We start from the raw sequence: 288,358 nt of genomic DNA on the forward strand, positions 1-288,358 counted from the left end.
TGGGGATTAGTTGATGCTAAATCCATGGAGCATGTATATTACAGGGACACAAAAGGACCAGAGGCAATACATGAACAAGACTATGAATTTATATATTGAGGCCAATGGGAACTTTGGGAGGATTTTGCTGCCACTATTAGGTATATGCTAAATATTAAATTTGAAAAAAATTAAAACAACCAGAGAGAGTAGAATAATGACCTAAAAACTGACCATAGGAGACCACTAACTTTAAACTGGGGGTACAAACACAAAATCACCCCAGGAGTCACCAAGTTGTCAAGTAATAAAGAACAAGAAATAGAAAGTAGGCCATCTTCTCCCTTGGATTATTTGGCAGATTTGATATGAGTTATTTAGGATTGCCTTATCCTGAGACCAAAAGTCTAATCTTTGTTCTTATTTTCCTTACATCTGTATGGTGCTATTACATGTTCAAAAAAATGGCCTTTGCCATCGATATTAAGCCAGAAATGCATGGACTGAACTGTCTAAACATGAGGGGCAAAGAAATGTCCTACATAATAAAGAATGTTTTGTAAATCTCAATGCAATGAGATTATACAAATATTATGGCTTCTCAAGTGAAACATTAATCACACCACTCCTTTACTCAAAAGCAAAATCAAACTCTTTTGCTTGATATTCAAGGTGATACAAAAATCATTCTACTTTTTCTAGTCTGTCCTTCATTTGCCTCACTATAAAACCCTATTTTTCTAGCTAAAGAGGACTATTTACTATACTCCAAACTTTCTTATTATGGGACTATTACTTAAGCTTTCCTTGATTTGGAATGTCCCTTACCACTATCTCCAGAAATTAAAAAAAAAAATCTATCAAGGCTCAAATCAACTTATCCCCTTCATGAAGACTTCCCTCAAGTGATCTCTTCCTCAAAGGAATCTCTCCTGCTTCTGAGCTTATCCCTCTTTGTTAGCACCTTTCTAAGGGACTTTCCTTCTGTGAATGTCTTCACTTAATCCATAAGGAGAAGAAGACATAAATCCCTGCACAGTGGCTATTTCATTAGTACACTCTCCTCCACAATTATGGGAACTGTTTTTATTTTATCTCCCTCAATAAGCTAGAAGCAGCTAAGGGGAACAGTGAATAAACATGGGGCCTGGTCAAGAACACTCAATTTTCCTGAATTCAAATCTGATCCCAAGACACTTACTAGCTCTATGACCTCAGGCAAGTCACTACACACTATTTGCCTCAGTTAACTCATCTGTAAAATAAGCTGAGGAATAAAATGGCAAAGCACTCCAGTATCTTTGTCAAGAAAACCCCAAATGAGATCGAGTAGAGATAGACTATACTGAAACAACTGAACAACAAATTCTCCACAAAGCTGATAATAGAAGAAGCCATGAAGGATTGTTCTGAAAACTTTTAACATCTATAGGGGATATGAAGAAAGATTTTGAAGATAAATGAATCAAGCAAAGGATAATGATACTTTCGGCTTCCTTCTCGATTCCTCACTTTAAATCATTATTGAAAAGTATTCCTATTATCTTAAAGGATCCAAGCTGTTATTTTTACTCAGTATGGCTTCTGTCACACTAATATTTAATGATATTAAAGATTCATCATTCATTTTTCAGACACCTTAGTTTGACTTCAAATTTTGGATTGTAAAAAGCCTAAAATACACACCAAGTTTTACATTGTAAATATTTGTCTTTCCTTGTATTATACTATGCAAAATTTCCAATATATATGAAAATGCATAAAATACATATTTAGTTTTAATAAATTAACAAATAAATTAAGTTAAAAGGGAAAAGAGAAGGAAAAGAATCCTTTTGAAAAATAAGCTCCAAGCAGGATGGAATGATGCCTATGTGATTCAATTCACTTTAGTATTTTAACAGATAAAGATAATGTTCACTACGCAATTATTTTAGAAAATTCACTGTATTATCAGCTTCGGAATTTCTAAAGTCCTCACTCATCAGCTTTCCAAAGTGTGCTGCTTTTGGAAGCAAAAGAATATCTGGGCAATACTGCCATCTACTGACAAGTATTTAAGAGACACTCATGAAGGCAGAAGGGGATCCACTAGGACAGGACAATCATGAAAAATCAGGACTTTGCCCTGCTTTTCCCAAGAGGAGATATGGAAGGATTTTTCAATATTTATAATAACAGTTTTTAGTAGCATCAAAGTATAATAACCTCGACCAGAGAAGAAAAGGCATATATAATAAAAACCAGAAACCTTTCTAGCTTTTTAAAACCCAGCTTTTCTTTCAACTTCTAACAATCCCCTTTAGAGTTACTCTGCATGACTCTCAACCCCAATACATTTGGTTTCTCTTTTGTGTTCTATTATAAAAGACAAACAAACAAGCCATTCAACTCATGGCTAAAAGTCAAACAAAAAAGATAATAAGGAACTATGGAGGAAGTGGATGTAGATAATGTAGCATTATTTTAACAGTGGAAATTTCTATTGTCAAAGTTTATACCAAAAGACGTGAAATGTGTCCTGAAAGCAGGTTGTTGCCAAGTTGTCTTTTTGGAAAACACTTACGAGAAAGATAAAGTTTTTATTTTTGTTCTTTTGGAAAGAAGCAAACTTTTGCCCAGATAAAAGGGAATGAATATCATCCTGAAGTTCCTACTGGAGGTTTCAAAGTTGTGGACTGAATTTCAAAATCTAGTCAGAACCTGGCGGCCTGGGGATAATAATGATGGCAAGAGAGCTGACAAGAATGGCAGGAAAATTCTACTCCTCCAATTGATTTTATTCAATATACATGTATGCTTCCTTTCTTGACAAAGTTCAGACATCTGGTTCTTTATTAAAATATTCCCTGTGAACTTTGCTTGTTTCCTCATGTTCTATTGTTTTCATGATAATGCTGCTGATGATGGAAGAATGATAAAGCATTACTCGCTGTCCAGTTCATTAATATAGGTTGTGAAAACAGAATCTCCATTGAAATCTTTTAAAGGAATTAAGTCAACAAGCAGGAAAAACAAGAAAGAAAACAATTTTATGTCTCCCACATGTCTTTCCACTTGGAAAGTTACATAATTGCCAATGAAGAGTGGAAGCCATTTGGAACTAAAAATCAATCAATCAATCAACTAATGTAGTCTTTTCTGTTGAACATGACTCATGCATTCATAAAATTAGAAGTAATGATTCAAGAGAGAAGATAGATTAAGAAAAATGCATTTAATTATAAAAAGATCTTGTTTAAATAATAAAAAAAAAGAGAAATGGCACGAAATCACCACAGTTATTTAAGCGATCACATCCACAGGAAGCTTTTGTTATTATATGCTGAAAATTCACAACTCTCCTTATTAACGACACTTTCCTCTTAATTAACATGACATCAAGGGTTCCTGATAAAAACTATAATTTTTTCTAAGTCCTACCAAAAAGTGTCATAAGCACAGTTTGTTGAGTTATTCATTTACATTGCCTTTTATTTACTACACTCAAAACTCATAAAATATTTAACATTTTTCTTCCATTTGATCCTTTCTTATTTACAGTACAGACTCAAGATCTCTTGTCACAATATGGTTTGTGCAATAAAACTCCTGTGAATAGTATTTTCTACTACATATAATAAATTTATTCTGATTATTTTAAAATAAGGCCACAAGCAACCTGCCCACATGCACTGAGTCCTACCAACTAGAATTATACTAACCAGCAGACTTTTATGACTATGCAGTCCCTCTCTGTAAAGAATGCATTCTACACCCATTAATGCATTACATGACCTCGCATACATTTCTAATTCTGCTATGACAATGCAGGGTACCAGCTACCATTTTTCCAATTCCATTTAGAAAACTATAGAGCATGCTAAGTAGTTTGGCTTTCACTCGCTTCTTATCCGTAATCTCATTCCCCTACGTGGATATATTTTATTTATTCTCAAACATCAGTTTTTGACGGTTCGGTGATAATTGGCAGTTTTCGACAGTCCTATTTTCTTGACAGTGGATACAGTTCTGTGCACGTGTCAGAAATATGTAAAAAAAATTCGGAATCCCCTCATGTGATATGGCAGGAGTAGCAAATAATTGTTAAAACAATGCCTCACTAAGGTGACTATTAGCATTCTGACATTCCAAGATGTGCTACTGAAGCCAGCTGGCTCAGAGAGTTGTACTATCTTAACACCTGGAATGTATTAGCATCAGAAAAAAAGAAGAAAACCCCATTCTTTAACGATGTAATCCTCATTCATGAGTTGAAAAATATGTACACAGAGTATATATGATTAGAAAAGGATGTGTGAATTCATATACATACATTTCCTCTAGAATATTAAATCCAGTCACCTCCACTAACTAGCACATGTTAACACAGAGTACATAACACAGGCTATAAACCAATTAATTTTCTCTGGATCTCACTCAAGGGGCTTTTGTTTCCTAATAATAATAAAATCCATTATTCTGGCAGGAGCACAAATCATACTGAAAATAAGGAAAATATTCTTAAGGCTGTGCCAACCGGGAACACTGTCAAGGGAGATTTATTTTTTATAAGGCTTCAAAGTGTCACTCGTTAATAGTAAGGCATATTGGAATAACAAATGAGTCCCACTATTTCTTTCATTTTCTTCAGTCCAACAAGTGTCATTGAATCAGTCCACATAATTGTCTTCACTTTATAAGTCTTCTACAAAGGCTTGGACTTTATAACCCATTCAGCATTTGGGTTGAGTTGATATAAGTCCTTCATGTAGGTATCATCCTCAAGGCAGCGTTCGCCTATGAAAGACACATAGATTACCAACTCACAGTGGTGGTGTCCTGTGGTCAAAGTAATTTTTAAACATAGGATCACTGCTCTAGAACTAGAAAGTACCCCAGAGGCCATCTAATCCAACCCCCCACCACTCTGTTAAACCATTGTTTTTTGTCTTAGTAACAAAAAGGCAGAAGGGCAAGGGCTAGGCAAATATGTTTAAGTGACTTGCCCAGGGTCACACAGATAAGAAATGTCTGAGGTCAGATTTCAACCCAGATCCTCCTGATTCTGGACCTGGTGCTCTACCATTGTGCCCCTAATTCCTTCATGGGGGTGGAAATGGAGATGCCAAAGATTATTAGTAGGACAGTATTGCAGGATTATTAATTAACATAAAACATTAAAAATCCATAGATAACAAATGGAGTTTAAAATTTTTAATTTCAAAAGATTCTTTCAAAATTCAGCCATCTTTATGAAATAAGTCAATGATTCCTAAAACATCTTTGCTCCAATGATACTTTCTTCTTTTAATCCCCCTTTCAAAGACAAAATCATGGTACTCTCACTCTCCTTTCTTCTGACAGCCATCAGAAGTTTCTTTTCCACAGACCATAACATATATCATTCTTAACTCCCAAGAGTAAGAATAAAAACTTTAACTTTATAGTTATAGATCTGAAGGATAATTTTTAAAAATATATACTCATATACAGATACACAGACTACACATATACACATATCTCTCTCTCACATACACACACATATATATATGAAAATGTTTTAACTGTTAATTTCAAATGTTTTATAATTTTAAGAATTAGAAACTGCTCCATTTATAGGCAATATTCTTCCTTTTCTTTACATCATATAAATAAGCTCATCCTTCATTTTGAATAGATTAATAAAATCATTGATTTTTATAGTTGAAAGAGAAATTATGGATCATCTATGTTCAATGCTCTGCTTTTACAAGCAGGTAAACTAAGGCCAAGCCAGAGAAGTCAAATGGCTTTCCCCTGATGAAACAGCTAGTTAGAAGCAGATATGAAACTTGACCTCTTGTCTCCTGATTCCTCATCCAAAAGTCTGATAGTTATTTCAAAATCATTGCTTTAAAATTAAAATTCTGTTCTTTAATTTAATTTTCAGCCATTTCCCCTAATCATTTTCAAATTCTTAATAAGAATTAAACTTTTATTTTTAAAGGCTAAAAAAGTAAGCCCTTTTCTTATACTGAAATTTTTGAGAAGTCAATGAATCATTAAAAAAGATTAAAATAATCCATTTATCTTTTTTCCATTTTCCACAAGGACTGTCATAAGTTCCCAATGTATATAGAATATTTAGTAAACTGTAACAAAAACTAGAGTCAAAAGCATTTCTGGTTTCTTTCTTTAAAAAGAAAACAATAACATCAAAAATGCTTTGTTGGCACTACCAGTCTCATTCCTACAGGTAGGCTGTCATTCAAGTGTGAAGGAAGCAAGGTTTGGAAAATTCGCATCACTAGAGAGTATGGGAGTTTTTCCTACTACAGTGAATTTTCCTGAATTTGAAGTTAAATACAGGAGGAGAATTTATGCAGAGGTAGTTCAAACAGAATCTGAAGACAAAGGTTTGATCATTAAGGATTCTTTTTTAAAAAGTTATGAGTAAGTAGATTATAGACAAAACAATAATAGTCGACTATAACATTATTTTATATTCTTGACCCATTTCTTCCAGAGACAATAATAATAAACATTTTAAATGTTAGCTCATATAGGGAAGGTAGAAAAACCTGTTCTTACCAATATTTCCTCCTATTTCATATAAAAAAATTTCCCCTTTCTTGAGTGTCTGGACAACTCCACTGTTGGAGAGAAAACAAACTGATTAGTCACACTATCAAACAGCTTGCAATCATATCCTTTTAATGTGCTAAGGGGATTCTAGGCTGTATGGGAAATTCACAACTTAGACACACTGTAATTATCTACACATTTCTATTCTTCCCATCTGCTAAATGTGCAGAATCAGTAATAAGATGTCACCTGTAAATTAATATTAACTCAGCCACTCATGCATATCAAAGCAAAATAATAAATCACTAGGTAAAGACATAAAAATTAAAATAAAATACTCCACACATAAATTACCAATACAGTTATTAATTTAAAAATTCATAGTTTCTGGTACTGAATTATCTAAAGACATAAGATTTCAAAGAAAATAACACACTAATCACCGATAATGTACGGTATATAGGCACCAAATAGACACCTGAATAGCTGTTAAAAACAAATATCTTTCCTGCATTTTTCACATTTCTTTAACTCATTCAATAAATATTTACCAAGCATAGCAATCTAGTAGTATCCTAAGAGAAAAAGCAAGATATAAGACCTAATCTTTACTCAAAGGAACTTAAAATTCAATTGGAGTAGACATACATTCATTATAAATACACATTCAATCTAAAGAATGTATTACAAAGAGCCAGTTATATTTATGGAACCAAGATTTCCAGGAAGTGATTTAATTTAAAGGGTTCCTTTTCCCTGGGATATTTTGGTTCCATTTGGTTCACTAAAGCAATAATAAAAAGAAATGGAAAGCAGTATGGTAACATAGAAAGTTACTAGTTTTACAGTTAGAAGACCCAAGTTTAAATCCCACGTGGGGGACTTAAATTTAAACTTAAACTGGTCAAGTCATCTATCATACTTATACCTTGGAATCTAGTCAATCAAAGAAAGACCAAATTTGAGCCTGTCTTCAACATTCTAATGTGGGAGACAGCATGTAATTATGTACATGAAACATACATTGATGGATGGTCTCAGAAGGATAAAGAGAAGGTAATCTCAGAAGGGAAGGCACCAGGAATATGTGGTGGGCTGTGGGCTGTGGACTAGGAGAGGGTAAGGAAGATCCTTCTTGCACAAGAGGGAAACTGAGATGAGTTCTGAAAGGAGCAAGGGAAGTGAAGAGACCAAAGTAAGAAGGGAACATTCCAATGGTGGGAAATAGTCAGCAAAGTAATGAAGTCAAGGGATGGAGGGTCAAATATTTGAGGAAGAGAAAGTAAAACCAATGATCAAAAGGCAGAATGAGTAGAGGGAAGTAATTTATAAGCATGCAGGATAAAGGACGCATGATGGAAAAGGCCCTTCATTGCCAAAGAAGGAACTGATGGAGTCTGAATGCAAATTGAAGCAAATCATTCTTCACATTATTTCCTACATGAATTTTTCTCTAGTGGTAAATAATATATCTTCTTTCATAACATGATGAATATGGAAATTTGCATTGTATAATGACATATGTAAAACCTATATAATATTTTCTGACTTAAGGAAGGAGAGGAGTGGGAGCAAGGAAGAAAACGTGTTCGAAAATGATTATTAAAAGTTAGAAAATGATTGTTAAAAATTAAATTGCTATGTAAAAAAAAATACAAGATAAGTAGAAAACAGTAAGGCTATGCAATGGAATGCCAAACAGAGGAGCTGATGTTGGATCTTAGAGGTAACATTTAGGGAGATTTGCTTGGAGTTAAGTTTCTTAGGGAAATCACTTCAGCAATTTCTTCTTCCATAAAATGAGAGAGTTGGAGTAGATGGCCTCCAAGGGCCCTTCTAACTCTCAATCTATGATTGTACGATCCTCTATTAGCACAATGCACTATAAGTACTCTGCTTTTCCAGTAAGTATTTGCTTTTGAAGTATTAAATGCCTGGGATGGGATTAAGATGTAGAGGTCACCCAGAATACTTGATTCAGTGAGTTAATACCTGGTTATAGTATCCCTTTCTATATTATATTTACCTCAAAGGGGCCCTGGCTCTGTTATTTAATAATTACATGACTACAGGACCAGTCATTTAACCCCTCCAAGCTGGTTTGTCTTTCCTCATGTAGAAAATAGGGGATAATAATATGCTTATTACCCATCTCATTTCTGCCTTTTGAAGTTCTTTATTTCCTTAAATGAATCAACAAACTTATTAAGTGCCTACTATGTGTTAGGCATTGTACTAAGCACCATGAATACAAAAAGAGGCAAAAGATAGTTTCTAACCTCATAATCTAATGAGGGAGACATCATGAAAATAAATATATACAAAGTAAATTATGTATAAGATAAATAGGATAAAATTAACAGAGGGAAGGCACTACAACTAAGAAGATGAGCATAGAAGATAAGCACAAGCCCCCTTTCTTCTCTGAAGCCTTCCTGAATCTGTCCCCTGTTAGCTAACTCCCATTCCCTCTTTCAGGAATTTATAATCTAATCTAATCTAATCTAATCTACAGACACCATGTACCCATGAAACAACCTGGGAGTCACTTGCACAATCACATATAAAGTGTGACTTTAAATTGGAGAGATTATTTTCACAGGAAAGTCAGTCTCATTAATACAGTGAAAAATAATAAAGTACAAAGTAAATGTGGCAATACAAAAGTATGTAAGGCAGGGGGGGGGAAGGAATGATTAGACTAGGATTGCCCCCAATAGCCATTTTCAGTGGGAGGAATAACAGAAATAATAGTTCTTGACATTACATAACATTTTAAGAGTTTACAGAGCCCTTTGTGTGCATGAGCTCGTCCGATATTTTGAAGTTTTGTAGGGTTTTGGCCATCACTTTCAGTTCCAAAAGACTCAAGCCCACCCTTCCCTCCTCCTCATGTAATCTTCCTAACTCTGAGAAATAGGGTAGCATCCATATTATCCCTCTTTTACAGAAGAAGGAATTGAGGCTTAAGGAGTTTTAAGTGATTTGTACAAGGTCAGAAAATATTGTGGTAAACTGTAGACCCTGGACTAGTGCTTCAGGTCATCCCATTTTAAACTCCCTGTTCTCTCAGGTAATAACATGTATGGAGAGAGTAGAAAAGGACATGATCCACTAGAAGAGAGAAATTAGTTTAAAAGGGATAAAATGAGAGTAAAAATGAGAGATGGCTGGGCCAAGCCTTTGGAAGCATCCTGAACTCCAACAGACTTTTATTGCCCAGAACAAGGCCTACAGAGTATTTCCCAGGCCTCTCTTCAGCACATCGGCCCCATTTTGACCATTATACCCACTTCCTTCCCACCTTGAGAACCTTGGAATCGCCCTGGGATCTGAAAGGTCTGAGCTTTTACTTTACTTTGCCTGAACTCTGGCCTCCTCACCACCTCACCATGTTATAGGCTGTTCCCTCCTTTCAGCTTTTTGTCAAGTGCTTCTTCAGAAGTAGCTAGGAGGCTCAGTGGATAGAGAGCAGGTTCTACAGACAGAAGGTCCTAGGTTCTGTAAACCTTAAAATTTCTTAGACTTATGAATGTTGGAAATTTCCCCATTGGGAAATCTCATACTGGAAAAAATTTCCTACTGATAGTCTATTGGAATGTGAAACCCCTTGGCATGGGAGGATCCTTCTCCTCCCTACCTAAGACTACTTTAGGACAGAAACCTTTTGCTAAACAATGGAAAGGGCTTTGACCTATGCTTAAGCATAGAACAGGAAGTTCTTTGAGTCATGATTGATTTTAGAATTGATACAATAGAGATACTTGGAATGACAGAACCAGGTCTTGAAACTACAATCTCCACCCTACTCAGAGTAAAAGGATTTAGGAAGGGCTGCAGCAAAGATCAAGATTTAATTATTTGAGAATATGACCTTCAACAGACATGTGCAAAGAGGCAGACCTCTGGGCGGTCCTGGGTTAAGCTAGAGCCACCATTGGCACAGGGAAGACATGGACAGTGATTGGTAGATGTGAGAACTGAGGGGAGGGAACTTAGATGGTTTCCTTAAAGATAGCGGGGTCTGAGGACTGGGGGAGTTCGAGAGGTTTTGCTCTGAGAGGTTGTGCTCTGAGAAGTTTTGCTCTGAAGGAGTCTGAGAGGAGAGAGGTCCTGGAGGGAGAGCTCCTGGAGAGGTCTGAGAGGAGGGCTTGCTCTGAAGGAGGCTGGAGGTGGAGGCCCCTGAGACTGTTTCTCCATTTTGGTCACGTGAGTGATAGGGACTGATCTCTTTTCTTTGCCTCGGCTATCTAAGGGCTTGGGCCTTTTGGCCCAGCCTAAACAGAGGGGGTATTTAAGCCCTATTCCCTTCTCTCCCTTCTCTCTCTCTCTCTCTCTCTCTCTCTCTCTCTCTCTCTCTCTCTCTCTCTCTCTCTCTCTCTCTCTCTCTCTCTCTCTCTCTCTCTGTCTCTCTCTCTCTCATACCTTTCTTCCTCCTGTTTGTAATTAAAAACTCCATAAAAGGTTGACTGCTGACTTGAGTTTTCATTTAGGAATTACATAGCTGAATTCCTTGGTGACCTTAAATTAATATATATATATATATATATATCAGTCTTTTAAAGTGATTTCCTTGTCCCTTCGTGGTCGCCACAATGTGACAAGGAAATCACTTTAAAAGACTGACAGTTCAAATCTGACCATGGGATTTCCTAGCTGTGTGAGTCTGGAAAGTCAGTTAACCCTATTTGCTTATCCCTTGCCCTTTTGTCTTAGAGTTGTTACAAGGACTAAAAGTAAGAGTTTTCAAAAGTAATTAATTAATTTATACACACACACACACACACACACACACACACACACACACATCTTATTGGGTCCTGACAAATCCTTGGTACATAGAGGCTACTTTTTTCTCCATTTTACAGTTAAGAAAACTATAGCAGACAGACGTTCTATGACTTGCCCAGGGTCACACAGCTAGCTGATAGTGTCTGTGGCTGGATTTGAGCTCATGTCTCTCTGACTCCAGGTCCAGCATTCTCTCTACTGTTCCACTTACTTAGGTTCACCAATGAACCTAAATGAGCCCAGCAGTAAAAGATCCTGGACACCAGACTGAAAAATTTAAACAAAATATAGCAGGCAAGAAGATCTTACCCTAGCTCAGATTCACTGAGTTCATACCATATTGGAAAAAACCATTGTCTGGAAACAAAAAAAAAACAATTTGAATCCTAGCTCTGACACTGGCCCTGTCTAAGCCCAAGGTTCTTCATCTAAAAATGGGAATAAAAAGATTTGTACTAACAATATTGGGAGACAGTGAGGTGGAACAGAGGAACACTAGGATTGGAGTCAGTGAGACCTGAGTTCAAATGTGACCTCAGACACATAATAGCTGTGTAACCCTGGGTAAGTCACTTTACTCTGCCTCTGTTTCCTCATCTGTAAAATGAGTTAAGAGAAGGAAATAGTAAGCCACTCCAGTATCTATGCAAAAAAAAAAAAGGATTCACAAAAGAGACAGGTATGAGTAAAAAACAGCAACCACAATAGCTTTTCTGTAGCTCCACACCCTTTAGGTGACTCAGAGGATAGAGCCTGGAGTCAGGAAGACCTAAGTTCTAATCCTGCATCAGCTATTTCCTAGTTATGTGACCTTGGACAAGTCTCTTAAGCTCTGATTGCCTGACAAAAGGATCCACTGGACAGGGAAATGGCAAACCACTGCAGTATCTTTTCCAAGAAAACCCAATGGATAGGTGGGGCCCATGTAGTCATAGAGTCCAATATGACTGATTAACCACCTATTTCATAGAGTTGTAAGGAAATCCTTTTCTAAACTTTTAAGTAAGAAATCATTATTTAACTAATATTTTTTTATTTAAATAAGCATCTTTGATTGATGACAATGAAAAAAAGGTATTTTGAAACATACATTGACTAACAAAGGCAGCCAAGAAGTAAAAGGTTAAAAACTAATATACTTTCGGGAACCTGCAAAATCAAAATTTCTCTACTGCTAGAAAGCAGAACAGGTTCAAGAAAATATGTGGAGAAAGAGTTTAATGAAGTGCCCAAAGGGACAGAGCAACAAACCCTTCATTATTGTTTTAAGGGAAGGTGCATGTTCAGAATTAGGGCACGGTTTACAGACCATTAGGATTTAATTTTCTACAGCCATGTGTTTGCACTGACTGTTCACCATGCCTAGAATGCATTAGCTCCTCGCCTCCACCTTTTACAATCCCTCATTTCCTTCAAGACCTGACTCAAGCACTTTCTTCATGAAACCTCTCCTGAGCCTTCCAGTTCATAGCATCTTCTCTCCCCAAATCACTTAGCACTAAATTGTATATAAATTCTTCATAGATATATTTATAAAAATATCTCCACTTTGAAGACACATTTTGCTTTTTTCTTTATATTCTCCAAAGCCTAATAAACAGCAAGAGTTTAATAAATGCTTAATGCTTGATATGTCTCATGGATGGGTAATCGAGGATGACTAGTGTCTTTGGTGGAGAGCTTGTTGAGCCCATTTCAGAGCTGCTCATCCACCGTTGGTGTTCACTTGGCTCTCAAGTCTCCCTGGTAGCTCCAAGAAGCTTTAGTATGAGCAGCAGCCATAACCTAGTAAAATCATTTTAGAAGATGGGCTAAACCAGGTTGAGAGTAACTGATGAGCCACAAATTCATTGGAGAGTTGGGGGAGGGGGTGTCTACCCCAAGCATGCAAAGAGTTTCTCTGGCAAAATGCACAGATGAGAACAATTTGTTCCAATGGCCGTGAAGGCAGCTGAAAATAGATGCTATGGAATACTTATAGCCTAGTCAGACATCAAAGACACCAAGGTCATCCACTGCATCCTGAATTATCATCGGTCATCCTTACTTTTATCTTGCCACTGGGCTTTAATGACTCTGGAAGAGAAAGTAAGGCTGATAACTTTGTGCAACTCTGCCTCACTTAAATCCAGTTCACACACAAGTCAAGAAATGACCCTGTGATATCACTGGTCCTTTCAGAAAATGAAGGACAAACAACAATAGCTTGATACAGAAACTGCTCACTAATATTCTTCTAGTATCTCATCTTAAAATAGGAAGTGACTATGTGTCACTTTAAAAATATACAAAGAGGCAAATTCTGCCATGTCCTATGATGCTGAATATTCAGAGAATAAATGCAGTAACAGACTGTAAATCTCCCATCCAAGGTCCAGACAAGCTAAGTTCCAAAAGGGCTGTGATGGGGCAAGGACCCAACTACATCTGAAGACAATCTCCTAAGGTAGAAAGGACTGAAATATTACTCTCCTTAGTGGTAATTTCCTAACAGAGCCAGCAAAATAGTAATAACTAATGTTTATACAGTGTTTTAAATATTTTATCAAACTACTGTAGTAGTAGTAGTAATAATAATAGACAGCAACATATATACATATATGTGTGTGTATGTATATATATATATATATATATATATATATATATATAGAGAGAGAGAGAGAGAGAGAGAGAGAGAGAGTCCTCTAAGGTTTGCAAAATGCTTTACATGTAGTATCATATTAATGTTTTATCTACTTCTAAATTAGTAATAGTAACAATAAAAATAAGAGACTATACAGTATAGCACTATACAGTTTGCAAAATGCTTTATATATTGTATCATATTCATAGTTTATCAACTTGTTCTGAATTAGTGGTAGAAACAATGATGAAAATAATAATAGACAGCATTTATATAGCACTTTAAGGTATGCAAAATTCCATACCTACATAAGCATTAATAGCTTATCACTTTGTCCTGAATTAGTAGTAGTTTTAATTTTTAAAAATTGCATTTATATGCCACTTTAAGGTTTTTGAAATGTTTTACATATAGTATGACCATAATATTTATCAGCTTAGTCTGAAGTAGTAATGCAAGTAATAATAATAATAGACGGTATTTACATAGCACTTTGAAGTTTGTAAAGAGCTTTGCAATATTAACTCATTTTATCCTCACAGCAACACTGGAAAGTAGGTACTATTATTAAGCCTATTACATATGAGGAAACTGAGGCAAACAGTGGTGAGGTGACTTGCTCAGAATCACAAAGCTAGTAAGTATCTTCCTGACTCCACATACAGTAATCTCTCCATAACACCAACAAAATGAATGCTCTACTCCTAGGCCAGGCTATCCAGTAGCTATGAAGAAACTTTTAAGCATCTACTTGAAGGGGGTCTGAGTTAAAAAACAAATGATATCAAATTCAAATTTAAACTCAGTCCAATCAGGCACTCTATTCAACTCAACAGACAATAAGTCAAGGCCAACAAGAACTTTTTTCTTAAATCCTTAGAATCAACACTGCATTGGTTCCAAGGCAGGTTCCAAAGCTTATACTGGAAAAGCGATAAAGGTTAGGCAATGAGGATTATGTGACTTGCCCAGGGTCCCACAGCTAGGAAGTATCTGAGGACATATTTGAACCCAGGACCTCTTGTCTCTAAGTCTGGTACTCAATCCACTGAGCCACCCAGCTGCCCCTGCCAACAAGAACTTATTAAGCACTTCTGTTGTGCCAGATACAGAAAAGTGCTAAAAGACAAAGAGAGGCCAAAATAAACTACATAAACTACAAGCAACTACATTCAAACAAGCTATATACAGGGTATAAACTGAAGGCCATCTTTGACTGCAGGCAGAAGTGGGGTTGGGAGTTTGGGAGGTGAGGGAAGCACAAAGAAAAAGCCTCCTACAGAGTTGGAGTTGATCTGGATCTTGAAGGAAGCCAGGAAGCAGAGGTGAAGAAGGAGCCTCTCTTGGCCAAATATTCCTTTCTGTTCCCCAAACAAAGTAGTTTAAAGCTCCTCCCTTCACCCCACCTTCTGTGGCTTCCAGCCCATTCTGAAAGAGGAAGCCTAGAAATCCAGAAACACTACAGAATAATTAAAATCGACACGGGCCCGTACCTTTCTTGGCTGAGAAACCTGGCGAGAACATCACTGGCTTTCAGTTCTTCAGTGAGCTGTATTGCCATGGAAACTTTCGAAAGATGGGGCGCTTGTACTCGAATCACTCCCTGAGGAACATCAGCCTGCAAAGCAATCATGACATTGGAACAAAGCAGGGAGCAGCTGGAACGTGGAACTTTGTACAATGCATTATATGGTAAGTGTGCTTAACTACTGCACATTTTACTACTCCACTACATAAAAACCTTAACTACTGTATAATGTAATTTAGCAAATTACATCAGAACCTCAAATATCCTTTTAATGGCGATAGGGGAACTTTATAATACGCATACAGTAATGCTTAATTATTTTTAAAGATGTAAAGAATGACAGCAATAACCATTACTGCCATATTAAGTGCTGATTTCTGAGTACTATCTGCTAGTGCATCCTTCTCCTGGCAATTTATGAAATTGATTCAAAAAGAAGTTTCTGGATTGTGAGGGCTGTATTTTTTAATGTTGCTCAACCTAAAATTTCCCCAACTCCTAGAGCATCTAATCTTTGCACTTGAAATTGCATCTGAAAAATGAAACACATCCCCCTTGTTCAGCTACAATGTTGTCTCCATTCTCAGTTAATTGGGTTACCCTTCACATCACATACAAGGAATGCCTAGAATGAAACACTGTTACCGCCTTCCTGATAAATATGCAGGCTATTTTATTTATACATAGAAACATCAGGAGCTGAAACAAGACACAAAAATATATTTTGAGATATCTGAAAATATGGGACATAATCCTTTTTTAAGGAAATTTCTGAAATAAGAACAAGAATGTATACTGGAAAAGCTTCAAAGACACCAGGCCCATTCAGGAAAGGCCAAAAACCCATCTGTATTAGTGCCTGACCAGTTAGTCAATTCAATTAACCATCATTTATTAAGTTCTTACTGTGTCAAGAGAGTGGCATAGATCTTTAAAGCTTTTGCCCAAGGAGCACAAGTTCTGGTAAATCTTAACAAGCTAGACCAAAAGGTACTGAGAAAAGTACCTGACAAAGGATTCTACTGGGTGTCCCAAAACTCTGGGTGTAGTTTTAAGCAGCAAAATGATATTAAACAATTTTAAGCTTAAAACTGCAGCAAGACTTTTGGGGACACCCAGTAATACCTTATCACTTGAAGAACAAGGAGTAAATTCACAGAAGTCCATTATCAGAAGACCAGCCTCTTAGTTAAGATTTTTTTTTCTTTTTAGTGTGTGGAGGGGATAATGGCAATTCATGAAGACTATCTCCTAACGTATGGTGAGAACATGTTCTTCATTGGTGAAGGCAACACTAATGCTTAATGAAAAATTAAAAGTCTGTTCTGTAAATGATGGGCAGGTAGTATTCATTGAGGGAAGAGAAGGTTGTTATTAACTTAATTTTATATAATTTTCAATTGTACGAAAAAGGCAACTGTAAATACATTTTGACAGGTGTTACCACCACTAAACAAACATAGAGGGGGAAGTATCATTTTTTTAAACTAATTTAATCAATAAGAGAGGTCTTGATGATACAAGGCACTTCTATCAAAGCAGGTAAGCACAATAAAGTCCTGCTCTAAGTATTTTTATGTTTGACTTCTCCTACATTGTGGTCTGCTTTTAGCATATTGGAGCCTAAAAGAAACAGATTTAAGACCTGAGCAAATCATTTCACCTCTTAGTTCCCCAAGACAATTCTTTCTTACAAAAACATAGTATTAAGAACTTTTGATTCTTTACCACAAAAATATTACAACATTTTTATAATATGTAAAGAACAAGTGAGAAAAAAGTGATGTCTATAAATTGGGAAATGGCTGTACAAACTAGTCTATACATATAGTGCATATTATTTCTCTATCAAATCTTCCATATATTAGGAATTCAGAGAAAACTGAGACTTAAACAACTTGATATAGAATGAGATGACAGAAGCAGAAAAATAACTGACACAATGGTGACAATAATGCAAAGGAAATTGATGCTAAAAGACTTTAAAACTTTGATTAATACAGCAACCAATCATAACTTCAAAAGACCAATGATGTTGTATTTTTGCCTTTAAACGGGAAGGTAGATTAGAAATACTAAATAAACATACATTTTCAGAAATGGCTAATGTGTTGATTTGTTTTTCTTGACAATTGTATTTTTTAAGGATGTAATCTGGGACAAGAAGAAGGAAATCAGTGGGAAGTGGCATACATGTGATAAAAAGACTATCCCTAAAACATTTAAAATAAAAAATAGTTGTTAAAGCAAAGGAATAAATCTACCACTGTTATTTTTAAATGTTAACTGTAAAAAAAATAGATTTTGATTTATAGCAGGTTTTTTGTGGTAATTTTAAAAATTGGAAACTGAAGGGATCTCATCAATTGAAGAATGGCTGAATAAATTGTGGTTTATGATTGTGATAGAATACTATTGTGTTATTAAAAAAATTAGTGGGATGGATTCAGAAAAACCTGGGAAGAATTAGATGGATCAATGCAAAATGAAGTGAGCAGAAATAGGAGAACATTGTATACAATAACAGCAATATTGCATGATATCAAATATGAAAAACTTACTCTAATTAATAAAATTCTCTAAGACAATTCTAAAGTACTCATGATAAAACCACCTACCACCAGAGAGAACTGATGAACTCTGAGTGACCATTGAAGTATATTTTTTTCACTTTATATTTACTGGGTTTTTGCCCCTCCAACATAGCTAATAGGAGAATATGTTTTGCATGACTTCATATGTAGAATGAGTAATGTACTTCTTGCTTTCTCAAAGGGTAGAAAAAGATTTTAGGGAGGGAGAGAATTTGAAAATAAAAATTTTAAAAATTTAAAAATGGGGAACATTTCAATAGAAAAGACATTTGATTTTGAAGTTCAGAAAAATGATATTTAAATTAAACTTTAGAAAAATGGAGTAACAAGAAATTTAGGAGAATTTTAGATTGCAAAAATCTTCAAAAAGTTTCTAACTGGGATTATACATTATACAAGTATTTGGACTTGCATTTAGTGTTTATGTGTGTGTGCTTGTTCACACACATGTGCATGCATGTGAAATGTGTGTATAAAACACTGTAAGCTTTAATTCCAGAAATACAGCAATTTTATTAGAACCTAAAGGTCTCTTCAAATATGGCCAAGTGAAAATTTTTTATTGCTGATCATGATAGCCAGGCACTATATGCCTAGTTTTGTTTTGGTTTTTTTTTTGGCGGTAGAGGTAACCTATTTTAAGTGTAGGGATGAGTGTAGGGAACAAATTATCACAATCAGAAATTAAGCTACCTGAAAACAGGAGTCCCTTCTCATATTACTATTATTGCCTATAATAGTGTTGGTGGCTTGGTAAAGGCATTTGAGGATGGCCCAGTCTTATTCTTTTTTTTTAAACCCTTACTTTCCACCTTGGAATCAATACTAGGCGATGGGGGTCAAGTGACTTGCCAAGGGTCACTAAGCCAGGAAGCATCTGAGGGCAGATTAGAACCTAGGACCTCCTGTCTCTGGGTCTGGGCTCTCAATCCACTGAGCAACCCAGCTGCCCCCCAGTCTTACTATTCTTAAATAAAAAAAGAATATTCTTATTATGAGCACATTTTCAATTTCTTGTAATATATTGGTGTGAGATGTTGCTCTACATTAGATTTCTGCCAAACTGCTTTCCCATTTTCCCAGCAATTTTTATCAGAGTGGGTACTTCAACAAGTAATCTACATTCGCAGGTTTATTAAACTCTGAGCTATATGAATTCAATTGATACTTGCCTTTTGAGGAGGTTCCACTGATCTATTTTCTATTTTTAGTAACAAATAGCTTTAATGATTACTGATTTCTGCATAATCTGAGTATGAAAATACTATCTTCCTTTCATTCCTACTTTATCTTGATATTTCCCTTTAAGTTCTAGAGCTTTTGTTCCTCCAAATTAATTTTACTATTTTACATTGCTCTATAAAGTATCCCCTTGGTAGTTTGACTGATATAGCATTGAATATTAAATGTCACACCATAAAAAATATTAGGGAAAAAAAGCATATTGGATATCGTTTATAGCTCTGGCTAGGGGAAGAATTAAAAGTTAAAGAGGAAACAAGGGAAATAATGAAAAAAAAAGGTAAAATGAAATTTAAAAGGTTCTGTACAAATAAATTCAATGCAAGTAAAATTTTTAAAGAAGTGGCTAATTGGAGAACTTTGGTAAGTATCTTTGGTAAGAATGTCATATCCAAAATCTATATAACAGGAATGTCTAAGACAAAAGCCATTTTCCAATGAAGAAGTGGTAAAAGGATATGAATCTCCAAAGAAGAATACAAACTGTTAAAAATGTACAAAAGGTCAATCCCAGGCACCATTAATAAAAGAATACAAATCAAAACAATTCTGAAATTTTATACCATACCCCAAAAAATGTGGGAAAAAAATTAGATTTCTACTTTTCTACTAAAAATCTGGATAATGGGCAAATGAAGACTAATATCTGTGAAAACCTAGTTAATTTCTAATAGAAGTTTCAAGATAAAACAGGGACAAAAGAAATAATATTATATGAAAATAATACATGCTTATGCTAGTTTTTCCAAGTAGTAAAGGGTCTTTCATTGTTCACAATGATAGTATTAATTGTGGAGACCTATCTCAATCCAGCCTAATACAAGCTGTCCAAAAATAAGTTTATATAGTTTAAAATGCACTGAGACTTTTGGGACACAGTATATTTCCATTATTGCTGCCTCCCTCCTCTTTCTTCCCTTCATTATGCCAGCCAAACTGAGGTTATCTGTTGAGATGGAAATGAGAGTCAGATGACTTGGTTTCCTTTTAGCACTGGGTCTATGTTTTATGTTTCTGGTATTCATTTTAGGCATCTATAAAATTGAGGGGAAGTGTAAAGTCTCCCTCTAAAATTCCAAGATTTTAACTCAGGGATCCCAGAGCCACTTATTTGCCATTTCTGAGGCTTTGTTCATAATGTGCCCTGCCCCCATCTCTGACAATCCTACTCATCCTTCAAGGCTCAGCTCAACTCAAATGTCATCTCATCCATAAATCATTCTCTGATTCCCTCTAGCCAGAAGTAATCACTTTCTCCCCTAACCCTCCTGGCATTTCCTTTGTTCTCTTTCTTTGCCACTCACAATAGTCTACTTTAAATTAGAGCTATTTGCATATGTCTCTTATCTTCCCTATTAAACTGTGAGTTCCTTAAAGGTAGGGACCATATCTTACTAATATTCTCTTTCCTGATAGTCTCTAGTACACTATCTCAAAGAGAATGTAAGTGATCAATTACCATTTCTGAATGCACCAAAAAGGGGATGGGGGAGAATCCACTTTCTATTAACTAAGACAGCAAAACTTCCATGAAATAAACCTGTGTGTGTGTGTGTGTGTGTGTGTGTGTGTGTGTGTGTGTCCTAACTCAATCTTATGAGCACTGAAAAATGTGTGACACTTTTCAAACCAAAAGTGATGAATGAATTTACCATTCAACACTCCTCCCTCATTTTACTTTTTTTTTTAATGTGGGCAAAAAAATCTCAAAATTGAGATCTCTGATACATGATTTTTGACCACGTGTGAAAATAGGGAACTGGGGAAAAAACCAAAACACAACACAGAATTGCTATATACCTAACCCAACTGAGTTATTGTTGGCCTTGGAAAGAGAGGCCCTCTGGCCTCATTCCAAAACACTATATGACCTGCATATATGCAGGGTGCAAGAGAAATGTGCTCTTTTAGCAATGGGGATTCTTAAGTTACTTGTTCTTAAGTCCGCTGCCAAAACAACCTACAGATAAACTCCTTTGATCCAAAGCTATAACAAGGATTACATCAAAGATCACCTCTGCTAGATACACTCCCTTCTGACACTGTGGAATCTTAGCAGAAGATATCGATTTTGAGAGGAAAATCCTAGTCACTACTAACTCTCATATCTCCCTAAGTATCAAATCTGCTTCATTGGCATACACCAGTGGCCAAGCATGGTGAATGGGCAAGAATTAGCCGTCTACAAAAACCAATTCTACAGCAGGTTGCCTCAAAAGGGTATGAGATACTCCTTTTTGGAGGTCTTTAAGAAAAGGTGAGGAAGGGGGCAGCTGGGTAACTGTGGATTTAGAGACAGGAGGTCCTAGGTTCAAATATGGCCTCAGACACTTCCCAGCTGTATGACCCTGGGCAAGTCACTTGACCCCCATTGCCTAGCCCTTACCACTCTTCTATCTTGGAACCAATACACAGTATTGATTCCAAAACAGAAGATAAGGGTTAAAAAAAAAAAGAGGTGAGAATATCATTTTTAAAGGATTACAACCCCCCCAAAGTTTTGGGTTGGACTAGACTCCTACTCAAACTTTCAGAATTCTATGACAATTATTCTATAATAGGTTTGTGAGTCCTGGCAGGCACAATATGAAACAGTCCCAATTATAGTTACCTTATCGATGTGGTACAGGGATCAATCTTTCTCCCTCTCTTCCCCAACCTCAGGCTCTTCCAATGAAATGAGAGAGAGGGAGGCTAGTATAATTCTATCTTCAAAGACTTAACCTTTGCAGAACAACTTACCAAGCTGTGAAGTTTTTCTCCTATTTTATGTAAGTCCAGAGTTGGAGTATTATCGATTGAATATCATTTGTTATATCCCAAATGCATCTCTTTGAGCATTGTCTTAGATGTGTCAACAAAATAGAATTATATATAGCATCGAAGGATCATAACTATAGAGCTGTGAAGGGCTTAGACTTAGGGGCTTAAACGGTACCCCATAATTTTACAGAAAAATTAAGTGACTTGCCCAACATCATGTACTTAGTACATGGCAAATGGAAATTGAACCTGGGTCCTCCCTCTAAATATATTGCTCTTTCAAATGTACTATTCTGCTTCACACACACAGTTCCTAACATCTAAGAACTTGTCCTGTGCCCCTCTGTCCTTCATTAAGAATTAAACAATTATCATCATTTTGATATACAAAAACAAAGAATAGTACATGAAACCATAAAATTCTCTTATATACTTTGTAAAAGCATATATTAAAATTTAAAAGTTAATAATAAAACTATACCACGAGTCCCCTTAACTTTGTTTTGTTCTGTTTCTTTTATAATTTATTTTTGCTCTTTTTCTCCCTTTTCTTAAATCACTGATTATACACCAATCCTCCTGCTCCCAAATCAAAGTGCTTCCTAATTTAAAAAAATAGCACAAAGACAAGAAAAATAAATCATCACAAATATATATATATGCATATATATATATATATATATCATTCTGTGAGTATGCTTTAAAATGTGTGATGTATATATGCATGTGTATTTGAAGGGGAAAGAAGATAATTCAAAAAGCCAAACAATTCTCATTGTAGAGATTGAAAATTCAGCTGATTTTGAACCTACTAAAAAGTATTTCTCTTTGGGAAAGGTGTTCCAAGAAGTCATTATTAATGGGGCAGCTAGGTGGCACAATGGATAAAGTGCTGCACCTGAAGTCAGGAAGACTCACTTTCCTGGGTCCAAATCTGACTCCAGACATTCACTAGCTGGGTGACCCTGGGCAAGTCACTTAATTCTGATTGCCTCCATTTCCTCATCTATAAAGTGAGCTGGAGAAAGAAATGGCAAAATCCACTCTAGTATCTTTGCAAAGAATACTCCAAGTGGAGTCAAAGAGTCAGAAATGACAGAACAACAACAAAAAAGCAACTATTGGGACCAGAAGACTTTAAAAACAGTGATGGAATGTTATTGCTGGCTGTCTATTTTAATTCATGATAGTCAGCAAAAGATTATAAACAATGCCCAATGGTATCTACTTTCAAGGATGTCTATGCTCACCACTCTGAAGTTTGGCATCAAGTCTTATGGAACCCAAACACTAGGGATATATGAACATGATTAAGCTACCAAGCTCAGTGGGCTCTCAACCTGCTAACTCAACACATACCCACCACTTGGTCAGCTTCTTGTAGACATGCTGGCTAACTGTTCCTACTGCGACTATCAAGGGCATTACACTGGGAAATTTTGTTTCAGAACTGAGCTTATGCTATGCAGAAATTCACCCAGAAGAACAGGATTCCTTGACTGACTAACCATTAAATATCAGTTAGAGTAGAGGATTTAACAGCCTTTTAAAAATTTTACAGTTAATTTCTTAAACATGTAAACAATTTTGTAATGGAGAAAATGTTTTCATATGGCCCTCATGTGCGCTACATGCTGATCTAAAGGGGAGCTTAAAATCTGACTTCATTTCTTATTATTCAGCTAAGTAAACTGCAATCCAAATCTTACTTCATTAGGTGCTCGATGGGTAATGCAGTAAAATTGCCTTGCTCAAATTATTTTCTCTGTATAGGTTTGGGCTACTGTATCAATGTCATGTCTTAAAAATATTAACTCTCAGAAGATCGAACATTCATTTCCATACACTCCCTTAAAAAAAATCTAATTTACATGTAAAGTTGATGAACGTAATGGCTTTTTCTCCCTCAATAAGGCAACAGATGATTAGACACGCTAGTGAGAAAGCTGGAAATAAGAGTTTTCCAAGAAGAAGGCCAGATGTAGTACATTATTTTACAGCTATAGGAAGGCATTTCAATTGCCTAGACAAAAAGGGAGGGGGGGGGCACTGAGGAGTAGTGGCTAAGAGAGTGAAAAGAAATAATTCCTTATTCTGAAAGTTATAATTTGTTCCCTCATTAGCCAAATGCCTCTAATTTTTACTTTGCATTTTATTGCGAATTAAATGCTAATAAAAATGAATGCTGATACTTTGTCTCATTAAAACATAATATTCTTTTATGTGTTAACCTAAAAAAAAAATCCTTTAGAACACCTTAAAAAAAGAAACAAGATTTGAAGCTTGATAATATAATTGGATTTTCTGTATGGGGTCCCCAAGTTAGTCCTGACTCTCTTCCAGGGCCTAAAGCAGATGTGTGAAACATTACCTTTCACTATACTCATGGGTCAAAAAGGTTGTTAAATGAAACCAGAGCCTGAATTTTAAATGGAGTTGTGGCTAAAGAAATGCAACCACAGCTACAAACAATCCAGAGTGCACTGTCAGAGCCCTGCAATGCCCAACCTGCTTGGTGCCAAACAGTGGAATTATTGGCAGTTCCAAGGATCCAGCAAATTCCACCTAGAATATGTCAAAGCCACACCAGCCTTGTTCCAAGAAACTATGTGGGTGACTTTGGACAATTCACTGATCTCCACTGATATAAAATGATGCAGCTGGCCTTCAGGATTTTTAAGGTAAAATCCAGCTAAAGTTAAAACATTGAACATTGTTCAATTAACTACACTAGTAGCACTTCCTTCATTCCACATTTTATTTAGAGGTTAATATTCATTTTCTCATATACTTTCCCTTACATAATCTATTGCAATTATAAAATTTATAGATTTTTAGAGCAGCAATTATATCAATTAGTCCTCCCTTAGCCTTTCCCCACAGTTACCAGATGAAGAAAGTGAGGTTCAGTGAGTTTCTCTCTTAGTAGTGCCCCACAAATTCCAATTTAAGATAAGGCCAATGTGAACTATAAAACATTTTAATGGCATATAGTTTTATTAATTCTAATAAACTACTTCTTCCCCCAGGGTCTGCTTTAATGAACAGAGAAGATTCATTAGTATTTAGCAGTAGTCATATTTATATGCAAATAATTAATGTGCTGAAGTTCTTTGAAAAGTTTGTCCTATTAAGTAGATTAAAAGTGCCCCTTACAGTATGGTTTGGTGAGCTGCTTCTTAATAGATACTTCAGAGGTAAACTTCAACTCATGCTAGATTTAATTAACACATATTAGGGAAGTGTGAATAATTAAAGAATACTATAATCAAAGTAAGAAACAGTGAATGATACATTTCATAATGAAAACAGGAACCTTTTGCTTTTTTGACAAAAGGTTACACAATAAAAAGGAATTAGCAAACTATTTTTCTAGGTATAATCTGGGGATAACAATATAAGGGCTCTAAATTTCTAAGATGATATGAAATCAAATAAGAGACAAAGAAAACACTTTTGAACATGAGGCACCGTTTTCATCCCTTTGAAGTGATTTTGATTTAGTTTTCCCTTACAAGACTAGGTTTATCACAAATCCTTTTTACTTTTACAAAGGCAAACAAATATGAGTTCCATATGTATTTCCCCAAACATAAAAAACCTTTATTTAAAATAGACTATTTTCTGATATTGAATATCATATAGTATGCCTCCCTCCCCCCCCAATTAAATAATGAGGAAGTGTGAACATGTTGAGGAGTAAGTGTCTAAATGGTAAATTTAATAAATATCAAAGGGGGTGGGGGGGAGTCAGACGGTGGAAGGTTCTTGAATTTCCACATCTTTCCACAAGATGTCACTACTTAACTAAACATGGTTGCAGAAAAAGCTGGGGTTCTCCGTAAAGAACAATGGAAACATTTGACTTCATGATTGTATGTCTGTACTAGCTACACAAATACTATTTTATAGATATCTTTCATTATTTTCAACCCCAGTTACTTAATAGCAGAGATGTCTGGTATAGAAAAAGACAGATCAGATACCAAGCCCCACAAGTATTTGACCTTCAAAATAAAATAAAGTAAAACCTATTGGCCTTTCCAATTTAACTCTTTCCAAACTGACTACTCTCTCTCAAACTAAAATTAATTAATATATGATCAATGTTTCATCTTTGATTGATTATAATCAATGTGCAAGTAATATTTGCCTTAATCAAGAAAATACATTTTTTACTACTAGGTTATCTTCTAGTCTACACCTTGTGCTGTTTCATGCTCAACTCTTTCTTGTCAAACTAAAAGGGGAAAAAATACATTTTCCTTCTCTGTGATTTACTATTAAGAAGGTCTGTCAATTTTCCAATTATGATGGGCAATCTGTTGTTGGCTTGTGTGTCCTTCTAGTAACCATACTAATTTTTAAATGATAAAAAAGATTTAAAAAACAAAAAGACTTTTATTATTTGTGCATTTGCTTCTACCCATTATACCATATATTGCCCAACAACTGGAATAATCAATACACATGCCCAAATGAAATAAAAATGATCATTTTGCTTGCATAAAACCCCTTCATTTACTCATGAAACAAAGGACTGTTTTGTTTGAATACAGTTCCTATTTTTAAAGGTCACACTACTATAAAACATATGAAAAACTATTGAAATATAAAAACATTAATGCAATATATATACTCATGTTTTCTTACATCACTTAGGTTTTTGTCTTGTTTTTCATACTTTTCTCGATCATAAGCCATCTTCTTCAGTAGTTTCTTCATAGCTTTGTCCTTTTTGTCTTTTTTATGGTTTTCGGTATTTTGCTTTCTCACCTGGGTCACAAGAAACTTGGGAATCTAAGAAAAAACAAAATAGATTTCTTTCTATAACTATATTTGCCATCTAAATAATTTAGATCAAATTCCCTGTGGTGTTATTTTTGAGGCTGTTTCAGATATTTGTGATATTTATATTCAGCACTGGCAAAAATTTTAGAATTAAAATGAGCTGTTAAAATATGCTAAAAAGTAAAACAACCCCCCCCCCAAAAAAAAAACCTCATTAGACTTGTAAGCAGGAGAACTAGGTTGGAATCTTGTCTCAAGTATCTTATTAGTTTTATGACTCTACACAAGGTCATTTAATGCTCCAAGACTCAGTTTCCTCATTTATAAAATAGTAGTAATAATAGCACCTGCCTTTCTGGTTATTAAAGTAATAAATATGAGCATTTGATTTTAAATAAGCAATGAATTTCTGGATTTTTCAGACTGACTCAACTGAATGACAGTTTCCATTGGGCCTGAGAGTCATCTGTGGCACTTTCCCCCAAATTCAGAGTTTTCTAACTTCAAGAAGACAATTCAAAACTATCAAAAAGAGAGCCAATTTGACTGATGAAACTGTAGAATTTATATTATATAGACTTCATAATAATACATTATAATAGCCTATAATAAAATATAAATTACATAATTTGATAAGATGGAGGTAAGTTATGTTAAAAATAATAGCTTAGTGACAAAAAAATTGAGATTGTTACCAAAATGTAACTATGTAATTATATTATTAATGGTTTTACAACTACATTATTCTTTTTAAGGCAATAATCTCACTTACATAAAGTATATTTGTATGGAGAGAATAAAAATTACATAAGTTCCTTGAGGGCAGAAGTTGTTTTGTGTTTGGTTTTTCTGTACCTAGTGCTTTCTACATAGCGGGCACTTAGGAGTGTGAGATTCAAAGTCAGAGAACTGGGTTCAAATTTCATCTCAAATACTTACTAGCTCAAGTAATTGACCCTGTGTCAAGTTGATTAAATTCTCCTCAACTCCAATTCCTTATCTGTAGGATGGTGATAATAAAAGCCCCTATACTACACAGAGTTAAACAGGGGTAAAGCATTCTGAATCCTACAGCTCTATGTAAATGTGAGATATTATTATTGTTATCATTGTTGCCATTAATGAGATTGATCTCATTATATGTTCATGAGAATCATCCTTGAAATAACAGATATCCTGACACCCAGTTTTTTCAAATCCAGTAATACTTTTAATCAATGAAGGTTTTTAAAATATTATTTTATGATAAAAATTAAAGTTTTTAATACCTGTCAGAGAATGTTAAGTAACACTGGAAAATGATTTAAATCAAGATTTGCCTGAAATGCTTGGGACATTACAGGACCTTTACCCTTCAATTAATTCCCCTTAAATTCCAATTATTGGTTGGATCAAGGTTTCAAACTCAAATGAATCTGTGATCTTAGTTGTGTGAATACTCCTTGCAGCAATAAAGACTGTCATCCATTCATATCTGCCCACATCTTCCCATATTGTTCATACCTTAGCATGATCTCCATATGGGAGCCCACCTAAGGTCCTAGGGTCTTTCCTCAGTTTCTCCTGAACTCACAAGTATACCAGCAGAGCATATGAGCAGTGTACTTATCTCTTATTTTATGTGACCAGCTTATTTTATTTTTGAATCATACATTGTTCTTGAATATTCTCTTTATTCCATATTTTCTTTGTTACGTATTATAGCCTGGTCACACCTAACACATGCCTACCCACTGCTCTCTGTGTGATACTCATTTTGAATTCTTTGGAGATTGCTGTATCTGGCAGAATATTGCTATTAAAAAGATATACTTTGATTTCTGGGAGAAGCATAGGGTCATTAAAGGAATTTTGCAATTTCCCCAAGGCATTCCATCCCTCTCCTCCTCCTCCTCCTAATTCTAGGTTATCTCATTGTCCATTTGTACCTTCTATTCAAGGTGTATATGCTGGTGGAGTTCTACAAATTGTCTATCACATTGTATGTCATAAAGTATCAGATAAAAAGAAAAAAAGAGAAAAGGAAGAGGAGCTTTGATGTCTCCTAATAATGTATAAAATTTAAATATATCTTGAGGCAAGGCTTTCCAGAAAATAGCTCTGAATTATTTGACTTGACCTCCTATAGGACAAAACCCTGAAAGGATCTAGAAGAGAAAGAATAGGGAAAAATCTTGTCATCAACTTGGTTAGAATTTAATTAGACTTACAGAATAGTTGAGCTGGAAGGAATACCTTCCTTCCTCATTTAAAATAAAAAGAAACCAAAGACCACAGGAGAGTCTTGTCCAAAGTCACAAACTAGTTTTTGACAGAACCTGAATTACAATTCAGGACTTCTGACCACCAGCTCATTAATGTTCTTTCCCTTCCATCACAGAAAACACTTTCATAGGATAAAATCAAATGAAAACTTTATATGGTTTATTGCTGATAGAGGTGTAGGGGCTAGACCTCTGAATTCACTGGTGAAGAAAGGTTAACACTCCCTCCACTTCTTGTAGTTTTTAAAAAGTTGCCTAGAGTATTCAGAGCACCGTGCCCAGGGTCACAGATATTACAGCTTGGTGGCAAAACCCGATTTCACATCTTCCTGACTTTTAGGCCTCTGCCTACTGTGTTATGTTACCCCCTCACCTGCATGGGAAGTATTGTGGTACAGTGACAGAAGCTTTTTCTGAAATAAAAGGATTTAGGTTCAAATTCCATCTCAGATGCTGACTGCCTCTTTGAATCTAAGCAAGTGATTTAACTGTCCTAGGCTTCAATTTTTTCTTCTGTAAAATGAGATAATTATCATTAATAATAAAAGCTAATAAATTAAATGATCTGCCCAGAGTCACACACAATAAGTACCTGAGGCTGGATTCAAACTCTAGTCTTTAAAAAAACACCCTTACCTTTCTTCTTAGAATTAATGCTAAGTATTAGCAGTAGAGTGGTAAGGGTTAGGCAACTAGGATTAAGTGTCTTGACCAGGGTCACATAGCTAGAAAGTGTCTGAGGCCAAATTTGAACCCAAGACCTCCCATCTTCAGATCTTGCTTTCTTTCCATTGAGTCACTTAGCTGCCCCTTATAATTGTTTGTATTCTTTGAATTCATAACTCTTAACCACTATTATGCATAGAGCTACAAATCTAATCCATCTCACATTTCTATACTTCAAAAAATAACTTTTCAAAGTTAGTGTAAAAATATTGTTTTGATCAAGTGTAATGGTATACATAAAAGTCTTTAGAAAATGTACTCACCGTCCAAAGAAGTTGCTGGTATTTAATTAAGAAATGCATTACGCTGGCTGTCCCAGCAGCCATCACAAATTCACCTTGTTCATTGGGCTTGATGCTCAATCCAGGATACATAAAGAGATTGGGGGCCATGACCATAGCCACATTCCTCACAGTCATTTTATTTTTTTCTCTATTGTCTATTACTCTTTGAAGGAATTCAAGCAGAGCCTGAAATAGAAATCACACTCTTAAATTTGTCTTATACACCAAGATAAAGGATGCGAACACTGCAGCAAGAGGGTCTTGAGGATCTGTAAAATACATTTCATGAAACAAAAGTCAGCAGACAATAACAAACCTATCAGAGTGTGTCAGCCCCCAGAGGTAAAAGAGTATTTCATGTCTGTCTCTATTACAGAACCTATGCAAAGAAGGAACCCAGACAATGTCTGTTCACTGATTGACTCCCTCATCACTCTGATGTTCTCCATTTCCTTTAGAGTATTTGCTCTTCTAGCCTCTCTTCTTCCCTCTTGAATTTAAACTGAATCACCAGAGGAATAGATGTCACTTGCAGAGGTGGTGATGGCAGAATGTGTTGTAAGTAGCAAGGCTGACTCTTACATTGTCTCTCTCACTTTTCTCTCTCTCTCATTCCTGATCTGAGTCTATAAGATCATAGGATTTAGAGGAGGAAAGGATTTTTGACATCATCTCATTTGACCCCACTCGTTTTACAGATGGTCCAAAGTAGCCCCTGTAGGGTCAAAATCATGCCTGAAATTCAGTCTTCTGACTAACCCCACTATTTTTCCAACCATGCCATGAAGTCTCTGCTGCAAGTTCCTCTTGAGATACTGACCTCTGAATTAGAAACCAGAAGCTTTTGTCATGATGATTTTGTAGGAAAAAGGGAAGAAAAAAGAGACAAAACCCAGCTAAGACTCCTGCTTCTTGACTCTACTCTCTCATCTCCTCTCTTAGGACTACTAAAATAAAAACCTATAAATCAAAGAAATGTTGAATAGTCCTACTCAGAAATGAGGTCATAAATTAAGGTCCTTTCCATTTTTTTAAATACAGTTAACTTTGAGAAAAGAGGTTAAGAATTACATCTTCATTTAATGATCTTCACAAGAAGGCCAGAGCAATCATATCCAACTTAAATTTCAACATCTCACAAAAATACTACTTAATATAAATGTACTTAGAACAAACTGATTTATATCAAGCCACAATGAACTAGAATGCATTCTGTGAGAGTGAAAAAAATGGATCAGAGATTATACATTCTTCATTTCTTGCAGTGGGATAGATGAATACCTAGATCTAATTCCTGGGCAAGTTTAATTATCACCTAAGCATGAAAAATCAAGCCCAAATTATCCCCCAAATCATTAATTGCTAATATTTGGGAAAATATTTTCTCATTCTCTGAAAAGAACCAAGACCAGGCAAATTGTTTCTTTGTTGTCATAAAATTATCTTTACTTTTAAGATATGTGTATACCTTGCTAACTTAAACCAGCTCAAAAGGAGTACATAATATACTATTTCACTCTTGTGGCAACTTCCTGCTACAACAGAGATCAGCTCACTGATGTTTTAGTACAGAGGATGACCAGAATTAAATTCCCACCTCTTTCAAATCTGGGCTCAGACACTTTAGAGCTGTGTGACCCTGGGCAAGTCCTTTAATCTCATTTGCCCTTCTGTCTTAAGAGTTGACTAAGATAGAAAGTAAAAGTTGAAAAAAAAAATATCCCACCTCAGACACTTACTATCTGAGTGACCCTGGAGAAGCCAAAATCTGTTTGCCTCAGTTTACACACCTATAGCACCTACCTCCCAGGGTCCTTATAAGACTCAAATGATATAATAATAGTAAATCACTTAAGACAGTGCCTGGCAAATAGTAAGTCTATAAATATTAGCTATTTTTGTAGCTGTTGGTGCTGTTAAGTCTTCTCCAATTCAGTAAAACACAAAAACTAAAATAAAAAACATCCAGGCAACCAACTCTCTAGGAATGAGACTCTCTGAAGCTGGCTAGCCTGGACTTTTGACCTTAAACATACATGTGGTTGAGTCTGTATTTAAGATGTTTTCAGCTTGTAGGAAATGACAGAACTTGAGTCCAACCATCATAAGCCTCCAGGATCAAGGGTAACCTTCATAGTATAATGATTTATTAGAGAAGGACTTTTGTAGAGTGATATTGAATATGGACATTATTTGGGTACCATATCAAGATTGTTAGCCAGGAGTCCAGAGGAATCTAACCCCTGACACTTTCTGGTTTTTGTGAGACTCTAGATAAGTCACTTGGCCCCAAGTGCCTAGTTCTCCCTACTCTTTTTTATCTTAGAATTGATACTAAGATAGAAGGTATGGCTTAAGGGGAAAAAGAAAAGAATAACTTGTGAATGTCTACCTCCAGAGAAAGAATTGATAAACAGAAAAAAGCAAGACATAGTTGTTTTTTTAAACCTTTATCTTCTGTCTTAAAATTAATACTAAGTATTGGTTCCAAGGCAGAAGATCATTAAGGGCTGGACAATTGGAGTTAAGTGACTAGCCTAGGGTCACAGAACTAGAAGATGTTTAGGATCACATTTGAACTTACGACCTCCCATTTCTAGGACTGGCTCTCTATCCAATGAACCATCTAGCTGCCCCAAGACAGTTTTATATATACATAGACATTTTCTTCAAATGATGCCTTCTCTAGTGCAGGGCGTGAAGGTAGGGAAGAAGGCAACCTGGAAATGTTAGTAAAGCAAACTTATAAATTAATTTAATTATTTAATTTAGGTTTTAATATTTATATAAAGAATAATTATACAATTTTTACATATGAATAAATTTAAATTAAAATTAATTTAATTTAAAATATTGTTAGCCTTGCACCAGGAAACACTTAAAAGCATTTTCTTCAGCTAGCATTCTTTTTTTTTCTTTTGTATTTGTAAACTGTCCTTTTTTGTTACCTGTCTGTAATCAGCTTAAAGAAATTATTTTAGTTGGGTTACATTGGTCCCTCTCAAGCTGAGGAATCTGTGCAAAATGAAATAAGTACTGTGGTTTTCTATATATATATATCTTTACCTTCCATCTTAGAGTCAATATTATGTATCAGTTCTAAGGCAGAAGAATAGTAAGGGCTAAGCAATTGGGATGAAGTGACTTGCCTAGGGTTATAGAGCTTAGAATTGTCTGAGATCAGATTTGAACTGAGGACTTCCCATCTCCACGCCTCACTTTCTATCTGCTGAGCCACCTAGGGGCTGATAAAAATATTTTTTAACTTTAAAAAAATAATGCATTTTAGGAACACAACTGCCTCCATTGAGTTCTGTTTTTTTGCCTTTTTTTTTTTACAACTAATCCTCAAAGTGCCTGAGAGGAAAAGCTCATCTTTTCAAATCTATGAAGCTAGAGAAACAAATGGCTAACCTCATAGATATAGAAACTAACAAATATAACTCTCATTGTGACTGAACTTTTATTTTAACATCTATTATATTATATATATATAAGCAATATATATATAATATATATAATATAAACATATATATATAAAACTAATGTTATTATTATTATCTACTAGAAATGTCACTCCTAAAGGGGTCACCCAATAGGTATATCTAAAGTGAGTATAAAATAAACAAACAAAAAAATACTTCCTTATGTTCCCCTCCCATGTGACAACTGAGAGCATGTGCTCAGGAGCAAGAATGCTAGTCCCCTTCAAAGATAATGAAATGTCACTGTATGTAACCTCCTGGCCTTAGCTATCCTTTTCCAGTTTTATGGGCCTATGATTGCTTTCTTCTCTGACCAAAAATAGCAAAACAAAAGAAATAACAAATTTTTAAAACAGTGCTACCAATTGAACAGTTTTCTTCCTACAAAGAAAATAAAGTCATTACTTTATGGACATGGGTCAATTCAATTTGACAAACATTTAAGCACCTCTCCGAAGTATAGTTTAGTGGAAGGGGGATATCAAGAAAAACAAAGTCCCTGCCCTCAAGAAGCTTAAATTCCACCAAGGAATACAATATGTAAATAATTTCAAGTGAGAATACTACTAATTCTGAGGATCAGGAAGGCTTCATGAAGAAGGTACCACTTGGGTGTCCTATGGAAAGAAGTCAGAGATACTATGAAATGGCAGAAAGGAAAGAGTGCATGGTATTGACTTTAAAAAATAAAATAAAGGAAAAAAAAACACAAATCCTCTCAATAAAGATGAAAATTAACCACCTCTAAGCATATTCAAAAGAATGTGCCACAGATTTTGAAGGCATTCCAATAATGTTTTCATTACTCAAAATATTTCCAAAGATCCTCATTTGGAGTTAAATTTATAACTTCCTTAAAAGCTCTTTGGAACACAGAAAGAGGCAGAAGAAACCTTAAGGACAATGGATCAAATCCTCTTGTTTTACAGATAATTGACATGACTCTAAGACTATTCATGCTGCCTCTAATATGAATACTTCAAACAAAGGTATTCAGCTTAGGTGGAATAGAAAGAGCTTTGGGTTTGTAAATTAAAAATAGAAGTTCTAATTCTGACCCAAAGTCACTCAAAGATTTTGGACAAGAAATTTAATATCTGTGAATTTGTACCTTCAAGACGCTTATTGTGAGATTGAAACAATATCATAAATGTTAAGTCATGTCACAGAAATGTAAGGTTTATATGTTAAAATAAAATAAACTTGATGTTAAAAAGAAATTGTTCAGCAGCTTTCTTTTGCAGTTCATATGTTGTACAATGTCAAGCAGTACCAAGTGTCATTCATTTAGTTACCAGTTGTTCCACAAAATTATCTCAGGTTATAAATGTTATCCATTTATCACTCAGTCATGCAAAATATGTTTCCATCTTAAGAAGAAAGAATAACTAATAAGAAAATTCTTTAGTCTCATATGTGATCCATGTAGGATGTCTCATTCACCGAACTTGAATATTCATGTTTATTTCATGAGCCCAATGGACCTACAACCAACATAGCTAAAATCTGTGCATCTTAAAAAGTCATGTTAATAAATGAATGGGAAAAAATTCCTTGGATTCACTCAGCAGTGATTCAGCTTCCTTGGGTTTTCTATAATTGAATTACGTTTCAAATAAATGTAACACGTATAAAATATTAAGCAATGTTTCCCCTGAGAAAGGAGAGGAAATGGAGATTAGAGAGAGGAAAGGAAATAGTGTCTTACCTATCTTTATCCTACCCATTTTCCCTTTTATATGAATACCAAAAGTAAAGATTCAAACATACATTACAAATGCTTCTTATTGCTACTTTCTATATACTATAAAAAAAAAACCTTAACTTCCATCTTAGAATCAATACTATGTATTTGGTTCCTAGTCAAAGGAGAAGTAAAGGCTAGGCAAATGGATTTAAGTGACTTGACCAGGGTCACACAACTAACTAGGAAGCATCTGAAGGCAGATTTGAACCAAGACTTCTTGTCTCTTGGCCTGCCTCTCAATCCACTAAGCCACCCAGCTGCCCCCTTTCTATATACTTTTGATGTTTTCCTTTTTTAGAATGGAAGAAGGGTAGAAAGGTCAGGAGAGGAAACTACCAGGCCTACTGACTAGCCTAGCTGGTCATCAACAAAAAGAAGAAAATAAAATATATAATATTTTTGTCATTTAAGTACAGTTATTTCACTTTGAAAATGATGGTACTGATCAGATATATAGAGATTTTTTTTAATTATAATTTTAAACTTCAAAGGGAAAATGCTGAAATTCACTCATACTAAGTTATCTTTTGGGCAAAAAAAAAATGTTTACTTCTTAAAAACCCAAACTAATCCCTACTCAAGTGACACTTTCATTTCAAACTCAGCCACTTGTCCCTGCAATCAATGATGGCATGTCAGCTAAAGCCAACAGTTATTTCCTAATTGAAGATGTAGGAATCATTTTCAAGTAAAACTTCTAAGATAAAATAAATATTGATTTATAAGCTCTACTTTTGTTCTTTAAAAAAGCCTTAAAAAACAAGAAACTCTAGCGTATTTTGCCACAATTACTTTGTATTACTATGTGTACACCTATCTGTGTACATGTTACATTCCCTAAAGAAAATGCACACTTCTTGAGGGCAGGGGCTAATTGAATTTTGTTTTTGTAATCCCAGCACTTAGTACATAGATATTTAAAATATTTAGTCAACTGAATCTAAATTGAAAAAAAAATTAAATTAGTTTTTAAAAAGCAATCAGGTTTAATTCAAATGGAAATTTCTATAACATTTAACATTTCTGACCTTCAGGGTGTCTCTATTGGTCTCGGGCAGAAGAATGATGAGAAGATTCAGAGCCTGTAGTTGCTGCTTCTTAGATGGAAGATCTGTCAAGAGAAGAAATATGAATAAACTCTGGGATTTTCTTTTTCTGTTGTTGTTGAAAAGAAAAGTTAATGATCACTTTAGGTCAAACATCTCTCAGGAACAGAGAGCACAAAACAAGTGAGCAGCAATGCCTGTTTGGAGATTATGTCTGGGAGAGGATGACTAAATGCAGCTGCTTCTGCAGAGCTTCCCCTCACGTTGGATGCTCACTTTCAACTGTTAGCATATGACTTAAATGCCTTATGTTTCTAGGCACACAGCAGAGCTTTTTCAGGCATGTAGGTTATTTGTGAGTGTCACATCATACACAAAGCAACACTAGAGGCAGAGCATCTGGCACACAATGGAGAATCTCTCAAGAGAAAAAAGCCCCAACTTAGCATTTTGGTAATTAAATTATTTATAATTAAAACTGCTCAAGATTTTTATTTGCAGTCCAGGAACAACCCAAACTAACCTGTCTGTTTTCATGCCAAATCATCAGAGAATAGCCTAATCCCATTAAGTTCACCAGAACAGGTCCATCACCAGGCTAATAGCTGTGGTGCAGGAAGAGAGCATAGGAAAGCAGTACTACATTGATACTGATTGTTTTCTTTTTCTACTCCCCAAACCTTTCAAAGGTAGATCTACACTTGCCCGAGATCACTGAGCTACAAAAGCAAAGACATTTAACAGCACTATTTCCATGAAAATGCAATATTAGAGGAAGCACTGTTATTGGAAATGGTAGGTACCCACAAATAATGTTCATAGCATAAGCAATATGACAATAGCAAATAGACTAATTAATGCCTGAGCATAGATTTTCATCAACCAAATAAGGATGAATGGATGGATATTCAGCAGGTCAAAGTTAGGGTAGTATTTCATAACATAATAGTGGGAAATGTTGATAACACAATAAAGAGGCTATTGTAAAATAAATACAGACTTGCTCTAAATAACATCTTTTAAAGATATACTTAGCATTTAAATGAATATCATGGAAATATACATATGTCTATCTGTCTCTATATATGCATATATATATAAATATTTACAGACATACACAAATATGTATAAATATATACATATAGTAAACCCATACTACTTAAAGAAAAATGTATGAAACCCTTTTAGAGAGGCATTATAATGTAGTGAATGGAAAGCCTGCCTCTGAGTAAATAATAACTATATTTAAGACCCATCACTACACAAACTGACTGTGTTACCCTAAGCAAGTCACTTAATTTACCAGTAGTCTAGGCAACTCTTTAAGACTTCAAGTTGCAAAGAACTTGCTAATCTGTCTTGTGAGAGGATGCCTCCTATACCAGTGGGATCACACATCAAATCTTCCTCCCCCCATCTTATTATCCCTGTACTCAAATGATCTTGGTAGTTATTTATTATTCCTTTGTTCATTTGTATCTAATAATAATTTGTGAACATACCGTCCAGGGAATTTTGTTGTCAAAGATACTAGAGTGGTTTGTCTTTTCTTCTCCATTAAAGCAAACATAAAGCAAACAGAGGTTAAGTGACTTGCTCAGGGTCACATAGCTTATATGTATCAGAGATCAGATTTGAACTATGGTTTTCCTGACCCAAGGCCAAGATCTCTATCCACTGAGCCACCAACTGCCTACTTAGGAGTTATACCAGTACACTAAAACAGATCTTCATTAACACCCACCTTGGACTACTGAAGTGTCTTCCTAATTGAAATTTCCACCTTCCCTCTCCCTTCACAACCCATTCCACCTCAACCACTGTATGCTTCAAGTTGCTTCAAGGCTTCTCCTTCCAGATGATGTTGTTCCTCTAAGAATGCCCTTTTGATACTTTCCCAGTTCTTTTGGTATAAGGTTCAAACTCTTTACCTTCTCTTCAAAGCTTCCCATGGTCTCAACAACACCTACTTTGCAGGGTTTGTCTTACACTATTCCTCCTGTACCTACTCTAAGAACTGGACAAATTGGACTTTTCAGCCTTCCTTTTCTCTCCAGATGCCTTTGATGATGGCATTTCCTATGTCTGGAATGTCCCCCTCCCTACCATTTCTTCCTGCTGAATTTCTGCCCATTCTTTAAGGATCAACTTTAAATGCCACCACTTCTAAGAAAGCTTCCTTGCTTCTCCCATTCAGTAAAAACCTTACCCCTGTCCCTTCACAAACTTCAGGTAGCACATTGCCTAAAACTCTTGTATCTACACTTTCTGTATTATTTCTCATGAGAGCTTTTATCAATGAAGTGTGAGGTTTACTAGAGCATAGGCTACATGTCAACAAGAATTGTGTCTTATCCAAACATTACTGTCTTCCCTCCAAACCCTGGCATAGTGTTGTACCACCACAAGCCCCCAGTGATCACTTAATAAATGTTTATTGAATTGAATGAGGAAGAAACAAACTTATGCTAAGGATGTTCCAGGACAGCACCACATGCTAATGGATGGGAGAGAAAGGCTTTCTGATGTCAGTGCTGACCTAAGAGGCCAGTCAGCTTCCTCATCCTTTCTGATTGCAGTAGAGATAGAGGCAGCATGTAGGCAATCCCATTACTGGCTCAAAGTTGCCAGGAGAGAGGCATTTGAGAACTACTATCAGCACAGACTCAAAAGTTAACCCGAATCCAGTAAATACAAAAACATGAGGGCTTCAGGACGGGTGACCCATATTCATGGGGGAACAAACAAAATGCCTAAATCTGTGCCTGTGCAGGCTGATTTCAAAACTGTATCAGTCAAGAAAATCTGGCAGGCTTTCTCACGAAGCTTACTGATTTTATGGTAACTGCTAAACCCACAGTGTATACATCTCCAATAAATGTTTCTTAGACTGCTTGGCAGGAAAAGTGAAGTAGAATATGGGCATCTTATGTAGTTCATTCAATCATAAAAGAAATGTGAAATTGCTGGGGATTCTTTGGTGTACAAATGTTCTGTGTTTCTTAAATAGCACATTATAAATCTGAACAGGAAGAAGTCATGTATAATAACTGTGAGCTTCATTTATTTAGGTCTCAGGAATGCAATATTTCAAGTAGATTCATTTGAATCTATTTGTTTAGATCCCTCCCAGCAATCTAATGTTTCAATTGGATTCTTTGAGACCTATTTATTTAGATCCCAGTAATCCAATGTTTCAAAATGGATTCATTAGATCCCAGCAATCTAATGTTTCAGTTGTATTCATTGAGATCTATTTATTTAGGTCCAGCAATCTAATGTTTCAATTGGATGCAATGAGATCTATTTATTTAGGTTCCAGTAATCCAATGTTTCAACTGGATTCATTGTGATCTGTTTAATTAGGTCCCATCAATCTATTATTACAACTGAATTCATTGAGATCTATTTATTTAGGTACAGCAAACTAATGTTTCAATTGGCTTTATTGAGATCTATTTATTTAAGTCCAGCAATCTAATGTTTCAATTGGATTCATTGAGATCTATTTATTTAGGTCCCAGTAATACAATGTTTCAACTAGATTCATTGAAAGCGATTTGATTGTCTTGACAATCCAATTTAAAAATTGGAGCATAAATATTACAATATTTCAATTGGATAGTTGAGACCTCCTAAGTGGATCACAAAAGTATTTCATGTGCTTTCTCTGTGATCAGATTTATTTGAGGACAGAACAGAAAATAACTCTTTTTTGCGTAGTAGAGTTCACTTATGCCTTCAGAAATCCTAGGGATGTTACTAGATAACATCTCTAACCAAACATATCTTGTTGATTCCTTTATCACTCAAGATACAGTTAATAAAATAAATGCGAACTTGTTGTAAGAGGGCCTTGTTCCCAAGTACATAAGATTTCCTCTTGCAAAGTCGGCCTCAGTAGGAGAAATACTACTTACTCTGTACCGCCTGAAAAGCTTTGAGATATTCTAGACTGAGTAATGGTTGAGGCAGTTCTCGGATGAAAAGCTTCAAAAGACTGGCAGCATCATGTTGTTTGACACTTTCCCAGTTAAAAGTTCCTTCATAAAATTTTGCTTCCAGTTCTTGGCAAAGGTTCTGAAAGATACAAAAACAAAAATGAGCACTAAAACCAAGTTTTGTCCTGCTAACAGTTTTATCAATTTCTCTTATCAAAGGAGTTGCTTGTTATGTGTGAATTTCAAAAACTACTCAACCCTGTTCAAACCATTCTTTAGAGGATAGGATTTGGCTATTTCCTGATCAATAACAATAGAGATACTTGGAATGACAGAATCAGGTCTTGGAAACTACAATCTCCACCCTACTCAGGGTAACAGGATTTAGGAAAGGCTACAGCAAAGCTCAAGATTTAATTATTTGAGAATATGACCTTCAACAGAAATGTGCAAAGGGGACAAACCTCTGGGCGGTCCTGGGTGAAGCTAGAGCCACCATTGGCACAGGGGAGACACAGGAAGTGAGGTAGAGGACAGCTGAGGAGTCTGGGGATTTCCTGTGTGGAGGAAACGAGGTTGTGGGAGCCTGGTGCTTGAGGTGGTGGCCCTGAGACTGTTTCTCCATTTTGGTCACGTGAGTGATAGGGACTGATCTCTTTTCTTTGCCTCGGCTATCTAAGGCCTTAGGCCTTTGGCCCAGCCTAAGCAGAGGGGGTATTTAAGCCCTATTCCCTTCTCTCCCCTTTCTCTTTCTCTCTCTCTCTCATTCTCTCCCTCTCTAATACCTTTCTTCCTCCTGTTAGTAATTAAACTCCATAAAAGGGTGACTGCTGACTTGAGTTTTCATTTAGGAATTACATAGCTGAATTCCTTGGCGACCTTAAATTAATATATATGTCTTTTAATGTGATTTCCATATCACATATGGAAACCTAAAAATATCCCAAGTGTCACCTGCTACCATACCAACATAGTAACAGTTAGATCAATAAGCCAAGGTCAGGTCAGATTTTATTAATATTGAATTTAACTCCTTCAAGATTCAGCTCAAATCCAACCTTCTTCCCATTGCTAATTTCTTCCCTCTGGGAATACCTTTCATTTACACAGTATATATCTTGTTTATACATAGTTTGTTGGTTTTTTTTTTGTTTGTTTCTTTGTTTTCTATACAACTGTTACTTTCTGTCTTAAGATCAATACTGAGTATCAGTTCCAAGGCAGAAGAGTGGCAAGGGCTAGGAAACTGGAGTTAAGTGACTTGCCCAGGATCACAAAGCTAGGAAGTAGCTAGGAAGTATCTGAGGCTAGATTTGAGCCCAGGGCTTCCAAATTGCAGCCCCCACACTCTATCCATTGTGCTAACTAGTTGCCCCCATCTAATAAGTTTTTAATTAATGCCTGTTGACTTTCCACACTTTCAACATATGCAAAAATGGGGATTTTTACTAGAATTTTCATTAATGAAAATAAGTAGTCAGAATTCTGCTTGGACAAACTGGAAAGTCTTTAAGATTTAGGGACATTTTCTAAGTCCCTACAAGTGCACATGAAAGAAATTATTTGCTGGAAAATACATAAATGAAGAGCAGTATAGAATAAGATAGTGTGAATTGGCCTTAAAGTTAGGAAGGCCTAGATTCAAATAGGGACTCAGACACTCATTGCTTTGAGAACCTGGCCAAGTCATTTCCTCTCAATATCCTAGGTAATGTTATTTATTATAAGCTACAAAATGGTTGCCAATCTTTAGTGCAAGAGAGTGTTTCATCTCCAAGGAGTTTCCTATTCTGATAAAATCCTAAAATGACGAACAATTTTTAAATAACCAAAATACAGGTCTTTGGACACTTTTGTTTTGAAACTACAAAGACAGTCAGCATATTACTAGATTTCATAGTCAAGATTTATGCCTAAATGTACAATAGGCAGATAAATGTTCAATATAGATGGATAGAAAACTAAACAAAGTGACAAATGAGATTTTACAAAGCACTTACATTAAAATGGTTGAAATGTTTTAGGTAAAACTCAAAAGTCACTTATTACTGATTCTAATTATGTAATTCCAAATAGAATGAGAACTCTTGAGTTGATTTGTCTCAGGGCCATTATGAAATTACCCGGGCACATTATTTTGATAATTTGGTTTATAACTACTACTACTAATAAAATTACTCATTTTGACAATTACCACTTAATTCAAATACCAACTTTCTAAGTGAATACATAAACTCCTTGCATATATGATTGCTTCATTCTTTGTTTAGATCCTTAGCAGCTATCGCAGTGTTTTGCATATGCAGATACTTAGTGAATGCTTGTTCATTGACAACAACAACAAAAAAAATCACTAGATGCCTCTGTGTCTTCTTTCCATTGTTTTAAACAATTCAGAGAAGCTCAGTTCAAAGAGATCTCTGAGGTCCTTTAATGTAACAAGCACTTGTTGTAAAGTCATTCTGTCATATCTGACTCTTCATGACCCCATGGACCATAACTATACATAGGAGTTTCTTGGCAAAACTAGAGTGTTTTGCCATTTCCTTCTCCAGTGGATCCTTGAAGTAATGAGAGGTTAAATGACTTGCCCAGAATCATACATCTAGGATATGTCTGAGGTCACATTTTGAACTCAGGTCTTCCAGATGCCAGGCCCAGTGCTCTTAACCTTTGAGTCACAACTATCTCTAACCTAAATAGGAATCTTTTCTAAAACACCTCAAAAAATGGTCATCCAGCATCCATCGGAAAGAATGTTGAAGAGGGAGAGATTAGTCCTGCAGTGGTCCAATCTACTTTATAATAATTCTAACATCAGGAAGTGTTTTCTTGAAATCTAACCTAAACTTGACTTCTTGAAATTTTCTCCCATTGCTGCTACTTTTGAAATATCAAGCAGAAAAAAAGTTTAACTTTTTCCAAGTGTCAATCCTTTAAATACTTGAAAACAGTCATATCTCTCCTAAGACTATTCTTCTCTAGGTTAAATACCCCCAGATCTTTTAATGAATCCTCCTACGATGTGGTGTTGAGGTGCTCTACCATCTTACCTCTGTCTTCTCTATGTTGTCAATGCCCTTCTTACCTAAAATGGGGTGGTCAGAACTGGATACAATACACCAGAAATGATCTGTCCAGAACGGAGGACAACAGGACTATAATTTCCTCCCCTACTCCAGATATGCTCAACCCAGGATTGCATTAATTTTTATGACCACAAAATCAGATAGTACTGACTTATGTTTAAAGTCCTATTAAAATTCCATGGTTTTTTCTCAGAAAAAAAAATGTTATCTAGTCAAGGCATGCCTCAACCAATTTTGTTCTCAAAATTGACTTTCTGAACCTAGTTATTCAAATGGACTCTTATTAGTCAGTCCAAAGTCCCAGCCTATCTAGACTTTTTGGATCCTGACTCTGCCAACCAATGTATTATCTCTCTTTCCCAGCTATATATCATCTACAAATGTCATAAGCATTAACTTCTGCCTTTATACAAGTGAAAGATTTTAAAATGTTCTATAGGATAGGGCTAAACATCATAGGATAATCCTCAAGAGTTGATTCATATCTCTACAGTGATGCAATGGAAATGATGTTCCAATGATTATTTTTTTTCAAACCCTTAACTTCCATGTTAGAATCAATACTATATATTGGTTCCATTCGGAGTTAAGTGACTTGTCCAGGGACACACAGCTAGGTAGTTTATGAAGTCATCTCTGAGCCCAGGACCTTCCATCTCTAGGTCTGGCTCTCAATCCTCTAAGCTACCTAGCTGCTCCCCCCCTGAAATAATGATTAATGACTACTCTTTGAGTCCAACTGTTCAACCACTTGAAAGTCTACTACTCTTCAGTAACATCTAGCCCAAGTTCCTTCATCCTGTCCACAAAAAGATTAAAAAGAGACCTTATCAAAGACTTTGCTCAAATCTAGGTGAACCATTTCTATAGCATTTCCTTTACCAGCTTAAGTAATCTCATCAAGATGAACCCAAGGCTAGTTATAGTACAGAATTACTTTCCTTGATGCTAATTTAATAGTTCTCAAAAAAAAAAAACCTCACTAAGTAAAGTAGGAATAAAACAGGAAACAAGTGGAGCTAGCAAATCATTTCAGTTAGGAGTTGGGGGGGGGGGGGAAGAAATCAACTAAGCACTTAGCATCCTATCTTCATCTATTTACAAAAGACCAGCTGCTGTATAATTTGGTTTGTGACAAGAGACTGGGTAGATGGGTTGAGCCAGCTGAATCCATTTAATTGGCCTTTCTGGAAATTACACTTCGTTTAGATTGTCCTTTTGACAGATTTCCTCTCCTAGGAATCACACCTTCGATGCAGTGTTCTGCACTGAAGCAAATGCTCTCTTATCACTCTGCTGTTAGTTGGCAATCACTCTTTATCAGTGTGGGCACTGATGCATTGTGAATAGCGAACTAAGGCACTGTGCTGCTGTATAGAGAGATAACATACACACACATTACCTGTTTCTGAGGGAGTGTTTCTATTAAACGAAAGCATTGCTCAACAGGACTTGAACTGATTTCAGAATCACTCTTAAGTGTGGCACTGCCTGGTGTAGGAACTGTATTAGTACTTAATAAGTTTGGGACGATGACAATTTGTTTAAATATATAGGGCTCCCAAGTCAGGGGTTGTATATGCTGCAAGACACAAAGGCTGGGAGTGGTGGATAAGTACATTAAGTTATTGTGTGATTAGTTCGAAATAAGCCTAAAAGAAAATAATAACCACAGTAGAGATCACGATGTAACTTGGCAAGTGCCAAACTGGCAGAAGCAAATGTTCTAAAATGAGAAAATAAGTCAAAATAAATCAATGAAATGCATCTGCAGCTAGGAATTCACACGAAACCTTTCTAAAATATATCTGGACTCTGGCTTTGGGCCTGGAAACACCCTAACTCAAGATTTAGGTACTGGAATCTTCTATGTTGCAGCAAATTGGCCTGTCCTCTATTATCCCCACATGGAGTACTCAATCCATCCCCTATTGCAGGGTCATTGCACTTGTTATTGTTGTTGTTCAGTCATGTCTGACTCTTTGTGATTCCATATGGGGTTTTCCTGACAAAAATACTGGAGTGGTTTGCCATTTTCTCCTCCAGAGGATTAAAGCAAACAAAGGTTAAGTGACTTGCCCAGGGTCAAAAAGCTATTGAGTGTCTGAGATTAGATTTGAATTCAGATCTTCCTGACTTCAAGCCAACTAGCTACCTCTGTGTACTAGCTTCTCCCCAATGAATGGAACATTCTCCCTCTTCACCTCTACTTTACAGAAACCTTCAGAATAGAGCACAAATAGCTCCATCTTCATGAAGCCTTTTCTGACTTATATATTTAACTGCCTTGAATTTATTATATATATGCATATATATGTGTGTGTATATATTATACATAATATATACATATATAATACATATAAAAATAAACAAATATTTATGTATGAATAAAATACATATAAAATATATTCATTTTATATATGAGATATGTAATAGTGGGATTGAGAGAGGGGTCCTCAAAGTTCTAGGAACAGGAAACCAGCTGCTGGAGAGGGCTGATTAAAGTGTAGCCACTTCCTCTTTCCTCACTAAGTTTAATGCAGCCTGGATTTGACCAAGAGTGAGTCAAACCCCTCCCAACTTTCTTCTGTTTGAACTTTGAATCTTCCCTCGTATTATAAACTTCAGAGACAGTCTTTGGGATACTAAATGACTAATTTTTTTTTTTTCTGGGGAAAGAAAGATAAAAGGGGAAAAGATGGGACAGAGGGACTGGGGATACCCTACCCCTATCTTTTCTATAGCTATATTTGATGGAAGATCAAACTGTCTTTCAAGAGTAAAATGAAGATTCAGGATGATCTTCAACAACAAAGCAGAAACCTTTCTTCAGCAACATCCAGGTAGGAAACTGTATATGGAAAACGAACTCTGCTTCTTAGCGCTGGTCAGAGTCTCTGGAGAATGGTCAGTGAGAGAAGTGAGTAGAGTAACCAGACCTAGTTCTGGCCAATAGTTTTTCTCCTTTGAATCTTCTTTGGAATTCCATGGAATTCTTCCCCTGCTGGCTCATGACTGTTCCATCTGCTTCTCTTGGTTCCATTTTCATTACTTCCAGGTTTTACTCTGCTTTTTGCCATTCTTCCTTGATTACAGTATAAAATAAATATCTCATTTAACTTTTTTATATGAGATATTTATTTCATATATTATATATAATTTATATATTTATTTTCTATATAAAATGTGTTTTATATATAATACTATACATATAAACATAAATATTGATTTATTATATATGTAAATATAAATGATATACATATAAAAATAAATAAATATCTATCCCACCCAACCACAACAGAATGTGAACTATCTTAAAAGAGAGAGGGTTTCTCCTTTATAGCTGTACCTCCAGTGCTTGGGCCATGGCTGATGCTTAATTAAGACTCATGGACTGATTTTTGACTGACCAAAATCCAACTTGTAAAACATTATTACTGAATCACCACCACTTTACAGAATCCTTCAGAATATAGTACAAATAGCTCCATCTTCATGAAGCCTTTCCTGACTAACATATTTAACTGCCTTGGTTTATTAAACAGGTACATACTACTTAATCCCCACCCCCTGATAGAATGTGAGCTATCTGAAAGCAGAGTTTCCCTTTTATATCTGTACCTGAAGAACCATCAAAGTAAACACTAATTCATCAGTTTGGGGTTGAAAGATAGACCTTAAAGAAAACCTGTTCTCTTCTCTTCTAGTTTTATGTGGTTTTCATAAAAATTGGTATAAGAGGGGGCAGCTGGGTAGCTCAGTAGATTGAGGACCAGGCTTAGAGACAGGAGTTCTTATGTTCAAATCTGGCCTCAGACACTTCCTAGCTGTGTGACCCTGGGCAAGTCACTTGACCCCCATTGCCTAGCCCTTACCACTCTTCTGCCTTGGAGCCAATACACAGTATTGATTCCAAGATGGAAGGTAAGAGTTTAAAAAAAATAATGGGCATAAGATAGAAAATACAAATTATCTTAACAACAGGAATAGCCAGATTAATTTGTAAACTACCATTTGGATTCTAGACACTAAGAGGACAACCTTTCTCCAAGAAGGAGCCCTTGAACCTAGTGGCACTATACTGTGTGATAATGTCTGCTGAGAAGAGTGGGTGATCTGTAACTTATGAGGTATGCAATCCTGGATAAGTCTCTTCATTTATGTTAGCCCTCCATTTCTTCTTTTTTTTAAATGAGGATAACATTTACACTTCCTATTTCCCAAGATTACTCTAAGAATGAAAGGATAATTACTGCAAAATGCAGCAAAGGAAACTGAGACTGAGATATTAAACGGTTTGCCAAAGGCCACATAAGTCATCATTAAAAGAATCCAAATTCAAACCCAAATGCTTTAGCACCTAATCCAGTATTATTTCTGTTTCTCATAATGCCTTTCTTAGGTCAGCTTTCAAAAGTAGGTGTTTAAATAGTGTATAAAAGCACTCATCCTGAATTGGGGGGTGGGGAGGGTAGGGTTTGGGAAGGAAGGTCTCAGGAGATATATTTCATCAACCTCACAATTTTGCTTGGAGCTAAGACTGACTAAAATTGCAATGGCAAGAAATGTGAAATCAGAGAAGGAAGACACAGGACTACTGGTAATTAAAGGTTGGGACAATGTACATTTTGTCAGTAAAATAGACTATGAGATAATGATTTGTTGCCACTGGCAAGGTTACTGGTCTGCTAGAAATTTAAAGTCAAAGACAGAGGGAATCTTGCTTGATTTGAATCTAACTAGTAACACTCAACACAAGCCCAATATATTACCATTCCACAGAAAGGAAGATAAGTACACAATTAACTAAGTGACTCCTAAGTGTTCTGTTTCCCAGAGAGAAAAGATTATTTAGTTTCTATTTCATTTTTGTGAAATAATTGCTAATTTATTTATTTTTGGATATTACTGATTTTTTTTTTAAAAATCAGGTAGGAATAGGAGGTAGAGAAATATGAAACCAATATTTAAATTTTGGGTAAAGATTTTTATTGTCACATAGGAATCAAATAATAGTTGTCATAAAATGACTCAAAAGCATAAATTCTGTGAGTACCTTTATCCTTATTGCAGCTCCAGGTATCCGTAAAAGTCCTTCAGTTTCTAATCCTCCATCTTCTATTCGAGAAATCAACTGAACAGAAAAAAAAGATATTAATATTTAGAAATAACTGTCAAGAATATCATATCTATTTTACATATAAATGACTGAAAACTGATTACACCATATTCAGGTACACATTATGTGATTAGCTGCCATTGAATTACTGCCTTCTAATAAACAAGCCCAAGAACTTGAAAACATAATTAATTTCATGTTGTACTCAAGAAAAAGATGGCTCTTCATACTGCCTTAGTTAGAAAAAATTGAGAAAACTATGTGATTTCACACAACAGCTGTGTTATTGCAAACAAGTAGAGAATGAGGATGCTCATTTTAAAAGCTCCAAAAATAATTGTTTCTCTTGCTCTTGCAGGAGCTTGGACTCTGTGATCTAATCAATCTTCTGCATTCTGATATTTGCACATTTGCATCTCATTTTCACTTTGATCAAAGACACATTTTAAAACAAGTTTTCAAAAGCCTTTAGGTTGGCAAATGTTCATTGAAACACACACATACCTCTATTTGACTAATATTGCTTTATTCATTCTGACCACAAACATAAATACATACATATATATACATACATACATACATATATATGTAATTAAGTAGTGAGTATAGAGCATCATGCCAGGCAAAATGAAAAGATGTAAAATTTAATAAGACAAAATCTCAATCCTGGTAGAACTTATAGGCTAACAGAGGATAAGAAAGAAAGACAAACTATGTTATCCGATTAATGTCTCAGAGAAGAGCAAAAAAGTCCTAAGAAACTGAGGTTTGCAGAGTAAAATAACTATAATTAGTGGGAAATGGGGATCAGGGAACAACTATTTGGGAACAAATAAATGGAGTTTGGCTTTAAAGGATGAAAAAATTTCAGTTCAATTTTCTTGAGCATTATTCTGGCATTATATGTAAGAAGCACATACACACAAAATATGAAAAAGTATTCATGGCTAATACAAGTCAAGTATTTACTGGTCTCAGAGCTAAGCATACAATGACAATGGTGAAACAAGTCATGGAGCTTACATTCCAACAGGTGAACCATATATATATGTATACCATGCACATATGTGTGTGTGTGTGTGTATGTGTGTGTATGGAGAGGGAGAAAAAGAGACAGACAGACAAAGACAGAGAAATAGAGAGGGACAGAGAGCGAGAGGGAAAGACAGAAACAGAGACAGAGAGCTAGGGAAGAGGGGGAAAGAGAGAGGTACATATATAAATAAATGCATAATATGAACAAAACAAATAGATGGTAGGGTTTTGAAAGGGGCATTAAGCAGCTGAAGGGGGATCAAGAAAGTTTTTATTAAAAAATAAAACATTTGATGTCCTCAAGGGGTCAGTGGTTGGCTTCCTTCTGTTTTCTGTTGCTCAGAAGTCAGCACGCACATGTACAAACATGGCCTCTAATTAGTACACTCAGCCAGCCACAGGATGATATGGGGCTTGCACCTACTCACTCTGGACAAGGCTATTCTCAAGAGTAGTCAGACCAACAGAGTAAAGCAGCTATGGTCAATCTCTGGTCAGAGAAGCTATGGCTCCTCCTATGGATAAACTCCAAAACAGACTTTGGTACTCAGCTTCCCAATGATATGGTCCTACCAGTGGCAAGGCTATCTAGCAGAACTCCCAGCTTTCTAATGGTCAGCAATGATCCTATCCTGGCACTTCAGGGAGGTAAACAGCTCACAGAGCAGTAGCTATTGGCATTCCCAGAATGGGGGCTATGTTTAGCAGGCTGGCTAGTGTGGACAACAACAAAGCTTTCAATGGACCACAACAAAATTCCTACAATTCCCCTCAAGGATAGGACTAGCAGAACCAGTATAACATTAGCAGTGGTAGAGGTAGAGGGAGTGGTGGAGGTAGGTGTGGCCAAAATCAGTCATCTATGAGTAGTGAAAGTGATGAAGTGATGGTGGTGACTATGGCAACCAGGGCCAGAGTGGAAGTGATAACAGCAGTAGTGATGGGGAAAGCCAAGAGGATGATGAGAGTATAAGTCAGAGTGGCAAAGGCAGCAGCAGTGGTGGCAGTAGCACCAATGATAGCAGTGATGACTGAGGTCATGGAGGTAGCCATGAAGGCAAAGGTAGCATGGGCAGAAATGAAATGTGGTGGTTCCAATAAATTTGATGGGCCCCAAGATGAAGGATCATGCTGTTACTCTGAATATTGCTCTCATTTTTCTCCACGACTTGGATGAGAATGATACATTAAGTCTGTGGCAGATTATTTCAAGTAATTGACATTGAAACCAATAAGAAAACATGGCAAGCATAAAGAGAGACTCTTATTTTCTTTCAACAAAAAGTAACTTAAAGGGGGATGACAAGGTAGCTCAATGGAGTCAGAGGCTCAGAGAGCCAGGCCTAGAGACAAGAGGTCCTAGGTTCAAACCTGACCTAAGACACTTCCTAGAGATGGGATCATGGGCAATTCACTCAACCCCTACTGCCTAGCCTTTACCATTCTTCTGCTTTGGAACCAATATACAATATTGATTCTAAGATGGAAGGTAAAGGTTTTTAGTAAAAGTAACTTAAAGATATTTTTCTGTACATATGGATAAAATAAATAAAATTTACCAATATAAATGCATTAGGAACTTGGAAACATTCAAGTAGGTATTTTTGCTAAAGAATTTCTGCTTATTTGCCCACAAAAGACCACTTCATTTACCATTAGGTATATCCAACTAGAAATCGATTGGGAAAAAATATTTAACTTTTTTATCATGAAGGATTTACTCTGTGTCAGTCCTTGCAGTTATCTCTCCATAAAGAAGAAAATAGTTAACATAGATAAGAGTTTATACGAATTAAATGAAACATCAAAAGCCCAGAAGGATTTAAAATCTTGCATTTATGTTACAAAATCTGAACAAAAATTTAAGAATTATGAACTAGAGTGAGACTTGAATGAACTGAAGTTCACATAAAAAAGACTTTAAAATTCTGGGTAGTCATAATTTCAATACAAGCTTAAAGTGTTCAAGTTGACACACACATACACAAAGTTAAAAATCTAAAAGCAAATGGTCTCAAGTATTCTGAACATGGGATATTAACTATATTTCACTATAATGGGATTAGTTTGTAATACTATGAATTTAATTTTATGTACTTAAAAATATTCTGGTAAAAACACACATTCTTAGAAGTCCTTATACTTTACCAGATTACCAAAAGAATCTGGGACACAAAGAGAGTTTTCTAAGAAGCCCAGGTCTACATGAAAGTTGGGAATGTTCTTCAAATGTTTTCCTTCCTTTTCTGACATTGATGATTCCATGTATGGCTTTATAGGCAAAACTACTGGAGTGGTTTGCCATTTCCTTTTCCAGTTTACAGATGAGGAAACTAAAGCCAATAGGTTTAAGTGACTTGCCTAGGGTCACATAGCTCAATACTGTCTGAAGCCAGATTTGAACTTAGAAAAGATGAATCAGACTCTAGGCTGAGCACTTTATCCACCAAGCCACCAACCTGCCAAATTTGGGAATATGCTCTCTTAATATATCACTAAACAGAACATGTCAGGAATTGTGTTCCATTCTATGTGCCATGTTTTAAGAACACTAACAAAGAAGATTAATCCAGAGGAGGTAACAAGGATGATCATAAATCCATGTCATATTAGGAACCACTGAAGGAATAAAGAATATTTTACCCCAAGAAGACCTACATAGTACATGACACTTTTCTCCACATATTTTTAGGACTGTTGGCTAAAGAATTAGGTTTTGTGTAGCTTCATGTTAAAGAACAAGATCTAGTAGGCAGAAACTAAAAGGTCAATGGAAGAATGGATTTCAGCTCAATGAAGGGAAAATTTTCTAAAATTCCACCAACTTGAAGCAAACTGAAGGCCTCTTAAAAGGCTAAAATCCCCACCACTAGAAGTATTAGAAGTAGATTCTCAGAGACCAACTATCATTGTACAGTGATCCCTTATTGGAGAAAATATGCTAGAAAAAGTTGGGTCCTTTCAAACTCTCACTACAAAATCTATACCTTTTAAATCCATAAGGCAATTATCAATATCAATTTATCATAATAAACCAAAGAATGACATATGAACATGAAAAAGATTACTCTGTAAAAGGCCAACAGAAGCATTATCTACTCTGCCAAGGAGAGGAGAACATTCATCCTTGCATTCTTCAATTGCAGTTGGCTTCTACTATTCCCTGAGAACTCAGTACTTCATCATGAATGAGACTATGGTGTTGAATAGATGAAAAAAAGGAGATGAAAAACATTGTCTTCTACCAAGGTTTGACATTCACAACATTTCTACATGAGCAAGGATACTAGAGATAGCCAGTGCTAGGAATTCAAAGAGGACACAATACATTTTCTCATGACCCAGTTTAACACTTTGTACAACTAGAGATTATCATGTTTATAGAATTGAGTTTCAGAATTCATAGCAAAAGCTGGAATTAAATGCTATATAAATTGCAATTCTCTTTAAAACATAAAATTGTAGATTTGAATACTTTCAGTATTTGTAAATTACATTATTTCAACTTTTTAAAGTTTTGGGGGGAAAACAGGTAGTGACTGAAATATGATACTTTATAGAGGGGTTAGTTATATGGCTCAGTGGATTAAGAGCAGGTCTAGAGAAAGGAGATCCTGGTTTCAAATTTAGCCTTAGATACTTCCTAACAATGTGACCTTGGACAAGTTATTTTAACCACCATTGTCCAACACTTATTACTCTTCTGGCCTGGAACCAATGCATAGAAATAATTTTAAGATGGAAGATAAGGGTTTTTATTAAAAGGTTATATAGCAATATATAGCAATAAGTATTTAATCCACTCTGATTAAAATTTAACAAAACATAGAACAAGTTGTAGAGATGCTATAGCAATGAATTCATATCCATTTCTGGCAAAGAGTCAGTCAATTAGCAATTATTAAGTAGCTAGTATGTACTAAGCACATTATTATGTGCTGGAAAATTAAAAAAAGGCAAAAAATATCCCTTGCTTTCAGGGAGCTCAAGTCTAATAAGCAAATAATTATGTACCATAAATATAAATTTATAAATATAAAATTATAAATCAGATACACAAAAGATAAAATGGGAGAGTATCATCACAGAAAGGCATCAAAATTAAGAAGTGATATGAAAGGCTTTTTACACAAAGATAGGACGTTAGCTGAAACTTGAAGCAAATCAGAGAGATTAGTAGATGGGGATGAAGAAGAGTGTTCCCAGCATGGAGGACAGACAGTGAAAATAATAAGGGGAAATGATGTGTGGGAGAAACAGCAAAGATATCAGTGTCACTTGACCATGTAATACATAGGATGAAGTTCCCTTAATATTCAAGGTATTAGAATACTGTAAGAGGGGAAAGGGTCAGATTATGAAGGGCTTTAAAATACAAAAAGAGGGAAGACATGGAATAAATTATCCAAAAATCATTCACTGTTGGCTTTGGAATGCATTAGGAGACTGTAGTATATCTACCCTCTTTTGTCATCCACTCACTCAAACATCTGCTTACCACCTAGGTTCGAGGTCCAATGTTTGGCATGGTAGGGAATGCAATAACATGTAGCTCTGTATTGTTTAGATATATATTAAACTTAATAAATAGTTCCTGAATATATAATAACTGGAGTAATGAAAGGAAGGTTAGTCTTGGAAGGTTTGATTTCCTTGCATAACTGACATGTGAATTGAAAGCTGAATATATTGGTGACTTGATAAAATTAGAAAATGTTGTTGAGCTCCACTTTAGAAAAAGGACCTGCTAAATTAAACTTGACATGCTCAGAGTAAACTGAAAAGCTTAGGGAATGCACACAGATATAAAATATTCACAAAGGTAGAATACTTCTTAAAACCAAGAATTCAGTAGTTGTGGCTTCATCCATGGGATAACTTCTATTCAAGAAGACCACAACTCTATCTATCACACCTTAGTGAGTTGTTAGATAATGAATATATCACTGTGGCTAAAGCTATCACTTGCTGGTCCACTTGTTAGTGATACATCACTCAGAGACAAAAATTTCTGGCCCCAATCGGGTCAAAATCTTTCTAGTTTTGTAAGACCTGACACGTCATAATACTATCAGTAATAAGTTCTGATAATCCAGAGTTACTTCCATGTCACAACAAGGTACTAAGATAAGGTTTTAATGGAAGAACTGTAAAATTCCTAGCCAATTTATGAACATTTCCTACGACATTCAAATTCTTAATCCTTTTTTTGGCAATGATACTTATGGACCCCTTTCAAAATAATATTCTTCCAAAATTTATAATTTAGAGGAAAATGCTACATTTCAGTTAGATGCACATAAAAATAATGTAGGATTTTTTTCTGAATCAACTTTATGGATTCCCTGAAACAAGAAGCCCTTTTAGACTGTGTTTTAAGGAATTAAAGTCTCAGTCAAATAAAAGCAATCTGAATTGATTACTGAATTGTAATACCTAAAGTTAGTCAAGTAATCATTATTCAACATTAATCCCCCAAAAAAGTAAGTCTGTGAAATATATGGTACCAACTCTTGAAACTGAAGCAATTACTGTACCAAGTGTAAAGACATAACAATTCAGGAGACTCCATTATAAGGATATCAATGCCAAAACCATCAGCCTTCAGAATTCACTGTTCCCAAATCCAACTGACTTACTCGTTGTCTACTCACTTTTTGAAAGATCAAGGGTATTCTCATCCCCGGGACTCTCTTCTGATCCTGTTCTAGCAATACTGACAGAGGAACACCAAAAAGACCAGAGTCTGCACAAAGCAAAAGAAATAGAACATTTCACATCTATTTCAAAGTATGAAAATAGGGATAGAAAGGCATGATTTCAAAGTCATAAGCTTTCCTTGCACATTTGGAGCCCTTGACCTCATATTCAGTATGGCAGAACTGAATGAATATGTGCAATCAGGTTACTAAGTGTAATCAAACTAAATATTCTGGCAAAAGGCAAATATCCTTTCATATCTTCTCCCACAAGAGTGGGAACTTCTATTTTAGCATAGATCTGAATTCAGAATGCTATAATGAATGAAATAATATAAAGGGACCATCTGCTTTTTCAGAACTCAGTTGGCAGTATGACCTTATTCAGCAAATCTATTCAGAAAATATAATGTAAGGCAAAAAACTTGGAAAAGATGTATGGAACTTTAAAAAGATCAGAAAAAACTAGAGAAATTTATTTAACTATGCTATCAATCATCACATCATTGAAAAGAACTGCTGCTACTTCACATCCTGAAAAGGATCCAATACAGAAAAACCATTCACAAAACTTCCCTTAAACAGAGGTTTAAAAAAAAAGAGGTCATTTCTATTTATGTTCAGAAAAATATTTTTTATTGGAAGAGAAAAACTAAATTATCTTCCAAGAAACATTTATTGAGCACCTACTATGTACCAGGCGCTATATAGTGAAGGTACATAGAAGTGAAACATTCTCCCATCATTATGAGTTCCTGAAAAACAAGGACTAGTTCTGCCTTCCTTTGTGTCTCTAGAAACTAACACAATGTCTGGCACATAGTTAATTAATCAATTTTAGCTAATTGACAAACCTTAAAGATCTTACATTCTTTGGGAGGAGGAGCCATGGTAAATATATATGAATACAAGCAAAATGAATACAAGGCTATTCTATTACTTTGTAGTTTACAAAGCACTATATCTCATGAGAACCTCAGAACTATCTATTTACAAGTATCATTAATCTCCTTTTCAAGATATTAGCCACAAGTAGCAGAGCTCACTCAAGCTCAAGCCCTATAGCCTTTTCCCCCAAAACTCTTATCTTCTGTCTTAGAATAGATATTAAGTATCAATTCCAAGGCAAAAGAACAGTTAAGGTCTGGGGAATTGAGGTTAAATGATTTGCTCAGAGTTACACAGCTAGGAAGTGTCTGAATCCATATTTTAACCCAGGACCTCCCTACTCCAAGCCTGGCTAGCTGCAGTCCTATGATTTCAAACCATATATATTATCACATCAACCCTCAAAAAACTGGCAAGTTATTTTACTGTTAATTCCTCTTCTCTAACCATCAGTCCAAACTATATAAGAGGAAGGAGATCCTCTAGAATAGGAGAGAGCAGAATGTCTCAATCTCAAACCCATTTACCATAAGTATAATCTTCAGGACTTCTCAGGAGAAAAGAGCACCAAGATTTAAAACAAAAGCATAGTTTAAAAAAAAAAAACCCTGTAGCTTCTCAGTGATTTTCTAAGCAATTTCTACTCAGTTTCCATTATAGGAAATCCCTATATGGTTCAGTAAGAGTGCCCTGAGGAACTATGATTATGCTATAAAAACCCATGGAGGGTCTTTGGAAAAAGGTATAAAAAGCAAAACTGAGATGTGAACAGAGTTGTTGCACAGGTTAAATGGGCATATAATTGATTCCACTCCAGGGACAAGGATTGGGCTTGTCATTTCCCTAGCATAAGGACTAAATTCCCAGGTGAAGAAACTCTCTTTACCAGTGTTGGTCTGTATGTTCTCTGCAATTCATGATCTTAAAGAATTGCCTAGAGCAATGAGAGATTAAAAGATTTGTCCAGGATTTCACAGCTAGTATGTCTCAGGTCTTCCTGGCTTTAAAGCTCCCTTTCTTGATTCCACTGTATTATTAAAAAAATCTGATTTCACTAAATAAGGGGTAAGTCTAGTTCCTGTATAATGTTTCACTGAAGGAGAATTTATTAACAAAGCTTGATTGTCTAAATAGGCTGATAGCATTGCTATTAGTAAAGCTAACAATGACCAACAAAACAATGGTGGATGTTGGGGAGGAAAAAATCACAACCACCTCAAGGGGTCAGACTACATTCTGTGAAATTTTTAAAAAGTCATCTTTATTCTCTTTCAGTCACAGAAATAGGCATGAAATTAATTATTCCAATAGTAGAGCTTATATAAGGATAAATGGTCCTTACATAAGCTCTACTATTGGAATATAAGATGTGATTATTAGTTCTTAAGCACTGTTCTCTAGAGATGAATTTGCAGATGAATCGATAAGTACACCAAACACAGCACAGAAATGTAGAATTGCCAAAATGACAGCATCAAATGGAGTGAGAAGCCATCCCTCCTTCTGAATTCTCTTAACAAGAACTTTTAATGGTTTCTTCTTATTTGCCCCCAGTGCCCTATAACATGATATAGTGTGTTCTATACTTAATACGTGAGCTGTGAAAAACTCAATATTACAACTCTGTCACTCATACTTCAGTTTGTTGCGTGGGCATAACGGCAAAAAGCCAAAATCATCTTTACTGCCATTTCATGAGAGTATTTAATGATTTTTATTAAACACCTTTACCTTTTGTTTTCATTTTCACAGCTTTTTGGTGCTTGAGTTCAATTCCAAATACATCATACAGTGCTGTCAACTCAATGAGAGCCAAGCAGCAAACTTTCTTCATGTCCTGGGGTGCCAGGTCACCGATCCTTGTGTTACCTGTTTTGTCCTTTGGAAGTCTGAAATTCTAAAAGAAATGCCACTAATGAAGTAAATATTTACAATATAAACTTGCTTTTAAACATGAGGATAAAAAGGACTAATTTGTTTACAAAGAAGTTAAAATGGGGATCAAGAATTATTTTAAGGGAAAAAAGACTCAAGTGACTACATGCTGACCTTGATTAAAATTACATTTACCATTTACTTTAACTTTCTCTGTCTCTCTCCCTCCCTCTCCATTTCCCTCTCTCTCTCTCTCTCTCTCTCTCTCTCTCTCTCTCTCTCTCTCTCTCTCTCTCTCTCTCTCTCTCTCACACACACACACACACACACACACACACACACACAGAAAGGGAAGGAGGTAGTATCTACATTACAAAGAAGACAGTAACGTAGAGAAATATATAAAGGGAGATAAAAGAAAACCAGTTGCTTAATTGAAGAATTAGCCCAATGCAGAAATCAAGTGTTAAAACCTTGGAACAAAAGTTATCTGAGACAGCCAGCCCGGTTGGCTTAGTATTCCCCACTCTCCATTTCTTCCACAAACTTTACCCTCCCAAAGACCACCTATACCCTAAATATGTAAAAGAAACATCAAAAGTACATTTAAAGGTCTAGAATGCACATAGCAAATCTTCCCAGTATGGCCCATCTCCACATCCAAATATCTTGTCCATAGGAATAGGTACTTCCCACTCATTTAAGCATGAAGGAGTCAAATTCTGAATCCCTAGTCACAGATAGTGTAGGAATAGAGAGATAAGGGAAAATGAAAAATTGTCTCTAAAAGGGAAAGAGGAAAATTTGACCCTTCCCAGGGCCAGTGAAGTGTAAAAACCCTTTGAGACAATACTGAAAAACACAAGAGTTAAGTTTATTTTGTAACTTAAGGTTAGGGAACTGATAGTCAAGATAAAAAAATGTCACTGATTCTACAATTCTAAATCTCCAACCAACCTTCTAGGCCTCTCTCACGAGGAAGGTCCTTAGGTGGATTTTTCACCACCTACATCTGGGTCCTTCTCTCTCTCTCTCTCTCTCTCTCTCTCTCTCTCTCTCTCTCTCTCTCTCTCTCTCTCTTTCTCTCTCTCTCTTTTTAGTACAGAAAAAGGACAAAGTTAAGGTCTTAAGAAAGGAATTTTATTTTCTTCCCTCTTTGTGTCTCACTTACATCTGTTCCCTTCCCCTCCCCTAATCCCTGACCTGGCCCTCACTAATTCTAGATCACATAGTTTACAATTCTATTTAATCAGGGGGGAAAAAATAGCATTGAACAGACTAAACTGAGTCATGAAAGAAGACAAGAATAATACAAAGAAACAAAAGAAAGAAAGAAAGCAGTATGTGGAATAGAGAAAATTTGCTGACAATCCCCAACCCTGTCTCTTCTATTTGCTCTCCTTCCTTTGTTTTCTTCATGATCCCTGTTGGAATTATTTTGGCAAAGATACCAGAGTGCTTTGTCCTTTCCTTCTCTGACTCATTTTACAGATGAGGAACTGAGGCAAACAGGGTTAAGTTACTTTTCCAGAGTGACATAGCTAATAAATGTCTGAGGTCAGTCTTGAATTCAGGTCTTCCTGAATTCCAGGACCAGTACTCTATCCATTGTGCCACCTAACCACTCTTTAAGACAATAGAGTTGCTCCACCCCCCCCCCCAAAAAAAAACAGGATCATTGAAGCATTATTTTTTTTAAGCGGAAAAGAGAACAGAAGGAAACACCAACAAACAAGATAGCTTTGAAACATACACAATGAATATATCATAAATTAAAAGGAAAAACAAGCTCTACAGAATATGGATTTAGAATTTCACACATAATCTTTATTTTATGTTCTACTTTGTATGTGAAAAGGCTCCTTTTATTTGATGTTTGTTAAATTTAGAATGTATTTTTTAATCTCATGTACTGACCTCTGATAAATCCACCCCTCCTACTATTGGGACACAACTACACATTGATACATGCAAAAGCCAAGTATTGGTTATCAGAATCATCCGTTACTTTATCAGTCTCAGTCTTCTACACATGCCTGCTACACACACACACACACACACACACACACACACACACACACACACACATGCGCACACACAAATATATCTATATATCCTAGTAGGCTTCCTGTCATTGGGACAAAGAATTCCTTTTGAGAAAAAAATCTTATTTCCTTATCTTTTTTTCTGATCGAACAACAGTATTGTTGGAATCTCTATCTCAAATGAATTCAAAAGAAAAAAAAGACTGAAATCTTTTACATATATGACTAGCCCCATTGTTTACAAACTATTTTTAAAAAGATTTTTATTAAAAAAAAAAACCAACCACACCTTTTTCCAGGAGTCAGAGTAAGTTGTTGTAATAACATATAAGAGATAAGTATAAAAGGCATTCATTGTTTTCACTATATACTCGTCTTTAAACATATTCAGGGACAAGTTCAAATTAGATTCTTGTAATTCAATTTCCCTTTTGAATCTAGGTTATCTACAAGGCAATCATGAGCACTGAAGAAAGTACCCTCCAAGTTAATATCTTTTTTTTGCAGTTTTGGTTTGGTTTTTGCTATTTTTTTCCACCCATAGCAACCACCCATTCCTATAACGTTTTGCTCCTATTAATACTTGATCATCTAATTCTCACTAAGAATGGTTTTCATTAAAATTTACTGAACTGTAGTCAGTTAAGTATTTTGAAATTAATATTTGACTTTTTTTTAACAGAACTTGGGGGAGACAAAGTCTAGAACTGTAATTTCATAAAAGGAAACACTTTATGAGGAAACTTCTTCCACACCTTACCTTCTTTGAAAAGTGTCCAGGATTCCAAAAGGTTAAGGACCTCACAGACAGTTGTCCAGGGGCAACCAGGTGGCTCAGTGTATAGAGAGCCAGACCTGGAGAAGGGAGGTCTTGAACTCAAATCTGATCTCAGATATTTCCTGGCTGTGTGATTCTGGCAGGTCACTTAATTAATCACAATTGCATAGCCTTTACCTCTCTTCTGTCATAGAATCAAATACTTACATTTCCTGGTTCTAAGAGTGAAGGTAAGAGTTTTAAACAAATAAAAATTAAAAAGGGAAAGTGTTTTATAAAAAAACAGTCTCCCAGCCAAAACCAAAGCAAACCCAAAACAGGTGGCTAGGTGATTAGAAAAAAAAAGGTAGAATGGTAGACCTAGAATTGGGAACACTATTGTTTAAATTCAGCCTCAGTAAATAGTAACTATGTTTCCCTGGCATAGTCACTCTGCCTCAGTTTCCTCATCTGTAAAATGATAATAATAATAATATTAAAAATGTTTATTTCCCAGAGTTGTTGTGAAGATCAAATGAAATAGTAATTGTAAAGCACTTGGCTCATTATGTAAAGCCATTAATAAATGTTATAAAATATTTGCTGTTATTATTTAGGCTCTCTATCCCTTTTGATGCATTACATCTCTTGAATTATTAAAAAAATAAGTGGGATCAGGAAGAAGGACAAGAAAATTCTTCTATAAATCAGTAACTCAGGGTGGGTAACTACTGTTAAGATATTTAAGTTTAAGATCTACTTTCTACTATGAGGGAGATATGTTATCAATCCAGAGATAAAATAAATAGTATCAGTGTGGTGACTTCATAACTTCCAGGTTGCTAGCCCAGAACTAATGGAATACGATCTGGTGAGGTCATTACATAACTGCTAAGAATGGCACTCGGATTTTTCTTGTACCTCATCTTAAACTCATAATTTTGAACTGCTAAAGACCAATAGCTAACTATGCTGTCCAATATTAAATTAAAATCTAGTTTTAACATTCCAAAAAGAGAAATTTAATACAATAATTGAAGTATTATTCCAGATATTCAAAGAATCCTAAAATATTATTACTTCAAGCATTTGGCTTACCTAGCAATTTTTTTTTTAACACAGTACCCAGTAAAAAGAATGAGCTCTTTATCCCCATGTTTAATTCATGCTAAAACCTTTAAATATTTATGAAATTTCCTCACTTTTTTGTTTAGTTAATGGAGTAGATTGTCTAGTTTGTTGAGAGCAAGGAATGTGATTCAGCAGAAGCTACCCTGTCTTTTTGCTTGCTTAAAAATAGAATTAAAGACTTCTCAAAAATTCAGTGTTTTTAGAAGTCATATTGCTCAAGAAAGACATCTTTCAACATAGGTGCACCTTTTGAAGCCTCCCCAGAATTAGGCACCGAGTAGGGAATAAATATTTGCTGTTTTGACTTTTATCCACAGTGAAGTATTATATGCCTATAAAATGAAGAGGACTGACTACAGCCTCTGTAAGGTCACTATAAGCAATAAAATTCAGTGACCCTCTGACTATCCTGAATGATGCAAGACAAAAAGTTGGAAAGTAAGCCAATATTATGCACATGTATTATTTGACTTTGTGATAAAATAGTTTTCTCCTCTAGTTAATTTTGTCTCTAACTTCTTTGGCAGACTATTGGCTATAAATTTTACTTTCTTTATAACAGTAGCTCATGTTTCTATAATGCTTTATACTTGGCAAAGCACTCCTCACAATAACCCTCAGATTTGTTTTGTTGTGTTTTTTTTTTTGGTTCAGTCATTTTTCAGTCAGACTCTAAATGACCACATTTGTGGTTTTCTTTGTAAAGCTACTGGACTGTTTTGTCCCTTCCTTCTCCAGGTCATTTTACAGATGAGGAAACCAAGGCAAACAGGGTTATTTGACTTGTCCAAGGTAACACAACATAATAATTTGAACTTGGATTTGAACTCAAAGATGAGTCTTTCTGACTCCAGACTCAGGACTATTGGGCCATCTAGCTATCACTATATTACATATTGTTCATTATTTTTTAATAACAGCTAGTGCAAAAATTTTCACTTCTTTTTTTACAGATGAGGAAATTAAGGCCCAAGAAGTAAAATGAGTTACTTAAAATTAAGACACACTTGGAAAAGAATTAGTACTAAAATTTGGACCAGGGGCTTTGATCCCAAGCCCAATGCTCTTTTACTTTTATCATATTAATTTCCAAAACTTAGTTTACTATGTCTAATATGTTATGGACCAAGAAACTGAAAAACCAAGGTTATTAATAAACAAGTTTAAATGGGAAGTAATGAGATTTCAAATGGGGTTGTCTAACTACATGAGATTTAGCTTCTTGATTCAGTGCTAGATTTAGAATACAGTTGAAGGAAGCCTGGATATCTGGACTATTCAGATGGTTACCCTATCTGCTACACTCCTGCCTTCTTTGGAAAGGAAGTGAAAAAGAATGTATTAATTTGTCAAATAAAGCAACTAGAATGAAAAGATGCTATTAATTACCCACTGGATTTGTTTTTACAGCAAAACGGAAGCTTATTTGCATAAGATCCCTTGGCCAGATTAAAAGAATTAGACATAATTGGTACTTAATCAATTAATTGACAGATGCAGACTCCCATTCTTACTCATATCAAAGCATATCTCTAAGCCATGCTAGTTAATCAAAGCAATGGAAAGTTTAGCATCCTTGCAGACAAGACCTCTCTTCACTACCATCAGATAAAAATTAAAAAATAAATTTGACTCCAGAATGATATATTTTAAAGAATTCATGTTGAGAAAACAGCAGCATGAGACTTTTTAATGCTTTTAAAGAAAGGAGGAAGGGAAGCAATAAGGTGAAAATTACTGTGTCATACTCAGAAGAAAATAGATCACAGAAATGAATGCTTATATCTATGAAATCACATAGCTATTTAAATATTATATGATGTACACAGCTCCAGTGCCAAAATGGAATTCAAAGAACTAACATCTGAATTAGAGAGATAAAGTCAATATTCATTCATTCATTCCTTCCACATATGTTGAAAGAATGCATGCTGCATAAGGCATACAATCTTAGTGTTCAGAGGCATCTGATGCTTCAGGAGATATACATACAGGTAATGAATTGTACTCGTCTTTGTTCTCCCGAAACTTTTCTTTGGAGGTCTCTTTCTGATTAGCTGCTTGTTCGGCAAAGGAAATCTCTAAGTTGATGTCTGTTTCAGAAGCTGGGACATCTTCAGGCAGACATGGACTGTTCTTCTCACTAATTCCAAGATCAGAGGCCAGATCTGGAAATGAGACCCAAAGCCACCAATATTACAAAAGCTATTCTTAGCAACGTATTTTTTATTAAAATATGTTAATGCTCTGTGTTGATGTAAATGCTTTTCCAACAAATCAAAGCATAGACATTTTCTGATTCATCAGGCAATCTTAATTTTAAAAAAATAACTAGCATTTATATAGTGCTTTAAGTTTTGCACACAGCTAGATGGCACAGTGGATAAAGTACTGAGCCTAGAATCAGGAAGACCTGAGTTAAGATTGAGCCTCAAATACGTCCTAGCTATATGTTTTTGGACAAGTCGCATAACCCTGTTTACCTCAGTTTCCTCATCAGTAAAGAATCAGAAAAGGAAGTGCTAAACCAATCCAGTATCGTAGCCACAAAAAACCTAAATGGGGTCACAAAAAGTGGAATGTGACAGAAAAACAACTAAACTTTTTTTTTTCCTTAACCCTTACCTTCTGTCTTAAAATCAATCTTGGAATCTATCTTAGAGTCAATCCATTTGGTAACTAGAGAATGGATTGCAGATGAGAGAGGTAGAGAGAGGGTAGAGAGGCCAACTGGACTGCTAAAGAAGTTAGAAATGAATAGGATCTGAGGTAGTGTGGATGAAGAGAGGAGCAGATGTGAAGGATGGAGAGGGAGAATAGAGAATTGGAAACAATATGGAGAGCAACTGAAGAGTATTGATCCTAGCTTGTAAACATGGGCAACCAGAAAGGTGATTGTCTCCTGGACAGATATAGAAATAAGGAGATGATAGGGTAAGTTCGGAATGTTGAATATAAAGGCAGAAGAAGAGTGGTAAGGGCTAGGCAATGGAGGGTTAAGTGACTTGCCCAAGGTCACACAGCTAGCAAGTTTCTGAGCCTGGATTTGAACCCGACATCCCTTCTCTAAACCTGACTCTTAATCCACTAAGCCATTTAACTGGCCCCAAAAATGACTAAACTTAAGGTTTATAAAGGGAATTTATGTATGTCACCTCATTTTATCTTAACAAAAACTCTGTGAGGTAGGAGCTATTTTTATCCCCATTTTATAGATAAAGAAACTAAGGCTGAAAAAGATAAAATGACTTGCCCAAAGTCACATAGCTAATAAGTATTAGGCAGGATTTGAACTACGGTTTTCCTGACCCCAAATGTATTATAACACCTAAAGATCATAAGGAAAAACCATTCATTTGTGGACAACTTATCGAAGCACCTCTCCAGACTAGCTCTTAGAAAAGAAACATGCCAAATATTACAAGGATCCCATTTGAGACATTTCTCCAAAAAAGTGACAGAAGGGCTTCACCCTAAAAATATAACTTTTAAAAACCCAGAGTAACATTTATACATGGTGAAGGATTGAAGGAGGACATTACTGGATGCTATTTATACATAAAAAATAAGATGACATATGGAAAATCAAAAACCAAACAGGAAAATGGCACATAACAAAGAGACTTTCCGAGGAAGCACACATACAGAATTATTAACTAAATATTCATTCATCTTTACCTTCCCTATAAATAACCATACCTTCAAACAGAATAAGTGGATACGAGTTATATTAAATTCATATACTTGAAATAAATTATATTCAAAAACACTTAGTAGCCATTGACTTTACAAAATTAAAGAATAAGTTAGTGAGATAGTACTGTGTATTAAATATGCATTTGGTTGGCAAAGGAGTCATATGACTGGCTGGGATTTTTTAATAGCACCAACACCACATTTCTCTACCTGTTTGGTTCTAAAAAGTTTCCCGGAATAAACTCCCTCACCACTCTACCTGCCCTTTACTGGAATTTCACCTACTTAGTATTCTGAGAATTTCAAAACCAGAAGTGCCAGAAAGCTAATAGCTATGAGACTCAGGGCTGGAGGCAGCTGGTACCAAAAAAAAAAAAAAAACTGGTAGGAGAATACAAAGGTACTCAGAGGATCCTAGGGCCACAGATATTAGAGATGTTCTGAACTCCATCATTTCCAAGGATTAATTTTTTTTCTCCAGTCACAAGAGACTATTAATATTCTAAACTTCTCTTCTAATACAAGTAGTTTCGACTTCGGATGATGAGTCTCCTACGTAAAAGTCTCCAGGAAACTTTTCATCTTTGATTATAGCACATACTAAAAAAGCCTGGGTGAGAAACATTGCATTGTGTTTTGTTTTGTTTTGTTTTGTTCTTTTCATCTTATTCATTCTGTTCAGTTTAAAAGCTCTGAGTAGCCCAATAAAAGCATACACACCATCGACACCTGCACAGTCATACAAGAGTTTGATGAATTTTGAAAGACTCCTGGGAACACTAAACAAAGACAGAAACTTGGATTAAAATGAAGATATTTTGGAAGAAATCAGAATACCAGGAATTTTGTGTATGTGTTATTTTTAAATCTAAAGAAAAATAAGAAATATAAATGTAACTGTATGTAATTGGGGATACTTTATTTTTCCCCCATACCTACTTATGTTGAATATCACAACTAATTAAGTTCATCTTGTGTCCCTTTACTCTAAGAAGCACAAATTTGAAGCTTTATTACTATTGCTAATATTATTGATAACAGTGATAATTATATACACAACTAAATAATGGGAGACACAAACATGTCACCAATGATTATTAAACAATGCTATTTCTTCTAAGAACCAAACCCAAAGTACAAATACATCTTTCAATATTAGCTTCCTATTAACTGTTAATTTTTGTTTTGTTTTGAGGTAGTGACCAAAGGGTCATGAATAGGTTTTTTTTTCAATCTATTTTGCCACTGATTTATTCTGGTTCATACTTTTCTGTGACTGTGTGCTTGTTACCTAGGAAACAGCTATAAAGAAGAAAGCTGATTGGTCACTTTTTAAAATTAGCAACTATTTTGTACTACCTTATATGCAGCTGAGAATTTTTGAAAAAAACATTCTTTCTCCCTGAATATTTCTTCCCAAAAAACAGTCCCAATGAAGACACTAATTGGTTTCTCCGAAGCAATTAGATCTTGCTAGAAAGAACACGGGCAAGTAGAAGAAATGGGACAAGAATAAAGATATAAAACATGCATGAAACAAAAATTTCCTCCCCCACACTGAGAAAGAGTAATGAGCAGAAGCATACAGGTTAGCATGACTAGCAGTATATCTAGTTGTCAGGTTGTGATACAGAGAAGAATCCCTTTCAAATGAAAATCAGAGTTTAGTATATAAGTCACTACCCAGCAGGCAAACAGGTGATGAATCATATCCATCACAGAATAACAACTGGATCATTGTTTATTTTCATATGGGAATTACCACATGGTACAAAGAGAAGCCATTTGGCTCTTATATGAAATTCCTACGGTATGAATCTTATAATTCCTATCTCTCGGTTTCCCATTTCTTGAATGGTGTCAGAGATATCATGCCACAGATAGCTTGTAAAACTCCTTAAAAATGACTGTTCTCTTATCATTCATATTCATATTACATTCAAATGGAAAAATCCAAATCCATAGGGAATTTTTAATAAAATTGTTTTTTTCCTTTCCCAAAGTAATAGATAACAGTTTTTTTAGAAGAATGATAGATTTTCCATTATATTTTGCATTATATTTATTCAATAAGAATATTATGCCATTAACAGAGAGTGTCTGTGTACACAATAATGGGGAAATATTTTACAGATAATTAAGGCCCATTTTCAAATGTGTAAATCCTACATTTATCACCAGAGCAGTCTTATAACTGTCTAAATTAGAGAACAAAATAATTTAAATCAACATGTATAAAAATCAAGCAATTAGAAAGGCATTCTGAATGAATCACAGCACCTCCATCCTTAGGGAGCCTGTTAAGATAGTCACATTTTTGAATGAGCCCCAGACAAGTGCCTCCCATCATTCCCTTCAGATTTTTCTGCTGTTTGCCTAACACTGGTTTTTTTCACTGGCTGAAAAAGAGCAATACATAGTACTGAACACAGGTGCAGTTGTAAACACTGGGAGACTAGCATGGCTTTACTTGAGTTTAATTGATTCTCTTGTTATGCTAATTTGAGGATCTGTGCCCACTTCACAGTATGCTGGCCAAAGCAGATGTAAATCAGGAAACAAGTAGGTCACATTCCCCTTGCCCGGTTGGTACAAGCACCACTGCTGGCAAGAGCTAGCATGATGAATTGGCCTTTTACAACTTCCCACTTCTATAGACTGCAGCTTGGATTCCAGAAAAGAGGGGAAAAGACCCCATGGTTAGGCTCTCTCTAGTGACTGGGTGATTGCCAGCCACAAAATCCTCAAAGACCAAAGCATATATTCATGCTAGCATAAATTGTTCATCCTTAGTACTAAGCCAGCATTCTGGTGGTCCAAAGTTATTTTTCCAGCCAATAAATGTTTGCTTACGAAAGAAGTTATTTTGGGGAAAAAAAGAGGGAGAAGCTATACCTGGAGACAACTAATCATTTTATAACTATATGGAATTCTATACCCACAGATTGCAAATAAAACAACATTAAATATTTATTAAATAAATAATAGCTAGCATTTATAGAGTGCTTTAAGGTTTACAAAATGCTTTTCAAATATTATTTTGTTTGAGCCTCAAGCTAACCTTGGAATTAGGTGCTATTATCATCCCTACTTTACAGATAAGGAAACTAAGGCAAACAAAGATGAAGTGTCTTATATAAGCTAACATAGATAGTAAATGTGTACAGCAGGGCTTGAACTCAGGTTTTCCTGACCCCCAGTCCAAATCTCCATCAACTCTTATTATCTAGCTGCCTTGTATATTAAAGATAAAGGCATAAGACATTTTCACACATAGTATTTCCTATAACAATTAAGACTGGAGAAGAGTAAAAAGGCAAGTTTCTATGACTCTAGGAGGGAAAGCACAAAAGAAAAAGGTTTCCCAAGAGGCAAGTGACAAGACATTTTAATTTACAATTTAATTTACATTAATTTAATTTACAATACAATTTAATTATTATTACTAATAATAATAACAGCTAGCATTTATATAGTACTTTTAAGGTTCACAAAGCATTTTAAATATATTATCTCATTTAAAGAAACAGGTAGGGGCCTAGTGGTTTGTGTCAGGAAGACCTGGATTCAAATCCAGACTCGAGTACATACTTTCTTTGTGACCTTATACAAGTCACTTAGCCTGTTTGCCTCAGTTTCCTTATCTGTTAACATGGGGGTAAACATGATACCTACTTCACAGGATTGTTGTCAGCATTAAATAAAGTAATAAATGTAAATCACTTCACACAATACGTGGCACATAAGAAGAGCAATAGAAATGTTAGCTTTTATTACTGTAGGGGGTTGAATCTGGATTGCGAAAGTTCAAATTTGTCCTCAGACACTGACAAGCCCTCTGACACTGGGAATGTCACTTAAAAACCTCTCTCTACCTCAGTTTTCCTCAACAATAAAATGAGCATAATAATAGCACCTCCCTCACAGCATTATTGTGGGGATCAAGTAGTTAACTTTTTCTGACCTTTTTTTTTTTATTAATCCTTCATTTAAGTGGTAATATTTGTAAAAGCACTTAGCATCCTGCCTGGCATGTAGTAGGCTCTGAATAAATGCTTTTTTCCCTTCCCCTTCCCTTATCTTCACAACAAACCCATAAGGTAGATGCTATTGTCCTCATTTTACACATGAGGTAATAGAAACACATTTTACAAAACAAAGGTTAAGTGGCTTGCCCAAGGTTAAACAGCTAGTTAAGTGACAAAGGCTAGATTTGAACTCAGGTTTTTCTGACTCAGGGCCATCCAGTTGTATATTTGAATGCCTCAAACACTCAAATCCTATGAATTTGATCAGTAATTTTAATTCAATTAATAACAGAAAAAATACTCGAGAAATGGCGCTACCTACCATGTTTTTCTTTATATTTGTTTTCATTTGTCCTGTCTGAGTCCAACTCACTGCCATATGGAACCTAAAGATAGAAAAACAAGCCGTTTAGTCAGCCTGAATTACAAACAGAAAAAAAATCACTACAAATACTGTAATTCTATTAATCTTTGACAATGGCATGCTTACTGGAATTGGAACAAACTGAACAAATAGATATTAAGCTTACAATAAATCAGCTAACCAATAAATAATCCTTGGTGTCAACCAAGTGGAAAACATTGTATTATTGGCTGTGTGGAAGAAGAATTAGAAATAAGTCACCACTAACTCTACAATCATCAAGAAATTTAAAAATCCAAATAAAGAAAAGCATAGCCAGACAGATAGAGAGATAGAGAGAGAGATGATAGGTAGTTGTTGAGTCATGTCTGACTCATAATATTTCTTTTCATAATATTTGGTGTGGTGGTTCAGTCAATTCAGTCACAGACAACTTTCTGATTCCATTTGGGATTTTCTTGGCAGAGATACTAGAGTGGTTTGCCATTTTCTTCTTCAGCTCATTTTACAGATAAGGAAAGTGAGGCAAAGAAGCTTAAGTGACTTTCCTAGAGTCATGCAGCTAATAAGTGTCTGAGGCCAGATTTGATCTCAGGAAGATGAGATTTCCTGACTCCAGGAAATATATGTGTGTGTGTGTGTGTGTGTGTGTGTGTGTGTGTGTGTGTGTGTGTGTGCAGGCATATATGCATGCATGCACACATGTGCACATACACATACACACACACCTTTAGAGGCAGCATCTTATTGGCATGGGTACTCCTACACACTTCTTTTTTAATTTTTTTTTAACTTTTACCTTCTGTCTTTAGAATCAAGTGTATTGGTTCCAAAGCAGAAGAGCAGTAAGGGCTAAATAATGGGATATAAGTGACTTGCCCAGGGTCATACAAGTAGGATGTATCTGAAGTAAGGTTTGAATCCAGGAACTCCCATATCTAGACCTGGCTTTCTACTCACTGAGCCATCTAGCTTCCCCACTTCTATACACTTCTTGCCTATCCGCTTGCCTAAATCTTCTATAAATGTGCTCAATTACTGGATATACACTTTCCATCTTTTAAATAATTATGGATAACCAGTGCCAACCATTCAACTTTTATCTCTCTTGCTACAGAAAGGACCAGTAATCTCTTATTTAATCATAAATTCATATTTAGAGTTGGAAGGGTCCTTAGTCAAAATTCCTCATTTTACAGATGAAAAAATCTGAGGTCCAGAGAGGCTGTCAAGAAGGTAATGTTTTAGCCCAATCATTTCAAAGTCAAACAGAAAAGTGAGGGATATAGAGGGACAGCCTACTTCACCTACTTATGCTACATAAGAATTCCTTTGGCACATATTGACACAGAAAATCACATATTAACATTATCAATGTTTTCTTGTATTTTTATTTATTTCATAAATCGTTCCAAATTATATTTTAATCTGGTTCAGAATGTACTGGGGACTACTGTTTTTTTCTGTTTTTGCCACCTCTGCTTTAGCCAAATTTTTATGCCATGTCTTTCAATGAATCTCACTTTATCTACAATTTTGCTTCTTCATGGCCATCTATAATTTAACAAATTTTGGCCTCACTAAAGAATATTAGCATTGGCAATAAATACTTTAAGAATTTTGTTCTGTATATAAGTTGGAGCTAGAGTCTCCCTAGGGTTTATATGAAGAGGGTACAAGTGTGGTTGATCCTGTCCCCCCAGGCAAAAGTGGCCAATTTGAATTTTCTTCATTGTACATGCACTGTGTAATTTTAATAGCATTGGGGATTTTCAACTGAATTAATGGAACAGCAAGATGGAGTCAGTAAAACTTGTGTTCAAATCCAACCTCAGACACTTCCTAGCTTTATGACCCTGAGCAAGTCATTCAACCCTATTTGCCTCCATTTTTGCATTTGTAAAATTAATCAGAAATGGAAATGGCAAACCACTCCCGTATCTTTGCCAGAAAAAAAAAGAACAAAAAATCAAATGTTACCATAGAGAGTTGGTTAAGACTAAAACTATAAAACAACTGAACAACACTGAATTAATCTTAAACAAATCACTCTCTTCTCATATGTAAATCAATTTGTGTTTTCTGAGCACAGAAATGAAAGTCGTTTAATAGCCCAGCTATGATTCCAATTTATATTCCGTCACCTATGAAGTAATGAGAACTGTACTCTCTAAGTTAATAGACAACAGGTGTGTTATTCTGACCATTCAGAGAAGAGATCAAAGAAGCACCAGAATATATATTCCCTCATATTGTATCCACCATTACTTTGCTAGTCAAAAATAGCTTGGAAAAACTACATCTGGGTATGGAATTTCAGATGATCGGACTAAAGTACACATAAATGGATTTGTTCCATTCTTGCTCAGAAAAAAAAGAACCAAAACATAACAATATTGTGACCCCAACTTTCCCAGATAAGCCAGTGGAAGAATATCCTTCTGTGGCTGAGAAAATATAGCCAATATTTCTACTTCAACATCTAAACACATATTTTCATGAACTGGGTTAGAATTGTTTTCTTTAGCAATCGAGGATGACAGGGCAGATGGCATTCATTTCTGTACTCAATTTTCTAGTGTCAGCAAGACTTCATGTGAAAACGTTTAAAGACTGAGACATCCATACACCCAACTCCTGTAGTTCATATACATATAAACACAGCTGGCTGAAGTCTGCTGAAATTGCTAAATGTACAAAACAGATGATCACAAATGCAATACAGGTTCGTAAGGAGTACTAATGTTCCAATTAATAATAATTTTGTTAAATATTTATTATATAATCCAGTGTGGACTTTGAACAAACGAACACAATTTAAATTAACTTGCTTTTTTTTCTTTCATGTCCTGGTGGCTCCATCCATTCCAGACCGTCTGGTTCAAGAATTTACTAGAGTTTTGATTCTAAAAAAAAAATCGTTACCTATTTTGAGGGCTGACATGTTTACTGAGACTTACAGGAATGTGATTATTTAGATTTCAGTCTATTTTCTCACCCTTCTTCTTAAAGAGATCCTATAAGATCTCCTTGCCAACAGGAAAGAGTTGGCAGCTAAGGGCAATACCAGTTCAAAATATAAACTTCGTTTGCAAAATCTCATGGAGAAGGGTAGTGGAAGATTATGAGCAATATTGGCTCATAAAACAGTGAGAAGCACCACGGGGAAAAACAAGTTTATAACAAGTTTGGCAAGAGACTCAACTAAGCAAAGTCATGCTGAGGGCATTAAAAATGAAACTGGATGAAGCACAACAAACAGACCAAAAGAAATGGTAAGTAAAGATTTTTATTATAAACTCTTTCCCTGCCAACAAGAGAGGAACTACCTCATTTGGAACCATAACATCACAATTGCAGATGTGCTATAGGAAGATGTAGAAAACAAAGATGGTGAGAGGAGGGTTAGACCAAGTACACATGATACAAAACAGTGTTGGAAGCAATAAAAATTCAAGGATACAGAATGACTAATTCTTAAAGTGTTCAAGAGGAGACCTTGATATGCTTGTGAGAAATGATGCTTTAATTCTCATTCTACCTCCATCTAACTATCAAAAATGTCTAATTAAATCAGAGATCCAAGTTTCTGCTAAGAGCAGAAAAATAACAGATTCATCCCTCTTTATGTATATTTCCTGGCTTTCTTTTCTTTATTAACATTACCCAATCAACAGTAGAAAAGAACACTTACTTTTTCTGTCGATTCTCTCTGTTGAGCAAAGATATCTCTGACGTCAGGGATTTGGTACTGCTTGTTTTTCTTCCTCATTGTCTGAGAGACTGTCTCAAACCGTTTCTGTACTGCTGCTGCCTGAGTCCGAGTCAATGTTGATAAGAATACCATGCTTTCTTGAGAGTCTCCAGCACAATCTCCAAAAAGATTTGACAAACCCGCATCTTTCAGCCATTCTTCTTCTAATTCTCCCTCTAAGTCAAGAGGGAAAATACTGCTTAAATCAAGGAAGATTGAGATAATTTCCATTATAAAGGAAAACACACCCTAACAAAATTCTTCCATCTCACTTCCTGACACTCCATCTCTTAAGAAGTAGCCTATGAGAGTTTGGCCAAAAAAGATATCAAAGAAACAAGCAAAAGTTCAATGTTTACCTGAGTTTCTTATAGAACCAAGGGAGGGAGGGAGGGAAGGAAGGAAGGAAGGAAGGAAGGAAGGAAGGAAGGAAGGAAGGAAGGAAGGAAGGAAGGAAGGAAGGAAGGAAGGAAGGAAGGAAGGAAGGAAGGAAGGAAGGAAGGAAGGAAGGAAGGAAGGAAGGAAGGAAGAAAGGTGGATTTTGAATTTTAAAACTACTCCACCCTACTCAGGCCATACTTTAGAAGATCTGATTTAGCTATTTCCTGATTAATAACAATGGAGATACTTGGTTTAACAGAATTATGTCTTAGGAACTATACATTTCTCCAACCTACTCAGTTTAACAAGGTCAAGATGCCTGCACCATACTCATAAAGATTTAATTATCTGAGGAAATGGCCTTCAACAGACAGGTGCAGAAAAAGCAGACAGACCCCTGGGCTGTCCTAAGTCAAGCCAAGCTATCATTGGTACAGATGAGATACAGGAAAGTGATGTAAAACTATCTATATAAGGCACGTCACTGGCTCTCTTCACTCTCTTTCCCTTGAGAGGCAACTCTGGATACAGCATGCTAGGTGTTCTAACATCTTGGAGTGGTGGCAGTTATTTGTCTGAGTTTGGTGGTGAGTTTGCCCTTGAGCTGATTCAGGTTCGGACATCTTGACTGAGCCCTTTTGGAGTTTAATTTGATTCCTTCCTCCTGAACACTCCAAAACCTTACTTTCTAGATCTCCTAATCTTCCTGCTCAGTACTAGCCAGGAGGAACAAATACTACTCTTTTTCCTTTTTCCTTCTTTTTAATCTCTTTACACTATATCAATTAAATCACCATAAATTTCCAGCTGACTTGGGTATTTTATTATTTGGGATTTTCCCTGGCAGCCAATTAAATTTAGATTTTTAAGTCACAATGTTAAAATTATCTTTACAGGATGCATTTTATTAATACAAATTAAAAGCTTTCCTTCAACGTGGTCTCAAAGAGTTGCTTGGAACAGTTATACTGAATTCAAAGCCAACTCTTTATGTACTATGAGACCTCTGTGCTTCTTGGTTTGTTCTTTTATTATAAGTAATAATATATATGACAAAGAATGTGTTTACTTTAAGATCACTTATTTAATTAAGAGAGACAAAATTCATATAAATGAAAATGCAGAAAAATGATGGTAAATGGGGGGAAGTATTCTAACCTTTGAAAAGGTTGTTGCAAGGTTGATTTTTTGTTATGAGAATATTTTTTAATCTTAATGAGTGACAAAGCAGCTCATGTTTATGCATGTAATATAAATTAGCTCAAATACTCCTTATCATTTTCATGTATCTTGTTCTAATTTCCATTAGACAGGCTTTGAGCTCATAATTTTTACTAGCAAATGTATGGATAACTTTCATTATACAAAAGCACATAATACAGTAATTTTTTTTTCACACTAGAAATGTGATTTTTTTGGGAATTCCTATGAAGAAAATTTATCTACTAAAGCAGATCAGCAACTGCAAATTTCCTGAGCACTGAAATTTTCAGTAACTTGCCCAGGGTATCACAGACATTATGTGTTAGAGTAAAACTTTAATTCCAGTCTTATGAACCCTGGGGAAAATTGAAGTAAAATTAACAGATGAGATTAAAAAAGAATAAGAAATTTTAAATAAAAAGGTCCAGAAAAAATTTAATAAGCTCTTTGACTAAATTTAAAATTTTGTTAGCATGTAAGACATTCTATTGGGGACAGAATCATAACTTAATAAAAAATACTTAAAGAATACTGATTAATGATTGTGTGAATCTGGAAGGTCTTTATAGGAATGGCTAATGGTGCTGAAACTGACTATCCAGTTGGGGTCTAAGTGTGAAGAAAGTTTCATTATGTTAAGAGGAAGTTGTTATTCCATCTGTTGGCTTTTGCTTAATTGTTGATTATAGGGGAGGATTCAAGGTTGGAGGGAAATGATGAAGGCAAGAAAACAAAAAAAATTATTCATTTTTTTATTGGAGAGGATTCTTCTACAGAAAACTAGCTCAGAGAAGCAGCATTCTTGGTCATCATCTTTGGTTTCTGAATATTTTCCTTCTAACTGTGCATGGGAAAAAAAAACTATAATGTTTCCCCATTCAAAGTATTACATTTTATTTATATATGTTTAGTTATACTTTTTAAAGCTTGTCAATAAAAAAAAGAAAAAAGAAAATTGGTCCTATCTTGTCCAACATTCTTTTCATTGACTTGGCTTAAATGAAAACATAAAAGGCATGTTTATCCACTTGTGAAAAGATATGAGATGGAACAATTTGAAAAGGATAATACAATAGCTAATAGAATTAGAATTCAAAGGTAATTCAATAGCCTGGAACAATGAACCTAAGCAGAAAAGATTAAATTTAAGAGAGTTTAAATACCATACTTTGTGTTTTGGGGTGTTTTTTTTTAAGTCATCACAGAAAGTATATGGTAAGGTTATCAAGACCCTAAGAAAACATTTTATATAAAAATAAGGCCTAGAAGACAGTCAGTTAATTTGCATTTATTAAGCATGTATTGTGTGTCAGAGACTGTGCAAAATACTGGGGAAATAAAAACAAAAGACTGTTCTTGCCCTCAAGAAACTTTACAGTTTAACGTTCATAAATTAAAAGGGATCTAAAAATCAGCTTCTTTGACTCTGCTAACATGATCACTTCCAGATCAAGGAGGGCTCACTGGCTATATAACATTTAGAAAGTTGTGTAAAGTTCGGGACACCACATTTTCCAAATGAAAGTGATATACTAAATAGAATCCAGAATAAGAGGATGATAAGGTATATGGAAACCCTAAGATATGGGAATAAGTGGGAAAAACTAGAACTATTTAGCAGAGAGAAGATGAAACTCAAAGAAGTTACACTAACTATTTTTAAACATTTCAAAGACTACTGACAAGACAGTGTAGATTTGTTCTGTTTTTACCATAGAGGGCAGAATTGTACCAATGGGTGGAAGACATAATTCCACCAATATCAAATCGATTTAAGGAAAGAATTTATTACAAATAGAGGTGTGGAAAAATAAAATAACTGCTTCTAGACATTTTGACTAAAAGTCATTATTATGTTATAAAAAAGAAGTTAGTACAGAACTTGTTGATTGATCTAACAATCAGGGAAAGTAATTTGGAATTATAACCAAAAAGTTACTATTAGACTATACATCTGCCTTAAAAAAAAATGCTATTTTGTATGTATGTGTGTGTATAACATGTTGGTGCGCATGTAATATATCCTATATACATGTGTGCATATATAATGTCATTTATATTTGTATGTATATATGTACATATGTGTATGTCAATGGTGTTGTAGAAAGAAGTTCATCTATAGCTGCAACATGGTCCACCTAATTTAGAAAATAATTTGGAATTACACATGAAAAAAGTTACTACTAGACTATGCATGTTTTAACACAGTGGTGCCATTACTACATGTGAGTGTGTGTATTCACAAATGCATGTGTGTATGTGTGTATATATATATATATATATATATATCCAAAAGGGCTAAAAGAAAAAATCCATAAGTACAAAATATTCATAGCAGCATCTTTTTGAGGCAAAGAACCAGAAATACAATGTGTCCAATAAGTGCATGGGGAAGGACAAACCAAATCATGATATATGAATATAATAGAATATTATTGTATCATAAGAGATATCGAAAAAGATGGATTCAGAGGAACCAGGGAAGACTTGTGGGAACTGATGTAGAGTAAAATGAGAAGAATCAAAAGTACTGTAAAAACAAATAGCTTTGTAAAATTTAAGAACTCTAATTATTACAGCATCTCCAGAAGATGTATGTTGAGGCTTGTTTCCCACCTATAAAAAGTGAAATGGAGGAATGCAGGTATGTAATGAGACATATATTTCCAGGCAGAAATCAGGAAATGAACTTGTTTTGCTTGCATGTAATTTTTGTTACAAGAAAGGCCTTTTATTTACTAATTTTTGTAGGGATAAATTATGAATAATGATTATGATGTCAAAAAAAGAGAAAAGAAAATAAAGATGTATATAAAACATTTTAAAATTACACAATATAGAAAAGAATTGGGGAATATTTATAGTATTAATAGTACTATATTAAATATAACATTTTTAAACAAGTTACATTTTAAAAGAGGCTCATAATTTCATAAAAAAAGGAAGTAGTCATTTTCAAATCTAATACATCTCATTCTAGTATTTTTGTCAAAATCTAAAAGCATGGAAAAGGTCACATTCAAGCATTTTAAAAAATGATGCAAAATAAGAATATGTTTGTATTCCATTTGTAAAAATGGAGATTTGAACCTCGGACTTCAATTCCCAGGAATCTTTGGTGGCTCCCAGAGTTCCCCATAATCCCAGGTGAGGTCCTCACCTGGGCCACAAGCAGACAGGCATATTTAAACTGACTCAGCCTTCTACTCTCTCTCCCTACTTCTGCTTCTTAGCACATGCGGCTCTCTACATAGCAGGCAAGATGTGAGTGGTTTTGAATGGGCTCTCTGGGCCTAGACATGTGCTTTCTTATTTTGTATTTTCTTGATTTCTTAATCTTTAATAAACCTCATAAAAATATAATACTTTTTAGCAGAGAAACTAAATTTTAATCTTAACACATTTGCATAAACCTACTAAATCTGTGTACAGCATCTTCCCTAATAACTTTCAAGTTGAAATGTCATTAATACTATTTTTAGGGAAGTTATTTCAAGAAATGTATTTTTCTATTTTCACTTGTGTTCCATGCTCATTAACTACATTAATATATAAATAGACTAAAACCATGTTATATTACCATCAGGCTCTTTTACAACAACAACCTCTTGTTCTTCATGTCTGTTCTCTCTAGATTTCTTAATATTTTCCAGTTCTGTCCAATAGTCTTCAAAAGATAAGTCATCCAACGAATCCTGGGAACTTGACCGGTCAAATGGTGGCTTTTCTGCAACGTTTTTAGAGCTTTCAGGGTTCATTGTATACTGGCCAGACCTGCGACTATAAATTCAAAAGAAAACGGTTCATTACAGAGTAATAAGGTGTATTTAAAACTAAGTACGTCTCAATTGATAACATACACTTAAATTTCTACCCGATTAAAGTAGTTCTTCTTGGTATATAACAACTTTTTGATATGAGATTACCAGTAGAACAATTCAAATATTAGTATATCAGAGAACTAGGTTAAAATTCATACTCTAGAATTTATTACCTGTGTGATGACTTTGAACAAGACATTTTACCTCTCTAGGCTTAAATTCCCTCATCTATAAACAAGGAGATTGAACTGGTGAACTGAATAGGTTGCCTTTATGCTCTAAATAGTAAACACTCTCCTGGAGAAAAATGCAGAAGAACAATTTTCAACTTTATGAATTATCTTTCATCTTTAACTATAGCTAATTATAATCTTATGAGACAGGCAATAAGTTGTGTCCTGACTAGACAATCTGTGGACAAAAGTCAGTGAAAATGGTTTTGAATTTCACAAGTACACTTGAATTTAGAGAGTTCTGTTTTCCATATAAATAAGCCAAGCTGAATCAAGATTTATTATTATTATTTTTAAAGAATATTTTCCATATTTACAAGATTCATTTTCTTTCCCTCCTCTCTTACTTTCCCCCTCCCCAAGCCAACAAACAATTCCATTGGGTTGTACAAATGTTATAATTTGATATATATTTCCATATTATTCATTTTTACAATAAAGCAATCTTTTAAACCCCGAACCCCAAATTATATTCCCATATAAACAAGTGATAATTTATGTTATGTTTTTCTTTTGTGTTTCTATTTCCGTAGTTCTTTCTCTCAATGTAGGTAGCATTCTTTCTTATAAGTTCCTCAGAAATATCATGGATTATTGTACTGCTACTGGTAGTAAAGTCCATTACATTGGATAGTTCCACAATGTTTCACTTTCAGTGTACAATGTTCTCTTGAATCAAGATTTTTATATAGCATAACGGCTTACTTTAAAAATAAATTTCACTATTGGAATTGAAGTTTATACATAAGAATGACTCTTTAATTTCTTTACTCTTGTTTCAAACTACTAGAGACATCTTCAAAAATCAGTCTTCATCTATAGAATATTTATATGTATTCACATTTATATGTACATACATAGTTATTTTGTATATATCTTCCCTAATAGAATATATGCTCCTTGAAATGAATGGCTGTTTCATTTCAGCACTTATATCCACCCTCAGCATTTTGTCCAAAATCTGATATAAATGGGAGCTTAATAAATGTTTTTGATTGTTTACTAGTACTTATATATAACTATAAAGCATAAATATGATAAAAAAAACATTCATATGAAATTTTCCATAATTTAGACTTCTAATTGGGTAGAAATATACTTCTTAATTATGAAAAAGCAGTTTGCTAAAAAAGGACCTGAAATTAAGAAAATCTCAGAGGACTAGCATCATTGACAAATAACCTGTATTTTTTCTATCTACATGACAAAGAAAATAGAAATAATATGAAAATGTGTACTTCAAAGTAAATTATTTAAAGTCTTTTATTTTTGCATCAATTGCTATATCTGATCCTCCTAGCATTATGCAAACAAGACTCCAAAAGAACAGGATAACAGTTCTGGCTTTGGAATCAATCTCCTATATACAGTTTGAGTTAGGTAATAAAATAGGAAACTCAGGAGAATAACAAGGAAAAGGATGGTACTTTCCATATCCTAATTACATATCATATTCATCTGTTTGCTAGAATAAGCTTTCTAGGAGACAATATTTTGTTAAGCTATATCTATTTACTGTGATTAAAATAACAGCTTTTCATTTTTTAAATTGTTATGAATATTAGAAAAGTCTTTAAGAAATTCCAGGCAACAGGGAAAATTTTCCCTTTATTTTTATTCTGATTTGTGCAACAAAGGCTTAGAATAATGTTATCATTTCTTCTTATCAATTCATTGTTGTTGGTTTGTGTTTTCAGTCAAGTTACACCCTATGTGACCTCATTTGGGATTTCTTTTGGCAAAGATACTATAGTAGTTTGCTATTTCTTTCTCCAAAACACTTTACAGATGAGGAAACTGAGGCAAACAGGGCTAAGCTCCCTGCCCACAATCACACAGTTAATAATGTCTGAGGCCACATTTGTACTTAAGTCTTCCTGACTCTAGGTCCAGCACTCTATACCCTAGCTGGCTCTTTCATTTAGTCTCTACTATGCTGTAGAAATTGTATTGGGTGGAATTGGTACAGATTAAAAGGAAAAACAAATGAAACCTGTCCAGTCCACAGAAAGTTTGTCTCTAATTTACAACTTTCTCTGATAATTTCATAAATTCCCAGTGGGTTCAATTAACTATATCAGGGATGGTGAACCTATGGCATGGGTGCCAAAGATGGCATGCAGATCACTTTCTATGGGCATGTGGGACACCAATTCCCCAAATTTGTTAATAGAAAGGCAGGGGGACTTGAGTGGAGCTGTTCCCCTCCCCCTCGCCACCATGCCTGACAACATTTTTTCAACACCCCCACCCCTCTTCCCAGCAGCCCAATAGCAGTACACAGAGGGTAAGGTGGGCAGCTCACAGGCAACAGAGCTAGAGGGGAGCAGAGCACATGAGCCATTCCCTTCCCCTTCTCCACATGCCCCTCTCATTACCCACCCCTCTGCTCAGCAACCAAATGGGGGCACTTTCTCCCTGTAGTATCTGGGGTAGATGGGTAGAGGATGGACAGGGGGTGGGGACAGGACTGGCACTCCATCTCTAAAAGGTTCAACATCATTGACCTATATAGATGATTTGCAAGTGTCTATGTACAATCAAGTCTTTCTGCTGAGATCCAGTACTACATCACCAAATACCTACTGTACCTTTTGAAATAAATATTATTATACCAACTACCTATTGAACATTTTGAACCAGATATTAAATAGGCATCTCAAATTCAACAGGTCCAAAACATTGTGTCATACATTCAATGACTTTATTTTTTTTGGGGGGGGGGGTTGAAACTTTATTTTTCTTTGGGGAAAGGGGAAATTCCCTTGTAACAAGGCTAATATGGAAGTGTTTTATGTGACTCCAGTATAAGCATAAAGAAATATTACTAGTTGTGACCCTTGCCCATTGTAAGAAGGGAATATTTTACTTTAATCAGTCAAGGACTTGGAATTCCCCTCCCTTTCAATTTAATCAATCAGAGACATGGAGATCCTTTGAGATGTGCAAGGATATACATGCCCACAGTGAAAGAAAGTTGAAACCAAAGAGAAAGGAAATTGATCCCATAAGCACTTCCCCCTTGGGTGGTGCCAGGCAAATTAGGAAACTATGATTGGTTCCTGTGATGTGACATGGGAGAGCTAGTAGGTGGAGAAAACAGCTTCTAAAGGCAAAAAACAAAGGGCTGAACATACATTCTTGTGTTGGTGACACTCTTGCTGGAGACACAACAGTGCAGTAGCACTGGTGACTTTTGTTGAAAGGAGACACTCTTGGGACTCTTGCTGAAAAGACTTTTGTTGACTTTTGACTGAAGATTGGAACCTGAAAGTGCCTTTATTGGAGGTGAGCTTCATTCCATCAGAATTCAATTAGGGTATTTAGCTAAACTCCTCCTTAACTCTTTCCTATATTTCCCTCTCTTTACCATTTCTACTTTGATTAAACCAAATTATTAAATCTACTAACAGACTCATAATTAAAACTTTAATTATTGCAAATTGGCAATCCTTTTTAACTATTACAATATGAATAGGTGATTTTCAGATAAAGAAATCAAAACTATCAATAAGCACATGAAAAAGTGTTCTAAATTCCTCCTTATTAGAGAAATGCAAATCAAAACAACTCTGAGGTACCACCTCACACCTAGAAGGTTGGCTAATATGACAGCAAAGGAAAGTAAAAAATGTTGGAGACAATGTGGCAAAATTGGGACATCAATGCATTGCTATTGGAGCTGTGAAATGATCTAGTCATTCTGGAAGGTATTTTGGAACTATGCCCAAAGGGCTTTAAAAGACTGCCTGCCATTTGATCCAGCCATAGCACTGCTGGGTTTGTACCTCAAAGGGATAATAGGGAAAAATACTTATACAAAAATATTTATAGCTGTGCTCTTTGTGGTGGCATAAAAAACCCCTGGAAAATAGGGTGACCATTGATTGGGGAATGGTTGAGCAAACTGCGATGTCTATTGGTGATGGAATAGTATTGTGCTCAAAGGAATAATGAACTAGAAGAATTCCATGTGCACTGGAATGACCTTCGGGAATTGATGCAGAGTGAAAAAGGCAGAACCATGAAAACATTGTAAACAGAGACTGATACACTGTGGCACAATCAAACATAATGGACTTATCTACTAGCAGCAATGCAATGATCCCGGACAATTCTGAGGGACTTATGAGAAAGAATGCCAACCACATGCAGTGAAAGAACTATAAGAAAAGAAACACAGAAGAAAAACATTTCCTTGATCACATGGTTCAATGGCGATATGATTGGGGATGTAGACTCTAAATGATCACCCTAGTACAAATATCAGTAATATAGAAATAGGTCTTGATCAATGATATACGTAAAACCCAGTGAAACTTGCTCATTGGCTATGGGAGGGGAGTTGGAGGAGGGAGGTCAGAGGAGGGGAGGGAAAGAATATGAATCATGTAACCATGGAAAAATACTCTAAAGTAAATAAATAAATGTTTTAAAAATTAGAAATAAATAAGTAATAAAGAAATACTACTAAATTTATTTCTGTAGTTTGTACTATGATCTTTTATAATTGTATCCCATACTTTGTGTAGTTTTAATATTTTTCTGTCTTTTTAAGGTCATTTTGTGTTCTTGTCTCTGTCTTCATACTTTGGTTTCTAGATGGCAGAAACCATATCCACACTTCTTTGTGAATCTCTACATGTATAACACAAAACATCAGTAATGTTGACTGATGGGCTAAACCATGATGATTAATACAAAATGATATTTTGATTTATCTTTTCACTAAGAGGAAGTTTAGTTTTATGCTGAATCAAAATTAGCTAAGTCTTTTTCACTGCCAAAGGAATGTGTTTATTCTGGGAAAAAAAATTTCCAGTAAATTTCCATTAAGACAGAACATGTAGAAAAAAATAAAGTATCCAGCAATTATACTGTTTAGGAGAAAGCACCAATTAAACACACCTTCTCTTTTTAAATTACAACTTCAAAACCTAAATAAAAAGGAAACCATGCCACTTTTTATTAAAGAATGAATCTAATATTTTGTCTCTGATAAGATTCAGGTGATAAACAGATAGACAGGAGCCTATAGGTATAGTATAGCAAGACTGAAGCACCAAAGGTGTTGTGGAGAATTGGTTGCAAGAATATCTACTTTCCCATATGACAAAAGGACATACGCCCAGTGAAAGCAATAACTTCTAACTGGGAATCAGTCAGCCATGGACTTTGTACTTTCTGTACAGATGTCATTGTACTTTCTGTAATTATATTTTACATCAATAAACATGTGAAGTCATATATTTTCTATTTAAAGAACACTGTACTTCAGTGAATGCACCTTCTTAAAAATCTGGGCCTTCTTCAGACTGTTTTAGGTCTCCTGGCAGAGGGGAGTTCAGTACTTTCCTTTGTTCAAATTTAAAGAAATGTTAGAGAATACTATGTTTATTTTGGAAATTGGGGTTTTAAAACACAATGCAACATCTGCAAGGCATAAAGATATGGGGAAAAGTTGCCTAAAGAGAGAGATCCAGACATGTGGTATGCTGAAAACAATCACTCAAAAAATCATTTATTTTACAATCAACACGCAATTATTTCCCACCTGATTGAGCTACATGAAAAAGCAGTTTCCTTCCCCCTCTTTCCCCTACAAACCCCACCTCCTCTGAGTAAGCATTTCCCCCATAAACCCAGCTGTGCGAGCAAGTCTACTCCCCAATCTATAAGATGTTTTTTCTTTTCTTAAAAAATAATTAATTTGTTTGTTTGCTACATTAAAATTCTCAGGTAACTGCCTTTCTCCCCTCTCCACATGAGAGAAGGTATTATTTCACAAAAAGATATATGTATATATAAAACTATACAATTTTTACTTAACAGTCTTTTCTTTGGAGATAAACATATACAAGTCATTCTTCAAACAAAATATTTATTACTTCATATAATATATTCTCTTGGTTCTACTCATTTTACTCTCCATAATTTATGTAGCTCTTAAGAAAAAAAATAATTTGCTTGTCATTTCTTACTACACAATAGTAGTGAATCAAAATCATATGTCACAACTTTTTTAGCTATTCCCCAGATGATGGACATCCCCTCAATTTCCCACAAACTGGGAAAATATGAATAAGTCAACAGGCTATGGTAACATTCACTTTGACATAGTGGTTTACAAACTCTTTGCCTCCCAACAACACTATAAGGTCAAGACTACAATTGCCACCATCCCCATTTTACAGATGAAGTCACTAAGGCTCAGAGGAGAGTGACAGGATAGATAGACAAATTTGGGATGATGCCCCACACCTAGTTCTTGTCTTTTCTTATTAAGCCACACATAAAGTTCCCATAAAATGAAAACTCTTAAGTGGAATGGTAGTGTGGGAGGTTATTGAAGATCCCATCACTTCACAGATATTACAAATTTTTGTGCTAAACATTATGAATTAGCAAGAGTTGATAGGAAAACTTCTTCTGTCCTGCTTTTATCATCCAAGTTTAATTCAGAGCCTATTAATAAAAATAGTTTGGGTATGGATTTTAAGGTCAACTGCCAGTGGAAGAAACATTTTCCCAATGTATTAATTGAACTGTTTCATGGGACAGAATAAAAAAATTAATTCAAACAATGAGAGGGTAATGTAAGTCATTTCTTGGTAACAGAGGAAGATTAGTTGGCTTGGCAAAATCATCTTCCCAGAGTGATGTAATTCCCTTGGGATATCTTATCAACTAGGCAATTGTAGCTTGGTAAATGATCTCTATCTTTTAGTGTCATTCCAAGTACTGACAATAAACCGAAGAATCTGATTAGAGCCATTTTGTTTTGTTTTGTTTTTTAACTTTTTAAAGACAGGTATCACTTTTGCTTTCTAGGATTTTCCAAAAATTATAGTAGTGGCTATATGATGGCCCTTGGGGTATAATATCATCACATCTCCTCCTCCAATATGAATATGTCTAATGTTTCTAGGTACTCTATAATAATTTCTTTTAATTACTTCAATTTTTTTCCTCCTTTCATCAAAAGTAAGGCTTGTTCTAACCAACTAATTAATCATTTACATTTAACTTTTCCAAAGTCAAAGGCAATGTTGTTGTTATTCAGTCATCTTAATCATGTCCAACTTTTTGTGACTTCATGTAGAGTTTTCTTGGTAAAGATAGAGTGGTTTCCTATTTCCATCATTAAATTTGACAAATGAGGAAACTGAAGCAATCAAGGTAAACTAGGCTCATACAACTACTATGTAACTGAAGTCACATTTGAACTCAGGTTTTCCAAGCCCCAGGTCCTATGCTCTATCCACTGTGCCACCTAGAAATTGTTAATAATAACTAGTATTTATACAATACTTGAACTTTACATCTCTCATTTCATCTGATCCTCACTGAGGTAGTTGTTAATATTGTTTCCATTTTACAGAACAGGTTAGGATGAGCTGAAGATGAATTGTCCAAGATCATACTGTTACAAGGTATCTGAAGTAGGATTTGAACTAAGATATTTTGGACTCTAAACCTCATTACTCTAATCGTCATGCCAAAGCTTTTATGTTCCCTGAAGACAAGGACTGTTTAATTTTTGCCTATGTATCTCCAGGGCTTAGCAGTTCCTTCCACATAGTTAAGAGCTTAATATATACTTGCTGTTTGGGCTTTTTGATTGAAGAACTCCTCTAGGGCTTCAAATGTTAAAAACTGCTGACTTCCTAAAGTATTCTATCATTATTTTCCCCTCCACATCCCTCTTAATCAAGGAAAAAAGGGATTGGATTCTCAACTCTTCCTTTACCTCAATTAATATGAAGAATTATTTTTGTTATTTCTAAGTCCCTTGTTAATTACATCTACTTCACATAGTTAGCCTTTCTAATTTGTTCCCTAGATAAGATTTCTTTATTTGTCATTTTAATAACCTGGCCCAATTAGCATTTTCTATGAATTTACCATTTGCCCTTTAGTCCATCTTAGAATTCTAGTTTTAGTCAAATTATTCCTTTGTTATCCTTGTCATTTCTATAGATGGAAATTGTCTGATACAAGTCATCAAGACTATATTTTTGAACAATAAAGAGATTTTTGAAGAGTTCTTTACCTTGGACTCTTTTTTTTTTAATTGGGTGGCAAATCCTCTCTTATAAAATCTTATTTTTCCCCAGTAATTTCTAACAAGGAATAAGAAGCAAACTAATAGAATCTAACAAAAGAGGGGGAAAGTTTATATTTTTAGCTTCATGGGAAACACACCATTTTAGACAATTATTTAGCCATTATGGCATCACAGCAAGTCCAACATGAGATAAATTTAAAATGGCAATGTGCTATGACAATCAGTCAACAAACATTTATTATATACTTAATATATACCAAACACAATATTAGGTACTCAGGGGAAAAAAGAAAGACAAAAGAAATATAGTCTAGATAAAGTTACATTCTAATGGTAGAAATAACCTGCAAACAACTTTGAACATGCAAAATAGATGCAGAGTAAATTGTGTATGGTCTCCAAAGCCCTACAATGAAAGTTAGAGTTCCTTGGGTATTTGGTCTGCCATTTAGTAACCATGAGAACACAGGACCTCAGCTTCCTAATATGTAGTTTTTAGGATAACTGATTTCTAAATATACAACAGGATAGATAGAGCTACCTCTTGTGTAGAGGGAATTTCATCCCCTCCCCATCCTGGAATGCCAACCCAATCCATCCCATTTGCAAATGCCAGCACTGCATCCATGAATGTGAATAAAAGAATGTGGGTAGATCCCTGAGGGCTCTTTGGGCACTCACTACTTCTTTGAGTAGCCAGGTGGGGGGTGGACTGAGATTCAAGCAGGATGGACTACACATGGCCAGACTGAGAGTAAGAAATGTTGTAAGGGATTTTAGCAGGAACAAGCTGAGAGCAGGAGCTCTTACAGACCAATATTACAGAACTCTCAGGTGTAGAGAGAGAGACAGTTCACATTGACAGTTTGGCACTCTTGGGAAGGAGACTTGAAGCTGCCAGGAGACTGGACCTTCCTTCAATCAAAATCACCTTAAGGAAGTGGTAGAGATAGTGGATAACATTACACTGGTAGATGGTATATGTTAATCCATCACTCCCCTTCTGATCCTGTGTGGTCCTTCAGTGCTGCTCTTCCTTCTGGGACTTCTGCTAGACCCAAAGAGGACTTCAGTTTTGTGAGACTTACTTTGGCCTTGGTCCTGTTCCTACAAGCCCCTCCCTTAATCTTAAATAGATATAAGGAAGTAATTAGATTAGTATAGAAAGATAGTAGGTTAGAATACTGACTTTGTGGATTTAAGCTTAGGTCCCCAATTGCCTTTCTTCCTTTGCCTTAATAGTTAATTAGTTATAATATCTTGTTCTAAATACTATTTCAATTATAGTTATTTCAGTTGGTGAGTCAGTAGGTCAAAATTGGCCTAGGCAAGAGCAGGTTTAAAAGTAGTTTATAACAGCTGATAGTTAGGGTACCTTGTAGACTCAGAAATTTAGAAATGGAAGGAGAAATTCAGAGCAAGGAAAGAACATGGAACATGGGTTGCAGACACTGTAAAACCACTGTTACCAAAAGATCTATATACCTATTTGTGTCAAGCCATTCATACAAAAGTAATTTCAGTATTCAAGTTGTAGTAGACTCTGTAAAAAGGCAATGGGTAGCACTGGGTATAAGTACTGTTAAATAAGATCTATATTAGTTGTTTTGTTTCCCAAAAATTCAATCAGGGTACATTCAGAAAGAAAGGTTTGGGTGGTTGACCTTTGGCATATTGTCCATTCAAGAGTCTGCAAATAGATTACATAAACATGCCCAAAGCTGGAAGAATCAAGTTCTATCTTGTAATTGTAGATAGATTAACAAAATGGCCTGAAGCTTTTCCATCTAATACTAATACAGCTAGCTTAGTGGTGAAAGTGATACTTAAGGAAATTGTTCCTAAGTTTGGTGTACCAATTACTGTAGATTCTGATAAAGGATCTCATTTTACACAAGATATCCTGAAAAGAGTCTATGAGAATCTAGGAATAATAGTTAAATATCATGTTCCTTATCATCCACAATGTTCAGGTCAAGTGGAGTGTGTGAATAGGGAACTCAAGACTATGGCGGTGAAAATTTGTGCTGAAACTCATATGAAATGGCCAGATATTCTTCCCATAGCTTTGTTTTACCTATGTACAAGACAAAGAGCAGATTTACATATATCATCTTAAGAAATGCTCTTTGGATATGCTCCATTGCAGGCAAAAACTTAAAAGACTGTTTATACATCTCTCTTAGGAAGAGACTGTCAGCTTGCTTCATATTTAAGTGCACTACAACAATGGCTTAGAGAATTGCATAATATGGGAGTATTGATCCAATCTGGTCCATTTGTAAATAATAGACTCGAATACAAGACTACAATCCCCACAAGCCTTTGCTCCACTTCCCCAAAATGCTTTGTAATCTCACGGGAATTCTGAGGCGGGCCAAGATCAAGGAAAGATTTAAGCTGGTGGCAAAGGTCTTGTCCGGTCTCTTGGACTTCCGCTTTGGGGCAGGTGTGGCTTTTTTTCATAATGTAGGTGAGGTTGTGTCCAGGCCTCTCTATGGCCTGGACACGTGTCTCTTATCCTGTATTTTCTTTAATCCTTAATCTTCAATAAACCTCTAAAAAATATAATACTCCTTGCAGAGAGAAACTAATTTCTACCTGCCTCAGTCTCCCCATATTCCCTAAATTTTAATCTTTACACATTGGACTATTCTCTTCATGATTTTCAACCAGGTGATATGTGAAAAATTTTGCAAAAACATCAGCAACACCAGAGTTGGGTAGGTCCTTATACAATTGTGTTAGTTTCACCACCTTTAGTGAAAGTATTAGGAAGAGATTCATGGTATCATTGTTCACATATTAAATCAGCTCATGGAATTGATAATGAAAATGTAGAAATTGCTGAAAAAGAAAATGTAGAAAGCTGAGATTCATCAGTCAAATTGAGTCTACAGTCAAAAGGATCAATAAGGAAAGGACCATTCCAGTGGAAGAGGAGGATTCAGAAAATTGATGGACAATGTACAAAGACTGAAATGAATATTAAGCAGATAATAACTCTGAAGAGAATTTTCAATGAAGAGGATCAAGTTTTTAATGGACTAATGGTTCTAAGGAATTTGGGGTAATGTAACAAAGTAACGTAATGTAACATAACTTAAGATATTCATAAATATATTTTACTACCATGAATTTTGGAGAGGAAAAGTTCTTCAAGCAAGATGAAAAGAATTAAAATCAGAAGTTTGGGTAAATATATTGCATGCAATAGTAACATAACAGTAATACTAACAAAACAATATAATATAACAAGTATCAACATAAACACATATACATGAAAACATAAACATGGTTAGGATACATCAATTCACTATTTGAATGAGTGAGACAATGTATTACAAATACAAATGTTAATACAAAGGTATTAACAATGTTATAATTAGTTAAAAAGTAGTTAATTACTCAAATAATAGTTAGCTACTTAGTATAAAATTTAGTATTGTAATATAGGTAGATAGGATACTTATATTAGATGGATTGGAGTTTAAGATTGATAAGATAAGATATTGAATTACATTTCAACATACATAACAAATACATTACATAGCATATGTGATATATAACAGATCATATATGATATAAATTGTAAATAAGTATGTAAATATATTTAATAGTGTATATTATAATTAGGATTATGAAATTAATTATATTATAGTATACGTATATGTATATATGTAACATGTGTAAATATGAAGTATATGTGTATATGTATAGCTTATATTTATGTGTTGTATGTATATATAAAAGTTATGTACACAGATCGTATTTGCTAAGGTCTTAGAATAGATTATGTTTAATTTTCATCTGTTGTTAAATGTATTTTGCATAAGTAATTTTGATGGCTTGGTTTAATTTTTTTGTAAAACTTATGCAATGCTGTATTCATTGTATGTTTTTCAAAATATTTTTGTCTAAGTTTGCAGTTTCTTCATTGAAATAGTAATAGAATTTTCTGTATTGGTTGATAAGAATAATATTTTATGATTTTAATGTTTTGCATGAATTTGAGTTTATTTTTTGATTTTGATGTTATTTGCTTTTTTTGCTTTTGAATATGTTTGATCTATATTTTGAACTTTGCACTTATTCATTGTATACTTTCCCTTTTTCATTTCCTTGATTAAATCCCTAGAATAGGATAGTATTAGATAGAATAAAATAGATGAGTGTAGGTTGTTTATTATTTGGAGTAGAAGTTTTAGTTTAAGGAAAATATAAGTTTGTTGTGCACAAATGCTGAAATTTTGTTTTCAACACGATTTAGGCGTTGTGCAAAGGGGGGACCTGTTGTAAGGGATTTTAGTAGGAGCAAGCTGAAAGCAGAAGATCCTACAGGCCAATATTACAGAACTCTCAGGAGTAGAGAGAGAGAGATAGTTCACACTGACAGTTTAGCACTCTTTGGGAAGGAGACTTGAAGCTGCCAGGAGACTGGACCTTCCTTCAATCAAAATCACCTTAAGGAAGTGGTAGAGATAGTGGATAACATTACACTGGTAGATGGTATATGTTAATCCATCACTCCCCTTCTGATCCTGTGTGGTCCTTCAGTGCTGCTCTTCCTTCTGGGACTTCTGCTAGACCCAAAGAGGACTTCAGTTTTGTGAGACTTACTTTGGCCTTGGTCCTGTTCCTAGCCAGCCCCTCCCTTAATCTTAAATAGATACTAAGGAAGTAATTAGATTAGTATAGAAAGATATTAGTGGGTTAGAATACTGACATTGTAGGTTTAACTTTAGACCCCCAATTTTCTTCCTTCCCTTCCCTTTCCTTAATAAGTAGTTATTTAGTTATGATTACTTATTCTAAATAGCATTTCAATTAGTTATTTCAGTAAAAAGACTTTAAATCTATGCTTATCTACAAGTGATTATTAATAAACTTTATGGAAAATAAGGACTTGGAGATATTAATTTAAATACAACACTCTCTAGAAGGATTATAAAGCAAAACCTTCACTCAACCTTCTCACGCAAAAAAAAATAAGGAAGAAAGGGCTAGAGGAAATTATGTGAATTAGTGAATAAAGTGCTGATCTAGAGTCAAGAGGTTATTGTTATTATAAAGTCATCTTTCAGTTGTCTCTAACTTTTGGGTGATTTCTTGGCAAAGATATTGGAGTGGTTTGCCATTTCCTTTTCTAGCTCGTTTTACAGATGAGAAAACTATGGCAAATAGGGTTAAGTGACTTGTCAAGGGGTCACCCAGTTAGCAATTGTCTGAGGTCAAATTTTAACTAGCCAAAATGATTCTTCCAAATTCCAGACAGACACTCTATCCACTAAACCAATTCAATACCAGGGTCAGGAGGACTTGAATTCCAATCCAGCCTCAGATACTTAATATCTCTGTGGCCTTGAGCAGGTCACTTCACCTCTGTTTGACTCAGTTTCATAGTCTACAAAATGAGGATAATAATAATAATAATAATAGCACCAGCCTTCCAGAGATGTTGTAATAATTGACCAAGATAATATTTTGTAAAGAATTTAACACAGTGTCTGCCATGTGGTATGCATTTAAAGGCTTGTTCTCTTCATTATTATCATCATCATTATTATTGGACTTACTCAAAATTTTAAAAAGTCAACTAGTACCCTCTCGGATGTTTTTTCAACTACAGTATATTGCTACATATGGTGTTATAACAATTTTTGACTATGCTAGCTAGTGCCCTAAATTATTAACAATCATTTCAATTCAACAAACAATAATTAACCACTTGCAATATACAAAAAAACAGATACTAAGCTCTAAGAAATGGAAAGCTAAAAAATGACAAAAGTCCTGAATCTATTGACATGTATATAAATTAAGTCTGACACAAGATAGACTGCAAAAATAGTAAAGAAGAAATCTAAATAAAGTTTTCATTGGGACATATATCCTTTTCTGGATGAGGTCATGAAAAAGAAATAATTGATATTGGCTTTGAACTATAGGGATTCAAGAGGGAAAGATGAAGATAGGATGTTCAAGGTATGGGAGAGGATGGGTAGCTAGCGAAAAGTTATGAAAGCCAGAGAACCTTGAATCAGATTGAGAAAACAGGAAGCCAGTTTGTTGGCTACTAAATTCCTTCTCTGAGGAGCAGGAAGGTAAAAGAGAAAAGTAGAAGAAAAAGAGAAGAGTAGCTAGTATTTATAAAGCACTTCAAGGTCTACAAAATTCTTGACAAATATTGGCTCATTTGTCACTCACAGAAACCCTATAAGGTAGGAGCGATTATTATCCCCATTTTATAGATAAGGAAACAGAGGCAGACAGAGATTGTGATTCACCCATGGTCATACAACTAGTAAATTTCTGAGACTAAGTTTGAACTCAGTCCTTCCTGACTCAAAGTCAGTAATGGCAAGCCTATGGCACACTTGCCAAAAAGGGCACACAGAGCTCTCTCTGTGGGTATACCTGTAATTGCTCGCCAAAATTCGTTCCTGGAAAGTCAGAGGGACCCTGGGCAGAGCTGTTCACCTCCTCCTTCTCCTTGCACCTGAGGACATTCCTCACTTCACCCACCCCTCTGCCCAGCAGCTCAATGGGAGAGCTTCTTCCCTTGCCTGTCTGGGGTAAAGAGCTCAAGAAGGGGAAGGGGCGGTGGCTCACATGCTGCATGAGGGTGCACATATGGCAGCCTGCTGAGTCTATGGTAAAGATGTTTCCTGTGGTGTGATTGGAGAGGAGCTGGGTTTCAGGAAAGCATAGTTCATAGTGTGGCACATAGATGGAGGGAAGTAGAACTGGAGGGGAGCAAAGCACTCAGGACACTCTCCTCCCCCTCTCCACAAGCTTCTCTAATCACCTGCCCCTCTGCTCAGCAGCCCAGTGAGAGTCCTCCCTCCCTAGGGAGGGGTTGGGTATAGGGGGTGCCAAATGGATGTGTGTAGTACTCAGTTTCTGTGGGGAGGAGTGGATACAACAGGGGGGGAGGATGGCCGGGGGGGGGGGGGGGAGTTGGCACTCTATCTCTAAAAAGTTCACCATCACTGCTCTAAGTCCACAGCTCTCTCTACCCTACCACACAAAATATGCAAAGAGAAGCATGAAATATAGTTTGAAGGCTAGACTGGAGTCAGATTATAGGTACCTGAAGTGTCAGGCAAAGGAGTTTATATTTCATTCTATGGGCAATAAGGATCCACTGACACCAAAGAATGATATAGTCAGGGTATTTTGGCAATAAATGCATTTTTAAAAGTCTTTATTTAATTATATGACTGTCTTACTGTGAGCAGCAAGGAAGTGCAGTAGATAGAACACAGACCTGTAGTCAGGAAGACATCTTTGGTGAGTTCAAATCTGGCTCTAGACACTTACCAGCTTTGACCCTGGGCATGTCACTTAACCTTGTTTGCCTCAAGTCCTTCATCTGTAAAATGAGCTGGAGAAGGAAATAGCAAACCACTCTAGTATCTTTGCCAAGAAAATCCCAAATGGGGTCACAAAGAGTTGGAACATGACTGAAAGGACTGAATAATAACTGTCTAAAAAATGTAGTTTTGAGTAAGGTTTGGGAAGCCAAGATATAGTATAAGGAGGGAGCAGATACTCACAAGATAGACTATAGGAAATCAGAGTAAAGTAGAAAGTAAAGCAAGCCAGATTAATTGATGGAAAATATTTCACAATAGGAGTGGCAGTCAGAGAGCATAGAACTAAGTCAGGTCCCACTGGGACACCCTGACAAAGTGGGTGCCAAAACTGGCCAAGCTATGTGGGGTTTTACAGGGTTTCTTATCTGGGTAAAGTAGAACCAGGCACTGGGGAAGGGAGCCAGGAAGCTGAACCTGATATGCAGATCAAACCCCACTCCAATTACATTAAGACAACTCCAAACATTGTGCTAAGTTATGGGGAATACAAACAGAAAAGTAGAACTATCTCTGCTCTCAAAAGGCTAACATTCTAATTGGGAAAGATATGTAAAGATGAGCTATACACAACAGTGAGCAAAACCTGAAGGTCTAGAGGGTTCAATGGCGGATAGTAAGGACAGGTTGTTGTCTTGTCTTACTAGAAAGATCATTCTTAACTATAGCAGTTTTAAATTCTTTTCTTGTCTTTTTTTTTTCCTTCCCTACTTATGCTCCCCCTCCAGTAAATTTTCACTTTTGGCAAGGAAAAACATTTAAGCAAAACTGACAAAGCAACCATATCTGAAAATGGCTGCAGTATTTTTCTAGTATTGCCCTCCCATGCCCTTACCTCTGTACCAAAAGAAAAGATGTTTCATCTCTGTTTTCTGGGTCCAAGATTGGTCATTTCAATCAATCCACACTCACTATCTTTTAATATTATTTTCAGTTACATCATTGTGTATATTGTAGTTTGGATTTGTTTTCATTGCTCCATATTATTTCATAGTGAAGTCTTCCCAGACTTTTAATTCCTCAGTCTAAGGTTTTTGAAAGGCAGCTGTGGCTCAGTGGCTAAGAGCACTGGGCCTGGAGTCATGGAGGCCTGAGTTCAAATTTGGCTTCAGATACTTTTTACTTGTGTGAACCTGAGCAAGTCACTTAACCTCTGATTGCCTAACAAAAGTATCCACTGGAAAAAAAAAACTGGCAAACCACTCCAGTATTCTGGCCAAAAAAATCGATGGATATCTATGGTTCAAGGAGTCACAGAATCAGACATGACTAAAATGATTGAACAATAATTGAGGTTGTTACTATACAATAATATTCCATAGCATTCATAGATCACAATTTGTTCAGCCTTTCTCCACAGTTGATGGACACCCATTTTGTTTTTATTTCTTTACTACCACAAAAAAGTGATGCTATGAAATGTGTTTGATCTTTTTCTTCCTTCTCTGACTAGAAGGTCATAGGGCCAGTAACATTATCTCTGCAACCTCAAATGGTTTTATTTTAGGGCATGAAAAGTTAAATACTTTTTCTCTCATAATTCTAAATTGTTTTCAAGAATGGTTGGACCAATTCAACATTGCACTAATCATGGATTATTTTGCTATCTTCTCACAACATCTCCAATATTGTTTCTGTCTTATTTTTGCCATTCCCTGCCTCTGTGGCAAAACTTTGGAGTTTGCTTCTTTAATTTTCACTTCTCTTACCTAGTTTGAGTGACATAAAACATGTTTTCATATGAATGATGATCCATTGTATTTCTGAAAACTTCATAACCTTTAACAATTCATCTACTGGATTGGTTTTATATATTTTTGTCAATTCTACAGATACATCTTCAATATCAGATGCTAATAATAGACCAGTAATGATTGATAGAAGAATGTCCCAGAGGAAATAGGATAAGGTGGGATCAAGGTCACTATCACAGGGATTTTCCTTGGCAAGGAAGAAAATTGCATCCTCTTCTGAAACTGGGAGGAAAGGGGAAGGGTTGAGTCAAGATAATGAAAAGGTTTGGAGATGTGAAGAATAGGAGAGAAGAGAGGATATTCAGTAACTTCTCAGTAAAATTTCAGATCAGGTCATTTTTCTAAAGGTAGAGAAAAGAATATATATGGAATAACTAAAAGTGATATCATACTATTTATACTACATATTTAAATCAATTTAGCTGAAAATAACTCAAACTTTCATATATATATACATATATATATGTATTCATAAATTTTTAAGTATTGCAAGTTGCTTCAATTATAACTTAAAAGATTAAATATTCATTCTTACCCAGGGGACAATCTACCATTAATTACTTGATTTTTTAAAAAATCAAATCATACCTCTGTATATTATACTTTCTTCATTTAATTTTATGGATGGACCTCTTTTTAAGTATACTCCACCCAAAAACCTCCATTATATGTTCAAAATCTCTCAGCTCTCACAAGAATTTATCATTTCCCATGTGGTCTATCCTCTTTTCTACATCAACTAACTCTAAAAATAAATTTTAAGTCATATTTTTACAAATCAATCACATTTTGGCCATGAGGAACTTTCCTTTTTCATACTTGCAACAATACTGAAAAAAAAGCAATTACTGCCACATGGTCAGGTAAGAATATTAATCATGCAATTTTGATCTTATGGGTTAGTGTGCTGATTTGCAATGACTAATCATTCCTGCCTCCTGTAAATGGCCCAAGTCATTTTGCTTTAGAAGTTAATGCTTAATATTATTCAATAGAAACCAATAATCCATTCAAAGGCTCTGACAGAGGAAAAAAAGGACAATGTAAACTGGGCAAATATTGGTTAGAAGATAGTTATCAATCTCCATCCAATGAAAAGATTCTGCTAAAAATCAATATTGCTTCCCACTCTTCGATATTTTGTTGTTGTTTTTCAATTGTTTCAGTCCTGTCAACTCTCTCTGACTCCATTTCAGATTTTCTTGGCAGAGATACTGGAATAGTTTGCCATTTCACCAGCTCATCTGACAGATGAAAAATTAAGGCAAACAGGGTTAAGTGACTTGCTTAGGACTACATAGCTAGTAAGGATCTCAGGCCAGATTTAACTCTGGTCTTCCTGACTCTAGACCTAGGGCTCTATCCATGGTGACATTTAGCTGTTTCCAATAGATTCCACTTTGCTTCTATTAGACATCAAAATTATAAGAGCATATATCTAGAGCTATAAGGAAGCTTAAAGGTCCATCTATTTCCACCACCTCAATTTTACAAATCAAGTGAGGTCTGAAAGGGTGGAATGAATTGTCTAAAGTCATATTGGTCATATACTAGAATTTGATCCCAGACCATCAGTTCTCTATCAAGCTCTTTCCAGTATATCATATTGTCTTTCAAGACTCTGGGAATCATTTGTAAGTTCTTGAAGGCATTACACCAAAATGAAAAGCTCAGGATCATTTAGAGGGCAATAGAGACAGAACAGACACAAGTAATCTGAAATACTTTACTTACCAATATCGGCACAAGAGAAGTAGTGTAATGATGTCTGTCATCAAGAGGTTTGTGACCAAAAAAGATGATGGATGCTCATCATTTGGGGAATAGTTGAATAAGTTATGGTATAAGGCTGTGATGGAATACTATTGTGTTATAAGAAATGATGGAGGGAATGGTTTCAGAAAAAGGTGGGAAGATTTATATGAATTGAGAGAAAGATAAGTGAACATTACCAGGAGAAAAAGCTACACAGTAACAGCAATATTGTAATACTGTAAAAGCAATATTGTAAAAGCTGTGAAAGACTTAATAACTCTAATCAAATACAATGATCCACTGTAACTCCAAAGAGAGCCCATGATATAAAATTCTATCCATCTCCAAATAGAGAAATGATGGTCCCGGCATGCAGACTGAAACATTTTTATTTCTTTTCTTGACTTTCTATGCTTGTAGGGTGGGGAGTAGGAAGGACATAGCTAAAACAGAAATATATTGCATGTTTTGCATTAATTGCTATGTATTATCAAAGGATAAGGAAAGGGTTGGAGGGAGGGAGAGATCTTAGAACTGAAAACAAAAATTAAATTAAAAAAAATCTGAATAGTAGATAAAGTGCTAGGTGTGATGTTAGCTCATCTTCACGAATTCAAATATGGCCTCAGACAGCTGTGTGAGTGAACAAGGCACTTAGCCCTATTTGGCTTGGATTCCTCATCTCTAAAAATAATTGGAGAAGTAAATGGCAAACCAGTCTAGTATCATTGCTACAAAAAACCCAAAATGGGATCTAGAAGAGATGGACATGACTGAAAACAACATGGTAAGAAGGAAGAATAACAGAGATTCTATGCAACTCTACTAGTAGGCATAGGGTCAACATATTAGTAAGGAGACTCCCTGAGCTCTTGTTTAAGCCAGAAGACTCAGAGAGAGGGAATTAAATATATTGTAATATGCACCATTGAATGGGGTTCTTCCCTCTCTATCAGATAAGAAATGGAACAAAACGACCTGGAACAAAAAGACAAATTACTCTATATTATTAGATCCATCTTTGAAATACTTTCTAACCTTAAGTCCTATAACCTTAAAGTAATATTGCTCAAATACATACGGATCTAAAAGAGCAACATATCCTTTTCATAGTGTACACAGGCACCCAGGCTTTTCTGAATCAGCAAGGACATTGTTTGCAGCTCAACATTTGTAACATCTTTAACATGATGGGGGGTTTTCTTTCAAAAGTATCCACAATCATAGCAAACTATACATTTTGCATCCTTTCTGATCTTTGTTTTTTACCACATTAACATCTATCCCTATCCTTTGTGTGAAGGGAATTCATTTAGCAGTTATTCTCTATGACTATTACTGTACTTCCACTTGTAAAATAATAGTACAACTAAAGACTTCAGAAAGAAAGTCGAATGTTTCATAGAAACTTCCTTGTGTAGGCTAATGGCTTATTAGGGACTTTAAAAATTAAGATGCCAGGGGGCAGCTGGGTAACTCAGTGGATTAAGAGCCAGTTCTAGAGACGGGAGGTCCTAGGTTCAAATCTGGCCTCAGACACTTCCCAGCTGTGTGACCCTGGGCAAGTCACTTGACTCCCATTGCCTAGCCCTTACCACTCTTCTGCCTTGGAGCCAATACACAGTATTGACTCCAAGACGGAAGATAAGGGTTTATAAATAAAAAAAAAAATTAAGATGCCTTTATTTCCAACCAACTTGTGTAATTTACATAGCCTATGGTTTCATACACCACCTTTATAAAGAGCAAATCACCTCCCACTAATTATCGGAATCCAGCATTTTAAAGGTTTGCCTTCAGTGTTCACACTGATCACTTTTAATAGAATAAAACAGAATTAAAAACAAGCACTGTCTTGAATAGCTCTAACCAAATAAGTATCACCTTTTATAAGTACTTATTCAAGGGAGCATCTTATTTTTGTGTGAGGAAAATTATCTACACCCTGTTTGATGTCGCAGATGGAGTCCCTTGATGTCAGCTGGAGTATCAGCATACAACACTGCCACAGAGGGAGGAGCTAGGGGGTATATAAGTCCAGAGGAGAAGCACAAGAGGCTCTTTTTCCTCCCCCACTTGACCTGACTGAGGGTCTCAATTGCCAGAGAAGAGCCAGCTAAATGGAGTTGCTATAATCAGGGTAATCCTTCCTTAAGAGTAACATACCTCCAGTCTCCCCTCTCTCTCATCTCTCACTTTCTCTTATTTATTAATAAACCATTAAACCTCTGGCCTGGTCCCACATTTTTATCATAATATTTTCTAAGTAGAAAATTCATCCTTGGCTAAAGACATTTAGGCTCACATATTGACAAGAACATTACTATGTTTAAAATAGAGTGCTTTGTGCCACTTGGAAGAGTGTGATGTACTCTCTGATGCCCAAGGCCAAATAATGAGATACTGTGGGAAGAGAGAGCACACAAGCATTATTACTAAGTTATTAGGTTTTTTTATGATTATATATTCTATTATAGTAGAATGGAAAACTCATCCCATTTCTCCAGTATTGCTATAGTGGCATTTATTAGATTTAACCTTCTACTAAAGCTGTATAGAGAAGGTGATGGGCAAAAGTACCAAAATGAATTGCTTTTAGAAAGCCTAATGTTTTGGTTGTTGTTGTTTTTTAATGGTTGTTTTAAAAGCACCTCCCAGTGTGTAGGAATAGTGGTTAACATGAAAACTGAGGGGTAAACACAAGGTTGAGAAGAAAACCATTTTCCTCAGGCTCCAAAGTTCATTTTTTATGGGCTGTTCTAAATAACTATCCTTCATGTTAAAAGCTTAAACTGAAAAAGTGTCCAAAGGCCACCGGGTATACTTTTATGAGCTATATACCAAGCTACATAGCAGAAATAATGTCAACCTTCCCAAAATATTTACCTAAATTTGGAGCAATTCCCCATTCACTCTTATGAAAACTGTTCACAAAATGGACTATTGTTGAAACTCAGGGTCATTTTTGCCATTAAAGAAGTTGGCTACAGTTGCCTCCTCTTAAGTAAAGTTTGTGAGTCTAGAGGACCCAAAACAAAACAGTTATGAAAACAAAAAGCTAACTGTAATTCTCAGCACACACTGGGATATAAAATAACTAAAAATGAACAATTTCCACCCAAAAAGTTGACAGTCTTTCATAGAATTTGAGAATTAACACTGGACAGGCTCTCAGAGATAATCTCATCTAATTTACTCCTTTTATTAGCAAGTAAAATGAAGTCCAGAAATGTAAGGACTTGCAAAAGGCCACAGGTCTAGTTAGAAGCAGAACCCACTTCTGACTTCTAGTGAGGTGCCCTTGGCTTTTGAAGGGCAAAGAGAAAAACAAACAGAATTTAGTAAACTTTCATTAAGGGAGCAAAGGTCATTCTTTTGTAGAGCCTACTGTATCAATCAGGGTTAGACAGGGAAGGAATAATTCTATGGACAACAGCCAAGGCACCATGTCTAGCCCACCTTCCATCTCTAGCCATGAAATTATGGTCAAAATCACAGTTAGAGGTTTGTTAACTTGGTTGAAGGGCAATCAAGACTTCCCCCCAAGTGATAAAAGAGAACTTCAATGACACCAACAGTCTTACTCATAATCTCCTTACCATATTGTCTATTCTGTCAATTAAGGCCAGGCAAGACTCAGCTTTGTATCACTACTACCATTAATTATCTTTATTCCTACACATGTGCTGCTGATCAAAAAAGCAAAAAAATCACAACCATTCTGACAGGTTCCACCACAATGTATGGTAAAAAACCTCAAGTGGGCCTTCTCTGTTGCTGGGCAAACCCACCATCGCTCCCTTACCAACTCACTCTCGCACTCTTTCATATCTTTTCATTATTCAAATCTCCCATTGCTCTTCCTCCCCCTATTCTCTCAGCTGAAAACAAATACTCATATATTACAGAAAAAAAATTAAGGCCATTTGCTGTGAACTCTGTCTTCCTCTCTATTCCCCATATCCTATCCCTCAGGTGCTTTCTAACACTAGCTTCTCCTCCTCTGTCTCACATGATAAAATGGCCTTACTCCTTACCAAGGTTAACTTCTATACTTGTTCAAAGGATCCCATTCTATCTCATCTCCACCAACAGAATGATTCTCTATCATCCCTATTCTTTCATTTATTTTCAATCTTTCTCTCTCTACTAGTTCATTTCCTGCTGTCTACAAATAGCCTCATATCTCACCTATCCTTAAAAAAAAAAAAGGAACCTTCACTTGATCCTTCCATCCCCAGTAACTTATGTCCTAAATCTCTCCTGCCTCAAAAAGTCTGTCTAAAATAAATGCCTCCATTTTTTCTCCCGTCTTCTTTTTTAAAAAATTATTTGTTTTTAAACATTTAAAAAAAGTTGAGTGCTGACTTCTCTATATCATTTCCTCCTCTCCCTCATCCACTGTAAAGGAAAAGAAATGTGATACTAATTTTATGTGTGAATTAATACAAAACACATATTTCCATATAGGGAGGGAAGGAAGGAAGGAAGGAAGGAAGGAAGGAAGGAAGGAAGGAAGGAAGGAAGGAAGGAAGGAAGGAAGGAAGGAAGGAAGGAAGGAAGGAAGGAAGGAAGTGAGGGAGGGAGGGAGGGAGAGAGGGAGGAAGGAAGGAAGGAAGGGACGGAGGGAGGGAGGGAGGGGGGAAGGGAGGAAGGGAGGAAGAGAGGAAGGAAGGAAGGAAGGAAGGAAGGAAGGAAGGAAGGAAGGAAGGAAGGAAGGAAGGAAGGAAGGAAGGAAGGAAGGAAGGGAGGGAGGGAGGGAGGAAGGAGTATAAGTCAATTTGCATTCAGACTCCATCAGTTATTTCTTTAGAGGTGGATAAAATTTTCACCATAAATGCCTGAGAATTATCTTAAATCACTGTATTGATCAGAATAGCCAAGTCCTTCACAGTTGATCACTATAACTATTACTATTACTGTGTACAATATTCTCTCGGTTCTTATCACTTTGCATCAATTCTTATTAAGTCTTCCCAAGTTTTTTTTAAACTATCCTGCTCATAATTTCTCAGAGCACAATAATATTCCATCCCACATAAACCATAACTTGTTCAACCATAGCCCAACTGATGGTCTGCCCAATTTTTAATTATTTGTCACCACAAATAGGACTGCTATAAATATTTCTTTCCACATAGGTCCTTTTCCTTTTTCTTTGATCTCTTTGGAAGAGAGACCTAGTTGTAGTACTGTTGGCTCAAAAAAACGTGAACAGTTTTATAGCCCTTTGAGCATAGTCCCAAATTGTTCTTCAGAGTGGTTGGATCAGTTTACAACTACACCAATAGTGTATTAGTGTCCCAATTTCCCACATCCTCCCTAACTCTAGTCATTTTCCTTTTCTGTCATATTAGCCAATCTGATTGGTATGAAGTTATACCTCAATTGTTTTAATTTGCATTTCTCTGATCAATAATGATTTATCGTATGTTTTCATATGACTATAGATAGGTTTGATTTTATCTGAAAACTGACTGTTCATATCTTTTGACCACTTGGCACCTGGGGAATGATTTGAATTCTTATTAATTTGAGTTAGTTCTCCAGATGTTTGAAAAATGAAATCTTTATTGGAGAAACTTTTTATGTTATCTTTATCAGAGAAATTATTTTCCCAGTTTCTTGTTTTCCTTATAATTTTGGCTTTGATTTTATTTATGCAAAACCTTTTCAATTTGATGTAATCAAAATTTACCGTTTTCTCTCTTATTTGATCATAAATTCTTCACTCATCCATAGATCTGGCAAGTAAAATGTCATGTTCCTCTCATTTGCATATGACATCACCCTTTATGTCTAAGTCATGTGCCAATTTTGACCTTATCTTGGTATAGGGTGTGAGAGGCTGGTTTATACCTAGTTTCTGCCTGACTAATTTTTAATTTTTTCAATAATTTTTATCAAATAATGAATTTTTGTCCCTAAAGTATGGATCTTTGGATTTATCAAACATGAGACTAAACTATATACCCAAATATGGTCACAAAAGTCAGAGGCAGCTATAAGAACTGATCAACAACTACTCTCTCCAAAGTTACTAATCACCAATTATTTGTCAAACCCAATGGCCTTTCCTCAGGCTTTGACACCATTAATCACTTTCTCCTCCTTAAAACTCTCTTCTCTCTAGGTTTTCAGGACACTGCTCTCTCTCCTGGTTTTATTGCTACCTGAGTGGTCCTTCCCTGACTCCTTTTCTGGATCCAGATCACCCCCTCTCTAACCATGGATGTTCCTCAGGGTTCCACCCTGGGCCCTCTTCTTTTTTCCCTTTATACAACTTCATTAAGTGATATCATCAGTTCCCACAGATTTAATTACCATCTCTATGCTAATGATCCACAAATATGTCTTTCCAGCCACAATTTCTCTGGTGACCTTCAGTCTCATATTTCCAGCTACATCATAAACTGGATGGTAAGTAGACATCTTAAAATCAGTATTTCCAAAATAGAACTTATTATCCTTCCTCCTAAATTGTCCCTACTTCTAACTTCCCTATTATTGTAGAGGGCAATACCATAATCCTAGCCCCTCAGCTCACAAAACCCAAGGAGTCATACTAGATTCTTCATTATTTCCTAACATCATCCCATATCTAACTTGTTGGTAAAGGTCTATTGACTTTATCTTTGTGATAATTCTCCCATGGGTTGAGAGAAGTCATCCATCTCAACCTCTACATTTTTATAACTGAAGAAACTGAGGCCCAGAAGTTGAATTATTCCTTTCTTTCCCTGCCCCCAAGCTAAAATTGAAACTCTGACTTTTTTTCTGACTCTCTAGTCAGCAAATTCTCTACCTCAATTTTAGGATCATAGTCTTCAGTATTGGTTAAAATTCTTCTCCATCTTTGACTCAGAGTATGTTGTGAGGATAGCCCAGGAAAGGACCAGAGACTGAGATGCAAAAAGATTTACAGGACTTGTCTACTAATTAGTGAAGGAGTAATAGGAGGACTCAGGAAGTGTTATAGCATTGAAAATCTTGTTGATTGGAAGAATGGTACCCTCATCCTAATAGAAAGAGAATTTTGGAAGAGACATGAGTTTCTTATGGGAAAAAATGAGTTATGCTGTGTGTTTTTGTACAAATATTATTTATGTATATGTTTGATATGATCAGTTTTGTAAATAAATCTCTTTCGACCACTAAAGTGATATTCCTAAAATACAGACCTAATCATGTCATACCCATACCTCCAACTCAATATACTCCAATGGTTTCTTATTGCTTCCATGAGCAAATACAAAATCCTCAACTTCCAAATTTGCATTTAAAGCTTCTCAAGACCTGTCTCCTTTCTATCTTCTCCATTTTCTTATATCGTAATCCCTGACACATACTTAGATCTAGTGACACTGGTCATCTTGCTTTTCCACAAACAAGGCACTACATTTCTGGCTCCAGGAATAGACTATTTCCTTCCTCTGCTCCAACCTAAGATCTCCCTGTCTTCTGTTAAATTCCACTTTAAAATCTCACCTTCTTTGGGAAACTTTCTTGAAGTTCTATTAATTTGAGTACCTTCCCTCTGTCAATTTTTTTCTATCTATCCTGTATATAGCTTGTTTTATATGTATTTTTCTGTATGTTGTGCCCCCATTAGACTATAAGTTCCTTCAAGACATAGACTACCTGTTGCCTCTTTTTGTATCCCCAGCATTTAGCACAATGCCCAGAACAAAGTAAATACTTAAGAGTTGTTTTAATTAATTAATAGTTCACAAACTGAGTTGATCACTTGCAGAATTTTTTGTTATTTTCTTTTTTTAACTTAAAAATTATTAGTTGTATATGGGATAGTCTTCTAGAAAGGAGTCAAGGAGAGATACAAGGGAACATTATGGTGATAAAAAGGGCATTATAAAAATTATTTAAAAAAAAACAAGCATTCATTAATTGTTTACAATGTTCCAGGAAAATATACAGTGCCTGTTCTCAACATTCTCATGGGGAATACCTTGTTGTTCAGTCCTTTCTGTTGTGTCCAACTCTGTGACCCAAATTGGGATTTCCTTGGCAAAGATAATGGAGTGGTTTGTCATTTCCTTCTCCAATTCATTTTACAGATGAGGAAAATGAGGCAGAGTTAAATGACTTCCTCTGAGTCATGTTAGTAAGTTTATGAAGCCAAATTTGAACTCCGATCTTCTTGCCTCTAGTCCTGACATTCTATTCTCTGTACCACCTACCTGCCTTTTCATAGGAAAGACAACATGCAAACAACTCTGCACATTCAAAATCTATAGAGTAAAGTAGAAGGTAACCTCAGAGGGAAGGGTACTAGTATTGGGGAGGACTGGAAAAGGCCTCATGCTGAAGGTTGGATTTGAGCTGAGTCTTCAAGCAAGTTAGAATGTCAGAATCAATAGGCAGGGATGAGCAAGAGCAGTCACTTAAAAAAAAAACACAGGCACAGGGAACAATCAGTCAAAAGGAGCATAAAGTCTATGAAAATGAGCAATGTGGGGAAAAAAAGAATAGAATTTGCTACAACGAGAGAAGTAACAAAAAGACCACCTAACCAAAAAAACCAACATTTCTATTCTACCTCTCTGCCATAAGACCTGAAATTCCTACCATTGCAGCCATCACTTTTTTTAACCCCTTTATGTCCTTGTAATAATTCTAGAACAGAAGGGCAAAAGTTAGGCAAAAGGGGTAAGTGACTTACGTAGGTCCTGACTTTAGGACTATCTCTCTTTAGGATAACCCTTCCTGGTTGCCACAATGTGATATGGAAATCACTTTAAAAGACTGATGTATATTAATTTAAGGTCGCCAAGGAATTCAGCTATGTAATTCCTAAATGAAAACTCAAGTCAGCTGTCAACCTTTTTTATGGTGTTTTAATTACAAACAGGAGGAAGAAAAGTATTAGAGGGAGAGAGAGAGAAAGGGAAAAGGGAGAGAAGGAAATAGGGCTTAAATACCTACTCTGCTTAGGCTGGGCCAAAAGTCCAAAGTCCTGGATAGCCGAGGCAAAGAAAAGAGATCAGTCCCTACCACTCACGTGACCAAAATGGAGAAACAGTCTGTGGGCTCCTCCACTCCAAGCACCAGGTTCCAACAACCTCTCTCCCTCCACCCAGGAAGTCCCCAGAACTCCTGAGCTGTCCTCTACCTCACTTCCTGTGTCTCCCCTGTGCCAATGGTGGCTCTAGCTTAACTTAGGACCGCCCAGAGGTCTGTCCTTTTTGCACATGTCTGTTGAAGGCCATATTCTCAAACAATTTATTCTTGAGTTTTGCTGCAGCCCTTCCTAAATCTTGTTACCCTGAGTAGGGTGGAGATTGTAGTTTCCAAGACTTGATTCTGTTATTCCAAGTATCTCTATTGTTATTGATCAGGAAATAGCTAAATCCCATCTTTTAAAGAATGGTTCGAATAGGGTTGAGTACATTTGAAATTCACACTCTAACAACTGTGCAACCTAGCTACCCCTAGTCATCATTTTTTAAAAACAAGAAAATTATCTTTAGTTTAAGGATGGGATAAGGCGAGAGATAACAGATTAGCAGGGATCCTCTAATCTGTTGTCAAATCACCCTTCATCATCAGCATCACTCAGTCCTATTCCTTCTAATGGTATGAAGTAGTAGAAAGAGAGCTATCTGAGATCACTGGACCTTGATGACAGACACACTGGGGACACTTCCCACTTGGAAGATAATTGTTCTAATTAACGCTTAAAATAACTTAATCCATATTTGTACTGCCTTCAACTATAAAATTTCCATTGAGAAATGGGTTTTGTACAATGTAAAGTGTTTTTTAAATCTCTATGTCAATTGACATGGGTAGGTCATTGAAAAAAAAATGTATTGCATGATATGTTCCAGCCTATTCATATTATCTATCTTCTTGGAGAAGAGAGAGAAGTAAGAGGGAGGGAGGGAAAGAAGGAGGAAAGGAGAGAACATTAATTGCAAAATGAGTATTAAAAATTGTATCAACATATTATTTGGAAAAAAATGGAATAAACAGGCATTTGGTTTTAGGTTTTAACTCCTGGGAATAAAAATATGCCATTATCTCCAGCAGTTTCCTATAACTCCTGCCTAAAGGGAGGCAAAAAAGTATCATTTACATTGCACTGAATTGAAGGGGAGAAAATGAATTTGAGTCCTTGTTCTATCACTAACCTTAAACAAATTACTTGAGTTTTCTCATTGACTCAGTTTCCTCATCTATAAAATGAAGGGCCTGGAAGAGACCTAAGTAGTCTTTTGGCTCCAAAACTTCTATAACTTCCTATCTGTTTGCCTTCCATCCTTTCAATGTGTCTTGTGAGCCCCTGTTTGTTCACTAAGAATAAATGTAATGTCTTCTGCATTAAAATGTAAGCTTTTGTTTTTGTCTTTCTTTGTATCTTTAGAGCTTAGCAATGTTGGGGACACAGTAATAATTACTTAATAAATACTTGTTGGTGGACTGAGTAATAACTACCCTTTATACATCTTTATCTTGTTGTTTTAGGAGATTGTTCTTTGGATTTTCTGGGATATTTAAAAAAATGTGAAACAATAATTAAGAAAAGTAATAGCAATGACTAAAATAAATAATAATAGTAGCTTATTTTTAAGTTTTTAGGTTTATAACTTTATTTAGCCCTATTTCATTTGATCATCACAACCACTAAATGAGGGAGGTGGTAAAAATATTGTTATCTTTATTTAAAATGAGGAAACTGTCAGGGAAGTTACATGATTTACCAACAAACACAAGGGATTTAAATCTAGATCTTTAGATTATATTGCCCTATGAAAATTCCAAATATCATTTTTTAAAATCATTACAGTGAATTAAATTTTGCTGAGTTCGTCAGAATATGGTTTTAAGTCTTTAATTGTAGAATAGCTAAGTCAAGAATCCCTCAAGAGACTCAAATCTCTTATACTCTTGATCTGGAGAAATTAATGGCTGTTTGTCTTCAGGACCTTTGCTTGATTTAGGTACATTACTTGGAACTCTCATTATTCTTTATCACTTGTGCCATTTTTAATCTTTCTCTTTAGTCAATGTGGACTAAAACCTGTGTTGAAAAATTAGGAAACTTCGTGAACCAAACTATATAAGTATAATAGAATATTATTATGTAATTTTAAAAAACTCAGAAAGAGGCAGAGAAACAAGGTATTTTAACTATTATTTTGCTTAAAACAATAGATGTGGTTTTAAAAACATAAATAATATAAGTTAATGGCTTCATAATTTTAATTTTTTCTATTTCTATATTTGTTTTTGTTAATGCTAAATATAGCATTAAAACAAGATCAACATAAAACAGATAATTTCTACCCAAAACATTTGTCTCATCTAAATTTTTCCAGATTTTATTATTATTATTTAAATAGCTATAGTCAATGGAACAAGGGTATATTATCAATTATTGGGGAAAACTGTCAGGGTATATTGTTATTACTTTACCTCTTCATTCTATTTCAGTTCATATATGTTGTCCCATATTTATTTGTATAAGTAGTATTTATTCTATGTTATGGCACAATAATATTCAATTTCATTCAAAAATTGTTTTAGCCATTCCTCAACTGTTGGACATGTGAGTTGTTTCTATTTTTTGGAATACACATAAAACTACTAAGAATGTTTTTTTCCTGTAAATAATGAGTTCCAAAAACATCTAGCCTGACTCCTTACCAACCCACCCATTCCTTTGCTCAAGTTAGCTTTCCACCTAGAATAACCTTCCCCTTCATCTTTACCTATCAAAATCCTACCCATCCTTTAAATGATTAGCAGAAAAGCAATTTTCTTCTTCATGAAACCTTCTTGAGTCCAAATGAATGTCTTTCCTCAACCTTCTTCACTTAGTATCTCTTCTCCATTCCTATTATAATCTACTTTATGCTATAGGTACTTAATGTGCTTCTATTTTCCCCAACTATGAAATGACGGGCTGCCTGAAGGTAGATAAATCTTACTAATTTTTACATTTGATGGAGTTTCAACAAGTTTACTGAACTGAGGAACAATTAGGCTAGAATAGAAATCTTCTAAAATCATGGAAGAAAGAATAACATCAGAGATATACCCTAAAGCTATAAATCTATATTTATAAGAAAGTAGAATTCATCTTCAACTGCCTACAAATATTCACAGAGGTGTAAATATATATATGTGTGTGTGTGTATATATATGTGTGTATATATATATATATATATATATATATAATATACTGTTTATAATTAGTAGCAAGACTTACTAGCAATTTCGGGGAAACTTACCCTTTAGAAGAACAGGTAGGATTTGTTTAGTTAGCCCACTCTAATTCCTGGACCCAATCCAACCCAATACTACTCCAGTCTCATACAGTAAATAACTCCTCTGTAGTAATAATTAAATTCTAGTGAATATTTGATCAAATTTCAAGTTCACTAAGAGATAACTTGGATCTTTTTTCCTCAAGTGAGGCTCTGCTAGGTGCATCAGTCAGTACAACAGACAATAGAGCCTCTCTTCATTCCCTTTCCTTCCTCCCTATAATACCAATGCAGAGAATCAAAGGTTAAGAGATTACTGAAATTCTCTCTTCCTTTAAGAATAAGATCCTCTGAAAATTTCTTTCTGTACAAGCAAGTCAGGAGATTAATAATCATTGTGCATAACTATTGCTCAATATAAAGCATGTGGATATAAAAAATGGCTTTCCTGAAGGTCACAGAAATAAAGCTGGGGATAGAGAACACTGAGTACATGAATATAAATATAGCAGCAAAGATGAAACCATGATAGGCAAGGACAGCCTGCTCTTTCAGAAATGGCAGCATATACACACCCTTTGAGGAGTAAGCCCATCAGTATTTGCCACAAGTCTTTCAGTTCTTGTAATCAAAGTATTTGGTTTCATTTCAATTTAATTCAACTGAAATATTTATAGAGTAGTTACTACATAGAAAGTATTGTGCTATAACTTGGAAGATGCAAGATAAAACATAAGATTCAACATTGGCAAGATCATGGAGAAAGGCACACAACTACACTCTAAAGAGTGGGAAATTGATGCAAACATTTTCTTTCAATTATAGAATTATACAACAAAAGTAACAAAAAACAACAACAACAAATAAACCTATTCATACTCTTACATTCAATGACCACAATATTACTTCTAATAATATGTTATTAGAAGAAGGGGAAACTGACTCATGTGCACAGTATATTCCTGACATTATTTATAAAAACCAAAAAAAAAAAAAGAAAGGAAATCATGTGTCCAGCAATTGTGAAATGGATACACAAATTATGTTATAGTCAATTCAGCATTTCTTAAGTGCCAAGTACTGGATATATAAAGGAAAAAACAAGGCTTGGGGGAAGGAGTTTAAGTTGTAGTGAAGGAACTTGCAATCTCCTAGTGAATTTGAATATAATGGAATAATTACACCATAAGAAATAGCAACTATGAGAACTGCAATAGAATCAATTAATCATATGCATGATGTAGAGTGAAGAAAGCAGAAACAGAATGATAACAGAGCACTGTCTATAGCTATGTAAACAACAGCAACAACAAAATCTAGAAAAATATGCAGAAGAAAATGCCAGTTCTTTGGGAACAAAAAGGGGTTTTTTTGTTACAAAATTTTCTTACATTTTTGTATAAACATTTTTAAAGAAAATGTAAATAACAGAAGATTATTTCATGAAGAATTTCTTTATTGGGTTATATAGTTTAATATTTATTCCTGGTGAGATCTTCTAAGGTTAAATATAAAAACAAATTAAAAATGAATACGATACAGGTGGTTACAGTAATCAAGAAGTTTATAATTTAGGAACACAAGCATACAAATAGATGTATTTGTACATTTTGTTTTAAGACTGAAATAAGATTCTATAAAAGTTTAGAGGAGAATATTACATCTACTGGAGCAGATCAGAGGAATTGGAGGTAGAGGGAGCAGCTAGAATTGTTTAAAATCAGGAAAAAATTTGTGATAGGATTTCAAAATTGAAATGGAGGATTTTTATCTAACTTCCAACATTAAGTCACACTTCACCTCTTTAGATACTAATTTCCACTCTATAAAGTAATAGGAAAAATTTAATGATATAGATTAAATGTAAAATTAAGTTCCACATAGGTTCTCTTCTACTCACCACCAGTCAGTTGTTAAACATTTACTAGAATATGCCTGGGAAAATTAGTCAAATATGATGAAACAACTAAATTACTACCTATGGATCAGAAATAAAGTATAGGGTGGGTAATGGATAATATTGTATGAAAAAGATGTAGCAGTCTTAGTGGACTGCAAAAGCAACAACCCAATATCCATGAAAGCTAAAAATATCTCAAGCTGCATAAACAGAAGCAGAGGGTCCAGAAAGAGATGTGTTCCTTTCCCTAATCAAACTACATCAACTCCTTTATTTAGTTCTGGGACCTATCTTTTATGAAAAACAAAAGTAATTCCAAAAGAAGGCACCTAGAATCATGAGAAGAGTTCTCACAAAGCCTCTCTTAATCAAAGCAACTAGGGATATTTAGTCTAGAAAATAATAACTGGGGAATACAGAAGGAAAATAAAAGAAATAGTCTTTGCTTCCATGGAGGAGAAAGAGACCCTATAGATATATAGGCATACTCAAGAATTACAAATCCAATAAAAATTAACTTGGAGGGAGGAAAAAGGAGCAGCTGAGGAAGCTGGAGGACAAAGTTTGAAAATCCTCATGCAGAAATATTATAGACATGGAGAATAGTCAGTAAAAAGGTATGAATGGCAATAGGATGAGCTGCAAGAAGGCCAATATGGTAGTCTCCCCTACCCCAGCTCTCACCCAACGTTTCGCTTTTCACAATTTCAGTTACCCACTGTCCACTGAAAATTCTAGGGGAAGAATGGAAGCATGAAGGGAGCTGAAGTCAACTGAAGGAGGGGGACCAGAACAGTACACATGGAAACCAGGACCTAACAAAGACAGACAGAAGACAGACACTAGGGTGGGAAGGCAGCCTGGTAAGCAGCCTTCCACTCTCAGCAGCAGAGGTCTGTCCAATATGGAACGCTCTCAAAAAGTCAGTTCTACTGTTTTCAATTGGAGTGTATTTGGGAGGTAGTTGGGAGCTGGACAGGGCTGTGTAGGAGGCCAGGAGCACTGATTTAACATAGGTTGTTAAATGTTAAAGTGACAATGATCCATAGTTTTAGGCATCCACTTGGAATCTTAGAACATAACCCCCACAGATAGGAAGGGATTACTTACTATGTACTCTATGATAATGTACAATGTACTCTATTATCATTGTACTGAATGCTGATAATATTTTACTGTATATTTAATATATCAATTAAGCTATATTAAACACATGCGTATATAATAAAATCAAGCTATAGATGGGGTCAGGAGGCTTTTGCCTCCTGTGGTTTCAACCATCCACCATGTTAGGTCTTGGAATGCATCCACCAGGGGCTCCTACTGTTTGTCTGAACTATAAAGTAGGGAAAGTAGTAATCTATCTACCAGAAGGCTACAAAGAAGATGGTATTTGGCTATGAAGAGCTGGCAAACAGAGAAGTTATGATTCTAGAGATGATTGATACTGGAGTTTATTGAGTAAAGGCATCACATGGTCAGACATGTGCCCTAGGAAAATCACTTTGGAGACTATATTGAAGATGAATTGGCCTGGGGAAAGACTCAAGGCAGGTAAGGAGACCAATCAGGATGCTGCCCAATAATCTAATGAGGTGATAACGGTAAGAGGCAAAGTAAATGGAGATTCTGACAATATTTAGCTTCATTAAACAGACTGAAAAAAAAAATAATGGCTCTCTCCTCTCCACTTTTCCTTCAAAACCAAACTTTGTTGCTACCTCACCTCCTCAGTGATGTACCCAACTGAAAGTAATCTCTGCTGGCACGAATGTTCTTGGAGCACTTTTACCTCTATAACCTATTATATTTATTTCTGAGTATATGGTATCTCCCCTATTAGATTGTAATTTCCTTAAGAGAAGTGATCTGCTATACTTAATCTCTTCAGTCCCCAGCTCCTGCCTGGTACCTTGAAAAAAGCAGGTATTGAACAAATGTTTGCCAAACAAGATTGAAATAATAAAATCCACATTTCAGTTACTTATCTATCTACTGGATTCATAGTACTAGCTCTGAAATCTCTATGCCACCTATTAAACAATTAGGAATGGTAGAACCAGAAGGGGAGGCAAAAAACAAAAAACTCTGTGACAGAAAGTTGGCATTTAAATGTATTACCTACCAAAGGCAGCAGGAATGATGAAGGAGTAAAAGGGGACTTGTCTAAAGCTAGACGTTTGGGTTTTATGACACTAATACCTAGAGTGATTTTAGACAAATCATTCCACCTCCCTGAGACTCATTTTCCTCATTTTAAAAATTAAGTGTAGCATATCTAAAAAACAATGGGGAAAGAAATCATTATTAAAAATTATTGTGGAAATGTGCTGACATTATGGGGAAAAGGGAATTTATAGCTACACCGATAATATACTTTGTTTAACACCAATTGGATCAATGTTCTACATATTAATCATGAAAATATGCCCATTTTCTTACAATTTTTCATCTCAATTGTATTAAACATAAAATATTTAGATAGATAGCTAGAGTAAACATGCACACATATATATCCATTTCTGGAACAAAAATGAATGACTTTGATTATACAAATATACAATTGTTATTCACAAGAGAAAGCATGCTTTTTAAATTAAAAAAAGAAATGGATATGAAAGTGTTTACAGAATATATGACAAACTTTTGACATCCAGAATCTGTATGGAACAAATATATGAATAATACTCATTCCCTATATGAAGAAATGGCTAAAGAAAATGAATGTTTGAAGGAGAAATTGTAAATTAATTATGTTATAATGTATAGTATATAAATATAAAATTTAAATAAATTTATTTACATATAGGTACATAAATAAAAACAAAAATATAAAATAAAATGCTTATAAAATGTTTGTTGTTTGGGTCTGTCTGACTCTTTGTGACTCCATTTGGATTTCCTTGGCAAAGATACTGAAATGATTTGCCATTTTCTTATTCAGACCATGAAGAAACTGAGGCAAGCAGGGTTCATGACTTGCCCAGGATCAAACATCTATGCCTGAGGCCAAATTTGAAATCAGAAATTGGAGTTTTACTTACTCCAGTCCCAATATCTTATCAAGTATACCATCTTATGGCCCATCATATGTGATAGAGGTTTCAAACCCTAGAACTGGAGTTACAGTCTGGGAAATTGATGTAGTCTCAGCCACAGCAGGGGAGGGTCCCCAGATGTTCTGGACTCTAGGGAGAGCAAGAGTGAGAGAGAGAGGGAGATAGCTCTCAATCCTGAGACAGCCCAAGGAGAGGTCTGGTCAAGACTCTGCTCCAGAGGAAAGACTTATCTCTTCTGGTGATTGGATACCCTTCCCCTCACCAATTCCCAACTGAAGGGGCAGTTGGAGAAGACAGCCAAGTAGCTGACAAGATCACCTCACAGCTCCTGGTGCCCTAGGACCAAGACCAGGGCCATCCAAGCCTGAATCTTTCAGGGGCCCAAGGCTGCCAAAGCCTGGGTTCTCCAACTTGAGGAGGGAGGTAAGGGTAGCTAGAATAGGGATGCCTTTTTCTCTCTTCCCTCACAAAAACCCTTCCCTCAATCATTTCCCTGTGTTATTCCCAAATTGATCATTTAGAATAATGTTTGTAGTCTTTCCCCAACTGACTCTAGTGTGAGTGGGAAAACAGTTCCAGCATGAGGGGGGAATGTAACTCTCTCTCTCTGAGGAAAGATATTAGTAGTAGAGGGAAGTCAAGAGGCAGTTTGGGGGTTGAGCAACCATAGCTGAGGGGAGGCTGAAGGGGGGAACTACTCACTCCCCCTCTCCTCTCCCCTGGCCAAGTTAAACAGCAGCTGTCTCCCCTGAACCCTGCTTTGAGAGGGGAGGTCGCTACTCTTTCTCCCTCTCTCTCTTTACCACCAGACTTAACCCTTTATATTATACATATAAAATATGAATTTTAAAAAAAACATAATATGGAGCATAGACTAGGGCTCTCAATCCTTTGATGAAATTAAGGGCCTCCAATTTTAGGCTTATTTGTAATTTATAATAGGTCTCAGAGATGCTCATTTGCATATAGAAAAGGTCAAGAAATGAGACTGAAAAACAAGAAGACAATAGGCTTGCCCCTGGTCCTGAAGAGACTGGGTGCCATTTCTCAGCCCACTAACTTAAAGGGACAATGGGAAGAAATGGTTTTAAACAAACTCACAAAAGTCAGAAACAGAGGAAAAAATTCATCCTTGAGGACACTCTCACCTCTTGGGTACTGATTCAGCCTTTTGCTGAATGCTAAAAAGGAAAAATTTCTCCACCCACTAATGAAATATTACTGCAGAAGTATATGGCCATATGAAAGGCTCCTAGGTGTTTGCATGAAGACAGATCGAAAACTCAAGGTCATCATTTGCCAACCCTACTTAAGGAAGAAAAGCAAAAGACCTTAGCACCTCAGGTAGGAATCCTATCATTTTAAAGATGAAAACCTTTAGGGACAGGACTATTAAGGGAGACTTTCTGCCCGTCCTAGGACAAGAATAGTAGTTTCCTCTATGTGAATCTTGTAATTTCAAAAAAAGAAATCCAAGCTAAATTCCTAAAACCACTAATAATTAGAGACATGAAAATTAAAGGAATTTTGAGGTTTCCCTCCACTTATTAGACTAGCTAAATTACCAATTGAAAAATAACAAATGGTGGAGGGTAGTAGGATAACTGATAGTTATTCACTATTGGCATAACATTGTGAAATGGTTGAGCCATCCTAGAAAATGATTTGCAAAATGTCCAAAAAATTACTACATTGTGCTTACTCTTTGAACTACCTATACTACTACTAGGTCAAAAATCAGATCAAAGAAATCAACAAAATGGGAAAGGAGATTTATGTATACAAGAACAGAGTTGTTCTTTTCATGTTCTAAAAATTAGAAACTAAAGGCCAGAAGACAGTTGGAATATACCACCAAGGGGAGGATTGGACCCCGAGGTATGGAGAAGGGGAAGGAGAGGAGAATATCCCCTTCTACAAAGCAGGGTTAAGGGGAAACAGCAGATGTAATGGGTTGGCTCAGAGAGAGAAGAGGGGTTTGAAGATTTTCCCCCTTCTGCCTTCCCTCCTTAGCTAAAGCTGCTCTCCCCAATTTACTCTTGTCCCTCTTGTCCCCCCTCCACTACTCGAGACCAAAAGGTCTCCCCTTTATGCGTTTGCTCACACTCAGCTTGGGAAAGAGATAATTTTTAATATTAACTCAATTACAAAAAAATTAACTCAAATAAAAAGGAAAAAAAATTAAAAAGGAATAACATGCAGGGAAGAATAGGAAAAGGAAAGTGGGGAAAAGGGGATCTCTGTCTATATCTAAACCCTTTACCCTCCCTCCTCAAGTTTGGGGGAAACTCAGGCCTTGGCAGCCTGAGCCCCCTGAGAGAAAGTCAAGTTGACTCACCCCTGGGAAACAGGAGCTGAGGTAAAGTATGCTCAGGTTTCTCTTCAGAAAGTCCATTTAGGAGGTGGAGTCAAGATGGCCACATAGAAGGAGCAGAAGTTTAGAACTCTAAATACCCTTCTTTACCAATGACAAACTGAATGCTCCTAGGGGACTGAAAATCAAACCTAACAACAAGACAGAGCCAAGGAACCCTCCTGCTGGACTCAACTCAAAAGGTACGCCCCCCCCCCCAAAAGCCTGACTCCAAGAACACTCGGATTTAAAGGGAAGGCAGAAGGAAGGTCCCAAGACCCATCCTCTCCTGCCCCCCCCCCACAGAGAGTTGGGCCTCCAGCAGCAGCGGGAACCTCTGGGTGGGCAAAGGCAAAGGCACTGGTCTGGAAGGTTTACCTTGCAGGCAGGACAGTGCCAAGCTCAGAGTGTGAGCGCAGACGGCAGGGAAGGAGCTGGAGAGAGGGAGCTGGCAGCCTGGTCAGAGCCTTGTAGATCTTCCATACTGCTCCAGCCTTTCAGGAGGTTTTTGGACTCAGAGCACACCTAGCCCAAACCAGCTGAACTTAATCGCATCAAAAGTCTCCAGAACTCAGGGAAGTCTAGGCTTCAAAACCCCTGCCTCACTGACTGCTGGACTTTAATCCAGTCAAAAGCCTCCAGAGGACAGAGAAGGGCAAATTCCAACACTCCTCCCCCAGAGACTGCACTGAGAGATCTGACAAAGCTCCAAGAGGGGAGACTGACAGAAAGCCCCAAAACCAAAAAAATTAGAGGAGCAAGAGCACAGACAAATACGGGGAGCAAAGAAGGGGTAAATATGAGCAAACAACAGAAAAAGAAGAAATAAATTACAATTGAGAGTTTCTACACAGTCAATGAACCAAGAACAAACAATACGCAGGAGGAGGCAAGTAATGAAACAGAAATCCCAGCGAATTGGACACAGGCAGGCTTTGGAAGAACTCGAAATATAATTCAAAACGCAAGAGAGGCTGAAGACAATTGGGACAAGAATTTAAAAGCTAAGATAAGTCATTTGGAAACAAAAAATACTGTCTTGAAAGCCAAAATCAACCAGCTTGAAAATGAGGCAAAGGAGATGAAAGATGAGGCAAAGGAGATGAGAGATGAGGTAAAAAGAATGAAAGATAACCTCCAAAGAAAATCAGACCAGAAGGAGAAGAATGACCAAAAAGCCAAGGATGAAATCCAGTCTTTAAGAACCAGAATACCACAACTAGAAGTAAGTGACCTCACAACATGGCAGGACATTATAAAACAAAATCAAAAGAATGAAAAAATTGAGAAAAATATGAAGCATCTCATTCACAAAATAGAGGATTAAAAAATCATTCGAGGAGAGGCAATTCAAGAATCATTGGTTTACCAGAAGACCATGACAAAAGAAAAAGCCTGGACATAATACTACAGGAAATTATTCAAGAAAATTGCCGAGATATTCTGTAACAAGAGGGAAAAGTGGAGATTGAAAGAATCCACAGATCACCTCCTGTTCTTAATCCCCAACTGACAACACCCAGAAATGTTATAGCCAAACTCAAGAACTATCAGACCAAGGAAAAGATATTACAAGCTGCCAAGAAAAAGTCATTCAGATACCATGGAACCACAATGAGGATAACACAAGATCTGGCTGCATCTACACTGAAGGATCAAAAGGCATGGAATATGATATTTTGGAAAAACAAGGAAACTAAGTCTACAACCAAGAATCAACTACCCAGCTAAACTGACTATATTCTTACAGGGGAAAGTATGGTCGGTCATTCAACAAAATAGAAGAATTCCAAGAATTTTTAAAGAAAAGACCAGACCTGAACAGAAAATTTGATGCCCAAGCACAGAACTCAAGAGAATCATCAAAAGGTAATTTAAAAAAGAGGGGGGAAAGAAAAACAAAACAAAACAAACAAAAACAAACCTTTTTTATTATTATTTTAAGAGACTCAATCAGTTAAAATGTTATTTATTTATGTTATTTATTTTTAAGAAAAGAGGTCATTGGAAACTGTTAAAAACTGTTGTTATCACCTGGGCAGCTAAAAGAATTACACTTAGAGGGAACAGTGACAAACTGTATAGGATAAAAGGACAAGACATAAATAGGTAAATAGATATATGCATGCATAAATACATATACATATCTGTCTATATATACCTATATATGTACAACTAGAGCTAAAAAGGTTAATACTAAAAGAAATGGGAAAAGAAACAAATGGGGGTAAATTTATATGTCACAAAGAAGCTCATGGCTGGAGGGGGGGAGAACATCAATACACTGGAAGGGTAAATAGGTTGGAGATAAGAATTACTCAACTCTTACATGCATTGAAATTGACCCAAAGAGGGAAGAACAATCCAATCCATTGGGGCAGGGAATAGATTTGTGCCTTATAGGGGAGTAGAAAGGTAACAAATGGACTGGTGGGGAGGGAAGCAGTATAAGGGAGGGATATGGTGGGGGGTTAATTTTAGAAAAATTACAGGGAAAATAAGTGGGGGAACAAGAAGGGAGGGAGTAGAAAGTGAAGTAAAATAAGGGTGGGAACTAGGGGGACTGATTAAAAACAAACATTGGTGTAGAAGGAAATAGTGAAAGAAGAAAAGGCAGGACCAGGAGTAGAAATCAAAATGCTGGGAAATACACAGCTACTAATCATAACTCTGAATATGAATGGAATGAACTCACTCATAAAACGCAAGCGAATTAGCAGAGTGGATTAAAATCCAAAACCCTACCATATGCTGTCTGCATGAGGAAGACAGATATGCATAGGGTGAAAGTAAGAGGATGGAGCCAAATCTATTGGGCATCAACTGATAAAAAGAAGGCAGGCTTCTCAATCATGATATCTGACAAAGCCAAAGTAAAAAAAAAAAATCTAGTTAAAAGAGATAGGGAAGGTAATTACATCCTGATAAAAGACAGAATAGACAATAAGGAAATTATCAGTATTCAACATGTATGCACCAAATGGCATAGCATTCCAGATTTCTAAAGGAGAAACTAGTGGAGTTCAAGGATGAAATAGATGGAAAAACTATACTAGTGGGAGACCTGAACCTTCTTCTATCTGAACTAGATAAATCAAACCAAAAAATAATAATAAAGAGGTAAGAGAAGTAAATGAAATCTTAGAAAAATCAGAGTTAGTAGACATGTGGAAAAAAATAAATAGGGACAAAAATGAATACACCTTCTTTTCAGCAGCACATGGTACATTCACAAAAATTGACCATGTATTAGGGTATAAAAACATTGCAAACAAGTGCAAAAGAGCAGAAATAATAAATGCAACCTCCTCAGATCACAATGCAATGAAAAAAATAATTAGTAAGGGTACATGGAGAGGTAAATCAAAAATTCACTGGAAATTAAACAATATGATTCTCCAAAACCAGTTAGTTGAACAAATCGTAGAAACAATAACTTCATTGAAGAAAATGACAATGATGAGACATTCTTTCAAAACCTATGGGATGCAACCAAAGCAGGGGGAAATTTATATCCTTGAGTTCATATATTAACAAATTAAGAAGGGGAGAGGTCAATGAATTGGGCATGCAAATTAAAAAACCAGAAAGTGAACAAATTAAAAATCCTCAGATGAAGACTAAATTAGAGATCCTAAAAATTAAAGGATAAATTAATAAAATTGAAAGTCAAAGAACTATTGATTAATAAATAAGACTAGAAGCTGGTACTTTGTAAAAAAACAAATAAAATAGACAAAGTACTAATCAGTCTAATTAATAAAAGGAAAGAAGAAAATCAAATTGACAGTATCCAAGATGAAAAGGAAGACCTCACCTCTAATGAAGAGGAAATTAAGGCAATCTTTAAACACTATCATGCCCAATTAAATGGCAACAAATATAGCAATATAGGTGATATGGATGAATACTTACTAAAATATAAACTGCCTAGACTAACAGAGGAAGAAATAAATTACCTAAAGAAATTGAACAAGCCACTAAAGAACTCCCTAAGAAAAAATCCCCAGGTCCAGATGGATTCACAAATGAATTCTATCAAACATTCAAAGAACAACTAATCCCAATATTATACAAACTATTTGACAGAATAAGCAAAGAAGGAGTTCTACCAAATTCATTTTACAACACAAACATGGTACTGATCCCGAAGCCAGGGAGGTCAAAAACAGAGAAAGAAAACTATAGACCAATCTCCTTAATAAATATAGATGCAAAAATCTTAAATAGGATACTAGCAAAAAGACTCCAGCAAGTCATCACAAGGGTTATTCACTATGACCAGGTAGGATTCATAACAGGAATGTAAGGATGGTTCAATATTAGGAAAACCATCTGCATAATTGACCATATTGATAAACAAACCGACAAAAATCACATGATTATCTCAATAGATGCAGAAAAAGCCTTTGATAAAATACAACACCCATTCCTACTAAAAACACTAGAAAGTATAGGAATAGGAGGGCCTTTCCTAAAAAGAATAAACAGTATCTATCTAAAACCATCAGTCAACATCATCTGCAATGGGGATAAACTAGAAGCCTTCCCAATAAGATCAGGAGTGAAACAAGGATGCCCATTATCACCTCTATTATTTAACATTGTACTAGAAACACTAGTAGTAGAAATTAGAAAAGAAAAAGAAACTGAAGGTATTAAAATTGGCAATGAGGAGACTAAGCTATCACTCTTTGTGGATGATATGATGGTTTACTTAAAGAATCCTAGAGAATCAACCAAAAATCTAGTTGTAACAATAAACAACTTTAGCAAACTTGCAGGATACAAAATGAACCCACATAAATTATCAGCATTTCTATATATCTCCAACCCATTTCAGCAGCAAGAATTAGAAAGAGAAATTCCATTTAAAATCACCCTAGACAATATAAAATACTTAAGAATCTATCTTCTGAGACAAACACAGAAACTATATGAACACAACTACAAAACACTCTCCACGCAATTAAAACTAGAGCTAAAGAATTGGAAAAATATTGATTGCTCATGGATGGGACAAGCTAACATAATAAAAATAACAATCCTACTCAAATAAATTTACTTATTTAGTGCCATACCCATTGAACTAACAAAAAACTTTTTTACTGAATTAGAAAAAACCATAACAAAGTTCATTTGGAAGAACAAAAGATCAAGGATATCCAGGGAAATCATGAAAAAAATGAAAAGGAAAGAGGACTTGCAGTCCCAGTTCTCAAACTATACTATAAAGGAGTGGTTATCAAAACAATTTGGTACTGACTAAGAGACAGAAAGGAGGATCAGTGGAATAGACTTGGGGTAAATGACCTCAGCAAGACAGTCTATGATAAGCCCAAAGATCCCAGTTTGTGGGACCAAAACCCACTATTTGATTAAAATTGCTGGGAAAATTGGAAGACAGTATGGAGGAGATTAGGTTTAGATCAACATCTATCTCACCAAGATAAACTCAGAATGGGTGAATGAGTTGAATATAAAGAAGAAAACTATAAACAAATTAGGTGAATATAGAATAGTATACTTGTCAGACCTTTGGGAAAGGAAACTTTAAAACCAAGCAAGAGACAGAAAAAAAAAATCACAAAATGTAAAATCAATAATTTTGATTACATCAAATTAAAAGGTTTTTTACAAGCATAACTAATGCATCCAAAATTAGAAGGGAAGCAACAAATTGGGAAACAATCTTCATTACAAAAACCTCTGACAAAGGTCTAATTACACAAATTTATAAAGAGCTAAATCAATTGTACAAAAGATCAAGCCATTCTCCAATTGATAAATGGGCAAGGGACATGAATAGGCAATTTTCAGTTAAAGAAATCAAAACAATAAGCACATGAAAAAAGTGTTCTAAATCTCTTATAATCAGAGAGATGCAAATCAAAACAACTCTGAGGTATCACGTCATACCTGGCAGATTGGCTAACGGGACAGAAAAGGAAAGTAATGAGTGCTGGAGGGGATGTGGCAAAGTTGGGACATTAATACATTGCTGGTGGAGTTGTGAATTGATCCAACCATTCTGGAGGGCAATTTGGAACTATGCCCAAAGGATGCTAAAAGACTGTCTGCCCTTTGATCCAGCCATAGCACTGCTGGGTTTGTACCCCAAAGAGATAATAAGGAAAAAGACATGTACAAAAATATTCATAGCTGCGCTCTTTGTGGTGGCAAAAAATTGGAAAATGAGAGGATGCCCTTCAATTGGGGAATGGCTGAACAAATTGTGGCATCTGTTGATGATGGCATACTATTGTGCTAAAAGGAATAATAAAGTGGAGTAATTCCATGGGGAGGGGAACAACCTCCAGGAAGTGATGCAGAGTGAAAGGAGCAGAACCAGGAAAATGTACACAGAGACTGATACACTGTAGTACAACCGAATGTAATGGACTTCTCCACTAGTGGCAATGCAGTGACCCTGAACAACCTGGAGGAATATATGAGAAAAACCACTATCCACATCCAGAGGAAACATTGTGGGAGTAAAAACACCAAAGAAAAACAACTGCTTGAATACATGGGTAGAAGGGATGTGTTTGAGGATGTAGACTCTAAATGAATATTCTAATGCAAACAACAACATGGAAATAGGTTCTGATCAAGGACACAAGTAATACCCAATGAAATTGGGTGTTGGGGTAAGGGTGGGTGGAGGGGAAGGAAGAAAACAATGTGATTATTGTAACCAAGGAACAATGTTCTAAATTGACTAAACTAATTCAAATGGGGGGAAAAAAGTCCCTTCGATTGGGAAGTGTTGGGGGGAAAGATTTCCAGTCACCAGCAGGAAAAGTGGGTAACCCTCAGGAGAAAGTCTTTATCCACCATCTCTCTTTGAAGTCTCAAGACCCTCACTGCTCTCCCAGCCAGAGTCTTCTCTCCTCAGGAAATTCACTCCTGGGGCCTCTCCCCCATTGAGGTGATCAATTTCACATACTCTTCAGTCTGGCACTTTTTCTCTAGTGCCAGCCTCTATCACAACCTCTGGGCATAGATTAATTTAAATTTCTCTGGGACAGCTCTGCCTGGGAGTGAAGTGGTATTTCTTTTTATGTGTTTCCTCCCTCTCAGTTACCTGTCAAACTTTTGTTCCTGATCCCCCACTAGTAGAGTACCCAGCTAAAATATCTTCCCCAAAGGAGCAGCCCAGGGATAGCACTAGATGCCATCAGGACCCCCTAGCACCAGAAGCAGGACCTCAAAACCCTTCTTGTGTAAAGATGTATAGTCTCTGAATTTACAAACATACTGCATTGTTAGTGTATATGTTTGGAGGATGAGTTCTAAATTTATACAGTGAATGTTCTATTTTAAATCTTCTTGCTATGCTAATCTACCAAATAACTTTGAGTTGAGTTAATTGTATCCTCTGGATAGCTACAGAAGAGTGAACACATTCATGTAAGCTATAGTTTTAGGAGTGTAGATCCACTGAATATGTCTAACCAGAGCTAATTGTCCTCTAGGAAGCCTGCCTTGTCAGTTGAGAGTGGCCCAAAAAAGAAAAAAATGAATAACTCCCTGAGAAAGTCATTCAAATTCTAATAATGAGAGAAAGTATATTAATACTTTAAGATGAAACCTTCTATCTTATAGTTAGAAATTATCAAAGTCAATGTTGATGGATTTGGGGAAAAGGGGAAATAAGCAGCAGGTTGTTTGCACAAGATTTTTGGAAAGTATTCTAACAATATATTAGAGAACAAGTTATTTGTGAAGGATGTGCTCTAAGCAGTATCAGAGAGAGCTGAAACCATGGATATAAGTAAACACCTAGTAACTAAACCAGCCGATTACCCAATCAGGAGATGGAGGTGAAGGAATGAGTAACAAAGGCACCACTAGCACCACTATTCCTGCTTTGGGGGTCATTATTACAGTACAGAAGGACTTTATTAAGTAAATTTAATATAATAACATGACAATGAATGGGATACCAAGACACTAGAGACTGCTTAGAGGAAAGTTTCACATGGGAATGTGGATATGGGGACAAAAGGAGATGAGTAATGTACTAGGCTAGTAGACTTCACCATGTTACAGCCTGTACTTGCCTGGCAGGCAATTTAAAACTGATGAATTTGTATTTTTCTGCAATTTTCCAATAAAAAAAATTTCCCCATGGTTAAACAAGGTTAACTGAATTGGCAGAAACCATAATCAGTGAATAGAGGGGGTCCAGCTGTATACAGAAAGATTCATAAAAGATTATATCAAACCATAATAATTCATATTTCCCCCCAAAAAATCTGGAGTCTCCTCCAAAATTCACTATTTCTGATGAGGCTACCATTCTAATCTACAATGTAATCAATGACAAAATCCTTCCTGACTTTTATTATTCCTTCACTAGCCATAACTAATCAGTAGGCAAGTCTTATGAAAGAGAGGAAATAAGATCCAGCATGACAAGGGAGCAACCCAAGAGGGGAAAGAGCAAGGAAGACCCAAGATTCCAGGAAAAGAACATATGAGCTCTGAGGATTCAAAACAGTTACTTCACTTCTTCTTGGGAGCCCTCCTAGAGTGGATGGTCTGAGAGGAAGCCTCTGAATCAGAGAGCTTCTCTGGACATTGATAACCTTCCAGTGAACCCCAAATTCCTCTGGTTCCTACTAAAGACAATAAAAGTAGATTGGGACTTTTGGGAAAAGCCATCTACTAAAGAAGATCCTCTCTATCTCCAAAAAACTGTCCTGAAACTTCACTTTACAACTACATTAGATCAGAAGGAAGGACAACCCCTACAACTGACCAAAAGAGGATCAGGCAAACAACCTGAATTCTCAGGATTGGGGGGGAGGTCAATTGTTAGTTCACAGAGATTCCCATTTCCCACCTTACTCATCCAACAACTCCATTCTCCCTGCCTTGTGTGTCCCCTAGAATAAAGAGTTATCTTTTAGGTATGCTTCATAACATCATTGAAGGGGGCTGAAGCTGTGGGGGGAATCTTACCTTTCTCCCCAAGAAGGAGAAACAGCTCCAAACCAAGCTGTAGAATGACTCAGGTTTTAAGGAAGATATAGAGGAAGTTTAGAGATCAGGAAATTCGGGGGCAGGAGAATTACTCTGCTCTCCTACAACAGCCAAGATCAAGGGAGGCAACCAGTTTATTCTACAGGACCCTCTCCTTCAGTCCTTAATCTTCATAGTCTATCTAATCTCTGAGGAGACTGTCTGTCCCTCTAGAACAGTTTGTGCTACATTTGCCAAGGGGAGGAGAAGGAAGGATCAATCCCTTCCCTCTCTCCATCTCCTGAGTTATCCTCTAAGGAACAGTATCCTCTAAGTCAAACATGGAGAACAATTTTAACCAATACTGAAGATTAAGGATCTTCAGGTATGGAGGGGAAGAATGTGCCAGCTAGGGAGTCAGAAAACTTGAGTTTCAATTTCAGCTGGGGTGGGCAGGGAGGTAATGTAGAGAAAAAGGGAATCATCCAATTTCTAGGTCTTTCAGTTTCTTCATTTATAAAAAATGAAGGAACTGAAGTGGATGACCTCTAAGGTCTCAACCCATGAATGAGACTTTCCTTTCAGTCAAGGTGCTGAAAAGCAAATATCTAATTAAATTTTCATCTTCTTTTGAGGATTATAAAACTATGCAACAAACCTTCCACATTTAAAATAAATGCATAATCTGTCATGAAAAGTTATGATTAGCTAATTGATAACAACCATTCTTAAAATCCTTTTTTTCAAATAACAAAAAGAAAAATAACCAACTTCCTATCACATCACCCCCTTTTTAGAGATACAAGTCTATTTGTATCTATAGCATATCTACATTATAATCATTTGCATTATTTCTGCACAAGGTTTTGAAGCTCTCTTTATTTCACAATTAGAGACACACATGGTATCAATATTTGGTACCAGAGTCAGAAGAAATTAAGCTGAAACCTCTGTTTGGGTTGTCAACCTTGAAAAACACAGAATCACCAAAGTAGTTAGAAAGAACAGGTCTTTAATCAGGACAAGGGAGACAATGCTCTAATGGCCTCCATTATTATTATTATGTGCACAAAATACCACACAGAGACAAGCTCTGGAACTCTGGAAACACTGTCTCTGGGAAGGAAGGAAGGAAGGAAGGAAGGAAGGAAGGAAGGAAGGAAGGAAGGAAGGAAGGAAGGAAGGAAGGAAGGAAGGAAGGAAGGAAGGAAGGAAGGAAGGGAGGGAGGGAGGGAGGGAGGGAGGGAGGGAGGGAGGGAGGGAGGGAGGGAGGGAGGGAGGGAGGGAGGGAGGGAGGGAGGAAGGAAGGAAGGAAGGAAGGAAGGAAGGAAGGAAGGAAGGAAGGAAGGAAGGAAGGAAGGAAGGAAGGAAGGAAGGAAGGAAGGAAGGAAGGAAGGAAGGAAGGAAGGAAGGAAGGAAGGAAGGAAGGAAGGAAGGAAGGAAGGAAGGCCAATAAGTCAGCAGCCTAAAAGCATCTTCAAAGGGAAAACATTTTGCAGCTAGTTTTCTGAGAGGATAATTTCTCTTGCTGGGTTTCTGCTCCAATTGTTCATTAATTAATTAATTCTACAAACATCTATTGAGTTCCCTGAGTGTGTGGTACAGTATAAAGTATAGTCCCCAGGTCAAGAAACAGCAGGCAGGAACTAGCATGAAGCTTCAATCACCTCCCAGCAGGAAACTAGGGCTTTCAGCCAAGAGGTGGGAGGTTGTGGATTTCTGGGCTTTCAGCCAAGAGGAGGGAAAAGGCCTTTGGTCATTCAGTAGCCAAGGGGTGAAATATGCTGCTGAATAAGGGTCAAGAAGCTGAGGAGGGAATGGCAATAGAAAATAGGAAGAGAAAATAGTTCCCCTGTTTTTCAAGAGGGAGAGGGCCACCTTACTGTGTCAAAAGATTTTTAAAGAAAAGAGGAGGAGAAACAAGAGTATATTGCTATCTCTCCGTTTACAGCTTTTTAAAGACATCTTGAAAATTCAGCAGAGAAAGCCTATAACTACTAACATTATACTCTGGGTAGCTAGCTACAAGTTAGTAAACTTGAAAATTATCTCAGTTTAAAAGCTGCCCCTCTAGGCTCCTATTTTTGTTTTGCTACTTTTTCCTACTCAGATCTGTGTGACTATAACTCAATTTCTTCATCAGTTTATCTGAACTACTATTTAGATTTCCTTGAATACTTCTTGAAAATAATATTCCCATTCTTTTTATTTGTGGTAGACTGAATCCTTAATCTTCCCTCATTCTAATCTACCCTTATTAAGGAAAGTGGAATGTTGCATATGAAGCTAGGGCAAGATGCACAATTGTTCTCTAATCCAATATATTTCAGGAAGTATTTAGTTTGGTTCTAAAGAATGATCCTTATTGTTCAGAAAACCCCTGCTAGATGAAAAAGCAAAGAGTGGATTTGAGGTCTGGAGAGCCAGGTTCAAAGGCCAATTTTAATATAGTAATTAGGAGCTATGGGATCAAAAACAAGTTCTTTTACCTATGAAACTCATTTTCCTCATTTATAAAATGGAAATGGGATTTGGGTTATCTACTTATATGTTGGTTGTGACACTACCAGGGTGATCCTAACCAAGTCATTTAACCCTATTTGTCTCATTTTCTTCATTTGTAAAATGAACTGGAGAAGGCGAACCATTCCAGTATCTTTGTCAAATAGAGTCAGAAAGAGTCAAATACAACTAAAACTGAACAACTCCATTGTGGTTGTGAGGAAATCACTTTATAGACATTAAAGCATTATAAAAATCACCAAATAAAGTTGATCTAACTGTGATTACATGTTTCTCTCCCACTAGAATATAAATCCTTGAGTGCAGGATTTTTTTTTACGTTTTTTTACATTTTCTTTTGTCCCCAGCTTGCACAGTGCCTGGCACACCGTAAGTCTTAATAAATGCTTGGTAACTGGCTAACATATGACCTATAGCTTATGCATCCATTATGTATTCTATATCCCCTATACATTTTTCAGGAAATCCCTTTGAACCTCTTTACACTGATATACTAAAGAAAAAAGAGGTATATAACAAAGTTATTATTATACATACAGCTCATAAACATTCAAAGGCTACCATAGTATTTGGGTCCAATGCCTGAAACTTGGCATACAAAATGCTCCACAATCTGACCTCAAAGTACTTTTCCAGTATTTATGTCCCTTTCAACATTCAAGTCCTGTTTTTGATAACTACTGGCTGTTTGTGATCCTGGACAACTTCTCAATGCTATAGACAAATCTCTAGGACCATCAAATGAAGGAGTGATATTGATTTGTATTGGTAAGAGGCAAGTTTCCCCTATCTAAGAGCTCTCTATCAATAAAATTATTGATCCAGTTCCTATTCTTCCATCTCTTCTAACATTCATACATTGAGTCAAACACAAAGATTCTCTCTTCTCCAAACACTATGAGTATTCTACCACATTTATGCCTGCTTTGGTTAGGCTGGTCTTTCTACCAAAAGCATGGATGGATCCCTGCCATCTCTACCTATTCTTTTTTCCCCCTAAAATTCTTACCTTCTGTCCTAGTATCAATTCTAGGGCAGAAGGGCAAGTTTGGGCAACTGGGATTAAGTGACTAGCCTAATGTCATACAGCTAGGAAACTAGATTTGAATACAGATCCCTCTTGACACTACTACCTAACTGCTCCTTGTACTCATTTTTTTTAAACCCTTACATTGTTTTAGAATTAATTTATGGACTAAAAAATGTCAAGAGCTAGGTAATCAGGGGCAAGTGGTTTGGCCAGGGTCACACAGCTAGCAAATGTCTGAGATCAAATTTGAACTCAAATCCTCACAATTCCCAAGTTTGGTGTTCTAACCACTGTCCTACCTAGTTGCCCTCATCCATTTTTAAAATCCCTTTAAGGTTTGTTCTCAATATCTATGGATCCCAGAGTAATTTCTTTGTACTATTCATTGAGCACTTATTATAACTTTGATATATCAATTCAGATCACAAAACACAAATATTTAAATGTCATGAGGAAACTATAATGGTATAGTGGAAAGAATTCTGGAATTAAGAGTCAGGAAAGAAGCAGGTTTATTATAACCAGACCACCTCTCTCTCCCAATCTCTGGGCTACATCTTCAACTCTCTACTAGAAATTTCAAACTGAATATACCCTAAATATATCAAACACAACATAATCAAAACAAAAGTCATTACTTTTCATTTCTATTAAAAATGTCACTATTTGACAGTGTTCATTAAGGTTAGAAAGATAAATCCATACCAAAAGCTGGGCCTTGAATGCCATTCTAAGGATTTTGTATTTTGTCCTATCAGTAATGTTACTGACATAATCATAGGAATTTGTAAGACTGGGGTCAAGGAAATCAGTACGAAGATCATTCTAGAATTCAAAGAAGATGGTAATGGGTACCTAAAAAGGAAATGGACTTGGTAACACCCCCAGGTGGAAAAGTTAGAGATTCAAAAACAAATTCAAGTTTTTGAATCATGATCACAATATGTTTATGGCATAAAGAGAAACCAAGATGCTAGGAGGAGAAACAAATTTGTTGGGGAAATTGACATCTGGAGTTGAAGGAGTTAAAAGAACATCCAGGTGGAAATGATAAGATAGCTCAAAGGAACTTCAAAGTCTTATTTCAGGCCCCTAACTTACAGATAAGGATAGGAAGCCCAAAGAAGAGAAATTACTCAAGAGTATCCAGAAACAGCCTTCAAACTCATAATTTGACTCTGACTAGAGGATTCTTCCCATTGTAGCAAGCAATTGGAAATATAAGAATAGATAAAGGACTGGCATTCAGAAGAGAGGTTGGGGACAGGGAAGTATAGATTTGGAAATCATATTCAGGATATTAATAAGATCAATAAAGAGAATGTTGATTGAAAAAAGGATTAAAGACAGAACTTTGGGGGATGTGCATAATTAGAACAGGAAGAAAAAAGGAGAAATAAATAAAGGAACACAAAGAGGAACAAAGGAGTAAGAATACCAGGACACAGAGGAATCACAAAAGCCAAAGAAGAAGAGAACATCAACAGAAAAGCAGTAAAACACAAATGAAAATTTCATTTCCCTGCCTAAAAGATACTTTTACACTGAAAAAAATTCCACTGGATTTTGCATTTACATAAAAGTGCTTTCCCTGTAGTGAAGGGAATTGGAAATTTGATTACAAAGAAGAAAAGATGTATTTTGAGGAAACAGTGGCAACTAGTGTAGATTCCTCCTCCCTGAATTTTGGGAGTGAAAGATCTTTAAGCAAATGCTATAAGACCACTGGTCAGGTACATTGTAGAAAGTTTTCTTTTATCAGTGGAGAAATAGGTCTAAAGGGCTATACAGGTGCCTTCCATCTCCTAAATTCTGTTCTCTTATTTTTGAAATAGAAGGCAGAAGATTGAGAGAAGATAACAGATTTAAAGAATTTTTTTTATTATGATGATGAATTGAAAGAGAAATTGGAGTACTTTAAGTTGAGCAGAAAGAAGAGATGCAAGAAATATTATAGAAGCAGCAAGGGACTTGAAAGTAAGGTCACTGAGAGAATGTTAGCATCATCAAAATAGTTAAGGAAGAGTTGAGACAAATGTTTGCATAAAGAAAATAAGTCAGTAAAGAGGAAGACTAAATATACAAATGCATGAAGTTGATAAAAATGAAAGAGAATAAGTTCAGGAATACATATGAAAGAGTTATCCTGGGCAAAATAGTGGTCACCTTCATTCTCTGAGACCAAAGAGAATGAGATGATGAGTGAGGCTTTAAAGATGTGGGTGTAAGTGATTTTTTGGTTGTTGTTTGTTTGACTTAGTTTTTAATGTGGAAAGGGAAACTAAGGAAGTAAAAAACAGGATGCCCTCTGTCTTTTCATTAAAGTAAAAGACTAGTAAGATTGAGTAACAGCTGAAAGTTTAAGAACTAAAGAGAAAGTTGGCGATGGATGCTAAAGGAATGTGATAGGGAGTCAACTGGAAAGAAATAAAAGGTTTACTATGAAGCAGTTAGAGTGAAACAAAAGTTATATAGCATAGATTTGTAGTGGATACAGCCAACAGCTTCATTATTTCCTTCAGTATCCCTCTGCTATCTAGGAGTAAGAAAAAAAGGGGGTAAAGAAGAAAGTTATAAATAACTGAGCTGAGAGGAAGAAACGTGGGCCTGAAGATTAATATAGTGATAAAGGGGGGAAAGAATGCAGAGGATTCAAAGATGCAGCAAAGCATTTCAATGAAACTACAAAACCAATAATCATTACTTCTCTTCCTTACCAAGAATGTGAACATTTTTTCCTTAAAAAAGAAAATGACTAGAGTGGACTCTGCATTTTTTTATAGTAACAACAAATTGTATTTGTTTTATCAGATTGCTAAGGAGGTACCCTATGAGCATGGGGAACTGTGTAAAGGAGTTAAGATATGTGAGGAACTGAAAACCTTCAAGGCTGTATAAATGATAGTTATTATTTTTATTATTATTATTAGTTGTTGTTGTTGGTGGTGGTGGTGGTGGTGGTACTGCTGTAATGGCACAGGGTGGAGTGGAGGGAGGTATGTTTTTACCACCCCTTCTATTCATTCAAGAAATATTTATTAATGTGTTTACTATATGCAAGACACAGAAGGCAACACATAAATGTTTACAGAATGAATAAGATATCAAAATTTTAGTTATTTCCTTTTAAAAGTGAGGAACTATGGGGCAACTAGGTGACTCAGTAGACAGAGAACCAGGTCTAGAGATAGGAGATCCTAGGTTCAGATCTGATCTCAAACACTTCCTAGCTGTATCACTCTGGAGAATTCACTTAACCCCAATTTTCTAGCTCTTGTCATTCTTCCAACTTGAGAATGATACTTAGTATGGATTCCAAGACAGAAGTTATAGGGTTTAATTAAAATAAATAAATAAACAAATAAAAGTAATAAAAGTAATGCCTATATTCAGATCCTATCTTGGCAAAGTCTACAAACTTGGGCAAATTATTTCACCATTGTGCTTCAATTTCTTCATCTATAAAATGATGATAACCAAGGCAGCTCTATCTCAGTGATTAAGAGCCCTGGCCCGTAGTTAGGAAGAGCTGAATTCCAGTCCAATATCTCATACTTGCTAGCTGTGTAACCTTGGGCAACTCATACTTGCTAGCTGTGTAACTTGGGCAATCTCTGATTGCCTGACAAAAGGCCTGACTCTGACTAAATGCACTGGAGAAAGAAATGGTGAATCATTCTAGTATTCTTTACAAAAAAAGCCCATGGATAGCTATTGTCCATGTGGTCACAGTTAGCCATGACTGAATAACTGCAAAATGGTGGTAATACCAACTGAAGTATTCCAACAACAAAACCCTCCCGGTTGTTATAAGGACCAAATGAAGTAATGGCATATTGCAAACCTCAAAGGTCAAATAAGCGTTGGCTACTATTATCTTTATCAAATGTACTTTGAAACTATCAAAAGTTACACATTAACTAAATAAGTGCCTACTATGTGCAAAGGGCTGTGCTACATAACACACAAGATATTATTAAATGATCTTTAAAAAAAAACAAATCTCCCACAATGATTACTGTTTTTACAACTAATAATCCCTTCACTACTTTGTTTTCAAAGGCTTAGTTTTCCATTGGAATGGTTAAAAACAAGACTTGCCTGGTTCCAGAAGTCCTTCAATATGTCACAGAACCTTTATACAAAACTGAATCAAGGGCATTTTACAAACCTGACCCTTAAATTCTGCTCCCAAGTACTCTCCTCAGAATTTAATTTGTGATCTCAGTAAGCTTTCATCTTGAATATCATTTTGCAAGTTCAGACCTGTCCTGTTATATGTACAACCAAAAAGCACTTAAGCCCCAGGGTTTAGAAAAGGGAAAAAAGGAAGAATGTTTCATCAGCATTTTTCAAACTTATTCTTGAGTCTGAAGGCTTACAAATTTTAAGTTTAACCATCATTTTATAGTAAATCATTTAAGATTACAGATGGATGGAGAAAAAGAAAAGTACATTTTCAAGAGTGTGAAGGCAATTCTAAGGCTTTTACTACTTTGAAAAAAAAAAGAAAGAAAAAATACCCACTGCTAGGCTTAAGGAGGCCAAATGAAAGTTCTGATACACACCAAAATATTTATAGCAGTATTTTTGTGTTAGCAAAAAAATGGAAACAATCTAGATAACCATCAGTTAGGGAATAATTAATTGAATTGTGCTATATGAATCCCTCTCCAGGCTAACCCCCAAATACCACCATACCCCAGAAACCTCTTTACATGGAAGCTGACTCCCAACCCTGTAATTCTCAAATCAGAAGTACTCTCCACTCCATCCCCTCCCTTCAGATTGGAGGCTCCTCCCAGAATCTCTTTTTAAGAAGGGTGTCTAGGCCAATCATGCCTCACTGCTCTCTAGTTTGCCCTCAGAACTTTCTCTACCATATACTAAATCAATACCTTTGAATCTCCCCCAGCCCCTTTTTTTGTTGTCTTCTCCCATTAAAATGTGAGATCCCTGTGGGCAGGAGCAGTGCCAGGCACATAATAAGCTATTAACTGACCTAAATGTAATAACTTATTACTGCACCATAAGAAACTAGTTGGTAGGAATTGTTCCAACCATTCTGGAGAGCAATCTGGAATTATACTATGTATAATATAATATAACTGTGTATACTTTTTGACCCAGAAATATTACTATTAAACTTATTTCCTAAGGTGATTAAGGAAAAAAGAAAAAAAAAACTATATGTTCTAAGATATGTATAGCAACTCTTAAAAAATGGAAACTAAAGAAATTAATTGGGAAATGGCCAAACAAGCTGTGATATATGTTAGTAATGGAATACAATTGTGCCATAAGAAATGACAAACAAGATGATAACAAAAAAAACCCTGAAACACTTATATGAAGTGATGCAAAGTGAAATAAGCAGAACTAGGAGAACATTGTTCATGGAAACAAAAATAGTGTATGATCAACTATGAATGGCTTTACTATTATCTACAAGGTAAAGATACAGGATAACTCCAAGGGATTTATGACAAAAAAGAATACCCACTGTTATAGATGGGCAAACAGAGTCCAAATGTAGATTGAAACATACTATTCTTCACTTTATTTCCTCCATGAATTTTTCTCTAGTGTAAGCAACATATGTCTAGTTTCACATGACAAAAAGGGAAATAAGTATTTTATCATAATATATGTATAACCTATATCAGCATTGGTGAAGTATGGCATGTGTGCCTAGATGGTGGGGGAAAGGTTTGCTCCATTCCCTCTCTTCCCAATGCCAATGGGGTAATGGGGGGAGAGGCTCACAGGCATCTTAAAGTTGCAATTTGGGCAGGCAAACTTGAAAACCTTCGCCAACTCTGAGTTATATCATATCACCTGTCTTCTTGGGGAAGGGTGGGAAGAAGAGAGAGAACATGGATCACAAAATATCAGAAAACAAAAATTGTAAATTTATATTGGCATGTAATCTGGAAAAAAATTAAAACTTATAATAATAAAAAATTATTACTAATTTGACATGTAATCTGGAAAAAAAAGGAGGGAAAGAAATAAGTGAAGCCCCAATTGTTGGGAGGGAGGAGAAACAAGAATGAGTTTCAATTTCAGCCCAGTCAAGTTTACCAGTGCTCTCCTTTGTCCTTCCTCATAATGTTTCACTCATTTACAGCAAATACTCATTCACAATGCAATAAAAATCAACATATCTTTATCTTGAGACAAAATGCATCATAAAATTGCAAACAACAAATAAGAATGATTTTTAAGGCAGCATAAAACTCCCAAGGCACTCAGCGAGGCAGAGGGGGAAGAAGTGAGAGGTTAATTTCAAAAAGGGCCAAAGTAGCAACAAAACCTATCCAGGCAGAGAACTCCTTATAAGCTGGTCAGTTATCCAGATGATTCCAAATATTTCTTGATTAGATTCAATTTAAGATATCAAGGCGCCCTTCCCTTGTGATTAGATTGCTGGCAACCTGGAAGCAACAAACCCCAATGCTCCAAGTTTACCAAAAAGTGCTATATCCTTAGAACAATAAGAGTCAAATAATTTGGAATGTTTTATTTTAGATTCTACTGTGATCCCCAATACAAAACTTCTAACCTTCAATTTTACTACCAATATTCTTTTGGTAATATTATTTGGCTATAAATTGTTGGATCACCTAAAGGATGATAGAAAAACATGACAACATGTGGTGGGAAAAAGTAGGCTGCAGCATGTTACCAATGAGGGCAATATATTCATAAGACAAGAATTGGTGAAAATAATAACAAAATTGTCTTTATAACACTTTCAAATCCATAAAGTGCTTTACAGATATTAACTCTTATGTGAGAATTACAGTAACCTTGTTAAATGTGTACTACAGATAATATTTGTGCTCTTTTATAGTTGAGTAAGGCAGGAGACCAGAGTTTAAATAACTTGCCCATAGACAGGCAAATATTTCAGGTCAGAAGCAGCATTTGAACTGAGTTTTTCCTGACTCCAAATCCAACATATCTACTATATCAAGCTATATTATCTCACATATATATGTGAGAAGTAGAAGTCACATAACCCCCACCCATGGCTGCCCATCCTATGTACCCTAATTCATGTCTTCCCATAATTATCTAGAAAAAAATCATAACAAATGTTAACAAATGGAGTGTTGCAATTGTTATTCAATTGTATCCAACTCTTCATGACTGTATGGACCATACTCTCCATAGGATTTTCTTGGCAAAAATACTGGAATGGTTTGCCATTTCATTCTCCTTTGGATTGTGTGAAATTAGCATTAAAATAAAACTCGTAGTTGGCACATGTGCATTAAGGTAGGATTCAGCTTGACTTCCAGAATGACTTCCAGAATGAGCTGGTGGAAGCCCCACTATGCTAACCTCAGGCTCTGACCCGGTGGTGTGGTGTGACTACCTGCCTAGACATCAGAACACATGAATCAGAATGTCCAATCAAAAGCCAACTAGGTGTAATGCCATGGGAGATAAAAGTGCCAGGACAAGTGGTAACTTGGGCTCTTTTGGCCTTCCTAAACTCAAGCCTGCTCCTTGGCTGACCTTAATTTATCTTGTCTGACCAAGTGGTTAGCTGGGCCCCTTTGCCACTGCTTATAAATGGGCCAGGGCCAGTTGGGAATTTAGGACTTGAAGCAGCAACTTAGCCAGAGACTTTGGGTGGTGAGGTTGGCAACTTTCTTCATTCTTTCTTTCTCCTACTAATAAATAATTATAGATGTAACATAAAGTATTCGATTCATTTTTATTTATTACAGAATTAAGGCAAACAAACAGGTTAAGTGACTTGCCTAGAGTCACAAGACTAGTAAAGCATCTGAGGCAGGATTTAAATGCAGGTCTTCCTGACTCTATCCACTGAACCATCTAGCTGTCTCAAGTGCTACAATGGAACCTACCTAATATTTAAAAGTATAGGAGAAAGAACTCTACAAATTTAATATATCCTCTATGAAGGTTTTATGAGAGGACATGGGCAAAAATCAAATAGGATTAGAAAGTATGGATAGGTTACAGTCTCTAGATTAAAAGGAGTAACTCACACTGATAAGCTTATGATCTGTTTTAATACTGAAGTATTTATATATATATTTATATATATCTATATCTATATATATATATATATATATATATATATATATATATATCAGTAGACATTAGGACCAACTCTTAAAACACATCTTCTGGCTATGTATTAAAAAGCAAATCTCAAAAGCTCTCCATATCAACTTTTTTTGCTCCTTAAGTATCTTAATATGAAAGCTATTGTACTAGGGGTTACATTCATATCACATGAAAATTTCATGCAAATATATAGTTTCAGCTTCTGCTAGCAAAAATTCATTTTCTCAAAAAAAATTGCCTAAAGTTTGAAAAAAAAAGCTTCCAACAACCTCTTAATATACAATGCTATGGTCATAAAAGGAGTTTGCCTAATAATAGAGATAGTTGCATTTAAGTTTTCAAAAACATCTAGTTAACCAAGTATTTCTGTAGCTATTTCACACATATTGGAGGTGGGGGGGTAAAGAGATCAGGAAAAGAAAAACAACAAATTATTTTTAAAATCTTCAAACCACTCCTTATTTTTTACAAATTTATTATGAAAGTTTTACAGATTCACAGATGAATCAGCAATGATTCACATACTCTTAAAAAGTACTGTGAATTCAATTTCCCAGATACAAATTAATTGATATATGGCCTAGATAATACATCCATTTAATTTCCCTCAGCTTACTTATTTTTTTTTACTATTCTGCTCTTTCTTTCCTCTTCATTTTACTCTCAATTTTGAAGCTTTCTGGAGATCACACTGAAGAGGAAGAGCCTTAGTCAGAATCCAGGTCATCAAGCAACTCAGATCCTTTCAGTATACAGTCATTACATTAAATGGGCTCTACTGGCCTTGAAAAGTTAATTAAGCATGACATCCTTAGGAGAATGATATTTTATGTTCTACTTTATGGACCATCAAACTGGAATGAAGGAAAATGGAGGATTTTCTCAAAACCATATAATATAATGATTACAAACTAAGAAAAATATTCAAGGATCATGACTTGAATTCCATTTTCAACTTTTAAACCCACATGCTCTCTACCAAAAAAATTTATTTCTGAGGAAGAAAGCAAGGTAATACAAATGTTATTCATCTGGTTTGGGAGTTCCCTAAAAAAATTTCTAAACTTTGCCTCTGCCATTGAGAAAGTTTTGTGTTTTTTTTTTCATCTAAAAACTTGTTCCATGATTAGCTCAATTATTTCTTCAAACAAGAGTCATTATGAGATAGTATATCGAGTCTGCACTGAAGACAGGAACACCTGGATTCAAGAACTGTCTCTACCACATAGTAGTTACAGTACCCTGGGAAAATCTCTTAACCACTCATTAGTTAAGACCCAGTAATGTCAAACTCAGAAATAGGGCCACTAAACTGATTATAATGATCCCTGTAGGCTCCTTATTGACTTATAAAACCACATACTCATATTATCTATGCTGCATTATATTTTTTATTTATTTTGTTATATATTTCACAATTTTATTGTAAACTGTTTCTGGCTGGACACCTCTGCTCTGGGCAATTTGGTAAGATCCAAAGCCACAGGGAAGGGAAGGATCTGCTTTGGTAGGGGATTTTTCTCACCATGGGATTTCCTATACCAATTAAATCATAGGTCTAGTTCTTCTCCTAGTTTCCTCACATTCAAGTTAAAGTTCTAATTCTTCTTAATATAGCTTTCCAAAGGGAAAAAAAAACAAACAAGAACAGACTTTTAGCTTGATAGTTTGAATTAGAGAGTTTATTTGAGTCAGAGATAAGAGGGTTAATCAATTAACAATAAACATTGTTTTAAAATTTTGAACTAAACAATTAGCAATACAAAACACAGAAAATAATTTTCATTTCTGCAAGATTTTTAAAGTGCATCCTCTCACTTGAGCTTCACATTAACTAAGTATTGTTAGTCTGCCTTCTAGATAAAGAAACTGAGCTTCAAAATGATGAAACAACTCACTACCACCCCCTCCCCAACCAAGTCACACTGCTAGTAAAGAGCTGGGCAAAACCTGAACCCAGGTCTTATGAGTTCCAGGTCAGAGCTCCATCTATAAGCTTATGCTTTTCAAACACAACATAACAGAATGCTCAAAGGGCAATAGCCCTGGGCTATCAATCAGAAGTGAGTTCTGTTATCAGTTTTGTCACTAATTATTGGTGTGACCTTGGACAAGTCATTTCTCCTAATTGAGGCTAAATATAAAATGTGGTTGTAGAGTAGATGATCACAGGGACCCCTACCAAATTTAAAATCCCATCACCAGAATGATCAGTTAACTAGATTATCATCTTCTAAATGATCAGGAATTCACTACTGATAGGGCAACTCTAGAAGGTAATTTCTGCACTGTATTCAAGGTAGCCTTTTTGCCACTAAGTTTTACAAATTCCTAGGTCTTTTGGACTACTTCTGTAACTAACCTAGATTCCTAAACCTCAGGGCTGCTATGAATTTCCTCCTCAGTAGTAACTGGAATGGAACTGTAATCTCTCCTCTGGTATGTGAAGTTCATAACAAATACAACATATTTTTGCAGCATTAAGATTAGATTAATAGCTGAGGACCACAGTTTCATGGTACCTATTAAAAGGAAATATGCTCTGTAAATATTAATTCATAGTTAAAAGAGGCAGATTGGTTTGATGAAAGAAGTCTCAAATCTGGAGACCAGAATTCTAGTGCTAATTCTGCCCAGTAACTTAAAAATCTGAGAATTTTAGACTTGCATAATCACTGAGTAGTTGTAGGTAAGTCATTTTATCTATATAGGTCTCAGTTTCCTAATCTAAAAATTTAGAGGTTCTAAGGCTAGCAGATCTCTAATATTCTTCTTATTTCCGACTTTTTTGTGGCCCTATCTGGGGTTACCTTGGTAAAGATACTGGAGTGGTTTGCCATTTCCTTCCCCAATTCATTTCACAGACCATGAAAGAGCCAAACAGGGTTAAGGGATTGTCCAGGTTCACCACATTCGAACTCAGGTATTATGCTCTATCCACTGTGCACCTAGCTGCCTCTCTCTAATGTTCACTCCAAAAGTAAAAAAACAAAACAAAACAAAAAACCCTCTAGTTTATCATGAAATAAAAGTTTTAAACTATACTCCACTCTCTACTACTCTTGACCAAAAAAAATTTTTTTAACTTCTTTACAATGCATTTTCAACAAGTAATACTTCCGAAGAAGGTTGGAAAGGATGCTAGTCAATGACAATTCCAGGAGATTTTTGCATTTTTCAAGGTAGATAAGAAAAATGAGGACCATATGAATTAAAGATTATTATATACTAGTCAAGGTCATATGAGAAGCTATTACAAAGGAAAAAAGTCCTTTGTGTACAAAAATATTAATAGCAGTTCCTTTAGTAATAGTGAAGAACAAGATACAATGGGAAGTGCTCACCAATTGGGTAATGACTGAAAAATTAGGGGATGTTTATGAATGTAATAGAATTCTATTGTGTTGTATAAAAATACAAAGGAGAAATGTGGGAATACTTGTTTGAACTGATACAGAGTAAAACAAGTGGAACCAGGAGAAAAATTTATACTGTAACAACACTGTAAAAATTAAGAATTTTGAAAGTCAAGATGTTTTAACTAATGGGTAGAGCAGCCATAATTTCAGGAAAACAATAATGAAAAATGCTCTTCACCAAGAGTTCATAACTGAATAAACAAAACATACCTTATATTTGTGGCATATATTTTTATAAATAATCAATATGCAAATTAGTTGCTTGATTATGCATATTTGTTATAGAGGTTTCTATTTCTTTTAGTGGAGGAATAACAAAAAAATAAATGGTACACTGGTGTTTACATTTTCTACTATCCCTTTATCTGAAAGGGGTAAATAGGCTGCTTATGACTATAATTCCCTAAATTTACATTGCTTATAACACATTTAGAGGATAAAGGAAAACATTGCATATAGATAAAATTTTAAATATTCTTATCTTCAATACATTAAAAAGTTTTGTTTTGTAATCTTAGGTTACTTGACTTCTCTAATAAAAATGTGATCATAAGATAAATTTAAGCATTGAGATCTATTCCTGTAAATAATTTTAAAAGTGATCATCAGTAAAGTTTTCCTGTTATCACTGTTTTCAGAATTACTGAATGGGAATACTGATAATGTACACTGATAGATGGTGCAGTACAAAGAGCACTGGGTCAGAAGACTTATCTTCCTGACTACCTGTGTGTCCCTGAACAAGTCACTCCATCTTATCTGGCTCAGTTTCTTCATCTATAAAAAAATGAGCTGGAGAAGAAAATGACAAACCACCCTAGTCTTTGCCAAGAAAACTCTGAATTGGGTCATGAAGAATCTGGTATGACTGAAAAATGACTGAACATTTTGAAAATACTGACTTTATTGAATGAAATATTAACACATTAAATACTTTCAGAATTTCACATGGAATCATAGACTCTCAGGCTCTCTAGACCACCCATTAGCCTGAAGAACAACCTCATCATCATCCCCTTCCACTTTCCAATATCTTTGGCAACTTACAGCTGTTGTTCCTAATTCTGTTCTTTCAGTCCAAGCAGAATGAATGAATCTGCTTTCCTAAAGGAAGGCCCTTAAAAATTAAAATACAATCATCATACCCTCAAGTCTTCTCTTTTTCAGGCTAAATGTGTCCAAAATCTTTGGCTTATCCTTGTATGGCCTGCTCTTTAATAAAGCCCCTCATGATTCCATTTGCCAATTTTATCATGTTAAAACCATGAAAGCAGAAATGAACCCAGTTCTTCAAATGGAATATGACTTCTCTAATCCATCCTCCATTCAACTACCAAAGAGATATTTCTAAAGCTCAGGGTCTGACCATGGCATTCCTCAACTCAATAAATGCCATAGGCTACTACCTCCAAAATTAAATGCAAAGGCATCTGTTTGGTACCGAAAGCTCTTTAGAACATGACTCCATCCTAACTTTTTTAGCTTATTTCCCCTTTACCCACTCTACATTCCATCCAAACTGGACTTTTTGCTCTTCCTCAAACATACCATTCTATGTCTCATCTCAAAACTTTTGCATGAGACTGTTCTCCATAGCTAAAATACACATCTTCCTCACCCTTACCTCTTTGAATCCATAGTTACCATCAAATTTCAGCTCAAATGCTACTTCCAACATGATCTTTCCTGATCCATCCAGCATCTAGTAACTAAATTAACTTGGATTGTGCTTATACAAATTGAACATATTACCTCCTTTAGGAGAATGCAAGTTCTTTGAGTGCAGAGTCTATTTCATTTTTGCCTCCATTACCTAGTGGAGTGCCTGGCACTAAAGAAAATTTGTTCTTTGGTTGATTTCTCTGGCAAAATACAGCAAGAAAACCATCATCTTCCTTGTCCTAAAAACTTTGCCTCTCTCAGTGTAAACTAAAATTGCAATAACTGTGTGCCTTCATCAGTTCACTAAAACTCTAAAATCTGCTTCAAATAAACTGCTGTTTAGGCATATGTTTTCCATCTTGAACATATGAAGTTGATTTTTTGAACCCAAATATAAAACTTTATATTTACCCTTATTAAATGTCAGCTTATTAATCCTGGCCAAACATTAAAACCTATCAGAATCTTTTTGGATGTCAACCCTATCATCCAGTGTGTTAACTGGTCCCCTCCAGCCCAAGCTTTGTATACTCTATTAGTGTAATAAGCACATGTCCATCTATGCCTTTATATGTCTTTGTTAAACATGTTGAAAGATCAATAGCTAATCTATACCTAACTATATAATCATCATAGTCCACATCTATCCATTGTCTCCTTTTGTCAAGGCCTTCACTAAAATCTAGTTCAATGAGTACAGTAGCTACTGTTTGATATAGCTACTGGAGTTAAGAACTCACTCTTCAACAAAAACTGCAGAGAAAAACAGAAAAGCAGTCTGACAGAAAGTAGGTACAGACCTACAGCTCACACAAAGCTCCAAATAAGTACATGAAAAGAATGACATCCTCAATAAATTAGTAGTAAGGAGGAAGTTACCTTTCAGATCTATTAATAGGAAAAAATTATGACCAAAAAAGAACAGAGATGAATTAAACAGATTTTATTTTTTTTAAGTTCAGTTATAATTAAAATGGAAATATAACAAGAAAAAAATCTTTTCAACAAGTTTCTTTGATAAGAATCTAATTTTCAAGATATATCAGGAACTGATTCAAACTTAAAAGAAAGTCATTCCCTAATTGATAAATGGACAAAAGATATGAACAAGTAGTTTTCAGAAGGTCTATGATAAAAAAATACTAGTCACAGCCTAAGGGAAGATGATCCACTCAGAATGCATATTGAGACATATATTCAACAATGTGAAAAATTGCTTTGTTTGTTTACATAAATTTATTAGAAAGTTTTTTTTCTCATGTGAGGGGAGGTGGGAGAGAAATTGTTTTTTGTTCATTAAAAATAAATTTAAAATGTTTAAATCTATTTTTAATTAAATTATATTTCTGAAACTTTCATTTTCAGAATCTAATTTCTCTTTTAAAAGGCTCACTACCACCCCATCTTCTGATGGGTAACAGTCATTGTGATTGGCCTCTTTCTCCAAAAATAAAATGTCAAAAATGTCACCAAAAAAAGCCAAGTAATTAAAGCTGTAACATGAATTACTCTATTAGTATCACTTCTCATACTGACCAGGAAAGTAGCATTATTATTTATCCTCTCAAATTCAATTAATTTTTAGTCCAAAATTATGTTGTACAAAAGTGCAATAAACAAGGAGAAAGTTCTGGAGTCTTTTACTCCTCAACAACTCTTAATTCTTCATCCTTTCTTCCTCCTTATTTCTCTAACCAATGCTATGGAAGGGAGCAGCCAAGGGGAAAGGAAAGATGGAATGGACAACCCCAAACAAAATCTCTATTTTGAAATTAGGTCACAGACATGTTCCAAAACAGAATAAACAACTACAGAGCAGATTTACTGCTAAGGAAACCCCAAAAGACCAGAGATGCTTACTTAATGATAGCTTCATCATCCTCAAATGCACACAGAACTCCTAGAATTCTATAAACTATGAAGCTATGTAGAGCAATTGAGCTAAGGAATAAAAACTTAGTCTTCTGTTTATATTTTTATTGCATTAACTAAAGAAGAAAGAATCCAAAATTGGACCAGTTCCCAGGAGTCTCTGAGACCAAGGGTGAAATAGGGCAAGGCTGAAAGTCTGAGTTACCTCTTCCTGATCATAAATTTGAAATCAGAAATTAAGTGACTTCTGGGAAAATTCAAATATTCCCTAAGTAAAGTCTTGCTAAGGTAAGATCTCTAATAGGGGTAAGGTATGTCAGTAATAAATGTTAAAAAAAAATCACAACTTATATAACAAATATCAAAAATGGAAGCAACATTTTAGTTTTATTTACACGTCACAAATTCTTATTGAGACTACATACTATTTGCAAAGAGATGCAGCTAACTGGCATAGTGAATAGAGTGCTAGGTCTGGAAGCAGGAAAATCTGAGTTCAAAATCAGCCTTAGATATTATTAGGTATGTTACTGGGCAAGTCACTTACCCTGTTTGCCTCAGTTTCCTCATATGTAAAATGAAAGTTGGGAAAGAAATAGCAAACTACTACAACATCTTTGCCAAGAAAATCCCAAATGGGGTCATGAAAAGTTGGACATTACTGAAACAAGAAGAACAACATTTTGCAAAGAACTGAAAGAACTTTCTTTTGTTCAGATCTATGATTTAATCAGTAACCTTGTAAAGAAATTAGTATAAGGGAATACAATTGTCTTTCCTAAACAAAGAAGGTAAGAAGACCCACTAAATCAATTTAATCTCAATACTCTCTAATGTTTGAAAGTAACACATGTTAGAACCTAAATATGTTTAGCACAGGAATACAACAGTCATTTTGAGTTATTGCCTCACAACCTCTGTTATCTCAGCAAAAGCACTTTCTCATGCAGTGTATTCCACAATACATCCATAATTCATCCTATATGACTCTGGTATAGGATCTTCTCAAAAATAAAGGGGCCAAAGTCCTGAAGGCAGTTTGCCAAGGTCCTTTAAGATTTCATGGAGCTGTATAATTAGAAAAATTTGGACTCCATCTCCCAGAATTCTTTTCTCATCCTAAGAATCCTTTTCCCTTCATTCACATTTGCATTTGTTATGTTTGTATATAAGTTTTGGTAACTCCTCCATCTTGCTCTCTTTTTCACATGTGCAGCTCTGAAAGTGGGTTTTCTTTATTGAGGTTTTTCTTCCCTTGCTTCAAGTTTTATTATTAATAAATCTTATAAATATAATACTTGAGTATTGGATATTAATTTTTAAAATCTACAGGGTTTATGTCACTGAACTGTCCATCAACTATTGTTTTATGCCTTAACTATTACATGACCCATTCACCTCCTTTTCCAATAATTCAAATCCTGGATTGTAATATTATATCACATACCCTCAATGATATGTTACTACAGTCTACTAATATCTACTTTATATCATTCCACTGCCCCAAGTCACCTTATAACTTTGAATCTTTGGAGATGGCATATTCCACAATTTATAACTATATAGCAACATTGTTAAAATACTGATGATAAGCTTGTTTAGAATAATGCAAAGCACTCAACAATTAACCAATTCAATTTTGCTCAGTCTTCCAACTATTAAATTTGTGGCCTAAGTAATTGTCCATTTTGCAGTTATATAGTGCCATAGTGGAAAAAATGTTGACTCTACAAGAGCTTGGGTTCAAATTTTGCATCTAATATTCTCTGTGTGACTTGGGGCAAGTCACACTGAAGTTCCCTGAGCTTCAAGCTTCTTCTTCTGCAGAATGTGTCTTCCTTACAGCTCCAAATCTGTGTACCACCTTACAATGCAAATGAGAAAACTGAAAGCTAGGGAAATAAAATAATTTAGTCAAGATCATACATAGAATACATGGAAGAAATAATAGAGTTAGTATTAGTATAATAGTACTAGTCTACATATATGGTAGTAATTCAGTAATTCCCAATACCATGATGTGTATGTATATGCGAATGCAAAAATGTGAGTGTAAGTGCTTATGTTTATGTAGTCAGTCAATGAATACTTTTGATATAAATACATATAAACAGAAAATGTCACTTTCCTCTATATCTTCTAGAAAAATCTGCAAAGTTTTATGTGAACTGGAAATAAAGAACTATACAGAAACACATAAGAAGGGTACCCACAAACTAAAAGGCAGGTCAGTACAAACTTTGACATGACTAGCCTATTTTTGCTCCCTGGCAAAGGAACTTTACAACCACAAGTCCAAGATGATAATCTGGGACTTCCTTGTGGGCACCAACATCCCAAGTTCAGGCCCTTTTTACACTAGGAAAACATTATGAGAAAAAAATGTACAAGCTAAAACTGCAATAGGTCTACCACCAATGCCATCTAGAGAATGAATTTAATCATAGGAAATTTTGTGGATTAGCTCAATTCACCAGCTGAACTCATACACTGCCAACATTAGCCTTGGAGAATCAAGTTCATTTGTTTCATATTGTCAAACTCAGAATACGAGTCTGAAAATTCCCAGAGAAGCAATGGTAAAAAGACTATCTCATATTATTACCATTATGATCAACCAGTTTATAGTATGTATAATGTGCCAGACACTGATACTGATACCAAAAAGTAGAGACTGAAGAAAACAGAAAGTTCAATGTCTTCACAGGGCTTATATTTCAAGTAAGGTTGTGGAATGGATACAAAAGTGAGAAAACACAAGGATCTGAACAAAAGAGTGGGTTTGATGACATCTAAGTTTGTTTATTTTATATGAATTCCCTTTCTCCTTTTTCTACTTTCAGTCGTACTTGTGGAGTTTAAAATACAAAAACATAGTAACTCAGCATTGGAAGAAACTTTAGAAAGGTTGACCCCAATGTCTTCTGGGTCATAGTTGGATGATCATTTGTTGGGACTTAGTTATAAGAATTATTACATTTTTAACACAGGTAGCAATTCACTGACACTAAAGTATTAGCAATCATTAATTAATTATTGACAGTAATCAGTCAAAAAAAATACCAGTAAGTAGTTTTGACCAACTTATTCCGGGGAATACATCTCATAGAAGGGGTTGTTTGAGTGTTTAATATAAAGTATTGCATCAAAGAATTCGAAAAATAGTTTTCCTGTTTCCAGACCTGGCTCTCTACTCTACTGAGCCATCCTAGCTTCCCAGAGTAATAAGAGATTAAATGACTTGATAATGATGACATGCTTACAATAGCCATTATGTGTGAGGCAGGACTTGAAAGCAGGCCTTCCTAAAGCAAAGGCTGGTTTTAATTCTATTATAACAAGTTGAATCAAGACAAAATTTTATAACAATATGCATGCTTTTAGATTTCTAGACTTAGAGCTGGAAGGGTCTTTAAGAACCATTAGGTTGCAGCAGGCCTAGAGATAGGAGGTTCTAGGATCAAATCTGGCCTTAAACACTTCCCAACTTTGTGACCCTGGGCAAGTCACTTAACCCCCATTACCTAGCCCTTATCACTTTACTGCCTCGAAGCCAATACACAGTATTGACTCCAATACATAAGGCAAGGGTTTTTTTTCTTTTTGTTTTCTTTTTTTAAAAAGAACCATTAGGTGCCAATAAATAAATAGTCAATAGATAGGAATAGGTAGTTCTCAGGTAAAGAAATTCAAAATATCTATAATAAAAGGAAAAAAATACTCCAAATCACTACTAATTAGAGAATTACAAATTAAAACAACTCATAGATACTACCTCATACCTATCAGATTGACTAATTTGATCAGAAAGGAAAATTCGAAATGTTGGAGGAGATATTGGAAAATTGGGACACAAATACATTGTTGGTGGAACTAAGAACTGATAAAACTGTTCTGGAGAACAATATGGAAACACGAAGGATGATAAAACTTTATATACCCTTTGAACCAAAAAACTCTCCTGGGTCTGTATCCCAAAGAGAGCAGAGATAGGGGAAAAGAACCTACTTGTACAAAAATATTTTTAGCAGTTCCTTTTGTAATGTCAAAAATTGGAAGCTAAAGAAATGTTCGTCAATTGGGGAATGGCTGAAGAAACTGGTATAAATTGTAATAGAATATTACTGCACCATAAGAAATGATGATCAGGATGAGTTCAGAAAAAGGTAGTAAGCCTTATATGAAGTGATGCAAAATGCAGTAAGTATAAGCAGGAAAATATTGTAAACAATAACAAAAATACTGTATGATGATCAATTGTGTGGGATTAAACTATTCTGAGCAAAGCAAGGTTCCAAGATAACCTCATGGGACTCACAATGAAAAATACTATCCACAACCAAAGAGGAAACTGTCGGAGTCTGATTACAGATCAAAGCTTGCCATTTTTCACTCTGTTTCCTTCACATGTCTTTTATTGTATATGTGATATGTCTTCTTTCACAGCATGAGGAATACTGAAATATCTTATGTATTGCTTGGCAGCACTGGTATAACCTATGTCAGACTATTTACCACCTCACGAAGGGGTGGGAGAAGAGAGGGAGGGAGAGAAATTGAGCCATCAGATTAATAGCCAAATGGCTATGAATTAAATTTAAATATGATTTGGCACTGTAACTAGATCTATGGTAGGGAAAAAGGAATATATCCAAGAAAACCTTTTTTTAAAAAAGCAGCAAGATGTGATATTGGACTAACTATGGTGGCAAAGAGAAAAAAGAAAAAAAAGTAAGTTGTCTTGAAGATGACTCAGATGTCATGAGCTGTGGGAGCAAGACAGATAGTAGAACCATCAGTGAAGATAAGGAAGTGGTAAACGGAAATGGTAAGTAAGGGTATCTAAGGAACTCTGATAATAGTTACATGTTTGTTGTTTCTCAAGTCTGAATGTAAGTATGAAATATATTTTCTAAGACTGGGTTAAAATTTAACAATAAATATAATAATCAACCCAATGCACACACTGCTAAATGTAAAGACTGTTTAAAGTGTACAAAATGATGGAGCTGGAAAGAACTTTGCAAAATTACATTGTCCAATCAGCTAATTTAATAATGAGGCATAATTCATAGAATGTTAGAGCTGGAAGAATCCTTAGAGATCACCTATTTCAATTCCTTTATTTCACATGTGAGGAAACAGGTTAAGAAAAGGGTCGGTGATTTGCTCAAAGTTACAAAGCCAGTAAGTTGTTCTGTTTCCAAGCACAGTGCTCTCTCAGTTATATGACCCTACCTCTTTCCTGGAGCAGTGAGGTGGCAGAGTGGATAGAGCACTGCGATTAGAATTGGGAAGACATCTTCCCAAATGCAAATCTGGCCTCAGATACTTTCTGGGTGACTCTGGAGAGGTCATTTCACCATTTGCCTCTGTTCTTCAACTCTAAAGTGAGTTGGAGAAGGAAATGGCAAAGCACTCAAGTATCTCTGCCAAGAAAACCCCAAACGGGGTCATGAAATGACTCAACAATCTCTCTATTATGTGACCTTACCTCTCCATCCAAATATTAAAGTATAATGCATTGATCAGTCTCTTTCCTACCCAAGCATTTTCTTACTTGGGGAAGAAATATTATAGGCATTGTGGAGTACCTAGCACATAAGGGCTATATAAAATATATAAATTCATAGAAAGTCTATAAATCACTGAATAACTTTTACAAACTTAAAATGCTAAAAATACAGTTCATAAAAAGATTTGTCATGAAGACCAATATATTCCAATCCTCTATAGTTATTTTTCTTATAGGACTAATACCAAATAGACAAAGACAGAAGCATAAGGGATTTTTAAAAAATGAATACAGTAGGGCCCTACATCCCCTTAGGGATTCATTCTAAGACCTATCATGGGTAACTGAAATGTGGATATAAAAATCACTTAATGACCCCATATATAATGTAATTTTTTGTACATAATAAAGTACAATTGATAAATTAAACACACACTAAGACATTATCAACATTAAATATAATTATAATAAAGTACATTGTACATTATTATACAGTTGTGTGCAATACTGTGCTCCTTCTCTGCTTCTACCCCTCAGCTCAGCACTCCATGGCCTCATTCTACTCCTTTGCCCCATTTTGCCCACCCAGCCTCTTGCCTACCTACCAGTGTTTCTGTCTCCCAGTCAGTCAGGTGACCCATGGGTAACTGAAACAATGAAAAACAAAACTATGGATAAAGGGGGGAATATTGTACTAAGCATTCTTACTTAAAGTAACTCATCTTAGTAAGAGCCAGAAAACCCCTAGATAAATATTTCTCTCTCTCTGATGTATTAGAAGCAATTCCCTTAACTTCTCAGTCTTTTGGGCAACTCTAGATCTATTAAGTTGCAGAAAAGGTAGTAAATACCCTGCATTACAAGAAACAGTTTCCTCCCCCTGGAAGTTTCCTATAATAATGAAATCATGAATTCAATCCTTACATTTTTATTATAATGTCACTCTTTCCCTCCCCCATAAGTTTACATATTAGCAAGATTTATTGAAGAGTGTTGGTTTTTTTTGTTGTTTTGTTGTGTTCTTTGTTTTTTTTATCTACGCACTTTCAAAATGATGACTGGGTGTCATCACTGTCTAAGATCAAGAAAGTGAAGAAGGGGTAGCTACCGTTTTTCTAAAATTACCACGCTAAGGGGCAACTGGGTACTCAATGGATTGAGAGCCAGGCCTAGAGGTGGGAGGTCCTAAGTTTAAATCTGGCCTCAGACACTTCCCAGCTGTGTGATCCTGAGAAAGTCACTTAACCCCCATTGCCTAGCCCTTACCACTCTTCTGCCTTGGAGCCAATACATAGTATTGGCTCCAAGACAGAAGGTAAGGGTTATAAATAAATAAATAAACAAAGCTTCTACTTCTCTTTTTTAACCCTTACCTTTCATCTTGGAATCAATACTGTGTGTTATTGTGTGTTATTGATTCCAAGACAGAAGGTAAGGGTTATAAATAAATAAATAAACAAAGGAATGAATGAATAAATAAATAAAATTACAACCCTAAATTCAAGTTGTACAAAGCAGCTTGTAGAAAGTAGACCCTAAAGCCATCTAGACATCAAAAAAGGCAAATTACCTCTAAACTACTGATAATATGAAATTATGAACAGAATCAATTATTTTGGTAGCTTCTTGAAAAACAGTTCTCAGGGCAGCAACATAGCACAATAGATAGAGCAGCAGGCCTGGAACTGAAAGGATATGGGTTCAAATATGACTTCAGACACTTCTGGCTATGTAATCCTGTAAAAGTCACTTAACCCCAAATGGCTAGCCCTTGTTGATCTTTTGTTTTAGAATTGATATTGTCAGAAGGTAAAGGTTTTTTTAAAAAAGAAAGGAAAATATTTCACCATATTCCCAGATATAGAATGGTATTTTACTTCCTTATGCCTTCACCTTTTACTCACATGCTAGATTAATATTTGAACTCTGATATCATTTGTATTATTGCAAACCTTGTAATATAAATGCCAGAGGCAGAAATGGCCTATGGTAACCTCACAAAAACATCATGAAGTCTTTTGTTCAAGCCCCCATCTCAAAACTTCTGACTGTTTCTCTACTAGACAGCTGGAAACAGCTGAAACCAGCTGAAACCCACTTCCCAACTTAGAAGCATACAGTGTCACAGTATCAACATGTAATTTCATCAACAAAAATAATATATTCTGTAACTGGTAAATCTCAGTGACCTTAAGATTCATATTGTCTCCTCTTGTCTCCATGTCTGACACCAGCTCTTCCATTAGTAATTACAGTCCCTGAATAAAGAATTTTTCTTGGCCAAATTCTTCTAATGAGACGAGCTACTCTCTCTGAGAGTTTCTCTTGGTGGGTTTGTACCTTTCACTGAAGTGGTCTGCCCACCACTTTCAGCTAGCATGATCACAGTTGTGCTGTCCTCTGATGATGGGCTGCTTATTTCCTGAAATAGCATCTTCTCCCACCTACCCTGGGTACACACACCTCAGTCTAAGAGCAGTAGTGATTACAGAGGGAACCCAAGAATTCCTCTTCATTTTGGGTATGGAAACTGAAACTTTCAATCCAGTAAATAGCTATAATCAATGGTGCCCCTCTTTTTGAGGCTACCTTGTTTACAATTCAATTATCTCTGAAAATCAGAAGTTTCCCCAGAAGTGAAAGTCATTATTTCTCCTCTTATGGCACCACAAAGAGCAGAAGATGAACCTCCCAGCCCTCTCAGTTCACATCCAGGGGTACTGAAGAGCCAATAGCATTGGCTATAAGGCTCAAGTGTTCCCCTTCCCAAAGGATGATTGTCTAAGGACTTAAGAATCACCCTTAACTCTTCCCTCATTACTTATAAGCAAGTATATAGTGGGGAAAGTTGTAAATGGCTACCACAAATAGAGGTCACCACCACTGTACCTCAAAAAGAGTATTATTCTTTTTAATCAAATATGTTTTCCTGAATAGCCAGCTATAATGTCTCCCATATTAGTACAGGAAAGGAGATCAGATATCTTGCTCTCATAATCAGATGATATTATAAAACTAAGATACTTTAGGTTCAATTTCAGTCTATGAGCAGTAAAATAATTTATTAAGAGTAGAACATTACTGAAGTCAAGGTTTGACTGTCATAAATAAATGAATAGCACTTCAAAGATCTTAGGAACAAACTCCTTCACCATGTCTTACTCAACTCAGTATCTTCTCTTGCTAAACACTATTCCAATGACTTGCATATAACAGATATTTGGTAAATATTTGTTCAATCAATTGAAAGTCATTTCATTTTTCCAAAGTCATAGCTTACACTTCTGATTCTGACCATTAAAGAAAAATTCATGCCTTTGGTCACAATTTGGATTTGAGAAAGGAGAGAAAGAGATACTAACTTTTTGGAGTCCCAGGGTGACAGCAATGTCTCTCTGCCCTTGCAATGGCTCTTCACCATGTTTGGAATGCTCTCTCCTCACCACCAACTCCTAGAAATCAAGCACCGTCTTCTACATGAGCCAGGTTCCCCCTTGCTAAAATTCCTTTCCCTATGAAATCATTTTGTATCTTTTTTTGTATATACCTATATTATTGTTACCCCTAGAGAATGTAACCTCCATGAGGGGAGGAGCTATTTCACTTCTGTCTTTGAATCCTCAGCAGCAGTTTTAGGCATACAATGCTTGTTTAATAAATATTTGCTGATTGGCTGAGTAAGCAAAAATGGGTGTGGCCATCATGTATATATCTACAATAAGGAAAGTTTTTTGGAATTGAGGAAACAACAGTCCAATGTACTACGGTTTTAAAAGAATGGGTTGTATTTTCCTTTGAAAAGATTTTTACCTTTGTTATCTTATGGCATTTTTGTCATAGAAATGCTTTATCAGAATTTGAAGATATTTGCCTATATTACTTTTTTGGAGTAAGGAGGGTGAGGATTTGAAAAATAGTGCGTCATTTAAAAAACAGGATAGTGCCCACTATTCTAATGCTTTTTAAACATTCAGCTCCTACTTTTGAAGAGTACGAATGATACATTGGAGACTATATGAATCCCATGACCCCCTCCTATGGTTATTATTTCTTCCCTTCTATTGAGAAAGCAGGATGTGGAAGGGAAGTTAGAGTGCTGAGTTTGGAAATCAGGGAAACAAATTCAGAGGCTGTCTCTGACTTTTATAGAATGTGATATGAGCAAATCACATCATCTCTCTGAGCTTTGGTTACCACATCTATAAAGAAGTAGTATAGCAGAGTTACAAGGTTGTTTTGAAGCTGAAATGAGCAAATGCTTGTCCTAAAGTAATCTTCCTGAAGAGTAGTATCTGACATATCATGAATGCTTAATAAATGCTTTGTTGACTTACTGATGAATATCGATTATTTTGATTATTTAGGGATTCAGAATTGCCACTTGGTATCCAAAGAAAAACATAGGATGTCATAATAAGATAGGATGTCATAATAGCAACTATAAGTATTATTATTAAAGCAAAATTTTAGATACACTGTATACAAGCAATAACTGCTTTCCAAGAGGAATGAAAGAAAAAAAGCAGAAAAAAAGCAGGTAGAAAGACAGCAGGTTTAAGAAGTCACATATTCTTATGTGTCAGTGATGGTGAACCTATGGCAAGGTGCCAAAGATGGCACACAGGTTGTTCTCTCTTGGCACATGAGCTGCCACCCCCAAGGTCATTACTAGAAAGGCAGAGGGACCCCAGCAGAGCTGCTCCCCTCCCCCTCTGCACTGACATTTTTTTTCACATCACCCACCCCTCCACCCAGCAGTCCAATGGGAGCACTTCCTCCTTCCCCTGTGTGGAGTATGAGGGGGGGGAGGGAGCACCCAGTACTCAATGGGGGCACACGGGGACAGGCACAGCACAAGTTCTGGAGGATGGAGTGGGGGCAGGACAACAGCACTACATCTCTAAAAGGTTCGCCATCACTACTATATGTCCTGATTTATTTAGAAAACATCCAATTAAGAGCCTACTGTGTGCAAAGCACTAGGGATGAAAATCAAATCTATCCTTCCTAGAAGGAATGTATTATTCTATTGTAGAGATAGATACAACATGCACACAGATAAGTATAATATAGGTTAGGTAGTACAAGGAACAATGAAGAGACAAAAGTAGTTTAGGAATATTTGAAGAGAGAAAAATCACTAATGAAGGGACTGGAAGGGAGGAGTGATCTGTCCAATAGGGAGGTGTTACCCAAACCAAGCCCCAGAGGAATTCCTAAGGTTGAGAAGAGGAAGGAGTAAAATGAAATCTTGTTAAAGAGATTTTGTGATAAAAATTCTACAACAGCAAAGGCAAAACCTTCTTTTAAAAAAAATTCTAGCAGAACAAGTAAAATCACTTATCCATTCACCTAGTTGTCATCCTCCTTCTTCCTTTAAGGTATTACATATGGAATAGTTTAGTGGTGAAAGGGAAAGAAAAGGCATTTTTAAGTAAAAGAAAAGACTTTGATTAACTTTCAAAGGCTGTAATATAGTGCTTAAAAAGAGTAGAAAAAAGAACTTTGTATTTAATGAAGCACAGCTTTTCCAAAATACAGCACTGAATACTTTTAGAGAAAATTAATTGGAGCAGCTGGGTAGCTCAGTAGATTGAAAGTCGGGCCTAGATTCAAGAGGTCCCAGATTCAAACATGGCCTCAGATACTTCCTAGCTATGTTATCCTGTGCAAGTTACTTAACCATCATTGCCAAAACCTTACCACTTTTCTGATTTGAAACTAATACACAGTATTAATTCTAAGATAGAGAATAAAGTTTAAAAAAAAAAAGATGGACTGTAGTGTAAACATAAATACCTCCTAAATGATAAAGGATGATGCCTTTTATATAGATAAAGAGGTGTCAGATTTAAAAGGTGTCAGAAAATTACTTTTATCTATTAAAATTGGAAGAATGAGTGCATTTATATAAAGCCATGGATCAAGGATAGAAATTTAGAAATGAAGAATATTATGAATCTTTAGCTCATTTGAGATGCTCTTTGCATTGGCAGGAGCATTTTGGAGAGATTTTTCTATATGTTTAATGTTACAAAGAGTAACACTAGAGGGAAAAAAATAATTATTTTCCCAATATTTTTTTTACCAATTGTACCACTTAATGTGATATGAATTTGCTTCACTGTGAAGTATTAATATCTAGTCTATTGTATTTGTGTTTAAAAAGGTAAATCCTTAAGACTAATAAACACATTACATGTTTAAAATACTGGTCCTTAACAATGCATCTAAGAATTACTCAAAGGACCCTTAAAGGAATGCATCAGACCAGATAAAGTACTATTGGTAGAACTAGGAATTCATATAACCATTTGGGAAAGGAATCTGAAATTATAAAAAGAAAGTGGATGAAATGTCTCTACCTTTTGACTCAGACATCCCAATACTATGTCTAAGGAGTTCAGTGATAAAAAGAAATTCCGCAATCTAGCTTCTATAGTAATCATTCAAATGAAACTACTCTCTCCAACATCATCAGGGACCTCTTAATTGTCAGATATAATGGCCTAATGAGTTTAATATTCATCCTTGTTGACTTTTCTATAGCTTTTGACATTATCAATCACCCTCTTCTCCTTGATATTTTTTAACTCTTTTCTTCTATCTTATTAACAAAATCCAAAGCAGAAGAGCTACAAGTGCTAAGCAATTGGGGTTAAGTGACATGCCCAGAGTCAAACAGCTAGGAAGTACCTAAAGTCTGATTTGATCCCAGATCCTTCCAACTCCAGGCCTGGCACTCAATCTACTGTGCTACCTTGACTACCCTCTCCTTAATACCTCTCTTCTTACTCAATTTTAATGACACTGTTTTCCTCCTACCTTCTCTTAGCACTCCCTCTCAGTCTGTTTTGCTGGATCTTTATCTAGATTTCACCTGATAAGCATGAGCTAGATGTTTCCCAAGGCTCTGTTCTAAGTCATCTTCTCTCTATATATTCTTTTGCTTGATGAATCATTTCTATGCAGATGATTCTCAGAATTATTTAACCAGTCCTAAATTTTCTCCTGATTTACAGACTGATATCTTCAACTGTCTATTAGATACATCAAACTTGACTTTCCTTAAACATGTTAAACTCAACATGTTCATAAATGAACTCACTGTCTTTCCCACCAACCTCTTTCCACTTTCTAAATTCACTATTACTCCATCAAGTACCATGGGAACCACCATACTTCTAGTAATCCAAGCTATAAACCCAAGTGTCAGCCTCAACTCATTCCCTTAACCACCATAACCAACCTTTTGCCAAGTCCTGTCACTTCTACCTTTATAATATGTCTCATCTACATTTCTCCTACCACATACTGCCACCACTATATCTAGGAATTACACAAAGGACCCTTAAAGGAATGCATCAGAGCATTATCACCTCATACATGAATTATTACAATACCCTCTGCTTGGTCTCTACTCAGCTACAAAGTGATCTTCACTTCTCTATTCAATAAATTCTAGTAGCCCTCCACTGTCTACAGAATCAAATATGATATCATCTGTCTGGCTTTTAAAACTCTCCATAAACTTGCCTCTTCTCTACCATTCCAGCTTTCTATACACTTCACTCCCCTATTCACACTCTTCAATCCAAAATCTCTGGCATCTTTGTTGTTTTTTGCACAAGACACATCTGATCTTTGGTTTCTGGCCACTTTGACTTATTGCCCATTCTAACACTTGTGAAGATAGGATTAACTCTCCCCTTGCCCATTTTTAAATTAATCAACAAAAACTGAAAACACCCCTACTTAACACTAACTAGGGGAAGTCAACAAGTCACTTAATAAAGTGGATGACAATTCCAGAAGCGATTGACCACCCCCTAGGCAGTGCTAAGCAAATTTAAAGACTGCAATTGGTTCTCATAAAGTGGAGGAAGGGACAGGAAATGATGTGGAAAAAGGACTATAAAAGTCCGGAACTTCCTCTCCAATGGGGTCTTCAGCCTGAATCTTGGGCTTGGAGTATCTTGGCCTGGGACTATGGCTTAGAACTATGACTTGGGACTCTGACCTGGAACTATGGCTCTTAGACTGCTTCTGGTAAGACAATTCCTGAATCTTCTCCTTTGGAGCATTGCTTGGATGAGTAAGAAGCTGACCCTCCTTTCCTGGCTTCTGGAGAGATTAGTTTTGGAGAGGCCTTCCCCTCTTGGAGGAGGCTGCATAGGTGGAACCCCTGTTTAATTCACCACTGGGTCCTCTGGCTGAGGATTAACAATCCCTCTTGGGCTGACCTGGGGACCAGAGCAACATTTAGGGTAATAGGCTAGACATCTTCTCTACCTTCTTTTATATTCCTCTACTTTCACTCCTTACACTTTTTTGTAAATAAAACTACAAAAAGTCATTTTTGCTTGAGCTATATTTTTTTAAATCAGTGACCACAGTATTATCTTAAAATTCTCATATATTTAGTCAAACCCTTAATTTTAATTCCTTACACCCTAAAATACTTTCCTTCCTCCTCTCTACCTCTATACTTCCATGACTTGCTTCAGATCAACAAAAACACCACTTTCTGAAAGAACCCTTTCCCAGTCATTCTTAATGTTATTGTCTTCCCATTGAGATTCTTTCTATATGTATCTTGTTTGTAAATAGTTTGTGTTCATGTTGTCTTCCACCATTATTTGTTAGCTCCTTGAAGACAAGGTCTTTTTTCCTTTCTTTGTGTCTCCCTGAACTTAACTGAGCATCTGTCACATAGTAGACACTAAAATAAATACTGATTGACTTGACTTACATTCTGTTACACATCAATTTTTGTAGAAAAGAACTAGATGTCCACTAAGAAATAGCTAAGTTGGTACATTAATGTTTCAAAAGCAGTATCTCTTGTGAAACTGATGAATACAATACAACTCATGAATATATGAAACTATGCAAAATGAAAGCAACAGAGCTGCGAAAACAACACAACTACAGCAATCTAAATGGAAAGAACAAACTAAAAACATAATAAAACATCTAAAACCATGGAGGGAAATTATTGCACCTGATGAAACTTGGCCCTATACGAAAAGACACAAACTTCCCTTATTTACAAACCATAAGCAGGGAACACTAATTATTTCAGATGTTCTGGGGAACTTGTTAGTTTCACTGAATTATTATTTGTTGTTGTCTGTTTTGTATGTATATATACCTGTCATTTGATTCTTTGTTATAAGAGATGACTCCCTAGGAAATATGGATGATACAAAAAAAACTTTGAAAAAGAAATTAAGGATTCTTTCCAAAGCTACTAATGGTTTTATTATCATCAAGTCTTTTAGGCCTCCTCCTCAAATTCTGTAACATTTGACATTAATAACTACCTCTCCTTCCTTGGTTTGCATGGCACTGGCCTCTGCCATTTCTTTCTCCTTGATTTCCTTCCTTTCTACTTTATTTCTTTCCCTGGCTGTCTTCTCTCCTTCTGGATGTAATTATAACTATAGCCCAAAGTTCTCTCCTCCACCTCCTTAACCTCTTTCTTTATATTATCTAACCTTGGAAATCTTATCCATTCCCTAAATTTCAGTTATCACTTCTTGGCAAAAATCTGCCAACCTCTCCCATGAGCTCCAGTTTTGGCATATTGAACTGTATGGCTCACCAGTACCTCTCATCAGGATATCCAAAACTGAACTCATTATCAATACGGTATAGTGAAAAATATAGTGAAACTTTGTCCCTGACACTAATTGGATATGTGGGCATGATAGCCACCACCACCACCACTGCTAAATCTCAATTTCCTCATCTGTAAACATGAAAGGATTCAATTAAATTACCATTTCTAAAATCCTTTATAACCAATATCTGAACCAGTTACTTCCCTATTTCAATGCACTAAAATTGTAATGATCTAATGTTCTTATCATATAGTTTATTTCATCATTTCAAGATATTAAAGGTGGTATAGCAATATATGGACTAGATAATTCTATTTTTAAAAAATAATCTAAAACTTTCCAGCTGGGGCAGGAGCAGTTCAGAGAAAGAGCTCCCCTTTCCACTCATCCAACATTTTTTCCTCCAGTTCTTTTCAATTCTACTTGTAAGAGGAATAGAAGTCCTTCTCTACACCATACTATAAAAATATTTCTTTATGTGCACTTAGTGAAATAGTTTTTAAAAGGAAGTTAGTCATTCAAATCATCTACAATTTCTTCTCCTGAAATTGAAATCTTGGAAAAAAAGAAAATCTCAGTTCATACCATAGGATTTACAATAAAGGATCATTTAGACTAGATAATCCATGTGTAATATCTTAAGCATCACAAATTCAACAGAAAGTTTCTAATTTAAAATGAAAGCTTTGAAAGAATTTTAAATGAACTAAATTTATACTGTACAAAAGACTTACTAACTACATGCCATGAAGTCAAATTATACCTATGTTTCACACTTAGGAAAACATAACTAGTCATATCTTTTATTAAACATAAACGCACAGGGTATACCTACGCCACATAAATGAATCAAGCAGTTTTCAAACAAACCTACCTAATCTTCAGGTACAGTCTGTCAAAGTTAAGGCTTGAAAACAGTGAAAAAGAAAAATTAGTACAATTTGAGAAACATTCTTGATCCTAGCCAAAGACTGTTAGGCAAAACAAAAGTGCTTTTCAAAGAACAGAATAAGCCAATGTATGACTGGCCCAATAAAGCTTAGAAATCATGGGATCATAGACTTAGATCTGGGCGGGACCTTAGAGACCCTCTAATTCAAAACCTCATGTTCCAGGTGAGGAAAGTGAAGCTCCAAAGAGTTAAGTGACTTGCCTGCAGCTAGTCAAAGTCAGAGCATAGATTTGAACTCACATCTTACTAGTTACAAATCTAGCACTGTATTTTTAATGTTAAGTTTATATGCAAAGTGTCCAAATACAGATTGAAGCATACCATTCTTCATTATTTCCTCCATAAATTTTTCTCTATCTTATTTCACAACATGACCAATATAGAAATACATATTGTATGATAATATATGCACAACTTACATCATATTACTTGCCTTCTTGTAGAGGGGGAAGTGAGAGAGAGGGAGAGAATGTGGATTGCAAAATGTCATAAAACTTGTAGTAAAAACTGTATTGACACATAATCTTGAAAAAATAAAATAATTAAAAAGTTTAATATGCAATTTAAAAGTTTCTGGGGGCAGCTGAATGGCTTAGTGGATTAAGAGTCAGACCTAGAGAGAGAAGGTCCTAGGTTCAAATCTGGATTCAGACACTTCCTAGCTGTGTGACCCTGGGCAAGTCACTTAACGCCCATTGCCTCTTTTGCTTTAGAACCAGTACACAGCATTGATTCTAAGATGGAAGGTAAGGGTTATAATATTTTTTTTAAGTTTCCAAGCACTATTTCAGAATGTTGTTGTAAGGAATATGTAACAACCAATTCAATTATTTTAGCCAGTAATATTTGTCCTTCATTATTTCCTTTTTTTATTCATATGAATATAACAAATGAGAAAATATGAAAATATCTTCACATTTGAATATGCTATATAAATATAGAGAAAGATGATTAAGATATATTTCAAGTACATTTTCCACTTTGTTTCAAGTGATTAAGCAGTCAGTTCTAGATTCAGTTCCACTCTGACCTGAGTGCCGTCCTGCACTCAGTGCCCACAAATGACAAGCTGATACTACTGGGAGACTTCAACGCCCACGTTGGACAGGACCATGAAAGATGGAAAGGAGTACTCAGCAAACACGGCGTGGGCAAAATGAACAACAACGGCCTACTGCTACTCAGCAAATGCTCAGAGTTCGAACTCACCATCACGAACACTGTGTTCAGAATGGCGAAAAAATATAAAACAACGTGGATGCACCCAAGATCAAAACAGTGGCATCTCATTGACTACATCATTGTACACCAGCGAGACATCCAGGATGTAAAGATCACCAGAGCCATGAGAGGAGCTGAATGTTGGACAGACCACCGATTGGTTAGAGCGACTCTTCAAATGCGCATTGCGCCTCGCCATCCAAAACGCGCCCAGACAGTTCGTGCATTTTACAATGTGAGTCATCTTAGAGATCCATCTTATTTGCAAACATTCCAGTCCTGCCTGGACGACAAGCTGTGTGCCAAGGGACCACTCACTGGAAGCTCAACTGAGAAATGGAACCAGTTCAGAGACACAGTGAAGGAAACATCAAAGGCAGTCCTAGGCCCAAAACAACACAACCACCAGGACTGGTTCAACGAGAACAACACTGCTATTGAAGACCTATTGAGCAAGAAGAACAAAGCCTTTATGGAGTGGCAAAATAACCCAAACTCTGCTCCTAAAAAGGACAGATTCAAGTCTCTCCAAGCCACAGCGCAGCATGAGATCAGGAAGATGCAAGACCGATGGTGGGAAAAAAAAGGCAGAAGAAATCCAGCGGTTTGCTGATACGAAAAACTACAATTTTTCAGTGCCCTCAAGACTGTCTATGGGCCATTAAAACCCACCACCACTCCCTTGCTATCCTCTGATGGTGACACTCTCATAAAAGATAAAAAAGGCATCAGCAACAGATGGAAAGAACACTTCAGTCAGCTTCTCAACCGACCCTCTTCAGTCGACCAAAGCTCCCTTGACCAGATCTCCCAAAACCGCACCATTGAACAACTTGACGTCCCTCCTTCAATAGAGGAAGTCCAAAAAGCCATTAAACAAATGAGTGCAGGCAAGGCACCTGGTAAAGACGGGATCCCAACCGAGGTGTACAAGGTCTTAAATGGAAAGGCGCTCCAGGCATTCCACATAGTGCTGACCAGCATATGGGAAGAGGAAGACATGCCCCCAGAACTCAGAGATGCCTCCATCATAGCCCTATACAAGAACAAAGGCTCACAAGCAGCCTGTGACAACTACAGAGGCATCTCACTACTCTCCACTGCCGGAAAGATCCTCGCCCGTGTTATACTCAACAGACTCCTGTCATCTGTTTCAGAGAAGAACCTGCCTGAATCACAATGTGGCTTCCGACCAGATCGTAGCAATATCGACATGGTCTTCACGGTGAGGCAAATGCAGGAAAAATACCTTGAGCAGAACCTGAGGCTCTACATTGTCTTCATAGACCTGACAAAGGTGTTCGACACAGTGAACAGGGATGCATTGTGGGTGATCCTCAGCAAGCTCGGCTGCCCATCAAAATTCGTCAAACTGATCCAACTCTTTCATGTCGACATGACAGGGGAAGTCCTATCTGGTGGAGAAACTTCCAATTGCTTCAACATCTCCAATGGCGTGAAACAAGGCTGTGTCCTTGCTCCGGTACTATTCAACCTATTTTTTACCCAAGTATTACAACATGCTGTGATGGATCTAGACCTGGGCGTCTACATCAAATACAGACTGGATGGCTCACTATTCGACCTTCGCCGCCTGACTGCAAAACCAAAGACAACAGAGACTCATCCTGGAAGCTCTCTTTGCAGATTACTGTGCTCTCATGGCCCACCAAGAAAATCATCTCCAAACCATTGTGGACAGGTTATCTACCGCAACAAAACTGTTTGGCCTGACTATCAGCCTCAGCAAAACAGAGGTGCTGTTCCAACCTGCACCAGGGAGGCCAAATAACCAGCCGTGCATTACAATTGACAGCACACAGCTTTCTAACATCAACACTTTCAAGTACCTGGGCAGCACCATCGCCAACGATGGGTCCCTAGACCACGAGATCAATGCCAGGATCCAAAAGGCCAGCCAGGCACTTGGGCGCCTGCGCTGCAAAGTCCTCCAACACAGCAGTGTAAGCACTGCGACGAAGCTCAAAGTGTACAACGCAGTGGTCCTTAGCTCGCTCCTGTATGGTTGTGAGACATGGACACTGTACTGGAAGCACATGAAACAGCTGGAGCAATTCCAACAAAGCTCCCTCCGGTCAATCATGAGGATCCGATGGCAGGACCGAATCACCAACCAGGAAGTCCTCGACAGAGCCAACTCCACCAGCATCGAAGTCATGGTCCTCAAAACCCAGCTACGATGGTCTGGACACGTCATCCGCATGGACCCACAGCGAATACCAAGACAGGTATTCTATGGTGAACTGTCAGCTGGACTCAGGCAACAAGACCGACTAAAGAAAAGATTCAAGGATCAGCTAAAGTCCAACTTGAAGTGGGCTGGCATTACACCAAAGCAACTAGAACTCGCTGCCTCTGACAGAAGCAGCTGGCGAACCCACATTCACCATGCCGCCACCACCTTTGAAGATGAGCAATGTCGACGTCTTGCCGCTGAGCGTGAACGCCGACACCAGGCCACAGCCGCACCTCCCGTAACAACTGGCGTCCCAGGCCCCATGTGCCACAAACTCTGCGCCTCAGCCTTTGGACTCCAAAGCCACATGAGGGTACACCGTAGATGAAACTGCACAAAGACACTAGTCATACTCGATCACCGAGAGACTACCACTACTACTACTACTCTAGATTATTTGTTAAGAGGCAGAAATATATTCTTCTGGTTTGCCTCTTATTTTTATTAAGGTTTGAAAAATCCTTGAATTGCTAGAATTTGACTGTTTAAAACTACTAGTAGTTTTTCAATATATAAAACTTTTGAATTCTTTCAAAAAGTTTCCTGAGTACTTCCTTAGAATAGGATATAAAACAAGTAGTGATAGTAGTAAAGTAATTCCCTAGCATCACAGAGGTAGACACTGTCCCCTGAGTATAGGCCCTAGTACAGTGATGGCGAACCTATGGCATAGGTGCCAAAGATAGCACACACAGTGCTCTCTGTGGCCACAGACATCACCCTTCCCTACACATCTACACACACACACACACACACACACACACACACACACACACACACACCCCAGTTCATTACTAGAAAGGCAAAGTGATTCAGGTGGAGCTGTTCCCCTACCCCTCCCTACCATGCCTAAAGTCATTTTTTCACAACCACCCCCCTCTGCCAAGCAAAAACACAGTGGGTAAAGTGAGTTACCCACAGGCAGCAGAGATGGAGGGGAACAGAGCACTCAGGCCACTCTCCTCCTTTCTATACATCCTGAGGACATTCCTCACTTCACTCACCCCTCCACCCAGCAGCCTAATGGGAGCACTTTCTCCCTCCCCTGTGTGGGATAAGGAGATGAAGGAGCACCTAGCAATTGGTGGGGAGGGCAGGGCATGGCACTTTGTCTCTGTGATGGGAGGACATGGCATAGCTCTTGGTCTCTGGGGTGGGCAGGCAAGGTATGTCACTTGGTCTGTTGGGGGGGGGGGGTAGGGGTAGCACCCAGTACTAATGGCACTAAAAGTTTCACCATCCCTACCCTAGTCATTTCCATTGAGCTATAAAGATTTCAAGTAGCAACCCTGCTATGGTCTGTAGGTCCCACCAGTTGAACTAAGTTAAGAGTTTCATCACCAAATAAGCTGATAGAGTGATAATAAATTTTATAGGCAAAACAATACTGAAAGATCTAAGACAGAAATAAATTTCTGATCCAGCTTGATTGAAAAGATGTCCCCATACCCAAGGCATTATAGATTCTTTAGTATTTAGGCCAACATATCAAAATAACAGTAAGTTCACTTTTACATTGATCAAAGGAGAAAAGAGGAAAATGGAGAGGAAGAGAAGAAAAAAGGGGGGAGGGGGGACCAAGTGTTCAAGAGCAAGAGCAGAAATGAGGGAAAGAAGAAACATGGTGGGGGTAATACTCCAACATGGGTCAAAAACACACACCACATATTGTTTAATAAGGAACCACACACCCCAACCCTTATCAGCAAGGGGAAACAGGGAAGCCCAGCCTCCATGGTCACAAAGCACAATTTCAAGAGAAATTCACCAGGGTGTCCTAAAGACTCCTCTCCCACATCTGTTGTTGTTAAGAACATATATAACTGCATTCATTTCTAAGTACTTAAGACTGTCCAGCTGAAGGGACTGCATGATCATTTCCTCTTTAAGTCCCTTCTCTATCTTCAAGTAGAAGGAAATTCCTAGTTTCTACTAATTTGGCAAGGATCAAGATGAAAAAAGATCATAGTGTTCCTCTCAAACTGGGATTCTGTGAACTTTAAAATAGTTATGCATGTATACATAATTCATGTATATATGTATGAATAACATGTACACATATTACACACAGTTTTCTAATATAATTGGGTTTTTTGTAAAGGAATTATTTTAATATTGCTTCTTTATTTTATATAGTTTTAAAAAATCATTTGGCAAAGGAATACATCAGCTTCATCAGATAGTCAAAAGTATGCACACACACACACAAAAAAGTTAAGAACTCCTGGTCAAAATCACACTCATTTTACACATGGAGAAACTGAGGGCAAGAGACTTGACTGATGGAACACAGATAAGGAATGGCATAGCCATGACTTGACATGGGGTTTTCTGATGCCAAATTCAGGGCATTTTATTCTAGTGCATCCTGCTGCACTAACCATATGTTGAGGGTTAAGAATAGGGAAAGGAAAAATCAAACATATCTTAGTCCATTGTTTTAATCATCCTCCACCCATAGTTGCCTAGCTTCTGGCTCATATAGAAGTATGTCATAGCCTAGACCAAATAGTGCCCCTGCCCTTTAAAATTTCAGACTGACCCTCCTTTTTTAAAAACACAGTAATACAACTTAGTGTTTAAACTGCATAATTAAAATGCATGGATTACCAGAAACAATATAATTCATTGTTTCAAGATTCATTTCAAATGCTAATGATTTCTTAGAATTTAAGATAGTGTATGAATAGTATTGTCTCACTCCAAGCCTCATAATAAAGTATTTGACACAGCCACTCTCAAAGTATAATCCTATAAGGCTTAATTGAACAAAGTTGTACAATTAAAGAGATTAGGGTTTTTTTTTTCTTTACTACTGTTACTTACGGAATAAAAAAGAGGTAAAATATAATTAGCTAAGATAGCATTTAAGCTAAAAAGTGAGATAATAATGGTATAAATGTGCCTTAAGAGATAAAACTCTACTGAAGATGTCAAGAAATACAGAAGTAACAAAACAGCTCATATTGTTTTAAGATGAAGTTGCCTGGGAGTTGCATTTCACAGTTCCTCTAGAAAAGAATTTTGAGAAACATAAACAAAAATCACAAAGGATGAGAAGACATTAACGAGGTGGGTTATACCCTAGCAATGGAAATAGCTACATTTATAAGATCATGGAATGCATTAAGTATGCATGGATGAATAAGGCATCGGATTTGAAGTCAGAACCTGGTTTTAGACACAGTAATTTTTTAATCCAGGGTAGCCACTTAATTCTCTATACTTCAGCCTTCTCATCTATAAAATTAGAGAACTGGATTAGTTACCTCTAAAGTGTTTTCTAGTTTTAAAAATATGATTCAATGGCCAAGTATAGTAGCAGAACTTCCCTAGCTAGAGAAGCTCTACAAATCTGACTAGAACAGGTAATCACTCACTCAAAAAATAAGACTGAACATAGGATGACAGCAATTCCCTATATCCATAGCTTTCAGGCAAATTTGAATTTCTTTGTCTGGAAAATGTAAAGTATCCTGAAGAAATCACAGTAAACAACCAACCTGTAACGAAGGCAAGGAAATGAAATATTGATTCTTTAAAATCTCACAAATATGACCTCCATACCCAAACAAACCTCACATACCTTCTCTGTTGAAACATTTTCAATAACTAAACCAACCTTTTCATCCAGCCCAAAATTGGTTATGTTGTTCTGGGACTTTGGGCTCTAAGGTAGACTAATACTATAATTTACTCCTAGTCTCCAGGGTAATATGTTTGGCTTTAGTGAGGCCAAAGAATCATTCCTTAGCAATAGCCCATAAAACCAAAGTGAATTACTCATTTGAATTTGATTGAAAAAGTTCTCATTAAAAAAAAATTAATCTGAACTGGGAAGACAGGAAGACTTCCAAATGACTTTAATTAAAGAGAGTGTTATTGACATAGCTCTGAGAGCACAGAAAGCCTATTCATTCAATCTTTATTGAAATTAACTACTAAGATGTTAAAAACAGAATATTTTGCTTTTATGCCACACTCCCATAAAGACTTTCAACAAATTTACTATATCTCTTTTTTTTTAAATCAACAAAATAATTGGTTTTGAAAGTCACGGAGTAAATATATTTTCACATAAAGGCAAAAGGTTCCACTCTGCATTTAAGGGTTGTCAATATGTCGTTCTCTCACATCCTCCTCATGTGCCTAGTACATGATAGGCATGAAAATGAGCATTCAAAAATAACATATATATATATATGCACACAAGAACTTATTAAATTGGGCATTGTGTATCTGTAATACCTCAACATTACAACTCTTATTCTTGTTATAGTAAAACTTATTTATGGATGACAAGCTCTGGAACCTTATAAGACTACTAAATAAGATTGTCCAAACAGTATCCATGTAGTATTATCCAAAAAGAATTTGGATCTAACTATCCAAATAAGAAAAATCAAGTAGATATGGATGTCAACTGTCCAGACTATGATTTGCAGTTCTATGAACAACCTGTAGAGCCACTGTTCTTAGAGGGTGTCCCACAAGTTTCCCAAGGTATATCACATATTCTGCAGAATTTATACTTGCCAATGCATGTGCCAATCCTCATTGCCCCCTGTACCCTGCTCCTGACCCCTGTATTCTGAGGCAACCAGATACATAAACTCCTGTCTAGGGCCCTGTGCTCTTGATTAGTGAGTATTCAACACATTAAGACAACATTAGACCTACCATGATACACTCTGAGCCATCTTCTTACCATGCCAGAAGATGTACTACATGTTTAGAAAATACTTGGCTTGCATAATCCAGATCAAATTGCTTACCATCTCCTGTAAAGGAGGGAGGGAGACATAACTTCAGAAAACTTCTGTAGAAAATTGTTATTACATGTAATTGGTAAGATAAAATATCTTTACAGAAAGAAAATGCTTGGCTATTTATTTATTAATACCAAACAGTGGGCACATGGGATAAAACTTTACAACTCACTACAGGAAACCTAAATATTTGTAGTTCTCCTAACCAAATTAAGCTATTTGGAAATGTTTAAAAAAAACCTCTTTTTAGTTTCTCTAGAAATATTAAGTAATTTCTATATATCTCCAACACAGCTCAGCAGCAAAAATTAGAAAGAGAAATCCCATTCAAAATCACCTTAGACAAAATAAAATACTTAGGAATCTATCTCCCGAGACAAACACAGGAACTATATGAACACAACTACAAAACACTCTCCACACAACTAAAACTAGACTTGAGCAATTGGAAAAACATTAACTGCTCATGGATAGGACGAGCCAATATAATAAAAATGACCATCCTACCCAAACTTATTTATCTATTTAGTGCCATACCCATTGAACTCCCAAAAAATTACTTTACTGATTTAGAAAAAACCATAACAAAGTTCATTTGGAATAACAAAAGATCAAGGATATCCAGGGAAATAATGGAAAAAAAAACACAAATGATGGGGGCCTTGCAGTCTCAGACATTAAACTATATGTACAAAAAACCAAGCCATTCTCCAATTGATAAATGGGCAAGGGACATGGATAGGCAATTCTCAGATAAAGAAATCAAAACTATTAATAAGCACATGAAGAAGTGTTCTAAATCTCTTATAATCAGAGAGATGCAAATCAAAACAACTCTGAGGTATCACCTCACACCAAGCAGACTGGCTAGCATGATAGCAAAGGAAAGTAATGAATGCTGGAGGGGATGTGGCAAAGTAGGGACATTAATTCATTGCTGGTGGAGTTGTGAACTGATCCAACCATTCTGGAGGGCAATTTGGAACTATGCCCAAAGGGCAATAAAAGAATGTCTACCCTTTGATCCAGCCATAGCACTGCTGGGTCTGTACCCCAAGGAGATAATGGAGAAAAAGACTTGTACAAGAATATTCATAGCTGCGCTCGAATGGCTGAACAAATTGTGGTATATGTTGGTGATGGAATACTTTTGTGCAAAAAGGAATAATAAAGTGGAGGAATTCCATGGAGACTGGAACGATCTCCAGGAAGTGATGCAGAGCAAGAGGAGCAGAACCAGGAGAACATTGTACACAGAGACTGATACACTGTGGTATAATCGAACGTAATGGACTTCTCCATTAGTGGCAGCGTAATGTCCCTGAACAATCTGCAGGGATCTAGGAGAAAAAACACTATTCATAAGCAGAGGACAAACTGTGGGAGTGGAAACACTGAGGAAAAGCAACTGCCTGACTACAGCAGTTGAGGGGACATGACAGAGGAGAGACTCTAAACAAACACTCTAATGCAAATACTAACAACATGGCAATGGTTTCGAATCATGAACACATGTGATACCCAGTGGAATCACGCGTCGGCTATAGGGGTAGGGGAGGAGGAAAAGAAAATGATCTTCGTCTTTAGTGAATAATGCTTGGAAATGATCAAATAAAATATTATAAAATTTTTTAAAAAAAGAAATATTAAGTAATATTTTCCTGGCCCAAATCATTTTCCAGACTTTTCCTTTTAGCAAAGTGAGAAGAATAACGGCTTAAATCTTCCTTTGAAATGAAGTACAGGTAATAATCAAAATAAACTCTTGTCTAGATGAAATGATTGTCTCTCTGTCCTCTGAAGTGATTGGTGCCATGACCCGCCTGGGAAGAGTAGCTTTTTTTTTTTTAATTCAAGTATCAGAGAAAGGAACTCTTAAGCAGAAAGTGGTCCAGGAAAGAACTGAGTGCTGGCTATTTTGTATGTTAAACCTAAACTGTATTTTAACATATTGTTATCTTTTCCTCATTCAAGATTCCTATAAATATTATCTCCTTATCTTGGAGCAGAATATTATCTGAAAACATGGAACATTATACTAGTTTGAATCAATCAATCAATCCATCTCTCTCAACTGACATTTTGTTACTCTCTTATATGAATAACTGATAAACCACTATTTACCATGTATACTAAATGGGATGTGATATTGGTAAGAATACTTCAAAAGTTCATAAAAATTGTTCAAATGAAATGATTCAAGAATTCCTTAGCAAGGGACCTGTTTGGTGAGTGCCTCAAATAGCCCACTGTATCTAGTTGAGCCCAACCATGGTTTAGTTTATACCCTGGCTATCATCCTTTCTGCCAGTAATGACATTTGTCTACTACAGAAATGTAATCAAATCAAAACTGCCTTGCTACTGGAAGTAATGTATGGATATACTCCCTAATGATTCTACCCACCAACTCTGTGACTTCCCAAACCAAAATACCCCTCCCTTCTCCAGTCTTATGTATGTGTGGTATCGCTCATTAGAATGTAAACTCCTCTAGTAATTTGAAAAGGAATGCAACCAAGCCAGGTAATACTGTTGAAATTGGTCATACTGTTGAAAACGCATCATAACTTTTTTTAAAAATCTGGTTGTAATAAATTTTTGGTTTCACATACTATCCTCTTTTCTGTTTTTGTATATGTAAATGTTCATGTTTGTTGATGCTTGTCAATGTTGCTTGAAGGAAAGTTGCTTGAAGATGAGATTAATTCACTTTTGTGCTTGTATCCCTGGCATTTATTTTTTTATTATATTTTTATAAGCCCTTACCCTTCTGTCTTGGAATTGATACTAAGTATTAATTCCAAGGCAGAAGAGATATAAGGTTTAGCCACTGGGAGTTCAGTGACTTGTCCAGAGTCCTACAGTTAGGAAGTATCTGAGGCCACATTTGAATCCAGGACTTCTTGAGTCTAGGTCTGGCTCTCTATGTACTGAGCCACCAAGCTACCCATATCCATGGCATTTGGCACATATTAAGTACTTAATAAATTTGTTTTTCATTCATTTCTTCTCAATTATTTTGAATTATCATTTTAATCTACTTCTTATAGTCTTATAAAAACAGCACTTGTAGCTACGGCCCACTTTCCAACAAAAAGTTAAGAATACTGCTGCTGTAGTAATATACTGTAATATGTCAAAATGAAAATATATCTATTGGCATAAATGACTTAAAGAAAATTAAAAGCTATATTTTAGCATATAGTGCCTTTGAAATTACTTTAATTGCATTTTTCTTTTCTAGTTATTTATTTATTTGGGAAAAATGGAAACTTTGCAAAGAAATCCCCAGTCCCAAATATAATTATAGTATTAATTGTTATTTCTTCCTTCTGCCTCCTGTTAAACAGACAGAAAGACCAAAGCAATATTGCTTTTGCACAAGTAATCATGATTGAAATTCCTAAATATCATCATTTTATCATGGCAAGAAAACTTACATAGGACTTGTATATTGGCTATTGTTCCTCCTTAATATATATAAAATTATATAAAAATTATGTAGTATATATTATATGTTGATTATTACTATGTTAATTATATATAATTATATATAAAATATAAATGTCCACCCAAAGATATGACAAATTCCCCCATATGGCCTGGGTTACCCCAAAATCTGACCCATCCCCAAATGGTCCAGATCATCTCTGTGATGTAGGCAAGGTTTTGAATCTTTTTCATTTTTTTTTTTGGCTCAAACTTGTGATATCATTACTATAGGGAACTCCCAATTTATTAATTCCCTCTAACTATGTCATTCAGAATCGTATTTTCTTAGAGAACTGCATAGAACCCTGCAAAATTAAGCAACTTGCCCAAAGTTACAGAACTAGTATTTCAGAGACAGCCCTTTGCTTGAAATTAGGTCTTCCCCATTCTAAGACCATCTCTCTTGTTCACTATGTCAAAGATGTTATTTACCCTTAATGTACACAAGAGAAGTTAAGAATTATCTAAATATATAGAGTTTTTTTGGAGGGGGTAGGAAGATAGGATAGAAGGGATAGTTAAATCTTACTAAAGACAAAGGAAATGATCAAGCCCCTCCTGCCCAATTCCCCAACCATTTGGTAACAAATGCTTTCTAAATCTATAATTCTATGGAAAGCTAATATCAACACGAGAGAAATTAAAGGCTTTCTCTCTCTCTCTCTCTCTCTCTCTCTCTCTCTCTCTCTCTCTCTCTCTCTCTCTCTCTCACACACACACACACACACACACACACACACACACAAAGTATGGCGCATTGTCCAACAGCCCTTGGTATCCTAACAAGGTTCAGGAACACAACTACTGAAAAGGGTCCTTGGCTTCTTCCAAATAAGACTTTCACCTTTATAAAGAAGACGGTACCTCTAGCTTCAATTACGTAGAGAAGGGGTGGGAGAAGGTGGTATCTCATATACCCTGACCCAAAGCTTTTAGAGAAGCATGAGAACATTAGACTTCCTATATAGTATATGATAAACTTAAAGGATGGTCCGTGCCTTCTTTTTTAGTTCTCTCTGCAGTTTCTCCTCCCCACAAAAACAAAACAAGTATAATGTTCAGAGATCCCCAAACAAGAATTATGAATAGAGGCAATAGAAAACACATTATCTCATAACCCCTTAAAATGCCAGAAATTTCAAGGCAAGATTGAGAAGCTAGGGATATGATTTGGAAGGTCCACTTGGGGAATGAGATTTTTTTATGTGTCAGGTTGTGTGCATGAGGCTTCCATATCTGGGATATTTTTATTATTGTTGTTATTAGGCTTTTTGTTTTTGTTTTTGTGGGTGTGGATTCCTAGTATTGGCAGAGAATATAAGGAATCAATACTTCCACATATGTGATTTTTATCTATATAGCTATAGCTCTGCATAAAATTAGAAAGGGGCCTCCTGAGTTAGGACTATAAGAATAGATACCAAAAAAATAAGAGAGAGAGAGAGAGAGAGAGAGAGAGAGAGAGAGAGAGAGAGAGAGAGAGAGAGAGAGAGAGAGAGAGAAGGAAAGAAAAAATTTTAGGCCACTATCTGTCCATAGCCTAAATACATTGATTTGAGTATTAACTTTCCCAAGGCAGGCTCCAAACTTTAAAGTTTGCTATTTGGTAAACAGGTTAACACTCCTTGTATTGATCCCTTGAAATATTGGGGTATCTTTCATCTATGAAACTGTTCAGCAAGGAAATACAATGAGATAAAAAGGGAGCTCCCATTACACCCCAGAGTTAGAAGGGAATTCTCTATTCTTTCTACTTATTTAAATAAGTACCTTAATTTCACTTTAAATATTTTTTCTGAAAGGCACCTACTTGGATCCTCTTTCAGAGGCCCTGCTACAAGTAACCTTTTAGACTTTGGCCACATTTAACCTTTCTGACTCTCAGTATTCTAACTTGTAAAAAGACAGGCTTGCACTAGACAATTTGTATAGATCCTCTCCAACTCTAAAAGTCTGTGTTCCTAGGAAAACATAGATCAAAATAGATTTAGGCATAAAGTACATAGAGATAAAGGCAGCTTGCTAGCAAAGTGATTAGAGTGCCAGACCTGGAGTCAGAAAGATTTGCCTTCCTGAGTTTGCATCTGGCCTCAGACATTAGCTATGTAATCCTTGACAAGTCACTTCATCCTGTTTACCTCAGTTTCCTCACCTGTTAAATGATCTCGAAAAGGAAAAAGGAAACCACTCCAAAGTCTTTGCCATGAAAAACTCATAGGGGGTCACAAAGAACCAGACACAACTGAAAATGAATGAACAACAATCTAACATTTTTTCATTAAAATTAAGCAAGTTGAGAAGAAGTCAGTAAAGGGTGGGAAGCAGTATGGTAAAAATACTTGCAACACTCTAGTAATGGTGCATTTTATTGGCTGGGTAGAAAAGATGTCTGGCACTATAGGCTGAAATTAAGACTGTTGAGAGCAAGGGAGAAGACTTGGATGATTTCTTGAAAGCAATGGAAAAGTACTTAATGCTTTTGAAAGGAAATCTAATACCTCTAAGCAATTATTAATTTGTATTGATATAGTCTTGTCTTAACCTTTTTTTTTAGAATATTTTTCCATTGTTATGTGATTCATAATTCCTCCCTCCTTCCCACCCCACTCCTGGGGTTGACAAGCAATTCCACTGGGTTATATATGTATCATTATTCAAATTCTATTTCCATGTTATTCATATTTGCAGTAAAGCGATCTTTTAACATTAAAACCCTAATCCATATCCCTATTGAACCACGTGAACAATTGTGTTTTTCTTCTGTGTTTCTGCTCCCACAGTTCTTTCTCTGGATATGGATGACGTTCTTTCTCATAAATTCCTCTGGATTGTCCTGGATCAATACATTGCTGCTAGTAGAAAAGTCCATTACATTTGATTGTGCTATAATATATCAGTCTCTGTGTACAATGTTCTCCTGGTTCTGCTCCTTTCATTCTGCATCAATTCCTGGAGATCTTTTCAGTTCACAGGGGATTCCTCCAGTTCATTATTCCTTTCAGTACAATAATATTCCATCACCATTCCCCAATCAGCCATTCCCCAATCGATGGACACCCTCATTTTCCAGTTTTTTGCCACTACAAAGAGTACAGCTATGAATATTTTTGTACAAGTCTTTTTCCTTATTATCTCTGTGGTACAAACTCAGTATAGGTAAGGCTGGGTTAAAGGGTAGGTATTCTTTTCAAGCACTTTGTGCATAGTTCTAAATAGCCCTCCAGAATGGTTGGACTAATTCACAATCCACCAGCAATGTACTAGTGTCCCAATTTTGCCACATTCCCTCCACCATTTATCATTTTCCTTTCCTATGGCAATATTGGCCAATCTGCTAAGTCAGAGTGTTGCATTTCTCTAATCAGGAGGGATTTAGAACACATTATTATTTGCTTATTGATAGTTTTTATTTCATTATGTGAATACTACCTATTCATGTCCCTTGACCATTTGTCAATTGGGGAATGGCTTGATTTTTTTTGTAAGTTTGACTTAGTTCCTTATATGTTTGGGAAATTAAATCTTTGTCAGAAAATTCTGTTAAAAAAATGTTCTCCCAGTTTGTTGCTTTCCTTCTAATTTTGGTTGCATTGTTTATTTTTGTACAAAAAAAAATTTAATTTGATATAATCAAAGTCATTCATTTTACATTTTGTAATGTTCTGTCTCTTGCTTGGTCTTAAATTCCTTCCTTTCCCAGAGATCTGACAGGTATACTACTTAACTTTTTAAAAAACACTGAATCATGCCAGATACATTTGAAAAGATCTATCTGAAACTGTCTCAAAAGAACTCAATTGGGGCAATTTTGAAGGCACATTTCTATCATTTCCACCCACCACAACTGCCACCTCATCCTGAAGATGCCTCAGTTCTTGTATGCCAGCCCAACTTCCCATTGGTAAACTCCTGCTGAAACCCCCCCATTTGAGGAAGTTCTTAGTCCAGCCATGGCTCACTTCTCTTTTCCTGACCCCAAAATGAGCTCATATTCCACTCATTTCTGGCTCTGTTTTATATATCTCCCTGCATTAGAGCATAAGCTCCTTGAGGATAAAGAGATTTCCTTTTTGCTGTATTTAAATTCTTAGTGCTTAGCACAGTGCCTGGCATATAGTAAGTGGTCAACAAATACTTTCCTCCTTCCATCCCTCTGTCCTTCTGTGCTTCCCTTCTCTCCTATCTATAAGAAATTCATTTGGGGGTGTGGGGTGGAATCTCTCTCTGACATTATTTCCTTCACAAAAGGCTGCCTCTTAAGGATCAAACGTAAGACAATGCAGGACAAAGAAATTTTTTGTTCCAGCCAAGTTTGTTAACACAAGAATCTGTATAGACATTCAATGAACAGTATAAGACAAGAAACCATATAATATTTCATGTAAACAAAAAATTTTTTCTATTCAAGAATCTGCCATTACAAGACCTTGACTATGATATTCTGGTCAAGAGAGAAATAGAGATGTACATTTAGTAACTCTAGTAAAACATTAATTATAGAGTAAGTTGATCAAGTTACATATGTTTCTAGACTACCTATAAATAGCCTAAAGATCCTTGCAACTTTCAGTTCCCAGCTTACCTTTTCTTATCCAATTTGAATTTCAGTTTTGTCATATACAGACCAACCGTCCCAAAGTCCTTCCCCAAAAAAAAGGAAGGGAAGGAGATAACATTTCTTCCTAAACACAATAGATTTCTATACAATTGAAGATATTTTAGAATTAAACTGAATATCATATAACTCCTATAAGACATACTATATATTTCTCACCATTTTCCCATCTCATTTGGTACATTATCACAACTCAATAAGGAACATATCCCTTTCTCAGGGAGTCACCACACCAAAAACAAATATTAGAACCAATGGTCATCTTGACTTGGGAAGTCTCTCATATATAATAAATATTATGCTTCAATATGTACTAGAGCTGTAATTTTGTAAAGGTGGGCACTCCCTCCACTATTAGAGCTCCCAGGCCCTCCAGTACTTAAAATATAATCATAAAGTGTTGCTGATTGGAGGCAACTAGGTGGCTCAGTGGATTAAGAGTCAGTCCTAGTGACAGGGAGATTGTAGATTCAAATCCCACCTCAGATACTTCCAGGCTGTATGATCCTGGACAAGTCACTTAACTCCCATTGCCTTACTCTTCTGCCTTGGAACTAATATACAGTATTGATTCTAAAACAGAAATCAAGGGTTTAAAAAACAAAATGTTGCTGAGGATGGTGAATACATCAAGCTCTGTTACCAAATTGACAATGAATTTCCTTAGCTCATCTAGGCTAATACTCAGAAAAAGATATAATGTCTCTTGTTACCAAGCTTACACTAAGCCTTTTAAGCTAGACAGAACTTGACATAGCTTATGGGTATTCTCTGGGAACCAAGGGTGACTTCCATACTGGGATGAGACATCAGAGCAGAACTTTGGTGGAATACAACTTTAATAAAATTTCAGCAATGAGAAGGAAATCACACTTTTATGGAAACTGACATACCTATGTTAGGGTTACCCCTTCAATGCATAATCACTTTTTAGGGAAAGGAAGTGTTTTTGTAATACAAACTATTATCAATACTAAACGTGCTAAGGGGAAAAATATTTAGATGACATACATAGGTCAGGTAAGTTTACATAGCCATGTGTCATGTCATCGTCAATGCCATATCAGAACACACTGAACCATTTCTGATGGACAAGTTTTGTCTTTAAAGCTGTTTGTCCAGCACAAGTTTCAATTTCATTGATTTTATACTTTTAAGAAGTTTTCTACTGAATAAATAAATAATTCTGTTTTAGTTTCATTTTACTAGGGTCCCTTACATTGTGAAAACAAATGATGAATTCTAATATGTACATCATTAACACAAATCAAAAATATAAACATGCTTAAAGAAATTTAGAGATCCACATATATTCTTCATGTAAGAGGAAGATAAGGATTTGACAAGGCTAGCAAAGCTGCTTCTCTCCCCTGCCCATCTCAAGCAAATGTAGAGACTTATTTTATTTTTTCAAGACAATATGCACAGTCAGATGATATTCACTGAGAGGAATAATAGGAAAAGATGAAAAGGGTGAAAATTTAACACTACCCTATGCCCCCTTTTTGGAACCCCAGGATGACCTTTAGATAGTAAAGGGAAAAAAAAAGTTTATCTTAAATTTGATGCTACAATATGCTTCTTCTCCCAACCCCTTTCTGAATAAGGGTAGGGATTTTGTGTTTATCTGTAAACAAACTTAAGACAGTATGGGAGAGAGGAATGAACTTACACATCCAAGGCCTGGCCATTCTGACTTCAACTTCCCAAGGGACCTTGGCCTCTTGTCCAGAGTGAGGTCAGAGTGCTCCAATGGAGGCTTGGGAAAGCAATTTCACAAAGAACATAAATTGGAGTACTAGGAGGAAGTGGGAGCTTTTTGCCTTGGAACTGGAATGAGTAAGTGTACGGTTGTGGCCTGGCTCTTTGAAGAAAAGGCAGCTGATCACATATGACTGATGTCTTCTTTTTCTTTTGTCTACTTTTTATTATTTAATAAATAATTGTAAATTAAGATACAGCCTCCAGAGAATTTTAATCATCATAAAAGACAAAGATGGGTCTAAGTGTTTATCCCAAGCCTCAAAAAAAAATTTAACAGTAGTTGATGACCTTTCAGAAGGCACACTGCCAGCACCTTGACACAGAGAATTCAGACAGACAGAATCCCAACTCAATTCAGAGTAACAGGAGGGCACCTTTGTCTGAATCAGGAACATTTTATCATTCTCTGAGCAAATCTTTGTAGCCTTGCAGCTACTTAGGGAAACAAGCATTTATTAAGTACCTACTATGTGCCAGCACAATGCTCAGCATTTTATAAATATTATTTCATTTGAATCTAGTAACAATCCTGGTAGATCGTTATTTTAATTACGATCATCCCTATTTTACAATTGAAAAATAGGCAAACAGATTAAGTGACTTGTCCAGAATCACATACCTAAAAAGGACCTCATGCCAAATTAGAATTCAAGTCTTCCTGACTGTCTACTACATCACTTAGTTTCCTCTAGAGCATTGTGGTCACTAGACCAAGGGCAAGGGAGGTAGTTACTCTAAAAACACACTTCCTCTTAGGGAACATTCAGAACACAAAAACTATGAAGTCAGGATAAGAGCAATAGAAGAATCAGGGAAAACAATCAGAAGGGTTGTAATGGCATTTAGAATCATGCAAAAGATCTCTAAATAAACCATCCCCACCATAGGCATGACTATTAGGACAATTCTATTTGTGTAGGGAAGAGGCAAAATTTTAGAATCATTCTATTTTTTTATTTTTCTATCTCAATCAAATATTTTGCTATTGGTGTATGGTTTCTTCATAGTCTTTTAATTGAGGAGGTCCTGGATGGGCACTCAAACCATATATTATGCCCCCTTTAAGTAGCATATGAGTTACATACATTATTTACACAACCTACTGTTAGTATCTCTACAAAATACCCAAGCATTGGTATAAAAAGATTAAGGTAAAACAACTCAATTAACTGATCATTGAAAGCAAAAAGAAAAAGAAAGCCCCCCTAAAAAGATTATCCTAAAGTTCATTTGTAATTCAATTGTTTAGGTGAAATTTAGAATGCATTTTCCCATAGACCAAACAGTACTTCTCTTTCTTTCAAGTCTGCAGTATAAGGGAAGCTGGGTGGTTCAGTGGATAGAAACCCAAGCCTGGAGTTAGGAGGACTAGTTTCAAATCTGGCCTGAGACACTTCCTAGCTGTGTGACCCTGGACAAGGCAATTAATTCCCATTACCTAGCCCTTACCACTCTTCTGCCTTAGAACTGATACCTAGTATGCATTCTAAGATAGAAGACAAAGGTTTAAAAACAAAAAAAGTTGTCTATTATAATAAAGAAAAGGGAGCAGGAGTAAAAGGCAAGACTAGGAATCAATAGATCTTAAAATTTATCTTAGGAACAATTGATGGAAAGGAAAATTATTTGATGACTTTTGGTCTTATGTAGTACTAGGTAAAATACATAATCAAATTAGGTTTCAAAAGCACAACTTAAAATCATGGGACTTAGACGGGATTTAGAGTTAAAAGGACTCTTAGTGGTCATCCAGCCCAACCCCCTCATTTCAAAGATGAGGAACTTAGACTAAAACATATTAAGGAACTTGCCCAAGGTCATCCTGGGAGTACCAGAGACTTGGGGGGGAGAGGGGAAACAGGTCCTCAAAATCTTTCTACCATACTAATCTTCTTCCATTGATTCAGTAGAAATTCCTCTTTCACTAATGATAAACAATCACATCAATTAAACCTAGTTGTTTTATTCGTGCATGTTGTCCAAATAAAAACCCAGTGGGGAAGTCCATAAGGGAAACATTTTGTAACAGTAACAAGGGAAGTTGATTACACATCAGAAGTCACTTCACACCAGGTTTTTGCCTTGAGGTCCGAACATGGAAAATTCGGTAAAATGTGAATACTTTTGTCAGGTTTCATGTAGATCTCAACTGTCTGCTACAATATATACTGCCACAAAAGGACTGAAAAAAAAACCACTGATAAAATGCTTCAAGGTCAGGGATTCTTCACCTTTTTGTGTGTGTGATGGACCACTACTGAAGTCTAGCAAAGCATATGGACCTTTCTCAGAATGTTTTTAAAATAAGCAAGGGCAGTATTAAATTTCAGTTAAAGATTAAATAAAAATAAAGATTTTTCCACCTATTCAAGTTGATAAATCCCCTGAAATCTATCTGTGGACCACAGTTTAAGAATTTATGTTTTAAATGGCAGTAAAATTACTAGTTTATTCCCATAAAAGCTTATTTAATCTATCATGGGATCAACTATATGACACAATGGATAGAGTTCCTAGCAGGGAATCAGGAAGGCCTGAGTTAAAATCTAGCCTCAGAGACTTAATAGTTACCTAAATGTAGGCAAGTCACTTCAGTCTGTTTGCCTCAGTTTCCTTATCTATAAAAAATGAACTGGAGAAGGAAATGGCAAATCATTTCAGTATCTTTACCAGTGTAAGCTTAAAAACTAATATACAATATCTCCAAATACTATATTTAATAAAAGTGATTAATTATAACTAAAATAAAAAGCTAAAGTAAAAATGGTATTAACTCAGCTGCAGTTGCAAGAGAAGAAATAGTGGGCAAAGTTTTCAGTCAACTATATACAAAATGTGACCACACAATGTGATGGAGAGAGGACAGCAACTCTGGGAAAATACAAAAGGAATTCTGGGGAACGGTAGTTCAAAGGGTAGAAAATTTTCACTTATACATTCCCCCTGTGATCCTTTTGGGAGACCAGTCTCCCCAAAGGGATCATTTTAAACATAACCAACTTATAAATTGCAATAATTTGTGGATAAAAGGAAAAGAGAACAAAACCAATGATTGCTAGGCACATCAACAAAAAGCCAACAAGGGGGCAGTCCCCTTTGGCTCAAGGAAAACCCTAAATTCAGTCACAAAGAGTCAGATATGACTGAAATAACTGAACAACAACAAAAATTTATACTGCAGTTGAAATACACTTCTATTGATTTAAATAATAGGTAGGGCATTACTTCTAAGGGGAAAAATGCCTATTTCCATGTTTATAGGATAAGTGGGTAAAAGATTTTAAGCTAAATGGAACTGTATAAGTTATTTAGTCCAATCGACACATTTTTCTGATGAGAAAACTGAGGTCCAGGAAGAATAACTTGACTTCTCAGGTAAATGCTGTCTGCATGGTCAAACCCAATTTCCTTCCCACCTTCCAATAGGAAGAAGAAAGGTTATCTCACCTAAAGATTAGGAAAAAGCCAATCCAGTTTACCCATTGATTCTTAGCCCTCATTCACAATTCAAATAAGGTTGAAGGGAAAGAAGTACAAGGGACAGCTAATGGGAAAAGTTGATTAGGATAACATAAAAGTAATGAGAACAGAAGTGCATTTTGCCAATTTTGATTACTTAAAGTGTTGAGTCCTACATGTAGGATAAATTTATGTGTGTACATCTTGGCTTTTGATATACAAAAAATCTCATTACCCTTTCAGGCCATCCTGATTACATAAGGCAGTGTATAGTGTACATCAGAGCTGAGGGGAAAACTTAACCTATTCCAAAAATGGGAATTTTAGTGAATAACATATTAATTCACACAAGCTGAAATTAACACAATTTTAAAGAAAATTTGACAAAACACAAAAATCAAGTTACAAGTTATATACTAAATGAAACTTCTGTCATTTGTGGAAATTTGTATAAAATAATTTCCAAAAGCCAGTTCAAATTCTCCTGTGATCTAATGAAAATTAAATAACTAGTTTTGCTTTTTTTTTAAGTTATTAATAAATATTTATAAACTAAGGCTTCTTAACAATATGCCCAAAGAGCTATTTGAAAATCACTGGAAAGCATACATAAAAACATGAAGATTTATCTGAACTGATGCAAAGTAAAGAAAGTAGAACCAGAAAAATAATATACATTGATAACAGCAATGTAAAATGTTATGTTAAAAAGAACGACTAGGGGGACAGCTGGGTAGCTCTGTGCATTAAGAGTCAAGCCTAGAGACAGGAGGTCCTGGGTTCAAATGTGGTCTCAGATAATTTCCTAGCTGTGTTACCTTGGCAAGTCATTTAATCTCCATTGCCCAGCCCTTACCATTCTTCTGCCTTAGAACCAATACATAGTATTGATTCCAAGATGGAAGGTAAGGGTTTAAAAAAAGAAAAGTATGGCCAAGCTTATTCCCATAGAGGAAATAAGAAAATGTACTTCTAATTCTCTCTCTTCTTTATACAAGTCTGGGAATATAACATGGCACATAGTTAATATTTAAATTTTGCTATCTTTTTTCTTTTTTTGTTATAAAGATGATTCTTTTGGAGGGGGAAGAGAAGACAAATCCTGGGAAATTATAGTGATGTAAAAACAAATGATAATTTTTTAAGAAGAAAATTATTAGGTTTTGAACAATGATACACATATAACCCAGTGGAACTGATTGTCAGCTCCAGGAGAGAAAAAGAGAGGGAAAGAACAAGAATCATGTAATGATGAAAAATATTCTAAATAAATAAATAAAATTACTTTTTGCATGTTATTTTAAATAATGCGCTCACCCATCATTCAAATACATGCCTCTAATAAGATCCAGTTCATCATCATATATAATAAGGTTTATCTGCCCAAATGTTTGTTATAAATTTACTTTGATTAATTTACAGGAACTGAAAATGACATTCCTAACTTACTAAAGATGGAGCAATGGAGTCAGGTGTAATTAGTAGAGAATAACTATTAAAAAGTGTCTCAGGGGTATGAAGAATGTCAGGAATGTTCAAGCCTTGGGAAATAGAGTGCTTGGAAAAAAAAGAGTTAGAGAACCAAATCGACTGGAGGATACTAAAAAAAGACATTGGTTTTTGAATGTGTCAAAGGTTAATATATGTGGTTAAAGACTTAAGTCAGTATGTGGTATTAAGAAAACTATCTACTTTGGCTATGATTATAGACACCAGAGAAAAGAGTGAGAAGAAAAATCCCAAATCTAGTTTGATTTCATAAAAGCTGTACTAATTATGCCATTTAAGTGACCTTATCATTTATGGCTGATAACTACAAAGCACAAAGATTGCATATATTATTAAATATGTTTCATAGTAAATTTCATTAAATTGTCTTTAATCTTTGTAACTCCCCTAGAAAGATGATGGGTACTTAAGCAGTATTGAATTTGTATTTTGTGATTGCCATATGAACTCCTTATGCTAAATCTTCATGCTATCTTCTCATGTTGATGATATACCCACATAACTTCATGAAACACAGACACCAGTCAATAACTTTAAACATTAAAGGGATAATTAACTGGTGGGCAGTCTGTCTAAATGTATACATCATTAATGAGAGAGAGAACTAAGCAGGAATGAGGAGTCTGGCACATCTAAAGGGAGGAGTAGATAGTGTAGAAGGGGAAAAAGAAGGAAATTTTTCACTGGCTGTTTTTCTGATCTTCTTTCTTGTCAAATATTTTCCTTTTCTTGTAATTTAAAAAAAAATATTCATATTTGAAAAGCTTATCTTTCATGATCTGATTCAATTAAAAAATGGAATATTGGGTCTCAATGAAAATAACAATGTAAACAAAATGGAAAGAACCTATTCTCGTAATAATACCATGGTGTTTAAAACTGCAATAGGCTATAATCAAGCCACTATACCTCAGGAACTGCCACAAGTCTCTCCAAAATAATCCCTATCTGACCATGTCACTCCTCCTATTCAATAAACTTCAAGGGATACTACCTATGCCACCTCTAAGATGAAATTATTTGGCATTCAAACCCTTCCACTTTTCCATTCTTCTTACACATACAACTTACACTTACACACACACACACACACACACACACACACACACACACACACACAGAGTCTCTGAACTAGAGACGCTGACCTCCTTGTTGTTTCTCAAAGAAGACATTCTTCCCTCTAATCCAGGTATTTTCACTGCTGGGAATGTTCTCTGCCCTCATTGCTACCTACTTATCTTTCCTGAGTCCCTCCAAGTCCAGAGGAATATCCCATCTTCTACAGAAAGCCTTTCTTGATTCCCCTAAATTCTTCTGGCTTTTTTTTTTTTATTTTAAACATTATTTTATTTGGTCATTTCCAAACATTATTCACTGGAAACAAAGATCATTTTCTTTTCCTCCCCGCCCCCCCTCCCACCACCTTTCCCTTTCCCATAGCCCACGCACGATTCCTCTTGTGGCTTCTTTCTGTTGATTATTTCCAATTTATCCCATTTAAAGCCAAGCTACTATCAAACTGAATCCTAGGATGAATGGAACAGGATCTGACCCAGGATTTAGGCTTATAGAAGAGATGACAAGAACCTCAGAAAAGAAAAAGAAAACTGAGGTCCAGATCAGATAAATGACTTACCTAAAGTCACACAGGTAGAAGAGCCCTGCTTTGAAACAAGGTTCTCCAACTCCAAAATTTGATGTTTTCATGAAAGTCAAAAAAACAGAAACAGTTTAATTCAGAGATCAGGGGATGCCACACCCCAACTGGCACACTGTCAGCACTGGTACTAACTAGTGACAGGGACATCAATGTGGCAATTCTTATACATGACAAAGAAATCTAGTCTAGTGCCCACTAATTTTCTTTTTGATTAATTAGTACTATTCTTATTGTATAGTTGCCCCAGAGAATGTGTATATCAATAAACAAATACAGTGGTTTAGTTATGCTTGCTAAATGGTACTGCCAGAATAATGGGTGGGAGATAAATATAAGGAAGTTTTGTTTGCTTGGAAATCTTCCAAAAAATTCACAAGTGACTTTTAAAAATTAAGACCTTTATGAACACTGGAAATAAAGTGAAGGGAAACAAAAGGACCTAGAGAAATGCATAGCATCTGAGAGTATAATCTGTACTAATAAGGGGAGAAGAATAAAGACTACAAAAGACAATGGTTTCCTTTAAAATAGCAGGGGAACAAAGGTATAAACAACTAAGGAAGCTAGAGAGATTGCAGTACTCACTAGGAAAATATGGTCTTACACAAGAAAAAAATATATGTAAACATAAATAAAATCTATTTAAAGTTATTGATAGAAAAAGGGGTTTCCTTTGGGAATACTTGATCATGTATATGTTGGTTTGAACTCAAGAGAATGAAAATTTCACTTTTAGACATCAAAAACCTTGTATAATTAAAAAAACATTCCAAAACAAGACATGTTGTCCATAGGAAGAGTTCTAGAACCTGGTGCACAGTGAAGGGAGTCTGTTAACTAAGAGAAATATAATAAAACTTTAAAAAGTTTTTTTGGTTAACAGAATCTCACAAAAACCTTAACAATTAAGTCTTAAAGACTGTCTTACAACAAAACAGAATTGCAGAGGCAATGTTCAAATCCAAATACCTTGAAATCAATAATGGTTTTTCCTAAATTAAATATGGAATCAAAGAACTGACTAGGGTTCTCTTTTTGCCCCAAGCAAAAATGTGAAATATGGAGGGTTTAATTCTTATACCTCCTTACTAACATTCCTTCAACTCACTTTTCAGAAAAACCAACTTCTTCAAGATTAGGGGTTCCAGCTACAACCCAGCTACTAAAAGCACCCCCACCTCAAGGCTAAGCCCAGGGTACCCATCAAAGACCCAAAAAGTATTTTATCTCTTAAAGTCTCAGGCAGGTAGTTGAATCTATTCACTACAATAGGGAGAGACAAAGATATCCCCTAAAAGGTCCTCTGGATAACTTAAATACCTTTTAAGTTTAGTTGTCAAGAGAATGTAGTCTAAGAAAGTTGAATGACTTTTAAAGTAGGCAATTTCAGATGAGATAAGAGAGGCAGCAGAGGCAAGAGAATAATTGGAGGTATTGGACAGGCTGCAACTCTCTTTTCTTTTTCCCATAATGGGTTCCTTACCACTTTTTCAGTCTTTTTACACTTTATTACCTTCCACACACTCTAGAATCAATTCAAACTGGTCTCCTGGTTTCTTGTTCCTTCCATCTCTCAGTTCCATGCATTTCCTACTGGCTGTGCTCTATAACTGTTATGCTCTACTCTAGATACCTACTGGTTTCTGTCTTTCAATATAGCTCAAATCTCACCTTCAGCAAGATGCCTTTCCCTGTCCCAATTTAAATTATCTTAAAAAAAAAAATATGGGACAGCTGGGTAGTTCAGTGGATTGAGAGCCCGGCCTAAACATGGGAGGTCCTGGGTTCAAATCTGAACTCAGATACTTCCTAGTTGTGTGACTCTGGGCAAGTCACTTAACTCCCATGGCCTTGTCCTTACTGATCTTCTGCCTTAGAAGCTATACATAGTATTGACTCTAAGGTAGAAGGTAAGGGTTTAAAAAAAATACAACAATAAAACACTTACATTCTGTTAGAATCAATACTAAGAAGGCAGAAGAGGAGTAAGGACTAGGTAATTGCCCAGAGTCATACAGCTAAAAAGTATCCAAAGGCATATTTGAATCTCTAGACCTAGCTGCCCCCTTAAGTAATCCTTTTGTTAACTTGGATAAGGCTTAAATATAGTTTTTGGCAAGTAGTCTCCCTTACTAGATTATGAGCTCCCTGAGGGCAAGAACTGTTTTTGCCATTCTAGGTAGCCTAAATATTTAGCACAATGCCTAGGGCACATAGAAGCCCTTGAAAAGTGCTTGTTGACTGGATTTGACCTGAACAGGTAGTTCAGTTCTTTCAGTCATGTTCAATTCTCCTGACTTCATTTGGGGTTTACTTGGCAAAAATACTAGAATGGCTTGCCAATTCCATCTCCAGGTCTTTTTTACAAAGGAGGAAACTGAAGCAAACAGGGTTAAGTGAGTTGCCCATGGTTAGAGAGCTAGTTAAGTATCTGAGTCTGAATTTCAACTGGTCCTTTTGACCCCAGGCCTGGTGCTTAATCCATCGCGCCATTTAGCTGCCCTGTCCCCCCATTCCTCTACTGGGCACACAGTAAACTTAATAAATGCTGGTTGGCTTGACTTGACTTTCCACAAATGTTCGTTCAGAACTGTCCCTGTAAAGTCTTCTCTCCTCAAGGGACTGCCTATAATTTGAGGAATACTTTTATTTAGACTTTGATCTCCCAGATGTAGGGTCTCCCTGCCACCAAAAGTGCACATGGTAACTTATCTACACAATCTCATCAGGTGGGGTTTTGAGTCTCTCTTTATCTCATCTGAAATCCCCTTCTTTAAAAAGTCATTCCACTTTCTTAGACTATCATCTCCTGAAAGCTAATCTTAAAATGTACTTAAGTTATCACAGCATTTGGATGGAGGATCCTCAGGGGATATCTTTGTGTCTCCCCAATTTTAGAACTCCTCTCATAATTCCTTCACAGGGAGAATCCACCCAATGTGGGGAGGGGGGCACTTCCATTTAGGAAGGTAAGGAAGCCAAGTATAAAATCTAGGAGAAACCTCCACAAAGGAAAATGTGGCCCGAGGGGAGGATATATCCTGAGGGCACCTTCTTACTAAAATCATTTCAGAATGGCTGACCTTGCACAGTTCTGGAAGCATTTCAGCTGTCATGTGAGACCAGGTTGTTATGGAAGAGATGGCATTTCTGAGGCATGCTGCTTACTGCTAAGCAGTCACTAATGATCACTTGTTCTCAAAAGAAACAATGAGCTACACTTTACAGATACCCCTTGCTCTTCTCTCAGTCAATTCAAATTTTGTTTTAAAAGGCTAAAAAACTAAGATATTAATCATTTAAAAACAAAAATTTCCGCACACTCTAATGCTTACAAAGCATTTCCCACACAACTGCAGGGTGAAGTACACAGCACAAAAGTACTTTGATTCCCATTTTACAGAGAAGGAAACTGAGGCACTCAGAGTAGTTTAAAGGCATTGCCCCAAATCAAAAGTGAAATTTGACTCCAGCTGTCCAGACTCCAACTCTCTGCACTCTTTCTACTACACTTCCATTTCTCTTAATCTAGGAAAAGTAGTTGGCTGAATAGAAAACTTATTGTAGTTTCAAGATCATGAGGGAAAATAAAGTTGGGGTGCAAGTCTAAAATCATAACCAAAAGACAAACAACAGGTTATTTTTTGTCATTTGTAAGAAAAATATCGAATTCTCCTGAGGTCAAAGCTTTAGGGATTAGGGTCATTTTGTTATTGTTGGAGAATATTTTATTAAGCATTCTGGAGGCAACATTCTAATACAGTGCGGCAGGTAGTCAGGGCACCAATTATTTTTGCAGACTTTGGAGCAAGTTTCTCACCTACTTAACCAATATTTACAACAAATATCTAATGGAGGAGGTGTCAATGTTCAGCTCAGTAAAGTCACTAGGGATAAAGAGAGAAAAAATAGAAAGGCCCACAGGAAAGAACAAAGTACATAGAGGAGAAAAGGTACGATGTGCACCCCAGTAATCTCAGAGCCCAGTTGTCCTCTGGGCCTATAAAGTCATTTAATATTAACTTCATCACACTTGGGTGGAAGGTTGGCCTGACAACAGAAACTATTTTTTAAACCAAGGGAAAAAACAACAACTAAATATACAGATAGAACGAACAGAATGTACAATCCAGCCACAGACCAATAATTTTTTTTTTCCTTTTTTACCTGAAAGGTTTGCTTTTAGTAAGAAAAGAAACTATACACTGTCTAATAATGAGTTGTACAACCGTGTCCTTGCCTCTTGGCAGACCTTTCAGCCAACAGTAAGTACCAATGCCTGTCCCCTCCTGCCCATTCAAGCATAAGAATTATCTCCAACCCGGTCATTTAATCTCCCCATGCTGACACAAATACACCTGCTGCAATTCCCAGTCCTCCTACATCTTCAGCGGGCATCCCTTAGGACGCTGCCAACTCGAATTTGAATAGAGCCAGAAACTCAGAAAAGCTATCTGCCAAGCATTTCTGCCGCTGCCAAGTGTGGTGCTACCAACCTCTGACTTTCTTTCCTGATCAATTTCCCCGCCTGTACTTTCTTGGAGCAGGTGGGAGGTTTCGGTTAAGTTTTGTAGGTTATTCCCGTTTCCCGCACCTAAAGCACTTACCTTGTCGGGGAGGCTTCTTCCCCCTGCTTGGCTTTATTCCCAACCAGGGCACCATCCTTGCTGCTAGGATGATAGGCAGTCAGCACAACTCCCTGAGAACCAGAGAGCCAGTTCATGGTGAGAGAAGCAGCATAATTTCTGGAGATACTGGGGCAGAAAGACCAGGAGCGAAGTTCCTGTCTAGCCTGGCAACTCAGCTCATTAGCACGAGGTGGCCCCTCCCACTCCCAAGTGTAGCATTTGAAACAGTGTCATGGGGGAGGAGCTACCTCGGTTAAATGCTTCCTGTCTCTCCAATTAGAGGCGGTGACTCAATAGTATTGTTCGACCTCGGGCTTCTCCAGCTCTAGTGGTCTCTACTCGGGTGGGAGTTTCTCCCCATTTGGAGTTGATTCAATTGCTTAAACTCCTGCCCAAATAGTGTCCACCGATAACCAGTAAAAGTCTACCAACAGCATCCGCTCTCAGAGACAAAGCGAAGCGTCAACACGGTCTCTTTCTTCCAATTCCTGTTTCCATCTGATTATTTCTGCTACCTCATGTAACATGAGTAGGAGCTTTTCTTAACCCATTTGGTGCCAGTTCTAAGACTTCCTGCTAGGAAAAAATAATCATAATAAAGGAAAAATAGAAAGACCTGTGGCAAAAGTAGTACAATAAAGCGGATTCTTTTTTTAAGCTGAGGGAGAGATAGTTATGTTTCCTAGAGTTCAAACTACCTCTCATGAAGTAATCCCGACTCCATGTATCTTCTCTTTCACACAAAGTTACACAGCTTTAAAGCAAAGTGTATCAGCAATCCCTAATGCCTTGCCCATCTAACACACAAGAAATACTCAGACGTGGTTAAAAAAATATTTTTAATTTAAAAAAAAGGCTACTGTTAAATGAAAAAAACACGTGCTAGAATTAAAATACCCTCAGAATATCAAGTCACATGAGCCCAGAATTCTTTGCCCCTTACGATATTCAATTCGATTCACAATAAGCATTTTTTAATCATCTCCTATGAACTGCCCCATATGCCAACAACAGGTCTAACAATCTGGATTTCAAGATGTATTTAAGTTCAGATCTTGGAAAAACAGATAAATTACCAAACTCCCTAAAAATTTATAACTTTTTAGGAGGCATCTGAGTAGTAGGCAGAAGGTAAGAATTTAAAATAAATAACTATAATTTTTTAAAATCTCAATGTGACTTTCCATAATGGTATTCCCTAAATGGACTCTTTACTTCCTTCCTATGCTTAAAACACAAAATGACTAGAAACAAGTGTTTTTAGTACCTTTCTAAACTTAATGCTTTTTTCTTCTGAATCTTAACATATTTTTCAAAAGAGGAGAAATGTATACCCCTTCTTCATATCTACAGGCACCTGTCACAAAGTAAGCTATAAGCATTTGATAGTTTTCCCAATTGAAATAGTTGAAAATGTGTATCACAGAGTACAAATCTAAGAAACATTCTTAGTCTCAATGTAGTTATCAGGTTATGATACTTTCACTTAAACAAACTGCAAAAAGAATGCATTTTCTGATAGGAATAAGAGGACTTTTGGCCCTGGTGCAACCCTGGCCCCTGAGACTTGCTAGTGGTAACCAGTTTACCCAAATTGCTTTCTTTTCTCCCTTCCATTACTTGTTTTCTTATCCTCCCACAACTTTCTTCTTTCTCCCTCTTTTCTGCACTCTGTGCATCTGTAGTATATAATGACTGCTACCAAGTGTGGTGAAGTAGAGTCAAAGGTTTGGGTTTAGAACCCCAGATCTACTACTTTACACTTTATGTGGCATCATACAAATCATACAAAATGTTTACATTTCATATATTATTTAAAAATTATGAAATGCTATCCAGGGTCTCAGAATGGCAACAGATTTCCTCTCAAGGGGCAGTCTGTGCAAGACTATACGAGTCCATCTGATTTGCATTTCATGTTGAATATGATTTTCATTTTACTCTCTTAGCTTCCATACATGCAAAAGAAGGTAATATTTTTCCCCTTTAATTCCCAATAATTGGTTGGGTAGAGCTGGACAAACAGCAATTTGGGTTCTGGCAGGGTACACATAGCCTCATCTGCAGGTTAGAATGTTATTTATGTATTTTTTCAGGAAAAGTTTATGCAGTTTTAACATTTTTTACTGTCCAGAAGAAAATTAAATTTATAGTCCAAATCCATCTACTCTGTGTGCTCCTATGATTAGGCTGCTTTTATTCCTCTGTTGATTTGACTTCTAAAATATCTTTCATCAATCCCTTCTCTCTAGTCACAAAGGCACAACCATAGCTCTGGCTTCCATCAGCGTTCAACTATACAACTGTCAGATCTTCCCCCCATCTCCTTTTTTTAAAACCTTGCCTTCTGTCTTAGAATCTATACTAAGTATCAGTTCTAAGGTAGAAGAGTGGTTATGTGCTAGGCAATAAGGGTTAAATGACTTGCCCAAGGTCAAACAGCTAGGAAGTGTCCAAGGCCACATTTGAACCCAAGACTTTTTATCTCCAAGCCTGGCTTTTTATCCACTGAGCTACCTAACTGCCCCTAGAGACCTCTTAATCTGTCCCCTTGCTTGAAGTATCTCCCTCCCTTTATCTTCTACTCATAAAAAGTTTTTTTCTAAGTTATCTTCTACGCATGGATTGCTCACCATTGACTATAGAATACAATATAAGTTCCTGCACATGGCATTTAAAGTCTTTCTCAATCTGGTTCCCACTGACCTTTGCAACTTTGTTTTATGCTATTCCTCTTCATAACACTAAGATATATATACATATACATATATATATTCAAATGGACTATTATACCCCTGATTGCAATATTCTACCTTCCATACCAGTTGCCCTTTCTCTCCATCTCCACATCTGAAGTATATTCTATCTTCTTCACATCTCAAAAGACTTTTCCTTCAAGATTCAATTTAGGGGGCAGCTTCTTCTGTTGGTCTTTTAAATCTCCCAGGGTGAGTTTTATGATGTCTCAAATGAAATGTTCTTTCTCTTCTTTATCTTAAGTAAGGATTTTTTGGGGAGAAGACAGGGAAGAATAAGAAATTGAGGGAAAGAAGGTTGGGGATTTCCCTAATACTACAATGAGGAGGATGGTGAAATATAGTTCAATTGAGAGAAATGACTGATAGGTCTGGAAGTTCAGTCACTATCACAACAGAGCAAATCAGAGAGAGCTGCACTTTGTCCTTCTTTCTTCTGTCTTCAAAGTCAAAGACAACCTTCAGGCTTCAGTCTCCAAAACTAAGAAAGAACAGACTTCTTCCCTCTTTCAAGCCAAAAAAGGTTCAGCCTTCTGTTGGTCTCCCTCCAACTGCCTTTCCAGTCACATTCCAAATCAGAATGCTCTCCTTTGAATGATAGGTCATCAGTCCCAGCTATTCCAGTTTTGTTGCATGCTTTCCCAATTTCTCTCTTCCACAACACCCAGAGACAGTAGCTCCTGGGTTCAAATGTGGCCTCAGACACTTCCTAGCTGTATAACACTGGGCAAGTCACTTAATTCCCCATTGTGTAGCCCTTACCACTCGTCTGCCTTAGAACCAATACACAGTATTGATTCTAAGATGGAAGGTAAGGGTTTTAGTAAAAAAAAATATATTCAATTTAGGTGTTATCTCCTTCAGAAAATCTTCACTTATCCCTCCCTCCCCCCATGTTATAACTCTTCCAGTCTCAATTTTCTTTTTTCAATGCTTATTTATCTTAATGCTATATCTCCATCAAAATATTCACAGGCACTTTATAAATACAACTACAAAATATTTTTATGAAAATAAATAAACTTAAAAAAGGGCAGCTAGTGTGACCCATGGCAAAGCACTTAACTCCAATACTTAGTTTCTTTTGCCTTTCTTCTGCCTTGGACCTGATACTTAGTCTTAATTCTAAGTCAGAAGGTAAGGGTTAAAAAAGGAAAAACAGAAATAAATAATGTTAAAAATAAGTGAATTATTCACTGTTCATGGGCAGACTGAGACAATATGACATAGATAATAATAAAAAAGTAATAAATACATAAAGTAATTTGCTTATTCATGCCATACAGATCAACCTACTAAAGAATTACTTGACATATAGGAAAAATAATATCAAAATTCGTAAGGAAGAACAAAAGTCTAAGAATTATCAGGAAATATTAATAAAAAGTGTGGAAAAAAGAGCCCTAGAAGTATTAGATCTCATACTATGAAACAATAACCATCAAAATTATTTGATGCTGGTTAATAAATAGAAGGTTGGTCTGTGGAACAGATTAGGTATACAACATTCAGAAGCAAGTGAACCTAGAATAAAAGTTCCCAGTTACTGGAGAAAAGAAATCACTATTTGACTATATATACATACATATATATGTATATATAGTCAAATAGTGATGTATTATATATATATAAATGTTTATATATATATATATATATATATATATATATATATATATATATATAAAGTGGGGAATTGATACATGCCTAAGATACTTAAGCTGGTACAAATCACATGAAAGATGTGGTAGATATCAGTCATATGGCCAAGAAACCATTCAGAGGCAAGATTTAAACCTCTAGTCTTCCTGACTAAATGACACCCTATCTACCTACAAGACTACACTACCTGGGGGCAGCTGGGTAGCACAGTGGATTGAGAGTCAGGCCTAGAGATGGGAGGTCCTAGGTTCAAATCTGACCTCAGACACTTCCCAGCCTTGTGACCCTGAGCAAGTCACTTGACCCCCATTGCCTAGCCCTTACCACTCTTCTGCCTTGGAGCCAATACATAGTATTGACTCCAAGACAGAAGGTAAGGGTTTTAAAAAAAAAAGACTACACTACCTCTCAAATATTAAATGCGTGGTAAGTGATGGATGAATTCAATTTCTGGTCTCTAAAAAGGGTTCATCTTTAAAATGTAATTGCTTTTAATAAGCTAACTTTAAAAATGAGGTTCCATTTTACAAGTAAACAATACTATTGTGTACTCTTCTTCCACTGCTGAGGAGCAAATGCTGGGAACCTCATGTCCTTGAAGGTGTTAAAAAGATTCCCATGGCTGATTATATACTGAACATTCCTGTTATGAAACATCTTTAAAAGTAATTATTGACTTTAAGACAGTTAAAGCATTTCTTTCATTCATTCACATTAAATAGAGCAGCTTCTAGATGACACACAGGAAGGAAGGAAAAGCCTCTGTTTTAAACAAACAGTTTTTAAACAAAACAAATTTAGATGGTACTGAAGCTACAGATATTTTGCAAAGCAGCATTCAAAAATAAATGCTAGAACAAATGTTTCCACTGCAATACTAATCTCAAAGAGTGGATTATTTCTGACAATTTGATTTAGCAGTCTATTAAGTAATGTACAGTTTTATTATAGAATAGTTATTGAGCTTGGAGGTTATACAAGAATTGCAACATTTTTCACAAATGATTTCTTTTACATTCAAAAATAATCATTTTAAGGGGGGAAGCCACATAGAACTTCAGATTTCCATCAATCAGAGATTTAGTTAAGGAAGGAAGCAAAATAAAACTATGGCTTTCATCATAAATACAATTGTATAAGCTGTCTTAAGCTTTAATTTATATTCTAAAATTTGTCCATTTCACAGCTGAAAAAATAAACCAAAGATAAAGTTAAATTATGTTAATTTCACTACATTTACTTCAACAATCATTCCTTAAGCACAGAAAAAAGAGATGTAATTAGTTGTAACCTCTTTCAAGTAATTAGGTCACTTTGGCAACGGGACAGTATAATAGCCCCTGAAGTATGAGAATTTCCCTCCTCTGCAACTTTAGAGCGTTAATTTTAGATGAAATGTTAAGAGCTCAGTCACAATTGCTGAGTCCTGAGTTAGGAAACTTCCTAACATTTAGGTAGGAGTTGGGCATTATGCCTAATTTTACATTTCTATCTATCTAATTAGCAATTGACCTTTTTGTGGTTGAGGCAAAATTCAGATTATTGGAAATGATTTGGTAATGAAATAGCAGATTATATTCTCTACTTAGAAGCACCTAAATGGCTCCATGAATAGAGTTCTGAGTCTTCAGTGAGGAAAACTTGATTTCAAATCTGGCTTCAGACTCTCACTAGCTTTGTGAACCTAGGCTAGTCATTTAACTTGTTTGTCTTAATCCATTGGAGAAGAAGGGTCATGGAGAATTGGACAAAACTGAACAACAACAATTGTAATTAAAACTGTAGATCTTTTCTTGAGACTTCCCTCAATTCTTGAATAGGTAAGTGCATAAGTGGTATTAGCCTGGATCTTTTGCTTTGAGATTAACCCTTCTTGTCCCTTCTCTACCTCTATTTCCCATGATGTATTTAAATAGAAGGCAAATTAAGAAGCAGGACAGAGAGGCAATAGAGTTTAGTGGAAAGAACTCTAGTTGTAGAGTTAGTTAATCCAAGATTGAATCTTCGTTCCACACTTGCTAACTTTACAGTCATGATGCCTCTTAACCTTCGACTTATTAGTTATTAACAAGGAGGATGAATTCTAATCACATTTCATTGTCAAAAACTTCTATACCAAACATGGAAATAATATAGAAGGGTTAAAATTCATCCCAGAATAGTTATTCTTTCCTTAAATTTATTCTTCCTGGTCTGGTAATAATAATAATAAATTACACAAAGCATCAGCTTTGACAGTTTCTCTAAGGTATTTATAATATACAGCCTAGTTTCGTATATTATAAATACCTTAGAGAAACTGTCAAAGCTGATGCTTTGTGTATATATATATATTATATATACAACAAGTATATATAATATATATATATATACTTATTTACATTTATATACATATAGGTATTCTTGAAACAAAAACTGCTGCATTCTCTTTAGCCACCATTGTTGCTGGTCCAGAGCTGAAGAAACCAATTTTGCCTTTGCTCAGGCTAATTTTGCTCATTTCTTCATTCACTCAGTAAACTATTATTATGTATCATCAGAGTATAGAATATTTTGTCAGGCATGAAAAGTGAAACAAAAATTAAATAATTTAATCTCTATTTTCAAAGAACATACACCTAGTAGGAAAATAAGTCACATCCATAAATAAATTAGAGATGGTCTAGAAGTAGACTTGTCTTCAATATCTGGGGCCTTCTCATCATGCAACAACACCATAACATACCAAGCATTAATGAGTTCTTTCTAGAGATCTCATTTTGGAGTAGACTCAGGCTAGTCATGATTTATTTCCATCCTAGCTAAACTTCTTACTCTCTGGATTTCACCACCTTCCAGATCGTATATACCCTTGTGGATATATTCTGCCTCCCACTGATTTTCAGATACTTTTTATGTGTTGTCTTCTTCCAGTGGAAGGTCCTCATCATCAATGGTCTTGTTCAGTAGATCATTAAAAGGCATTAATTTGTCAAGGTCAGAGACTATATCAGATACAGAGATTGTGCATATACAGAGATTGTGCATAGTCTTTAGTATCATTCAGATGTGTACTCCAAATACTGATGACAGCTCGCTCATTTTCCACTGATGAATGATGCCAAAGGTCATAGTTTTGAAGCAAAAAAGACTTTACAATTCAGAAATGCATTGGATAAGATTTTAAATCTTATATCTATGCATTTAGTCCAGAAAGTCATCTTTATAATGTTTTTCATCCTTGCATATTTATTTTTAAAAATCATCTAAGTTTTATTTTTCCCTTTCCATATATTTTAATCACCTGCTACCCCAGAATCCTGGGCCTTTGTGCCTCTCAACTGTCTTTCAAGGTTGACATGCCAATGTCATCCTTTTTTGCCCCTCCCCATCAAAAATCCATGCAGAGCATGAACCTGAAGGCCAGATCTATTGACTGAGAAACAATACTTGTAATAAAAAATGCATCAAACAAAATCTAAAGCTTAATTACAGTCACTATAAGTGACATTTATTAATGTGTCCTGGAACAAAACCTTCTGGTGCACTTATTTCATTAAATTGTACTGGAATTTTAGACAAAAACAATTGACATCCAGACTTTGTGGTTGGGGTGCATGAGTATGGACCAAATGATCCAGACATGCCTCAAGGAGAAAAGCCCCAAGTTTCCAGGAAGTTCTTTATATTCAAACAAAGTGTAGGGAAGTGTGAAACTTGAACTGTGACAAGTACCTGACTCAACTCTCAGCTCAAGATCCCTTGGAAATGGGTGTCCTACATTAATTCAGGTATATGACCAGGGCTTTACATTTCAAAGATTAGCAACAGTACTTTTTGTCTTTGGTGTTACTAGTTGGTAGTAAAAGCAGCCATAGGGGTAGACAAGGTAGGCAAATATCTAGACGATAACACATAGGGGCAGTGCCAGAAGGAAGACTTTATTTGTTTGGTTGCTTGTTTTAATAATCCTTACCTTCTGTTCTAGTATCATTCTAAGACAGAAAAGTAGCAAGGGTTAGGCAATGGGGTTAAGTGACTTACCCAGGATTACACAGCTAGGAAGTATCTGAAGCCACAGTTAAGTCTTAAAATTAATTTTTTATTAATATGCACATTTTAATCAATCACTTAACAAGCATTTATTTATTAAGTGCTCACTATGTATCAGACACCATCCTGAGGGCTAGGGACACAAATACAAAAAGAAAAATATAATCATTACTTTCAATAAGCCTATATTATTTAATACAAAAAAAGAGAGAAAATATTCTGCATGGTGTTTATTTTGTGGAAAGTGAAGTCAAAAGCATTAAAATGAAGCCTCAAAACTTCCAGAAGACAATAACTTACACAATTCAGTGGGACAGACACAATTTTCAAATTTTCCCAAGGACACCCAAGGGCTTTATCTGGGCTGAGATTGTCAGGACAAACGTTCAATTTCAAAGCTGGAGGTTGGAAGTGTATTTTCTTAGAATCTCACAAAAAGCTAGAAATGTTTTTATTGCCCTATTCCTAACATATAGCATTTCAAACTAATAGCATACACTGCTATTAAAATTTGAACATTAAACTGAAACATCAGTGACAACACTTATAAACAGAGCTTGGAAAATGGTCAAAGAACTAATCATTTGCAAACTGGCCAACTGGCCAAAGTTTGAAGGAAATGGTGAGCAATAAGGAGCCATTAGCTTCATTATTCCTCAACCTCTAGAGTAGCAGTTCTCAAATTTTTTGGTCACAGGATGTACTTTTAGAAATGGAGGATCCCAAAGAACTTTGAGGATATGTGGATTATATCTATTTTTATCATATTAAAAAATTTTAACTGATAAAATATAAATGTTTATAAATATTACCACTAATAATAATAATAAATTTAATACATAAAGTAATATAAAATTAATATAAAATAATAAATGTAATACTAAAGAATCATCATAATAATAAATTTAAAAATAAAAACCAAACCCATCACATGTTTATATAAATAACATGTTTTTCAAAAATAATAATATTTTCCAAAATAAAACAATAAGAATACAATAAGAGTTGTTTTACATTTCTTTTACAAATCTCATTAATATCTAGTTTAATAGAAGCTAGCTAGATTTTCATATCTGTTTTTACATTCAATTTATTATGCCGTATTGTTTTGATTATGAAGAAAATCTGATTTTGCACAGATATTTAGCTGGAAAAGGGAAGAATAATTTAATAGCCTTCTTGGATTATCATGAATATTCTTCTTTGATAAGACACCAAAACTTGACAAATGATAGTTTCTTAAATATTAGTTATCATATGAAACTCTGTCAATGAACTTTTCATACTCTTTTGCCTTAAAAGTCTATTGGTCTAATACTTGTGATTTCATTACATCATTCACTGGTCATTTGGACAGTTTGGTTTATTGGTTCATTGGTTTATTGAGTAACTCAGATTTATCAAATTTTGACATATTTTTTAATATATCAGTTAACATTCATTAGTATCACATTCATTTATATCATCATTAATTAATTAATAAAAATCTTTTAAGAATTGGGAAGCTGTCAAGCTCATGGTTATGAATCCACATTTTCTAAAATTCTAATTTCTGCTTGAAAGCTTGAGTTTTTATCATTGGCAACAAATTGTGTCAGTTGTTTTACTTGAAGTGACAGTTTCACTTCATTCATTTTTGAGAATGATCTATAAAATACCCAAGTTTGAACAATCAATTTGTCAGTCATTGTTTCAAGTAAAAATGATGTTCCATGAAAAAACTGACTGGCTCATCTGGCAACTCAACTGTCCAAATGCTTCTCTTCAAGATAGCCAGAATGTTAATAGGCAGCAGAAGTGCATTACATATACATCCTCTTTCATCTCACAGGATATTAAAAGATATACCTTGAACAATTATGATTTAATAAATTAATAATTATTAGTACTTCATCAAAGACTTTAAGTGATACTGGCATGTAGTAGGCACAATAAATGCTTGTTGAATGACAAAAATCTAGCTTTTTAAAAATCATAAGTGTATGGTGGTAAAGAATGCAATAACTACAAATACAGTTGAATGTGCTATCCCCACTTTAATTCATTCTAAGAGCCCAGCAGTTTTTTCAATTGCTTTTGTATCATCATTGCAAATGTCATAATAATTGCTTTAAGATAAACTAAGAGATTCAAAAAGTTTTTTAACACTTTGAACATTTGAGCATCACTTCCATTGATTATTACAGATTCCCATAAAAGATCACCTTCAGTGATTAGTTGAGAGTTGCTGATCCTGAACAAATACAAGCAAAACAAGTCCAGTCACATCTTTTAATTCATCCATTTATAAAGTCTCTTTTACTCATGTGATTCTTTGGTTCTGGAAAGGTTCATAAAAAACTTGTTCCAAAAATCATTCTTCCTTTCTATAATTTGCTTTCTCAAACGAGCCTACAAAAGGCAACTGTAGAACAAACTTTTCTTGGATGCAAAGACTAGGGCTCAAGTCCAAACTCTGACATTTACTGGGTGATATTTGACAAATCATTTTATCTTTCTGAATATCATCAATAAAATGGAGAGACCAATCATTGTACTACTTGTCTTACCATGCTGTTGTGATGAAAAAGCAATTGATAAACTTTAAAGTCCTTTTGAAAAAATGTTATTACCTCAATATGAAATCCCCCAAAGGATTGCACCATATTCCTTCAGATTAATTAATCAATTAATCAACAAACATTTATTATGAGTGTAAAATGTGCCAAGCATGATGCTAGCTATTAAAGATACAAAGACATGCATTTTGTTTTCATGGAGCTTATATTCTATCAAAGGAACTGTAAGGACATACATGAGATGCAAAATAAATGCCATTGAGGGCAAGGTAATTTGAACTGGGAAATGGAGTGAAGCCAGACACTAGTAGTTGGGGAAAATCATGAAAAACCTCATGTAGGCAGTGGCCCTTGAGCTTAGCTTTGAATAGAAATGAGGGATTCTAGGAGACAGCAATAAAACCACAGAAAATGGGAAATGGAAAATAATCTGTGATTTACAAGTAGGTCAGTTTATCTGGGCTATAGTATGAGAAGGGAAGTAATATGTAAAAAGCTTGGGAAGTCTGTATTCAGATTGCTCAGTACTCTAAATGCCAAAGAAAATAATTTGTATTTGATCCAAATATGAGAAAATTGAACTTCTTGATTAGAGGAGAGACATGGTTAGCCCTGAGCTTTAGTAATATCATTCTGGCAGTTATGAGAAAGATAGACAGGAGAAGAGTGAGGACTGAGAACAGAGAAACCAACCAGGAAGTCAACATTGTCCAGAATGGCTGTGATGAAGGTCTAGAATAAGATAGTGACAAGGGAAGGGAAAAGAAGGGGAGAGAGGTTACTGTACTGGGTCCTGAGATTACCAACATAAAAATTGAGATAATTTTAGCCCCTGAAGAGCTTGTATTGTTTCATGGGGGGCTGGGGAAAGAATTAACATAGGGCATATATAGGTAGGGAATACAGAGTTTAACAGTCTCATAACTTGAAGCAGGAGAAATTATTATCAAGTTACAGCAGTGAGATTCACAGGAGAAGCTATGTTTGACATGTCCTTGGAAGAAAGATAGGGAATTAAAGAGGCAGAAAAGGAAACCTCCTGAACGTTAGAGGTGGCTTCTGCAAATGCATGGACAAAGGTTCATGTTCTAGTTTGGTTGGATTGTAGAGTGCATAAAGGCAAATTATATGATAAAGGTTGGAAAGGTTGTTGGAACCAGATTGCCAGGCAAAGGGGTTTTCATTTTATCCTAAAGTCAACAGGAAACCCATGAAGATTTTTTCTTTTTTAATATGATGTTGTGATTTTATTTTTATTTTATTTATTTAATATATTACATTTTATAATATAATATTATTTTATTTATTTAATATTATATTATGTTCCTTTCACTGTATGAAAGGAATGAAAAAAGGAGAAAATGGAAGTCTGAAAACTCAATAGGAAGTTATTGTAATAAATGAAGAGAAAGGGGTGTTGTCTTACCTGTGTGAAAGAGGGAAATTAGGAGAATATTGGGTTTGACAATAGATTGGATATAGGAGGTGAAGGAAAGGTAGGAAGAAATCTTTTTTTTTTTAACTTTTACATTCTGTCTTAGAATCAATAATGTGTATTAGTTCTAAGGCAGAGGAGTGGTAAAGGCTGGGCAATGGGGGTCAACTGACTTACCCAGGGTCACACAAATAGGAAGTGTCTGAGGCTGGATTTGAACCTAGGACCTCCTGTCTCTAAGTGTGGCTCTCAATCTACTGAGTCACCTGAAAGAAATACTATTGAAAATGCAAACTAAATTGAGAAGATAGTGGCTCCTTCAATAGGAAAATCTTGAGGAAAGGAAGGCTTAGTGAGGAAAGATCAAGAGATCCTTTTTGAACATGGTTTCTAAGAGTGCTTATTTTAAGGGGAATGCCCTGGCTAGAGTTAAAGGAAAGAAAATATTTCTGGGAGTATCAGAAATGTCTAAACACTATAATCCATTGGGGTTCCTGGGTAATATGTAGATCCTGGGAACCTGGGGAATATTTAAAGACTAAGGGAGGAGTAAAGGACAATGGAAGAAATGTTATGTTGTTTTCTAGTCTATGGTTAACAGACTAACTACTGACCATATCAGTTTTTCCTAAAAACCTTATGGTTCTGAATCTCTCCATTAAGTTTTTTTGTACTTTTAATTTTCATTAGTAAAAGTAGTAATAAGTCTCATAGACTTCAAAATTATTTAATTTATTGAGGATTAATGACACTCAAATTAGAACCCCTTAAACAACATAAAATCTTCTTTTTGAATCTTCTTTTAACTTATGCCTTCTCCAGATTGGGCTTTTCTTTTTTAAACTCAGTTTTATTTATTTTCAGGTCCACAAGGTCTCCATCCCATCACCACCTCCACTCACTTAAAAAGCAAGATAAGCAAAACATGTACATTCAAGCAAAACAGAAGCCTAAATTGACCAAGTCCAAACAAAACAAAACAAAACAAAACAAAACAAAACAAAAATCATGTCTTACTCTGCCCTCTAAACCTATCACCTTGCTGTCAGGAGCTGAGTAGTTTGATTTCATCAGGAGTCCTTTGGAATTGTGATTGGACATTGTGTTGATCTGAGGTCCTAAGTCTTTTTAATTGTTTGTGATATTTTTTGTTGTTACTGTATAAATTGTTCTTCTAATTCTGTTCATTTCACTTTGCATAAATCCATCCAAGTCTTCCCAGGTTTCTATAAAACCATTCCCTTTCCAAAGTAGTCTTTCTTGTCCCCTTCCCCACCCACTCCAACAACTAATGTTCCCAACCTCCTTCTCTCCAGTACATATTGTTATGTCTTTACTTGTACATATTTATATTTTTAAATTTATGGTGGACTGAATATATTTCATTGGTCTCCAGGGAATTAATTACTAAATCCCAAAAATGATTTACTAAAGTCAAAATGGAGTTTATGGTATTTTATTTTACAATAGAGGGAAGACATTAAGGAAGAGAGAAAGAGAAGAAAAGGAGAGAGAGAGCACAGTCTGTCTTCCTCTGAGCCAGGTAGGAATTCAAAGGCTCTAGCCAGGGGAAAGGATTCTCAAGACTATGGGCCTTTCCCAGACTGAAGTCTCCAGAAAGGCCAAGGAAAGGAAATCAGCCTTTACATTCACCACATGTCAGTTCAATCAGCAGATTCTTTATCAGCCTCAACTCCAGTAGAGCTGCTTCTTACAGAAGGTTCCACTCCAAATGTCTTTCTCCACTCCAAGTGTGTCTCTCCCCCCAAGTGTCTCTGTTTTCACTTTTTAAAACCTTTTCCTCTTGTGTCACTTCCCCTGAATTTTTATGTCTACCAATCACAGCTGTCACTCCACTCCAGGACTGCCCACTCTTTCACATGTGGGTCACAGACCTCCCACTCAATGTATGAAATGGTTGTTCATACCTTTTTGTGACTAAAATCCAAAATGGATAGATTTCCATACTCAATTTTAAGTACTGTGCTTATATTTTGGGGGATTAAAATCTAAAAATAGACAGGGGATTACAATTTAATCTTCACAATCAAGGAAGAACTAGGTACCTTCATTGTTACAATGGGGGAGAGCCAAATCCAATCTTCACAATATATACTTTTAGTTTAACTCAATAGAACATAAGCTCCTTGGAGCTGGGGTTCTTTTGTCTTTATCTTTTTATCTGTGTTGACTAGTAGTCACTTTCAGACATGTCCAACTCTTCATGACCCCATGTGGAGTTTTCTTAGCAAGGACATTGAAGTGGTTTGCCATTCCCTTCTCCAGCTCTTTTTATAAATAAGGAGCCTGAAGCTATTAAGTGACTTGCTCAGGGTCACACAGCTAATAAGTATCTGAGGTTAGATTTGAATTCAGGAAAATCAGACTTCCTGACTCTTGGTGTAGTGCTGTATCCATTGTGACAATCAGCTGCCCTGAGTAGTGCATTTTAAACAGTAAATGTTTCTTAGGGGTTGGGGAGGGAAGAGAGAGAGACAGAGAGAGAGAGAGAGAGAGACAGAGAGAGAGAGACAGAGACAGAGAGAGAGAGAGAGAGAGAGAGAGAGAGAGAGAGAGAGAGAGAGAGAGAGAGAGAGAGAGAGTTTATACTACCTCAAAACATTAAAGTAAAAATCTCCCAAGTAGAATATTTGGTTTATTTTCCATCAGGAGTCACCATTTACAGCCAGACATTTGCAATACAGTCATAGAGGTTATGACACAGTTTGAAGGCAAGCCAAGTTCAGTTAGTACAATTTCATCTTTGCAAGCACATTCTTTGTTCATTTCCTCATCATTTGGCCCCTTTATCAACACAACTAAAAGTTTATGATAATTAAATGTGAAAATAAAACCTGTGAATGCCATTCAAGCTGAATTTTTTTTAACAAACTAGAGAGCCAAGGAATGCAAAAGAATGGTCTCTACAACTTTGCACTAGCCCTCTGCATGTGTCATATTTGAAGGTCTGAGGCATCTGCTGTCTATTTAATCAGTGATGACTCAAATGTTAGCATGACAACTGACTTACTGTTTTTCATCCAAACACTGAGGTTTTCAGTCCTGGATTCTCTTTAACTTTTAGTCTCTTTCTCCACATCTTTATGATTCTCCTAAGTAAAATACTGTGGTCGATTTATGAGTAATATAATTTGTGGGCACTCAATAACTTTACCTTGAACCACTTGTCAATGAACAATGAGACAAAGGAAATTTGTAATCCCTCAAGTGTGTGTTGCTGTTAGACCAGGTGATATAATATCCCTTTTCCTCTTCCTCAAATAATCAGAGATTCTAGTTTACATGAGATGAGAGGCAGTGGTAAAATCAAGCTTGGCTGCAGGAATTTTAACTGGCGAGGGCCCTGGAAACAGTTGTTGAGGAGTTGAAAATGTGTTTCCTGCAAGTAAAGGGGATGCATATGGAAATGATGTCAGGGAGACATGCACCTGAGCAACAATAGGTTCCAAATGCCTTAGTTCACTTGTTGTTCAGGATAAAATCCTCTAAAAGCATGCTATGTGTAACTCAGAGTTAAATCCCCTGGTCCATAGGATCTTTTAAGAGGAGAAAATTATTGAAGGCATCGTGTAGTCCCTTCCGAGAGGCAAGCCGTCTAATAGAGCGGAGAAAGCATTTCTGGAGCAGAGTCCAGAAATGTGGGTTATTCTCTTGGCTCCACCATCAATTTTTATTGTGGGCTGGAGTCACAAGTCATCTAATTTCCCCAAGCCTTAGTTTATTCATCACTGAAATGGAGTTTATATTTGTCTGAAGAGAATCATCACCGTGTTAAATAAGCATCAAGGACTAGTCTTGGAGACAGAAAGAGAGGTGTTCAAGCGTATCCCTGACACATACTGTGTCAATTAGCTTCCTAGTGCTCTCAGGCAACTCTCTTAAGAGTGTACTTTCTAGGCAAGTTGCTGACCTGCATTTCTACAAGGATTTTCCACTCCAAAGTCTTCCGATACTAATAAAATCAGAGGTCCAGACCCACCCACCCCTCTGCACACGAATTCCCAAATCTGTACTACCTCAAATGATTATTGTGAAGTCCAATTACAATGAGTGAAGGTACTTTAAAAAAAAAAAAAGCATTTATGCTCTGTACAAATGTAATTCTGATAAGAGGCTATAGTGGTCAGTGTACTGGCTCTGAAGTCAAAGTTCCTGGGTTCAAATCCCATCTCTGTTATTTATTGCCCTCTATAACCATGGGCAAGCTCCATAACAATTTTAGGCCCAAATTTCCTTAGCTATAAAATGAGGAAGTTGGAACAGTTGGATTTTGGGATGCCTTCCAGCTCTAGATCAATGATCATGTAATAAATGCCAACTGACTGAATATTTGCAATCATTAATAAATGACAGATACATAAGACACTTGCTCTTAACTCAGTTTCTATTTTTATGTGAGCATCATTATACTCTGGGCTTCTTAATCTGAAAATATAATATTTCAGAGACAATATTTTTTGTCAAGGTTTGATCTTAATAAAAAAAAAACACCAAGCAGAGGAGCAGCTGGGTGGCTCAGTAGATTGAGAGCCAGGCCGAGAGACTGGAGGTCTTGAGTTCAAATTTGGCTTCAGACACTTCCTAGTTATGTGACCCTGGGCAAGTCACTTGCCCCCCATTGCCTAGCACTTCCCACTCTTCTGCCTTAGAACCAATAAATAGCATTGATTTTGAGACAGAAGGTAAGGGTTTAATTTTTAATAAGCCCACTAAGCTTAATTATATGCTAAACACATCAGTCTTTGTTTAGTTGGAATATGCATGAGGCTTGCTTTTTCTATCTCTCATCTGTGTTTTTTAGCTTGGCTTATACATCATGTTACAAACCTCAAGATTTCCCTTTGGTTCACCAAATAAAATGTAGCAAGATAATGTGTACCAACAGTTTAATTTTCTAACCACAAAGGACTTACATGACCTGATTCAGAGTGAAATGAGCAGAACCAAGAGAACTCTGTACACAGCAATAGCAGTACTACAAGATGAACAGCTGTGAATGATTAACTAGTTTTAGCAACACAATGAGCCAAGAGAATCCCAAAAGATTCATGATGAAAAATGTTACCCACCTCCAGAGAAAGAACTGACAGAGTATGAATGAAGATTGAAGGCTACCATGTTGTACTTTATTTTCTTCAGTTTTTAAAAAATATGCCTTCTTCCACAACATGATGAATATGGAAATATGTTTTGCAGGATAGCACATATATAACCTATGTCAAATTGCTTACAATCTCAGGGAGTGGGGAGAGAAAGGAAAGAGGGAAAGAATCTAGAACTTGAAATGTTAGAAAACAAAACCAAAAATTGCTTTTAGGGGAAGATAAGTGGCTCAGTAGATTGAGCCAAATTTAGAGATTCAAATCTGACCCCAGACACTTCCTGGTTGTGTGACCCTGGGCAAGTCATTTAACCCGTATTGTCTAGTCCTTACTGCTCTTTTGCCTTGGAACTGATACTTAGTAATTCGTCTAAGTCAGAAAGTAAGAATCTGGAAAAATTATTTTTACATGTAATTGTGAAAGAATAAAACATTACTTCAGGAAAAATCACCTACATTAAAGGGCATGAATATTTTTAAAAAATCTTCATTTTCTCTAAGTTGATCCTGTTTACTTGAATTCACTTCCTCTTTTGAGAGTGTACCAGAAACCTTGGGGAAGCCTTGGGAACAATGTGAGCTGTCTGAGACCCCAGGATTCGAATAAAATAGGTACCTTTTCATATTTCTCAGGGAACTAGGGGACAACCTTCCTGAAATTTTAAGTAATCTAGTCATTTCTTATTTGGCACCATTAATCTATACAGTTAAGGAGGATTCATTACTAAGTGTGGGAAACCCCTAAACACACCTTTTGATTGTTGGAAATTTTTAAACTCTCTTCCTATTACTTGGATTAACAAAACTGTCATATCCCCTAAGGCAGATTTAGTTTCAGAATGTCACAGGCTTGCCATAACCATTACCAATTCATTCATTCACTCATTCATTCAAATATTTATTCTCTGACCAGTACATAATGGTCAGAAAGGCCTCTTATGAAGAGATTATGTAGTAATTTGGAGATAACTTTGGTCTTGAGAAGATTTGTGCTGAGATATCTAGTTATAATGCAGTGCTTACATCATTAGTAAAACTGAAACATTTCAAAAGTGTGATTCATGCTAGTTTCTGGGCAAATGGCACTCAGGATCAACAAATCCCAAACAAAAGTACATTTTATTCCTTCTGGTCATTTACTAAATTAAAAGAGAAAAACTATCATGGTTTAAAAAAAAAGTCTATCCCAATAGAAATGGTTCAAAGATATTGAGTTTTCAAAAGAATTGCAAACTATCATTACCTGCCTGAAAGACTGTCCCAATTCTTTAATAGAGAAAGACAAAATTAAACAACTCTGGGATTTCATCTCATACCCCTCTCAAAATAACAGAGATGATACATGGAGCATAGAATTAGACCTGTGATTTAATTTCCCTCTAATCATGTACATTCATACCTTTTCTTCAGTTTACAGTCTTAGAGAGTTATCGAGATCATTATGGTTAAGTGATTGCCCAGGGTCTCATAAACAGTTGGTGCAGGGACTGGATTTGAGTCCAGTTCTTCCAGGTTCTAAGGCCAATTTTCTTTCCACTATGTAATATTGCCTCCCTAAGGCAAAGTTGGCAGAAGATAGAAATAGGAGTTTTGAAGATAGGTAAATAATTAACACTATTTGTAGAGCTATACATTGGTTCAACTATTAAAAATAGTTTAGAATTATCCAAAAATGAAATTAATCATATCCATTCACTACTGCTGGTTATATATTCCATGTATGTCAAAAAGAGAAAAAAGAAAATGTACGTAAATATTAAAAGGGCATAGTGGATAGAACACAGGATCTGGAGTCAGCAAAACCTGAGTTCAAATTTGGCCTCAGACCCTAGATTTGTGACCCTAGACAAATCACTAAATCCTTTTTGCCTCAGTTTCCTCATCTGTAAAACAAACTGGAAAAGGAAACAACAAATTACTTCAGTATTTTTCCCAATAAAACCCCAAATGGGATCAGAAAGTTAGACAGGACTGAAATAACTCAACATCAACAACAATATTAATCAACACTTTTTATTGTAGTAAAATAATACAAATAAAATTCACATCTATTGGTTAAAAATGAATAAACAAATTGTGAAAGATAAACAGTAAGCTTCCATTGTCATGTAAGAAATGAATGAGGAATTCTGAAGCAAAAATTCAAGGAAATCTGGATATGAATTCTCAGAGTGAAGGAAGTATAATAATTCTAATTGTACCTTCAATAAGCTTCCTTAAGATATTTTGTATAGGTTCTAACATGCTCTATTACTTCACTAAGATACCCAATAGTATTAGAGAAGGCACTGTTTCTTGGTCACTAAAGTGCTGACTTGGAGTCAGGAAGACCTGAGCAATACTTATATGCTTATATAACTCTGGGTAAGTCATTAACCTCTATCTCTCTCTCCTTCCTTCCCAACTCTTCATTTTTCTTGGCTTCTAAAGTTGTAACTATCCTGCCCATAGAGATGACTCCAAAATCTATATATCCATCACTAATGTCTCTTTTGTTCACTAGTCCCATATCTTCAAGTACATGCTAGTCTTCTCCCCCAGGATGGCCCATATGCATCTTAAGCTCAACAGGTCCAAAACTAAGCTCATTTTCTTTCCCAATATGCTTTTCCCTTCTCCTTGCTTCCCTATTTCTGATGAGGGCACCATATTTTTCAAGTAACGTAAATTCACAATGACTATCTCTAGTATCCAAATATTTGCCAAGTCTTTGAAATTTTATGTCCACAAAATCTGTTACATCTATTCCTTTCTTTCCAATCACATGTCCATTAATATAGATAGATATTCCTTACCTCTGACCTGGATTATTGAAACAGACAATATTGATCTCCTAGCCTCTAGCCTCCATTCTCCAATCTATCTTCCACACAGCACGTAATTGCTCTGCTTAAGAAGCTTTGTTCCTGGTGGAAGCTGAGTAGTTCAGTGGATTAAGAGCCAGGCCTAGAGATGGGAGGTCCTAGGTTCAAATCTGGCCTCAGACACTTCCCAGCTGTGTCACCCTGGGCAAGTCACTTAACCCCTATTGCCCAGACCTTACCACTCTTCTGCCTTGGAACCAACACACACTATTGATTCCAAGATGAAAGGTAAGGGTTAAAAAAGAGAAGTAGAAGCTTTGTTCCTCAGTTGGCATGTCCAATTCTTTGTGACCCCATTTGGAGTTTTCTTGGTAAAGATACTGGAGTGACTTGCCATTTCCTTCTCCAGCTTATTTTACAGATGAATAAACTGAACCAGATTCAAATGCAGGAAAACAAATCTTCCAGATTCTGAACCTAGTGCTCCTTACACTGTGCTGTCTAGCTGTCTTCAGGAAGTTTTAGTGACTCCTTCTTGCCTCTGGGGTTAAATGAAAATTCCTTTGTTGGGATGTAAAATCTTTCATAATTGGAATCTAATCTATCTTTCTAGACATATGGTGGTGAATCTATGGCACACGTGCCAGAGAGGTCATGCAGAACCCTTTCTGTGGGCATGTGTACCAGAGTTCATTACTAGAAAACCAGAGGTACTCCTAAGGAAGGAACTGTTCCCCTACTTCTTTCCATGTGCCTAAGGACATTTTTTCACATCACCTGCCCCACTGCCCAGCAGCCCAATGGGAATGATTCCTCTCTCCCCTGTCTGGGGTAAGGTGATTCACTCACATGGCGTGCAGTTTATTGAGCCTATGGAAGGTGATTCCCATGATGGGACTGGAGAGGAGCTAGGTTTGAGGGGAGAATTGTTCACAGGTGGCACATAACTGGAGGGGAGCAGAGCTGGAAGAGAGCAGAGCCATCAGGCCACTCCCTCCCCTTTTCCACTCATGCCTTTCATCACCCTCCCCTCTGCCCAGGAGTCCATTGGGGTGTCTGGAATTAGGTGGGGGGGCACTTGGTTTCTGGTGGGGCAGGACATGGCACTCTGACTCTAAAAGGTTCGTCATCACTACTCTAGACTGATTTTATAGGTTAGAAACTAGATGATTACCACTCAACAGAAATAAGCAAGTTAGGAAAAATGTAAAAGAAATATGACAATTTTCTGAAAGAGAACTAAAAAGTAAAAACATGAAAGACCTAATTTAAAATGTACATGTTCTCCCTGATAATATCTTCTGTAATTCAGGAAGGTGGGAAATGGCTGGGACACTTGTGGACAAGAAAAGTAAGCTAAGAAAAAAAGGAATATATATATATATATACATATATATATATAATTATATATATTCTATATATAAATATAAGACCAATGAAATAATTCAACATGAACAAAACAGAATAAAGAGTGATATACATACTTAAAATTATACAAATGAAGAGGGAAAAAACTACTAAATATAAGGCTGCATGTCTGATCAGTTATGGATATTCTTCATGTTTTAACTGTTTTGAGGGATTATATATTGTGGGAAATTCACACGATAATCTCTCAAGGCTCCAGGAAATTCCCTAAGACTATATATATATATTGCAGAACTGAGGCTGACAGAATTGGTAGAGGGAATTTTCTCAGCAGAAATTTCTTACATAATTGTAATCACAAATCAAGATTTAAAAAAAAATGATTGGCTAGAGACTGGGGAGGTTGATTGATGTGTTTGTTTCTCTGTGCCAGGCAGCATTAAAATGGTGAAGCTGGTTACCCTTTTGGTAAAATGGTTATAATAATACTTTTAATTTCTCTCTTATAGGATTACAAAGATAGCATTTTATAAACTTTAAATTACTCTACAAATGTGTTATTATTTCTGCTGCCACCACAATATTTCTATCACAATGGAGCCATACTAAAAGCTGTTTCCAAGTTCCCATAGCATAGGCCCTGAGAACAAAAAGCATTATAATACTAGCTAAGGCTTAAGCTTGCAGCTTATTCTATAGTCTTGATCCCTTAGCAAATTAAAATGAGTATCTATTCTACTTTAATATGACAATACTCTAGTAAAGCAGTAATTGCAGATAAAATGCTTTCTTGCCTATGAAAAAAAGTGCATCAGCCATACCTCCTAAAATAGGGAAAGAAAAAAAATCTCATTTTATCTTTATCCTTCCTCTTTCTGTCTTCTCCTTAGAAATTCCACTGTCACTGTCACACTGGGACTCACTGCTATGCCATTAGTTTCAACCTGCCTTTATCTTACTTCGCTATTTGAAGATATGAAAAAGCATTCAGAGAGGGAACCCCCCCCCCCCAGAGTCCATGGTCTTCTATAGTACAGCACATGAAATTACCACTGGCAACCCTAATCAACAACTACAATTAAGCTTAATTATAAATTACAAGTATCTAATTTAAGAAGACCTTTGCCTTATAAATTGTAGTTGTTACTAACTCAGCTACTTGAAATAATCCCAGGGCTGGAAAAATGCATTCTCCAAGTCATTAGGAGTGGCTGAATTTTCCTCTGGGGTATCTGGCAGAAAAGAATATAATTGGGCAACTCAGGCTCCTCTTCCCTCAACATCCCCATATCACAAATAGAGCTGTAGAGAAAAAGGAATTACCACTTGGAAGTCAAAACAGGTCTAATGATTCATGGTAGTAGTCCATTGGACTCATTTGGAGTATACTGGAAAGGCTTCCCTCACTCCCATATCATCACCCACTTCCCAAACTAAAGGATTAACCTCTAAAATTCTGGCTTAAAATGAATATGATTTAATCATTACTATCTCCTAAGGACCTGTTTTGAAATTCAAACACTCTTGGGAGAGTCATCAGATTAATATTGGTGAGTCAAATGTGACTTTTCTTATCAAGGAGACTTGGATTCTGGACATATATAGAAAGGAAAAGGTAGATGGAAAGGAGAAAGGTCAGAAAAAGAAGACAATTTTGCAGAAGGATGATTCCGGGATTAAGAGGAAAATTCAGGTGTCAGTTTTCCTTGCATGAATATTCCTATTTGTTTTTTCCAAGCAATTCCACCAACTATGGAGATGATTTTAAAAAGCACTTTGCTGGTTTAACCACCAGGTGGCTATGATACCTTCCCACTAGGAACTCTCATACTCATCCTGAGAGTGCATACCTCCCACCCTGGGAAAGAAGTGAAAATTAAGTGTCATATTTTCTATGGTTACCAAAGAATCAGAAACCTAACCTTAAGCTCTGCCTTTCATAATGTGGTAGTGGTACAGAATATCTAGAGGTGTGTGGATTTGTTTAACTACCAATTTTGAATATGTTTGTTGATTGATTTCAAAAATTATATATTTGTTGATTGATTTCAAAAATCAATCAACAAACATTTACGAAATGTGTATTTTGTGGGAGGCACAGTAATAACACTGCAGAAACAATTTCATAAGCCATACAATTCCAGTTCAAAAGGAGCTTATATTTGATAAGGGAGACAATGTATACTTAAAACAATTATACATAAAAGAAATACAAGCTACTATTTTGAGGGAGACATTTGTCCTTTTGAAGGGTGAGGCATTTGAACTGAGATCTGAAACACCCTAGAACCATATTGGTGAACTTATGGCACGTGTGTTGGAGGGGGCTACTCCCCTCCCCCCTCTTCACATGAACCTAAAGACATTTCTCTCTTCACCCACCTTTCTCCTCAGGTGCCCAATGGGAGTGCTTCCTCCCTCCACTCTCTGGGGTAAGGCAGGGACCTCACATGCAGCATGAGGTTTGTAGTTTGGGCACTCGATCTCTAAAAGGTTCACCATCATGGCCCTAGAGATTCCAAGATGAAAAGGGAGTGTAAATACTTCAGTCATGGGAAAACTAAATGCAATATAAGCATAGGGATAGGAGATAATTCCATATGTGAACAGCATAAATGCCTGTTTGGTTTATCCAAAGTGTGTATGAAGAGGCGTAATGTATAATAACTAGAAAGGCAGATTGGAGCAAAGATGTGACAGGCTATAAATTTCAATGAGCATTAGTCGTATGACTTTGGCATAATGGAATTGGTTCCCTGAAGAAGCAGATACACATGCCAGAAGGTTGCATGTAATGTTTTTACTCAGCATAGAATCAATAAGTTTATTCAGCATAAAGTCCCAGAAGTTTCCTCTTCTGAGAGTTCCCTATACCAACAAAATCACAGGTCTAGTCCCTATCCATATAAAATCAATAATGAAATAACCATTTGTAATAACCAAAGAACATAAGGTTTGATTTTTTTTAGTTTAGAATAACTAATATGAAGCCACGAATTCACATCACAAGTCTTCCCTCTACTCCAGTCATAATTGTTCTGGATTCAGGAGTTCTAGACAATAAACATGTGGTTTTAGGCCCCCTCAGAAAAGACAAAGGAATCCAGTATCACAGTTTTCACAGTATGTTCAATATGTATTTCACATGGGATTATTGGGTGGAGATGCAAAAACTCTATAGTAAGGATCTTGGCTCACTCATAGCACACACAGTGGAATGAGTAATCCAGGATTAAATGGAACTCAGTAAGATAGTTGTTTCCCTGTCTTGGCTATGTGGTCACTGGCAGGGAACTCTGATTTCAAACCATGCCAACTGTAATTTGGCCATCCTTCTTATCCCACTCCACAGGAACATGGACTTTTCCCTGGGACCCTGGACTCTAATAGGTTAGCTCTCATTTTATCTTACCCAGAACAAGGATTCCATGTAACTTCTGAGCCATTTCCAAACTATTCTGCCACGCTAACATCTCTTTATATGTTGTCTTTCCCTATTAGAATACAAGTTCCCTAGGGGAAAGAACAGCCTTATTTGCTTGTTTTGTATCCTTAGTTCTTAAAACAGTGCCTGGTATAGATGAAGTGCTTAAAAATGCTTTTTTTCATCCATCCATTTCATTAATCTGATTGTAGTTAACCTATCACATTACTGGAAGAATTTATTCAGTAGCCAGTCTCAGAAAGAAGCCTTTTCTTCTTTACATTGACCTTAGCCACTGCTATAAACAGTGAACTTCATCTTCTTCCTCCTTTTGACTTTGACCACCTCCTGTCCTTGTTCTCCCAGATCAATGCTCCGATCACACTTTTAAGGACAGGGGATGGGATAGATGACTTAGGAGTCAGTGATGATATTAAAGGAAAGTTCTCCTAGCTATGTTCTATGGATGTACATCTTAGAATTCTATAATTTCAATTAGGTATTAGCAGATTTCAGTACTTGTGATTTGTGTTCATGAACCACAAGGATTATCAACTGAAGAAATGGATGATTTAAAAAGGAAGTAAGCCATGTGTCAAAGACAAGGCATAGGAAAAGAGCAGGTAGAGTCTTTCATTAATACTCGTGATATATAAAAAAAGACCTGGAGGAAAGGTCCTAGCAACCTGGGTGACCTCTTTGGAGGATTTTTGGAAGAAAACCTCCCAGGGAGAGAAAGCATAATTGGGCTGTGTTCTGCATCAACAGAGGGAGTATCCACCATCACTTGTTATGTTATTGTTATAAAAAGAGAAGACAACCATATGATCATGACATTTGAAAAGGAAGAGAAACTGAATTTCAAATATCCTTTTTATTTGTAAGGTAAGTTGTATAATATGATCTCTTATGTACTTTCTAGATATAAAATTTAACATTTATTAGTTTGGGGGAGTGGTGATTCTAGACCTGTGATTTTATATCAGTGTAGAACACTGGGTGTAGGAACTCTTTTCACTGATGGAAATTGGCAGCTCATCTGACACTTAAAGTTTTACAGCATTGCCCAGGATACCGTGAGATGAAGTGACTTTCCTAAGGTTATTCTGCTATATGAGTCACAGTTAGACCTTAAACCCAAATGGTATACTTGATTTAAAGGACAGGCTTTTGGATAGTACCTCAGAATGTCTCTTAGTAAACAATTTCTGAAGGCCAAAGACATGCAAGGAACCTTATTATAACACATATAAAGAATATAACATAGATAGGGGCTTCCCTTATGGAATTTATGAGTTTATTCCAATGTGGTAGTACATGTGGTAGTACATGCCTATAAGCCCAGCTATCAAAGAAAGATGCTAAGACTGATGAATGTCTTAAGCTCTAGAGTTGTGAGCATCAGTGAGCTAAACCTATAGGGCAGTGAATGTAAACCTTTTAGAGACCAAGTGCCCAAACTGCAACCCTCACACCTGCATGTGAGTCCCCTGCCTTTTCCCAGACAGGGGACGGAGGAAGTGTTCCCATTGGGCTGCTGGACTGAGGGGCAGGTTTTGTGAGAAATATTCCCAGGTACCCATGGAGAAAGGGAGGGAAGCAGCCCCTGCCAGCACACATGCCATAGGTTAATCTGCATTATGTTCAACATTAATTAGCTCATTCCCCACCCTAAGCAGCAGACCTTCAATTTGTCTAGAGAGAGAGACAAACCAGCCTAAATTTTAAAATGAGCAAGTCAAATCTTCTTTATCATTAGACTAGGACCAGGCCTGTGAGTAACATATAAAATTGCGATTGCAGTCCAGACAAGTTAATGGAGCAAACCAAGCTTTTCCTTCCTTCCTTCCTCCCTTCCTCCCTTCCTTCCTTCCTTCCTTCCTTCCTTCCTTCCTTCCTTCCTTCCTTCCTTCCTTCCTTCCTTCCTTCCTTCCTTCCTTCCTTCCTTCCTTCCTTCCTCCCTTCCTCCCTTCCTTCCTTCCTCCCTTCCTCCCTTCCTCCCTTCCTTCCTTCCTCCCTTCCTCCCTTCCTCCCTTCCTTCCTTCCTTCCTTCCTTCCTTCCTTCCTTCCTTCCTTCCTTCCTTCTTTTCTTTTTTTTTGCCTAGCTATAAAGATGTAGTAAATGAAAGATACCAATAAAAACTTATTTTTAAAAGAAAAATCTGCAGTTCTATCCTTACTCATATTTTATTAAGAGGAGCCTATTTTTATAGCCCACATAGTAACTATTTATTTAGCAGGATAATTAGGTGAATAGAGATCTAGACTGAAATCAATGGCATCACTGAGTCAGTGTCACAATAAATAGAGAGACGGCTTTGGAGTTAGGAAGACTTGAATTCATGACTTGCCCTTAATACATATTAGTTTGTGTGATCATGGACAAGTCACTTAAACTTTTAATGGCCTAAACAATCCTTTAATACTACAAAAATTATCTATTATCTGTGGGAAGAGTTTTTATACTTGAAGTTCCCTACCCTGATGAAATCAAAGATCTAAATGAAAAGAAAAAATATAGACATATACATAATAATTGAGGTAATATACAGGAATCTATATAACAGCATGTATTATATTGATATGAGCATAATAAGTACTATATTTGTTATAGGTCATCCTGTTCCAATATCACTGACCAGGAGCCAATCAGAGTCCACAAGTCATAAGTAACTGGATGGTAAAGAATTACTTTGGTGTGGGCCCTGATTCTTTGGCTCCCACGACACCAGGAGTTCCTGCTGCCTTCGATAGCCCCTTCCAAGTATGGTGTATCAATCTGTAAGGGAAGCAAAAAGACTGTACAATGATACATTTAGTAGGAAAGGAGGTCCCATACTACACTGGAACCTATAGCTGCCATATCTCAGAGAGGCAGGTTTGACTTATGTAATAAAATTTTAGAACTGGAAGGGGTCTTGTCTGGGTTCCCTCATTTCATAGAGAAGGAAACTAAGGCACAAGGAAGGTTAATCCGACTTGTTCATTGTAACATGGATAGTTAGTAGCAGAGCTGGAAACCTCCTGCCCTCTAATCCAATTTCCCCCCCTTATATCATACTGACTCACAAGAAATGGTAGGTACAGTCAGTCAGTCCACCCATACAGATTATCTAAAAGCTAGGGGTCTTGGAACTAATCAATCATTAGGCATTTTGATCTATAGGTGGCAGGAAGAGGCTCCCATGGACTTCCCATCTATTCCTTCTTTTTCTTCTAAATTTTTATTTTATATTCCCTTACCTTCCATCTTAGAATCAATATGGTGTATTGGTTCCAAGGTAGAAGAGTGGTAAAGGCTGGGCAATGTGGGTTAATTGACTTGTCCAGGGTCACACAGCTAGGAAGTATCTGAGGCCATATTTGAACTCAGGCATCTTGTCTCTAGACCTGGATCTCTATCCATTAAGGTATTTAGACGCCCAACAATAGTGTTTTTTAAAGATATAGATTGGCCTACTTATCAAATTTGCTCATGACATAAAGCTCATCAAAAGAACAGCTAAGACACTGGATGGGATAGATTCAAGATCTAAAACAATCTCAACAGTAGAGAATATTGAACTGAATCTAATAAGATACAACACAGTAGAAATAGATGAAAAGTCTTACACTTGTGTGAAAAAGAATTACTTCCCAATTACAAGATAGAGGAGGCATGGTTAGACAGCAGTTTGTCTGAAAGAGATCTAGGGGTTATAAAGGACTGTAAATACAGTATTTGTCAAGGGAGCCTCATGGAAACACCAAAAGCTTCCATGATCTTGGTCTGCATGTACTCTGTCCTGGTCTAATAAAACAGAAGGGCAAGGGGTTATGTGAGTTGTCCAGGGTCACAGAACTAGGAAGAGTCCAAGGCCAGATTTGAATCCAGGATTTCCCCTTCCAAGTCCTGATCCTCAAATCACTGAGCCACCTAGTTACCTCCAGCCCATTGATTTCTGGTATTAACTATGTACTGAAACTCAGCACCAACATAAAATCAGTGTCAGGTTTCTAATTCCTTAAATCTATTCTGGATTCTCTTGCAGCACTTAGTAGAAGGGCTGTTGATTTTTTCTTGGTCCAGACCTGGGGCTTCAGCAAAGCTTTCTAAAGATCCAGGCAGCTTGAAATAAAAATTATTGGTGGCTTTTATATTTCATGGCACTTTTATTTCTAAAAACTTATGACCCTACCCCTGAAAGAGCCATTCTTTGTAACAAAGAATAAAAGAAAAGGAAAAACAAAAAGAAAGAATTCTGCAAGACCATCAGTGAATTAAACTCCAAGTCATTTGTATAAAAGATAGAAACTCCAACAGTAAGCCAACTAAGTAAATGCTCTACACACACACACACACACACACACACACACACACACACACACACACACACACACACACACACACACACACACACACCTTGCTTAGAACTGGTGCGACATGGATAAATCACTTAGGAGCATAGGAGGTTAACTTTTGAGCTGCCAGGCGCCTCAGGGACTAGCTAGTTCAACCCTCTTATTTAACAGGCAAGAAAACAGATGAGGCTCAGTCATTCACTTAATAAACACTAAGTGCCCACCATGTGCTGGGCCCTGTACTAAGTTCTGGGGATACAAAGAAAAGTAGAAGACAGCTCCTGCTCTCAAGGAGCTCCTAGCATAAAAACAGAGACAATATGCAGTCAACTACATACAAACAAATTATATGCAAGATAAATTGGACATAACAAAGGGAAGATACTTAAATTAAGGGGGATTGGGAAAGACTTCCTGGAGAAGCTAGAATTTTAGCTGGGTCTTGAAGGAAGCCAGTAAAGTCATGAGGCAGTGATGAGGAGGAAAAGCTTTTCAATTATTGGACAGCCTGAAAAAATGTCAAGAAATAGAGGGTCATTCAAAGAATAGCAAGAAGGTCATTGCCACTGGATCACATCAAAGTACTTGCCTAAGGTCAGATAGATAGTAAATGAAAGTCAGTATTCAAACCTAGGTTCTCGAACTTCAAATGAAGTGTAATTTCTATTCTTTTATACATAATTTCTCTGTTTTCAGTTTTTTCATCTGAAAAAATGATGGCGCTGAATTGAATGTTCTCTATGGTTCTTTCCAGCTTGAAGTCTATACTGTTATTCATATGTAATCATACAATGTGCTTTATAAATACACACATATCAGACACATAGATGTAGCTTAGTTGGAAATCATGCCAGAGGTTCAGTCATGTCTGACTCCATTTGGGGTTTTCATGGCAAAGATACTAGAGGGGTTTGCCATTTCCTTCTCCAGCTCATTTCACAGTTGAAGAAACTGAGGCAAATAGGGTTAAGTGACTTGCTCACCATCACACAGCTAGTAAATATCTGATGCCAGATCTGAACACAGGAAGATGAGTCTTCCTGCCCCCAGTCTGGCACTCTATCCACTGTACCATCTAGCTGTTCCTATTTTCTGTGAGATTTTGGGCAAGTCACTTAACTTCAATGAACCTTAGCTTCTGTAAAAGTATGGGTCTGGACTTGGAAATTACTTTTAATTCTGACATGTAACACTGTGACTAGATGGTCTCTACTATCCCTTTCAAAAAAGAAAATATCTGTAATATTACTTAAAACAGTGCCTCATGCATTGATCCCCATAAACATACATATAAATACATATATATGTATATTTAAAATCATCTCTTCCCTTCTGCCCCTCTTCCAATTATATAGCTTATGGCTATATATGTATGTATAATATATTGCTTATGTAGATCCATAGGCTTTAGAATTGAACATATTATATGAATATATGATATGAATTTATTGTATGACTATATGATATGAATTTATTGTGTGTATATGTACATATATACATAAAATGTTGCTAAGGGGCACCTTAGTGACAAGAGTGCTGGACCTGGAGTCAGGAAGATGAGTTCAAATTTACCCTTACACATTTACTCGCTATGCCACTCCAGGCAAGTCATATAACTTCTGTCTACCTCAGGTCCATCATCTGCAAAGTTAGGATAATAATAACAACTATATCCCAAAGTTCTGAAGATCTAGTGAGATTGTTTGGAAAATGTTTGGCAAATCTTAAAGTGCTCTCTATATGCTAACTATTATTATTATATTATACCCACACAGTCACACTGAATAGTATTTATATACATGAACAGGACTAAAGAGTGATAGCTGAATTCATACTCATGCATGAGGCAGTGGGACATATTGGAGAAAGCAATGTACGGTGTATTAGAAGTTGATGATTCTAGAACATACTCAGTGACAGAACAATTGAGTTACTTCCCCTTTTGCTGGTCTCAGCATCCCCCTCTGCATTATGATTTAGGTTTCACTAGATGATGTTTAAGGTTCTATCCACCTCTAAAAGTCTTGAAATGATTCTCTAATAATAATACATATAATTATTATATTTATATTAATAATAATGCAACAAATAATAATAATCTCAGTAAATTATCATAATGAAGAGTTTCATTCTGATTTTTAAAAGCCCACCAAGTCACAAGTGAGGAATTCTTTTTTAATTAGAAATTTTTTAATTAAAAAAATTAAAAAAAATTTATCTTCTGTCTTGGAATTAATACTGTGTATTGGTACCAAGGCAGAAGAGTGGTAAGGGCTGGGCCAGGAGGGTTAAGTAACTTGTCCAGAGTCATCCAGCTAGGAAGTACCCGAGTCCACATTTGAATCCAGGAGCTCCGTTTCTGGGCCAGTCTCTGAATTTACTGAACTACCTAGCTGTCCCCTACAGGTATTCTCTTAGAAAAACCCAACAAACAAATGTCCATAGATTTGTATTGGGCAAAATGAAGACAGCTTATAAAACAATTCTTTATAAAACAAAGATAAAGTGAAATATCAATTTAAGCCACTAGATAGTTTTGCTTTTTGATTCTACTTTTACAAACTGTCAAAGTAAGTGATCACCTCATTATTTCAAGCATCATGTTGTATAACTATAGAGAATTCCTCTGACATCCCTTCACAGAAATTAAGATATAACAATGAACCTCAAGGAGAAGAATCTAAAATAACCTTTAGAAAATCAGATGTCTCAGATCGAAAGTTAAAAAAAAATTCTTTAATTGCTTTTAACTTTAGAGCCAAAAATATTTCTTCCAATTGTTACTTACTCATTAGTTTTTGAAAGCACAAGCACAATGTTTCCACCTGTTAATGGGATTAGGTAAACTTTTAGCTTTAATTTGGTTGCCACCTGCTGGTTGAAACACAAAAGCTTCTATTATGTAGCAAAACTGCTCTTTGGCTAATAAAGAACAAAAGTAATCAGACTAACTTGACTTCATGAGCAAATTGCTAATGCCATCATATTACTTCATAGTATGCCCCTTTTCTCATATTAAGGAAGAATTGTTAAGAAGCCAATTGTCAGAAAAATCTGAATCATAGCAGTTAACACAGAATACATTCATAATAAAGCTACTCCCACTATATTCCATCTGGGGAGCTTGGATAGAGCCATAATAAGATAATCATTGTAAAGGAGAAAGAGAATAATATTCTAAAAGAGGACACAAAAGGTTATTGTTTCCTTCTTTTTCATTTTGCCATCTCTATGCCATACTGTTCTTACTCTGGCCATCAATCTCCATTTCTCCTCAACCCCCGCCCCAGTCTCTTATCCTTGGAATTTATCCTTGAGACTTCTGGCTCTGATAGGTTTATCTTGCCTGGAACCATGCCTCTGTACCACTTCCAGGTCATCCATCCATCATCTCTTCCATCCCCCACTTTTCAGCTGTCCTACAAGTGTTATCTTCCCCCTTTATGATGTAAGCACTTAATAAATGCTTCTCCTATCTATAATAAAAAATAAGATATATATCACTTTAAGATTTTCAAGGTAATTTACATTTGAATTTTATATGGTAAGTATTATTATTATTACCTCCATTTTACAGGTGAAGAAACTGAGGCACAGAGAATTTAAAGAACTTAACCAGAGTCAGTCACATAACTAGTAACTGTCTGAGGAAGAATTCAAATTCATGTGGTCCTGCCCTCTCTTCACCGTATTTCCTGTTTATTTATCTTTCTACCCATCTGTATACCTCCATCAGTGTTGAGATGGTGAATCATAGGTTCAGAATGAAATATATGCATTATCAGACATTCGGATTGTACCAAATTTTGTTTTGATTTTTTTTTATTGTTGTTTGTTTAGATTTCATGTGCTTCTTTGTTATGAGAGGGTTCTTTTAAGGCAGGGAATGGTTGTGCATGAAGAACAGCTAAATTTATTTTCAAAAGCATTTACAAAGATTAAGATGAAAAGTCCTGAACACTGGTAAAAAAATATAACAATCTAGTTATTTAACAAGAGAAAAAATTCAGGTATTTTGTTTTTACCCCCTTCCATTCAGACAGGAAACACCTTTGGGAAACAGCATGACAAGGAAGTAGGGCAGCAAAAGTAGACGACTCAATTTTAAACCTCTATAGGTGAACTCCACTTAACACTGATACCTAGTTTAGAGAAAACATGTCTTTTGGATTAAAATAATATTGTAATGGGGAAGTTGAGTCATAGCAATAGTGTTATGAAATGGGAAAATTTAAAACAAAAACATTTTTGAGGAGCCAGAATTTGTGTTCTAGAAATGTAAAAATATTTTAACTGAAATTAGGATAGAGTTGGGCTGCTTTGATTATCCAACAGATCTAATGGATGAAGACACCACAGCTCTTTTAAGGAGTTAAAAGAATCCCCACCTAATTCTAGACCTTTATGGAATAACTCAAAAGAACCCCTGGATTTACAATTATTAGTCTACAGACTAAGGATTATAGTAAAAACTTAGCATTGGTTGGGACCTTAGAGATCATTTACAAATGAAATAAAAGCCCAGATTTGATTAAATAATTTGCCCAAGGTGATATTGGTAGCAAGTAAACAATCAAAAACCCAAGCTAGAGATCCTCTTATTTCATATCCAGTTCTCTTTCCACACTTTGGGGAATTAATAGCCCAAGGACAATAAGTTTACAATTCAGCAATATCCTGGAAGAATGAGAAGTGGATCTAACTCCTTCCTCTCTAGGAATTCCCTAAAGTGTCATTTCAGATCAAAATAAACAAAGAACTGCTTAACTTTTTTATTTCTCTCAGAGGAATACAACAATGGGAAACAGCATGGTTTAATGGAATAAGCATTGGATTGGAAGTCAGTAGACCTGGATTTGAATTCTCTACCATACTAATCTAGATATTAGGACTTTAACTATGCATCAGGAAGTGTACAAAATTGAGCAAGGCCTGGGCTTGAAATTCTTTGAATTGGTGTCCAGTGGTTTCTGGCACAGCTCAGAGTGTGAATTCAACCACCACTTCATTGCCAAGTCCCATAATGGAATGGAAGGCAAGTCAGGTGTCAGTTTTCAAGAACTAGGACTACATCCTGGTCCAAAACCAGTCACTGTACAATAAAGAGCTGGTTTGCATGAATGTGCAGAGGATTTATGAGACTTCCAATGACCCTGGCTTCATCAACAACAGCTCTCTAAGGCTAAAAGAATATCACATAGACAAGGCAACTATCAATAGTCTGGAAGAACTCCTTATGTCCCTGCTAATTTCTGCAAGTAATGGCACTGAATGCCATAGCATTTTGCTATTGCCACTTCTTTCTGGGCTATAGCTCAATCAGATCACATTTCATGTTCTTGGAGCAAATAGAAATGGTCAACAAGTTGGGAGGAGGTGGGGAGTTGGAGAGAAGGGAGTAGAAATTACAACAACAATAATAGTCTACCTTTGGGTGAGGGAACAAACTATTCTATAATGAGGCCCCTGTTTCAGGTGCTTAGAGGAATGAAAAGATTAAATCAGACATAGTTCAGATTTTCCCAATCCAATTGGGCAGGCATGTCCCATGCAAGAAATAACTACACTGCAAAGCAGTAAGAGATGAGTCCATACCAGAGGTGCAAGAAGAGGACCCTATAAAGATCCAAGGGTTAGAAAAGATGGTGATTAAATGAGAGGAAATCAAGAAAGGCTTCTTATAAGTGACAATCAAACTGGACTTTGAAGGCCAGGTAGGATTAAAGGGATAAGGCATGCAAGGTCTAGGGAATGATGTGAGCAAAATTAAGAAGGCAGAGGTGTGTATTAGCATTCCCCTTTGAAGGCCAGCTTGAGGGTGTGAACTCTATTATAACTCACTGCCACATTAGTAAGACAAGTAGTGCCAAAGACAAGAAGAATTCAGAACAAATGGCTAAAGTCACACTTTGGTTAGAAGATAGTAAAGAGGAAAAGGGCTTATCCAATTCCTCTGGTCCCAGGCTTAGGCATACCTGCCATATGTAATTCATGAGGAAACTTTTAAGTATAGCAACAGTCATAGTGGAATGTATTTAGTAAGAAAATACTTCTCAGAGACTGAGATTTTTAAGCTGTAACATGAAGGATATAATAAATATGGTTTGTGAAAGAGAAGGGTGAATGGGCATTAAAAACGAAAAGAATGGCATAAGTATAGGATAATTAGAAAAAAGGAGTTCTAAATAAATATTTGGAGTAATTACCATATTTTTGGAATAGTGTATTGGCTTCCACCATGATTACAGGCATGGGAAGAACATTCATTTGGATGGTCTAAGTGCTGATAAGTTAAAAGACAAATCAGTATTATGCCTTAATAGTCACACCACTGTAGCTTATTATATCCTGAGGTGTCATGGGCACAAATAATAGTTGACATACAGGGAAGGTACATAAAGATTATCTGATTTTTTATTTAATCTGTCATATGATCTTGCTTTCAAGTTTACTTACCATGAAACTCACCTTAGTTATTGGCTAGCTGTCTTGGCACTCTCATTTGCTGGAAGCTTGAAGGCAAAGTTTTTGCAACCCAAATAGCTGGGGTTCTCTTGTTCCAGAGGTTTGGCAGATCATGGCTCTTTCCCTAACTCTGTGACTCTAAACAAATTACTTCACTGTGCCTCAGTTTCATTATCTGTAGAAATGGGGGGCAGAACTGGATGAGTCTCATTGTCCCTTCCCAAATCTCAATGAGTGGTTGCTTACCAGAAATGAGGCTTTTGATTCATAGAAAGACTGAAAGGAAATAATAGAGAGAAGATACATGACTCCTCAATTATTCAAAATCATTGCATTTTATATCTGTTGTTTCATTTGAGCAGGTAACTGGTCCAGTTAAAATAATTAAATCTCACTACTACAGCACAAAAGTATACATTGTAAAGAGAAACAAGTCATTCAAAAATATGTAAAGTGTGTTTTGATGTTCAGTTTTAGCTGCTACTGATGCTTCATTACCCCATGTGGGATTTTCTGGGCAAAAATAGTAGAAAGGTTTACCATTTCCTCCTTATACTTAGTTTATAAATAAGGAAACTGGAACTTACCCAAGGACACATACTCAGTAAGCATGTGAGATCAGATTTGAACTCATATCTTTCTGACTCCAGGCTCTGCATTCTACCCACTGTTCCACCTAGTTGCTGTAAAATATATTACAAAGCTTAAAAAGCTGTAAAAAGGTTGCTGTTGTTATTCTTATTAATATTATGATATTCCTGGCTTTTGTAACTATGCAGGGCATCACTATCCTCCTAGTTATATCTAGGCTTAAAACCTAGGTGTCATCTTCCATTCCTTACTCTCTCTCATTACCTTCCATATTCAATCACTTCTTTTTTTAATAGCCCTTAATTTCCCTCTAAGAAGCAATCCTATGTATTGGTTCTATGGTAGAAGAATTGTAAGGGCTAGGCAATGAGGGTTAAGTGGCTTGTCCAGGGTCAGACAGCTAGAAAGTATCTGAGGCCAAATTTGAACCCAGAACCTCCTGATTCTTCCAGGTCTGGCACTCTATCTACAGAGTCCTGTTCTCTGGCGTTGCAACTGTCTTAGCATAGACACTCATCATCTCATACCAGGACTATTCCAACAGCCTGCTGGTTGGTCTCTTTGCCTCAAGTCTTTGCCCACTCCGCCTATTCTCCACTCAGCCATAAAAAGATCTTTTAAGGGGGCAGCTGGGTAGCTCAGTGGATTGAGAACCATACCTAGAGACGGGAGGTCCTAGGTTCAAATCTGGCCTCAGTCACTTCCTAGCTGTGTGACCCTGGGCAAGTCACTTAACCCCCATTGCCTAGCCCTTACCACTCTTCTGCCTTGGAGCCAATACACAGTATTGACTCCAAGACGGAAGGTAAGGGTTAATTAAAAAAAAAAAAAGATCTTTTAAAGCACAGGGTTGACTCCCTGGACCCTCCCATTCAATTAACAAAAGTGTCTCCCTCTCACCACCAGAAACAAAGATAAAATTTTCTCTGGCTTTTAAAGCCTTCACAACCTGCCTCTTTGCTACTTTTACAGCCTTCTTATACCTTATTCCTCTTCCCCTACTCTGCGATCCAGTGACACTGATTTCCTTCCTATTACTCAGGTTTGGAACTCCATCTCCTGACTTGGAGCATTTTCGGTTTCTGCTTCCCCATGCCTGGAACTTGCTCCTTCCTCATCTCCATCTTCTGGCTTCCCTGGCTTCCATTAGGTCTCAGCTAACCTCCCTCTTCTGCAAGAAGCCTTTTGTAGTCCTTAATGCTAGTTTCTTCTCTCTGAGCCTACCCACAATCTTGTTTGTACAAAATTCTTTGCCTATTGACTTCTCAGTTTAGGTTGTGAATTCCTTGAGATCAGGACTGTGGCTTTTTGTTTTTGGACTTTCCTAGTATATCTAGTGCTTTACCAAATGCCTATAACTAATGTTTACTAAACACTAGTTGATTACTTTGAATTATTGTTCTCTATTTACATTGTCAGTTGTTGGTGGCCCAATAGATAGAGTGCCAGGCCTGGAGTAAGGAAGACTGGGTTAAAATACCATCTCAGAAACTTAGTAGTAACTTAGTAGTAGTTCTGAGACGCTGGGCAAGTCACTTTACTCTGCCTCTATTTCCTCGTTTGCAAAATGAATAGGAGAAGATATTGACTAACTACTCCAGTATCTTTGCTAAGAAAATCCCAAGTGGAATCACAAAGTGACTAAAAGACAACAGCAACATTTACATAGGCAAACAATGTTTATGTAGAATGTCTGTCTATCTAAAGGAGTTATTTTGAGTGCAACTGCCAAAATAAAGACTTCTGATTTCTTTGAATCAATTATCAAACAACTTTTTCCAAGATTCCTCTATCCTCACAGGGGTAGGGAAGAAAAAGTGGCTACTAGGACACACATTCCTTCTGATACAGAAAAGTGTCCATCTTTTACAGAATACCACTGATGTCTGACCCCTATTTAATTTTTCACAATGTAATCCTAAAAACTTTCTATGGCAAATGAAAAGGGAAGAAAGAATCATGAATCCATGAGGCAGCTAGGTTGTGTAATAGATAAGAGTTCTGGGCATGGAGTCAGGGACATGACTCAGGTAGATCTTGGAAAAGTCATTTATTTACCCTTTGGTTTGCATCTATTTCCTCTACTCTAAAATAGGCATAATAATAGTACCTACTTCACAATATTATTGTGAAGATCAAAAGAAATAATAGCTATAGAGCATTTGCCATAGTGTCTGGCACATAGTAGGTGCTTAATAAATTTTTATTACATTCATCCATCCATGGTCATTTCAGTCATGTGAAAACCTGGAATGACGCACTCACTAAATATAATGCTCATTCAAATCCACTTTACACTTAACATGTGTTTACCTTGATGGCTTTATGAGGTTACCCATAAATAGAGAAGAACAGTTTATATATTACTGCTTCTATAACAAAGACATCATCTTACATGTGTCCACCGACTTAACCTACAGGGAAAAAGGATCCGCAGAAGACAGGACAGCTCTGTGGTTTCTCTATCTCTAAATATATCATCATGTGGACAGTAGCTATTCATCAACTACTTGATTTTTGCTCTATAGAAAATTGAATTGAACTTCCTTCAGTGATTATGGGTCTCATTTAAGAGGATCTGTAGTATTCTAGGGCTAAGAACCAAAAAGAAGCTGCCTGTTCTTATAAAATTCATACTATGTATAGGGAGTTGGTTTTTCTGTAATCACTGAACCTTTTAGTTCTTATTTATTAATACTGGTCCAGATTTTCCAATATATTTTTTCATTGTTCTCCTCCATACTCCCCTTAGAAGTCACCAAGTATTAAGATAAAGCACATGTTAATTTAAAATGGAATATTTTATCTAATTCCCTATTATCTTTATCCTCTTCAGCAGATGTTGGCATATAAGCTGCAATTATGTTTATGGTGGTCCTTTTGAAAATGCTCATCATAAGCACTTAGAACATTGATTTTAGATTAATATTATCATTAGAGAGTTTTCTCATCTAGATATCATATTTAATATTTACTGAATACCCCAAGTATGCCAGATATAGTTGAAATTACACAGAAGACAACATAAAGAATTCCTCCAAACATGCAGTAAAAATTAACTAAAAGTGTGGAGTACTCTGTCAGACAATAGAGGAAACCCAAAGTTTAAATAGGGCACAAATCCAACACCAGCAAAATTTCACTCTTTGAACTTTGTCATAAGTCTTTAGCTACTTGCTCCTTCTTCCCCCTGCAACTTTATTCCACTGGAGAGTTCCTCCCAGAATTCCACCAGCTCCCATCACTCCCTAGATTTATCCAACATGCTCCCATTTGGGTAACATCGTCTCCTTTTTCAGTTTTTGTTAGGTGTTCTCTTCCTTAACTAGAATGCAAATTCCTTGAGGAATGTCAGTTTTTCATTTTACTTGTATTTATGTCCCCAGGTCTTAGCACAGAGCCCAGAACATAGTAAGTACTTAATAAATGCTTGTTTATTTGACTCATTGACATGCATACTCCACCGTTTCTGCTATTTATACATTTTTTTTTTGCTAGTGTGTGAAGAATGGCAGTTGAGTTCAACAAATAAAATTTAAGTGTCCACTCTGTACAAGTTGCTGTACTAGGTCAGAAGGATAAAGAGGAAAGAACCAGGCCTTGCTCTCAAGGAATACATAATTATATTAAAAATTATCACGATCCATAACTATATAATGCTTTAAATTTTGAAAAGTGCTTTGCATATACTATTTTGCTGGAGTATTTGCAACAAGTTCATGAAGTTAAAAACATTCATGGTTAGCCCTGGAGTCAGGAAGACCTGAGTTCAAACCCAGCCTCAGACATTTCCTAGTTGTGTGACCTTGGTTAAGTCACTTAAAGTCTGTATGTGTAGGAGGCAGTTAAGTGGCTCGGAGGTTAGTACAGTGAACCTAAAGTCAGGAAGACCTGAATTTCAAATATGGCCTCAGTCATTTCTTAACTGTGTAACCCTGAGCAAATCTCTGATTTCCTGACAGAAAAATCCACTGGAATAGGAGATGGCAAACCACTCCAGGATCCTTGCCAAGAACACCTCATAGATAGCTATGGTCAATGGGATCACAAAGAGTTGGCCATTATTGAATGACTTTTACATATAAAGAAATTGAGTTTTGAAGAAGTCAAATATCTTGCCCAAAGGTAGTAAGCATAAGATGCAAGATTCAAATTCACATCATCTAGACTCCATGTCCAATACTCTAACCATTATACCAGGCTGCTTCTCCTAACCTGAAAACAGGATAAGCTATGCATATAGAATCCCAGTCTTACAATGATAAATATTATGCACTAGAGACTGTTATGCACTCTCTTACCAAAAAAGGTCTCATTTGCTCTACACATCTGTGTTCTGGACCACATTCAGTCCTGGGAGAGCCTAGTCTTTAATGAAGATTTGGGATGCTTTTCTCACACTATTAGGCTTATCTCAAAAAGTTCTTTACGCTTGGTTTTGGCTCATTTTTATTATTTTTTTAAACCTTACTTTCTGCCTTAGAACCAAGAGTGGTAAAGGCTAGGCAATGGGGATTAAGTGACTTGCCCAGGGTCACACAGTTAGAAAGTGTCTGAGGCTACACTTGAACCCAGGAACTCCCATTTCCTAGCTAGCCTCTCAATTCACTGAGCCACTCAGCTGCCCCTTTTGCTCATGTTTAGACACTCCACAAAGTAAGGAGTAGAAATGAACACAACGTAAATATGAATCTGTATAGGATGGGCATTTATTTCCTATATTCAAAAGAAATGCTAAACACAAAACATTCATAAGCTTGAATTGACAGAAAGGTTGAACAGGATTCAGTAAATGAACCTATAACTAATTTTATATTCTCAAAGGATTTTGGTACTTAAACCTTTTGAAAATATAAATCATTGTGCTAGAATGCTAAAATAGTGCTGATATATTTCACCTCAGTTCCACCTTGTCTTCTCGAAGTCCATGTCTTGTGGCCAGCCAGGTGTGAGCTGCTCTTCTCATTGGTGGTCATCCTTTCTAATGCAGAATAAAATGTTGCCTTCAATCAACTCCATCCAATGGATCCTTAATCTCTAGACCTTTGGTCTAGGCATTAGGTCTAGACAAATCAGGTCACCTTCAAGAGTGGCTATATCCACCTCACAATCAATGTTTAGTCACTCACTCAGCAAAGGAAACACAAATCCAGAAAAATTGCCAGGTACTCAGGCTCAAGCTTAGCTCATTGAGTTCCTCTGTTCTAGGTGCTTCATGGGAGCAATCAATTTGCTGCTGAGATGGAGGAAGGACAACAGTCCTAATCTACTCCTCCAGTGACAGTCTCAAAAAGTATTAAGATGCTTCTTAGCCAAGAAAGAAGAGAAAGGAATGAAGACTGGTCACCCCCTTGCTAAGCCAATAGTTCTTCTTGCTCAGTGGTCAATGGGGAGATTGTTTTACCATCTCAAAGTACAAGAGTCTTCCAGCTGAAACATCTGTGTGCAGAAGCAGTCAGGAACTTAATTCTTGAAGCACACAAACACTGAGCTAGAATAACAGGAAGAGTGGCTTTGCCCACACCCTGGTTCAACCCCCAATTATACCTTGCTTCCTTAAATGCCACTTCCTATGTGAAGTACGTCTCATCTCCTTGTGGTGCCTCACTCACCCCTGAAATTACCTTGAATTTAATTTGTTTATAAAGTTTTGTGTTTATGCATGTATGTATATACATACAAATACATTCATGTATGCATCACATACATACATATATACATATGTTCACACATGTAGAAAATAGACATAGAAACCCAAGCTATACATTTATTTTCTTTGCTATGATTTGATGAAAATACACAGCAAGTGTTTCTTAAGCTAAAATATAAGTGAGAAGGAAGGAAGAGTATTATGGATCTCTGAAAAAAATTATATATGTGTGTAGATCCATACATATATTATTATTTAATTTTTTAAAAAGACCCTTCTCTTCTGACTTAAGACAGAAGAGTGGTAAGGGTTAGACAATGGGGGTTAAGTGACTTGCCCAAGGTCACACAGTTAGGAAGCACCTGAGTCCAGATTTGAACTCAGGACTCCATCTGTAGGTCTGACTATCAATCCACTGAGCCACCCACCTGCCACTCCATATGTATATTATGTACATTTACACATATATGCCATCAGACACTCTCCCTAAAATGTAAGCTCCTTGGGATTTTTTTTTGTCTTTGTATTTCCAGGGCAGGGTCCCACACATAATAAACACTAATAATGCTTATTGATTTAATTAACTAATTGTGTAGTCTGGTACCTCTCTGAATTTTATTTTCCTCATTTGAAAAATTAAGGTATTTGATAAGAAACCATCTGAAGTTTCATCTAGAACTAAATTGCGAAACTTTTCATCCTACAATTCTATGACTTATTCATTAGGGCAGGTAGGTAGCTGTGTAGTGCTGGGAAAGTCACTTAACCTTTGTATATAAAATAGTAATAATGAAAGCATCTACTTCTCAGTATTATTCTGAGAATAAAATGAGATAACATAATTGTTATTATGCAGCAGTTATTTGTTACCTTGAAGTAATAAATAATGCTGGTTAGATATTGATGAGTAATAAGTACTTCGACTCTTAATTCCACTACTCACTGTCACGTAATCTTGTGGCAAGTCATCTAACCTTGATGGGTCTCAGTTTCTTCATCCAGAAAAACCCTCTTTCACATTTTTTCCAAGGAAAGCACTTTGTAAACTGTTCTGTATTATGTGATGTGGATCATCATCGTTATTGGGCATGCTTTTACTTTAGTTACTAAATAATATTTTCATGCCATATAAATAGTATAGGTTAAATTTATTCTTACCATCGCAGGCTCTGTCTTTTATTAGTTCTTAAAAATATTTTAGCAGAACTAAAAGAGCCCCTAAATTAAATTCTCATCATCAATATTTAGTACTATTATTAGTTACCTTGCTCACCATCTATTTTATTATGTTTCCCCATTTCTATAGCACTTTTAGTGGAGTCGATCAGACAAACTGACTCCTTTGGAAGCTATAGCGATTCTTCATTGAAATAAAATGTGCTTAAAATTACCATAATTTTGACAATACTAATGAAAAATGTTTCTTCTCTGAAATATTTCTATTATAAACATAAAAATTTGCTCTTAATAGCAAATTGAGATATTTCATCATCGAATAGAAGCACATTTCAGATCAGGATGAACAGCCTTTCCTTCCATCAAAAAAATTTAAAGATATAAGATATAAATTTACTGTTGAATAGTATTTAGATACTCACAGAAATAAACATTCCAACATGAAGAACTTAGAATTGCCTGAGGAGACTTCAATGAACTGATGCTAAGCGAAATAAACAGAATCAGGAAAATGACATACACCAATACTAAAATAGTATAAATGGAAAGAACAGCACCCCCCACTCAACAAAATAAAGCTGTACAAAAATAATGACCACACTTTGCTCCAGAGAATTGAGAAAATGTACTTCTCCCCTCTTTGCAGAGGTAGAGAACTCTGAGGGTGGAATATATGTGACATGGTGGATGTATTATTTGGTTTTACTGAATGACTTCCCCTCCTTTTTTTAAACCCTTACATTCCATCTTAGAATCAATACTGTATATTGGTTCCAAGGCAGAAGAGTGGTAAGGGAAAAGCAATGGAGGTTAACTGACTTGCCCAGGGTCATACAGCCAGTACTTGTCTGAGGCTAGATTTAAAGCCCAGACTTCCTGTCTCTAGGCTTGGGTCTTAATCCACTGAACCACCTAGCTGCTCACTCTTTCATTTCTTTTTAAATCTTTTTACAGAGAATGGGACTCTGAGTAGGGGAAGTAGAGGAATTAGTCAAGAAATGAAGGTTATGTAAGTGAAAATTACTAATCAAATAAGATTTTTAAAAGGTTAAATATAAATGTTTCATCTATGATTACAATTAGAATTTGAGGGAGAATTTGATTTTCTGTCAGAAATTCATCATTACTTAATATATTTTATGATAGGAAAATCTCACCTGATGCTTTTTTTCTTCCTGCCTTACCTCTGCCCTCAGGGATCAACTGATCCAATTAAGGAATTTTTCAAACCAATATTTCCTTTTTACCTCTCCCTCCTCTTTCCTAAATTGAATGGAAGGACAATGGAAATCAACTGGGGAATGAACTAAAACTATAGTGCAGAAAAATAAAGTTAGAAGCCCAGGCCATACATTTATTTTCTCTGGTCTGATTCAAAGAAAATACAGAGCAGGCATCTCAAGCTAGTATACAAATGAGAAGGAAGGAAGAATGCTATGCATCTTTGAATTCACCCTACTGCTTCCTGTTGACTCCTTGGAGAACTTCCGTCTAAATAATAATCAAATTAAATGACTTTAGATTTTCATTTTACTTGTAATAACTTACAATAAAAGGAACATAGATTTAGGTAACAGTTACAAAGCATAAAACATGAATATTAATTAGTCACATCCAGGGAGATGTTGGGGGTGGAGAGAAACTGAGAGAGATAGTAAGAGACAAAGAGGCAGAGAAAGACAGAGATACACACACGGATGGAGGAAGGGAGGAAGGAGAGAAAAATGAATTACTGAATAAAAACTTCTTGACTAAGTCTGGATACATTTTTGGACAGGACACAATAACTCCAGCAGTGTCCTGGAAAGGAAAAGCTATTTTAATGCATGAACGATACACAAAGTTTCATGTATTGGTGTCAAAGTTTAGATGGTTTCCTGTGTTTGTCTTGATGCATGTGTCAGAAAACAATCTCCCATTTCTTCCGTGGGATAGTTTTGATAATAATCAATTTGATAACGAGCATATCTCTTAACAAGGAATTACCCATTACCAAAACAAGGAAAAAGAAGCACTTGACTAGTGTGAAAATATATTTAAGCAAAGCAGGAGCTCACAAATTGTATGTCTACTTTTCCTTTAACAGTTCCTATGATCAAATACAATTTCATAAATTGATTCTAGAATGACAGAAAGCGTCATTTAGGTATCAGACACTAGAAATTCCTGGCAACCCTAAAGTGTCGAGTAAGGAGGGAGGTGGAGCCAGTGTAGGAAGGCTGGTTTTATTTTATTGATAAAACTATATTCTCTATGATCTGTCCTGTTTTGTTGAGCTTGCTTATTTATTCATTCATTCATCTCTCTGATTTTATCTGTTTATCTATCTATCTATCTATCTATCTATCTATCTATCTAACCCTTGGTTCTGTCTTTACTCACTAATACATATTCCATAACCAAGACTAGGAAGGGTAACATATTGGCGCCAAAATGTATGCCTGTTCAGATTCTGATGATCCACATGGTCACAGCTCATGTGAAACCTGTCTGCAGTCAGAGTAGCAATACCAACACTGATTTTGTATTGGAGTGTCTCAGTTTCCCAATGAAGTCAACAAACTTTTATTAAGCAATTACCCGGTACAAGGCATGCTAGTGATGCAAAAAAGGGTCAAAACAGTGACTGCCTTCAAGAAGCTCACCATCTAATCCAAATAGCTCCAAGACTCCACTCCAAGACCTATGCCTAATAGTTTTGGGATATCCCAGTTGTTTGAGCAGTTAAATGAGGCCAGCCTAGGATGATGTTAACTTGATTTACATAATTAAAATCATATCACAAGGATTCTAATTGTAAGCACCCATTTTGCAGGATTCCTTGCTAGTTGGACTAGTACAAACACCCAACATTTGATTGAAACTTGTGAAATAAAATTTTTCTAAAGAGTAACCTTTTATTTGTAGAGCTGTAGCACTTCCATTCTATATTTAGGGGCCTATGATCTATTGAACCATTTTAAGAGCTTAAATATTGATAAGGAAACCAAATCAGAAAAACAAAACAAAACCAAAAAACAAAAACCTGGGTCAGAGACTAAAAGTGGGACGTGCTAATTGCCACTCTGGAGATGTTTTCAGAAAACCAAGCCAAAATAAAGACATTAGAGACTTTTAAAAGATGTGGCATTGGATAATTTTGTAAGATTCTTTAAAGAATATTTATCTTAAAATGATGCCAAAAGTCATAAAAGGAGAAACCAGTAGAATGTAAGCCCCTTAAATTCTGGGATTATTTTTGTCCCAGTTACTTATCTGGTGTGATGGATCACTCAGAGCCCCAGGATTCAAACAGTCCATTTACTAAAATATATTCCAAACCCTGGGTAAAAGCATATCCCAAGATGGTTAAAAACAGTTCTAGAAGATAAAAACAAATAAAAACCACCAGCAAAAAGGTTTAAAGGAGTTGGCAAGGAGGTTCCCTGGGGTTTCAGGAGTTCCCTAAAAGCTGCTTTTATCCTCTTGCCCAAAGGGCCCACACAGCTGGGTCTCAGATCAAATTTATATGAGGGTAAAGTTAACCCAGATTACCCCAGGTCTGCATCATAACTTCCTAGCTCACAATCATACTAGTTAGTTTGTGGGAATGTGAATGGGGTTAATTCACACCTCTCTAATTTCTCAAATATGCCAGCCCACAACAGTTTGGCTTTTGTCTTTATATCTACAACACCTAGCAAAGTGCCTGGTACAAGTATGAAATTAATAAATGCTTGTTGAATTTAGCACTAGTAGCCTGGGGCACTGGATTTAGAATCAGGAAACAGTTTGAATACTGGCGCTGGCACTTACTGTGTAACCTAGAGAAAGTGTCTACCTCTTTGTGGGGAATTTTACAAATCCTCATTTGTTTAAAAAAATAGACAGAGAGAGACAGAGAGACAAAGAGACAATGAAAGAGTAACATACAAATAAATGGATAAATGAATGGAGAGATAAATGAACAAGTAAACAAATTAATAAATGAAGAGATTAGGTGACCAAAAGATCTCTGAGGGTAGCTAGCTGGCAAAGTAGACAGAGTGATCTTCAGCCAAGAAGACTCATCTTCATGAGTACAAATCTGGCCTCAGACACTTCCTACCTGTGTGACCCTGGACAAGAGAGTAAGTCCCTTTTACCTCAGTTTCTTCATCTATAAAATGAGCTGGAATGGAAATAGCAAACCACCCCAGTAAATTAATCAAGAAAACTCAAATGAGGTCACAAAGTCAGGCACAACTCAACAACAAAGAACATCTCTAAAGTTCCTTCCCTTTCTAAAATCCTATATAGTTTCCCATGATCTAAAAATGACAAAGACATTCATATTTAACAAGTTATTTTAGTTTTTAAAAATTTTAAGATTTTCCTAGGTTTTTTTTAATTATATGTTCTCCCATCCCATCTATTCCTTACACCTTCCTCTCTGATAATTAAATATTCAGCTATTAGCTATGGACAAATCGAGAATGGGAAGAATAGTTTATCTGTCCCAAGGGAGGTTGTTTTTTGTGGTGCAGGAATATTTGAGGTGTGATAATGATGTCAAAAAAAGGAAAGGAAGAGAGTTATAGAAGCATTTTATAGCACATAGAGCAGAAGATGGTTTTTAAGAAGACCTGTTTAGACAAACAGATCAGATTTAAAACTAACCTATTAAATTAGTTACATGTGTTTTTGTTAAATTATCAAACTATTTATAGTAGAGATTTATAATTTCATATATGATCCTTCTCTCTACCTTATTTTTTACATTCAGAAATGTTTCTCTCTATTGGTATTTGTCAAGGACAGAATAACAAAAAATGGTGATGATGATAATAACAATAAAAATCAGAGGAAGAAGACTTCATATGAATTGGCAAATCCAGAGCTTTGACTAGGGTGTGGCAACCTGGGCTCTGGCTCAGGGGAAAAAAATCAGTGCTTTAACAGCACTTGTACAACTTTAGCAATTCCATGCTATGACTTGGTTTGGGGAGCTGCAGCTTTGACTGTCCCTTAATTGTAGTGTTTCAATATAGAATTAACATAGACTATATACTTATCTATAGCCCACAGTTCTACTTATAGACTACTAGCTAGTTTGTCTCCTTGTAGATGTTCAATGTTATCTTTATTTCAGTGAATTGGGCATTAGCACAGAACACAAACCATTCAAATAAGGCCTGGTAGGTGTTGTGTTTCATTTGTAAAAATCAAAAGAACCAGCTTCCAAGACTGCCTAGGCAATAGAATATGACTAATTTCTTTTAATAATATGAGAGAGGTAAAGGGGATAGTGGGAAGGAGGAAGATGGAGTTACCTACATTTTAAAAGGGATAGTAAAGTTTTCTAGATCCATAAGTAGAAGAAAATAACTCTGAAGGACTTTTCATCTAAATATTTGTAAATATTTTTTTAAAGTAATTAAAAAGAGATGGCAGCTAGATGACTCAGTGAATTGAGAGCCAGGCCTGGAAACCAGGTCCTGTGTGTAATGGAGGAGATGAGTGGAAGGAGGGAGAGGAGAGAGGGGAAAGAAGGCTGAAGGGATTGGGCTTTCTTCTCCATTACCTTATGAGTAGAGGTAAGCCAGGATCCTGTCTCCTTGAAAAGGAGTTGACTCCACGGGGATGTCATTTTGAGAGATGGAGGCCAAGAGACAGGAGAGGAGTTTAATCAATGGAGAGAGACACTGTACCTCCCTCAGAGGAGTTACAGCCCCTGAGGTCAGAACTGCCTCTGTGTGACAAGATGACCCTTAGTAATTTCCACCTCCCCAAGGGGCCTCAACTGCCAGCCTCTGGGGGTTTAAATAAGACCAACTGCCAAAGAAAGAGTGATGGCTTCCTTGGTCAGGAATATTGACTCTCAGGGGTTAGAATCAACCCCCTCTTTATGAGAACCTAATCTTGCTTGATTCTTGAGACAAACCCAAACCCAAAGTCTAAATATTTTCAAAGAGATTTATTGAGGTTATTTGGGGTTAGGTAAAGGTATGAGAGGAAAAAAGGAAAGAGGATGGAGAGCCCTAGAAGTTGCCCCCTAGCAGATTGGCTTTTCAAAGTCTGGAGGCCAGGGGCTTTTGTGACCTGACTTCTCTTCTTGCCAACTGCTTCTTAAACTTATTCTTAAAACTAACTAAAACTTGTGATGCAGGTTAAAGAAACAAGATGAGGGGAAAAGAGATCCAACCGGGAGGATTTAGTTGGCTCCAGTCAAAGAGTTCAAATTAAATCCTTTTTGAGAAGAGATGTAGTTGTTGTAGCAGAGTCTCAGTGGAGGTATTTTTGGGGGATCCAGAAGGAAGACAGGTCTCATCTGGATGGTCTCTTGGCTACTGCTCCCAGAAAAACACCTTCCCTCTTCACCTCCCAGACTGGAAGTGCCCCCTCCTGTCTGTTGGCTTTCAAAGTTCCAGGCAGCTCTTAGAACTCACATTCTCTTCCCTTCCTCCTCTGCTTCTCCAGTAGATCTGTCGATCCAACTGGCATCTCTCTTCCTTATCTTACTCAAAGCTGGCATCAGATACTTCCTACATGTGTGACCCTGGGCAAGTCACTTAACTCCCATTGCCAGCGCTTACCACCCTTTTGCCTTGAAACTATTGATTCTAAGGAAGAAGTTGAGGAATATTTTTAAAGTAACTAGAAGGGAATATAATGGCAAGATCTGAAATCATAAAAGAAAAATGCACATTATACTAATTCCACAAAATTCTGTGGCCATGGAGAAGAAATCTTGTCCTGCTCTTTTATCATTTCTTCAAATAATTCTTTGGGAAATCTAGGAACTAATTCAATATTCATGTATTTGTGACTGTTCTCTAAAACATCTCCATTTCAGCATCACCATCTAACCACCGTAGTCCTACGAAACTGTAGAAATAAAAACTTCTTTTAGGGGGAGTGCTTGGCAATGGTTTAACACCCAGATCCAGGGAGCGGCAAAGGCAGAAATGCACTCAGTATACCCTTTTGGACTGAATCTGTATCATGAATATTTTTCTATTACTTTCTTAAGTGTAAACAATCAACAAGACAACAAAGCCTTGATTTGAAATGTTTGCTGATTTTGAGGTTTAAATATTCACAATGGTAAATTCAACAGTTGCTCTCTTGAGTCTGTCTGAAACTAGCTCCTACACATCTCTGCTTTTTTTTTTTAATCAATTTTGACTTTTCTTTCTACCTATTCTTACTGGATATAGATGTCATTTACTAAGCATGTAGAGGTCTCTAGGGCCATGCTGAAATGGAGATGTTTTAGGTGTATCATGGTATAAATAGCCTAAATCAGGGGAGTCCATTTGCATTCACCTTCTAGATTAGTTACCCAATTTGAATTTAGCCCAAATAGTGCATGACCCTATTACTAAAAGGTTAGTATGGAACTTATCCAAAATGGCTCATTCCCTCAGAGGCTTATCTCTTGGAGATTTTCTATTTCCTTCCAAATAAATGCTGGAACAAAAAGTCTGCTATCAGTAAAGCAACCTGGTGCTATGGAACAGATAATGTTAGAAGTTAGAAAACATGGGTTCAGGTTCTAACTCTCTTCCCCTTTCTAGACTTGTGGCCTGTTTTTTATAATTCAGTCTTATTAAGACTCATTCTCTTCTTCTAAACCAGAAAGTAATCTGTCTCTGCCTTAGAAATGAATCTGTTGAAAGAATAAGAAGAGACAATGTATGGAAAATGATTTGTGAGCAAAGATTCCTAAATAACTCTATGTTTCTGGTATAGAATATAATGTACCATTCAGTTCCACTGTAATCTATATCCACATTATCAGAGGTTAAGGGGAAAGCTGAAGGCTCAAGGGATTGCATTCTGTTCCATATCTAACTACAGCCAAATCTTCTTGAATAGGTTTCTACTAATAAGAAATCAAAGTATATTTCAGTATCATTGCCTTTAGTCTTTTCAAGAAAAAGAAACCAGTGATAACTGCTGGTCCTGTCTTACTTCATGATTCTTTTCATTCTGTGTTAACTATTCACATGATTTTGCTCCCACCAGAAAAGATATTATTGCAAGTAGTTATTGCTGTATTTAATATGAATGTCAGAAACCATGAATCCAGAAGCCATCAAAAATGCAATTATTTCCTTCTGGGAGAAGCTGAAGTTGGGGGGATGGGTAGTTTGGCCTCCATACCCTTTCAGCCCTCATCTTTTTCTGCTAAAACTGACAAGAAGCAGATCATTCAGAAGCTCAGAAAAGTCACTAATGCAAAAATTGACGGGCTTTCAAGTCTCATGTAACAAAGTATAGAAGTCAGTCACATGAATACACTCCCTTGTACTCAGTGCCTTTGTTCCCAGATACATGTAGGGATAGTCTGTCATTTTTTTAATAAACTCAACTTACAGTTGTTCAGGCAGAATACCAAATTTCTGATGATCTAGACCCCATGTTTATTTTCTTCTTCCTTTCCTTCAACTAGCTTTTGGGCAGGTGCAAAAAGAGGTAGCAAAACTCAATGTAAGTTTTCCCTGACTGTTGGAAGAAAAGACAAACTATTGACCAAAATGAAAGATAAGGATCATCTGTAGATTTCAGTTAATCGTGACTTTAAAATTTTCATTCTTATTCCTGAGTATACAACAGAATGATCCTATCACCAATCTATCCAGATGTCTGGTTTAGAATAGAATGATCAAAGAGTAGCAGGAAATCTAGCCAAGGAATAGCTATCATCTCTATTTTCTTCCACCTCCTCCAATTTGTCGGTTAGCTTAGAAGCATTAATCAAACACCATGTTCTAGGCTATGTTCTAGGTATAAAAATGCAACAATCATAGTCCCTTTCCTCAAATAAGTTACATCCTAAGGAAGATAGCATGTATTCCTAAAGTTGTATAAAACTGAAACTAAGGTAGCAATGGGAGAAATCATAGGTTTAAAACTGGAAGGGCTCTTAGAAGCCAACTTTCTCATTTTGCAGGTGAGAGAACTGAGGCATTAAGTGGTTAAATAATTTTTCTCCAGAATCACTCACATATCTCAGACAAGATTCAATTCGAATATAGGTCTTCCTGAGGAAATCACTAATGGTAAAGGGAGCTGAATCTTAAAGGAAACCAGCAATTCTAAGTGGTATAGTCAAAGAAAGAGTACTTACCATGCATGGGAGACAACCAGTCCAAGTCTTGTACAGAGATTCAATTGTCAGGCATTTGGAATAGCAAGTAGTACAATATGGCTGGATCACAGAGAGTAATGCATAAGAAAATTAGGAAAGAAATTTGAAAAGAAACTTTGTGATTATTCTGATGGATTGAATGATGTTACTAGGCTGTTCTGAATTGTAAATAAGCAAGATGACTGTTAGACATATCTATTTTCATAAAAATTGGCAAGACATTTAAAGATATGGACACTAGGTCACCTCTAGAAATTTATGCTTGTCCTTTGGTAAAGACAAAAAAACATTAATCATAGTCTTCATTGCTTTTCCTTCTTCCAGTGCTCCTGAAGAAGAAACAAACTTGAGTCTCTTGCTACTGAATTTTCAATGAACTTTCTAAGCCCTGGTGATTGTAGATGTATACCCTTCATTCCTGGCTTTTCAAGCACTTTAAAAATGTCATTAATTCTCACAATGCTTCAGTGAACTAGATCATCTTTCCCAATTGATTATATTTCTCAAGTTATCAGACTTCCATTAAGTTGTCTTATAAAGAATGTTCTCAAGTTGCACAACCTTCGGAGCAATGGAAGGTTTGAGTTGAGAAGGGTCTTAGAAATAACTCCCATATTTTACAAAGGTTACTGAACTAACTATCTCCATCAGTGATGGCGAACCTTTTAGAGATGGAGTGCTGGGTCCCAGCCCCACCCCATTCCCCAGATCAAACACTGTGCTGGCTCCCCCTCAAAAAACATGTGCCTTTCCTCCCCTCCCCACCATTACCCCACACAGGGGAGGGAGGTAGCTACATTAGGCTACTGGGTGGAGGGGCAGGTGAAGTGAGGAATGTCCTTAGTGAGTATAGAGAGGGAGAGAGGAGTGGAGTAAGCACTCTAAGCCCCTCCAGCTCTGCCACCTGTGCACTTTCACTAGGCTGCTGGGCAGAGGGGCAGATGATGTGAAAAAAAAAAATGTCATCAGGCACAATGGAGAGGGGGAAGGGAGCAACTCTGCCTGAGTCCTTCTGTCTTTCTAGTAACAAACTCAGGTGTGAGGGGGTTGTTGGTGGCCAGGTGCCCACAGAGAGGACTCTGCATGCCATCTTTGGCACCTGTGCCATTGTTTTGCCAGCACTGATCTAGAGAGTTATAAAACTGTCACTTATACATGTTGAGATTATAAGGAGGCTGACTTTTTTAGTAAACACATACAAATGACTTCGAAGTAAAGTTTTAGCCTGATTAAAAAATATTTCTATAAAAGAACTATTAAAATTCTCAATACTTATGTGGCTATATATTGATTACAATAATTCTTTCTAAAAATAAAGAATTAGAAAGAAAAAAAGTTTTGGAGTTGTTCTCAGAGACCACAATACAAAGAAGCAAAGAATTTTAGACTTGGAAGAGACTTTAGAAATTAGCTCATCCATCTCAACTCTACCTCCATCCCCATTCCACCTCATTATAAAGTGGTGGGAGCAAAGGTCCAGATAAGTTAAGTGGATTATCCATGGACACATAACTGGTAGGAACAAACCATTCCACTCTTTAAAATCTTACTTGAGCATATGCCAGAATAATAGAGTTCAAAACAATCTATGTTTCTCTAGCCAGTCAAAATAAAATGAATTTACAGATCACACACATATTAACCATGTGTTTCATAAAGCAAGCATGAAGGAAGGAGTAGTCAGATCCCCATGTGATGCAATTTAAGGAGATGACTTCAAAAAACACAATTCCTTCCTGAATGTATGTCATTCCCTAACCCATTCTTAATCTCATAAAAGAATGCTGACAAGTAATGAATTTAAGGTAGGAAAACTTGACTAAGTTTTCTTGTGGGTTAACAGCTGTAATAATGTGCTAATCTGTAAATAAATAAATAAGGTGTAGTGGGTATGATAGGACCAGAGTTCCCTGTTTCTCTGACAGAAATAGTAGTTTACCCCTAAATAGCAATGAAGCTATAGCCTGGAACTGACTGGCCTCTGCCTACCTTGATGAAGTTTCCTGGTAATCTAAGGGCATATATAGTGCCATCCAGGGTGCTGGTGCCAGGCCAACTCCTGAAAAGGGAAATGCTGAAAGATGAATTATAGGAACCTTAAAGAAAAAGGAAAAAGAAATAATCTTTGTGTCATGCTCTCCAGGGCTACTTATAATACGTTTGTCTTGAGGTAAAACCTGCAGACTTACTAATAATCTAATAGTAAAAATAATGCTAAAGTACATATGCATGTGTGTATATATATTTTTATGTATGTTAAACAGTGCATTTTTGCTAGAAATGTTTTTGGCCTATAAGTGTATTGTCTTATAGACTGACTATATCCCCAGACCTCCCTATTAGTTTACCAGGGAGACTTGTCTCTCATGCTGTATGCTTTCTATAGGAACACAGAATAGAAATTGATGGTAGACTTTTTTCCACTAAAAATCTACTAATCAGAATGAATTACTATAGCAAAATCTATAATAATGGGAGAAATATAGCCCAGAAAAGAGAATTATTGCTCAATATTTAAAAGGTTAGGAAACTGAAAGTTTAAAAATGGGCCTCAACAACTTTGAAAGTTACATGTTGAATTTATAATATACCTAAAAAGAAAAGCAAGATATATGTAACAGAGATTCAGTTTCATGGATAATCAATCCTCCATTCCTATCCTACAGTTTCTATTTAGTATTTGTTAAGTTCAGAATAGTTTTAAGTTAAAAAGTTGCTTTCTTTTAAGTTAAAAAAAAAATCAACTGGTCCTAACTTGCTTTTGTTTGCATGAAGACTATCATTTTAAACTTAAGACTCAGTCTAATATCTAATAGTCTAACATCATTTTGTTTATGCATAATCACAAAGAAGTTAAAGTGAAATTTTTTTTAAACCCTTACCTTCTATTGTAGAAGCAGACAAACAGCATGGGCTAGGCAATTGGGGTTAAGTGATTTGCCCAGGGTCTCACAGTGAACAAGTGACAGGTTAGATTTGAACCTAGGACCTCCTGCCTCTAAGTTTGGCTCTTTATGTGCTGCCTAGCTACCCCCAGAGTGAAATCTTAACTATTACTCTATTAACTATTACTCATGGGGTTGACCATTCCACATGACCAAATCCCTCATTTTACTACTTTACAATGCTTCTTTTAAGTGATTTTCAACCTGTTTAGATTATGATGTTGTGTGACATAGCTATACAACATGGCTGGATCAGAGAACAATGAAGAGGTATGGGTGCATCTAAACAAGTGCAACACACCACAAACAAAAGTATCATACATAGGAGAACTTGAGTAAAAGATATCATCAGAGAAACGTATGATCGGAAGAAGAGTGGCCAGTTACTCAGCAAAACAAAATCATTAAGGAGATGCCTCTATACTCTTCTGGAATCTACCCAATATGGATTTCCAGAGAATAGGAGGAAGGTTGCTAGTCCATTGAATGGAGCCCCTGTGGTGAACAAATGGGACAATATGGATGAGATGCATAGGATAAATGTATCAATGGATTGCCCTTTGAATTTCTGGAGGGAATGCCTACATTGATGAAACCTCTGCTCTGTTGGAGTCCAATAACTTCTAGATGGCACTGGAGACACATAACTATATCCATTTTACTAATGCTTTCTCACAGACAAATTTCAGTAATATAAATATCTTCCATAGCAGTTTATTATACTGAAGTCTATTGTTAATAGTTATAATTTTTGTAATCTAATAATTACTTCTCAGATATCAATATAGTTCAATGATGAAAAGTGATAGATTTAGAGTTAGAGAATCTGAGTTCAAACCCCATCTCTGCTACTCATCTATATGACCATGAGACAGTCACTTGATTTCCCTTTGTGTCATTTCTTCATCTCTAATATTAATAACCAACATTTATAGAACACTCTAAGGTTTATAAAACACTTTATATATTACCTCATCTGATGTTTTCAGCAGCCCTGCAAAATAGGGGCTATTGTTATCTCCATTTTACAGATGAAGAAATTGAGGCTGGGAGAGGATAAATGACGTTACCAAGGTCACACAGCTGGTAAGTTTAATCAAGATTCAAATATAGGTCTTCCTTACTATACGTCCTTTCCTCTATTCTCTACACTATTTAGCTATTTAAAATTAAAGGGTTGGCCTAGATGACTTCCCTTCTAACTCTAAGTCCTATGATCTTCCTAGCTCCATGTTCTTCTTCAGTCAATCAGGCTATATAAATTGTATTGTAATTTGGATCAGAAATTACATTTATTAAAAAGGAGTGCACTAGATCTGTTTGAATGACTCCCAAATGAACTTGCAAGTGTTCTCCTTTGCTTTCATTTCTTATTAGATCGTAAGCTGTGTGCAGATTTCATCTAAATTTTTTCCTCCTTTCTTAGCACACTGTTTTGCAGAATAAACATCTCTTTCATTGAATTTATCAAAGGACTTAGTTTGATTCTCTCACTTGACTTTGAGATTTGAATCAAAGGAAAGTTGTTTCTTAAATTTTGGGCAGAAACTTACAGAAGCTTCCTATGATTCACTCAAAGGAGGACATTCTCTTTTTGTTTTAATTCATAAAATAAAAAAAAAACAAAACCCAACAACTTTTTTTCCTAGGAATGTGTACCTCTCCCTTGTTCCCAAACGCCATCTAGTGTTCCATCAAGAAATAATGATCTGAGCTATTGACATCCACACAATATTAGCTTATAAAAATTAGTCCCCTCCTTTGACCATTTCTACCATTTTTATTATTAATAATTAAAAAACTAATATGCCAAATAAGTATAATTAATAGTGGAAAAATACATTAGTGATAGAGAAGTAGTTGCTCAGGATTTAGTTAGTTACAGTAGCATCCCACCAAAAGGACTTCTTTGGGGACCCACAAACACTTAACTATGGATTACTGCCTCTGAGGAAAAGCCTAAAACTGTTTATTCTGCTTAGCATATAGACTTTCCTCCTCCTCCTCCTCCTCCTCCTCCTCCTCCTCCTCATTAATACTTACATTCTGAATTCACACATTAAGTCGCATCTATAATTTAAAATGTAAGGGTCTTGAAAATTGTGTGCTAAGAAACGTAGTACCAGGCTAGTCTGGGAATCAGAAGTCCAAAGATCTAGGACCAGATTTGCCACTAATGAGTATATAGAGATTTTATAGGAGAATTGTAGACTATTAGAATTGCCTGAAATAATTCCCATAAACATCTAAATGTAAAACTGCAAATTTCTAAAGAGGCTAATTCTTCATAATCTATCAAGTGGGAATTAATCAGAAAGCATTTGTAATGGGACAGCTAGGTAGCTCGGTGGATAGACAGTCTGAAGATGGGAGGTCCTGGGTTCAAATTTGACCTCAGACACTTCCTAGCTGTATGGCCCTAGGCAAGTCATTTAACCCCAATTTTCTGGCCCTTACCATTCTTCTGCATTGATACTTAGTACTGACTCTAAGACAGAAATTGGGAGTTTTTAATATTAAAAAAAAAAGCAAAGAAGGAAGGAAAAAATAAAGAATTTCTTTAAATTTTTTAATCCCTTACCTTCTATTTTAGAATCGATACAGTGTAAGGGCTAGGCAATGGAAATTAAGTGATATGCTCAGGGTCACCCAGCTAGGAAGTGTCTGAGGTTAGTTTTGAACCCAGGATCTCCAAACTCTAGTCCTGACTCTCAATCTACCAAGCCATTTAGCTGCCCCCAGGATATCTATAATTTTAAGAAAATCAGCATAGAATTCTTATGGAGAGTCTTTAATTGGCTTACTGAAAATTGAAAAATCATCTGTATCATTGCTGTTTCTACTGTTTTTTTCAAAAATATTATTGTAAGAGTAAATAATATAATTCAGTAATCAAAATGGATCATTCCCTTGGGGATACTACATGCTCTGACCTAGTTTTGTGGGTATTCTATATTAAGCTTACATCCATATTCATTCTAATTGTATTTCAAATAAGTCTCCTTAGAATAATTTGTATAGGTTCTAACATGCTGTTATTTCACTAAGATACCCAGTAGTACTAGAGAAGGCACTTGTTTCTTGGTCACTAAAGTGCTGGCTTGGAGTCAGAAAGACCAGAGCAATATTTACATGCTTATGTGAACCTGGGCAAATCATTAACCTCCTTGTTCCTTAGTTTCTTCATCTGTAAAATGAAAGTCTCAATGGAGTGTTGTTTCCTTCTAGCTCTTATTAATGGTATGATCCCAAGTCTCTTAATATCTTTGTCCCAATGTGCCTCAGACAACTATGTTAATTTTGCATCTGGGAGTTCCCCAAGCTGAATAAATCAAAGATCCTGGGCATCTCTTAAAAGTTACTTAAGATAATTTTACACATAATGATATGAATAAGTAGTATTGATATAGCACTTTAAGGTTTGCAACTTTGTTAATGTCAATTCATTTGATCTGCACAAATTATGAAGTATGTACTATTATTATCTCCATTTTACAAATGAGGAAACTGAGTCTAAAAAAGATTAAGTGATTTGCCAAAGATCCCACAGCTAGTGAGTATCTAAGATAGGATTTGAACTCAGGTCTTCCTGACTCAAAGGCCTATATTTTAACCACTTAACTACTTAGCTATCCCTATGTAATATTAACTCAATGGTAGCTGAATCCTATCACCCTTCACTTATGCGCTCTAGGTTCTTACTCAAATGTTCCATGTGGTTTAAAAAAATGAGTCAACCTTTAAAAAATATTAGCTGGCATTTTGTGGGGTTTGATTTTTCTCATTCTTTGACTTATGAATATAAGACTTAAAGAGCTACATGTAGATCTGAAGTTTCTAATCCTTGGTATATAGTTACACACAGGTTTCTAGTTGCTGTCATCATCATCTTTTACTTATTTGCTTGACAGACACCAATAAAATGAGCTACAACTTTGTGATTGTACTTGGTTTTTTATCCTTCTTGAGTCAATCTTAAGGGATAAGAAGGCAGAAAATGATATCAGTATTCCTTATTTTGTTATCCCCAGGGTCACATAAGCATGTAAATATTGCTCTATTATTGTTAAGTCATTTCTGACTCTGTGACCCATTTGGTGTTTGGCAAAGATTCTAGAGTGGTTTGCCATTTCCTTCTCCAGCTCATTTTATTAGTGAGGAAACTGAGGCAAATGACTTGCCCAGGGTTACACAACTAATGTCTTAAGATGAATTTTCCTGACTCCCCAGCTCAGTGATCCTTACTTTGCCACCTACCTGCCTTCTTTTTCTTTAAGAGATGATCTTATGAGATAATGGAGAGGGATATATTGGAAAAGGAGGGTAATTTAAAAGCAAAAGATATCGATAAAAATTATAAATTAAAAAAAAACATACAACTCCTTTTCCCTCTTGCATCATTCTTGTATCATTCTCTTGCAAAACGGTTTTTATTCTCAACAATTCTCCGTCTTAATTGCTAACTCCACTAACCTTTGTTAAGTCTTCATCCTTCTTGACATATGTAGCTTTGCCTTTGTTGACTATCTTCCCTCCTGGCTACTATTTCTTCTCTCTGCTCTTTGAATTGCTCTCTCCAGGTTCTCCTCATACTTGTCCAATTTCTCTTTACTCTTTTTATTTAGTGGGATCATCTCAATTCCAATCCTAATTGTGAAAATACCCCAGAACTTATTCTGGGCCCTCTTTCTTTTCTGTAATTTCCATTGGTGATCTTATTAGTACCCAGTGGATTAATGGCCACAATGAATAAAGGACTGGACCTAGAGAAAAGCAGGCCTGAGTTCAAATCAGGAATTAGACACTCAGTGGACAAGTAAACCACTTAATCCCTATTTACCTCAGATCCTGAAACCTGTAAAGTTAGGATAAAAATGGCATCTACTCCACATGGTCATTGTATAATTAGATTCTGTTCTCCATGACTCTAATTCCTAGCATCCCATTTTCCTTCTCATGTTAGGAGATAAAGTTTGTGTGTGAACCCGGCCCTCTCTCTTTTACTGCAGACATGGTTGGGAAAACTTTTCTTTACTCAGGTTTTTATTTTTATTCTTTTTTATTTCTTTTACTTCAAGTGATCTGCCTGCTGAACAACTCCACCAATATATCCATTTAGGTACTTTAAATGCAACAGATCCAGAACAGAACTAATTTCCCCCTTCCTTCCCCATCCTGAACTCCCCAGATAACTTTTCTTTATCTGTTGAAGGCATCACCATCTTCAAGTTACCCAGGATCACAATGTAAGAATCATACTTGACTCTTTATTCTCTCTCATCTTTCATAACCAATTGGTTAATCTCTATTGTGGTTTCTATCTCTCTCCCTTTCATCTTCTTCTTCAGGCTCTCATCCTCTATACTATCCTTCTAACTGATTTCACTACTTTCATTCTCTCCTGTTTCTAATCAATCTTTCACACAGCTGCCAAAATAACCTTCCTAAAGTACAAGTCTGGCACTGTCACTCTTGTGCTTAAGAAATAGCATGGTACAACGAGAAAAATATAAATTTAGAGTTGAGATCTTGGCCCATATCCCAAAATGCTACCACTTACTATCTCTGTGACTTTGGGAAAACAATTTGACCTTTGGGTCTCAGTTGTCTAATTTGTAAATGTAGGGGGTTGGACTACATGACCTCCAAGGTCTTCAGGGGTTTCCTATCACCTTCAGGATAGAATTCAAAGTCCTTTTAAACATCCTTCATAATCTAACTCCCCCTTACCTTTCCAGACTTATTTCTCATGACTTTCTTTCAAAGATCTAGTCAACAGACCTATTTTCTATTTTCTTTCTATGACATTTCATTTCCTGCCTTAGTGACTTTGGCTCATGCTTGGAAAGTTTCCCTTCTTGAAATTTCCCTGTGTTTGATACTCAACTCAGGTACCACTTTCAACTGGAGGCCTTCCCTGATTAATCCCCAGCAATTAATGCTCTTTCTTTCTACCCCCAAATACAAAATTTATACAAAGCAATTGATTCTTATTCCCTTGACATCACCATCATAAAATGTAAACTCATTGAGAGAAGGAATTCGTTTAATTTTTGATATTTGTATGCATGGTACCTAGTACAGTGCCTTAAACCAAGTTAGAGACTTAAAAGCTTGTGGAATTGAACAAGTTACAATCTCTGAGTAATTCTAAGTCTTTTTTCCTTCCTATGTGATCAGCTGGCTGAATGCATAGGTAGCATTTTGGATACTAGATTCCTAAACGGAGCAATTCAATTTAACTCAGCACATTCCTAACTTTGTCTTAGAACCAAGTACTCTTTGTTTACATTTCTTTTTGGCACTAATCAATCTATTAATTCTTACTGTATTTATGTCCTATCCCCTTACCAGATGGAGCTCTGAAAGCAAGCATTTAGCAGTGTTCTGTACACATTAGATATTAATAAATGTTTGTTGAATTAAACAGGCCAAAAAAGATGAGTTAAGCAATGTTATCTTTTTAAGAAATGTTATTTCTCAGTTCAATTAATGCTTTCAAAGGAATCTATATATCTGAACAAGACCACAATAGTATTATAATTTGTTTCGCCTTCCTATCCCCTCAATGATTGTACTTAAAATATCAATGAAATTGACTTAAACTAATTAAATATAATCCTCTTTTAGTATTGGGGTCTTCCCCAGCTCCATTCTCTCTTCTCTTATTAAATGTTGATTTCAATAGCCTTTTGATAGGATTACTGCATATACTTAGTACATAGAAACAAGTGTAAATAAGGCCAAGAAAAATAGAAGAATGAAGCAGTTGAGCTCCCAGAAGCTACATTTGAAGGGAGAAGAGGTGAGGTTTAGTAGATCAGGAAGAAGAAAGAACAACAAATGATCTTCATTTCTCCCAGATATAGATTTGAAGTATTTATGCCTTAGTTTTTAGACACCTTAATAGAATTCTAAATAATGGTGGTTTCACAGAAGGCAGCCCAGTTGAAACTGGTATTAATCAACTGCTTAATAAATTAACTCCTCCACAATTGGGGATATTACTCTTGTTAAGCCTTTTGACACATCTCATATTTTGTATTTCATGTTGGTGATCACCAGGAAGATTTACTTGCACAATATGATTTCATGTAGTTTTAAGAGTTTGATAGATATTTTGTTCAATGAATGCATGGCAACATAATTATTCCTGGGACACTTCTTTCAAAGCCTGGAGAGATAACTATGAAACTTGGCATAGAGATTCCTTCTTAGATTTTTGGCTCCTGAAAGCCCAGATCTCGCCTTTGCTGGTGCAATTAGGACTATCCTTTCAATTCTTGAAGAATAAAAAACATGTGGATGCAAAGCTGTAACAAAAATGCTGTCCTTTATAAACACTATTAGAAAGTTTCTTTATTTTGTGTAAAAGTGTTGAGATTACTCTATTAACTGCCAAAACATTTGTTTCTTTAGCATGAACTATTTTTCTCTGCTAAAAATTTTTTTTGTTGCCTAAATTGTTTTCTGACAAAACTCGGCTGCAGAATGTTACAAGTAATAATCGACAGAAAGAAAATAAACATACCCATACAGCACACTGTGGTAAGGAGAGGGGGAAGAAAAAAAGCTTGAACAAAACAAGGGCTTTTGCATTGTTTAAAAAAAAAACACCTTAAACAAATGACTATTTTTCCCTGCAGAGGAAAGAGGAAGAGCTACAGAAAAACAGCTGTGTAAGGCAAAGGGAGGAAAAAAAAAACCAAAAGGAAGGAAGATCATGCTGGCCTTGTAGCCATTTTATAAAAAGCACATGTACATTTGAACTGGATACAAAGAAACTGAAAAAGAATCTCAAGATTCAAGTCATTCTCACCCCACCTAGGCATTAAATCCCAGGTGGTTTCAATGGAGGAGAAACTAAGTAAAGATATCTGATCTGAATATGTTTGAGTATTAAAATCACAGCAGACAGACAGACAGACACCAGGTAATTGTAACAAAGGTCACAGACAGCTAACATTATCCTGATCAAATTTGCCATGAGAAACAATCTCATTTCTCTCAATCTGCCAGTTTCCTTAACCAACTCAGCACATTTTACCTCTAGCACATGTAGTTGTTTTTTGTTTTTGTTTTTTTGGGGGAAATTTTTAATTAGTCAATTTAGAACATTATTCCTTGGTTACAAGAATCATATTCTTTCCCTCCCTACCCTCCCCCAGGCATGCAATTCCACTGGGTTTTAAATGTGTCCTTGATCAGAACCCATTTTCATGTTGTTGATGTTTGCACTAAGATGATCATTTAGAGTCTACATCCCCAGTCATATCCCCTTGACCCATGTAATCAAGCAGCTGTTTTTCTTCTTTGTTTCTACTCCCAGTTTTTCCTCTGAATGTGGATAGTGCATCAGTTCTCTGTGTATAATGTTCTCTTGGTTCTGTTCCTTTCACTCTGCATCAGTTCCTGGAGGTAATTCCAGTTCATTATTCCTTTGAGCGCAATAGTATTCCATCACCAGCATATATCACAATTTGTTCCCCAACTGAAGGGCTGGATCAAAGGGCAGACAGTCTTTTATCTCCCTTTGGGCATAGTTCCAAATTGCCCTCCAGAATGGTTGGATCAATTCACAACTCCACCAGCAATGACTTAATGTCCTGACTTTGCCAAATCCTCTCCAACATTCATTATTTTCCTTTGCTGTCATGTTAGCCAATCTGCTAGGTGTGAGGTGATACCTCAGAGTTGTTTTGATTTGCATTTCTCTGATTATAAGAGATTTAGAATACTTTTTCATGTGCTTATTAATAGTTTTGATTTCTTTATCTGAAAACTGCCTATTCATGTCCCTTGCCCATTTATCAATTGGAGAATGGCTTGATTTTTTGTACAATTGACTTAGTTCTTTATAAATTTGAGTAATTAGATCTTTGTCAGAGGTTTTTGTTATAAAGATTTTTTCCCAATTTGTTGCTTCCCTTCTAATTTTGGTTTCATTGACTTTGTTTGTATAAAACCTTTTAAATTTAATGTAATCAAAATTATTTATTTTACATTTTGTGATTTTTTTCTAACTCTTAAAATCTTTCCTTTCCCAAAGATTGGACAAGTATGCTATTCTGTGTTCACCTAATTTACTTATAGTTTCCTTTTCTATATTCAAGTCATTCACCCATTCTGAGTTTATTTTGATGTAGGGTGTGCAACAGAACATGCATTAAAAAAAATTACATTCTGTTGCTGAATAAATCAAGGAATCCAACTTGAATTTCAGAATGGTTGATGGCACATAATTATTTGCCATTTATTTTTTCCCCTTAAAACTTGCCATTAAATGAAATGTTCCATTGTTTCTAAATTCTGGGATAAACAATCTATCTCTTTTACCTCACTAACAGGATCCTCCATTTAAATTCCAGGCTATTAGCAGCCAAGATGGGCCAATATCTTTATTATTATCATTCACACAGGCTTGAGGAGTGTAAAATACTCAGGATAAGGTAAAATAATTATATTCATTGACATATATGGTAAGACATAAAAATTTTTATCTCTAAAAACATGCAATCTGGCCTCTTTTAGCTAGTCACTTGTCTTATTCTCCTGGGGATTGAGTTCACAAGACTAAAACATTATTTAATTCTTTATTAAGAAATCACTTATATGAATTGTTAAATACATCTGATGATTTTTTATGTCTAGACTTGAATGTAGCCCATAGATTTTTTAAATTGCATTTTTATTTTTAAATGAAGATTCATCTCTCCCTCCCACCTTCTTTAGCTCTCTGAGAAAGAATGAAAAATAAAATCTATATAATAAATATACAAAGACACATTGATCATTTTTTAAAAAGTCTCAATCTCTCTAGTAGAAGCTGGATAGCATGACATCAAAAGTCTTCTGGAATTGTGTTTAATCGTGTTTATTAGAGTTGCTATCTTTCTAAATTGTCTTTGCAATATTCTCCAAGTTCTACTTACTTTACTCTGCATCAGTTGATATGTCTTCCAAGGTTTCTCTGAAACTACTTTTGTCATTTTTATATCAATTCTTACAGCATAGTAGTGTTCCATCATATTCATATACCCTGCTTTGGTCAGCCATTCCTTAATTGATGGAAACCTCTATTTCCAGTTCTTTGCCACCACAACAAGGACTGCTATAAATATTTTTTGCACATTTAGAGTTTTTTTCCTCTTCCCTTAATCATTTTTGGAGTATAAAATTGACAGTGGCATCACTGGGTCAAAGGGTATGTTTAGTTTAGTATTTTGGGGAACTATAGTTCCATATGCCTTTATAGAATGGCTGGACCAGTTAATAGTTCTACCAGCTGGGCATTAATATACTTATTTTCCCACAGTTCTTTTAGTATTTGTCATTTTTTCATTTTCTTTTCTTTTCTTTTCTTTTCTTTTTTTTTTGGTTAATTTTGCCAACCTGATGGGTATGATGTGGAGCATATGAACTGCTTGGATTTGTTTTTCTCTATTAAGAATTTAGAGCATTTTTTCATGGGGCTATCAATAGCTTACATTTCTTCTTCTGAAAATCACATATGCATTTCCCTTGGCCATTTATCAGTTGAGGAATTAACCAATATATTTTCAGTAGGGTTTAAATTTGGTAATTGATATAATTGATAGGATATTGAAACATTTTTAACTTTTAACTTTTTGTGACACCTGGTATGGTGCAAAGTCATGTTGTAATAGTCTATATCCATTTGGGAATTTTGTAATTCTAGAACAATTCTGTTTCTCAGTGTACTAATATATTTACCTAGGTTCATCATTTTCTTAATGATAATATGTTTTCCAGGACTAATGACATATAAAAATCCACAAGACTTTTTTGGTGAATATTTTACAGTCTGATGAAAATTTTCAGCAAGTCTTAAAGGCTGGCCTGGGCTCTGACAATGTTTTCTATAATCTTGAATGAAAAAAATTAGTTTAATTAGTAAAAATTGTCCTTTCTGAACTTTAAATTTTTATTGATATTAAATTTCATCAGTTAGCAGCTTCTACTCCTTTTCCTTATCCTTCTTCTCCGTCTCATCCTCCTCATCTTACCCCTCCCTTTTCCCTTCCTCTCTCTCCCATCTTCCTCTTTCCCCTCTCTCTCCCTCTCCCTCTCTTTCTCTTTGTTCTTCCAATCTGAATTGAATTATGGAAGAATCAATATCAAGCCTTTCAATTCTAGGGTCACTCTGACATTCTTTGCTTGTTTTCTAAGCTGTCATTGGTTCAACAATTTGTCAATTGTTTTTCATTTTAAACCAAAATTACCTTTGCAACCTGCCAAAAATGTTTTATTGTAGACTTAAAGAAGTGTTGAAACAGTTAACTTACCCAAATCAATACCACTTACAATATAGGCAGCTAGGTGGTATATAGAAGAAAGAGTACTAAACCTAGGGTTAGGAAGCACTGAGTTAAAATTCAGTTTTAGATACTTATTTTCTATGTGACCCTTGATAAATCATTTAACATTCTTTGCCTCAGTTTCTTCATCTGTGAAATGGGTATAAGTAAGCACTTATAGGTATAGTAAGCACTTATAACTTATAGGATTGTTGGGAGGACAAAATGAGATAATATTTGTAAAGTACTTTGCAAACAAACCTTTAAGTGCTAGCTGTTATTATTATATGTTGTTAAAAAACTATAGCATATCCATTTCTTTGAAATAATATGCATTCTTAAAAAACCACAAACTTAAAAACACAACAAAAGAGAGCAATGGAACATTTGCATAAGGCTTGAAATGTATTTGACAAATCCAACTGACAACTTCTAAACACATAGAAATTAGTTCAGTCCAGTTTCGTCTGAACAAAGTTAAAGTGCTTTGAATCAACTTACAGTCAGAGATATACACAGGAACTACCATCGTTGTCACAAAATTGAACCTTCTTAAAATTATTGCCTGCCTCAAATAATTTCCACATTACCATACAATCTTGCCAAATTGGCTTACTTACAACTCCTCATAACATTCTAAATAATTAGAAAGTGTTTAGAATGTTCCTGGCATATAGCAAGAGCTATATACATATAAACTATTATTATTATTATATTTGGATTTGCTGCTTTGCCTAGTCTGTTCCCCTATGCCTACAATATATTCCTCTTCTCTCTGTCTCCTGGAATTTCTATCTTCCTTCAAGAGGAATATCCCAATTCTCTCTGTATTTATTTTCTAGATATTTTGTATCTATGTTTATGTAGACATGTTTTCCTGGAGAGAATGTAGGCTACTTTTATTTTTGTCCCATCTCTGAGATCTGAGATATAGCTCCAAGCTTACTGAGTTGCATTTTTTGATGGCTAAGTCAAAGTATTGTCCTTCTTTTACAAGGACAACCTATACACTATCAACAGAACATGCACTATAAAGTGATGGTTGCAGTAAAGGCAGCTGCAAGTCGCTCTCTATTATTTCCAGAACCCTCAAAAGCTTGTTGGCACATTAGTTTTTCTAGCTGATTGTTTTAAAACAAGCAAGTCATTTTGACCTCTCAGAGACCTAGTTTCTTCATATCTATAAAGGGAATATTATTACCCTTTTCACTTTTAAAATGGTAAATGCTACATAAATGTGAACTGCCCTTATCATTAATGAATTAATTTTTAAAAGCATTTACATCTTTATTTTGTGTCAAGCATTATGCTTAATAATAGTGACATAAATAGGAAAATTTTTTAAGCTCAAAAGCACCTCCATTATTCTTGGCACTGTGCTAAAAGGATGGGGATATAGAAAAAGGCAACAGAAAATCCTTGCCCTCAAGGAGCTCCCAGCCTAATGGGGGAAACAATATATAAACAATGTTGTACAAATAGGACATATGCAAGATAAACTTTTGATAAAGCCAGAAGGAAGGCACTAAGATTAAGGAGGACTTGGAAAGTCTTCTTGGAGAAAATGAGCCTTTAGGTGAGACTTAAAAAAAAAGTCAGGAATCTTGAAAAAATGAAACAAAACCTGCTTTTACCTAAGGATTTCAAACTCTAGTATGGAGGATTCTAAAGAAAGAGACAGGATATTGGACCTTGGAGTCATGAAAACTTGTCTCCTTGAGTTCAAATTTCACCTCAGATATTTATTAGTTGTGTGAGGCTACATAAGTCATTTAATACTATTTGCCTTCCTTTCCTCATTCGTAAAGTGAATCTTTGCCAAGAAAACCCAAAATGGGATCATAGACAGTCAGGTGTGACTAAGAAATGACTGAACAACCACAAGGGAAGGGGGCAGTGCAGATGAAAGATGCTGATGATGGATGACACAACTAAAGAGAGTTCAGCTGTAGTGAAGATAAAAAAAATGCCCAGATTTCTTTAGTGTATATATCAGTAGAACACATTATAATAACGCCTAGGAATCTGGAGGGCTTAGGAACAGTTCAGATCATGGTGAGACTTGGAGCACCTTGGGACCTGGCAGTTGGGCAGATTATTAGTAATAGTAATAACTGCCATTTATTTAACCTTTAAAAAGGTTTATAACATAATTTACATACATGTTAATAATTGTGATAATAATAGTTGTAAGATGACTAGGCAGCAGTGATTTTTGTTCTAATAGGAAGTTTGCATAAAAGCATTCCTGCAGTTAAAAAAAAAACAATCAAATATCCTATACAAGACTGGATATAACCTGGGGCACTAGTCTAGATAATGTCACTAGTAAGCAAACACTAAAATAGAATGTCTACTCATTTTTTATTAATAGTATTCTTTAATTGGTTGACCCAACAATACACAGATAGAATCTGATTAATATACTGAGAATTAATGTAATAGAGTTCAGGTTTTGATATACCTAAAATACTTTCAATTTTAAAACCAGAATGCTGAAGAAATAGGAAGTACATTGTCAAGTGTTTATTGGGAGAAATGTAACAAGGAAACTAAAATTTCTAGTACATTCCCTGCCTAAAAGTCCCATTTAAATATCCATACTGCATCTACAGTGAGCAGTATTCTTTTTTCTCATTCTTTGGAATTTTTCTCCAGTTGGGGAATACTGTAAATTTTGCTTTGATCTTTTCAGCTCTGATATCAGTCCAATACAGATTAGTCCAAAAAGTTGAAGGAAAGGGTTCTAGGCAGAAGTGTGCTAGAGTCAGTCAATTGTTAAAATTTCAGAATTTTACAACTTAGAAATGGGCAAATGTTAAAAACCAAGGCTTGATTGTTTTGTTGATTGTTTAAACTTAAGAAAGGATTGAAGAAAATGTTAATAATGTAAATTAAACCTAAAATTGTGTCATATGATTTTGGAAAATTGTTTATGGAACATTTCACCAGCTCAATGGTACTTATAGGCCACCTCTATTCTAGAGGCCTCCTGAGTTTATGTTTATTCCAGCACTAAACCATTTAACCTTGAATTTTATTGCAGAGCAAGAATATTAAAGACTGAGGATAAGCCAAGGCTTATCCTCCAGGATTCTCAGAGTACCTACCTTTCATTTTTCACCTCAGTACAGACCTTTATTCTGGAGGATGAGAGTAAATTGGCTTGCTTAGCTTCCAACATTGGTAAATAAGTTCTATTTATAGTGGCTTCACTGGATCTTAGGTCTAGATCTGAATGGGAAGAAAGAGGCCCTCTAGCTTAACTCCCATTTTTCAGAGTGGGTATTAAGGACTGGAGAGTTTTTCTGGTTTGCCTACAGTTACACAGGTAGAGATTTGACTCTCATCTAGTATGAAATTTGAACTTAGATCCTCTGAATCCAGAGGCAGACTCCTTTTGACACTTAATGTGTCATATACTGGATGCAAAAAGTAGTCTCCCACAAAAGAACTTTTAGCAGCAACTTTCATCTGAGATAAAGCTCAGTTCATGAGGTCATAGTCATTGTCTTATAGAATCTGAGATTCAGCACTGAGTTATGATAAGGAGGATAGAAGCACATTAGTTCTGAGGTTTGAAAAATCTTTGTCAAAAAGCCCTTCACTATGCATTCACTATATGGCAATATAGAAAACATCTATTTCTTTTAAAATCATGAGCAGTTTTAGGAACAAGATGCTGCTAAAAACTGAGGAAAGAAACCAGGCATGGTACTTTGAAATCAGTGTATAAAAGCATATTATTCTAAAATGACTTACTTTACAAAATAACTAATTAAATGTATGTTTTTAAAAGTGCAGAATACTTTTAGACCAGGCCTCTTCACTTGGTTTGTGTGAACTTGTGTGTATGTATACTAACATGTATAAAAATATATATGTACACACATATATGTAAATAGAGAATTATTTTAATATAACTATTTTCAATATAATTATTTCTCTTTTCAATCCTAGGATGATTCAATGGAAAGAGTACTGGACCTGGAATCAGGAAGATCTGAGTTCAAATTTGACCTCAGAAATTTATCAGCTCTGTGACCCTGGGCAAGTCACTTAACCCTATTTGCTTCAGTTTCCTCATCCGTAAAATGAACTGGAGAAGGAAATGGCAACCGCTTCTAGTATATTTGCTAAGAAAATCCCAGATCACAAATAATTGGACACAGAGTGGCTGGTAATTCCATGTGTTTTAATTTCTTCTTTTAAAAACATTTTGAAAAAAGGTCCATGGGCTTTGTCAGACTATCAAAAGGGACTATGACTCAAAAAAGGTTAAGAACCTCTGCTCTAAAGGAATTTGCTTTGATAACTAGAGGGAAGAAGTTTTACCTAAACTGACCACAGGAGCAAAAGGTAGGGAGAATCTTTGCAGATGTTGTGTAAAATGTTGCGTATATTGTCTTACTGGTATGATCTGTATGCCATTTATTTTTAAACCCTTACCTTCCCTCCTAGAAGCAATATTATGTATTGGTTCCACGGTAGAAGACAGTAATGACTAGGCAAGAGGGGTTAAGTGACATACCCAGGTTCACACAGCTAGAAGGTATCTGAGACCAAATTGAAACCAGAACCTCTCATCTCCAAACTTGATTCTCTATACACTGAGTCACCTAGCTGCCCCATAGGCATGCTTTTTCTCTCTTTTTTATTCTTTCTAGGAGGTTTTGCTCATGAGTAGAGGAAGGGGAGTAATATGAAGAGAAATGAAGGCACTGTAACAAGCAATATTATTTTAAAAATGTAAATATATGAGAAAAGTAGAGACATTATAAAAGGGCAACTCTGGGGCAATTAAATTTAACCAATGAGTATAAAAATTATTTAATATAAATTGGTAAATTTATTCATACATAAGCAACCACAGATATTAAAGAAGTTTGGCTTTCCCTGTCAACAAATTCCATTTTGAAATTAACAATATTCCACTGAATTTCCATCTTGTACCAAGAAAAGCATTTTGCAGGAAGTTGGAGAGGCATAAGTATTAGGAGTGTTTGAGTTTGAAGGCAGTGTTGGAAAATTGTAATAAAAATTAATAATATAATAGGAAGGATTTAGATAGTGTTTTAAGGTTTCCAAAGCACAACAAATATTACCTCATTTTATTCTCACAACAACCCTAAAAAGTAGATACCATTAGTGTCTCCATTTTATATATGAGGAAGCTGAGGTAGGCAGAGGTTAAATGATTTGCCCAGAGTCACACAACTAGCTAGTAAGGATCTGAGGTACAATTTTAATTCAGAGCTTCCTGACACTTAGTCTAGCTTCCTATTTGGAGTAAATGGGATTTTAGAGATAGATGTCCTCACCACCAACACTCAGGGGATGAGATGGCCAAAGATCAAAGGCTGACCCTCTCTCATGCTTGGAATCTATCCAGATTTCAACTCTTTCTTTGAAAGGGGGGGAGGGAGTATTATAAGCAGGGTTGCATACTGGATAGAGTACCATCCTTGGAATAATGAAGATCTAGTTCTAATCCTGCCTCTAAAGGTTTACTATGTGACAAGTCACATAACATTTATACTTCTTTCCTTATCTTCAAATTTGGGATGGGAGAGGGAGGGTGTGGTATTCCTAGATGGCCACTGAGGTTCCATATAGCTTTAAACTTAAGATACTATGATCATATGACAAGGGGTGGTCTGAAGATGTGGCTATGACACATTAGTTGTGTGACCAATGTATGGTGTGGCATTAGTATAGTGAAAAATAACAGTTCTGTAGAGTCAGAATCTCATCTCTTTTTGTTATTTGTGTGACCTTGGGAAAGTCCTTATCTAGAAAAGAAAGGCATTTGAGAAACTAATCTTTAATGGATCTCTTGCTCTCCAACATTCCAAGATTCCTTGATTGAGTGATTGCAAAGAGGCTAAGTAGAAACTTATAAGCTAGCTCTTTGACTCTTTCAGTATAAAACATTCTACAAAGAAAAGGTAAATATATTGGTCATAGTTCTTTCCCAGTCTTTCAGGATTGGTAGACATTTGTAAAACCAACCCTAAATAATCCAAAGGTTATTTCTTATGTTAATTCCCAGTGAAAGAGGCCAGTATGCAGTAAACCAGTTCTAGGCTAGTCTAGTTAGGTAGAGACCATAACAAAGACAATTAAAATTCTTTACTCTGCTTTTGTGCTGTAGCAGGTCCACTGAAAAAGGGAATAGTGGAAGATACTTGGGCTATTTGAATATATATACAACCAAAGTGAAGGAGTAAGAAATTGTCCCCCAGAACAATGACTGAGGAGGATTAATAAGGTAGGAACCTTGAGAGAGGCTCAGTAGCAAAAAGAAAAAGCAGTTGGGTTTTCTATTTATTCATTCATTTGCTATGTGAAAAAATGATAATCATTGGCTCCAAAAGTTTAAATAAAATGAATTTCTCAGATGCAATATTTCCTATCAAAGATCTTCAGGTGTGAACTTTCTTCCTTTTACTGTTTTCCAATGCAATGTCTGACATTGGTAACTAAGAATACCAGTAGTTAATGCTTATATACCACATAACACTTTGAAAAGCCCTTTACAACTGCTGTGCCATTTTATCCTAAAATGAAGATGCTGTTGTTATCCACATTTTTTACAGATGAGAAAAATGAGGCAAATAGGAGTTAGGGACTTGTCCAGATCATAGAATTAGTAATTGTTTGAGACTGGATTGATTTCAATGTAGGTCTTTCTGACTCCTAGTCCAGTACTCTCTATTCACTGATCCACCTACCTGCTTCTAAGTGACCAAAGTTAATTCTTTTAATTAGACCCTTTCATGGACTAGGGAAGCCTTTGCTCTTTACTTTTTTTTTTTAATGCATATACAGGCATTAAGTGATTAAATTTCAATATTATAATCATCACTATAATAATAAATTCCAAACTTTGTGTTATCTCAGATATAAGTTGATGATGAAGGGCCAGTCCCCTAGCCAGTGAATTTTATGACTTCTGTTCAAATTTTGCCTACAGAGATTTTTTCAAACTTGCTCTAGAAACAAGATGTGCCCAACAAGGGAACCTAAATACAAACCCAAACGTTTATTAGCTATCTTTAAAAATCACCTTTGAGAGAATTTATTCCCCCGAATTCTGGTTTCTTAATTCAGTCAGGCTAATATTTTTTTAAAGTCAGATTGGGGTAGGAATATTTTTGTCTTTTCTCTTCTCCATCAATGTATTGTTCCAATGTTTTTCAATTATGTCAGAATCTTTATGATCTCATTTGGAGTTTTCTTGACAAGAATACAGGAGTGGTTTGCCATTACTTTTTCTACCTCATTTTACAGATGAAGAAACTGAGACAAACAAGGTTAAGTGACTTGCTCAGGGTAATAGAGATAGCAAGTATCTGAGGCTGGATTTGAACTTAGGTCCTTGTGATTCCAGGCCTGGAACTCTATGCATGGAATCACTTGGCTGCCCATGCCCAATATTTCATCTTACTTTATTTGAAAATAGACTTCCTCTTTGGTGACCAAAGCATTACTTAACATCTGCAAAAAATCCTTATATCAGAAGTTGTATTTATTAAATTTATCCTTAGACTTAGCACACTGTCTGACTCAGAGTAGATACTATATAAATGTTTATTTCCTTCCTTTCCCCTTCCCTAGATTAGATAAGTAAGAATAGATCAAACGTATACTGATGACCAATATATGATCTTTCATTTACGCTTTCTTCCAAATAATCTTGCCAGCTAGGTAATATACTTTAATACTTTAGAAGCAATGAAAACTCGAATTTGGGTAAGTCATTTGAGGGGAAAATAATAATACTTATCTTACAAGGTTGTTGAGTGAGGTCACATGAGGATCAAGTATGTAAACTGTTTTGAAAATCTTAAATCATGTATTAATATAAACTATGATTATTCTTAAACCTCTAAAGACATCAGTTTCTGTAAATATAAAATGAGGAGTCTTAAGGTCCTATTTAATTCTAAATATGGGTTTCTGGTTTTCAGATGAGAAAAATGAGAAAATAAATAAGTAAAATGACTTGTTGACAATCCATGGTGACAAAATCAGAATGAAAATTGCTGACTTCTGATTCTAAAGACCATGCTTTTTGAGTAGTATCTTTTCTTGCCTTCCTCCTACCTCCATGTTGATTATGATGGCAACACATTTTCGTTGATGCTAACACTTGTCTTATACCATTTATTTAGAAAGGTGTCATTTTCAAAAGAAATATTTAAGTGGATCTCCTCAATGAAATGACTATACTCATGAAGATCAACCTAGATTTTATTTGGAATTATATAGTGCTTTGAAGGATCCCATGCTCTTCTCTATAACTACAGTACAAATTAAAAAATATATATATACCAATATTCTCCCAATGATACTATATAACTCTGAGTAATGGAACTCTGTGATCTTCAAAGAATCACAAGTTACAGATGAACTCTCTACCCAACCAACATGACTAATATAACACAATGGAAAGAGAAAATTAGGTCAAGAAGGTTGCAAGCATTAATTATAAAAATACCCCCAAAGAATTTTGTATTTAGGGAATTGTGGTTATAATAAAATACTCATATTTTACAGAATTCCAAAAATACAATTCAAGACAAACCTATATTTTAAAATTTTGAAACCCTATGTGTCACTGCCAGAATTTTGGCTTGAAAGTATCCTTTTGAAATAGGCTATTTTTCAGTATGTCTTTTGTTTCCTTTGAAAATCTCTCAGTCTGAATCCTACTCAATATCTAAAGGAATATGATAAGTGCTTATTTTTCCCATTACTCAGTACAATCTTATACATAGCGTGCTATCTCCTGCCTCCCTATAGCTAATAAGTAGCCTTGGTTCATTCTTTTCCATGCATTTTAAAAGGGAAATTAGTTATAGCAAAAGTGCTTGGGAATGGAAGTTGGAGTTTAATAACACAGGAGTAGCTTTCCCTAAAACAATTAAGTGCTTTTTGGAGAGGCAATGGCAGTAAGGGTTTAAGGCTAATTTCAATAGCCTTCACATTTTTCTTTCTTCTTTCATGGAAACAATGATCATTTCTAACTCAGACACAGCCTGACTTTTCCTTCTGGGAATCCAAAGTCCTTGAGAAGCAGTTTTAAGCCCTTCCCTGAAGGGAATAGTGAGCTGATTTTAGGCAAAGTATTATAAAGCCAATCAGCAACCAAGCCAGGAACAGTATCTCATCCAAATAAAATAAAGCATGCCCAAAAAGGTCCTCTAAAGTTACTGGCTCTCTTTAGAGAGCACACATACAATATCAGAAGAGCCCTTACCTTAGTCACTTGAGAGAACCTAGCCCAGTTGTCACTTCTCGAGCTAATAACCCTTTCCAAGAGAAAACACATGGATGCTTGCTGTCTCTTACCTGAAGCGAAAGTAATGGACCAGCCTGACCATCTTTTCTAGCTCCACACCAGGCAGGGAGTGTCAGGATCAGGAGCAGAGAAGAGAGCAGAAATAATTCCAGTTTGCCAGGGCAGTTCCTCTTTTTTTCTTCTTTTCCCTGCACCTCCTTTTTCCTCTTTCACTAGAGAGAAGAGACTAGTGGCTCTCCTTGTCCCATGCATGTAGCAACCACAAGCCTGTCACTTTTCTCCATCATTATGGCAGTTACCAGAGCAGGACAGGGTTGGAAAGAGGACACAGTCCATTGTAGGAGCTCTGAACAAGGCGGGCTCTTTAGCTTTCTGTCTCTTCAGGCTGCTGCTGCTGCTGTTGCTGCTGCTGCTACTGCTCCTATGCTATGCTATGCTATGCTGACTAGCATGAGACTGCTGCTGCTGAGGCTTCACTTTAGATTTCTAGGCAAAAGGATTAGCAGGGCAGGAGGCTCTGGGTGGGCTCTGCTTTCCTCACCTCAGTCCCAGCTGATAGAGTGAGGACAAGAGCTTCCCATTTGTGAATAAACCTGCCCTGTTTACTGAGCATGCCCAGCTTCACTGCTGGGGGCATTGCTGTGGGTGCCTTCTCCTTAACTAGGTTTGAGTAAATAAGACAGGGAATTGGGCCAGGAGGGAGAAAGATAGTCAGAGGAACTGGTTTAACGAGGAGGTTATAGCTGAAAAGGTGAAAGGAAATGTCTGGAGATCTGAACATATCTGAGACTCAATTTTGCTAACTGGTTGATTAACGATTGATTGAAAATTGGCTCTGAGGAAAACATTAATAGCATCTGTCAACTACTGTTAACCTGAATGAGAAAGATAGAACTGGGTCAATCAAATGTGACTGGCCATTGGGTAAGCAGATGTAAAAGTTTATTCATCAGGCAATAGAGAAGTCACCACCAAAATCAAGTAGCAGTGAACAGAGACAGGGTTATCAGTTTTGAACATCCAATCTATGTACCCAAATATGGACCCAGTGTTCCTCATTTGTCTTATTTTAATGGTATTCATGGCCTCCCCTTAAAGGAATCCTTATTACACTAATGGGTATGGACACCACTAATACCTGAGATAATTGATGGCTATTTGATTGCACTCTGTCCCCCACCCCCAGCTCCTTTTTTCTTACTCACATCCTTCTTCTTCTAGTTTCTCCATCCTCTCAGACCTTTTTTCTCCCCAATCAGGAAATTGTATTAACTACAGTAGAAATAGAAGAAATGCAAGGTTTTCAAAAAGACTTTGTGAAGTTTAAAAAATTTTAATTTTAGTACCAGAAATTGAACATTCTATTTAAAGACCAAATGAGGGGGGAAACTAGGTAGCTTAGTAAGATTGAGAGTTAGGTCTAGAGATAGGAGGTCCTGGGTTCAAATCTGGCCTCAGAGACTTCCTAGGTGTCTCTTAACCCCCATTGTTTAACCTTTATTATTCTTCTGCATTGGAGTCAATTCACAGTATTGATTCTAACATGAACAGTAAGGGCTCTGTGTTTTTTTTAAAGACCAAATGAATTTTCTTTTCACTGGTATTAAGGATTTAAATTCTAGTAGTTGTGGCATACAGATTACCTTTTCATTTATGAACAAATTTTTTCAGTTTCTATCTTTTTTTACCTCTATGTAGTGTTTAAAACTAATTATTTCCTTCTTTTTTTTTTAAACCCTTACCTTCCATCTTGGAATCAATACTGTGTATTGGTTCCAAGGCAGAAAAGTGGTAAGGGCTAGGCAATGGGGGTTAAGTGACTTGCCCAGGGTCACACAGCTGGGAAGTGCCTGGGGCTAGATTTGAACCCAGGACCTCCCATATCTAGGTCTGGTTCTCAATCCACTGAGATACCCAGTTGCTCCATTAATTATTCCCTTCTATTAGTCCATCAGTGGACAATAAGTTATTATGTATTCTATGTTTGAGGCATTATGCTTAGGCATAAGGAATACAAAAAGCAAAACAGTTCTTGTCCTCAAGGAGCCAACATTCTATCCAAAGAGATAACATGTCCCAAATATATATGTGTGTGTGTATGTATGTATGTATATAAATATATATAGATAGAGAGAGAGAGAGAGAGGGAGAGAGAGAATTTTGAGACATCAGCCTCCCATTTCTCCTTTTCTTTCCTGTTTTTCTTTATTTTTTCTTCCTCACTTTTTTCCCCTGACTCCTCAATAAAGGTATTCCCCATGAGTCTGTCCTTGGTCTTCTCTTGGCTCCCTACACAATCTGCTTTGACAATCTAATTAATTCCTATAGATTCAAAACTACTTTTATGCTGAGATCCCCAATTTATATTATCTTACATAGTCCACTACTACACATTGTACTCTGTGATCCAATAACACTGGCCACCGTGTTGCTCCTTCCACCGAAGAATCATGGACATTTTCACAGATTGTACCCATACCTGGAATTCTCTACCTCCTGGTATCTGTCTCCTGGCTTCTTTAAGTCCGTCAAAATCTGGCCCATAACGTACACCTATCCTCTTTAACCTAGGGTCTTCATTTTTTCAATTATCTCCAATTTATCCTGTTTTGTACATAGTTGTTTTTTTTTAATCCCTTGCCTTTGTATCCCCAGAGTTTGTCTTCCCCATTAGACATGATCTCCCTAAGGACAGGGACTCTCTTTTGCCTTTTTGTTATATCCCCAGAATTTAGCATCGTACTTGGAATATAATAATTTGTCAAAAGAAGTTGACAAAAGCTATAATGTTTTCCTCAGAACCAGTTTTCAATCAGTCATTAATCAACTAGTCAACAAGTCTTTTGAGTTTCAGATATGTTAAAATCACCAGGTAAGCATTTTAAAAACTCTTACCTTACTAATTATCAATTCTAAGGGTAGATCAGTAAGGGCTAGGCAACTGGGATTTAGTGGCTTGCCTAAGGTCACACAGCTAGGAAGTGTTTAAGGTCAGATTTGTGCCCAGTTCCTCCTGACTCCTGAACATAGTTTTTTACATATTGTCTCTCCATTAAATATGAACTCCTTAAGGACAGGAACTCTCTTTTGCATTTTCCTGTATCCTCAGAATTTAGCATAGTACTTGGAATAATATGCAGGATATAAATGTGTATTTACTGATTTTCTGATATTCCTAACTGCCTATCTTCAAGCACAAGCTCTACCTGAATATCCCTTGCTACCTCAATCTTAAAATGTCAATGCTAAATTTATTAGCATTTTACCATAAGCTTATTTTTTTCTTCTAATTCTGCTATTTACATCCATAGCACCACAGTTCATCTAGTATTCCATGCAACAACTCTGTCTTTATCTCTTTCACCTATCATATCCAATCAGGTCACTGATTCCATCTTCACATTTCTTAAATCTCCCTAGTTCTATTTCCACTGTCATCACTTGCTTGGTACTCTTTACCTACCTGGATTCATGTAATAGCCTTTTCATAGGTCTTTTTTCTTTCTATCTACCCATATGAATCCATTCTTCATACCAGAATAACCCTTCTGCTCATTCTTCTCCTTCTTCTTAATAAACTGAGACTTCTCTGCCTAGCATTGAAGACTTCTTACAAACTAGTTGTGTCCTGCCTTGAGACTATTGATATATTTCTCTTTCATACACTCAACAGAGCAGCTAAATGAAACTATTCCAAGCCCCCTGCAATGTGGGCTGAGATGTGGCATTTCCATTCCTTTGCTCACACTGTTTTTTGGGTCCTTCTTCCCTTTCTTTTCAATTGAATTTTTCCCTTCAAGCCAGACTTCAAGCCTTTTCTTGGATATCTTCCCTGATCTTTGTGATTGTCAATGACTTTTCTTCTATTGATTTTTTTTGGAGGGGGAGATGACTTTAATGCATATCTCATATAATACTTTGGTTTATAGTTATTTCTGTTGGTGTCTTATTCTCTTAATAGATTGAAAGCTTCTAGAGATCAGGAGCTAATTCTGATCTAACTCTTGTATCTTCTCCTATCCCCAGCAAATTCTCTGTCATTCTTGTTATTGATCAGTCTTTTCAGTCTTGTTTGATTCTTCTGAGTTCATTTGGAATTTTCTTGGTACAGACACTGGAGTGACTTTCCATTTCTTTCTCCAACTGATTTTAAATTGAGAAAAGTGAGACAAACAAGGGTAAGTGACTTGCCCTGGGTCACATAGCTAGCAAGTGTCTGAGGCTACATTTGAACTCAGGAAGATGAGTCTTCTTTATCCCAAGCCCAGTGTTTCTATCTAGATGAAATTCCATCTCTGTCATAGTAAGAACAGATATTTGTATAGACTTTGACATTAGCAGAGTACTTTACATTACTGTAGTGGGAGCAATACTCTTGTCCTCATGGAAGTTAGGTTAGTTTTCCCTTAAAAGGTATTGAGACTCTCCTTAAGATTGGTTGGCTTGGGGGTCTAACGGCTCTCAGACTGTTGATATCACTTTCTTATTGCTGGAGTTGAAAAGCTGACCTGAGAAGTTCTCTCAGCTCTCTCAGAAGTTTAGCTGATGAATAACAACTCAAGAAAAGAAGCTTTGTTCACTTGATCAATTTGAAGGTCTTCAATGCTTATCCCAGGTGAATCATTTCTCTTGCTAGGACTAGATAAAACTCCTTTTGTTAACTGTTGGGTGATCTACAAGAGTCTCATTAACAGCTGAATAATTTGTGTCTCATTTTGCTCAAGTATTGTACCTTAAATTGCCAGAATACTGTCTAGAGTCACACTCAACCCAAAATAGTTTGCACAGTCATGTCATACTGGAATATAATGACCTTCTTGAAGTGGAGAATGGATAGTGCAGAGGAAAGGGAGGCTGCATTAGTCTTCTTTGCTTCTGGCTATATTTTGGTAATATCTCTGAAGATGGTGGCAGATTTCTGTGACTCTCCTCCCCCCTTCCTGGAAAGTTAGAGAGTAAACTGACTGTGGCCATTCACCTAAGAGGGAAAAATGTGAGTATGTTGCACAGCCTTAAGGACTGTACTTTGAAGATAACTGCAGCAAACCATGTTTAGTGATGCCCCTGGACCATTACTATTTGGAGATTCAAAGAAATGTTCTCCACACTAGAGAAGGACAAATTCTGAAGGCATTGTGCTTTGGCAGTTGTTAGGACTAGATCTACTGTCCTTTCATTGTTTATGATCCTCCTCATCCAATTACCTCAAGGGACTCCTTCTAAAAGAAAGATCCTCCCAGATTTGAGACTGTCTTGCGTCAGTCCCAATCCAGAATAGTTTGCCTAGACTTGCAGGATTGGAATATAATGTCTTCCTTGAAGATATAAGTTTAAATCTTCACATGTATCTTTATGTGTATGTAAAATATGTGTATGTGTTATTAACATATATGTTTTTGTTTTATATATGTATAGGTATAAATAACATATATAATTTCCATACACACATGGGTGTATGGGATATACAAAGACCAGTACTTCTGATGTGAGGACTTGTTGAGTCCTTTTTAGGGCTATACATTCAACTTTGGTGTCTACCAGTCAGCCAGATCATACCTGCGGCTCCAAGAAGCTTTAACATGGGTAATGGTCACATCCCAGCAAAACCATCTTGACAGATGGGCTAGACCAGGTTAAAAGTAACAAACAGGCCTCAAACCCATCAACCATGGGGGATGTCTGCCCCAAGTATGTGAAGACATCCCCCAGTAGAATTGTCCCAATGGCCTTGATGGTGGCTGAAGCAGGTGCTGCTGAGAGCCTAAAGCTTAGTCTGACATGGAAGATACCAAGTTCATCCACTGATGCCTGGGTCATTGCCAGTTGTCGTGATTTTTTGTCTTCCAGTGGACTTTGATGACTCTGGAAGAGAGACTGATGACTTTGTGCAACTCTGCCTCCTTTAAATCCAATTCACAAACAAGTCAAGACATAACCCTATGACATCTTTGGGTCTCTTCAAAAATGAAGGACAAACAACAGTTTCATTGGACCAAAGTTAAAATATTGAGTCTGAGTTCTGGGCATTTTCTCTGACTGTCTCTCATGCCTGAAAGCATGTTCCTTGCTTGGAAACAGAATTCAGCTTGACTATAGAGTGTATGGAGAGTACTAATGTTGAAAAGTCTAGAATGGTAGAATGGAGTCAAGTTGTAATAAGCTTTAAAGGCCAGAAGTTTGCATTTGATCCTAGAGGTAACAAGGAGGTCCTGGAGTTTACTAGGAGCAAGAGAGTGATATAATCAGACCTGCACTATAAGGCCATCACTGTGATGTCTATATAGAGAAGATGGATGTGAGTGTAGAGAGCCATAAGCCAAGGAGACTAAATAGGAGGAGATCATTATAATACTCTAATTGAGAGGGCTAGTTTTATGAATGAAGTGATGTACTGGAGAGCTTCTGGGAAGATACAACAATAAGAACTGTCAGCTAATTGATTATTTAAGGTGAGAACATGACCAAAGGGTGACAGACCTAGGGATTTGGAAATCTCGAAGCGCCCTTGATAGAAACTAGGAAGTTCAGAAGTCCAAGTTTTGGAGGAAAGACAATGAATGATATTTTAGACATTTGGGGTATTGAATTGAAAGTATCTAATAGGTAGGTAGTAGTCCAGGAGAGAGCCTATGACTGGATAGAGAGATCATGGTAGGGTCATCTGTAGAGAGATGGTAGGTAAAGCTATAGAAGCTCAGGAGGACACTAAAAGAGTGTATATATCATAAGAGAGAACGAAAAGAGACAAGGACAGAATATTCTTGTCACTCAGGTTTGCCAGCTACTCAGAGTAAATACTGGGAGAGGTAGAGATATAATTCAATAATGGTGAGACTTAGTATTTTGTTGTTCAATTTTTTAGTCATGTCTTACTCATGACCCCTTGGACTATGGTCCACCAGGCCCTTCTATCCTCCACTACCTTTCAGTCTGTCCAAGCTCATGTTTGTTGCTGCCATGACCTACTATCTATTCATCTCATCCTCTGCCATCCTCTCCTCCTTTTGCTTTCAATCTTTCCAAACATCAAGGTCTTTTCTTGTCTGTTATTCTAACTATATTTTTATTTATTCCAGTTCCCTAGAAGAAATGTGACTGTGTGTGTGTGCATGTGTGTGTGTGTTACTTCTAGAAGATGTTGTAAGCCTTCATAGTACTGAGCAACTTTGTCCTCAAGTATTAGTAGTTGGAGTACAGACTTGTATTACTGTAATGTTAAACCTTTTGCCTTGGATTCAAACAGATTTTATTGTGTCATTATTTTAGGTTATACTCCAGAACTGCTTTTCTCGCCCTTTATTGACTATGAGGGGCTACTCCATTTCTTCTTCTTTTTTGTTATTTATTTATATGTATATATAATATATTAAAACAACATAATATGTAACATAGCAATAATATAATACATGTGGTTTGCTGTAAATATGTAATTAATTATAATAAATATGTATATACAGGAGAAGAAATTTTTTATATTAATTATATCCATGAATGTATCTTTTATTCTCTTTTCCCTTTCCCCAAGAAGGCAGGGTATATGATATAGATTGTATGTCTTGTGAAACAAGACATATATATTGCTTATACTAGAGAAAAAATTCACAAAGGAAATAATGTGAAGAATGGTATGTTTCAATCTGTATTCAGATCTTGTCCCTTCTATGACAATAGATATCCTTTTTTCATCTCTTGCCCACAGCATATATATATACATATATAAAATGATCACCTGTATTAAATTTATTCATTCCCATTCATTTAAGTTCACTGACATCCAAGATGTTGATGTTTAAGTTTTCTATCTCCTCTTTGACCACATCCAGTTTACCTTTGTTCATAGATCTTACATTCCAGGTTCTTATACATTATTAATCTTTGTAGCATTACTCTTTTTGTTACCAGACAAATCCACAGTTGAGCTTCCTTTCAGCTTTGGCCCAGCTGCTTCATAGAGAGGTAGGGTGGAGAGGCAAATATGTAATCAATGTCAAGATTTACAAATGGTACTTATATATTATATATGATGATTTATTTTATTACAAGGGACTATTTCAGATCAGGATGTGGATGATAGGTAGGAGAATGATAGAGTTGTGTTAAAACAAAACAAAACAATTTCATAAAGCATTGATTCAAAAGGGAGATAGGAAAAAAGACATTTTTCTACGATTATGAAATAGTTAAAAGTCTTAGACTAGGCTATAGTGAGAAATTATAACAAATAGAATAGCTCTGTTTATTAAGAGCATTTAGGCAACTGTTGTACCATAGTTTCTAAAATTCCAGTATCATTCTAATGGTTTACATCCCTCAAATCTATAAACATAGTCCAGAATACTTAGTAAGTGCAAATACTCTTTTGACCTACCTCTTGAACTCATCTAATATATTTCCTTTAATCATAGGAAAAGATAATAACAATAGCTAAAATTTATACAACACTTTTTGTGCCAGACACTGAGCTAAGCACTATATTTACTTATTATCAATATTTATTATCTCATTTGATCCTCATATTCCTATTATATTATTATTATCCTAATTTTACAGATAAAGAAACTGAGATAAACAGAAATAAAGTGACTTGCTCGGAATTGCATACATAGTTGTGTTTAAAACTGAATCTGAATTTATGTCTTCTTAACTCCATGCCTAGTACTCTATTCACTGGACCATCTGCTTCAAGCTAGAGGAGTCTTCAGAAACCCAGAGTCCAGGTACTTCTATTTAAGTTTTTGGAAAACTTTATTTTATTAATTAATTTAGAATATTTTTCCATGGTTAAAAGATTCATGTTCTTTCCCTGCTCTTCCCCAACCCCCTCCTGTAGCCAATGTACAATTCTTCTGGGTTTTACATGTGTCATTGATCAAGCCCCATTTTCATACCATTAATATTTGCACTAGGATGATCATTTAGAGTTTATATCCCCAACCATACCCACATTGACTCTTGTGATTGAGCAGTTGTTTTTCTTCTGTGTTTCTATTCCCACATTTCTTCCACTGAATGTAGATAGCATTCTTTCTCATAAGTACCTCAGAATTGTCTTTGATCATTGCATTGCAGCCAGTAGAGAAATCCATTACATTAGATTCAGGGTCTTCTATTTTAAAAAAATGAAATTATATTGATGTTGTTTTTCTTTTTAAAAATTCATTTATTTATTTATTAAATTAAAGAGTGAAATGAACAGAACCAAGAAAACATCATCTAGAGCAACAGAACTATTGTTTGAAGAACAACTTGTGTGTCCAGAGAAAGAACTGTGGGAGTAGAAATGCAGAAGAAAAATACATGATTGATCATGTGGTTCAATGGGGATATGATTGGGGTTTGGGTTTTAAAAGATCACTTTATTGCAAATATGAATAATATGGAAATAGATTTTGAACAATGATACATACATAACCCAATAGAATTGCTTGTTAGCTCCAGAAGTGGGGAGGCAAGAGGGGTGGAGAAGATCATGAATCATGTAACTATAGAAAAGTATTTGAAAGAAAGAATCACTTTGTGTGTGTCTATCTCCAGAGAAAGTATTGATAAATAGAAATAAGTAACAAATAATTTTACATAAGCACATATCTTTTTATCAAATGATACCTTCTTTAATGGGGGGAAGGAGTTATCTGGGTATTTTAATGCAACAAATAAACAAATACATAAATGATGTTTTTATATTGTTATTGCTTTTAATGTTTAATCCTTCAAAAAAAGGGAAAGAATCTTCATGTAGAAAAGAATTAGAATTACTCAAAACAGAGCAACACATTGAGAATAGCTGAAAATGTATGCCTCATTAGGTGTCAGCAATCATTTATGAAGCTCCTACTATTTTTTTTTTAAACCCTTACCTTCTGTCTTGGAGTCAATACTGTGTATTGGCTCCAAGGCAGAAGAGTGGTAAGGGCTAGGCAATGGGGGTCAAGTGACTTGCCCAAGGTCACACAGCTGGGAAGTGTCTGAGGCCAGATTTGAACCTAGGACCTCCCATCTCTAGGTCTGACTCTCAATCCACTGAGCTACCCAGCTGCCCCCACTCCTACTATTTGTTAGACAGGCTGAGGGCACAAAGAGAGGAAACCCCAAACCGAACATAGCCAAAACAATCCCTGTATTCATGAAGCTTACAGTTTAATGGAAGAGACAAAATAGAAACCAGGATGTACAAACAATATTAGAAATCATTAGATCTATCTGGACCTTGCTTTGTCTCTTAAGGGTAAGAATGGACCCCTGAAAACCTGGGTGACTAATGGTGTTGATTATTGTCTAACTCCTGTCAAGTCATTCTTCTTCCTTTCTCAGAAGATTCACATCTGGCTAACATCTCTTTTCCTCAAACTCCTCAAATCTCATAGATTATTCCTCTGTACGATGCATAGCAATAGTAAAACCCTACAATTTGCCATAAACAGAAATGTGCTAGAGCTTGCATATCTGGATTCAGAAGTGTGAATTCTTAAATATAGCTTTCACCTTGGAAATCAGCAAATGCCATAAGTCAGTATTAATTTGTTATTTTGTTGGTTGTCTGTACTTTGAAAAGTAACAGAGAAAATGTTAATAGTAAGGATTAAACTTTTAAGTGTGTCATGAATACATTCCCCCCCACCCCCCAGGGAGCTGATTGTTAAACAGTTACTCTTGCAAGGGAAAACTCCTGACAATAGCCCACAAGAGTTTCACTTCCTTGATCAAAAAATGACATTCTCCTATCTATGTAGAGCATTAGGCTTTTATAATTATCCTAAAATGCAAGGTTTGAAATATTTTGGAGAAATTTCAGGAAAAGAAACTCTCTAACATCCCAAATCAAGAAAGCAGATCTTTTGGAGAAAGTGCTATAAGGATGCCTGCAGAAACCACACACTACATCAAAAGATCCAAATTGAACTTTGGAATATAAACTGAAAAGGATTGAACATATTTATTCTGACTGTAAACTCTTATGCCAAAGGGGAATGCCCCCAATTGGCTTTTTATCAATGCATCTATCAATCATTGTTTCTGTTTTTTTTTCTCTTTTATTTCCCTCTTATCCCCAAATTATTGTAATTTCCTTTAGGCAAAATGCAATATTCTATACACCTTTATTAAGAGAATCCTTAGGGGTATAAGCTGTTTATTTGAAATGATTCTTTGGGGAGACTAGGCATGTTTATATCCTCAAACCCTCAAATGGGGAGACTTCAACAAGTTTGTCTCCCAATGGAATCACGGGGGGGGGGGGGGGGGGGGGGGGAAGGAGGGATTGTGGGAAGGGAATTCCCATCTGCATTATAGCACTTTGCTTTGATGTCATCAATCAACTTGTTTGCTCTGGTGGGGGTGGGGATGGAAGAGGGGAGGGAAAGAAAATGAATCAGATAAAAATGGAAAAATATTTTTTTAAAGAAAATTAAATTAAAAAAGAAAATTAATATCATCTTGTGCTATGTTAAGAAGGGCAATAGGGAAGGAATAGGGAAGTGATAGTTCCAATGTAGTCTGCTTTTGTAGAACATTCTTTGAAGTATTGAATAAGCTGGAAAGACCAGAAGAAGATGGTGAAAGACTCTGAATTCCTACCCTAAGAGCATCAATTGGAAGAAAGTGGGGTTATTTAGTATGGAGAAAAAATGATTCAGGGGGTTATTAAAGTAATCTTCAAGTAATTGAAAGGCTATTATATGGAGAGGAATAAACATTGTTCTGTTCGGTCACCCTAACAGTGTTGGCAAAGACCTGGCACACATTCAGCCAGTATTCAGGAAGCTGCTCTATTCCCCTTCTTCCCAGGGCCCAAAAACATTTTTGCATGCTCTGCCCCTCAATCCAGTCAAAGGAAGCACTTTCTCCTTCAATTCTCCCCAGGTAATTGGGGGGGAGAGGACTCATAGACAACTTTAATTTGCAACCTAAAATCATAGAGAGTTTGAGCTGGTGATAGGATCAAAGTGACATAGCCAGTGTTAATGGTGGGACTCCCTTGTTCTAAGGCGGGATCGTCCCCTTACCACATTGCATTTTCATAATGGCATTAAAATGGTTTTTTGATTTAATTATCTTTTAAAAAATGATTACAATTTTTATGTTTTCACATGCCCTACCTTTCCCTCCTACCCTGAGAATTTCCTTAGACTAAAGAATAAAAAAAAGAAAACAATTATCTTATATTAGGCAAAAATTAACACTAGCATGTTAGCCTTGAACTTGATTAAGTAAAAAATTTCAAAGCAAATTCTTTGTATAAATCAGAGATAGATACTGAGCCCTACCTTCCTTCAGCGATTATTTTCAATTTATTTATTCTGCATCTATCTTGTTTGTCCATAGTTGTTTTAATGTTTTATATCCTATTAAACTGCCATGCCTTTGAGGACAGGGACCACCACCCCCTTTTTGTGTCCTTTGTTCTAAGCATAACACCTGGCACACACAATATATGCTTATTGATTTAACTTGAGTTGGAGGAATTACTAATTTCAAGGAAGACATCCTCTTCACCCTCAAAAAACTTTTAGAATTCCAGGACCAACATCTAGTTTAGACAAAGAAGCAGAATTCTTCATGTAGAAATTCATCATGATCCATTTAAATTCAATTAATTTAAATTTAAATTTAAATTCAATGAATAGCCTTGAAATGGAAAGAAAACCATTCATAAAGCATTTTCTATGTACCAGACACTGTGCTTTATAATGATTACATTATTTGATCTTCATAGCAACCCTTGGAGGTAGGTGCTATTATTATGCTCATTTTATAGTTAAAGAAACTGAGGTAGAAAGTGCTTAAGTCTGAGGCTAGATTTGAATTCTGGTCTAACTGATTTGAAGCTCAGAGTTCCAACTTTAGCTTATTCTTTTTCCTTTTCCTTCCCCAGATTTTGGGTCAAAAGTCCACTATTTGACAAAACCTGCTGGGAAAACTGGAAAAGAGTATGTGAGAGATTAGGTTTAGATCAATATCTCACATTCTACACCAAGGTAAACTCAGAATGGGTTAATGACTTGAACATAAAGAAGAAAACTATACGTAAATTAGGTGCAGAATAGTATACTTGTCAGATCTCTGCGAAAAGAAAGATTTTAAGCCCAAGTAAGAGTTTAAAAAATCATAACATGCAAAATAAATAATTTTTTACATTAAATTAAAAAGGTTTTGTACAAACAAAACCAATGCAATCAAAATTAGAAGGGAAACAACAAATTGGGAAGCAATCTTTATTACAAAAAAAATCTGACAAAGGTCTAATCACTCAAATGTATAAGGAACTAAATCAATTGTATAAAAAATCAAGCCATTGAAATGGGCAAGGGACACGAATAGACAATTTTCACTCAAAGAAATCAAAACTATTAATAAGCACATGAAAAAATGTTCTAAATCTCTTATAATCAAAGAGATGCAAATCAAAACAACTCTGATGTATCACCTCACCCCAAAAGATTGACTAACATGACAGCTATGGAAAGTAATGAATGCTGGAGGGGATGTGGCAAAGTTGGGACATTAATACATTGCTGGTGGAGTTGTGAATCGATCCAACCATTCTGGAGGGCAATTTGGAACTATGCCCAAAAGGTGCTAAAAGACTGTCTGCCCTTTGATCCAGCCATAGCACTGCTGGGTTTGTACCCCAAAGAGATAATAAGGAAAAAGACATGTACAAAAATATTCATAGCTGCGCTCTTTGTGGTGGCAAAAAATTGGAAAATGAGGGGATACCCTCCAATTGGGGAATGGCTGAACAAATTGTGGTATATGTTGGTGATGGAATACTATTGTGCTCAAAGGAATAATAAACTGGAGGAATTCCATGGGGACTGGAATGGAACAACCTCCAGGAATTGATGTAGAGTGAAAAGGGCACAACCATGAAAACATTGTACAAAGAGACTGATACACTGTGGTACAATCAAACAAAATGGACTTATCTACTAGCAGCTATGCAATGATCCAGAACTATTCAGAGGGACAGATGCGAATGAACACTATCCACATCCAGAGGAAGAACTGTGGGAAAAGAAACATAGAAGAAAAACAATCACTTGATCACATGGGTTGGTGGGGTTATGACTGGGAAAGTAGACTCTAAAAGATCACCCTAGTGCAAATATTAATAATATGGAAATGGCATATCTTAAACCCAGTGGAATTGAGCATCATATGGGGTGGGGGTAGGGGGGGGGAAGAACATGAATCTTGTAATCATGGAAAATATTCTAAATCATCTAATTAAATAAAAATAAAAAAATAAAACCTTTTCCTTCCATCTTAGAATCAATATATATATATATATATATATATATATATATATATATATATATATATATATGTATTCTAAGGCAGAAGAGGGTAAGTGCTAGGCAATAGGGGTTAGGGACTTAACCAGGCTCACATAGCTAGAAAGTACCTGAGACCAGATCCTAGGATCTTCTGCCACTGAGCCACTGAGAATCCCCTGTTCTCTTTATTTTTAACAATGATAAATTAATGCCCAAGAAAGTGGGGGGGAAAGGGGGAACAAGAATACATACAAATCTGGTAGATTATATACAATATCTATTTGTAGTTTTTCAACAAACTTTCTGAGAATTTTTAAGTCTCTATCACCACCCAAGCTTTTGTAAGATTGATTTGCCATTTGTAACCTTGTAGGCAGCCCATCTTTGAGATAACAGAGTATGTCCCTGTGCTGGTGATTGTCCGGGTGCTGTTTTTACATTTTAAATTGAACAACCTTTGTCTTTTCGATCTCTTAGGTACTTTCAATATGCCTAGTTCAAATGTCTACTGTCTGAAGCTCACCAAATAGGCTGGTGAGTTTCAGAATGGGAAAAGTATACCTGCTATCATTGGCCCAGAATGAAATAAAATGTTAAATTCTGCTCTAGCATATTTGAGTTTCACCATGCTGATGTTTTCCTTGTAGATCACATGGTCTAAGAAGTGAAACCACAGGTCTGCCAAAGGACTCTCCACCTTAGTGGAATTTGTAGTTGGTTTCAAGGAATTTTTCAAAAGTGGTTGAGTGGAGGAGAAGAAGGGAGGATTCTGTCTTCAAAAGAAACTCCCTTTTCTGACCTAAGGCAGTTTCTATCACCTGGAAGCCCCTTAGATTATGTGGGATTTAAGTGAGGTGTTTTATGAATTTGAATGGGTTTTTAATAGGGATTGTGGATTTCAAAGTAGAAATAAACAATAACCAGTGGCCTCCCGAGATGCTATTTTAAAGACATTTTTATTTTGGTCCAAACAACCAATGTGGTTTCTAATGTAATAGCTTGGTGATCTAAATTTACACCAGAATGTGGTATTTATGCTATTGTTAACTTGTTTAGGGAAATGAGCAATCTCTTCATGTTTTTACTGAGTTTCCCCATACACTATAATTATTTGTAAGGTTGAATATGCAGTGTGATAAGATAATATCTATAGATCCTAATCTGGTCTGGTGTTTACCAAATAAAGTAGGTTATATATACAATTAAGTCACACTCAATCCCCACTTCTGCCCCCCTCCACTAGTTTTCTAGGTACTTTTAGCTGCTTCCTTGGTTACATTTGAAAAATTCATTTACTTGCTGCATCTTTGCCATCACATCTTAAATCATTTCTGGAAACAACTGCAGAGGAACCTCCCCCTAACAAACACTTCCCTGCCCTTGCCCTTATTAAACCTTCCTTCTAACAAGGAAGAACAAGCAAAAAACAAAACAAAACAAAGAAAAGAAGCTTGAAGTGAGCCCTTGCAAAGTAAAGAACATTTGGCAACATTCTCTTTTATTTTCATTTTCATTCACCTTTTTTTTCATCATTTAAGTTATTGTCTTTTGTCTCTTCAGCCTCTAGCAAAGCAGCCTAGCACAGAGTAGGTGCCTAACAAACATTTGTTGATTGATTATTGATTATGGATAAGGTTCTTTGGCCTCTGCTTCTATCTTGTTCCTCAATAAAATAGAAAGAATGATACTTTTACTTTTTGCCTTATAGAGTTGTTGAGACAAAAGGCTTTGCATACTGTGAGGTAGGAAGCAGCTGTAAGGCTAAGTGGATAAAATGTGGCACCTGAAGTAATCTTTATCTGTTCAATTCTGGCCTTGGACATTTAAAAATTGTGTGATCTTGGGCAGATAGCTTAACCCTGTTGGCCTCAGTTTTCTCATCTGTCAAATGAGCTGGAGAAGGAAATGGCAAAACACTCCAGTATCTTTGTAAAACAAACAAACAAACAAAAAAACACCAAAAAAAACCCCTCAATAACAACAAAATCATGTATAAAGTTTGCTTTGTATATATTGTTTTGCATGTGATTTCCTCCATTAGAATTTAAGCTTCTCAAGGGCAGGGATTGATTTTTGCCTCTTTTTGTAACATCATTCATCAATGTTTCAGACAAGACCCAGTGTAGGTACTTTATAAATGTTTGTTGATTGATTGGCCTTGAAGGAACTAACAATCTCTTAGATATGACTAAGAGGAGTAGGAAGTAAAATGGATTATAAATCAGTACAATAAATGTCCCAAAAGGAACAATAGTAATTACTCACATTTATTTATTGCTCTCTTTTCTTCTTCTTTCCATTGCTACCCTGAAATTACTTGTCAATGTGCATGTTATATCCCTGAATTGGAATATGAGTCCTTGAAATCAGGGACTGTGTCATTTTTAATCCTTGTATTCCTAGCAGAATGTCTCACAAAGATATACAAGGTAATTTGGGGGGGGGGGGGAGGAAAGGTAGTAGCTTCTAAAGGGATAAAGAAATGATTCATGGGGAAGGTAGTGCTTGGGCTGAGTTTTGAAGGAAAGAAGAGATTTGTGAAAATTTATTTTTTATATACTGTATTAAATCTTACACAAGGGCCCTGGAGTAGAAAGACCCAAATTCCTGTATTTTAAGGAGAATTACTGCATATTCCTGCCTCTGGGATCTGGGACAGAGTCTCTATCCAGCCTGCTGCTTTTTGCATTTTCTTTTTTTTTTAGAAATCTCAAAGAATGCCTTTCCTTTTAATAGTATTTAGTTAATAAATGAAAGGGACAAGAATTTTTTACTGGAGTACCTGCAAAGCTTTCTCTGACCATCTGTCAGGGTGGGAAAGGATTGTGTTTGATGGGCCACCTTCTAATTAGGTATTCACTAATTAGAAATGTTTTGAAGTGTTAAAGGGAGAGGATGAATAGTGAGATCCAAAAAATATTTATTAAGCTGCCTCCCTAGGATTCAGAGGATCTCTGGTTTTTTGGACCAGAGATCTTTTACTGATCAGTTACAATGCTGGCCTTATCAATAAACTGATATAATCAGTAAACTGATATTTATACCTCAAAATCAGTTTTTGTGATGGATTCTAAGAGAGGAAAAAGACTGTGCGCTTTCCAAGTAGGGGGTCAACTAGTACAAAGTCTTAAAGATGGAATCTGGAATATCATGTATAAAGACGAGCAAAAAGGCCACTTTTGCCAGATTGCAGATTATATTGTAGGGTTGGAATGTGTGTTAAGGCTAAAAAAACTGGTGTAAGCCAGGGAATAAAAGACTAAATACCCAACAGAGGAATTTGGACTGGATTCTAAAGGTACTGTGTTAATCAAGACAATCAATGTCAGAACTCCCCTAGGGAAGGGACTCCTTGTTCTATTAATTCTTTATGATCAGTAGCTGCTTGACTAGTATGTATAACAAATTGAGGAGATCCATGAAGGTTAAATGGAAGAAGATGCAATTAAATTGTGTTTCACTAGAAATATAATAGGAGTCAGACTTCCCAGGGTACACAACATGAGGTAAACTCTTGCTGAGTCCTTTTCAGGGCTGCTCTCCTCTTTGGATGTCCACCTGCCACCCAGTTCTCACCTGTTGTTCCAAGAAGCTGTAGATGCTCAATGGCCCTATACTGGTAAACTGTCTTTGCAGGTAGGCTAAATCAGATTGAAGGTACCTGACAGCCTGAACCTGTTGGTGAATTGGGGGGGGGGGTATTTCCCACAGGCATGCAAAGAAGGAGCAGATAGGAACAATTTGTTCCAATCGCTATTAGACCATTAAGGTAGAGGAAGCTAGCACTAAAAAGTGCTTACAGCTTGACTAGACCTCAAAGAAACCAAGGGTATTCACTGGACCCAAAGCCATCACCAGACTTCTGTCTTGCCACTGGACTTTGATGACTCTGGAAGAGAAAATGAAGCTCTCTTTGGGCAACTCCATCTCATCTACACCCAATTTATGGGAAAATCAAAAGACATCACTTAGTGATGTCATTATGGTCCTCTCTGAGTACAAAGGACAATAACCAACCAAGCAATAGAAGTCATATAATGATAAATCTATACTTACCAGTGTTCTGTATAACAGGCATATAGCTAATTAGGAACTATATTTCCTTTGAAATGTCAGGACCTGAGTCTCGCCTGGTGCTGGAAGCTGAGTTTTTGAATTCCTGTGGGTCACTATGCAGCTGAGTCAGAGTGATGAGATGGAGAAAAAGAAAGTGAAAGTAGAACTTTGCTGAAGGATGACAAATTAAAAATATTGATTTAAAGGAGCCAAGATGGCAGGATAACAGGAAGAAGTATAGCCAAGCTTCCACCCACAACTCCTTCAAATAGATCCAGAAATTGTATCAGAGTCTTGATAAGGAAATCCAAGGGGAAAAAATCTCAATGAATCATTTTTTTTTCCAGCCCAGGCTGCAATAGGGAGACAGATGCGTAGACACTTGGTGTGAGGGTTTAGTTAGGAATAGCCATATGGAGCATTTTGGGCCAGGATGAATACTGTACACTGGGGCAAGAAGAGTGGCAAGCCCAACAAAAAAGGACTCAGTTTTGTGCAGGGTACAGGAATAGTACTTGTCAACTCTTAACTCCATTGCTCACTACCTTGTTCTGATTCACAGATGTAAGGAGGACTAAGAAGAAGACCTGCTCCTAAGGGTGACATTCCAGGATGAACAGTGATCTTGGGCCCTCAACTGTTTGCAAAGCAAGGAGCATGTTCATAAGGAAGTGGTTGCTCAGAGGCTCTGACCCTAGGAACAACACAAAGTCTTACCTCCAACCTCTAATCCAGTTTGGAGCTTGATGTGGAATAACCAGGTCAAGAATCTCAAACCAAAGAAGAACCCACAGCTCTGTCACTCTGAAGCTGTAAATCTTTATAATTGGTGGATAGTGGCCAAATTTAGCAGCAGTGTACTGGAAATTCAACCAGGGCAAGTCCACACCTATGTTATGCAGATCCAAATCCATGTGAGAAATTTACAGAGCTCAGATAAGTAGTTTCTTCCTTCCTTCCTTCCTTCCTTCCTTCCTTCCTTCCTTCCTTCCTTCCTTCCTTCCTTCCTTCCTTCCTTCCTTCCTTCCTTCCTTCCTTCCTTCCTTCCTTCCTTCCTTCCTTCCCTATATTGTCTTAGAATCTATACTAAAACTCAATTCTGAGGCAGAAGAGAATTAAGGGCTACACAGCTAGGTTAAGTGACTTGCCTATATTCACATAAAGCTAAGAAGTTTCTGAGGCCAGATTTAAACCCAAGACCTTCTGTCTCTACCTCTGGCTCTCTATATACTGAGCCACCCATTTGTCCAACAAGTAGTTTTTAAAATTAGTATTTACCCTAGATCATACCATTTTGGAAATATTGAAAACTTTCAATCCCCAACTTAAACTATCCCTGAGATTCTAGAATAACTCAGCATTCAATAACTAGAGAATTCAACATGAGGACTTGTCCAGAAAGTCCCTCCCAAAGTATACAGAATCTAGCCCAACTATCAAATAATGAAGTCAAAAAGTAAGCAGGAAAAAAAGAGTAAAGAAAACAACAACAACAAAAGAATCCTACCATATAAAGCTTTTTTAGTAACACAGATACTCAAGACACAAACCCCAAAGCAGAGAACAACTCCAAAATATCTACAGATTTTCAAAGAAAGACACAACTTGGCAGAAGTTCACCTTGAATCCTTGATAGACATGAAGCAAAAGTTTTTAAAAAATAGTTTACAAATTTTTTCTTATAACTGAAATGAATTCTTTAGAGGAAAAAATGGAAAAAAATTAGATCTATAGTAGAAAGAACTGGAAAGAGAGCAGTTTGGCATAGATCTACAAAACCTTACCAAAACAATGAACTTCCTAAATGTTAGAACAGAAAACAAAAAAAAAATTTTTAAACAGTATAATGTCTGGGAATATAAAAGAAAATATTAAAAGAAAGACAACTTACCTGAAAAATAGATTGAGGAGAGATAATTTAAGAATCATTAGATAACTTAAAGCCAGGACCAAAGAAAGAACCTAGATATCCTTTTTCTTTTCTTTTTTGATTTTATTTAGTCAATTTATAACATTATTCCTTGGTTACAAGAATCATATTTTTCTCTCCCTCTCATCCCCTGACCCCTTCCCATAGCCAATATGCAATTTCAATGGGTTTTACATGTGTCCTTGATCAGAGTCTATTTCCATGTTGTTGATGTTTGCACTAGGATGATCATTTAGAGTCTACATCACCCCATAGAACCATGAAATCAAGCAGTTGTTTTTCTTCGGTGTTTCTTCTCCCACAGTTTTTCCTCTGAATGTGGATAGTGTTTTTTCTTGTAAATCCCTTGAGGTTGTTCAGGATCACTGCATTGCCACTAATGGAGAAATCCATTACATTCGATTTAGACATCCTTTTTCAAGAAATCATTAAAAAAAATAACCAACTGTCCAAATCTCTTGAAACCATAAGACAAGGAGAACATTGTACACAGAGACTGATACACAGTGGTACAATCGAATGTAATAGACTTCTCCACTAGTGGCAATGCAATGATCCAGAACAATTCAGAGGGACTAATGAGAAAGAATGATATCCACATTCAGAGGAAGAACTATGGGAATAGAAATGGAAGAAAGACAACTGCTTGATCACATGGGTTGATGGGGATATGATTGGGGATGTAGACTAAATGATCACCCTAATGTAAATATTAATAATATGGATAAGTCTTGCTCAATGACACATGTAAAACCCAGTGGAATTACATGGCAACTATGGGAAAGGGTTGGGGAGAGGAGAAGGAAAGAAAATGAATCTTGTAACCATGGAAAAATATTCTAAAATAACTAATTAAATAAAAATTTCAAAAAAAATTTAATTAAAAAAATAAAGAAACCAGAAGACAAAGTAATAATAGAAAGAATCTATTGGTCACCTCCTAAAATAAATCCCAGAATGAGAACTACCAGGAATATTATAACCAAAATCTAGAGTTTACAGGCCAAAGGGGG

General features: G+C 36.0%; 1 protein-coding gene across 6 annotated transcripts; it reads right to left on the reverse strand.

The window, feature by feature from the left end:
• Nucleotides 1-3,177: 3,177 nt before the first annotated feature.
• On the reverse strand, nucleotides 3,178-240,089 carry ARHGAP18 (Rho GTPase activating protein 18). 6 transcript variants are annotated; one of them, XM_056818752.1, is made up of 19 exons: nucleotides 239,941-240,089; nucleotides 234,821-234,882; nucleotides 232,471-232,553; nucleotides 226,985-227,257; nucleotides 78,995-79,194; nucleotides 73,771-74,006; nucleotides 72,908-72,982; nucleotides 70,035-70,098; nucleotides 63,981-64,156; nucleotides 57,912-58,077; nucleotides 55,248-55,339; nucleotides 48,496-48,573; nucleotides 40,330-40,489; nucleotides 36,392-36,474; nucleotides 30,111-30,317; nucleotides 26,720-26,866; nucleotides 15,433-15,557; nucleotides 6,532-6,593; nucleotides 3,178-4,758 (listed from the first exon to the last, which is right to left on the reverse strand). In XM_056818752.1, exons 5-19 carry the CDS (start codon nucleotides 79,170-79,172, stop codon nucleotides 4,667-4,669), a joined length of 1,941 nt encoding a protein of 646 aa, XP_056674730.1. In that variant the 5' UTR covers nucleotides 79,173-79,194; nucleotides 226,985-227,257; nucleotides 232,471-232,553; nucleotides 234,821-234,882; nucleotides 239,941-240,089; the 3' UTR covers nucleotides 3,178-4,666. The 6 variants fall into 6 exon arrangements, with proteins under 6 accessions (XP_056674730.1, XP_056674733.1, XP_056674731.1 ...); XM_056818755.1 differs by lacking the exons at nucleotides 226,985-227,257; nucleotides 232,471-232,553; nucleotides 234,821-234,882 and having other exon boundaries at nucleotides 239,941-240,076; XM_056818753.1 differs by lacking the exons at nucleotides 232,471-232,553; nucleotides 234,821-234,882; nucleotides 239,941-240,089 and having other exon boundaries at nucleotides 226,985-227,274.
• Between the last annotated feature and the right edge of the window lie 48,269 nt (nucleotides 240,090-288,358).

The sequence above is a fragment of the Monodelphis domestica genome, chromosome 2, assembly GCF_027887165.1.
Source record: "Monodelphis domestica isolate mMonDom1 chromosome 2, mMonDom1.pri, whole genome shotgun sequence".
In the NCBI taxonomy this organism is placed as follows: domain Eukaryota; kingdom Metazoa; phylum Chordata; class Mammalia; order Didelphimorphia; family Didelphidae; genus Monodelphis; species Monodelphis domestica.

Bases quoted from the DNA above. Each gene is read 5' to 3' on its own strand.
- ARHGAP18 (XM_007484545.3), bottom strand. From the start codon at position 191,112: ATGAACTGGCTCTCTGGTTCTCAGGGAGTTGTGCTGACTGCCTATCAT. The intron at 55,340-57,911 runs GTAAAGGTGTTT...TGCTTTGTGCAG, and splicing joins TGTGAAAATGAAAACAAAAG to ACTCTGGTCTTTTTGGTGTT. The intron at 36,475-40,329 runs GTAAGTAGTATT...TTCTCTTGACAG, and splicing joins AGCTTTTCAGGCGGTACAGA to ATCTTCCATCTAAGAAGCAG.